At 33.0% G+C, this 212,420-nt stretch overlaps 1 protein-coding gene across 6 annotated transcripts; it reads right to left on the bottom strand.

Annotated features, from left to right (window-relative positions):
* Window positions 1–68,209: 68,209 nt before the first annotated feature.
* Window positions 68,210–193,272, bottom strand: LOC143251884 (stAR-related lipid transfer protein 13-like). Of its 6 annotated transcripts, XM_076503212.1 has the most exons (16): window positions 193,255–193,272; window positions 152,556–152,598; window positions 102,541–102,612; window positions 89,127–89,208; window positions 87,275–87,335; window positions 84,789–85,698; window positions 84,129–84,297; window positions 83,284–83,537; window positions 82,463–82,774; window positions 81,879–82,009; window positions 81,334–81,522; window positions 81,042–81,179; window positions 79,039–79,202; window positions 78,457–78,582; window positions 74,116–74,295; window positions 68,210–70,862 (listed from the first exon to the last, which is right to left on the bottom strand). In XM_076503212.1, the coding sequence occupies exons 3-16, from the start codon at window positions 102,548–102,550 to the stop codon at window positions 70,748–70,750; spliced, it is 2,841 nt and encodes a 946-aa protein (XP_076359327.1). In that variant the 5' UTR covers window positions 102,551–102,612; window positions 152,556–152,598; window positions 193,255–193,272; the 3' UTR covers window positions 68,210–70,747. The 6 variants fall into 6 exon arrangements, with proteins under 6 accessions (XP_076359327.1, XP_076359325.1, XP_076359328.1 ...); XM_076503210.1 differs by lacking the exons at window positions 152,556–152,598; window positions 193,255–193,272 and adding an exon at window positions 139,082–140,216; XM_076503213.1 differs by lacking the exons at window positions 152,556–152,598; window positions 193,255–193,272 and adding an exon at window positions 109,801–109,947.
* Between the last annotated feature and the right edge of the window lie 19,148 nt (window positions 193,273–212,420).

Here is a 212,420-nt window from a genome sequence, read left to right as displayed (position 1 = left end):
TTTCAACAATACTACATCTTCAGTACACATTTTCAGTACACATCTTTCAACAATACTACATCTTCAGTACACATCTTTCAACAATACTACACCTTCAGTACACATCTTTCATACTTTCAACAATACTACATCTTCAGTACACATCTTTCAACAATACTACACCTTCAGTACACATCTTTCAACAATACTACATCTTCAGTACACATCTTTCAACAATACTACATCCTTCAGTACACATCTTTCAACAATACTACATCTTCAGTACACATCTTTCAACAATACTACATCTTCAGTACACATCAACAATTTTTCAACACATAACAATACTACAACTTCATTTTAGTACACATCAACAATACTACACCTTCAGTACACATCTTTCAACAATACATCTACAGTACACATTTTCAGTACACTTCAGTACACATTTTTCAACAATACTACATCTTCAGTACACATCTTTCAACAATACTACATCTTCAGTACACATCTTTCAACAATACTAACAATACTACATTTTCAGTACACATCTTTCAACAATACTACATCTTCAGTACACATCTTTCAACAATACTACATCTTTAGTACACATTTTCAACAATACTACATCTTCAGTACACATATTTCAACAATACTACACATTTTCACACATCTTTCACAATACTACACCTTCAGTACACATCTTTCAACAATACTACATCTTCAGTACACATCTTTCAACAATACTACATCTTCAGTACACATCTTTCAACAATACTACACCTTCAGTACACATCTTTCAACAATACTACACCTTCAGTACACATCTTTCAACAATACTACATCTTCAGTACACATCTTTCAACAATACTACATCTTCAGTACACATCTTTCAACAATACTACATCTTCAGTACACATCTTTCAACAATACTACATCTTCAGTACACATCTTTCAACAATACTACATCTTCAGTACACATCTTTCAACAAGTAAACATCTTTCAACAATACTACACCTAGTACACATCTTTCAACAATACTACATTCAGTACACATCTTTCAACAATACTACACCTTCAGTACACATCTTTCAACAATACTACATCTTCAGTACACATCTTTCAACAATACTACATCTTCAGTACACATCTTTCAACAATACTACATCTTCAGTACACATCTTTCAACAATACTACATCTTCAGTACACATCTTTCAACAATACTACATCTTCAGTACACATCTTTCAACAATACTACACCTTCAGTACACATCTTTCAACAATACTACACAACTTCAGTACACATCTTTCAACAATACTACACAATACTTCAGTACACATCTTTCAACAATACTACATCTTCAGTACACATCTTTCAACAATACTACATCTTCAGTACACATCTTTCAACAATACTACATCTTTCAGTACACATCTTTCAACAATACTACATCTTCCGTACACATCTTTCAACAATACTACATCTTCAGTACACATCTTTCAACAACACAACATTTTAGTACACATCTTTCAACAATACTACACCTTCAGTACACATCTTTCAACAATACTACACCTTCAGTAATACACATCTTTCAACAATACTACATCTTCAGTACACATCTTTCAACAATACTACATCTTCAGTACACATACTTTCAACAATACTCAATACATTTTCAGTACACATCTTTCAACAATACTACACCTTCAGTACACATCTTTCAACAATACTACATACACATCTTACTACACAGTACACATCTTTCAACAATACTACATCTTCAGTACACATCTTTCAACAATACTACATCTTCAGTACACATCTTTCAACAATACTACATTTCAGTACACATCTTTCAACAATACTACATTTCAGTACACATCTTTCAACAATACTACATCTTCAGTACACATCTTTCAACAATACTACACTTTCTTCAGTACACATCTTTCAACAATACTACATCTTCAGTACACATCTTTCAACAATACTACATCTTCAGTACACATCTTTCAACAATACTACATCTTCAGTACACATCTTTCAACAATACTACATCTTCAGTACACATCTTTCAACAATACTACATCTTCAGTACACATCTTTCAACAATACTACACAGTACACATCTTTCAACAATACTACAATACTTTCAGTACACATCTTTCAACAATACTACACCTTCAGTACACATCTTTCAACAATACTACACCTTCAGTACACATCTTTCAACAATACTACATAGTACACATCTTCAGTACACATCTTTCAACAATACTACACCTTCAGTACACATCTTTCAACAATACTACATCTTCAGTACACATCTTTCAACAATACTACATTTCAGTACACATACTACTACACCAGTACACATCTTTCAACAATACTTCTTCAGTACACATCTTTCAACAATACTACATCTTCAGTACACATCTTTCAACAATACTACATCTTCAGTACACATCTTTCAACAATACTACATCTTCAGTACACATCTTTCAACAATACTACACCTTTCAGTACACATCTTTCAACAATACTACATCTTCAGTACACATCTTTCAACAATACTACATCTTCAGTACACATCTTTCAACAATACTACATCTTCAGTACACATCTTTCAACAATACTACATCTTTCAACAATACTACACCTTCAGTACACATCTTTCAACAATACTACATCTTCAGTACACATTTTCAACAATACTACATCTTCAGTACACATCTTTCAACAATACTACATCTTCAGTACACATCTTTCAACAATACTACATCTTCAGTACACATCTTTCAACAATACTACATCTTCAGTACACATCTTTCAACAATACTACATCTTCAGTACACATCTTTCAACAATACTACACTTCAGTACACATCAGTACACATCTTTCAACAATACTACATCTTCAGTACACATCTTTCAACAATACTACACCTTCAGTACACATCTTTCAACAATACTACATCTTCAGTACACATCTTTCAACAATACTACATCTTCAGTACACATCTTTCAACAATACTACATCTTTCAGTATCACATCTTTCAACAATACTACATAGTACACATCTTTCAACAATACTACATCTTCAGTACACATCTTTCAACAATACTACATCTTCAGTACACATCTTTCAACAACACTACACATTTTAGTACACATCTTTCAACAATACTACACCTTCAGTACACATCTTTCAGTACACATCTTTCAACAATACTACATCTTCAGTACACATCTTTCAACAATACTACATCTTCAGTACACATCTTTCAACAATACTACATCTTCAGTACACATCTTTCAACAATACTACATCTTCAGTACACATCTTTCAACAATACTACATCTTCAGTACACATCTTTCAACAATACTACATCTTCAGTACACATCTTTCAACAATACTACATCTTCAGTACACATCTTTCAACAATACTACAACACATCTTTCAACAATACTACATCTTCAGTACACATCTTTCAACAATACTACATCTTCAGTACACATCTTTCAACAATACTACATCTTACACATCAACAATACTACATCTTCAGTACACATACACATTTTCAACAATACTACATCTTCAGTACACATCTTTCAACAATACTACATCTTCAGTACACATCTTTCAACAATACTACACCTTCAGTACACATCTTTCAACAATACTACATCTTCAGTACACATCTTTCAACAATACTACATCTTCAGTACACATCTTTCAACAATACTACATCTTCATCTAACACACATCTTTCAACAATACTACACACACATCTTTCAACAATACACATCTTTACACAATTTCAACAATACTTCAGTACACATCTTTCAACAATACTACACCTTCAGTACACATCTTTCAACAATACTACACCTTCAGTACACATCTTTCAACAATACTACATCTTCAGTACACATCTTTCAACAATACTACATCTTTAGTACACATCTTTCAACAATACTACATCTTCAGTACACATATTTTCAACAATACAATACATCTTCAGTACACATCTTTCAACAATACATAGTACACATCTTTCAACAATACTACACCTTTTAGTACACATCTTTCAACAATACTACACCTTCAGTACACATCTTTTAACAATACTACATCTTCAGTACACATCTTTCAACAATACTACATCTTCAGTACACATATTTCAACAATACTACATCTTCAGTACACATATTTTCAATACAACACATACTACAACATTTTAGTACACATCTTTCAACAATACTACATCTTCAGTACACATCTTTCAACAACAATACTACATCTTCAGTACACATCTTTCAACAATACTACATCTTCAGTACACATCTTTCAACAATACTACATCTTCAGTACACATCTTTCAACAATACTACATCTTCAGTACACATCTTTCAACAATACTACACCTTCAGTACACATCTTTCAACAATACTACACCTTCAGTACACATCTTTCAACAATACTACATCTTCAGTACACATATTTCAACAATAACAATACTACATCTTCAGTACTACTACATCTTCAGTCTTCAGTACACATCTTTCAACAATACTACATCTTCAGTACACATCTTTCAACAATACTACATCTTCAGTACACATCTTTCAACAATACTACATCTTTCAACATACTTCAACAATACTACATCTTTTCAGTACACATCTTTCAACAATACTACATCTTCAGTACACATCTTTCAACAATACTACATTTTCAGTACACATCTTTCAACAATACTACATCTTCAGTACACATCTTTCAACAATACTTTTCAGTACACATACAACAATACTACATCTTCAGTACACATCTTTCAACAATACTACATCTTCAGTACACATCTTTCAACAATACTACATCTTCAGTACACATCTTTCAACAATACTACATCTTCAGTACACATATTTCAACAATACTACATCTTCAGTTCTTTCAGTACACATCTTCAGTACACATCTTTCAACAATTTCAACAATACAACATTTTAGTACACATCTTTCAACAATACTACACCTTCAGTACACATCTTTCAACAATACTACACCTTCAGTACACATCTTTCAACAATACTACATCTTCAGTACACATCTTTCAACAATACTACAATACACATCAACAATACTTTCAGTACACATCTTTCATCAATACTACATCTTCAGTACACATCTTTCAACAATACTACATCTTCAGTACACATCTTTCAACAATACTACATCTTCAGTACACATATTTCAACAATACTACATCTTCAGTACACATCTTTTCAACAATACTACATCTTAGTACACATCTTTCAACAATACTACACCTTCAGTACACATCTTTCAACAATACTACACATCTTTCAACAATACTACATCTTCAGTACACATCTTTCAACAATACTACATTTTTCAACAATACTACACCTTCTACACATCTTTCAACAATACTACACCTTCAGTACACATCTTTCAACAATACTACATCTTCAGTACACATATTTCAACAATACTACATCTTCAGTACACATCTTTCAACAATACTACATCTTCAGTACACATCTTTCAACAATACTACATCTTCAGTACACATCTTTCAACAATACTACATCTTCAGTACACATCAACAATACTACATTCACACAATACTACACCTTCAGTACACATCTTTCAACAATACTACATCTTCAGTACACATCTTTCAACAATACTACACCTTCAGTACACATCTTTCAACAATACTACATCTTCAATACACATAACAATACTACACCTTCAGTACACATCTTTCAACAATACTACATCTTCAGTACACATCTTTCAACAATACTACATCTTTAGTACACATCTTTCAACAATACTACATTTCAGTACACATCTTTCAACAATACTACATCTTCAGTACACATCTTTCAACAATACTACATTTTAGTACACATCTTTCAACAATACTACATCTTCAGTTCAGTACACATTTTCAACAATACTACACCTTCAGTACACATCTTTCAACAATACTACATCTTCAGTACACATCTTTCAACAATACTACATCTTCAGTACACATCTTTCAACAATACTACATCTTCTTCACATCTTTCAACAATACTACATCTTTAGTACACATCTTTCAACAATACTACATCTTCAGTACACATCTTTCAACAATACTACATCTTCAGTACACATCTTTCAACAATACTACACACTCTTTCAGTACACATCTTTCAACAATACTACATCTTCAGTACACATCTTTCAACAATACTACATCTTTTCAACAATACACATTCAGTTTTTCAACAATACTACATCTTCAGTACACATCTTTCAACAATACTACACCTTTCAGTACACATCTTTCAACAATACTACACCTTCAGTACACATCTTTCAACAATACTACATCTTCAGTACACACAATACTACATCTTCAACACATACTACTACATCTTCTTTTCAACACATACAATACACATCTTTAGTACACATATTTCAACAATACTACACATTTTACAATCTTTCAACAATACTACATTTTAGTACACATCTTTCAACAATACTACATCTTCAGTACACATCTTTCAACAATACTACATCTTCAGTACACATCTTTCAACAATACTACATCTTCAGTACACATCTTTCAACAATACTACACCTTCAGTACACATCTTTCAACAATACTACATCTTCAGTACACATCTTTCAACAATACACATCTTTCAACAATACTTTCACACATCTTTCAACAATACTACATTTTCAGTACACATCTTTCAACAATACTACATCTTTTCAGTACACATCTTTCAACAATACTACATCTTCAGTACACATCTTTCAACAATACTACACTTCAACAATAACAATACTACATCTTCAGTACACATCTTTCAACAATACTACATCTTCAGTACACATCTTTTCAACAATACTACAACACATCTTTCAACAATACACATCTTCAGTACACATCTTTCAGTACACATACACATCTTTCAACAATACTACATTTCAGTACACAAACAATACTACATCTTCAGTACACATCTTTCAACAATACAACAACAATACTACATCTTTAGTACAGTACATACTACACCTTCAGTTCTTTCAACAATACTACATCTTCAGTACACATATTTCAACAATACTACATTTTAGTACACATCTTTCAACAATACTACATCTTCAACATTTTAGTACACATCTTTCAACAATACTACACCTTCAGTACACATCTTTCAACAATACTACATCTTTAGTACACATATTTCAACAATACTACATTTTCAGTACACATACTTTCAACAATACTACACCTTCAGTACACATCTTTCAACAATACTACATCTTCAGTACACATCTTTCAACAATACTACATCTTCAGTACACATCTTTCAACAATACTACACCTTCAGTACACATCTTTCAACAATACTACATCTTCAGTACACATCTTTTCAACAATACTACATCTTTCAGTACACATCTTTCAACAATACTACATCTTCAGTACACATCTTTCAACAATACTACATCTTCAGTACACATCTTTCAACAATACTACATCAGTTTAGTACACATCTTTCAACACAACATTTTAGTACACATCTTTCAACAATACTACACCTTCAGTACACATCTTTCAACAATACTACATCTTCAGTACACATCTTTCAACAATACTACACCTTCAGTACACATCTTTCAACAATACTACATCTTCAGTACACATCTTTCAACAATACTACACCTTCAGTACACATCTTTCAACAATACTACACCTTCAGTACACATCTTTCAACAATACTACATCTTCAGTACACATCTTTCAACAATACTACATCTTCAGTACACATCTTTCAACAATACTACACACATCTTCAGTACACAGTACACATCTTTCAACAATACTACATCTTCAGTACACATATTTCAACAATACTACATCTTCAGTACACATCTTTCAACAATACTACATCTTCAGTACACATCTTTCAACAATACTACATCTTCAGTACACATCTTTCAACAATACTACACCTTCAGTACACATCTTTCAACAATACTACATCTTCAGTACACATCTTTCAACAATACTACACATTTTTAGTATACATCTTTCAACAATACTACATCTTCAGTACACATAACAATACTACATCTTCAGTACACATCTTTCAACAATACTACACCTTCAGTACACATCTTTCAACACTACATTTCAGTACACATCTTTCAACAATACTACATCTTCAGTACACATATTTCAACAATACTACATCTTCAGTACACATCTTTCAACAATACTACATCTTCAGTACACATCTTTCAACAATACTACACCTTCAGTACACATCTTTTCAACAATACTTCAACAATACTTTTCAGTACACATCTTTCAACAATACTACATCTTCAGTACACATCTTTCAACAATACTACATTTCAGTACACATCTTTCAACAATACTACACCTTCAGTACACATCTTTCAACAATACTTTACACACATCTTCAACAATACAACAATTTCAACAATACTACATCTTCAGTACACATCTTTCAACAATACTACATCTTCAGTACACATCTTTCAACAATACTACATCTTCAGTACACATCTTTCAACAATACTACACATAGTACACATCTTTCAACAATACTACATTTTAGTACACATCTTTCAACACTACACCTTCAGTACACATCTTTCAACAATACTACATCTTCAGTACACATACACATTTTTCAACAATACTACATCTTCAGTACACATTTTCAACAATACTACATCTTCTTCACACATCTTTCAACAATACTACACCTTCAGTACTCATCTTTTAACAATACTACATCTTCAATACACATCTTTCAACAATACTACATCTTCAGTACACATCTTTCAACAATACTACATCTTCAGTACACATATTTCAACAATACTACATCTTTCAGTACACATCTTTCAACAATACTACAACAGTACATCTTTCAACAATACTACATTTCAGTACACATCTTTCAACAATACTACATTTTCAGTACACATCTTTCAACTATAGTACATCTTTAGTACACATCTTTCAACAATACTACACCTTCAGTACACATCTTTCAACAATACTACACCTTCAGTACACATCTTTCAACAATACTACATCTTCAGTACACATCTTTTCAACAATACTACATCTTCAGTACACATCTTTCAACAATACTACATTTTCAGTACACATCTTTCAACAATACTACACCTTCAGTACACATCTTTCAACAATACTACACAGTACACATTTACAGTACACATCTTTCAACAATACTACATCTTCAGTACACATCTTTCAACAATACTACATCTTCAGTACACATCTTTCAACAATACTACATCTTCAGTACACATCTTTCAACAATACTACACCTTCAGTACACATCTTTCAACAATACTACATCTTTAATTACACATATTTCAACAATACTACATCTTCAGTACACATCTTTCAACAATACTACATCTTCAGTACACATCTTTCAACAATACTAGTACACATCTTTCAGTACACATCTTCAGTACACATTTTCAACAATACAACAATACTACATCTTCAGTACACATCTTTCAACAATACTACACCTTCAGTACACATCTTTCAACAATACTACATCTTTCAACAATACTACACCTTCAGTTCAGTACACATCTTTCAACAATACTACATCTTCAGTACACATCTTTCAACAATACTACATCTTTCAGTACACATCTTTCAACAATACAGTACACATCTTTTACTACATCTTCACATCTTTCAACAATACTACATCTTCAGTACACATCTTTCAACAATACTACATCTTCAGTACACATCTTTCAACAATACTACATTTCAGTACACATCTTTCAACAATACTACATCTTCAGTACACATCTTTCAACAATACTACATCTTCAGTACACATACTTTCAACAATACTACACCTTCAGTACACATCTTTCAACAATACTACATCTTCAATACACATCTTTCAACAATACTACACCTTCAGTACACATCTTTCAACAATACTACATCTTCAGTACACATCTTTCAACAATACTACACCTTCAGTACACATCTTTCAACAATACTACATCTTCAGTACACATCTTTCAACAATACTACATCTTCAGTACACATATTTCAACAATACTACATCTTCAGTACACATACTTTCAACAATACTACATCTTCAGTACACATCTTTTCAACAATACTACAGTACACATCACATTTTCAACAATACTACACCTTCAGTACACATCTTTCAACAATACTACAACTTCAGTAGACATCTTTTAACAATACTACATCTTCAGTACACATCTTTCAACAATACTACATCTTCAGCACACATCTTTCAACAATACTACACCTTCAGTACACATCTTTCAACAATACTACATCTTCAGTAAACATATTTCAACAATACTACATCTTCAGAACACATGATTAAACAATACTACATCTTTCAGTACACATCTTTCAACAATACTACATCTTCAGTACACATCTTTCAACAATACTACATCTTCAGTACACATATTTCAACAATACTACACCTTTAGTACACATCTTTCAACAATACTACACCTTCAGTACACATCTTTCAACAATACTACATCTTTCAGTACACATCTTTCAACAATACTACATCTTCAGTACACATCTTTCAACAATACTACACCTTCAGTACACATCTTTCAACAATACTACATCTTCAGTACACATCTTTCAACAATACTACATCTTCAGTACACATCTTTCAGTACACAATCTTTCAACAATACTACATTTTCAGTACACATCAACAATACTACACCTTCAACAATACTACACATCTTCAGTACACATCTTTCAACAATACTACACCTTCAGTACACATCTTTCAACAATACTACATCTTCAGTACACATCTTTCAACAATACTACATCTTCAGTACACATCTTTCAACAATACTACATCTTCAGTACACTACATACTTCAGTACACATCTTTCAACAATACTACATCTTCAGTACACATCTTTCAACAATAGTACTACAATACTTCAGTACACATCTTTCAACAATACTACATCTTCAGTACACATCTTTCAACAATACTACATCTTCAGTACACATCTTTCAACAATACTACATCTTCAGTACACATCTTTCAACAATACATCTACAATACTACATCTTCAGTACACATCTTTCAACAATACTACATTTTCAGTACACATTTTCAACAATACTACATCTTCAGTACACATCTTTCAACAATACTACATCTTCAGTACACATCTTTCAACAATACTACACCTTCAGTACACATCTTTCAACAATACTACATCTTCAGTACACATCTTTCAACAATACTACATCTTCAGTACACATCTTTCAACAATACTACACACATCTTTCAGTACACATCACATTTTCAACAATACTACATCTTCAGTACACATCTTTCAACAATACTACATTTTCAGTACACATCTTTCAACAATACAACACATACACACAGTTTTTCAACAATACTACACCTTCAGTACACATCTTTCAACAATACTACATCTTCAGTACACATCTTTCAACAATACTACACTTTCAGTACACATCTTTCAACAATACTACATCTTCAGTACACATCTTTCAACAATACTACATCTTCAGTACACATCTTTCAACAATACTACACACTTCAGTACACATCTTTCAACAATACTACATCTTCAGTACACATCTTTCAACAATACTACATCTTCAGTACACATCTTTCAACAATACTACATCTTCAGTACACATCTTTCAACAATACTACATCTTCAGTACACATACTTTCAACAATACTAACACCTTCAGTACACATCTTTCAACAATACTACATCTTCAGTACACATCTTTCAACAATACTACATCTTCAGTACACATCTTTCAACAATACTACATTCTTCAGTACACATCTTTCAACAATACTACATCTTCAGTACACATCTTTCAACAATACTACATCTTCAGTACACATCTTTCAACAATACTACATCTTTAGTACACATCTTTCAACAATACACACCTTCAGTACACATCTTTCAACAATACTACATCTTCAGTACACATATTTCAACAATACTACATCTTCAGGACACATCTTTCAACAATACTACATCTTCAGTACACATCTTTCAACAATACTACACCTTCAGTACACATCTTTCAACAATACTACACCTTCAGTACACATCTTTCAACAATACTACATCTTCAGTACATCTTTCAACAATACTACATCTTTAGTACACATCTTTCAACAATACTACACCTTCAGTACACATCTTTCAACAATACTACACTTTCAGTACACATCTTTCAACAATACTACATCTTCAGTACACATCTTTCAACAATACTACATCTTCAGTACACATCTTTCAACAATACTACATCTTCAGTACACATCTTTCAACAATACTACACCTTCAGTACACATCTTTCAACAATACTACATCTTCAGTACACATCTTTCAACAATACTACATCTTCAGTACACATCTTTCAACAATACTACATCTTCAGTACACATCTTTCAACAATACTACATCTTCAGTACAACATCTTTCAACAATACTACATCTTCAGTACACATCTTTCAACAATACTACATCTTCAGTACACATCTTCTTCAGTACACACAACAATACTACATCTTCAGTACACATCTTTCACATCTTTCAACAATACTACACCTTCAGTACACATCTTTCAACAATACTACATCTTCAGTACACATCTTTCAACAATACTACACCTTCAGTACACATCTTTCAACAATACTACATCTTCAGTACACATCTTTCAACAATACTACACCTTCAGTACACATCTTTCAACAATACTACATCTTCAGTACACATCTTTCAACAATACTACATAGTACATCTTTTCTTTCAAACAATACTACACCTTCAGTACACATCTTTCAACAATACTACATCTTACATCTTCAGTACACATCTTTCAACAATACTACATCTTTCAGTACACATCTTTCAACAATACTACATTTTAGTACACATCTTTCAACAATACTACATCTTTCAGTACACATCTTTCAACAATACTACATCTTCACATACACATCTTTCAACAATACTACATCTTCAGTACACATCTTTCAACAATACTACATCTTCAGTACACATCTTTCAACAATACTACATCTTCAGTACACATCTTTCAACAATACTACATTTTTCAGTTTTTCAACAATACTACATCTTCAGTACACATCTTTCAACAATACTACATCTTCAGTACACATCTTTACACATCAACAATACTACACACATTTCAGTACACATCTTTCAACAATACTACACCTTCAGTACACATCTTTCAACAATACTACACCTTCAGTACACATCTTTCAACAATACTACATCTTCAGTACACATCTTTCAACAATACTACATCTTCAGTACACATCTTTCAACAATACTACACCTTCAGTACACATCTTTCAACAATACTACATTTCAGTACACATCTTTCAACAATACTACATCTTCAGTACACATACTTTCAACAATACTACATCTTCAGTACACATCTTTCAACAATACTACACCTTCAGTACACATCTTTCAACAATACTACATCTTCAATACACATCTTTCAACAATACTACATCTTCAGTACACATCTTTCAACAATACTACATCTTTAGTACACATCTTTCAACAATACTACACATCTTCAGTACACATCTTTCAACAATACTACATCTTCAGTACACATCTTTCAACAATACTACATCTTCAGTACACATCTTTCAACAATACTACATCTTCAGTACACATCTTTCAACAATTTCAACAATACTACATCTTCAGTACACATCTTTCAACAATACTACACCTTCAGTACACATCTTTCAACAATACTACATCTTCAGTACACATCTTTCAACAATACTACACCTTCAGTACTTCAGTACACATCTTTCAACAATACTACATCTTCAGTACACATCTTTCAACAATACTACATCTTCAGTACACATCTTTCAACAATACTACATCTTTAGTACACATCTTTCAACAATACTACATTTTAGTACACATCTTTCAACAATACTACACCTTCAGTACACATCTTTCAACAATACTACACCTTTCAGTACACATCTTTTCAACAATACTACATTTCAGTACACATCTTTCAACAATACTACACATACACATCTTTCAACAATACTACATCTTCAGTACACATCTTTCAACAATACTACATCTTCAGTACACATCTTTCAACAATACTACATCTTCAGTACACATCTTTCAACAATACAACATCATTTCAGTACACATCTTTCAACAATACTACATCTTCAGTACACATCTTTCAACAATACTACATCTTCAGTACACATCTTTCAACAATACTACATCTTCAGTACACATCTTTCAACAATACTACATCTTCAGTACACATCTTTCAACAATACTACATCTTCAGTACACATCTTTCAACAATACAATACACATTTCAGTACACATCTTTCAACAATACTACACCTTCAGTACACATCTTTCAACAATACTACATCTTCAGTACACATCTTTCAACAACTTTTAGTACACATCTTTCAACAATACACATCTTTCAACAATACTACACCTTCAGTACACATCTTTCAACAATACTACACCTTCAGTACACATCTTTCAACAATACTACATCTTCAGTACACATCTTTCAACAATACTAGTACACATCTTTCAACAATACTACATACACATTTTCAACAATACTACATCTTCAGTACACATCTTTCAACAATACTACATCTTCAGTACACATCTTTCAACAATACTACATCTTCAGTACACATCTTTCAACAATACTACATCTTCAGTACACATCTTTCAACAATACTACATCTTCAGTACACATCTTTCAACAATACACATCTTCAGTACACATCTTTCAACAATACTTTTCAGTACACATCTTTCAACAATACTACATCTTCAGTACACATCTTTCAACAATACTACATCTTCAGTACACATCTTTCAACAATACTACACATCTTCAGTACACATTCAGTACACATCTTTCAACAATACTACATCTTCAGTACACATCTTTCAACAATACTACATCTTCAGTACACATCTTTCAACAATACTTCAGTACACATCTTTCAACAATACTACATCTTTACACATCTTTCAACAATACTACATCTTTCAGTACACATCTTTCAACAATACTACACAATACTACTTCAGTACACACAACAATACTACATCTTCAGTACACATAACAATACTACACCTTCAGTACACATCTTTCAACAATACTACATTTCAGTACACATCTTTCAACAATACTACATCTTTCAGTACACATCTTTCAACAATACTACATCTTCAGTACACATCTTTCAACAATACTACACCTTCAGTACACATCTTTCAACAATACTACATCTTCAGTACACATCTTTCAACAATACTACATCTTCAGTACACATCTTTCAACAATACTACATCTTCACTAGACATGTTTTTACAATACTACATCTTCAGTACACATCTTTCAACAATACTACACCTTCAGTACACATCTTTCAACAATACTACATCTTCAGTACACATCTTTCAACAATACTACATCTTCAGTACACATCTTTCAACAATACTACATCTTTCAGTACACATCTTTCAACAATACTACATCACAACAATACTTTCAGTACTACATCTTCAGTACACAACAATACTATCTTTTTCAACAATACTACATCTTCAGTACACATCTTTCAACAATACTACATCTTCAGTACACATCTTTCAACAATACTACATCTTCAGTACACATCTTTCAACAATACTACACAGTTCTTTCAGTACACATTTTCAACAATACTACACATTTTCAGTACACATCTTTCAACAATACTACATCTTCAGTACACATCTTTCAACAATACTACACCTTCAGTACACATCTTTCAACAATACTACATCTTCAGTACACATATTTCAACAATACTACATCTTCAGTACACATTTTTACAACAATACTACATCTTCAGTACACATCTTTCAACAATACTACATCTTTTACACATCTTTCAACAATACTACATCTTTAGTACACATCTTTCAACAATACTACATTTTCAGTACACATCTTTCAACAATACTACACCTTCAGTACACATCTTTCAACAATACTACATCTTCAGTACACATCTTTCAACAATACTACATCTTCAGTACACATCTTTCAACAATACTACACATCTTCAGTACACATCTTTCAACAATACTACATCTTCAGTACACATCTTTCAACAATACTACATCTTCAGTACACATCTTTCAACAATACTACATCTTCAGTACACATCTTTCAACAATACTACATCTTCAGTACACATCTTTCAACAATACTACATCTTCAGTACACATCTTTCAACAATACTACACTTCAGTACACATCTTTCAACAATACTACATTTCAGTACACATCTTTCAACAATACTACATACTTTCAACAACACATCTTTTCAACAATACTACACTACTTCAGTACACATCTTTCAACAATACTACATCTTCAGTACACATCTTTCAACAATACTACATCTTCAGTACACATCTTTCAACAATACTACATCTTCAGTACACATCTTTCAACAATACTACATCTTCAGTACACATCTTTCAACAATACTACATCTTCAACACATAACAATACTACACATCTCTTCAGTACACATCTTTCAACAATACTACATCTTCAGTACACATCTTTCAACAATACTACACCTTCAGTACACATCTTTCAACAATACAACACCTACACATCAGTACACATATTTCAACAATTTCAACAATACTACACATCTTCAGTACACATCTTTCAACAATACTACATCTTCAGTACACATCTTTCAACAATACTACATCTTCAGTACACATCTTTCAACAATACTACATCTTCAGTACACATCTTTCAACAATACTACACCTTCAGTACACATCTTTCAACAATACTACATTTCAGTACACAACAATACAATACTACATCTTCAGTACACATCTTTCAACAATACTACATTTTCAGTACACATCTTTCAACAATACTACATCAGTACACATCTTTCAGTACACATCTTTCAACAATACTACATCTTCAGTACACATCTTTCAACAATACTACATCTTCAGTACACATCTTTCAACAATACTACACCTTCAGTACACATCTTTCAACAATACTACATCTTCAGTACACATCTTTCAACAATACTACATCTTCAGTACACATCTTTCAACAATACTACATCTTCAGTACACATCTTTCAACAATACTACACCATCAGTACACATCTTTCAACAATACTACACCTTCCGTACACATCTTTCAACAACAATACTACATTTTCAGTACACATCTTTCAACAATACAACACCTTCAGTACACATTTTTTGACAATACTACATCTTTCAACAACACATCTTCAGTACACATCTTTCAACAATACTACATCTTCAGTACACATCTTTCAACAATACTACATCTTCAGTACACATCTTTCAACAATAATACATACTACATCTTCAGTACACATTTTCACAATACTACATCTTCAGTACACATCTTTCAACAATACTACATCTTCAGTACACATCTTTCAACAATACTACACCTTCAGTACACATCTTTCAACAATACTACATCTTCAGTACACATCTTTCAACAATACTACATCTTTCAGTACACATCTTTACAACAATACTACATCTTCAGTACACATCTTTCAACAATACTACATCTTCAGTACACATCTTTCAACAATACTACACCTTCAGTACACATCTTTCAACAATACTACATCTTTCAGTACACATCTTTCAACAATACTACATCTTTAGTACACATCTTTCAACAATACTACATCTTTATACACATCTTTCAACAATACTACATCTTCAGTACACATTTTCAACAATACTACATTTCAGTACACATCTTTCAACAATACTACATTTTAGTACAACATACATTTCAACAATCTTTCAACACACACTTCTTTTCTTCAGTACACATCTTTCAACAATACTACATCTTCAGTACACATCTTTCAACAATACTACATTTCAGTACACATCTTTCAACAATACTACATCTTCAGTACACATCTTTCAACAATACTACATTTCAGTACACATCTTTCAACAATACTACATCTTCAGTACACATCTTTCAACAATACTACATCTTCAGTACACATCTTTCAACAATACTACATCTTTCAGTACACATCTTTCAACAATACTACATCTTCAGTACACATCTTTCAACAATACTACATCTTCAGTACACATCTTTCAACAATACTACATCTTCAGTACACATCTTTCAACAATACTACATAGTACACATCTTTCAACAATACACACACATCTTTCAACAATACTACATCTTCAGTACACATCTTTCAACAATACTACACAGTACACATCTTTCAACAATACTACATCTTCAGTACACATCTTTCAACAATACTACACCTTCAGTACACATCTTTCAACAATACTACATCTTCAGTTCAACAATACTACATCTTTCAACAATACTACATCTTCAGTACACATCTTTCAACAATACTACATCTTCAGTACACATCTTTCAACAATACTACATCTTCAGTACACATCTTTCAACAATACTACACCTTCAGTAGTACACATCTTTCAACAATACTACATCTTCAGTACACATATTTCAACAATACTACACCTTCAGTACACATTTTTCAACACTACTACATCTTCAGTACACATCTTTCAACAATACAACATTTTAGTACACATCTTTCAACAATACTACACATCTTCAGTACACATCTTTCAACAATACTACACCTTCAGTACACATACACATCTTTCAACAATACTACACCTTCAGTACACATCTTTCAACAATACTACACCTTCAGTACACATCTTTTAACAATACTACATCTTCAATACACATCTTTCAACAATACTACACCTTCAGTACACATCTTTCAACAATACTACATCTTTATTACACATATTTCAACAATAGTACATCTTTAGTACACATATTTCAACAATACTACATCTTCAGTACACATCTTTCAACAATACTACATTTTCAGTACACATCTTTCAACAATACTACATTTTCAGTACACATCTTTCAACAATACATCTACATCTTTAGTACACATCTTTCAACAATACTACATCTTCAGTACACATCTTTCAACAATACTACATTTCAGTACACATCTTTCAACAATACTACACCTTCAGTACACATCTTTCAACAATACATACACATCTTTCAACAATACTACATCTTCAGTACACATCTTTCAACAATACTACATCTTCACATAACAATACTACATCTTTCAACAATAACAATACACATCTTCAGTACACATCTTTCAACAATACACCTACACATCTTTCAACAATACTACACCTTTCAGTACACATCTTTCAACAATTACACCTTCAACACATCTTTCAACAATACTACATCTTCAGTACACATCTTTCAACAATACTACACCTTCAGTACACATCTTTCAACAATACTACATCTTCAGTACACATATTTCAACAATACTACATCTTCAGTACACATCTTTCAACAATACTACATCTTCAGTACACATCTTTCAACAATACTACACCTTCAGTACACATCTTTCAACAATACTACATCTTCAGTACACATCTTTCAACAATACTACATCTTCAGTACACATCTTTCAACAATAGTACATCTTTAGTACACATATTTCAACAACACAACATTTTACTACACATCTTTCAACAATACTACACCTTCAGTACACATCTTTCAACACAACATTTTAGTACACATCTTTCAACAATACTACACCTTCAGTACACATCTTTCAACAATACTACACCTTCAATACACATCTTTCAACAATACTACACCTTCAGTACACATCTTTCAACAATACACATACACATCTTTCAACAATACTACATCTTCAGTACACATCTTTCAACAATACTACACCTTCAGTACACATCTTTCAACAATACTACACCTTCAGTACACATCTTTCAACAATACTACATCTTCAGTACACATCTTTCAACAATACTACACATTCAGTACACATTTTTCAACAATACTACATCTTCACTAGACATTTCTTCACAATACTACATCTTCAGTACACATCTTTCAACAATACTACATCTTCACTAGACATTTCTTGACAATACTACACCTTCAAGAAGTACACATCTTTCAACAATACTACATCTTCAGTACACATCTTTCAACAATACTACATCTTCAGTACACATCTTTCAACAATAGTACATCTTTAGTACACATATTTCAACAATAGTACATCTTTAGTACACATATTTTAACAACACAACATTTTAGTACACATTTTTCAACAACCCAACATTTTAGTACACATCTTTCAAAAATACTACACCTTCAGTACAAAAATTTCAACAATAAAAAATTTTCAGAACACATGTTTAAACATTACTACATCTTCAGTACACGTTTTTCAACAACTCAAAATTTTAGTACACATCTTTCAACAATACTACATTTTCAGTACACATATTTCAACAACACAACATTTTAGTACACATCTTTCAACAATACTACACCTTCAGTACACATCTTTCAACACAACATTTTAGTACACATCTTTCAACAATACTACACCTTCAGTACACATCTTTCAACAATACTACATCTTCACTACACATCTTTCAACAATACTACATCTTCAGTACACATCTTTCAACAATACTACATCTTCAGTACACATATTTCAACAATACTACATCTTCAGTAGACATCTTTTGTCAACAATACTACATCTTCAGTACACATCTTTCAACAATACTACATCTTCAGTACACATCTTTAACAATACTACATCTTCAGTACACATATTTCAACAATACTACACCTTCAGTACACATCTTTCAACAATACTACATCTTTAGTACACATCTTTCAACAATACTACACCTTCAGTACACATCTTTCAACAATACTACATCTTCAGTACACATCTTTCAACAATACTACACCTTCAGTACACATCTTTCAACAATACTACATCTTCAGTACACATCTTTCAACAATACTACATCTTCACTAGACACGTTGTGTCAATACAACATCTTCAGTACACATCTTTCAACAATACTACATCTTCAGTAACACATCTTTCAACAATACTACATCTTCACTAGACACGTTTTGTCAATACTACATCTTCAGTACACATCTTTCAACAATACTACACCTTCAGTACACATCTTTAACAATACTACATCTTCAGTACACATCTTTCAACAATACTACACCTTCAGTACACATATTTCGACAATACTACATCTTCAATACACATCTTTCAACAATACTACACCTTCAGTACACATATTTCAACAATACTACATCTTCAGTACACATCTTTCAACAATACTACATCTTCAGTACACATGTTTTGACAATACTACACCTTCAGTACACATTTTTCAACAATACTACATCTTCAGTACACATATTTTAACAACACTACACCTTCAGTACACATCTTTCAAAAATACTACATCATAACTAGACATGTTTTAACAATATTACACTTTCAGTAATAATTCAACTTTTCGAACTAGATTATTTCGGCTTTTACAGAGACAAACATTATTTCCTGTTAAGTAGCATACAAATATATTGATGTCATTCTATCTTTATTTTCCACGAAACGACTTACAATCAAAACCCACGATTGTATCTTTTTTTAACTTTCAATTATCTGGCCAGTTAGTCACTTGTTTTTTGGCCTCAAGTTGTGACTGACAATCACATTTATCTGATTAGTCAATTCGTTTTTTGTTTGTCGTTCGTCAGACTGTTGCATGTCTTAGATACAGGGGATCGAACTTAGTATCTTTAAAAAAGCCTCATCAGCCAGATATGTGGCAGCCATTAGTTGAAAGGGTCAACGAGCACCTGTCTGGAAATACACTCCAAGCTATGATTGGTGATTAATACATTTGCTTTTCTAAATTTGATAATTGTCAAGTATCTAAAGTCATCATTAATATTGGATGTGTTCGTTTGACCTAAATACACAGGTTACCAAGATTACTAGAAGCTTGACTGTGTTCGTTTGACCTAAATACACAGGTTACCAAGATTACTAGAAGCTTGACTGTGTTCGTTTGACATAAATACACAGGTTACCAAGATTACTAGAAATTTAACTGTGTTCGTTTGACCTAAATACACAGGTTACCAATATTACTAGAAGCTTGACTGTGTTCGTTTGACATAAATACACAGGTTACCAAGATTAGTAGAAGCTTGACTGTGTTTGTTTGACCTAAATACACAGGTTACCAAGATTACTAGAAACTTAATTGTGTTTGTTTGACCTAAATACACAGGTTACCAAGATTACTAGAACCTTGATAGCAGAACTTTCTTCCAAGTTCTATATTTATTGTTTTTTTGTTAACTTCTCTTCTGATCAGCACGAAATTTCGTTGAGCAAACTTTGGTTTATAGAACATGAACCCTATTGTGATGTATCAGCCTCATGTCTTTTGGAGTTTCTTTTTTTCTGAGGCCGTCGAATACTTCTTTGTTGCCATTGAAGAATTTCAAAAGGTTCTATTTATTCTATTTTCTATGGAACGCTAGGTCGTAGCAATATCGTAGCGTCTTACGCTATCCCAGTGGTACAAAGTTAGCGGAAATTACCCCCACTGGGCGAAAACATTGCCCTCAGCGTCACAATTCTTGACATTGGTAGCAATAGTGTAACGTCTTATGGTGTTCACGCGCTCTGAACTTCATAACAATGAAGATCATAAAATTTAACTCGTCATATGAAGTTGTAAACCAGAAGTTTTCTTGTTGTCGTGTCAGATCCATTCCTCACTCTCTCTCCACCTGATAGTTTAATATCTTTTTCTTCATCCGCTAGGTGTCGAAACGTAGAAATATTTTAATTAAATATTACGATCGACCGTATGATTATCAGTTGTAAACACTTACTGTCACTGTAGTTTTAATATAACCCTAACCTAAAGTAAATACATACAATTGAATTACTTTTAGTGTAAAAGGATACGAAGTATTATTTATGTTTTCGAATTGAGAAAATGTTTGTTTTGTTTGTCGAATTTAGCGCAAAACTACACGAGAGCTATCTGCGTTAGCCGTCCTTTATTCAGCAGTATAAGACTAGATGGAAGGCAGCTAGTCATCACCACCCACCGGCAACTCTTGGGCTAACTTTTTACAAACGAATAGTGGGATTGACCATCACATTATAACGCCCCCGCGGCTGAAAGGGCGAGCATGTTTGGTGCGACCAGGATTCGAACCAGTGACGCTCGAATTACGTGTCGAACGCCTTAACCCGCTTGGCCATGCCAGGCCCCCACTATTGAACTTTAGGTTTAAACTATACGCGTGTTTAATTGAACCAATAAATGTTTTATTGTCATTTGATGTTGAACCTGTTTAAACAACCTCTACTGTGTTGAAGCGATACAAAAGAAATGTTGATATTTTGTGTATTTTTAAGCACAAATTTCTGTGCTTATCCCATCGTGAATATGGAAACCCAATATTTGCGTTACAAACCTACTCGTCATTGTGCCATGAGAGGGCAAGATAATGCTAACACATTTTGTATATTCCAAACATATACATTAGTGCCTCCGGAGGCTTGAAACCCTTAATTCTGGGATTCTACACCTGTGGTAAATACGTACATTAGTAATTCTAGGTCAATATCCTGTCTTTAAAAATTACTTTATTTAAAAGAAGACGTTATTCATTTTTCAATGTATATTATTAATTACTTTGTTATCACTGTTTGGCATAGTATTTATTATAAGGTTACTAAACATAGTTTTCAAAATGGTCACTGAATTTCAGTTCGTCCATTTTGTTCTAGTTTTATCCAACTGTGATTATATTGGTTGAAAATAAATTCAAAGTTTTTTTATTAACTCGTAATCTGAGTGCCGGTTCGCATCCCCGTCGCACTAAACATTCTCGCCTTTTCAGCCGTGGGGGCGTTATAATGTTACAGTATATCCCACTATTCGTTGGTAAAAGAGTAGCTCAAAAGTTGGCGGTGGATGATGATGACTAGCTGCCTTCCCTCTAGTTTCACACTGCTAAATTGCGGACGGCTAGCGCAGATAGCTCTCGAGTAGCTTTGTGCGAAATTCAAAAACAAACAAACTTTCAAACCAATCATAATTATCTGTAACTCCTAGTCCGATCATAATTATCTGTAACTCCTAGTCCGATCATAATTATATGTTACTCCTAGTCCGATCATAGTTATCTGTAACTCCTAGTCCGATCATAGTTATCTGTAACTCCTAGTCCGATCATAATTATCAGTAACTCCTAGTCCGATCATAATTATCTGTAACTCCTAGTCCGGTCATAATTATCTGTAACTCCTAGTCCGATCATAATTATCAGTAATTCCTAGTCCGATCATAATTATCTGTAACTCCTAGTCCGATCATAATTATCTGTAACTCCTAGTCCGATCATAATTATCAGTAACTCCTAGTCCGATCATAATTATCTGTAACTCCAAGTCCGATCATAATTATCAGTAACTCCTAGTCCGATCATAATTATCTGTAACTCCAAGTCCGATCATAATTATCAGTAACTCCTAGTCCGATCATAATTATCAGTAACGTCGTGTCTAATCGCTGTTATTAATTGTCACTTCAAAACTATAAATCTTAAATATTGCGTGATAATAAATAAAACCATGAACATCACGAAACAGGAAGATAGGCAATCTCTTAATGCGCCACGTGCTTCCCAGAAACAAAACCTGTGTTTTGAAAACAATTTACCTACTGTTCGATCACAAATATCGTTGTCTCTTACACTAATATCAGACAATTTTAAAAACAACAAAGTGCATAGTCCCGACCAATAAGATTTTGATGGATGTAAAAAATGATTGCTTACAAGTTGTCTAAACAAATAAACTACAATTATTTCATCTCAGACAACTTTAAAGTAAATATAAAAACCTATTTTTTTTGTATTCCTTAAGATTGTTAAACTTTATATTTGTAAAAACGGCTGGTTTGGGTTATGTAGAGGAGCGAACAACGTTTCGACCTTCTTCGGTCATCGTCAGGTTCACCTGATATTAAATTTTCAAATTAACACACAAGTAGAAATATTTATATAGAAATGAAATGAACAAATACGTATATCATAACGTTTTTTTCGATTTACGTTTTTTGTATAAAACAAAATAACATTTTTTATTTGAGACTGAAGACAACGCTATTGGATTATAAAACACAATACAAAGGAATTGTCCAAGAACACCAAATAGACAATAGTTTTTCTTATTCCAAACAATTACAGGTGGACTAGTGAAAAACTACTGACAAATTAAACACAAAGTGCGATTTAAAGAAAGTAAACCTTCAACAACACAGTAAGATTTAAACAAAGTAAAGTTTCAACATATTTGTATCTAATTCGTTTAAATACTCCCCGTCACACCAAACATGCTCGCCTTTTCAGCCGTGGGAGCATTATAATATGACGATCAATCCCACTATTCGTTGGTAAAGAGTAGCCCAAGAGTTGGCGGTGGTTGGTGATGACTAGCTACCTTCCATCTAGTCTTACACTGCTAAATTAGGGACAACTAGCGCAGATAGCCCTCGAGTAGCTTTGCGCGAAATTCAAAACAAACAATAATATATTCTTGCAACAAAATAAAAATAGCACAAATAAATCGTTTCTTTAAGATATTTTAAATCTGTGGTAAGTTTTTAATCACTAGTTCGAGCTGCTGAAATTGAGCTTTTCATATTCCCTGCTTTATGTCTAGAAAACTTTGTCCCTCTGGAATGTTTTACAAAACCTCTTGTTGTGCTAGAATTTTAAATGTATAATAACCAACTCTCCAAAGTGTCTTATGTACAGTAAAAAGCCAAACTCTTGTCCTCACACACTTGTATTATGAGGTGATTGACGAATTCATAGATAGAATGTTCGACAGCTTGCTCAGTAAACAGGAATATACATCCTCTGGTGGCTGAAACTTTTCTCAAGAGAGACTCTTTATAAACTTATCTTTAACAGAATCTCGAACAACGTTCTGTCCATTCTTGAATTATTCACAACACCTGGAAGCCATGAAGGTCTCCAGGGGGTTGTTTCGGAAGCCACGTGTATTGAAATTGATGCTGCAGGCAACGTGCGAAGAACAATTTCATGAATTTGGAAACTATTATATTTAGGAAGGTTTTTTGAGCTACGGTGGTCATTATCTTAGTATGAAACGCTCGCGGTAGAGAAAATGTTGTACCTCTGACTCCACTGTAGTAATGACTGCTTTTTGTATGTGTGAGTTCCTGACTACAATACAAGTGTTATATGACGCTATTTTCTTTTTACCACCAATGTGTAGGTTCTACCTAATCGGTCTTCATTTACAAACAGGAACGTCCAATAGCAATCACTACAGTATATAGCAAGATAAAACTGGAAGTAAGAACAAGTCATCTAATGGCTTGCATTCGAACATACAGTTTTAAAATTTTTATACAAATCAAACTGAATTTGTCTTTAACTTCATAAATTTTAGTCTAATCGAAAATACACTTTGTTATTAATATTATTTATTCCACGTTAGTTAAAGTTAAAATTGTTAAATTAAGTTGGTCCATTTCTTTACATCTTCCAGTTTCTTGTTGGTCGAGAGTCGTTACGATCGACAGGAACATTCATACCCATGGGAAATATAAGAATAAATTTTAGTTGGATACCTTTGGCATATCCATGTGATATCCTTAACATCCCTGAGGAATTTCGCCTTCCTATGTCATACCGTTTGTGAAATACGTTGTGATGAATTCGAATCTTTCTTTACAGTTATCCCATAACTTGAAATGTGAAATGGTCAAGAGTACACGTCAGTTAATGGTTTGTTACAAAGGGTCATTGTTTTGAAATGTTTAGTTAAAAATTAGATAATATATTTATAAGGTATAATCGTTAAGAGAACGAACAATATTTTGTGGAATGTGTTGTTTCTGGTAAATATAGTATTATTTCAAGTTACATAGCCACCAAATGTGATAGGGTAGAGGTTTACTAATATAGTATTATTTCAAGTTACATAGCCACCAAATGTGATAGGGTAGAGATTTACTAATATAGTATTATTTCAAGTTACATAGCCACCAAATGTGATAGGGTAGAGGTTTACTAATATAGTATTATTTCAAGTTACATAGCCACCAAATGTGATAGGGTAGAGGTTTACTAATATAGTATTATTTCAAGTTACATAGCCACCAAATGTGATAGGGATAGAGGTTTACTAATATAGTATTATTTCAAGTTACATAGCCACCAAATGTGATAGGGATAGAGGTTTACTAATATAGTATTATTTCAAGTTACATAGCCACCAAATGTGATAGGGGTAGAGATTTACTAATATAGTATTATTTCAAGTTACATAGCCACCAAATGTGATAGGGTAGAGGTTTACTAATATAGTATTATTTCAAGTTACATAGCCACCAAATGTGATAGGGATAGAGATTTACTAATATAGTATTATTTCAAGTTACATAGCCACCAAATGTGATAGGGTAGAGGTTTACTAATATAGTATTATTTCAAGTTACATAGCCACCAAATGTGATAGGGTAGAGGTTTACTAATATAGTATTATTTCAAGTTACATAGCCACCAAATGTGATAGGGGTAGAGGTTTACTAATATAGTATTATTTCAAGTTACATAGCCACCAAATGTGATAGGGTAGAGGTTTACTAATATAGTATTATTTCAAGTTACATAGCCACCAAATGTGATAGGGGTAGAGGTTTACTAATATAGTATTATTTCAAGTTACATAGCCACCAAATGTGATAGGGATAGAGATTTACTAATATAGTATTATTTCAAGTTACATAGCCACCAAATGTGATAGGGTAGAGGTTTACTAATATAGTATTATTTCAAGTTACATAGCCACCAAATGTGATAGGGTAGAGGTTTACTAATATAGTATTATTTCAAGTTACATAGCCACCAAATGTGATAGGGATAGAGGTTTACTAATATAGTATTATTTCAAGTTACATAGCCACCAAATGTGATAGGGATAGAGATTTACTAATATAGTATTATTTCAAGTTACATAGCCACCAAATGTGATAGGAGTAGAGGTTTACTAATATAGTATTATTTCAAGTTACATAGCCACCAAATGTGATAGGGTAGAGGTTTACTAATATAGTATTATTTCAAGTTACATAGCCACCAAATGTGATAGGGGTAGAGGTTTACTAATATAGTATTATTTCAAGTTACATAGCCACCAAATGTGATAGGGTAGAGGTTTACTAATATAGTATTATTTCAAGTTACATAGCCACCAAATGTGATAGGGGTAGAGGTTTACTAATATAGTATTATTTCAAGTTACATAGCCACCAAATGTGATAGGGTAGAGGTTTACTAATATAGTATTATTTCAAGTTACATAGCCACCAAATGTGATAGTGGTAGAGGTTTACTAATATAGTATTATTTCAAGTTACATAGCCACCAAATGTGATAGGGTAGAGGTTTACTAATATAGTATTATTTCAAGTTACATAGCCACCAAATGTGATAGGGGTAGAGGTTTACTAATATAGTATTATTTCAAGTTACATAGCCACCAAATGTGATAGGGTAGAGGTTTACTAATATAGTATTATTTCAAGTTACATAGCCACCAAATGTGATAGGGGTAGAGGTTTACTAATATAGTATTATTTCAAGTTACATAGCCACCAAATGTGATAGGGTAGAGATTTACTAATATAGTATTATTTCAAGTTACATAGCCACCAAATGTGATAGGGGTAGAGGTTTACTAATATAGTATTATTTCAAGTTACATAGCCACCAAATGTGATAGGGGTAGAGGTTTACTCTAGTTTTGTAATACGTTGCTGACGAAAATACAGGAAGTATCATTTTATGATGTATTGTTAACAACTACAATAGAGGAACTTTACTTTGTGATGGGTCCTAGTTACACTTGTTTAGTATATGTGTGTGTTTGTGATGGGTCCTAGTTACATTTGTTTCGTATATGTGTGTGTCATTATATATATTTTTTCTCATAAACAAAAACAGCCCAAACAAAAATCAAAAACCCTGCAGAAATCAATAGGGTCCGCAGGGTGTAGGCTATAATGTGGAATATAAAATGTACCCTTGGATTTGGAGGTGACTGGGAAAGAAGGACCAACATTGCGGTGGGGATACACATCAAGAGAGTCATAGATAATGATAATGACAAAATAAGGAAAATTAAATGATAAAATACTCAAAAGAAACAGAAATTAGAGATCGAGATGTGGGTTCTCAGGCCCACAACGTCCCACATCATTTTTACCCTTCACTCTCTGCGGACACTTGTGAGAAAGTGACTTCTCTTCAAAGTATAGAAGGGCAAATAATAATAATAGATACTACCAATAGGGGTAAATAAGATAAATTTACCTCTTGTACCTCCCAAAGTTGGCATTCCAGCCCCTATTATGGTTGAAAGGCGCTAATTAGTATCCCAGTAGACAAATTACCCTAGTGTAGAGGGTAAAAAACCAGCTATCTAAACTAACCAGTATAACTCCCACCGACCACCTGTATTTGTAATATATTTTATTCTGATAGTAGTGTACGTATATTACTTTTAAAAGATTTATCATCTTAATCTTCCTAAAATAAGAACATTAATTAATAACAAAAATTGATTTTCGAAAAGATCATGCAAAGAACTTAATTTAGACGTTATAAAATATTAATTAAAGGTCGCTGATTTATCACGCTTTGAAAAGATAAACTGCAAATTAAAATTTTATATTTGGTAATTAATTTTGAACATAAAGTGTTCAATGACTTGCAGATTTCTACAATTATTCATCCATCTATAAAATTAATATTTTTTCCTTGCACAAACTTAACTTACCGTTAGTTATAAATACGAAATTCCATTATAAAAGTTTATAATTAATATAAATTTAGGTGAACTTAATAACTTACCTTGTGAGTGTGAAAATAGTTTATTGATACTTTTAACAAACATATTATTAACTTGAAAAATAAAAACAAGTTAAGCTATTACGTGAAATACTTTTAAAAAATCTATATGTAAAATTTCCACAAAATATAATAAGCAAAATATTCTAAAATCTATTGAAAACAATACTGATGAATATATTTTGAAATTTAACTTTATTATATCTTATCCATCTAGATGGTTTTAGAATGAAAGTTTCATCTACTTAAAAAATAAAATTTAAATTATCCTGTATAAAATTAACGAAACACCATATAGATTTATCGTTTCATCAGTTTAAAATATGATTCGAGAATTACAAGAAATATATTTTATATTTCTCATTGATAAAGCAGACTGTAATTTTGTTTAATTTGCAAAACGTCGTACGCATTCATTATGATAAAAGAAATCCATAGTATACAAATATTTAAACTTATTAACCAATTTAAAGATACAATTATTAGTAATTTCGTTAAAGCTTATAAAACTCTTTATCCTAAATCAAATTATTTTGTAGATTTACCTTCTCGGTATGATATTCCTAAACTCCATACATCTCTGATTAAATTTAGATTTATTTCTATTAAATAACTGTATTGAATAAATTACCTGATATTTTACTGATAAAATTAAAAACATAAATTTTAATAATAAAAAACAAACGTTTTGGATAATAAATAAATATCAAGCCATTTTAGAATATCTAAGAATCTGTGAATAAATCAATAGTATTCAAACGTTTGATTTCACCATACTGTACGCCACAGTACCGTTAAAAGATTTCATTTCTGTTATTAATTCATTAATAAAACGGTTCTGTTATCGTTTCATAATACTGGAAGAAATAAAATGTAATTCCAAAACATAAAAGATATATTAAGTTTGTGCATTTATAACAATTATATATTTTTCAATAACCAGGTATTTAAATAGTAGAAGATCCAATGAGAGCTAACTATTCTACTTGTATTGTAAATTTATATCTTTAGTTTTAGTAGACTAGATTTATTGAAAATTGCATAAACTCAGACATATTTGCCTTAACTTACAGATTATAGATTACTTAATTAGTGTAAATAATCCTGAAATAAATAATATTATCAACACTATTTAAACAGGAGAATCAGAAATTAAAGTACTTCAATTTCTAATGTAGACGAACATTATTTAGAAATTAAAATAATTGATAATGATATTAATCTAAGTATATTTGATAAAGTAAAATATTTTGCTTTTCCAATATATGATTTACCCTTTTTCAATAGTAATGTATCACACCATTCTGTTATAAGTATTATAACTTCACAGTTATTCAAATTCTGTAAAATTTGTAATAAATTACAATATTATTAATCTTAAAATATTGATGCAAAAATTAATATTCATTGTTTTTAATAAAGAAACCGTAAATAACGTTATTAAAATATTATGTGATAAATATCAGCATCTATTAAATAAATATTAACAAATAAAAAATTAAGGAAATTTTACTGAACGTTTCTGACAACTATGTTTAGTTGTTAATAAGGTCATTAAACAACTTGGCACTACTTTATACGGATGAACACCTTATTGCGTATAAAGGCTTGTTTAGAGTCTGAAAATTGGTAGTGGACAGTAGTCTTAACGAATGGAGGTTGAGAGCTATACTAGTTAGTTTAGATAACTGGTTGGAACCCTACATACTTGTATAATTTGTCTACTGGGCTACTAATTAGTGCCTTACCACCATAATGGGGGCTGGAATGCCAACTTCAGGAGGTAAGTTTATCTTACTTACCCCAAAGTGATAGTACCTTATTATTATTATTCTCTTCTTTAATTTGGAGAGCAGTCACCTTCCCACAACTGTCTGCAGACAGTGAAAATGTGATTATAGATATGGGACGTTATGGGCCTGAGAATCCACATCTCGCTCTACTAATTTCTGTTGCTCTTTTTACTATTTTATCATTTAAAATGTTATTAGCATTATTTATGAATTTCTTCATGTGAGACTGGAAAACGGAGATTAATGCTGATAGATGGTGTATTCCCACTGCAATGTTGGTCCTCCTTCTTCACTCACCTCAAAACCAAGGATACATTTATATTCCACATTATAGCCAGTACCTTCAGAATCCTTTTGATTTTTGTTTGAGCTTGTTTTTGTTTATAACAAATTATCATTAGTCAGATGTGAAGGTTTATCTGTTTCTACCGCAGATCTTTCTTTCATTTTACTTTTATTTACTTGGCTTCTGTATTAATATTCTACACACATATAAAAATTTGCTGTTATTTCTGAGCACAATTTGAAGAAATAGGAGTCACGTACTGAATTTTTAACTAGAAATACATTTAACATTGACTTTTTAAAAGTAGAACACGGTAATTACACGTGGTAGTGTACTCTAAAGATAGTGTAATAGCGTCAGTATATAACTGTTAACAGTTAATTTTAGAAAAATTAAAGTATTAAAACGATGTCCTCACTCTTCCTTTAAACTTCTGACCTACGAAAAATAATTTAGGCTTTATTATTTACCCATAGAAACAGAGTTTGTAACATGAAGACTACGAATGACAATTTGAAACAGTGGATACCTTGTAATAGTAACCGTTAAATTTCACTGTTCGACCACAGAAGAGTTAATGGGAAGTGATTTTGAGATACAGTTATCCATCTAGTCTATCAGCTCGAAATTAAAACGTTCTTTTCAACAATCGACAGCACTTCATAACAAAAGAAGTTGGTTTACAGCATCGGATGACAATACTTTAGAAGACAAGTTTGTAATGTATCACCTAAAACGAATGTGAGTACGTGACGTCCAATATGACAGAGTGGACTAAACATACATTATACAGCTTTTTTCTATAAAACTTAACGATCAAAACAGTATTAAATATATTATTATTTACTATTTAAAACAAAAATAATGAAATAAAAGTCTATAAATAACAGTTAAAGAACCGTCGGGTCGAAGGTCAATTTGTAAGGCAAATATTAAGTTTGAGAAAGTCATTTCAAAGTACTAATACCGTAAACTGCTTTTATGTACATGTATTCAATTTACTGTTCAGTACGTTATCCTGTCTTCATTCGTTTTCAGGTTCTATAATTTTGTTTGCTCTTATCAATAGAATTACTTTATTAAGCAGGACAGAAGAAGACATTGGTGCTAAGAAGAGGATCCATTGGAAACGTGAAATTCAGTACTAAAGTTGAATATTTCTAACATGTATGGTCTTCAAATTGTCATTCTCTATGACCTTAAAGAAAGTATTGTCCATATGTAATACTGTCCACATAAAAGTATCGTCCGTACACAAGTGGAGTGCATATAAAAGTATCGTCAATATTCGAGTATTCTACATATATATGTATCGTCTATGTACAAGTATTGTACATATAAAAGTATCGTGAAAACACAGAAGTCCAAACATTATTATCGTTCTATGTTTTCAGGAGTTATCTCCAGATAATTTTTTTTTTTTTTTCACAGCCCCAGATCTCCAGATAATATATTCCTTTATCTTCCCAGATGAACCGTGGCGATGAAGCCGAAACTTGTGGCTGGACATGATGTAGTTACTGGTTAATCAGTGGGTCCATATATGAGTCTCATTGTGAAAACCAAAACCGTGCCTTTTTACTATAACTTCATGAGTGTGTTATAAGAGTAAAGGTCAGATTCATTATTCGATGAGAATACGCTAAGAGTTGACGGTGTGTGCTATAAGATAGCTGCCTTTCTTCCCAACTGACATTGAGAAACATCAGTACAGACATCCACTGTGTAGGTTTGAACGAATTTCCTAAACATTCAAATCGAATTTTTTTTCCTTCTTAGCCTCAAGTCTGTTGATAAAACAAATGGTTAAGAGTCGAAACTTAAAGTTGTTTATGTGTTAAAAATGAAATTAACTTAATTAAATTATTGATTTATAAATTATACGAAACGATAACAAAACTGAAATTTGGATTCAAATTTCTGGTCCACAAATGACACTATAATAATTAAGTACTGATGTTTATGTTTGACAAGATATCTAAAAAAAAACACATTTTACCTCATTTGGTGTCATCAAATATAAAACAGAACGAGCTATAGAAGTATAACTTATTTTCTCTATAAGAAATTATATCAGGAACTCGAACAAAATAATCAGAGTTCAAAAAAGACTTAATGGGTAAGTGGTAAACACCGGAATTTAAAATAGCCTTCGAGTAGCTTTGCGCGAAATTCAACAAACAAACAAAACCTTGTAATTTGGTGTTCCATTCCATAACGGAGACAGTTACGGTAGTTAATTATGTAACTTTATGTAAAAGAAACAGCAGTAAAGAATTTAGCTGTTTTTGAATGTCTGGTTAGAATTAGTTGTGCTTCATGTAAACATAAACGAAACCCAGATCCAAGTCTTCAAATATAGGAGCTTTCTTTTCCAGCTTCTCTGTTTGTTTTATTGATGTATATATAACATTCGCGATCCCAAAAGAAGCAATTATGACATGGTTCGTGTGGGTGTAAATTAATCTAATAGAAAATGAGAAATTTTGATTCACAGCAATGAACGGGGAGGTTTATTAAACGTGTTACAGAGACGACAAGTATTTTAAAATCACTTGAAAGGAGAAAAAATATTAAGTACAGTGTGAAATAATGTAAAATGTCGCTTCAAGTTTGTTAAGGAAACGCCTGGTGTTTAGAATAGGAAACATTTCTTTAGGTGCCAATAAACATTATCGCTTCTTCTATTATTCCAGGCGGGTTTGTTTTTTCTTGTAAATCTCTCAAAATCAAAAGAAAAATAGATGTCTTTGATCACCAGGGTTCCCTTTTGAAAGTGGAAGTTGTTTAATTATTTCCTGTACGACTGTAGTTTTATATGTTGAATTTTGTAAAATTTCAAATTATTCCGTGAAGTTAATACTTTATAAAGCTTTTCACTTCAAATTTAAATCCTGGTTTTTAGTCATCGTTATTAATGGGTTTATAGGAAAGAATTTTCGACAAATTTGTTTGTTTGTTTTTTATTTCGCGCAAAGCTACTCGAGGGCTATCTGCGCTACCCGTCCCTAATTTAGAAGCGTAAGACCAGAGGGAGGGCAGCTAGTCTTCACCACCCACCGCCAACCCTTGGGCTACTCTTTTACCAATGAATAGTGGGACTGACCGTCACATTATAACGCTCCCACGGCTGGGAGGACGAGCATGTTTGGTGCGACTGGGATTCGAACCCGCGACCCTCGAATTACGAGTCGAACGCCTTAACACGCTTGGCCATAACGGGTCCCATTTTCGACAAATTAAAGCTCTGTCTCATTACTGGGATATATTTATTTTCTAACATTAGATGTCGTTATAACTGTTCATCCTAAAATAATAACAGATAAGCAACAGGATTGTTTTTGTTTTTGTTTTAATTTCGTGCATAGGTACATGAAGGCTATCTGCGCTAGTCGTCCCTAATTTAGCAGTGTAAGACTAGAGGAAAGGCAACTAGTCATCACAACACACCGCAAACTCTGAGGTTACTCTTTTACCAACGATAAGTGGGATTAACCGTCACATAAGAACGCCCCCACGGCTTTAAGAGCGAGCATGATTGGTATGACAGGGATTCGAACCCTCAACCCTCAGATTACGAATCGAGCACCCTAACCACCTGAACATGCTGGGCCTGCTATAAACTTTACCACAACAACTGACAGTGAAACAAAGACAATTTGCTGTTTTCAAGTAAATAATCTTAAATTATATGTACGATGACCAATGGTGAAATAAAAACTAATTGCTGTTCTTAAGAAAAGAATCTTGAAACACAAAGATGGCGACCAGAAACAATATTTTAAAAAGAATCTGAAAACATAAACATTAACATGATAATGATGTGTTTGTTTAAATTTAATCTTTTATCAGAAAGTTACTCGATAATGTTCTCTATTTGTTCCCTGATATATGATTGCTAGAATCCAAGGTTCGATTCCTCTTGGTGGACAGAGCACAATTGGCGCACTCCGAAACTTTGTTCAAGGAGACAACGACAGCGCCATCTTCTAATTGTTATATAAGAAATGTACATCGGTAAGTCAAAGGATTTACAACGCAAAAATTGGGGGCTCGATTCCTCTCGGTGGACACGGCAGATAGCCTAATGTGGCTTTGCTATACGTAAAAACACACAAAACACAAAACGTGTGAGAGCCAAGAGTATTCGTGTACACGTGGACTAAAGTTCAGAATTTCATTTAGCATCGCAAACAAATAATTGTTTATCTAGTTTTCAGCTATTTAACTTCTTTCCTGATACACCATAGGAATCTGTGATTAAAAGTTGTGTGTAATATCGTTAACGGAGTACAAAATAAAAGTGAAGCCATCTAATTTCGACTTGTTTAAACATTACCAAAAAATTGAGAAAAATGTATCATTACGATGACCCAATTATGAACCTTGACCTGCCAGTGTCGTGCGGATTTATAGTAATTGAAAAAAATTGTCGTTTTATGTTCCTTCTTGTAGTTTCAAATGAGATTAAATTGTATTTCTTGCTCACTTTCCAATGCACTAATGTCACGTGGGAACAGCTACAACTTAAATAAATCTGATTATACCATAGCTAATAAGGTAAGCAAACTCTGGCCGAACAAGTGGCGCCCTCTAAGTTGCTGGTTATTTTCAGCTATATATCTGCTTGCTGGAAGTAACTTGAAGTTGATTTCTTAAATTGCATCTATCCTGAGAATGTTAACATTTCGGTCTGTCTAAAAGATAGAGAATGATTCTTAACGTTCTGTTCGATCGCAGTTGTAACGGTAAAATGGTTAACTAATTTTTGTTCCCATAATTCTGATAATTTAGCTTGTTTTTTATTTGATATGTTGTTTTATTATCTTGGTAATGAAGACCACTTTCTTTCCAGTAGCTGGAACGTTAGAAGAGGTGATCAGATTGAAGGCTGAATGGAGAAAATTGACACATTCTCTTGTGATCCTCATGGTAGAGTATATTTCCTGATTATATACAACGCGATTTATTGAAACAACAAGGGGCAAATAGAAAGAAAATTGAGAAACTAGGGCTACTGAAGGTGGAAAGTAAACAGACCACAAACACAGCATTAGACTTTCATTAGTTTAATCTAATAAAGAATGAACAGCGTGTCACTTAACATCTTTACTGTGTGTTTTCTCATAATTCAGATTACACCTGCAGGAGAAGGAAAGAAAAGTAAATGTCAGACTTCTATAGAGCTCGGATTCGTTACAGTAGGTGCCAGTAAGTTGTTGGCGATAAAATCGAACAATAAACGAATAGTCCATAATCCGCTTGTTTTATAATAGCAGATTTGAAACAAGTCAAACGGATATAACAGTTGTGTCTAAAACTCTAAACAATTCTCTTTTCTTGACAAAGGTCCACACAGACTTATTCAATTACTTTGTAATCCAACAGGTAAGACAAATTATTCTCACTTTAAAATATATCCCGTTAAAGCCAAACTATCGATCACACAGCAGTCTAACTTGATTTTCACTAATTTAACTGTTTGTGACTTTACATCAACCACTCTATATGCTTTCATTTATCATACGCGACAGAAAAATTTGGAAGTAATAGCAATGATAGCACTCTATTAGTAACAATAACGTCAACAACTGAACTGCAATACGATGTATGACTCGTACCGAGTTAAGTAACCAAACTTGTCAAAACTATCGATTTTAAAATAATCACCCTTATAACATTCTTCTTATGAAAAATAAACAGTCATTACATATTAAATCACTTAATAATAACTCTTACATTACACAGTCTTTTATATTCGAAATAATGAAACACAGGGAAAAGTGAGAGCAAAAAATTTGTTTAACATCGTGATTGTTTGTTTTGTTTTTAAGTAGATAGTTACATAAGACCTATCTGTGCTTCGCCCATCGAGGGTATCTGAACCTAAATGTCATTAGATCTAGGACGTAATTCTGGATCATAGTGGAAGGGAAAGGTTTGTTTTGAATTTCACGCAAAGCTACACGAGGGCTGTCTGCGCTAATCGTCCCTAATTTAGCAGTGTAAGACTAGAGGGAAGACAACTAGTCATCACCACTCTCAGGCTACTCTTTAAACAACGAATAATGGGATTGACCGTAACATTATAATGCTCCCACAGCTGAAAGGGCAAGCATGTTTAGTGTGACGCGGATTCGAACCCGCGACCATCAGATTACAAGTCGAATTCCTTAACCACTTGGCCATGCCGGGCTGTGAATTAGTTCTCTCAGAAAATAGATAGAAGGTATGGAATAAGTAAGAGATGCATCTTTCAAGTAATCTAAGATGGGTAACATCTTTCAAGTGGTCTGAGATGGGTAACATCTTTCAAGTGGTCTAAGATGGGTAACATCTTTCAAGTGGTCTGAGATGGGTAACATCTTTCAAGTGGTCTGAGATGGGTAACATCTTCCAAGTGGCCTAAGATGGGTAACATCTTCCAAGTGGCCTAAGATGGGTAACATCTTTCAAGTGGTCTGAGATGGGTAACATCTTTCAAGTGGTCTGAGATGGGTAACATCTTCCAAGTGGTCTGAGATGGGTAACATCTTCCAAGTGGTCTGAGATGGGTAACCATTTTTGTCAGAAGCTGATTTTTATCTTCTTCAAAGTTTAAAATTTTTCTCTTGATTAATGAAGAGACTGAAAATAATATAATTCATAACAGTTAACACGCTTCAGGTAACGTTTTATAGAATATTAAACCCTAGATAAGTACACGTATCAAAATCTGTACAAACATTACTGATTTAAAATTTAACTTAACATACTGGAGTATACAACCATATGACAATTTATAATCGAACTAATTTACGAGGTTGTTGACAGAAAACATCTTTTATCTGTCTACAGTAGAAATAACGTGCACGATTTATTTCTGTCCAATAAGTTTATTTTGGTTAGAATGCTTCTCATTACGTTTTTTCATGCTAAAAAATGTAAAATGTGTTAATCTGGTAATTTTAGGGAGCACAACCAATTAGATTACATATTGTAGTTATTTCACAAACCCACCAATCAAACATCCTAAATTTTCTTTGTGTTTAGCGCCACCTGGTGTCAGCGTTTGAAATAACTTGATTTGAAAACGTCTAGGTTTTCCAGTGGTATTCTAGAAATGATGAATTCCTTCTTTTTCACGTCAGATTTCTGCTTCTTTTGTTAAAGAAAACAACGAGACAATTACACTCAGCCCATCAACGAAACTGGGCCTCAGTGTCCAGCGGCATGCCTCCGGTCTTATACTACTAGAAAACGGGTTTCGATACCCGTGGTTGTCAGAACTTATATAGCTCTTTGTGCAGTTCTATATTTAATAGCGTACAAAAATTAAATTGTTCTGTGTGCACTTTCAACATTCTGATAACAAACCACTGGAGACCTGTTCGTATCTTCTGATGCTGAAGTCAGACCTGTCTGTCTTTGATTATTTTTAATTATATCGAGTTATTATTTTTATATTCACTTTAAATACCCAATATAATTGTTTGTTTCAATCCTGAGCTAGTATTTTAAACACAAATCAGTTATCTTGTATGTCATTAATCAATAACCCATACTTTGCTATAAATTAGAACCTTATAAAGACACGGGGTATTAAATGGTTATTAAACATTAGTGGTCTGGTTAATGGGAACAGCTATCATGGGAACACGTTATAACGTCAACTGGTCTAACTCTCGTGTCTAATAGTGTTCATGTGTAGGATGTTGCCAGATAATTAATTATTTTTATAGAATACCGTCAGAAGTTTAGCGAGACACTCTCTGATAAAATACATGTCTCATAACACATTTCAGTCTACCACCATAAAAAACTGCAGTTTAAGGCTTAAAGCATCCATCCAAGATTGCAATTTCTTGTCATAAATCAACTGAACCATAACCAAACATTTTCCATGTAACAAACTGGTTTTTAATTTCTGGTTTATCCACAGTACTTACTTTGTAAGTTTTATATTCTTTTTTTTCCAATAATCCAATTGTCTTTGTGTTTGTTTCTAATGTTTCTCTCTCTCTCTCTTCTATTCTTTTTTCCTAGAAATCTCTTTAGACCGCTAGGTGGTACAGTTGTGATAGAATTCTGACATCAGGTGTAATACGCTAAGTGCTAAACAGAGAGTTAATGAAATAAATCATATGTTTGAAAACTCTCTCTAAAATTTTCGTTCCATACTTTTCTTTTGTATATGGTACGTGCCCTTTTTATTTGAACCCAAATATATGTCTTATTCTTAGTCTATCAAACTGGAGATCCAAGGGTCTCGGATTTGAGATTTGTTGTTTACTTTTAAGTATGCTTTGCACTTACAACTGCAGGTGCACTATAAGAGGAACAGTCAATCTCAGTATCTGATTAAATGTAGTCATTATAAGCAGTAGAAATTTTCTTCTGTCGGGTCAGCAGTTCACAAGTAGAACTGCTGTGTCTGAACCATGCAGTCCTTCAGAAGTCCCCCAGTTTACAAGTAGAACTGCTGTGTCTGAACCATGCAGTCCTTGAGAAGTCCCCCAGTTTACAAGTAGAACTGCTGTGTCTGAACCATGCAGTCCTTCAGAAGTCCCCCAGTTTACAAGTAGAACTGCTGTGTCTGAACCATGCAGTCCTTGAGAAGTCCCACAGTTCACAAGTAGAACTGCTGTGTCTGAACCATGCAGCCCTTGAGAAGCTCCCCCAGTTCACAAGTAGAACTGCTGTGTCTGAACCATGCAGTCCTTGAGAAGTCCCACAGTTCACAAGTAGAACTGCTGTGTCTGAACCATGCAGCCCTTGAGAAGCTCCCCCAGTTCACAAGTAGAACTGCTGTGTCTGAACCATGCAGCCCTTGAGAAGTCCCCCAGTTCACAAGTAGAACTGCTGTGTCTGAACCATGCAGTCCTTGAGAAGTCCCCCAGTTTACAAGTAGAACTGCTGTGTCTGAACCATGCAGCCCTTGAGAATCCCCCAGTTCACAACTAGAACTGCTGTGTCTGAACCATGCAGTCCTTGAGAAGTCCCCCAGTTCACAAGTAGAACTGCTGTGTCTGAACCATGCAGTCCTTGAGAAGCCCCATCCTCCCTATGCCATGAAGACAACTACAACTGAGAACAAATTAAGTTAACCTTCAACTTTTTATCAATTTTTAACATCATCCTAAGTGTAATAAGAGAAACAACAAGTTGTTATTTATGGAGTTCTTAGATACATAATCATTTTTAAACTTAATAACAAACGTCATGCGAATCAACTTGAACAAGTCCAACTTAATCCTTTCTTAACTAAAGTTAACTGAACATGGCTGTTATAAATTGACAACTGTAATAAAAGTTGGTGCATGAATAACACAGTTCAATCTTATTGGTGGAAATACTAATAACTTACATTTTCATGTTCTTAGGAATTTCTAAGAGATGATGTTAAATGTGTAGTTTTTAAAGTAATAGGCCTAACATGGTGCCTTATGACAGGTATAATTAGTGGCCTTCTTTACTTAAAGATGACCTAGGAAGGTCGAAACGTTGTCCTCTCCTTATCAATAAAAGTGTTGACACCAATACCAACCGTTTTAAGATACAGTCCGATATTTTCTGGTTCTTTTCTTAGTTCTTTAAACTAATGCAGGAATTATATCTTTGGCATCATCCGTCGAACATTATAAGAACATTAAAACTCAAATTATATAAACTGTATTATGTGAAAGTCTTTTACAGGCAGGCAGTACATGGATATAACTAATTATACTATAGTTTTATTACTACCTTCCTAATCTTGTCACTTAGACATTTTTAAGAATTAGAAGAATGTTGATTAACGGTATTATAACCACACTATGTCCGCCATATCCATCGCCATTAGTGTACGACAGCTGTAATTAATTATAATCATGCTTCGCCACCTTGTTAAAAGACGTTAATACCATTACAATTGTTGTTATAACAATTGACTTACATAAATAGTGTTCCTACTGTGTTTACTGTATCCAAGATGGCCCATGAGTTCTGGATTGAACAAAACGCGACATAAACAATGGATATGACCTACATAATTTGGCTGAAATACTAACATCTTACATATTTCTTATTCTTAGAAATTTCTGAGGGATGATATTAAATGTGTAATTTTCAAAGAAATAGGCCTAACATGATGCCTTATGACAAATATAATTAGTTATATGATCTTCCAACTAACTGATTACTAAAAGTACTTAGAAATAATTATCTTAATAGATAACCTTCAAATATTATTACAGAACTCATAGAATAGTCCTCATATAGCATAAATCGTTAAATTTTTAGCTTAAAATATGTACTAAAGAAGTTACAATTATAACTATGTAATACACTTTTCGAAATTTTGTATAGTTTTTGATTAATTAATTAATTAATGGCTTGTATATCTTCATGCGTATTGGTTTGGGTTTATTTAGTTTGAATTTCGCGCAAAGCTACACAAGGACTATCTGCGCTGTCATGCGTAAGTAACAGTCTTTATCTACCAGTCAAGTATTTCGTAGAATATTTATAGTAACACGAAGACTACTAGAATTCTAATAAACTTTGATTAATCTGTGAGTTTATGTGAACGTGAAAAACAACGTATTTTTCAAAGTTTAATTAAAACTATTTCTTAACGCTTATCAGATTTTATTGTCGGGTTATAGAAAGCAGGAGTCTGTTATACAGTGTGTAGCTATCAAAACAAAGAGGACATAGTGATTCCAGTAGGGGCCAATAAACTCTTAACGTGTGTTGAAGAAAGTGTTGTTTTTTTAACATAAAATCAATTAATATTTATTTATTCACTGTTAAATGCAAAGCTACACAATGGGCTATCTGTAAAACAACAACCAAGAGTATCGTAACCCGGTTTGCAAAGCTACACAATGGGCTATCTGTAAAACAACAACCAAGAGTATCGTAACCCGGTTTGCAAAGCTACACAATGGACTATCTGTGAAACAACAACCAAGAGTATCGTAACCCGGTTTGCAAAGCTACACAATGGGCTATCTATGAAACAACAACCAAAAGTATCGTAACCCGGTTTGCAGAGCTACACAATGGACTATCTGTGAAACGACAACCAAAAGTATCGTAACCCGGTTTGCAAAGCTACACAATGGGCTATCTGTGAAACAACAACTAAGAGTATCGTGACCCGGTCTTCAGGGTTACCAATGAGCAAATGGAAGACCATGTGGTGTTGTAAGTAATTAATATGTGAACAGTTTTACAGTTTATTTGTCTGTACAAACAGAAAGATGTGATATTTATAGAATCATTAGTTCTGTTTTCCCACTGATTTTAAACATGTAAAGAACAACCTGATACAAAAAGGAGAAAATTTTATTTTTCATAAGAGTATTTGAATCCTTAATTCCTGTCATGTTACGAGAAAAACTGATTGTTTTAATATTAACAAATGTCTCCACAGTTGCTAAGAGTTCATATTTGAAAGGGTTTAAAAACCCACCTTTTTATATCTTTATTTCTGTCATTGTAAATACATTTTGTTGCATCCGTGAAACGTCTACAGACAATATGATCAGATGACGTCAGCTTTCATACTATTTTTCACCTCTCAGCATTCTTCGAAATTGTATCTCAGAACGGTTGGTATGGGTATTAACACTTTTACTAATAAAGCAGAAGACAACGTCATCCCAGGTCATCTTCTAGGAAGGTCAAAACGTTGTCCTTGCTTATCAATAAAAGTGTTAATGCCAATACCAGCCATTCTTAGATACATTTTTATTTTAAGTGGATTTCTTCTCATCAAGAATTCTCTGGAATAACTATAACAACAACCATCACACAACGATTGAAATGCAAAGCACGAGACGTAATTTATGTATGATATTGTGAGCAGATGTAGTTTCGTCCATATTTATTGGAATGATCTCGTGAATGTAATTAAATATATTGTAATGACTAAAACAATAGCCTAGTTACAATGAAAGAGTTAGCCAAGGAAAGATGCATAACCATAGAAACATTCTAAAATGATAAGGACACGACTGGACTAGACAGACCTCTTCTATTTATTAATTTTGCTAAAGTATCTGTTGAAATAATTTAATGAAAGTGGCCTCTTTATCTTTTGTGGTCTGTTTTGTATGGTTAACCCAAATAATCTGGAAATTACTGTGTTGAATTTCGTTGTCCGTTTTGTAAGATTTATTGGATTGATCTCAAATTCTAATACTTAATTTGCACCGAACGCAAAAGATGTCATATCCTATTAACGTTTTCCTTTAGCTACGTAAGGCGTTTTCGTCTTTTCACCAACTGCTGGTGTTTTGTTATAGCTTATGCATGAATGATACTGCTATATGGTTCCTTAAGATGTGTCAGATATAAGTAACGTACTTATATGTTCAGTATTTCAGTAAAAAGAAAAACAAATTAAACTGTTTTGACCTCAAATATTCAATGAAGTGTAACACATCAGAGAACAATCAGTTAACACACAGAGAATAATCAGTTAATATATAGAATAATCAGTTAGCACATAGAACAATTACTTAATATAGAGAATAATCAGTTAACACACAGAACAATCAGTTAACACATAGAACAATTAGTTAATATAAAGAATAATCAGTTAACACACAGAACAATGAGTTAATATAGAGAATAATCAGTTAACCAAAGTAAATCCATGTCTGTAACGACTGGTGAAATTAGGATTGAGAACACTGAACCACTTTTTTGCTGGACTCATAACCTAATACTGACCTTCAAAAAGTTATATTCACTTTTATTTATTAACACCTATATGCAGCGAGGCCACATTTTATCTTAGAAGAAGAGTACATGTGAATTTTAAATAATTTAATCAGTACAAAGCTTATATGTTCAGTTACTTCCTCTTTGAGAATTATTTTTTTATTCAAACTATAGTTTTTAGCGAAATCTACGTTCACAAAGATAAAAACGAGAAATGAGGAAAACAAGTCTTTCTTCCGATGCGATTTAAAGCTACGAGTAAACGTAAAACCCTTGCACGCAGAACAAATGAAATACACCACTGTGTGTTATAAAGTACCTTAAAAGTTTCTTATGCCAGTTTCAAAATGTGACGGTTCTTTCTTGCTAGCTATAAACCTGTTTCACTGTAATCCGATAAGTGCGTATACCCATTTTTAGATGGATTTTCCTATTACGATCCATGTCCTTTTAGCGACAGATAAAGCTTACGGACAAATCCGTATATAAACTATTTTTAAACGAATATTTTAACCCGGGCTCACTATAAAGCTGTGGTCCAAACAATACAGAGGTTTTAGGAACATGGAAACTTGAAACTGACATTTATTACACTCAGTTTTATCATAAACATATTTTGTTTCGTTTAGTTTCACTTTTATTTCCTTAAATGTGCATATTGTATGCAGCTTCATGAGTGAATTTGTTGGTAGATTGACGTACAAGGAATAGATAGCACTACCTGTATTTGCATATTTATATATAATATTCTGCTGCCATCTACTAAGTGCTGCCATCTGTCAGATTCAACGTAAAAGTTTTTCTGTTCCGATAAGAAAATTCGGTAAGTCGTAAGTGCTGAGAAACATGCTGGAAACATTCGACCTGTAATTCATTTAAAAGATAACACTTGTAAACCAAAGACCGTTCATTTTATCTGCATTATGGAGGCAAATATGTAGAAACTGTTGAATACTGTAGTTTAATGAAACAACCTTCTAAACTAATCCAATCCTCAGTGACGAGATTCATTCTAATGACTTATAAACTAATAGCTGAGTTTAAGACTTGTTGAAGTAACAAGTGTCCGTTGTTTGTTTAAGAGCAAAGTAACGGTGGGTTTTCTGTTCTTGATTGTTCATCTGTGACACTTGGAGTTTATAATACACTATCTAAAATCATTGGTTGAATAACTAGACCAGTGACAGTTGTTTGTTGTATTTACTGGTTAAATCTTATAACGCTTATGTTGGCTGAGTTAAAACGGTCTTTGTGGGATTTTGCGCTTAAAACTGGCTAGCCAAATAACATTGTTTTATAATAAGCTGTTCTAACACTATAATTATGGACAGTTGCAAAATTTGTATGAAGAAAATGTAGAGAAAACGAAAGTTTTGAAAATCATATTCTACTTTAAACGATAACAAAACAAGTCAGTTAGATCAGAGACTGACTCGGAAAACGTTTATTATGTTTCTGACTTGAATTATCAACAAAACAATTTGGTTTGATTTGTTTTAAGTTAAACACAAAACTACAAAATAGGCTATTTCTGCTATGGCCGCCATGAATATCGAAACTCGGTTTCTAGCTTTGTAGTCCGCAGACATAGCGCTGTGCCAATAGGAGGGTAACAAAATAATTGGTGTAACCATCGGAGCTAATTTAATAAGTTAAATGATGTGACCTGAGCTTGAACTCCGGATGACCCGTTTTATTTTGCCTAGCCTAAACACAGAAACCAATATATCTAAAACAAAGAAAAGAGGCTTATTTAAACAGAGAAACCTGCCTATATAAACAACAAAAGCGTTTTTTTTATACACGAAACCGGCTTATCCAAGTATAGAGAGCAATCTATCTATCCACAAAAAATAAATACCAGTCTATCTAAATACCATACCCGTTTATCTAAACATAGATTGGTTTTTGTGCTTTGAGAGATCGATTTCTATCTAAAACACGGAGACTGTCTTATCTAAACACAGAAATCAATCTATTTAAATACAAAAAACGACCTAACTAAACGCAGATTATATGATTACGGAAACCGACATTTCTAAACTGAGAAACCGGTCGATTAAAGGAAATAATTAAAATCATTTTAATTTGACATTTGATACATCAGATTGGTCAGATGAAACATATTATCACTTTCTTAACTTTAAAGCGTTAAAAGCGAGATCTTATAACAAGGGACCATGCTAAATATATTATATCAGTAGTTGACGCCAGTAGCGATGTGCCTTTGTAAGATACCTAGATGTTTATATTCTTCAAGTTGTTTGTCTCACCAGGTAACCATGCTATCTGGTTGTTCCATAACTATATCACAAATGTAATAGGTAAAAATGCCTTAAACAACTTGTTGTGTGACATAGATATTCTAAGGTCATTCGTGGCCTTTAAATTCGATTTTTTTAGAAAGTGACTTTTTGCGTTTAGGTGGGACAACTGTGAACCAAACCATTTTTTTATTTTATTTTTTTGTAAAGACCTTTTCGTGCTTGGCATCCATGTTTCTGAAAATGTCCATGGTAGGCCTAGGTTTAATAAACTTTACAATAATTTTGTTTCTCATTTAGAAAATTGTCTAATATTTTTCCATGTTCTGACCATTTTACTTTGAGTCTAGTTTTAATTTTTTTTTTCAAAATATACTCTTCCCACCACATCCCATTGAGCTACGCTGAGTATACAAAATTATTTTTATAGGCTTATGACTAGTCTTACGTAAGCACGGTACCTGATACACCCTAATATTTCAGTTAAAATTTATAGTGGGCCTAGAGAGTGATTGTCAGTGAATATTTTAACAGTAAATAAATATATATACAAAATAATATATATATATTAATATTAAGAATATTATATATACTATTTTGTTGTTTGGACTCACAGAAAAGGACAAATAAAATTAGGTGCTGTTACAAGTGAAAAGGATAAACGCTTCTACCAACCAGTATTTGAAACACGCGAAAAATCTGTGCTAGCCCCACCTAGGAATGTCAGTGACAAATACACGTTTAAATGTGAAGAAAGTTATTCGTTGTCATTACTTTCATTCAATAGCTACAATTATATTGTTTTATTAAGTAATTTAATACAAGATCTCAGCAGTGCATTGAAACTATGCTTCAAAACAATCAAAAATAACCAACAAAAAGAAGACAACTTAGACAATTCTATTACTTTCATTCAATAGCTACAATTATATTGTTTTATTAAGTAATTTAATACAAGATCTCAGCAGTGCATTGAAACTATGCTTCAAAACAATCAAAAATAACCAACAAAAAGAAGACAACTTAGACAATTCTATTACTTTCATTCAATAGCTACAATTATATTGTTTTATTAAGTAATTTAATACAAGATCTCAGCAGTGCATTGAAACTATGCTTCAAAACAATCAAAAATAACTAACAAAAAGAAGACAACTTAGACAATTCTGTTACTTTCATTCAATAGCTACAATTATATTGTTTTATTAAGTAATTTAATACAAGATCTCAGCAGTGCATTGAAATTATGCTTCAAAACAATCAAAATAACCAACAAAAGAAGACAACTTAGACAATTCTGTTACTTTCATTCAATAGCTACAATTATATTGTTTTATTAAGTAATTTAATACAAGATCTCAGCAGTGCATTGAAACTATGCTTCAAAACAATCAAAAATAACCAACAAAAGAAGACAACTTAGACAATTCTATTACTTTCATTCAATAGCTACAATTATATTGTTTTATTAAGTAATTTAATACAAGATCTCAGCAGTGCATTGAAACTATGCTTCAAAACAATCAAAAATAACCAACAAAAAGAAGACAACTTAGACAATTCTATTACTTTCATTCAATAGCTACAATTATATTGTTTTATTAAGTAATTTAATACAAGATCTCAGCAGTGCATTGAAACTATGCTTCAAAACAATCAAAAATAACCAACAAAAAGAAGACAACTTAGACAATTCTATTGATACCCAACAGCCAAACTTCCCAGGAAAAATTGAAAATTTATATTTTCCAGAAACACCTAAAACATCTTAAGCAATTTTTTCAAAGAATTTTCTCACAAAACCATCAACATAATTTCACAAAACAGAAAGCTAAAAAACAATCTTACAAAAAGAGACATTAATTCCATTAAAAACCTAAAACAAGACAAAAATATTTAAATTCAAAAAGCAGATAAAGGTAACGCTATAGTCATAATGAACACGAATGAATACATCCAAAAAATGAAGAACATGCTATCATACACGAACAAATTTAAACCAACATACACAAATCCAACAAAGACACACGAGACGCAACTAAACAAAATACTACTACAAATGAAAAAAACCAACACAATTTCACAAACACTTTATTCCTACCTATGTAAACCGACTCACGCACACCGCAGATATACGGCATCCCTAAACCTCATAAACCAGATTGTCCATTACGACCAATAATGTCCACATATGAATCGTTTAATTACAATCTTGGTAAATACATAACATGGGCAATCTACAAATATGTAACATCAGTCAGCTCATTCATCAAATACTCTTTTAATTTCAAGTCTAATCTTAATCAACTTAATCATAAAGCCTTAATGGCCAGTTTCGATGTTATATCCCTCTTTACAGAAGTTCCAACTACTGAAGCCTGCAGGATAGCCTTAGAACTCTATATCCGAGACCCTAACCCAACTATAGACATTCCCAGTAACCAATTAGCAACCCTCATAGAATTCACCACGATGAAGACAAACTTCATGCTCAACAACCACAACTATATACAAACAAATGGCCTAAGCATGGGCAACCCAGTATCACCAGTTCTAGCCAATAATTTTATGACACAAGTTGAAACACAAGAAATTAACACAGCATTACATCCACCACTATACTGGTACAGATATGTAGATGACACGGTTGCGGGATTCACATCTACAGAACACACACTTAATTTTTTCAATCACATTAACTCTATACACCCCAACATTAACTTCACATGTGAACAGGAAGAAAGCAATCAAATATCATTTTTAACTTCAAAATTACAAGAACCGACACACAATTTAAAACATAAATCCACCGAAAAATCACACATACTGGACTATACATTCCTTGGGACTCAGCACATGAAACAAAACAAAAACTCAACATACTAAGAAACCAAATAAACACAGCCATAAAACTGTGCTCACCAGATAAAATTAACGATGAATTAGACAAAATAAAACAATACTTCATCAACTGTTGAACTGTACGCTATTTCTCTTGCCCTGGATCACATGGAAGCTGAGCAGTACTCAAACTGCACTATTTATACTGACTTTCTTAGTTCTCTACTGGCCCTGGAATCGCTTCACGTTAGTTCTAATTGATATTCAAAACTGACTGTCCCATTTCTCATTAACATCTACTTCTATCCAGTTTTTCTGGATATCAGGCCACGTTGGTATTCGCGGGAACGAGCTTGCAGACACTGTAGCTAAATCTATCTGATCTGACACTATCACTGCTGTGCCTGTTCTATACATGGACCATGGTCCTATATTCAAGGCTTGACTTCGTACCAGTTGGCAGTCGACTTAGAGTGAGCAATGTGAAAACAAGCTTTTCCAAATAAAACCCCATAATGGGCTTTGGCCGTCTTACTACCCTAAGGATCGGAAAGAGGAAGTTGTTCTAACTCGACTATGCATTGGTCACAATTTTTTAACTCATCATTTTCTTTTATCTAGGTGCACCAATGTGTTGTCTGTGTAACACTCAGGTCACAATAGGCCACATTTTACTGTCTTGCCGTCGTTACGACTCTCAACGACGGCACCATTTTAAACATTTTCTGTCCCAAGGTTTATCCAAACATCAGTGTTATTGGCAATGGTGACACTGTTCACCTTAGAAATATTTTGAATTTTTTTAAAGGTCATAAATCAGTTTTATGTTATTAAAGTTTTTAATTTATAAATTAGACCTTTTTCTAATGTGATCCCCTTTTAAGAATTAAAGTATATCTACTTCGATTTGAAATTAGAAAATAGTCGTGACGTCAAATAACTCGAAACTAGAACTGGAAAGGTCAACTTCAGACATCTAGCGCTGATGTTTGAACTACCCGTTAGTTATCCTGGCGAATTATAATAATTACAGTTATGTTACGGAAAGTCCTTTACAGATTGTATTACTGTAGTTTTTATCTTACCACTGTAGACTAGATCTGATTTAATGTTATTTATGTTTTTAATTCAAAACTAAACTTTCTTTTGTTTTATCTTAATTTCCTTTTATGAATTTTTCGAATTTTATTTTAATTTTAACTTTTTACCGAATGTTTGGCACAGATAGCATAGACAACGCTATCTTTGTCAATCTTCGTCAGTAAAAAGTCAGCTTATAAGCGGCGTGAAACGAGCCAAGCCAGATAGCTTAAGCAAGGTGTAATAATATCAATTCAGAATTAATTTGCTTGTCTTGGACCATCGATAAAATATCCAGTTATAGACCTGATAGCAGACTCGGTATTGTTTATACGTTTGTAAAACTCTTGTATATAAACCAATATTTGTTATATTTTTTGTAATAACCGTTATTAAAAATTGTATTGATGTTTATATATTAAAATATATTTCTATTACGAAAGAAAACTGTATCAATAATTTTGACAAATATCATAAATATATATTAACATTCAATTAACTTCTAAATTCAAATTCAAATTTCCTACTATTGGAGATCTTAATACGTAACGTAATAAATCGGAGACTCGTCCGAGATAAATACGTAACATTTAATTTCTGTTGTGCACACTGGAGCACTGAAGACATATTAATGCTAGAAATAAACGACCTTATAACACCAAAATGGTGTTTTTATTTAATTAAACACTCAACGTTTCGCTATACGGTTTCTTCAAGAACGTTCACTAAAATATAAACCGAAACTGACAGTACAAAGCTTCAAATGTTGTTGCTGTTTTTCAAGTAAGATTTTCTAAAAATAACATAAAAATGTTATTTTATGAGACCTCTCACTGACGATACTCTCTCCAATAGAATAAAACCATAATCTGGAAACCTAAACTACTGATTACAGTTATAGAATGGTCAGGTCCAACCTTAAAAAGTATTATTTAAACCATTCGAAGCTTTGTACTGTTTAGCGAACGATCCAGCAAAACTGCCAGAATATAGTTTTATTACATGAAAACAAGCATAGTTTCATATATATGTAAAAACGGCTCGTTTGGGTTAAGAAAATATTTTACGTAGAGGAGCGAACAACGTTTCGACCTTCTTCGGTCATCGTCAGGTTCACAAAGAAAGAAAGAGGTAACTGACCGGAAGCTGACCACATGTTTGAAAGGGGTTGTGTAACTGAGTGTCGGAATGTAGAGGGCGGTGTTAGATGTTTGAATATATAATTTTATATTATTTATTTTATTATATTTAATATAGGTATAAAGTTGTTCCTTTGTATTGGTTTACTATGGGTTTCAGTTGTTGTATAAGTAAGGATTCTTTAATTTTGCGTTTGTTTCTTTGGTGTTTGAGTGTTTTCTATGGTTATGTGTTTATTTGACTTGCAGTGTTCGAAAACGTGTGAAGGTGACTTTTTTATGTTCTTTGAATCTGGTTTCCATTTTTCTACTCGTTTCTCCAATATAAAAGTCGTGGCAGTTATCACATTGTATTTTATAAATAATGTTGGTGTGGTGTTTGTCAGTGTAGTTTGTACACAGTATAGACCTCAGTTTTGTGCCTGGTTTTTGAATAAATTTGGTATTAACTGAAATGTCATATTTTGTTACTAGTTTTTGCCAAATGTTGGTTATTTATTTGCTGATGTCAGGAATATATGGTATGCAGCAGTATATGGTTTCGTGAGTTTTTTGATTCGTGAGATATATTTACATTAGTTGGTTGATTTTGCTTTCTGTCTAGGTGTGTGCGTATAATGTTTTCTACGGTTTGTGGAGGAAACTTATTGATGTTGATGAAGTATTGTTTTATTTTGTCTAATTCATCGTTAATTTTATCTGGTGAGCATAGTTTTATGGCCGTGTTTATTTGGTTTCTTAGTATGTTGAGTTTTTGTTTTGTTTCATGTGCTGAGTCCCAAGGAATGTATAGTCCAGTATTGGTGATTTTTCGGTGGATTTCTGTTTTAAATTGTGTATCGGTTCTTGTAATTTTGAGGTTAAGAAATGATATTTGATTGCTTTCTTCCTGTTCACATGTGAAGTTAATGTTGGGATGTATAGCGTTAATGTGATTGAAAAAATTAAGTGTGTGTTCTGTAGACCTGAATCCCGCAACCGTGTCATCTACACATCTGTACCAGTATAGTGGTGGATGTAATGCTGTGTTAATTTCTTGTGTTTCAACTTGTGTCATAAAATTATTGGCTAGAACTGGTGATACTGGGTTGCCCATGCTTAGGCCATTTGTTTGTATATAGTTGTGGTTGTTGAGCATGAAGTTTGTCTTCATCGTGGTGAATTCTATGAGGGTTGCTAATTGTTTACTGGGAATGTCTATAGTTGGGTTAGGGTCTCGGATATAGAGTTCTAAGGCTATCCTGCAGGCTTCAGTAGTTGGAACTTCTGTAAAGAGGGATATAACATCGAAACTGGCCATTAAGGCTTTATGATTAAGTTGATTAAGATTAGACTTGAAATTAAAAGAGTATTTGATGAATGAGCTGGCTGATGTTACATATTTGGAGATTGCCCATGCTATGTATTTACCAAGATTGTAATTAAACGATCATATGTGGATATTATTGGTCGTAATGGACAATCTGGTTTATGAGGTTTGGGGATGTCGTATATTTGCGGTGTGCGTGAGTCAGTTTTACGTAGGTAGGAATAAAGTGTTTGTGAAATTCTGTTGGCTTTTTTCATTTTCAGTAGTATTTTGTTTAGTTGCGTTTCGTGTGTCTTTGTTTGATTTGTGTGTACTGGTTTGAAAAATAACCAACATTTGGCAAAAACTAGTAACAAAATATGGCATTGCGATTAATACCAAATTTATTCAAAAACCAGGCACAAAACTGAGGTCTATACTGTGTACAAACTACACTGACAAACACCACACCAACATTATTTATAAAATACAATGTGATAACTGCCACGACTTTTATATTGGAGAAACGAGTAGAAAAATGGAAACCAGATTCAAAGAACATAAAAAGTCACCTTCACACGTTTTCGAACACTGCAAGTCAAATAAACACAACATAACTATAAAAAAAAAACACCCAAATACTAAATAAAGAAACAAACATAAACAAACGCAAAATTAAAGAAGCTTTACTTATATAACAACTTAAACCCAAAATAAACCAATATAAAGGAACACCTTTATACCTATATAAAAATAATAAAATAAATAATATAAATTTATATATTCAAACATCTAACAACGCCCTCTACATTTCAGCACCCAGTTACACAACCCCTTTCAAACATGTGGTCAGCTTCCGGTCAATTACCTCTTTCTTTCTTTGTGAACCTGACGATGACTGAAGAAGGTCGAAACGTTGTTCGCTCCTCTACATAAAATATTTTCTCAAGGATGATAGAAAGCAATTAGTGTTTTGATGTCATCTAGATTATAAAGTAAACCTCTACAGTTCCATTGTATCAAGGTGGCCATTTTTATTTATGTGTAGGCCACATCTTTTTTCTTTACTGTCTTTATTCAAGGGAGGTTTATCGACCTCCATGGATCCTATCCTGGATCGATTGGGCAGGTCTTTATTGTTATTAGAGGATTCCAGTGACTGAGGACATGAACAAATGATCGTTTTGCATCTTGAGGTGGGAGAAGAAGATATATCCGAGGAAATGCCTGTACCCAGAACCAAAGGATCTTGTGGTTTGTTGGGATGTAATGAAGGAACAGAGATGGGTGTTAAAGTTGATTCATCAACCTTTTTAACCATGGAGGTCCAAATACTTTTCATTTGTTTGAAGAATTATTCTTTTGGAGGCACAGAGAGATCTGTCTGCACTTCCGCTGTAGTAGTGGAACGAAGTGCAGCAGCATATGTCTGAGATGAAGTGGTGGACAGCAACTTTCGAGTCTTAGGATAAGTAATGTTGTGAATCATTTTCAGACGCTGCACCTCTTTTTCTTCCAATCATTTAGTGCAAGAACGAAAGTAGGACGGGTGAGAACCATTGCAATTGACGCAATATTGGTCCGTTTCACACTCATAGGCATCGTGGTCCTGGCCACCACACCGAGCACATGTCAGGGAACCACGACATGACGTTTTCGAGTGATCGAATCGCTGACATTGGAAACATCTGAGAGGGTTTGAAATGTATGGCCATACCTTGCAATCAAGATACCCTCCTTGATGGTGGCAGATGGATGTGGTGATGTAAATGTCAAAATGAGGACATTGGTCAGCACCATAATTCCATCTTTGCTAGTGGAGATATGCCTCACTTCAGAAATTCCTTGAGTGGAGAAACCAGCGAAAATCTCCGACTCTGGGATGTTCTTCAAATCCCTCTCAACAATAACTCCTCATGATGAATTCAAAGTAGCATGAGGTGTAACCTCAATAGGTATATCCCCAATCGCCTTTGAATGCAAGAGGAGCTCACTGTGTTGAGATGTTTCCACCAATATGTCACCAGATCGAAGCTTCTTTACTGACTTTGGAGAGCCAGCAAGTCCCTCTAATCCCTTCTGAATGAAAAAAGGAGACATTTGTTCTGAAGGTTTGTCTAAAAGAGAATGTAGTATAAGAACATGAGGTACAACAGGTGGTACAGATGGTGAAGATTGCTGCTCAGAATCTTCAAGAAGTGGTCGTTTACCTATGGACTGTTTTTCATTATTTTATTTAAGTTTTTATTTGGAGAATCCATAATAAAAAAAGGAATATTTCGGTGCCCACTGACCCACCCACCATGGAGCCCTACGAGGGGACGCACTACAATGTCAAACAAGGACACTGCAGCAATCTATAAACGTTCCTGGTCAAATTCAGCAGTTTCCGACTAATAAGCTTTTGTCCCACTTACTTTCCGACGCTTATCGTACACTGACCATTCAGACCAATGATATTGTATATCTGTCTCTTGGCGTGTCGATTTATATGCAAATTAGGCGATATTCTCGAACCTTGAACAATATTCGAATATACGCTGGTATTTTCGTAAAACATATAACGTTGATTCTTACTCTCGATAATCGTCTAGAAAATTAGAGAACAAGCTGGACTTGTGCAAGAGACATCCAACAATATATGTCACATGCATCAAAGTGAAACAAACATATATATTAAAATAAATGTATAAGAGTGAATCCGTTACAAATAATAGTCTGTCAATGTATTATCACAAATAATTTGTTCCTATGTTGAACCGGTTTTTCTGTCCGTTCTTTTAGCTCCATTGATGGGACAGCATCTATACGTAAAGAATATTAACTTCAAACTTTAACTTAGTAGTAAATAAAACATTTTCTATAAGTACTTCCTGTTATATTTAATTCAGACAATACAGATAACGAAATGTTAGAAGACACAAGGATATTAAACTGTTATTACCAGCCATTAACAGTGCCAATAAAATATTTAAAGGCTATGTTTCTATACCAAAATTTATCTATAACCAGATGAAAGACAAGCGTAAACGTTAATTCATGATTATTAGTTGGTTCGCGAAATTAACAAAAATAAAATTATTTTCGAGGTTTATTTTTCATTTCATATGAGTTTATCATCCTACGGACGTGAAAGGTACATTTTATGACACTTTATATCAGTAATAAATAGCCTTCTTCCATCATGTTACAGAGGAAAAGCTTCGGGCCTCTGCATTCAGTTTTCTTATCTGTGAATAATTTTCAACAAGTTATGCACCCTTTAAACGTTAACTTTGGCTTCAACTGTGTTCAAAGGAACAGAGCCATCCTTAAGATAAGCTTCACTCGTGTTTCTATCGAAGTCATTCTCGTCTTTACCATCCGGCTGGAAAGTTTTCTTAACTACTTCTCCAGGAAGTAAGCTCATCACTTGTTTACTTTTCATGAACAACTTCCGCCTCTCACTTTACGCTATTCAGCAACTATTTCCGCATCACACCTGAGGAGAGTTTCTATATAACACCTCCGTTGAAACTACTTAGCTAGTTTCTTGTTAACAAGGTTTTAAAAAGTGACATTAACCCTTATAAAGGATACAAGTTTCGCTTTATTCGCCAATCAGTGTCGCGGTTTTACATCTCCAACGGAGCTTCGCCGCCTAGTGGTTCTAGGCAGTAAACCAGTTTTTTATTGAAACACAACTGATGATATATTTCTAGGATGTTAAAATTATGAAAAGCCAGAAGGTATTAATAAACAAATGTCACTACTGAAATTTGCTGTTCGACGTGTACTAAGGTGACCTTACATAATGTACATTTTGCTGTTCGACGTGTTACTGCGGTGACCTGACATGAAGTCCTTTTTGCTGTTCGACGTATTACTGCGGTGACCTCACATAAAGTCCATTTTTCTCGGGCAATAAGAGTAGAGTTTTATTATCAAAGTTTACTTCTCAGCTAAAATAAACTAATAGGTCATAGAAACTGAGGTAAACCTTTATTTATAAAGGTAAATTGCCACTGAAATTTATAAGAACTGAAAACAGGTAAAATAACTGTATCTTAAAACATTAGGTCTAGGAACTGAAAACAGACCAAATAACTATATCATGAAACATTAGATCCAGGAACTGAAAACAGACCAAATAACTATATCATGAAACATTAGATCCAGGAACTGAAAACAGACCAAATAACTATATCATGAAACATTAGATCCAGGAACTGAAAACAGACCAAATAACTATATCATGAAACATTAGATCCAGGAACTGAAAACAGACCAAATAACTATATCATGAAACACTAGGTCCATCAGGAACTGAAAACAGACCAAATAACTATATCATGAAACATTAGATCCAGGAACTGAAAACAGACCAAATAACTATATCATGAAACACTAGGTCCACAAGGAACTGAAAACAGACCAAATAACTATATCATGAAACACTAGGTCCATCAGGAACTGAAAACAGACCAAATAACTATATCATGAAACACTAGGTCCACAAGGAACTGAAAACAGACCAAATAACTATATCATGAAACACTAGGTCCATCAGGAACTGAAAACAGACCAAATAACTATATCATGAAACATTAGATCCAGGAACTGAAAACGGACCAAATAAATATCATAAAACATTATGTCCATGAAATGAAAACTGTTTTGGAAAACAGAGAACATAAAATACTAGTTATAACAAATTCATTTTTACCTTAAAGAGAAGTTCAACCAATAGGTAATATGATAAAATTGTCATGTTTTTTGACGAACAATGTTGGCTGATAAGTCAAATCAAATAATACTACAACAAACAGTCGAAAACACTTTTTACAACGAAAAGAGCCTAAACAGAGCATTGTAGTTAGTGTGAAAACACTTTCTACAAAGGGAAGGACCCAAACAGAGCATTGTAATTAGTGTGAAAACACTTTCTACAAAGGGAAGGACCCAAACAGAGCATTGTAATTAGTGTAAAAACACTTTCTACATAGGGAAGGACCCAAACAGAGCATTGTAATTAGTGTGAAAACACTTTCTACAAAGGAAAGAGCCCAAACAGAGCATTGTAATTAGTGTGAAAACACTTTCTACAAAGAGAAGGACCCAAACAGAGCATTGTAATTAGTATGAAAACACTTTCTACAAAGGGAAGGGCCCAAACAGAGCATTGTAATTAGTGTGAAAACACTTTCTACAAAAGAAAGGGCCCAAACAGAGCATTGTAATTAGTGTGAAAACACTTTCTACAAAGGGAAGGACCCAAACAGAGCATTGTAATAAGTGTGAAAACACTTTCTACAAAGGGAAGGACCCAAACAGAGCATTGTAATTAGTGTGAAAACACTTTCTACAAAGGGAAGGGCCCAAACAGAGCATTGTGATTAGTGTGAAAACACTTTCTAGAAAGGGAAGGACCCAAACAGAGCATTGTAATTAGTGTGAAAACACTTTCTACAAAGAAAAGGGCCCAAACAAAGCATTGTAATTAGTATGAAAACACTTTCTACAAAGGGAAGGACCCAAACAGAGCATTGTAATTAGTGTGAAAACACTTTCTACATAGGGAAGGACCCAAACAGAGCATTGTAATTAGTGTGAAAACACTTTCTACAACGGGAAGGACTCAAACAGAGCATTGTAATTAGTGTGAAAACACTTTCTACAACGGGAAGGGCCCAAACAGAGCATTGTAATTAGTGTGTTGACCTATGTTGATTTAAAGTTCGTTACCTTTGGAGGTGAGAATATTGTAAGAGTGACAGTCAAGTCCCACTCTGCGGTCAGGGAACAGTGAATTTGCCGTGCGTATTTTCTAGAATATAAAATTAAACTCAGGGCGGATAGCCTTTTATGTTACTTCCTTAAAGATTTTGAAACGTGCAACCTGAGATAGAAGATTCGCACAAGTGCAACGTTGAAAATAATAGAAATGTTCAATTGTTTTATAAACAGAAATTTTCTTATTGAATAGATGTTTAAAATAAATTCAACAGACAACAAAACAATTTGCATAAAGCACATTATAATGCATTTAATTTAAAATATTTGTGAATGATATGACAACAAAGGAAAACATTTAAAACAAAGTTTCTTATAAATAAAATATTTATCTTTCCAAACCGTTAGTTCAAATATTTTGCTGGTTCGCGCCCGCGTCGCGCTAAACATGCTCGCCCTACCAGCCGTGGGGGCGTATAATGTGACGGTCAATCCCACTATTCGTTGGTAAAAGAGTAGCCCAAGAGTTGGCGGTGGGTGGTGATGACTAGCCGCCTTCCCTCTAGTCTTACACTGCTAAATTAGGGACGGCTAGCACAGATAGCCCTCGAGTAGCTTTGTGCGAAATTCCAAAACAAACAAACAAGTTCAAATATTTTTTTAAATCTTTCGCAAAGCTGCTCACTACCTTTATGTTCGCGCTATTCGTCTAGCTACACACGTGGTATATATCATTTCAATAATTACTTAAGTGAACGCTAAAATCATCAAACTAATATTTTAAAGTAGATAACGTTCATTTTATCAACCTCGAGCAGCTGGTAATAACTTTAACAGAAAGTTTATAAATCACGTCAAACCAGGTGAACCAACGAGACATACCAGAATGATTTATCACGAGGATAATATAATATACCAACTACAAAAACTTTATGTATTGAAAAAGAGCATCTGGCTAGAAGAATGTAAGCTAAAACACTTGGTTTGTAATAGTTTCAAGTGTTCACTTGGCTTTAATAATGTGAATTAGAACTCTTCGTTTCTAATAGTTTCATTTGGAAAACTTGGTTTGAATAATACGAGTTAGAACACTTTGTTTCTAATAATCTTAATGAGAAAATTTGTCTTGAATAATATGTGTTGGAACGATTGGCTTGTAATAATCTCAATTAGAACACTTGTATTGAATAATGTGAGAAGAACACTTGATTTGTAATTATCTCAGTTTGAACACTTGGATTGAATAATGTGAGTTAGAACACTTGGTTTGTAATAATCTCAATTAGAACACTTGGCTTCAATACTGTGAGTTTTGTAATATTTTCATTTAGAACACTTAGTTTGAATAACGTGAGTTAAAACGCATAGTTTGTAGTAGTCTCATTTAAACCACTTGGCTTGAATAATGTGTGATACGACACTTGGTTTGTAATAATTTCAATTGGAACACTTAACTTGAGTAACGTGAGCTAGAACACTTGGCTTGAATAATGTGTTAGAACCTTTTGTAATAATCTCAATCAGAACACTTTTTTTGAATATTTTTATTTTTATAATATTCTCATTTAGAACACTTGGCTTGAATAATGTGAGTTGGAAAACTTCGTTTGTAATTATCTCAGTTTGAATACTTGCTTTGTAATAACGTCAGAACATTTGGTTTCTAATCATGTCAATTAGAACACTTGGTTTGAATAATATGGATTAGAACATTTGGCTTGAATAATGTGTGTTGGAACACTTGTTTTGTAATAATCTCTATTGGAACACTTGGCTTAAATTATGTGAGTTAGAACTCTTGGTTTGTAATATTATCAATTAGAACACTTGGCTTAAATATTTTGAGTTTTGTAAAATTCTCATTTAGAACACTTCGCTTTAATAATGCGAGTGAAAATACTAGTTTTGTGGTAGTCTTATTTAGAACACTTGGATTGAATAATGTGAGTTAGAACACTTGATTTATAATTATCTCAATGATAAAACTTGGCTAGAATAATGCGAGTTAGAACACTTGGTTTGTAATAATCTCATTTAGAACACTTGGCATGGATAATGTTAATTAGAACACGTGATTTGTAATCGTCTTAATAAGAACACTTCGCTTGAATTATGTGAGTTAGAACACTTGGTTTGTAATATCATTGTAGGACACTTAGCTTGAATAATGTCAGTTACAGGACTTGATTAGTTTTCACATTATTTAGAACACTTGGCTTATAACAATGCATAAACACTTGGCTTGCAGTGACGTCGAGTATTTGGTTGTAACAATATCAGATCATCTTGCTTTGTAACAATGTCTTAAAACTTGGTTTCTAATAATATTAGAACACTTAGCCAGCAATTACATCAGATCATTTGGTTTGTAGCAATGTGAGAAAAGGTTTTGGCTGGTAACATTGTCACTTAGGAGATCTGGTTTTTAAAAAAGTCAGTTATTTTCTTTAAGTGAAAAATCAGCGAGATATTTTTATTGTTCAACGCACATCCATTATTGTTAAAACTAACATCATAATTGAATATCTCAAGTTCCAACACATATCTTTTGATAAATGGAAACACGTCCAGTACTGATACAAAAATGTCCTAATGTACCACGAAAATAATTAAATCAAACATACTAAAAACTTTCAGTACCAGGACAGACAAAGACGGCTGTCTGGTCATAGTAAGTACTGTGACCTCTGATTTACCTCACAGACTCTACAACAATATCGTGCTCAGCACCAGTGACGTAGCTTCAAGTGCTAAATGTTTAAACTTTTTCGAGAACACTTTTTACAAAAAACTTAATTACACTACATAACACAAATTTTGTTCCTGGATAGTATGTGTTATTTCTTAATTACTTATCTTGTAAAAGCACAGAAAATGGTCATTATTTCCTTCAAACTTTGCTTTTGTGACACGGATAATGAAATTTAGATATTAATCTATTTTCTATGTAAAAACTTGCAAATTTGCACATTTTCATTTACATAAGGTTTGAATAAAACAACATATGTATCAAGATTTACATGTATTTATACTAAAGTTATACAAAAATATTTAGAAGTGAGTAGTTTTTCCAGATTTGAAACTGTAATGTAAATCACTTTCACGTATCTGCCCCCAAATATAGTCTCCCATCATCTTTTCGTCATACGCTGCTTGGTAGCGGTGTTTAAAGTCCAGTATATCTTGGTGGAAGCGCTCGCCTTGCTCCTCTGAGTATGCTCCCATGTTTTCCTTGAATTTATCAAGATGGGCGTCTAGGATATGGACTTTCAGGGACATCCTGCAGCTTATTTTGCCGTAGTTCTTCACCATTGCCTCAATTTGTTCCACATAATTTTCGGCTTTGTGATTGTCCAAGAAGCTCCGAACCACTGCGACAAAGCTGCCCCAAGTTTTTTTTTTCCTTCCTACTGAGCTTCTTGGAGAATTCTGTGCACTCCAGGATCTTCTTTATTTGTGGTCCAACGAAGACACCAGCTTTGACCTTTGCCTCGGACAGCTTTGGGAAGAAGCCACGAAGGTACTTGAAGGCTGTAGACTCCTTATCAAGAGCTGTGACAAATTGTTTCATTAGACCCAATTTTATGTGCAATGGTGGGAACAACACCTTCTGGAGGTCCACTAGTGGCTCACACTTGACACTGTGCTTCCCAACAAAGAACTCGGTCCGTTGTGTCCAGCGCTTCCTGTTGTAGTGCGCTGCGGTGTCCCTGCTGTCCGAAAGGCAAATATAACAGGGACACTTGGTAAAGCCTCCTTGGAGACCCATCAGGAATGCCACCATTTTGAATTATCCAATAACCTCCCAGCCATACTCATCTTACTTCAAGGCTTCTAGCAAGGTCTTGATGCTGTTGTATTCCTCTTTGAGGTGCGCCGAATGAGCCAGGGGGAGAGACTGATACTTATTCCCGTTATGGAGCAGCACAGCTTTGAGGCTTCTGGATGTGCCTGGAGAATGTTTGCAGCTCCTTGATGCCATCTCTGATAAAATCGGATAGGTTTATGTGCTCACTAAGGCAGCTAGAGTTGAACTGAAGTGGTGAGTCTCTTTCTATATATTACTATGGAAAGTTCTGGAAAATTCTAAAAGGTTCTTCAAAATTCTCTATCAGCTACTCAGCACTGAATCTACCTGGAATGTTCTGGAAAATGGGTAAATTTGAAAATTTCATTACCCAGGTCACAAAAGCAAAGTTCGAAGAGAAAAAATAGGTTTTTTCCATTTACTTTAGGCATAAGCAATTGGGAAATAACACTTTCTGCCCAGGAACAAAAAAAGTAAAACTTTGGTACATAGTGTTATCAATACGATAAAAGCATGTCAAGTGGAGCCACGTTGTGGTCACGTTGATTATGAAACTACAATAAAATACATTCGTTCTTTCTCTCGACAGCGGTCCGGCGCGCCCAGGTTGTTAGGACACTCGACTCGTAATGTGAGGGTCGCGGTTTCGAATCCCCGTCACACCAAACATGCTCGCCCTTTCAGCCGTGGGGGGGTTATAATGTTACGGTCAATCCCACTATTGGTTGGTAGGTGCTGATGAGATTGAAAACATTATTTTGAGGATACATTTTTCTACTTATCAAACAAATATTCTCAACAAACCAGTGTGAAAAATTGGTTCATTCGCGAGGGATAGAATAAGGGCGCAAATCGTGAGAAGAACCATTTTAATAAACCAGAAAAACACAGACAATATTGAGGTAAGTATGTGGAAAATGTGAAATCACTGTATAAGATGTGGGTGTGGCCTCGTAGTGATTAGCTGGGATTGGAAGATTCAAAGTTTGAGTTTATCATACGTCTCTGAATATCTTCCTCTGTAAGTGCGTCAACAAAATTATTTTCAATTTTACTAAATATGGCCAAATAGGAAGCCAGTCTTGCTAACTGAAATTAGAAACCTTTTATCACTGGACTTTGGAGTTTATGACCTGGCTGTTTAGTCCACATATCACATAAGATGTCGTTCAATTATTAACATTTATCACTGGACTTTGGAGTCTATGACCTGGCTGTTTAACACGCACGTCAAGATGTTCAATTATAAACATTTATCACTGGACTTTGGAGTCTATGACCTGGCTGTTTAACACGCACGTCAAGATGTTCAATTATAAACCTTTTATCACTGGACTTTGGAGTCTATGACCTGGCTGTTTAACACGCACGTCAAGATGTTCAATTATAAACCTTTTATCACTGGACTTTAGAGTTTATGACCTGGCTGTTTAGCCCACATACGACATAAGATGTCGTTCAAATTTTAAAACATTAAATAACAGGAGTTTATTTGACTTATGTTAAAACTACAGTGGCTTTTTGCTTACTTTCGAACTAACCAGAGAGGACACAATTCACCTGCTGCAGCCACTACTAATTCTTGAACTACTCTTTCTATCACAACAAATAGTGGGATTTTCCAAAACATATAACAACCGTAAAGCTGCAAACGACGAGATTGTTCGATTCTCAAATTGTAAGGCGCTGTACTAACAAATAGAACGTGCCATAATTAAAATGTGAATCTTTGTTAAATTCATAAAAATCTAAACGAACAAAAAAGGAGCTATAACCACAACTTACTGCTCATCTGTTGAATATTTATATAGTCCCCCCAAGTTTTGTTGAATATTTATATAGTCCCCAAGTTTTGTTGAATATTTATAAAGTCCCCCAAGTTTTATTGAACATTTTTATAGTCCCCCAAGTTTTGTTGAATATTTATATAGTCCCCCAAGTTTTGTTGAATATTTATATAATCCCCCCAAGTTTTGTTGAATATTTATATAATCCCCCAAGTTTTGTTGAATATTTATATAGTCCCCCCAAGTTTTGTTGAATATTTATATAGTCCCCCCAAGTTTTATTCAATATTTATATAGTCCCCCAAGTTTTGTTGAATATTTATATAGTCTCCCCCATGTTTTGTTGAATATTTATATAGTTCCCCAAGTTTTGTTGAATATTTATATAGTCTCTTCCATGTTTTGTTGAATATTTATATAGTCCCCCAAGTTTTGTTGAATATTTATGTAGTCCCCCCCAAAGTTTTATTAACTTGTTGTGTATACGTACGTACAGTCCTTCTAGACTTTATTGTCATTGTGGTTAACGCTGCTCTTTAACAACACAGAGAGTTTGTTCGTTTTGTAAATTTCGTGAAAAGCTACATGAGGGCTATCTGCGCTAGTCTTCCTTAATTTAGCAGTATAAGACTAGAGGAAAAGCAGCTACTCATCACTACCCACCGCCAACGCTTGGGCTATTCTTTTACCAACGACCGTCACCCCCATTATAGCACCCCCACGGCTGAAAGGGCGGGCATGTTACTCGGGTTACGAGTCGAGTACCTTAACCACCAGGCCATGGCGAGCCTAACACAACTTGAAGTCACGAGATTCGTACAACTGGCAACGAGCCATTTGTGCAGTTATTCTCAACAAAATAGCAGCAGTTTCTGTCAGTGTTGTGACTCCTCTAGAGTGAAATGTGTTTTGTGGGACGTTTCGAACCTTGGGCCTCGCGATCCCCAATTTGTCGAACTAACTATTATGCCACGCTCAGCGCAAGTACAAAATAAATAGTTAAAATCATTGTAACAGAGGAATGAATTAAGTGACCAACATTTTGAACGTAGGCGATTACGTTTGACCGAAGCTTAAACAACATATTTTTTTCTTAGAGGAAATTTGACTATTATTTGTATTTTAATATTTGTTGTATATTATATTACTAAAATTGCAAATATGTGGTTTACATTTTAGCAGGCAGATGTCGCCACGTATAGGAAACTTAAATTCTTGCCAAAAACAAAATATACGGCAAGAACTTCTTTGACTAAAATAATAATAAAAAAAGAAAAGTTCTCGACAGATGTACAGACTTGTCACTTCTGATCATCCGTTGCTAATATTTGATATAGCTGAACAAAACCAGCTTCTTAAAAGAATGTTTTTCATGTTAGATAATTATAATTGTTTCTACAGCAACTATGACGCCTTTTATTGCAAGCAACCCTTCTTACAAATGGCGACACCTTCGACACACAAGCGTTCTCACAAAACGCGTGATCGTTTTAACAAGAATGAATTTATTAACAATGTTGATAACTTTCGACTGAGTCATTCCTCTAAACCTACATACACAATAAAAAGGGTAACTGTACTCTTTGTTTTCAAGGTAAGACTTTCCTTAATTAATTAAATTTGGCAGTTTGTTAAGATTCAATTACTGTTTTCATTGTTTTTATCAGAAAGACTTTGTATTAAATAAAGATCGAGTGTCTCTGGAAGAAAACCAAAACTAAAAAAGATTAAATTATCTCATTTTCGTGATTTGAAAGGTGGCGATCTAGTTGTGGAGTTAATAGCCAATTACATGGCCACCCACAAACGTGTACATCTTTGCTTTGCAGTTTAAGCCTAATTTCATCAGAACTTATTTTAATGACTTCTCGTTGAATTATATAAGAATTTTAAATTCGATAACAACCAATTTTATTGACGTTACGTATAGATTTGTTCCGTTAATCAAACTAACTATACTATTATCAGGAAATAAATACAATAATAATAATAATTCAGAAACTCCTTTTATTTTATATCGTAATTCAGACACTGTGATGATTTATAGCGCCTGGCATGGCCGAGCGTGTTAAGACGTGCGACTCCTAACCTGAGGGTCGCGGGTTCGCATCCCCATCGCGCTAAACATGCTCGCCCTCCCAGCCGTGGGGGCGTTATAATGTCATGGTCAATCCCACTATTCGTTGATAAAAGAGTAGCCCAAGAGTTGGCGGTGGGTGTTGATGACTAGCTGCCTTCCCTCTAGTCTTACACTGCTAAATTAGGGACGGCTAGCACAGGTAGCCCTCGAGTAGCTTTCTGCGAAATTCAAAAAAAAAAAAACAGTGATGGTTTATTAAACTTGTGTGTTAACATCTGTGTGTTGATGGAACGTCGAAACGCCAATAATAATTAAATGAAATTTACTTAGAAATTTCCTATCAAATAAGTCGTTCACATCAGCTGTAACACGTTATAAATCCACGATTCTGACAAATTATTAAATGTTCTACAAATTTAAACCAAATTTATATTTACATATTAGCACGAGTTCTAGGCACAAATTAAATAAAATAATAAGTTAACAGTATTTACTCCATTAGACATTATACTTATTTTATTGTAAACACAAACGTACTTGACCAGCAGATCCATATGTGGATCACGGGTTCAAATCCTACCAGCGATCATGCTCGTCATTTCAGACGTACGCGTTATGGCCAATCCCATTATTGGTTTGTAAAAGATGACTGGCTGCCTTTCATTTAGTCCATTACTTCAAAATTTGCTTTGCACGAAATTAAAAGGAAGAAACCAACTGTATTACGTCAGTTGTTACGTCATAATTCATAGAGGAAGACTACTCGCACACAGATCGGGAATATTTTATTGCTAAAAGTACCCAGAAACTCCACTAGAGGACAGCACAATGAATTATATAAATATTCAGATCAGATGTCCAATTTTTTTCCAATACTTTCGATTGGCCAAGTGGTGAAGGCACTTGACTCGTAATCCGAGGATCACGGGCCTGAATCCCCATCACACCAAAAATGCTTATCCTTTCAGCCATGGGGGCATTATAATGTGACAGTTAATCCCAATATTTGTTCGTAAAAGAGTAGCCCAAGAGTTGGTGGTGGGTGGTGATGACTAGCTGCCTTCCCTCTAGTCTTACACTGCTAAATTAGGGGCGGCTGGCGTAGATAGCCCTAGTGTAGCTTTGTGCGAAATTCAAAACAAACAAACCAATCTTTCTGGGCTACCTCTGTCTCAGCACTGACGAAAACAAAATAGGCTCAGCACCTGGTAACAAGATATTTATTCTAAGTTTAGAAAATATTACATCAAAGTTACACAATGTACACAGATGTTTTATCAATATTACAATTATGTTACCCAATGTGTACAGATGTTTTATCAATATTACAATTATGTTACCCAATGTGTACAGACGTTTTATCAATAAAGAACACAAATGGATATCTGATACAGCAGGTTATCAGCTCACTGTTGTTTAAACAATAACACATAACGTAAACAGTATTTTTCAACACATACCTTTATTAATGCACACGATGACCCAATTAACAGATAAAATAACATTTGTTAAACATGCTATAATGACATCTAATTAAATGCAGGGTACTGTACGAGTCAGATTAGAAAGATAGTTTTTGAACTAACGTAGTTTTCAATCATTCGCATTTTAAACCAATTAAATTTTGTTGTCATCTCAAATGTTAAATGTTCCCATTGTTTCCACCATCAGTTTATGACACTTCATACAGTCAGAAGTATGTGTACAATATAGTATTAGACTGTTATTCGTACAGCAATTCTTATTGCTAATGTCCTTATTTAATTAAAGCAATACTACAATGTTAACATTTCATGTAAGAATACATCACTAGACAAAGCAAGTGATTAACCATCTGAACAGTGTCTTCTTCCTATGACTACTTACTTCACTTATTTACAAGTTCTCAAATAGTCTTACATAAGAATAAGTTATTTCACATTAACTCTTTAGAAAGATTTAAAACACCACCTAAAAACTCAGTTAAATTATAAAAAAAAAAAATTAAATCCATAACAACTGAACAACACACATCTATAGTACAAGATTCGGTTACAGAATAACCCACTGAGAAAAACGTTTCAAGAATTATTTTTAAAATTTTATTGGATAATAAACAAAGTGTAGATCATGGAAATGTTTTTTATTAGAATAGAACAAAACCATTCAATGACATTACATGTTCTACCTTATTTCTTAACACAGGATGTTAAATTCTGAGTAACAGCTAACTTATATATACACCTTACTTTTACAGAATACCTGGTTTTATCTACTGTAACATAACATGGCACACAATGATAAATTCTAAGTGACACCTGGTTTCATTTACTGTAACATAACATGGCACACAATGATAAATTCTAGTGACACCTGGTTTTATTTACTGTAACATAACATGGCACACAATGATAAATTCTAAGTAACACCCGGTTTCATTTACTGTAACATAACATGGCACACAATGATAAATTCTAAGTGACACCCAGTTTCATTTACTGTAACATAACATGGCACACAATGATAAATTCTAAGTAACACCCGGTTTCATTTACTGTAACATAACATGGCACACAATGATAAATTCTAAGTGACACCTGGTTTCATTTACTGCAACATAACATGGCACACAAAGATAAATTCTAGTGACACCTGGTTTTATCTACTGTAGCATAACATGGCACACAATGATAAATTCTAAGTAACACCCAGTTTCATTTACTGTAACATAACATGGCACACAATGATAAATTCTAGTGACACCTGGTTTTATCTACTGTAACATAACATGGTAAACAGTGATAAATTCTAAGTAACACCTACTTGAGTTTAATGACACCATCAAACACAAATAATCAAGTAACTTTCTGAACAAAGACATGCAGGTACTAGAAGTAAAACATCATTTTTATTTGGAAGAAACAATGCAGTATATTATGGTTACTTGTATGAACCATCAGTCATATCAAATGATTCCTTTACTAAATATAACATGTTTATTATTCTAATATTACATTTAACAAGTTTCTCAATGAGACTTACAACAAGCAAACAAATGTTTGTACGTAATGAGTATGTGTTATTTCGTAATAAATGTATAGGTTTTTCTTTAATACAAGCACCTTCCTCAAGCAAATCCACTTCTATATATAATAAGTACAGAACATTGTACATCATCTGGCCTGAATTCAGTAGAACTGTTCTGTGTTTCGACATACAATGATATATTTGTATCTTATCCAAACATTTCATGAAATAACATTTTACAAAATGTTCAAATAGAATAAACTTACACATTTTAACAACTGGACAACAGAAAACTGATGCAGCTATCATAGAGCATTTGTCGATTTAAAAAGACAGAAAAATGTAATAACTGGAAAAAATGCACCACATGAAAATCACTCAAAATTAATAGATTATTTTCACCACCGATTGTACAGATTCCAAGGAAACAAAGAGAATGTACAAAATTATACATATCACAAAAATTACTCACTTATAATCAGAAAACTTCACATTAAAAACTCGTCTGATAGTCTCTTAACTGTTAAAATACATCTTCCACAATCAAGAGAGATTTATGAGACGTCAAAAATATGAATTATGCGTTCTTTGTTCAACAAAGAGTAGAGGTCCATGACTAGTTAGAAATGATGTAGAGAAATTCTGTTAAAATTATTATTCTCGTTAAAAGCTTATGTATGCAGCAAACAAAAAATGATGAACCACAATGAATGAATGAATGTGTTCATCATACTGGAGTTAAAGTTTAGTTTCGGGACCCTCTGTTCCATGTCTGAAGGAATCTCTCAGACAGCTAAGTTGAAGGGCACACATATAACCAAATACCTTGTTGTACCAGTCTGGTGACCTGCCCCTGGAAAAAACAATATCTATGTTTAAAAAACTACAATAATAAATTACTAATTAACTTCAAATATTCACCATAAACGTATTAAGCACAAAATCCTAATGTTCTAAACATCTGAATAGTAAAATTACACTATAGCATTTAAAAGTGAAATAGTAAATGTTAAACATATATTCTTATTGGTAGCTAATTGTTTTCAAAGTAGCCAACACTTAACGTTACATGGGAAATGCTATTAAAATCACAAATACCAAATTTACAGTACTTACCCATTTTCATTTCTATCTATAACACTTGTATGAATTTAAAATAAAATTTTGTGTATTTTTATACAAATGAAACTAAAACTACCTTAATATAACAAAATTCAGTACCTGTATAACCACAGGATACAGAAAGACTAGAATAAAATCTGTAATCAGTATTTGAGATTTATAACTTAATAAAATAACCATCTGATATTTAGGTTCTTAATAAAATAAACATCTCATATTTAGGTTCTTAATAAAATAAACATCTCATATTTAGGTTCTTAATAAAATAAACATCTGATATTTAGGTTCTTAATAAAATAAACATCTGATATTTAGGTTCTTAATAAAATAGTTGATGTTAATAAGTAATCTTCAACTATTTAGAAACAACTAAACTGTCAGAATCAACTATTCTTTAATTACAAGTCACAGAGTCAAGAACAACTAAACTGTCAGAATCAACTATTCTTTAATTACAAGTCACACAGTCAAGAACAACTAAAGTACCAGAATCAACTATTCTTTAATTACAAGTCGCACAGACAAGAACAACTAAAGTACCAGAATCAACTATTCTTTAATTACAAGACACACAGTCAAGAACAACTAAACTGTCAGAATCAACTATTCTTTAATTACAAGACACACAGTCAAGAACAACTAAACTGTCAGAATCAACTATTCTTTAATTACAAGACACACAGTCAAGAACAACTAAACTGTCAGAATCAACTATTCTTTAATTACAAGTCACACAGTAAAGAACAACTAAAGTACCAGAATCAACTATTCTTTAATTACAAGTCACACAGTCAAGAACAACTAAACTGTCAGAATCAACTATTCTTTAATTACAAGTTACTTTAATTAGTCAAAACAACTAAACTGTCAGAATCAACTATTCTTTAATTACAAGAATCAACTATTCTTTCTTTAATTACAAGTCACACAGTCAAAAAACAACTAAAGTACCAGAATCAACTATTCTTTAATTACAAGTCACACAGTCAATAAAGTACCAGAATCAACTATTCTTTAATTACAAGTCACACAGTCAAGAACAACTAAAGTACCAGAAGCAACTATTCTTTAATTACAAGTCACACAGTCAAGAACAACTAAAGTACCAGAATCAACTATTCTTTAATTACAAGTCACACAGAATCAACTATTCTTTAATTACAAGTCACACAGTCAAGAACAACTAAAGTAAAAGAATCAACTATTCTTTAATTACAAGTCACACAGTCAAGAACAACTAAAGTACCAGAATCAACTATTCTTTAATTACAAGTCACACAGTCAAGAACAACTAAAGTACCAGAATCAACTATTCTTTAATTACAAGTCACACAGTCAAGAACAACTAAAGTACCAGAATCAACTATTCTTTAATTACAAGTCACACAGTCAAGAACAACTAAACTGTCAGAATCAACTATTCTTTAATTACAAGTCACACAGTCAAGAACAACTAAAGTAAAAGAATCAACTATTCTTTAATTACAAGTCACACAGTCAAGAACAACTAAAGTACCAGAATCAACTATTCTTTAATTACAAGTCACACAGTCAAGAACAACTAAAGTACCAGAATCAACTATTCTTTAATTACAAGTCACACAGTCAAGAACAACTAAAGTACCAGAATCAACTATTCTTTAATTACAAGTCACACAGTCAAGAACAACTAAACTGTCAGAATCAACTATTCTTTAATTACAAGTCACACAGTCAAGAACAACTAAACTGTCAGAATCAACTATTCTTTAATTACAAGTTACACAGTCAAAAACAACTAAAGTACCAGAATCAACTATTCTTTAATTACAAGTCACACAGTCAAAAACAACTAAAGTACCAGAATCAACTCTTCTTTAATTACAAGTCACAGAGTCAAGAACAACTAAACTGTCAGAATCAACTATTCTTTAATTACAAGTCACACAGTCAAGAACAACTAAAGTACCAGAATCAACTATTCTTTAATTACAAGTGACACAGTCAAGAACAACTAAAGTACCAGAATCAACTATTCTTTAATTACAAGTGACACAGTCAAGAACAACTAAAGTACCAGAATCAACTATTCTTTAATTACAAGTCACACAGTCAAGAACAACTAAAGTACCAGAATCAACTATTCTTTAATTACAAGTCACACAGTTAAGAACAACTAAAGTACCAGAATCAACTATTCTTTAATTACAAGTCACACAGTCAAGAACAACTAAACTGTCAGAATCAATTATTCTTTAATTACACGTCACACAGTCAAGAACAACTAAACTGTCAGAATCAATTATTCTTTAATTACAAGTCACACAGTCAAGAACAACTAAACTGTCAGAATCAACTATTCTTTAATTACAAGTCACACAGTCAAGAACAACTAAACTGTCAGAATCAATTATTCTTTAATTACAAGTCACACAGTCAAGAACAACTAAACTGTCAGAATCAACTATTCTTTAATTACAAGTCACACAGTCAAGAACAACTAAACTGTCAGAATCAACTATTCTTTAATTACAAGTTACACAGTCAAAAACAACTAAAGAACCAGAATGAACTATTCTTTAATTACAAGTCACACAGTCAAGAACAACTAAAGTACCAGAATCAACTATTCTTTAATTACAAGTCACACAGTCAAGAACAACTAAAGTACCAGAATCAACTCCTCTACAATTCAGTCTTCAGTCTTTAAATTGATTGTTCCTCCTCTGTCAAGAACAATGGAATACTTCAGTCTTTAAAGTGCTGGTTCCTCTTTCATTAAGAACTGATGAAGCGTTCCCACAAGGATGTTTTCTGAATTATTATATTTATTATTCAGAAACTTGGGAAGCTTTGTTACATTATCTTGTCTGTCAGTACAGGTTTCTGATTAAAATAACCAACTTATGCAACAGTATGTGACTAAATATTACATTAAAGAGATCGTACAGATCTTTGTTATTTCAACACACTTCTATCAAAACATTTAATCAGATCTTACTTACCGGGTGTCGATTCGACTGACATGATTAACACGAGACTTTCCTGCACCACCAGGTTCAATCATGAAATGTGAGGCAAGGACAACACTGCGTACACTTCCTTGTAATGGTGGAGCATTAGGGTGGTCAATGGACATTTCCACAAGTATACAAGAACCTTTGGGAAAGTCTGTCCTCCATGATCTAAAGATAAACAACATATATCACTTACATATAAAAGGTTTTGTGTTATTTACATTACTTAGATGTAACATGTTTTGTGTACTTTCCATTACTTAGATATACATCATTTTGTACTAGTCACATATATTTAACCATATAAATATGGTTCATTTTAAGGGTAGTTGAAAAAACTATGATAAAACTATAAGATTTAAATAACTGACTGAGGCATATGTTCTACACATAATAATAAATGGAAACATATTTCACATTTTAAATTAATTTTCCTTTATCATACGGACATTAAAAGTCTCTGAAATAAATTATTATTGGTACAGAAGATTAGAAAATAAATTATCATCACAAAGCAGTCTTAAAGTAAAGATAAACACAGTTTATGAAATCAATTACAAAGCAGAAAGTTAATAAATATCATAATTATGACATATCACTACCAGTGGTGTATATATATGAGAACAATTCTTGGTGTAAAATCTGTTATTTATTTAATTATTGATGCCCAGATTATTAATTCTATATTTTTAAAAAATTAATCTATTTTCAATAATATATTTTACAATTATTTACGTGTGTGTATAAAGCACAAAAATCTGTGTCTGTCTGTGTGTCTGTTACCTAACTACTAATTGGTTAGTGGACCATTCGCAGCCATACTTTGCGAGATGATAGTTAGAAAAAAAGGTACATCCACAACCCCATTATTGCAGATATTGAAGATTTATTACATTTGACACAAGTTAACATTAGCTATATTCATAGATGGTGCCACATCCTCACACCAAACAAAAACATAAAAACTGCCCTGGTAGAACAGCAATAAGTCTTCAGATTTACAATGCATAAATCTGGAGTTCAATACCCCTTGGTGGACACAGCAGATAGCCTGATATGGTTTTTGTGTAAGAACACAACAAACTAACATTTCTATAACACAGTATACACACTGTGGCAGAGAGAGCACACAAATTTCTTCTGTATCTCAGACGGCATGCTATCACTTCTGTGGAAAAATGGAATGAAAAAATGGCTACCACTTGCAATAATATATAAAATCATATGAAGTTTCTACTCCAACAGCTTTCAGTAAGGTCATTATAAATACTCTTATAATAAATTGTGTTAAATCAGCTATGTTGAGAAAACCCACTTGTAGAGAAATATATATGCAAAAACGGCTCGTTTGGGTTATGCAAATATTTTACGTAGAAGAGCGAACACCGTTTCGACCTTCCGATCATTGTCAGGTTCACAAAGAAAGAAAGAGGTAACTGACCAGAAGCTGAGTGTCAGAATGTAGAGGGCGGTGTTAGATGTTTGAATATATAATTTTATATTATTTATTATATTTAATACAGGTATAAAAGCATTCCTTTATATTAGTTTATTTTGGGTTTAAGTTGTTGTATAAGTAAGGTTTCTTTAATTTTGCATTTGTTTATGCTTGTTTCTTTATTTAGTATTTGAGTGTTTTCTATGGTTATGTTGTGTTTATTTGACTTGCAGTGTTCGAAAACGTGTGAAGGTGACTTTTTATGTTCTTTGAATATGGTTTCCATTTTTCTACTTGTTTCTCCAACATAGAAGTCGTGGCAGTTATCACATTGTATTTTATAAATAATGATGGTGTGGTGTTTGTCAGTGTAGTTTGTACATAGTATAGACCTCAGTTTTGTGCCTGGTTTTTGAATAAATTTGGTATTAACTGGAATGTCATATTTTGTTACTAGTTTCTGCTAAATGTTGGTTATTTGTCTGCTGATGTCGGGAATATATGGTATGCAGCAGTATATGGTTTCGTGAGTTTTTGATTCGTGAGATATATTTACTTTTGTTGGTTGATTTTGCTTTCTGTCTAGGTGTGTGCGAATAATGTTTTCTACAGTTTGTGGAGGAAACTTATTGATGTTGATGGAGTATTGTTTTATTTTGTCTAATTCATCGTTAATTTTATCTGGTGAGCATGGTTTTATGGCTGTGTTTATTTGGTTTCTTAGTATGTTGAGTTTTTGTTTTGTTTCATGTGCTGAGTCCCAGGAATGTATAGTCCAGTATGGGTGATTTTTCAGTGGATTTAGGTTTTGAATTGTGTGTCGGTTCTTGTGATTTTGAGGTTAAGAAATGATATTTGATTGCTTTCTTCCTGTTCACATGTGAAGTTAATGTTGGTGTGTATAGAGTTAATGTGATTGAAAAAATTAAGTGTGTGTTCTGTAGATCTGAATCCCACAACCGTGTCATCTACACATCTGTACCAGTATAGTGGTGGATGTAATGCTGTGTTAATTTCTTGTGTTTCAACTTGTGTCTTAAAAATATTGGCTAGAATTGGTGATACTGGGTTGCCCATGTTTAGGCCATTTGTTTGTATATAGTTTTGGTTGTTGAACACGAAGTTTGTCTTTATGGTGGTGAATTCTATGAGGGTTGCTGGGAATGTCTATAGTTGGGTTAGGGTCTCGGATATAGAGTTCTAAGGCTATCTTGTAGGCTTCAGTGGTTGGAACTTCTGTAAAGAGGGATATAACATCGAAACTGGCCATTAAGGCTTTATGATTAAGTTGATTAAGATTAGACTTGAAATTAAAAGAGTCTTTGATGAAAGAGCTGGCTGATGTTACATATTTGAAGATTGCCCATGCTATGTATTTACCAAGATTGTAATTAAACGATTTATATGTGGACATTATTAGTCGTAATGGACAATCTGGTTTATGAGGTTTAGGGATGCCGTATATCTGCGGTGTGCGTGAGTCGGTTTACGTAGGTAGGAATAAAGTGTTTGTGAAATTGTGTTGGCTGTTTTCATTTTCAGTAGTATTTTGTTTAGTTACGTTTCGTGTGTCTTTGTTAGATTTGTGTGTATTGGTTTAAATTTGTTCGTGTCTGATAGAATGTTCTTCATTTTTTGGATGTATTCATTCGTGTTCATTATGACTATAGCGTTACCTTTATCTGCTTTTAGAATTTTTATGTTTTTGTCTTGTTTTAGGTTTTTAATGGAATTAATGTCTCTTTTTGTAAGATTGTTTTTTAGCTTTCTGTTTTGTGAAATTATGTTGATGGTTTTGTGAGAAAATTCTTTGAAAATATCGTTTAAGATGTTGTTTTTAGGTGTAAAATATTTTCTCAACCCAAATGGGCCGTTTTTGCATATAAATTGTGTTAAAGGTAGGATGTTTTTTTTTATAATTTTCACATCCACCACTACATTTTTCAGCAGTGGCACAGCAGCTCATAGAATGGCTCCGAATTTGTTTTCTCAAGTAAAATTCTTTGAACTGATGTATTGGACCATTCTCAAGAACGTACAGATTAATTAATTAATTTACTCTAGTTCTGCTAAAAGAATTTTAATTTGAGGGTTGGCTGGTAAAAATCTGGATAAGTAATAAAATTTAATCAGGTATACATGCACTTGACATATTGCTGGCACAGAAAAACATCTGACACACAAGTTTGTGTCTGTTTGTTCACACTTTCCAGCCACCTGTTTGTTATGCATTTCCACATTTCTTAATCAGTAGTCAACACTAAATTTAGCACAAAGATACATGACATGAGGAAGGTCATTGGGTTTGAAACGTAATTCTATATTGACAGAATCCTTAAAAATACAAAGTCTTGATTTTCATTATTGATACCTGAATGTTTTAATTATTGTAAAGATAATATTTATTATGTTTAAAAAAACAGTGAACCTATTTCCTATTGTTTGTTAAAAAACGAGTTTTACTTTACCAGTCCAATGGTATTGTATTATATAAACCAGTGAACTACTTATATTGTTATTACACTGTGTGAACTAGTAACAGTCAATGTCAAAAATTACTTTGTGATATACATTTCTTCTCTGTGCACAAGCCTTTGATTCATATTTTTTGAAAATAAAATATAGAATACATTAAATTAACATTATCTGACCTAATGAGACTTCTACGACACTCAATCTAAATTCACATTTCAAACTCATTTTTGTTTGTTCTATCTCCACTGTTTTGGCATCTACATTATTATACAACTGTCTGATTTTGAAACACGACAGTTAGGAATCAACTGTACAAAAAACACACACAAGGAAAGATTCTAATTTTAGTGTACATTCTTAATACACAATTTATCTACAGTATCTGCACATAAGTAATGGAGTATAGATACACAAACCTCAGAACACAATAATCTCGAAGCGGATGTGATCCCAGAGAGTCACAGACATACTGGAATATTTCAGTCTGGTTGTCTAGTCGAGAAACAACTCTCCATTTCACTAATGAGTGATCCCATACATTTCTATATATAACAACAGAAAATGTTGTTACCAATAAATGACAATCAGAAATGTTGATAAAACTATCAAACTACAAAAAAATACAGCATGAAAACAATTGTATCCTGTCATGATTCAGAGGAAAATGTAAGTTTATTCTTCTAAAAACAGGTTTTAATATTCTTGGACGTGTGACTTTAGTAGTTAGTGTTTTACTGTTCCTCTAAGATTGTCAGTTCCTCGTCATTGTTAAACCACTATCCTGTTCCTCGTCACAGTTAACCCACTACCCTGTTCCTCGTCACAGTTAACCCACTATCCTGTTTTTCGTCACTGTTAACCCACTATCCTGCTCCTCATCACTGTTAACTCACTATCCTGTTTCGACTCAACGTTACCTCCTTACCCTGTTCTTTCTCAATATTAACTCATTATCCAGTTTCTCAAGAATATTACTTCATTATCCTGTTCCTACTTACCTCTCCCTCATTATCCTGTTCAATACTTCAACTGGTGGAGCTTCCACATCAACTGACACCTTCCAGAGCCTCAGTGGATGACCATCATCCACCTTTTTGTAGAACACTTCCACACCATCATCATGAGGAAACACTGTCCAACCTTTGAACTTGTCATGTGCTTCCTATAATATGAAAGAAATACCAACAATCACTTTATGATTCATATAATAAATTTTAAGTTCAAAATCACGAAAATCTATCATTTATATAAATAAAAGTGTCCACTAAAAATAAATAAGAGTTTTTGAACTAGTATTTAAACATGATTAAATCCGTGTACATGGAATTCATTATTGCTACCCTAAAAAGAAACATGGATCACAACTGAATTGTAGAAAAATCTTTAAACTTCAGAAGACCTTTTATCACACGAGCATTTAAAACATCCCTCTGGTGTTTAAATTCTTCTAAAGTACAAAAGTAAGTGGTGGTATTAAAAACCAATCTCTACTTGTGATAAACATACAGGTATTCATTTGTACATTTTATAATACTTTCTCTTGTATGCAAAACAAATTTCCAAACTTAGATTCATGCCTTAAGGTTTTACTGTTTACATGTTTAACAGTTCATTAATAAAACAGTTTATTAATTCCTAAGTCACATGTTGGTAGGTTATATTATTTACATTCATGTGACCCTTGCTACAAATCGATTTCTCTTAGCTTCAGTTAACGTGATGAAGTCAGCAGAGCTTCATGAAATGTTTGTTGATTTTTGAATTTCACACAAAGCTACTCAAGAACTACTCTGATTGGCCAAACATAATAATGCCCCAACTGGTGAAAGACTGATCATGTTTGATATGACGGGGATTTACACCTGCAACCCTTAGATTACGAATTCAGCACCCTAACCACCTGGTAATGCCAGGCCATCAAGGAATGTTTTTACACGTAAATGAAATCACTTCTGGTCTGTATGTCCGATAGAAACTTGTCTGAAACAAGAACAGACTATTCTGGCTTTATAAAACTTCTGATCATTCACTTAGAGCCTTATATAAAAACAATTATTTATAAAACTACTACTGAACAGCCATGTCAGATTCAATCGACATGCTCAATCACCGTCAGCAATACTTGGAGTAAATTTCAAAACTAGAACACTCTTCTGAGTATGACATGATCTTTATCTAAATGGTTTCAGAAAGACATGTCAGCCACAAACCGATTTCTTTTTTATTCACACTGTAACACCTTAAGCTGTTCACACTGTAACACCTTAAGCTGTTAAGGAGATATGCACATTCTAAATGGTTGTTTCTTAAAAAAGTACAATTAATTAATAAAGCACATTTTTATTTACATTTCCAAAAAAAGATGAGTTTAAAAGTCTTGTATCAAAATTACTTCGACACATTTTAGTGTAAAAATAATTTGTTCAAATCAATATTCTTGTTCAAAAGAACTCTAAAATCATACTGAGGTTTTATACGAAGAAACAAACAAATAATGTTCACCACCAAGAGGACAAATTTCTCATTTAATAACAACTTGTATGAACAGAGAGTGGAGTGTACAACCAAAGTATCAAATTCTCCATTTAATAACAACTTGTATGAACAGAGAGTGAAGTGTACAACCAAATTATCAAATTCTACATTTAATAACAACTTGTATGAACAGAGAGTGAAGTGTACAACCAAAGTCACAAATTCTACATTTAATAACAACTTGTATGAACAGTAGAGTGAAGTGTACAACCAAAGTCACAAATTCTACATTTAATAACAACTTGTATGAACAGAGAGTGAAGTGTACAACCAAATTATCAAATTCTACATTTAATAACAACTTGTATGAACAGAGAGTGAAGTGTACAACCAAATTATCAAATTCTACATTTAATAACAACTTGGATAAACAGAGAATGAAGTTTACCACTATGACACTAAGAAATTTTAATTAATGTTATCAAGAAACACTGGTTTTCCACGGACAATAAATAAATATATGTACCTTCTGTAGTCCTTGTAAATACATTTCAACATGGGTTTTCCAGTTGTAGTTTGCAGAATTAGTTAGAGTTCCAAGTTCCTCTAAAGTTGGAGGTTCCCAATGTTCAGCATTAGCTCGTCGAAGTAACTCATCAGTTACCTAGAAAATGAAACATTAAACTTTGCTCAGCTTGCTGCATAAAGCTAAAAGAAGGTTACGAATCTATTAAAAGTTTACAAGTAATACAATGTCTAACAACTCAACAAAAACAACAGAAATCAGTCACCTGGATGTGTTCACAAAAACAACTTACGTGAAAGAGTTGCCTGTAATTATTGATCATGTAGTTTAAACACTCCTGTGCTGCTCGATTTTCATTAAGCTCTCGCTGGTCTGGAGTTCCCACGTTCTTCCTCCTTCTCGGACTGACGCTGGCACTCCTCAGAGTAGAGAGATGAAACAGTGATGGTGCAAAGCATACAGCAAGATTTGTTGATGTCATCTACGTGTATCAACACTCTGCGTCAACAAACGCTGCACATACTGTACACGATTAGCTCAAAGAAAGCTTTAAGAGTTGTTTGATGCAAAGGTTGAAATATTTCATTTTGCACAAGAAGGTTACGAAAGTCATTGAATTCACATTAATTTTACCAAAGATATTTTTATATATGACAAATTACCCTCAAAAGAACTTTAAAAACACCTAACTCTACCTACAAAGTCTAGTTTCTGTAAACTTAGACATTAACCTCCTTCTAAAGTTATTTTAAGAGCTGTATGCTCATGTTATTTGCCATTACTTTAATATTTCACATTTTAATAATACTATTTCAGGTTCTTACAATCACTCATTACCTGGTTTTTATCAGAATACTGGGAGACCTCTTGAAGAAATGTAAGCAGATATTGAAGGACCTCTCTGTTTACATCAGGCATCAAGAGAACCACAGCCTGTGTGGCTTCTTTACGATGCTCTACAGGAATATCTGTGAAAATATAGCTAACTCTAAAGGCTGAACCCGTTACAGGAAAACAGGAATGAAACAATACCATTGTAACCCTAACCACATTTTATGGTTCATTTCCACATACTAAAAAACAAATGGGCCAGCACATTATACACACAGCACACTATAAAACAGAGACCTCTTACATCTATTAAAAACAGTGATGTATATTTATGTCATAGCTCTACATACATAAAGAACTTTATGTACATAACAATATTTCAGAATTCATCTCATCCTTCATAAGGTAGATACAGACATACACGATACCGTGTTTGTACAGCAGTGTACACGATACCATGTTTGTACATTGGTTTAATGAGCTACATGTGTAGTTTTAAATTTGAAATGGAAAAAACTAATATTCTAAATACAATATTTTCTAAAATATTTTTATAAGATTTCTTTCACTAATTAATGTCTTCAACTCACACTGAAAGATGCTTATGAAAGTTTCAGATAATTTATTTGTTAACAGAGCGTCTGGAAGTTCTCTGAAGTACTGTTTCAGTAAATCTGCTACGTCATAGGCTTGCTGGTTTTCATAACAGATGCTTCCTGGATTGCTCTCATTTAGGTTTCTCAGTTTTTGAATTCTAGATCGAACACCAGATTTTCTGAAAAGGCCAGTGGCATGCAGTGCTGTCTTCCGTAAGTAGCGAATAGCAACCTGAATAGAAGGAGGAAGAGGTTGGCCTGTTCTCTGAAGAACTAATACCAGCGGTACCCCAAACACAACCCTGTCTGTAAATAATAAAGGTATCAATACTATACTAAAGTTGAAATAAACACTTTTAATACAAGATAATTTGGTGATTAAAGTTCATTATCTCTACATTTGCAACATAGTAAATATTACAGATCATAAGCACATGTTCTGAAAGTCTAACTGATTTATATATAGAAAGCATTTCTGTAAAGGTTACAATAATAATACACATTTTTAAAGGTGGTTTATTTGCACAAGTTATATTTCACAATTACAGATTTCTTCAGGACAAACAAGACACTTTCTTAAGGACAAACAAGACACTTGCTAACTTATTTTAGGCTTATACATCAATCAACTTAATTATACACTGTTTAATAATCTCAACAAGTCATGGTATCGGTCTCCTTTCTTTTGCCTCATACATCCATCTGATGAAGAAACAGTAGGCTTTTAATTACTGGTATGTACAACTTTCATGAGCATAAGGACTGGCATAAGTTCTGTTTATGTATATTATTTCATCACAAAATAGGTTACATACCATTATAGTCCGGACTGCGTATTTTTCGAATGAATTTTGGCACGCTCCAATTCCATCCAGTCCTGCTTGTGGGGTTGCATTTCTCCATCAGTGAAGTCAGTTTGAGAAGTGCTAACTTCCTGAGCTTCATCAACTGAGATGCAGACAAACTGTCGATATGACTGCCATGCGATGTCGCTGTTTGAATACCAAAAGAGCTGTGACGACGAACAGAAGGAAACCAGTGCCACTCAGTTTGCAATGCTGAATTACACCTATAAAAACAGAAAAAAAAATCCAGTCTCATAGAAATATGTGTGTGCAAAACCATACAAACAATAGTGTACAAATAATTACTAACAACTGTACAGCATTCATCAAAATACAAGAACTCATATATTCTTTAACATTTTATCTTAAGACTGTCCTATTTCAAGATTTCTGTTTTCACACAAAGAGTGAAATCTAATTTGCCAAGATTGGAAAACAAAACTAAAATATTTCGAATTTCAGATTTGAACATCAACTGATCTAATAATATTATGTATATAAATATACATATTTCCTCTTGTATTCAAACCAAAAATAAAGTTTAAAAACCAGAAGTGTTGCAACTAAATCTAAGTACTATGACTTAACACAAGTGACTATAATTATACACAATGTTTCTATTTATAATTTTATAAAGTCCCTGATAGTGTCAGTAATTTCAAAACGTTTATATAGCTTAATAGTAATCACTAATGAAACAAGCAAGTATGCATATTACTTCAAAACTAAATTAATTTTATACACTGTTGTCATTTTAAAGCACTAACAAGAACATTGTTTGTCCATGCTAAAATGACTAAACATACAAAGAATACCTTGTTAAAGAAGAACCAACACCAGAGTCCTGTCTTTCGGTCTGATTCAGTGTCGTCACCTCAGATTCATCCTGAGACCTGACCACCTCATTTGGTATAAGAGATGTATAAAAGATACCACTGGACTGTTGACACTTCTGTTCATCATTTGTCTGAGTTAAGACAGGTGCTGGGAAAATTTATAATTGTTATTACTGATAAAGTAAAGACAAGAACTATCACCTTCAATGCTGGACATAACTGCACAAAGAATTTGACCTATATAGTTTTATTTTAACATTTTAATATGATACAGACAACCACAATGACTACCAGTTGAACATGCTAAATATAAATAATTTCAGAAATCAGTATTCTGAGTGACCATGTCACAGTTGCATGTACCAGCACATATGTGACTTGAATATTTTAAACAAAGATGCTGACAAGAACAGAATTACAGTTCCTTGAAAATAAAATCATGAATTCCAAGATGATACAACAGACAATTTACAGAAATTTAAACTTTAAGTACAAAATACCATAAATATGAGTCATCATTTTGTAATTATTTGCATAGGATATACTGTACTGACTACCAAAATAAACTTAGTTTATTTTCTAAAGAATTATATTATTTAAATGACCAGTATATACGTCAATATATTTACACTGGAATACCTGTAACAATTCTGTTCAACCTGTTCGTTGATTGTTCAACTGAAGTTGTTTGACTAACAATAATGGTTGGAGGAAGTGTACAATTTATTTGTTTGGTTTGTCTCTCTTCTTTATCACCACTAACCTCTTGCATAAACAGATTTTCACACTGGCCACTTTCTGCACTTGAATGTTCATTTTTCACATTTGTATCTTTCCTATGACTACAGAACTTAGATGTAGATAAGTCACTAGAAGCATGCAAGTTAGTTTCCTCAATTTGGTCCCACTTCATTCTGTGTTGACCCTCTTGAGACCCTCCTTCACATAGAAAGTTCTGATCACTTGTTATATCTTGTGGGTTTTTGTTACAAGAGAGCTGAGGTGAAGATGTCAAACTGTTTGGTAAGCTTCCATGTGCTTCAATACTTGGTGATGAATCATTAGAAATGAGATTATCCCCATTCACAAAAGCTTCGCGATTTTTCTTCTTGCGTTTTCCTTTGAGGCTTTCAATTCTTCTCAATAAAGCTTTGGCACCATCTTTAAATCTTTCACTTCCACTACGACGAAGACTGTCAAAGCCATTTTCTGGGAAATCTGATGACTTCTCATAATCACAACTAGTTAACCCTCCTGAAGTGGAAATGAAATTATCAGTATCTATTGGAACACACAAGAAGTTATTGGTGAACTGCTCCTCATAACTGTCAAAGCTATTCTGGTGACCATCGAGAACCATGCTATTGTGGCTATCTGTCAAGTGGTTACACACAGAAAGACATTTTCCTGTAGGAGTCGAGCTTTTCACGTGTTTGTTGTTAACCTCCAAAGGTGAAGAAATCCGTGACCACCTACGATTAGTACGCTGAAACTTCCAGTTTTCACTAAGTGCACACTGTTCTTCATCACTTTCTTCTGGAGATTGAATCTGGAAACAGCATGAAAATGTTTTAAAGACACCATCAAACAGAGAGTACATGGTGATTTTAAAGACACCATCAAACAATGAGACACGAAGTACCTGTTATTGTCATTTAAACAAAGGAATTTTTAATTCAATATTTATATCACACAGGATGACTTAGTTCATACAATACTTTATAAGACACATCCATGAAAGAAAAGGAGTTTCTGGTTTAAAAATTATCACAAAGATATTTCACACTTTTTCTCACAAAAAAACTTAAACTTTTGTAATAAAAACAGTCAAACATAAGAGCAGACGGGTCAATTCTTTATCAGTTAAGTGAACATTACAAAAATACAATAATGTATTTAAAGGTCTTAAAATCTCAATATAGCAAATACATTAAATGTTTAGTGTGCAGAGATTTTAAAGTATTGATAGAAAATTCACTAGATGACAAACTCCTATACTGATTAAGATGTCAGAAAAGTTGCCCTAAACTGACAGTTTAATTAAAGAGAAATCCCTTAGTACTTGAGAAATAAATACCCAAACATACACCATTACCGAGTAACAAACCACACCATCATATTTAAAAAAATTAACTTCAGTTTTTTAATAATCCATATCAATAAAGCTAGAGTAAATATTGGTAATAAACTTAACTCAAAACAACATTTAACAAAAACTCCATCTGCCTATTGTGCAGTTTAAACACATCAATATATTGTTTTTATATCCTGAAAAATAATACTGTGAAAATTCAGCAGTGTACTTTACAAGTAAGGCATATAATAAAAATAAGATAATATTTAGTTTAATGTATATTAAGGGAAATGACATCAAATAGATTTAAGTATTTTAGAAATTACATTAAAACGAAAATATTCACAAACCAAACTAGGTCACTGTTATTCTTTTGACTTGATTCCACATAAAAAGAAATTGTGCCAAGTGACTACCAGAATCACAGCAAAACTTGAATTATGTAAATTCTTAACTATAGAAAAAACAGTCATATGGAAATTGACATAATCACTTACAAGGTATCTGGCTCATTAGCACAATGTTTGAAAATGGAACAGGTCCTAATTTGCGAGATCAAAAGTAAACATATTGTGTAAAGCATGCTAATTCAAAGGGGGGGTTGGAGTTACATGACTATTCCAAACCAAAAATATTCTAATTATTTATCAGAGGAATGTTCTCTATGTAAAAAACAAATACCTTAAGCAATTGTGCTATAACAATATAAGCATAAAGGTTTTAGATAACAGATAGGAGGCTGAGTGAATCATTATTAAAAACACTAACTACATACAATCACCATACTAAGGAAAAGAAATCAATCAACTTTCAACACCTGTTGTCAGTTTAGAATTACGAGGTAAACATACCAACTGAATTTTATATGCAAAAACGGCTTGTTTGGGTTGAGAAAATATTTTACATAGAAGAGCGAACAACGTTTCGAAGTTCTATGTAAAATATTTTCTCAACCCAAACGAGCCGTTTTTGCATATAAATTTCTCAACAAGTGAGTTTCTCGACATCACTGATACCAACTGAATATTTCGTGGCAACACAATCAACTTACAGATTTTCTTCGCACGTTTTCAACCTTCATTCTTGCACATTTGTTCAAAATATTAAGCCGTCTGTGAAAAAAGAAACATCATTTCACATAAATGATTGTCACACATGTCATACAGTATGCTGCTTTTAAAAAGATTAATTAGTAATGCTTTACTAATAGTCTGAAATACAAAGGATACAAAAGTATCATTAAAACAAGGGTAAAACAAAAAACTGCCAAACGCTTTGAAACAAAAACTTCGAAACACACTAAACTTTACCAAAGGTATTTCAATACTTCTTTATAAAAGTATTTGATGTTAAAAAAATTTGTTGAGTGATCAACAATATAATAATGTACCTTTTGAGTGCTTGGATCAAGTGACCAACAATATAATAATGTACCTTATGAGTGCTTGAATAGAGTGATCAACAATATAACAATGTACCTTATGAGTGCTTGAATAGAGTGATCAACAATATAACAATGTACCTAATCAGTGCTTGGATAGAGTGACCAACAATATAATAATGTACCTTATCAGTACTTGAATAGAGTGATCAACAATATAATAATGTACCTTATGAGTGCTTGAATAGAGTGATCAACAATATAACAATGTACCTTATGAGTGCTTGAATAGAGTGATCAACAATATAACAATGTACCTAATCAGTGCTTGGATAGAGTGACCAACAATATAATAATGTACCTTATCAGTACTTGAATAGAGTGACCAACAATATAATAATGTACCTTATCAGTACTTGAATAGAGTGATCAACAATATAATAATGTACCTTATGAGTACTTGAATAGAGTGATCAACAATATAACAATGTACCTAATCAGTGCTTGGATAGAGTGACCAACAATATAATAATGTACCTTATCAGTACTTGAATAGAGTGATCAACAATATAATAATGTACCTTATGAGTGCTTGAATAGAGTGATCAACAATATAATAATGTACCTTATGAGTGCTTGAATAGAGTGATCAACAATATAACAATGTACCTAATCAGTGCTTGGATAGAGTGACCAACAATCAGTACTTGAATAGAGTGATCAACAATATAATAATGTACCTTATGAGTGCTTGAATAGAGTGATCAACAATATAACAATGTACCTTATGAGTGCTTGAATAGAGTGATCAACAATATAACAATGTACCTAATCAGTGCTTGGATAGAGTGACCAACAATATAATAATGTACCTTATCAGTACTTGAATAGAGTGACCAACAATATAATAATGTACCTTATCAGTACTTGAATAGAGTGATCAACAATATAATAATGTAATAGTGCTTGAATAGAGTGATCAACAATATAACAATGTACCTAATCAGTGTAAATAGAGTGATCAACAATATAATAATGTACCTGTCAATACTTGAATAGAGTGGTCAACAATATAATAATGTACCTCATCAATACTTGAATAGAGTGATCAACAATATAATAATGTACCTTATCAATACATGAATAGAGTGATCAACAATATAATAACGTACCTTATCAGTGCTTGAATAGAGTGATCAACAATATAATAATGTACCTTATCAATGCTTGGATCAAGTGATCAACAATATAATAATGTACCTTATCAGTGCTTGAATAGTGATCAACAATATAATAATGTACCTTATCAATGCTTGGATCAAGTGATCAACAATATAATAATGTACCTTATCAGTACTTGAATAGAGTGATCAACAATATAATAATGTACCTTATCAGTGCTTGAATAGAGTGATCAACAATATAATAATGTACCTTATCAGTGATTGAATAGAGTGATCAACAATATAATAATGTACCTTATCAATGCTTGGATCAAGTGATCAACAATATAATAATGTACCTTATCAGTGCTTGAATTAAGTCAGAATCGAGAAATTTGTGATCTTCTCCAACGCTGCTGATGTCAATTGAAAAATGACCATCTAAAAACAAATGGTTGAAATGTGTTAAAATTATATAGTACACTTGTTCTACAGTATATTGCTATTACTTACACTTATGTGCAGGAAATGTACTCACTATCTTAACAAAAACAGTTATTAAAACATTCCACTTGTATCTTTTTGTAGGTTCTTTCCAACAGCTACATGTCTTTCACATACACAGTCAATCCTGTAAACATAAACGGCAAGTCAAAGTCAAAAAGTATCGAGAAGGTTTACGATAAAAAGAGCCAAATTTTATCAGTGATATAAGGCCCATCACTGGTTATTTGTGACTTTCATTTAACAAAATAACAAAAAGTATTTAATTATGAAAAGTTTATAAAATAAAAATATTTGCATACCTGCTTTTGTACAGAGAAAAAAAATTTAGTTACAGTTTAAAATTTTCAACAATGATAAAAACCTTATAATACTATGCATAATCACATAAACATAGATGTAGCTTTCTCTCTAATCATTCAGAGAATTACAATGTAGACAGTGAAAGTGTAAAACAGGTTTAAACGTGTGTGTGTGTGTGTGTGTGTGTGTGTTGTGTGTGTTTTAGACTTTCACTAAAAAGAACTGTATTTCTTCTATCTTATTTTAGTGCAAACTTTATCAAAACAGGCAGTTAAATGTTTACTGATGTAAAGTTTCATACAGGTTTACATCAGTTATTCTGCAACATGAAATACACGTCTATTGTGTCTTCCTTATAAGGTCTAACTTACTTTTCTCTAACAAATGCAATAGTGTAGAAATAACCATGAATTATATTCAAAATAAATAGGAAATGCTCTGAAATAAAATCTTCAAAGAACCCGTAGAAAGTTATTACAGACTTCAGATCAATACAGACCAACATGTTAACTGTCATTAAACAACAGTTCTGATACTGCTCAGGTATGTAGGGTTTTATTATTACAGACTTCAGATCTATACAGAACAATATGTTAACTGTCATTAAATAACAGTTCTGATACTGCTCAGGTATGTTGGGTTTTATTATTACAGACTTCAGATCTATACAGACCAACATGTTAACTGTCATTAAATAACAGTTCTGATACTGCTCAGGTATGTAGGGTTTTATTATTACAGACTTCAGATCTATACAGAACAATATGTTAACTGTCATTAAATAACAGTTCTGATACTGCTCAGGTATGTTGGGTTTTATTATTACAGACTTCAGATCTATACAGACCAACATGTTAACTGTCATTAAATAACAGTTCTGATACTGCTCAGGTATGTTGGGTTTTATTATTACAGACTTCAGATCGATACAGACCAACATGTTAACTGTCATTAAATAACAGTTCTGATACTGCTCAGGTATGTTGGGTTTTATTATTACAGACTTCAGATCTATACAGACCAACATGTTAACTGTCATTAAATAACAGCTCTGATACTGCTCAGGTATGTTGGGTTTTATTATTACAGACTTCAGATCTATACAGACCAACATGTTAACTGTCATTAAATAACAGTTCTGATACTGCTCAGGTTTTATTATTACAAACTTCAGATCTATACAGAACCAACATGTTAACTGTCATTAAATAACAGTTCTGATACTGCTCAGGTATGTAGGGTTTTATTATTACAGACTTCAGATCTATACAGACCAACATGTTAACTGTCATTAAATAACAGTTCTGATACTGCTCAGGTATGTAGGGTTTTATTATTACAGACTTCAGATCTATACAGAACAATATGTTAACTGTCATTAAATAACAGTTCTGATACTGCTCAGGTATGTAGGGTTTTATTATTACAGACTTCAGATCTATACAGACCAACATGTTAACTGTCATTAAATAACAGTTCTGATACTGCTCAGGTATGTAGGGTTTTATTATTACAGACTTCAGATCTATACAGAACAACATGTTAACTGTCATTAAAGAACAGTTCTGATACTGCTCAGGTATGTAGGGTTTTATTATTACAGACTTCAGATCTATACAGACCAACATGTTAACTGTCATTAAATAACAGTTCTGATACTGCTCAGGTATGTTGGGTTTTATTATTACAGACTTCAGATCTATACAGACCAATATGTTAACTGTCATTAAATAACAGTTCTGATACTGCTCAGGTATGTAGGGTTTTATTATTACAGACTTCAGATCTATACAGAACAATATGTTAACTGTCATTAAATAACAGTTCTGATACTGCTCAGGTATGTAGGGTTTTATTATTACAGACTTCAGATCTATACAGACCAACATGTTAACTGTCATTAAATAACAGTTCTGATACTGCTCAGGTATGTAGGGTTTTATTATTACAGACTTCAGATCTATACAGAACAATATGTTAACTGTCATTAAATAACAGTTCTGATACTGCTCAGGTATGTAGGGTTTTATTATTACAGACTTCAGATCTATACAGACCAACATGTTAACTGTCATTAAATAACAGTTCTGATACTGCTCAGGTATGTAGGGTTTTATTATTACAGACTTCAGATCTATACAGAACAATATGTTAACTGTCATTAAATAACAGTTCTGATACTGCTCAGGTATGTAGGGTTTTATTATTACAGACTTCAGATCTATACAGACCAACATGTTAACTGTCATTAAATAACAGTTCTGATACTGCTCAGGTATGTAGGGTTTTATTATTACAGACTTCAGATCTATACAGAACAATATGTTAACTGTCATTAAACAACAGTTCTGATACTGCTCAGAAATGTAGGGTTTTATTATTACAGACTTCAGATCTATACAGAACAATATGTTAACTGTCATTAAAGAACAGTTCTGATACTGCTCAGGTATGTAGGGTTTTATTATTACAGACTTCAGATCTATACAGAACAATATGTTAACTGTCATTAAATAACAGTTCTGATACTGCTCAGGTATGTAGGGTTTTATTATTACAGACTTCAGATCTATACAGACCAACATGTTAACTGTCATTAAATAACAGTTCTGATACTGCTCAGGTATGTAGGGTTTTATTATTACAGACTTCAGATCTATACAGACCAACATGTTAACTGTCATTAAATAACAGTTCTGATACTGCTCAGGTATGTAGGATTTTATTATTACAGACTTCAGATCTATACAGACCAACATGTTAACTGTCATTAAATAACAGTTCTGACACTGCTCAGGTATGTAGGGTTTTATTATTACAGACTTCAGATCTATACAGACCAACATGTTAACTGTCATTAAATAACAGTTCTGATACTGCTCAGGTATGTTGGGTTTTATTATTACAGACTTCAGATCTACACAGACCAACATGTTAACTGTCATTAAATAACAGTTCTGATACTGCTCAGGTATGTGGGGTTTTATTATTACAGACTTCAGATCTGTACAGAACAATATGTTAACTGTCATTAAATAACAGTTCTGATACTGCTCAGGTATGTAGGATTTTATTATTACAGACTTCAGATCTATACAGATCAACATGTTAACTGTCATTAAATAACAGTTCTGATACTGCTCAGAAATGCAGGGATTTATTATTACAGACTTCAGATCTATGCAGACCAACATGTTAACTGTCATTAAATAACAGTTCTGATACTGCTCAGGTATGTAGGGTTTTATTATTACAGACTTCAGATCTATACAGACCAATATGTTAACTGTCATTAAATAACAGTTCTGATACTGCTCAGAAATGTAGGGTTTTATTATTACAGACTTCAGATCTGTCATAAAATAACAGTTCTGATACTGCTCAGGTATGTTGGGTTTTATTATTACAGACTTCAGATCTATACAGTTCTGATGCTCAGGTATGTTTTTATTATTACAGACTTCAGATCTATACAGACCACAGTTCTGATAAATAACAGTTCTGATACTGCTCAGGTATGTAGGGTTTTATTATTACAGACTTCAGATCTATACAGACCAACATGTTAACTGTCATTAAAGAACAGTTCTGATACTGCTCAGGTATGTAGGGTTTTATTATTACAGACTTCAGATCTATACAGACCAATATGTTAACTGTCATTAAATAACAGTTCTGATACTGCTCAGGTATGTTGGGTTTTATTATTACAGACTTCAGATCTATACAGAACAATATGTTAACTGTCATTAAATAACAGTTCTGATACTCCTCAGGTATGCAGGGTTTTATTATTACAGACTTCAGATCTATACAGACCAACATGTTAACTGTCATTAAACAACAGTTCTGATACTGCTCAGGTATGTTGGGTTTTATTATTACAGACTTCAGATCTATACAGACCAACATGTTAACTGTCATTAAATAACAGTTCTGATACTGCTCAGGTATGTAGGGTTTTATTATTACAGACTTCAGATCTATACAGAACAATATGTTAACTGTCATTAAAGAACAGTTCTGATACTGCTCAGGTATGTAGGGTTTTATTATTACAGACTTCAGATCTATACAGAACAATATGTTAACTGTCATTAAATAACAGTTCTGATACTCCTCAGGTATGTAGGGTTTTATTATTACAGACTTCAGATCTATACAGACCAACATGTTAACTGTCATTAAACAACAGTTCTGATACTGCTCAGAAATGCAGGGTTTTATTATTACAGACTTCAGATCTATACAGAACAATATGTTAACTGTCATTAAAGAACAGTTCTGATACTGCTCAGGTATGTAGGGTTTTATTATTACAGACTTCAGATCTATACAGAACAATATGTTAACTGTCATTAAAGAACAGTTCTGATACTGCTCAGAAATGTAGGGTTTTATTATTACAGACTTCAGATCTATACAGAACAATATGTTAACTGTCATTAAAGAACAGTTCTGATACTGCTCAGGTATGTTGGGTTTTATTATTACAGACTTCAGATCTATACAGAACAATATGTTAACTGTCATTAAATAACAGTTCTGATACTCCTCAGGTATGCAGGGTTTTATTATTACAGACTTCAGATCTATACAGACCAACATGTTAACTGTCATTAAACAACAGTTCTGATACTGCTCAGGTATGTTGGGTTTTATTATTACAGACTTCAGATCTATACAGACCAACATGTTAACTGTCATTAAATAACAGTTCTGATACTGCTCAGGTATGTAGGGTTTTATTATTACAGACTTCAGATCTATACAGAACAATATGTTAACTGTCATTAAAGAACAGTTCTGATACTGCTCAGGTATGTAGGGTTTTATTATTACAGACTTCAGATCTATACAGAACAATATGTTAACTGTCATTAAATAACAGTTCTGATACTGCTCAGGTATGTAGGGTTTTATTATTACAGACTTCAGATCTATACAGACCAACATGTTAACTGTCATTAAACAACAGTTCTGATACTGCTCAGAAATGCAGGGTTTTATTATTACAGACTTCAGATCTATACAGAACAATATGTTAACTGTCATTAAAGAACAGTTCTGATACTGCTCAGGTATGTAGGATTTTATTATTACAGACTTCAGATCTATACAGACCAACATGTTAACTGTCATTAAATAACAGTTCTGATACTGCTCAGGAATGTAGGGTTTTATTATTACAGACTTCAGATCTATACAGAACAATATGTTAACTGTCATTAAATAACAGTTCTGATACTGCTCAGGTATGTAGGGTTTTATTATTACAGACTTCAGATCTATACAGACCAACATGTTAACTGTCATTAAATAACAGTTCTGATACTGCTCAGAAATGTAGGGTTTTATTATTACAGACTTCAGATCTATGCAGACCAACATGCTTACTGTCATTAAACAACAGTTCTGATACCGCTCAGGTATGTTGGATTTTATTATTACAGACTTCAGATCTATACAGACCAACATGTTAACTGTCATTAAATAACAGTTCTGATACTGCTCAGGTATGTAGGGTTTTATTATTACAGACTTCATATCTATACAGAACAATATGTTAACTGTCATAAAATAACAGTTCTGATACTGCTCAGGTATGTTGGGTTTTATTATTACAGACTTCAGATCTATAACTGTCATTAAATAACAGTTCTGATACTGCTCAGGTATGTTGGGTTTTATTATTACAGACTTCAGATCTATACAGACCAACATGTTAACTGTCATTAAATAACAGTTCTGACACTGCTCAGGTATGTAGGGTTTTATTATTACAGACTTCAGATCTATACAGACCAACATGTTAACTGTCATTAAAGAACAGTTCTGATACTGCTCAGGTATGTAGGGTTTTATTACTACAGACTTCAGATCTATACAGACCAATATGTTAACTGTCATTAAATAACAGTTCTGATACTGCTCAGGTATGTTGGGTTTTATTATTACAGACTTCAGATCTATACAGAACAATATGTTAACTGTCATTAAATAACAGTTCTGATACTCCTCAGGTATGCAGGGTTTTATTATTACAGACTTCAGATCTATACAGACCAACATGTTAACTGTCATTAAACAACAGTTCTGATACTGCTCAGGTATGTTGGGTTTTATTATTACAGACTTCAGATCTATACAGACCAACATGTTAACTGTCATTAAATAACAGTTCTGATACTGCTCAGGTATGTAGGGTTTTATTATTACAGACTTCAGATCTATACAGAACAATATGTTAACTGTCATTAAAGAACAGTTCTGATACTGCTCAGGTATGTAGGGTTTTATTACTACAGACTTCAGATCTATACAGAACAATATGTTAACTGTCATTAAATAACAGTTCTGATACTCCTCAGGTATGTAGGGTTTTATTATTACAGACTTCAGATCTATACAGACCAACATGTTAACTGTCATTAAACAACAGTTCTGATACTGCTCAGAAATGCAGGGTTTTATTATTACAGACTTCAGATCTATACAGAACAATATGTTAACTGTCATTAAAGAACAGTTCTGATACTGCTCAGAAATGTAGGGTTTTATTATTACAGACTTCAGATCTATACAGAACAATATGTTAACTGTCATTAAAGAACAATTCTGATACTGCTCAGAAATGTAGGGTTTTATTATTACAGACTTCAGATCTATACAGAACAATATGTTAACTGTCATTAAAGAACAGTTCTGATACTGCTCAGGTATGTTGGGTTTTATTATTACAGACTTCAGATCTATACAGAACAATATGTTAACTGTCATTAAATAACAGTTCTGATACTCCTCAGGTATGCAGGGTTTTATTATTACAGACTTCAGATCTATACAGACCAACATGTTAACTGTCATTAAACAACAGTTCTGATACTGCTCAGGTATGTTGGGTTTTATTATTACAGACTTCAGATCTATACAGACCAACATGTTAACTGTCATTAAATAACAGTTCTGATACTGCTCAGGTATGTAGGGTTTTATTATTACAGACTTCAGATCTATACAGAACAATATGTGAACTGTCATTAAAGAACAGTTCTGATACTGCTCAGGTATGTAGGGTTTTATTACTACAGACTTCAGATCTATACAGAACAATATGTTAACTGTCATTAAATAACAGTTCTGATACTCCTCAGGTATGTAGGGTTTTATTATTACAGACTTCAGATCTATACAGACCAACATGTTAACTGTCATTAAACAACAGTTCTGATACTGCTCAGAAATGCAGGGTTTTATTATTACAGACTTCAGATCTATACAGAACAATATGTTAACTGTCATTAAAGAACAGTTCTGATACTGCTCAGAAATGTAGGGTTTTATTATTACAGACTTCAGATCTATACAGAACAATATGTTAACTGTCATTAAAGAACAGTTCTGATACTGCTCAGTGTAAAAGGTCTTTCTAAAGATCACTGAAAAACATAAATCGATTACCAACATACCTATAACATGGATAATTACCCTGAATAATAATGCACTGTATGTTAACAGTTTATATTTATATGTAATGACAACAAAGAATTTCATTTCATTAACATGTTCATTTGTAAAACTATGTCAATCTAGCAAATTACTCTCATAACAAGAGGTTCTTTTAAACGTTTAAAGGTGTAAGGTTACAACTCACAGAAATGATACAATATATCAACTATTAAATATATACACAACAGGATGTCTATTCATGGTGTTCCTTTCTGATGCCTAGGATAACGTAATTAATTAAGTTTCTCCTCTAACTGCAGCTGCTATGTGCATAATATCAGTTCTGTGTTCCAGGTTTACTGTAAGACAAATTAAATATTCACTGAATTGGGGATAGATGTGATAACGGCTCGTAATTGTGACCTATTGCTTACAACCCACTTATTTTCTAACAGTCCTGCACAAAGTATAACATTACATATCATACAGTTTCAAATTACTACTTACCAACTTCAACGTCTGGCTGTAGCTACCACAAGAACGTCATATTTCAACTTAACATTCTACCCTAAGCAACAGCCTGCTTTAACTTTTATAGAGCGCTTGGTGTTTTTGTCAATTATCGTGGTAATGTGTGCTGCGCACCTCTAGAGGTTGCCCTAGCAACAGTCAACCTGAAACCATTGGTAACCGCAATAAGCTAGCAGCTGCTTTTCAGAAAGTTGACAAAATCTCTGGAACAAGAGACAAACTTAAGGTATTGTACACGCACGTTAAACTCGGTCACTCTACAAACGACATCAATTTTAGAAACTGGCTAACGATCTAAACTCTGAAATTCATCATGATGGAGTGATATAACTTTGTCACTTAATCTTTAAATTCATTCTGATGACAACATTAAATGAAAATACAATTTTTCACTGCTGAAAACGTTTCTGTTGTTTTTAAAATATAAGACATATTTACGATTTTATGTATTATATGTACCTATTAGATTACCTCTCTGCTGACACAGATTTCTAGAAATCGTGTTTCGATACCCGTGGCGAGCAGAAGAAGATAGCCCATTCTATATGTTGGTACTTAACTCCAAAGAACAAACTTTCAAGCAAATATTTTCAAATTCTTGGATTACTCTTAAATAATACTTGATGCTTGTTTAATTAGAAAATTTGTGTCATTACACAGGTCTGCAAATTTAAACTTTATAAAAGTTGTTTTAATAATGGATTTTCTATAATTTAGCTACACAGATTTCGAAAATATTTAATTTTCTCCATCACGTTAGTATGTTTTACAATTCGGAAAGAAAAAAACACTCTTACTTAGACCACATTTTTATTTCTTTTACCACAATGAACATTTATTATGTTTCGGTTCTAGAATGATCGATAAAACTCACGTCGCGACTGATCTAGAGACCCAGTGGCTGTCAACATTTTAAGCATAACAAAATGTGTTGTGATTTCAATGAAAATAATTCACTTACATAAAGGTACATTTGACGTATTGTGAAAAATCTGTTTGTGATGGGGAAAAAATGGATATAACTTTCGGATTCAGCGTAAAAGAATTATAGGACACGTAAACATTTCAAAACAATAAAACCACAACATGCCTGTGTCACCTATCAAATCATATAGAGTTAAAAGGATTAAAATTCACAACTCTGACATTATCAAGTTTTTCTCCACAGGTCTCATCAGAAAATAAATCAATAACCTGAGTTTCGACTTTTCTTCAACAAATGACAACGAGGAGACGAACTCGTCTAGTTAGAAAATGGAGGTGCGTTATTCTATTGTCGACAAGGAAAGAACGATACAGATATTTCGACTCCTGAGTGACCACATGACAAAAGGCGGTGAAAGTTACCAGATGAATGTGACCTAGCTGAAAATGAAAGCTTCGAAAACTAATTTCCAACGAACAACAAAGTCTACAAATCACTTCATGAACAGACCAGCGGTCACGCGAAAAAAACGAATTTTGCTTCGTGAAGACGAGAAACCTACTTGAAGTAAAGATGTGTTAAAGTCGGGTGGTATTGCAAACTTTATTAACCTAAAGATCACCTAAACGTTGTTCTGCACTTTAATTAGTTTTAAGAATTGACATTAAATAAATGTTGCGCGTGTTTGGGGTATCTGCGCTGTACCCAACAGGGGTATCTAAACCCAGTTTTTAGTGTTGGGTCTGTAGACGTCTCGCTGAGCCACTAAATAACAACCTGGAATGTTTGTTTCTTCGTAAGGGCTTCCGACTGATGCTTGTTGAGTTCTTACAATACAGGCGATCATAGATGTAGACGATAGCTAGTAATGTACTGTAAAAACATTATACCACTGAAAATAAATACCAACAGTCAGCGGAAAGTTTCAAAAACTGGAATTAAAATAAAACAAAGTTAGAGTGAAACTGGTAACACTGATGATGACAAGGGCAGCCCGGAAGATTGGTTTGTTTTGAATTTTGCGCAAAGCTACACGAGGGCTATCTGCGCTAGTCGTCCATAATTTAGCAGTGTAAGACTAGAGGGAAGGCAGCTAGTCATCTACACCCACAGCCAATTCTTGGGCTACTCTTTCACCAACGAACAGTGGGATTGACCGTAACGTATAACGTCTACACAGCTGAAAGAGCGAGCATGTTTGGTGTGACGGGGATTCGAACCCGCAACCCTCAGATTACGAGTCGAGTGCCCTAACCATCTGGCCATGCCAGGCCTAACCTGGAAGAAACCATACATGATTCACTTTAAGATAGACGTAAATTTAGCCGACACCTTGACACTGAACTTCAATAAACCACTGGATTGTTTGTTTGTTTGTGTTGAATTTCGCACAAAGCTATACGAGGGCTATCTGTGCTAGCCCTCCCTAATTTGGTAGAGCAAGACTAGAAGGAAGGCAACTAGTAATCACTACCTACCGCCAACTATTGGGCTACTATTTCACCAACGAATAGTGGGATGACCCGTCATATTATAACGTCCCCACGACTGAAAGGGCGAGCCTTTCTGATGTGACGGAGATTCGAACCCGTGACCCTCAGATTACGATTCGAGTGCCTTAACCACCTGGCCATGCCGGGCCTGGTAAGGTATGGAACCCCATATTTAACCACAACCACCGTAGGGATGGAATCCTGAATTCTGCCCCATATAAACAAACAGTCATCACACTGTTCCTTCTGGGAGTCGTTTAGCATGAATATCGAATTTTCAAACACGATAACAATGTTTAAAGAATAATGTAACAAAGTTAACAAAACGTAATGTGAGAATCCTGTACGTCTCTAACGGTTTGAAAAAAACAACTCATTTGTTTCAGGCACCATTTCAGCTAAGTATGGTATTTGATTTGTTGTTGAGCACAAATTAACACAGTGGTTATCACTGTCACCGATATCGAAACGTGAATTTTAGCTTCAAAATTCGGCAAACTTAATTGAGCCACTGGGGAATAGATAGCTAAGGACAGTCACGCTAAACGTTAAGGAAATTCGTTTTAAATGGATTTGTTTAACCTTCAGACACTATAAAGACACGAAATACACACAGTAAAATAAATCTGGTGCCTTTTCACTTTAAACTATAAAATGGTTATTCAATAGTTTATAATTTATGCGCAGCACTTTACAAGAAACGTTCGCACGTGTCGTCCACGTGCTTTGCTGTCGGATCCTGTAACGTGACTGCGATGCACATTTCACGGACTTAATAGGACGTTTTGATCAAACAACTGTTAGGTTTTCGACACATTTATTTACACGCAACTGTGTAACGATTAGTAAACTTTAGAAAAGTTATGTACTTTAAAGCTATATACACAAAATATGTCATGCAACTATGGTGGTTGAGTGTTTGGTATAACCAGTATAAGTCAACAGGTCTTGAAGGGAATAATGGTGAATGGAACATATAAATTACTCTAAGTAGTTAACAATTAAGAAACAGACATTTAACTACAGTCAACATTCATAACAGTTGAATAATACACAATTAACTATAATCAACAGTCCTAACAACTGGAAAATACACACAAGACAAATTAATACTCGCAACAACTCTGATGAAAACAAAACGAAATTTTAAAAATAAACTTAGTGTTTAGAAGTATTACCCTAATAACGAACCAGATCTGAGTGAACGAAACTAACTGATACAAAAGCAACGTCTCCCAGGTGAGACAACGATAGGCTTACAAACTTACAACGCTAACATCTGATGTTCGATTTCTTTTAGTGGACACAGCGCGCTACCTAGTACGGTTTGGGTCTAAATTACTAAAAACAGTAATTCCTCTAATTTTTAATATCACGGTTTGCGCTTCATATTCATTCCACAGCAACTATACATTTCTTAAACATTTTGTGCGAACCGTCTGTTAAAGTTATTTTACGTGAAACTGCCTGTACTTTGGGTAATTTCACACTTAACAGATGGTTTAATTAACACTAAAACCTGTATGTTAAATTTTGATACAAGTTAGATAAAGAGAAAAATAGAGTTTACACAATTTATCAGTCCTCGAATACCGAAAACATTAATGTTACACTTACTTATTAAACATGTATTTATTAACTAAAGTTTTATTAACACAAAATAAATATAGATCATTTATAAAGTATCAACAGCAAAGGAGCGAATCACGTGCTGGGCCGATTATGTTAACCATGGTCGTTTTTTGTTGTTTTTTTTATAGCTCTTTCCGCTATTTGTCTGATTTATTATTTTCATACGTTTTATGTTAAAAGGCCGTAATTACTATCAAATGTCTGTATATCTGTGTGTGTGTGTGTGTGTCAACTTATAGTTAGAAGATCGGTAAAAACGTTGGTCACTAAACCTGGCACTGGACACTTAGGTCTCCCAGTGGAGAAAGATAGGGGATCGACGTTAGACCCTACCCCCAACAGAGGCGTAGCCAAGAAGGCCACGCCCCCTGGAAAATCTAGGTATATTTGATCACATTATTTTTCAGCTTTTGTATGTAATAAACTCATTGGGTATCCTGTAATAAAAAATAAAACTTATATCAATAATATTACATTTGATATGATTTACTGATCATTTTTGTTAAAATTCAGATCAATTGCAGCTTCTTAATTTACCCCCCACTTAAAATTTTCTGCACCCCTGAATAGAAACCTAGCTACGTCGCTGTTCCCTGATGTCGTTTCCAGAGACCTTCATTATGTATTCTCAGTACATAATCTAAGGCTCTCAATAGTTAGCTGCTACTAAAAACAAAAAAAAAACACTTCGTCTCTATTAGACTTGCTAAATTACAATCTTTTTATAAGTGATTTTTAAATACAACTTGTCTGTGCTACCTTTGAGAGAAATTAGTTTAGTTTGTACAACCTGTAATATTCCTGTATACTGTATGTCTTGATACTCCTGTCCTTAAGTCCCTAATCACAAGAACGATTTATAAATCAAATAACAGGAGTTCTTCCAACTTTCATTTCCTCACATCAATGTTTAAAATCAAGTTAGGTCCAACATACCTTCATACATCTGTGAATACTGGGGAAATCCTGCAGCTCTCAGCCAATTGCAAGCTTCTATTGCTTCCAATTCTGTAAAATAATAATATTAGTTGAATCCTGAAATTGTTCGATTAATGAAAACACATTTTCATGAAAAATTATAAGATAAATACCGCTCAATGTTAAGTAAACGTGTCTAAAATGACTGACAAACTCTACACTAATACCCAGTAGTAACACATCGACATGTGTTTTAAATCGTGTGTCGTCGATTAACAGGAGACGCATGACACAGTTAGGGTTACACGCGCATCAATGACAGAAAATGATGATAAACCTTCAAAAAGTAAAAAGAAATATAACAAAGTGTTGTTCTCAAGTTTACTTACTTTTGAATCATATAACGAAATTAACTTACTATCTAGTCCTGTAACAGTGATAAATTGGTTTATCACCTCCTTTAACGTTATTACTGTTGTAACGTGTAGGCCTCGAAAGCTAGCTGTATTCCACATTAGAACCAAAAACCAACTTACTTGAACCACGAAATGCGATAGTTAATACTTACAAGAAAAAACTCTATTCTGAAATAAATTTATTATATTCACTATATTTTAACACACATTAATCTGTAACATAATCTTGTATTTATAATCACCACACGAATATGCAAGAAAAATTTACACCACAACCCTAAATACGTTTTTAAAAACGTTTAAAACCAACTTCATGAATTCAGCATCACATCAACTAACTTCTGTATCTCCCTCTAGCTACTAAACAACAGCTCCATCTAGTCAACAATGCAAATTACAACATTAAATTTATAATTCTCAATATTATCATGTCTTGTAAACTTTTATGAAAACTATACATTTGACATTCGGAGTGACGAAGAAAAGGACGCACTCATTAAAGTGGTGAAAACTAACCAAAAGAATTTAAGCAAAAAAACTTTGTCAGATTATTCATAAAAACAGTTTTAATAGTCTCACATCATGAAACATCAAATTTAAACCTAGATATTAGATTACAATGCCTCAACTTCGAGGCATGAGAATATACGCTGCAGGCCATAATCTTAAGGCCAATAAATTTTTTTAAAAATGTGCATTTTGCGTTGTTAGACTCAACCACTTATTTGAAAAGAGCTTCGAAAGATGAAAATAAGAAAATAGAAAATAAAAAGAACAAACTTTTTTAGCATTTAATAGGGAAAATGTGAACACTATGAAATTAGCCTAAATACTAGCTGATCAAAAGTTTAAAACCATACCAAAAAGAAGTACTAAACAGGTTAGGAAATGTCCAACAAAAGGTCTCATTAGTGAGTTAGACGGCTGTCATTGTGAATAACTTCAAACATTCGCTTTGGCATGGTTGATATAAGCGTTTGCAGAAGACTGGCTGGAATGTTATTCCAAGTGGTGAAGATGGCTTCACGAAGATCATGCACTGTTTGGAATTGATGTCTATTTCTATAGACTTCCCTCGCCATCCAACTCCAAACATTTTTAATGGGGTTCAGTTCGGGCGAACACGCTGGATGGCCTAAAAGAATCACGTTAATCGCCATGAAAAAGTCCTTTGTCCTGGGGCATTGTAGATTGCAGCATTGTACTGCTGAAAGATCCAGTCATTTTCACACAAGTGAGGACCTTCAGTCAATGAGGATGCTCTCTCCAACATGCCAATGTAGCCAGCTGCTGTTTGACGCCCTGTTTAACCTAAAGCTCCATAGTTCCACGGTATGAGAAAGCACCCCAGATCATGATGGAACCTCCTCCACTGTGTCATGTAGAAAATGTCTCCGGTGGTTTATCTTTATCGTGCCAGTAACGTTGAAAGCCATCTGGATCATCCAGGTTAATTTTTTTGTTATCAGAGAACAAAACCTTCGTCCACCTTTCTACATCCCCTATTTGGTGCTTCTCAGCAAAGTTTAAAAGAGCTGTTTTATGGTGTGGAAGGAGACGTGACCTTTGAAGACATGTACGGTTTTTAAAGCCTCTCTCTCGTAGACGTTTTCTTATTGTTCTTGAGCTGCATTCCGCGTCCGTAAGTGCCTTAATCTGGTTCGACAATCGACTGGTATCTTGCCGGACAACCTGTCGAATTCTCCTGCTCGACGCCGACGAAATTTTCTTGGGCCGACCACTTGAACTTCTCCTACCGTATCCCTTAGGATCTTTCAAAAAATTAGCAACAGCAGTTTTACTACGCCAGATGGCACTTTGAGAGAGACCTTGCTTTTGCAAGAATTTGCAAAATACGGCCAGCAGTGAATATACATACACACACACACATAGACGTACAAAATAAATCGATATTAAAATCCATAATGGAGCCATTTTTACCACTTAACGAAAAACACATGACTAGATAAAACTTTACCAGAAAGCACGTGTGCAATTCTTTTTTTCTTCCTTTTCCGTATTTAATGAAACGTAACTGAGTAGGCTTAATTTTGATATATTTCTTAAACTTAAACAATTTGTATTGTTTCCCATGTTTCTGGGACTTGTTGTAATTTGCTGTTTACCAATGCAGTAAGGTTAATGATGGGTGGTGATGACTAGCTAAGTTCCCCTTAGTCTTACACTACTAATTTACGGACGGCTAGCACAGATAACCCTCGTGTAGCTTTGAGCGAAATTCAAAACAAAGATGGGAGAATATCACTTATAACAATATGGAACATACTATAGCGCCCCCTATACTGCACAACTATATGTATAGAATATTTTAGAAGGTATAGAATATTTTTAAGTATCAGACCCTCAAAATGCCTATGCCACTTTTGTTTGTTTACTTCCATAGGGGCTGTTTGTTCCCTTTTATCAACTTGTGCTTTACGCCTCTGTGTGATACTGAAGTAGAAAGCTTCAAAATAAAAAGAAATCCATAACACTTCAGAGTAAAGTTTTCACCTTAATCATACACAACATTAAAAGTAACCTCTGTATGAAAAAAATAAAAGTCGATTCACTTCGAATGTTATTGCCTTAAAATTAACTTGTTGTGATGTTGCGACACGTGTACTGTGCACGTGACGACCAATGTTAGGAGCAGTATCCACGGGCTGCTTTCTCTCACGAACCGTATTGAAGCTCGATCGATAAACATCCTTCTTCCCAACTGAACTGAGAAATACACCCTCAGTGAAATTAAAAAATAAATGTTTGATGCGTATATTAAATAAGTTAAACCTCTGTAAATTATCCTGTAATTATGTTAAATACCTCACACACTTAAGTGTTAATTGCTTTCTACGTTTGCTAATTAATTTGTACATATTTAAATAGTTTTATTTTTCGATACACATATATGCCTGTGATAGCTAAGCGGTAAGACTGAGGGCTTATAACGCTAAAAATCGGGATTAGATACCCGTGATGAGTACAGACCGATAATCATAGTGTACTTTCTTGCTTATATTCACTAATATTAGTCTATTTGTTTACTTTCTTTTCCAACTATAAACTTAACAATAAACTTCTGTCATCATTAATAATGAACAAAAAAAACCTACCATGAGGTTAAGAAGGACAGACAAACAGAAATGGGCCTAAGGTACAGTTTTTAAGATACAGTAATTTCAAATACAGACTGAACCAAATAATAATAATAATACGGGATAAAGATATACAGACCGCTAGTATTTGTATCACGAATATAAAAATTAAATACATATTTATGAACTTCGTATTCCGAATCAATTTGAGCACCTGGAAAATTGTGTCAAGTAACTTATAATAAATTTTTATAAACCAATTTTGGTTTCATTTTGTTGTTGTTTTCGTAATAAGGTTTTCTTTTATAAGCAACAGTTAATCACTGATACACTATGTGCGGCAGGATGTGTTAAAAACACACTCATGTATGTATATATGTTACTGTTTTTTTAATAATGTATATTCATGACAAAACTATTACAGGACCATATGCGCCATCTCATATTTTAAACTTCTGAGTACACGGAAAACAACAGGTCAGTAGCATCTCAATATTCGCCATCCACGATAAAAGACTGACTATCATCCTTATAACGCATCTACAGTTTAAAGTACGAGGAAACTCTAACGGGGCACGCCAAACTTCCATCACAAGAGCAAACTGTGCTTCTATTGTTTTGATTTTGAGGTTTAAACTTATTTAGTCTATTAATTTGCCGATTTACCGTAACTATGGGGTCTGTCCCCACGAGAAAGAAACGAAACTTTGGACCTAATGTTAAGTTAGAATGATACTGGCCCGGCATGGTCCGGTGGGTTAAGGCGTTCAACTCGTAATCTGAGGGTCGCGGGTTCGCATCCGCGTCGCGCCAAACATGCTCGCCCTCCCAGCCGTGGGGGCGTTATAATGTGACGGTCAGTCACATTCGTTGATAAAAGAGTAGCCCAAGAGTTGGGTGGTGATGACTAGTTGTATTACCTCTAGTCTTACACTGCTAAACTAGGGACGGCTAGCACAGATAGCCCTCGTGTAGCTTTGTGCGAAATTCAAAAACAAATAAAAACAATAGAATGATACTAAACAGAAACTTTAAGACATTTTCTACCGTATTGTACTATCAGCCACAGCCACAACAAAGTCCATTCACAACTAACGTTAGGATACACGAAGGGTCTGACGCTTGATTATAAAAAACTAATTAAATGTAGGTTGCACGTTTAAACACGAAACGATAGCCATGAAACGTTTATCTCCAGTGTTTTTCTAACTTAGTAGTGGTCATGAACGAATGCTGTTTGAGTCACAGAATCACTTGTATGTTTTAAACATTGGGCCGGTGAGGCTTTTAAACAAATTTTTTAAATTATTTAAGCTTGCTTGTTTGTTTGTTTTAGAGCATGGCTACAATAGGCTATCTACTCTGTTCACTTCAGAGAATCGAACCCCGGATTTTAGCATTGTAACTCCTAAACTTACCGTTAACCCACCGGAAGATACTATTTAAGCAACAAACGCCTGGTGAGTGAATCATTCATTACGGGATTACTAACAGCACACACACACATTTTAATAAAAACAAAAACTAATATAATTCATTCAAGTCCAACACTGGAGTTCACTGTGAAAATTAGGTTTTAAAAATACCTTGATTTCACCCAATTCTTAGAACTGACCGTTGTCACACTAAATTATTCAACATGGTGGTAAAACAAGTACGTAACGTTAAAACGTGTATATATTATGTATACATACATACACACTTGTCACTTGGTTACATTCAGAAAAACAATGTTCCAGTTTAGTTAATTTATTTGTTTGTTTGTTTTCTACACAAGTGTTATCCAAAGACTGAAAGGGCTAAGGTGTTTTGTGACGGGATTCAAACCCGCGACCCACACATTACGAGTTGAGTGCCATAATCACGAGGTCATGCCAAGCTTTTTGGTTAGATACGAAACAATTCTGATATAAATATACTACAAACAACGATCTGAGGTTAACCAAGCGCCGTGGGGTAACTAACGTAGTTTCAGCACAAAGTAATACAATGCACTTCTGCACTCTGTTTACCGCACAGACTCGAACCCAGGAATTTAGCGATGCAATACCGTAAACTTACCGCTGACCCACCAGTTGACAAAATGGTGTGTATTACAAACAACCTTGATTTCCCGAGTATATTAATTAATCTTGTAATGATATCTTATATTCTACATTAAAATGTTAAGCCTTACCCATTCTTAACGACCTTACTAAGGAAGCGCTCTTTCTCTCGTTGTTAAATTATACAGCAGTTTATTTAATTAAACGATGAAGTGTTAAAGGTTTAACAGAGATCTTCAGTGATCCTGTTTTATGAGATAAACAAGTCTTGTTTGACTAATTTCTAATGATGTGCAGAGTTATAGGGTTCTAAAAACCCCATGTTAAATTACGATTCTAATGCCTCAAATTTGTAAAACGTACAGTTCGCAAAAAAAAAAAAAAGATATTTTAGTGATGGCATTTATTGCCGTAAGTTTTGTTTGCTGTGCACTAAACCATTAAATAACATGTGTTTCTAGCCAGTTCGTATTAAACGTACGTTGTTTCAATGTTATTGTAGTATTTAATTTAGTTTACACGGTGTCAGTTTCACTCCAGGTTACCGCAGAGAAATGTATATTATTTAATACGTTTGGTAGCTTGCCCTGTAACTGTCATTTTATACTGAAGTGACACGTGTGTCATTTTCCTTTGTTCTAATTTAAGAAAAATGACTAAAGGCAAGACATTTAGGGCGCTTGATAGCAATCTGAGGGCCAAGGGTTCGAATCTCTGTCACACCACACATGTTCGCTCTTTCAGCCGAAGGGGAATTATAAGGTGACTCTCAATCCAACTATTCATCGGTAAAAAAGTATCCCAAGAATTGTGATAACTAGTTGACTTCCCTCTAACTTTTCACTGTTTAATTGGGAACGGCTAACGCAGATAGCCCTCGTATAGCTTTGCATGAGCTTCATACGACCACATATTTCAAAACCTTGTGACAAAAACATAAACTTATCGAAATGGTACAAGTGAAAAACAAAGAATATGCTTTTAAAATTTCAAAATTAAAAACACGTTATTCTGTCAGAGTTTACGTTTTTTTAAAAGAAAATCAGTATTTTTAATCTTTCTTTATAATAAAAACAATGGTATTATTTAATTGTATTCTTAATATTAAATTATAAAAATCCGAGACAACTGTTTGTAGATGCGAAGAAGCTCAAAATTGTTGCTTCCACCAAACGTTTGGCCAACCCTTAAAAGTGCAGCCTAGTGACCCAGTTCGTAACCATATCATTAATGAAGAATTATGATTGGGGGGTAAGATATATAATGAAGTTTGTTGATATGGACGTTTGAACAATATTCTTTAGAAGTAAAATTGTAAATTGTTTGGATAAGACTGAACATCAACTGACACATGATTAATAAAATACATTTAAACCCTGATAGGTTAATACTGAATAATTGAAAAACTAAAATACAACATTATCTGTTACTCTTTGTGAAAAACAAATAAACCTGGTGACCGTCTGCGGAACCCTGGGGCTCTATGAAACATAGTTTCACAGATCATTTGTTTAGATTATTATCAGTGTATTATGATGAAATATCACACATTTTAAATTTAAAATAATGCTCCGCTAAAAAAAGAAGTTACTACCATCCACGTTTCTCTGTTGCTCTATACGAAATAGAATTGTACTAGAAGATAACTCATAAAAGTTTTCAAGTTCCATAACACTTATAACGCATCAAACAGTCAAACCGAGCCACAAAATTACTTACATGATAAAAATGAAATCCTTGACCTTCTGACACCACATTGTTCGAGCTCAGGTACAAACTTAGAAGTCTACAAGATCAAAGAAGATGTTTCACCAGTAACATATTTCGTGTATAAACAACGTTCAAAGAAGATGTTTCCAATATATACTGTTCATAGAGCTCTAAAGTAAAAGAAAATTAAATAATTCACATTTCAAGATGACTAAATCAAACGTTGCTGAAGAGAAACAAACTCATGAAGCCATAAAGGCGGCAAAGATGTGAAGTTGAAAGCAGACAAGTCAAACAACCTCTGTAAAGAAGAACTAGACAAGCATTTAGAAGGTAGTAAAGAATATTTATTTAAACTGAGCGTGAATAGAGAAACATGGCGATGTTTTCCTGGATAAATTTGATCAAGCTTGAGGGCTATGGATAGTAAGAGAAAAAATGAAAAGAGAGAAATCGTGTGCAAACATGTTAACAAAGAAAGAAATAAATTCAAATTCAGGATTCCTTTATGATGAAACCTTAGCGATTTTATTAACAGAGTTCACCATCATTTAACATGATTAATACATATTAACAGAATTCACCATAAGTTCACGATTGGTTGACATGATTAATACATTAAAACAGAGTTCACCGTAAGTTTGTGTTCAGTATTTTAATGGCTGAGATGAAGCTATTAAACAGTTCAGTTATAACAAGTAGAACACTATTTCCCTAATGTCTATTACAATTTTCATGTATCATTGTTTGTGCATATATACAGAACAAAGGTGCTCTGCATGATGTAAAACATTAAATCTTGGGCTGACTTTCCCACAGTGGGACACAACTCAAATAGTGATATGTGAAGTTAATGTTGGGATGTATAGAGTTAATGTGATTGAAAAAATTAAGTATGTGTTCTGTAGATTTGAATTCCGCAACCGTGTCATCTACATATCTGTACCAGTATAGTGGTGGATGTAATGCTGTGTTACTTGCTTGTGTTTCAACTTGTGTCATAAAAATATTGGCTAGAACTGGTGATACTGGGTTGCCCATGTTTAGGCCATTTGTTTGTATATAGTTTTGGTTGTTGAACATGAAGTTTGTCTTCATCGTGGTGAATTCTATGAGGGTTGCTAATTGGTTACTGGGAATGTCTATAGATGGGTTAGGATCTCGGATATAGAATTCTAAGGCTAGCTTGCAGGCTTCAGTGGTTGGAACTTCTGTAAAGAGGGATATAACATCGAAACTGGCCATTAAGGCTTTATGATTAAGTTGATTTAGATTAGACTTGAAATTAAAAGAGTCTTTGATGAATGAGCTGGCTGATGTTACATATTTGGAGAATGCCCATGCTATGTATTTACCAAGATTGTAATTAAACGATTTCCTAACCTCAAAATTACAAGAACTGACGCACAATTCAAAACAACTCAAATAGTCCCCTATGTAGCCTTCTGCTTAACAACAACCAACCAACTTGTCTGTACGTGAAGCGTGGTGCACACACGTGAAACGAACCGAAATTTATTTCATAAATTACTGCTTGGTGTTTCAACTGCCCAAGAAAAGGTTTTGATTTTTAAGTAACTTTAAAGGAGATAAAAAAAACGGAGACAAAATGATAGCCCTAAAGCGTTTCGCTGACGATAATATAAGGATTATTCACATAAGAACGTGGAACCTTATAAACAACGGATTAAATTACACCCAAATTAAGTCTGATGAAACCAGCAAATAAAGAATCAAACCCAAGTTAAGCTTCACGAAACCTTATAAACAAAGGATTAAATTACACCCAAATTAAGTCTGATGAAACCTGTAAATAAAGAATCAAACCCAGGTTAAACCTCATGAGACTTTACAAACAAAGGATTAAATTACACCCAAATTAAGTCTGATGAAACCTGTAAATAAAGAATCAAACCCAGGTTAAGCCTCATGAAACCTTATAAACAAAGGATTAAATTACACCCAAATTAAGTCTGATGAAACCTGTAAATAAAGAATCAAACCCAGGTTAAGCCTCATGGAACTTTATAAACAAAGAATCAAACCTCAAATCAATGACAAATCTTAACCACTCAAGGAAAGTGAGCTAGTAAACAAAAATACCACCAGGTGTAACACGTCAATTTAATTTCTCTGTTTTAATGAACTGTTTTGTTGAAACGTTGAGCCATTCTATGTCAAAATACATAATTATAAGATGGCCGATATCATGATAAGCTAGTTCGTATGACGACGAGTAGATTTCAAAACTCAGAATTACAATCATCAGAAGCCCATCAAAATGACTTAATAGTGATTTTCCTAAAAATAGTTATGAATAGTTAACCCAATACTTTGGTTCATAGCGTAGATGTAATATGATTGTCTAGTGAGCCTTTTATCTTTTGTTGCTCCATGTGTTATTTCGATAATAAAAAAATGCACTGCGTTTGCTTTTAAGCAAAGTAGATTGATTGACTTCAGTAAAGTACTGGCAAAAATGCTTGGTTTTTTGTACAATGGGTGAATCCAGCACAATATAGCGATTAAATTCGTTATATAACCGCGAAAATTTTTATTATTGGATGACACCATTCCTTGTCATTTTACCGAGCGCAAGAAATAACGCTAACAGAGTGAATACTTTTCAAGAGTTATGTCTTCTTTGCAAAGTGTTAAAAGGATAATATTAAATTCACATTATTGAACATGGTACAGTAAAATTGTGTATGCATATAATACAGACATAAATAAATAAATATTCATACACAAACTGAACACGAACATATATACATAAACACGTTCTTTTTTTTCCAGTCTTCGTGGGGAACATTATAATAGGACTCATTAGACAGCCCACTTTTAGGGGCTTACTATAGGCCTTTTGTGTTACCAAGGCAGTGTTACAATAGTTTTACTTATAGAAGCAAGACAATAGATTTAATAAATAATAAAGTCTTCTTAGAAGATATGAGCAAATTAAACCTTACGATGACTTCATCATCCTATAGAATCCACCTTAGCAACAGCTTGTAAGATGTGGTGAGAGGGTAACCAAGCTACAATTTGTTTACTCGTCGATTTGAAACAATAAATGTGCCAGAACAACTGCACCTGAAGAGATGCATTTTTCTGGAGATAAACTTATTGTGTACGTACCAATATATAATTATGGAATTATATAAATATGGAATTTAGATTATCATGCATTATAATCATTCAGATAATACGTTGAGAAAATAACATATTAACTCTCGATAAAAGTTAGAAACTCTTCGAAAATAAAAGTTTGGTCTTATGCTGTCACAAGGACAGGTTCCCCCTGGTGGGACAGTGATAAGTCTAAGTATTTACATAGCGATTAGCCCGGAGTGACTTTGTTATAAGAAAAACACACACACAAAGACAGTGGGGATCAGATATCTCACGTGTTACTGTTAACAGGAAAATTTCAAATTTAATGTAATGTTTCACGTGATGTTATAAACGGGACAAACTGGAATCGAAAGTAACGTCACACTTGCACAGTGAGTGGTTTAATCTATTCCGGATCTCGTGCGAGTCAAAACATTCTTCGCAGGCTTCCTACGAAACCTTAGACGTTCTCTGGTTTGAAACGTGTCTGCATCAATAAAATATGTTTTCCAGAGAGCTTCTAAGTGAAAGATCGCGACACAATGGCCACAGCTCTTCATAAAATTCTTGGATTTGCAACTACGTCACAGCTTACGTAGGCTGAAGAGCACGTGGCAAAAATATAATCAGAAAAGTTTATCCAGAAACTCTTGAAATTATAGCAATTGTTTTTACAATTCTGTGTCAGATTAAACTATTTATAATAGCCAAATGTCTGTCTTTTTGTCACTCTCTGTATCTCTTAAACAATTAATAATAGAAAACAAAAATGTACACAACAATAAATATCTTCCAGATATTCATCCAGGAAAATTATTATTATTGTTTTTACAATTCCCATAACTTCACATTTATGTCAACATCCACCTGTCAATATAAGAAACGTTTTAGAACAATATTGTTTCTTTTCATGGGATAACATAAAAAAAAAAAACAGGATTTCCTGTGTGTGTGTGTGTGTGTGTGAAATAAACAACAAGAAATATATACATGATAATATTCTATACATGGTAGTATTACATACATGATAATATTACATACATGATAACATTATATACATGCCAAAAATGCTCGCCCTTTCAGCCGTGGGGCTTTATAACGTGACGGTCAATCCCTCTAGTCTTTAACCTTTCGTAGGAAGTAATACAAATAATTATTCAAAATGGATGACTTGTAGTCAGTTTTTTTGTTAGAATTAACTGTGGACTCCTTTCTCAGTGCACATCTTCAGTTTTCTTTGTTTGTCGTAAAGCAGAAAGATTTTATTGGTCTTGTCACTGCGTGTATCCAAACCCAATTTTTAGAGCTATAAGCCGACTTTAGAAAAGGACAGATAGAAAAAGTTGTAATACGACACTTTTCATGACCACGTATATTTATTTGTTTTTTGAATCTCGTACAAAGCTACTCGAGGGCTATCTGCGCTAGCTGCCTCTAATTTAGCAGTGTAAGACTAGAGGGAAGGCAACTAGTAATCACCACCCACCGCCAACTCTTGGACTACTCTTTTACCAACAAATAGTAGAATTAACCGTCACATTATAACGTACCCGCAACTGAAAGGTTGTACATGTTTGGTGTAACGGGGATTCAAACCCTCGACCCTCGGATTACGAAAAGAACGCCTTAACCACCTGGCCATGCCGGGGCTCAACATATGTTATATAAATATCCAATATATTTTGTGGCATTTTATCTTGCCCCAAGTAATTCGTTCTCCATCCCACATTTAAAGCGTTTAGGTGACAGTATGTTTCAGAACATGTAATTTCTGATAGAGTAGTGGATTTTTGTTTGTTTGTCGTTCACTTGAAAGCTACACAAAGGTCTATCTGAGTTCTGGCTACCAGGAGTATCGAAACTCAGTTTTTAGCGTTGTAAGCCTTCAGACTTACCTCTCAGCCACTCGGGCGGGGGGGGAGCGAATAGTTTACTTTGCTTTCATTCTTTTAACACACTGACGGCTCCAAAGTGTGAAGCGTACTTTTTTGGGGCAACAGGACGCGAACCATGATATCCCAGACTACCAGAACAAGAACGTTAACAACTAGGCTACAACTGGCTCAGTCTGTAATTAAACATTAATCTGTAAAAAAATGAGTTACTTGTGCAACATGACACTGAAACCTTGACGCATTTTTCCTGCACTACAAGAATTTAAACTGTTTTTTTTAATCATTATACAACCAGTAAATAAATTATATACTACCGCCATCTATTGGTAAGGACTATACACTATTACAAACATGGATTTATTTGAATCGTTGAACGAACATAAAGTTTATATTTTATTATTTAAACGTCATTTACACCACAAACAAGATGCAGAGTCGTGACCTTTAACCCAACTAATGTTATGAAGTGTCACGTGATATCACCTTCTAGCCAATAGTAACAGATCTTTCATTAAAGATTTTGAACTCTGCAGTTCTTTTCTCTAATCATTTCTTCGTGACGTCAGTGTGGCATACCCCGTCTAAATAAACAGAAAAGCCCGTTTTAGGAATGTTTCTTTGTTTGTTTGTTAAATTAGCTCTAGATACATAAGAGAGTTGTTGAGTTTCAGACATTTTTAGAAATACCAGTCTTTCAACTTAAGCATACTTAATATCACTACCACAACAGTACACAATTGATTCGGGGGATCGTTTAAGTGTATGATACAAAACTGAATTATGTCTTTTGTTTTTGGCAGTGTTTATCGGGGGAACGTGCCCCAGGGCTATTGAAGTAGCAAATGTGTCTGTGTGAAAGTTACAGTTCAACCTAATGGAAACCGACAGTTCTGAAACTGTTTAACACAATATTTAACGTGCAAATTCAAAATAACATACAATGACTCACATACACACCAATAAACACATGTACCATCTAATGACTCACACACACACACCAATAAACATATGTACCATCTAATGACTCACACAGACACACCAATAAACACATGTACCATCTAATGACTCACACACACACACACCAATAAACACATGTACCATCTAATGACTCACACACACAAATAAACACATGTACCATCTAATGACTCACACACACACACCAATAAATACATGTACCATCTAATGACTCACACGGACACACCAATAAACACATGTACCATCTAATGACACACACACACACACCAATAAACACATGTACCATCTAATGACTCTCACACACACACACACCAATAAACACATGTACCATCTAATGACTCACACACACACACAATAAACACATGTACCGTCTAATGACTCACACACACCACACCAATAAACACATGTGCCATCTAATGACTCACACACACACACCAATAAATACATGTACCATCTAATGACTCACACGGACACACCAACAAACACATGTACCATCTAATGACTCACACAGACACACCGATAAACACATGTACCATCTAATGACTCACACAGACACACCGATAAACACATGTACCATCTAATGACTCACACAGACACACCAATAAACACATGTACCATATAATGACTCACACACACACACCAATAAACACATGTACCATCTAATGACTCACACACACACACCAATAAACACATGTACCATCTAATGACTCACACACACACACCAATAAACACATGTACCATCTAATGACTCACACACACACACAATAAACACATGTACCATGATTTGTTGGTTTTTTTGGTTTTTATTTCGCGCAAAGCTACACAAGGGCTATCTGTGCTAACAGTCCCTAACATAACAGTGTAAGAATAGAGGGAAGGCAGTTAGTCATCACCACCCACCGCCAACTTTTGGGCTACTCTTTTAACAACGAATAGTGAGATTGACCTTTACATTATAACGCCCCCACGGATGAAAGGGCAAGAATATTTGGTGTAACGAAGATGTGAACTCGTGACCCTCAGATTGCGAGTCAAGCGCCCTAACCACCTGGCCATGCTGGGCCTTCATGTGAAGCCAGCGGTAACTTTACGGTCTCATGACACCAACATCCAGAATTGTTCTCTGCGGAGGACATAGAGGAAAACCAATATAGATCTGCTTCAAAACGAACAAACTAATACAACTCTTGAGCTATTCTTTCCTGACTGTACTGTCGAATATGACTGCCCCCCGCTAGTACAGCGGTATGTCTCCGGATTTACAACGCTAAAATCAGGGGTTCGATTCCCCTCGGTGGGCTGAGCAGATAGCCTTTGTGGCTTTGCTAAAAGAAAAAACACACGAATATGACTGTTATTTTTATCTCCCCAAAGTGTCGTGTGCTTTTTTTTTTTTTTACTATAGTGGGACGCGAGCCATGAATCCTCAGATTCGCCGTCCGGGTACAATTACCACTAAGCTTTACTTGTCTCTCGAAGCGATTTCACATTTATGTAGCTCTTACCATGCATCCCAAAAAAACTCTGTTGCTCTCTTTGGAAACTTCACTGAAAACATTAAATCAAAAACACATTAGTTTTGATAAATCTGTATAGAAAACGTTACACCAAAAATATTCATCTGTTTCTTATAGCACCATATAGAAAACGTTATACCAGAAACACACACCACCTTTGTATACGGTGTGGTTTGTTTTAGCAAAAAAAGTATTTATCGGCTATCTGAGCTCTGTCTATCATGGAGAATCGAACCTAAGATTTTAGGGTTGTTAGTCCACTAATTTATAGCCGTTAATACGTTTGAATGGTATAGTCGTATTTGTGTAAGACTAAATGTTGAACCATTTTTGTGCTATTTTATTACATTGTTTAACAATGTTACAGGAATGGTTCACATCTCACTGATCTGACTTAACACACGTCAGATCATCATGTAAATCCATACTGAAGCCAAAACCATTTTGTATCATGCACTAAGTTTCTTAAACGGTTTTTGAAAGCTAACAACAGATAACAGGCCAACTCTCTCTCTCGCTAAGCTGCAAAAAAAAGTCTTTTTAAAATGCATTTATGTATAAATAAACATTGGAATAAGTAAACTCGAAAAACGAATATTCAAATAACTGTAAGAATTTTCGTCAGCCCGAAATGATGTGGTTGTTATAGTGTTCGAATAGTAGTTTGCAGGTCGAGGGATCAAAACCCGTCGCCGAACGTGCTCATCTTTCCAGTCTGTTTGGTTTGTTTTGAATTTCGCTATCAACACAAACTGTCCATAACTCAGCAGTTAAAGAGTAGAGGGAGGGAAGCTAGTTATTGCCACCTACCGCCAACTCTTGGACTACTCTTTTACCAGCAAACAGTGGGATGGACTGTTAAATTATAATGTCCCTACGGTTAGAGAATGAGTATGTTGGTAGAGCTGTGATTCGACCCCATGACCTTCTTTACGAGTCGAGCATCCTAACCAACTGGTCATGCTGGCCTCGTTTCTTCACCCTTAACCTGCTGATTGCCAAGTATTTCAACTGCTACAATACAACTCTAATGCTTCTTCATTTTGTAACTTTTTTTCGTGACGCCATTTTGGATCGAAAGTGAAACAATTTGTAAGTAGGTCAAATGCATGTATGGTGCTGATATCTAGCGTTGAAGTTAAGTATTATTGAGAACGAATTAACTCGTCTGTGTTACTGTGTTACCGATCGGCTTGGACGAGTTATCTCGTCTGCAGCACTGAACAGGTTAAGTAGGAAATGTTACAGTCAAGGTTAAAGTGCACGTGTTATGACGTTTGGAGAGTTATTTTCTAAAGTTTTACGTCAATTAGATTAACATCTAACGTAATTTATAATTTAAGTGTTAAAATTATACATGTTTTAATTTCTTAATTTTAAAAGAAAATGTAAAGAAAAAATTCGAATGATCGTTTTTCTTGTGTCACGTGACACGTCCAATTGTCTCGTTGCTCAGTTTTTATTTCGTCCCATACAACATATACAAGTATCTAACCAATTAGAAACTCGAATTTGAGATATAGACAAGCTAAATATAAAATAAAAACTTCCCATCTCCACGATTTGTGGAGATATTAATATATTTAGCAAATCTATTAGAGTGGCTCTAGTAATAAAGTGAAATACCAGATTTCTGAGACAAAGAAAAGCATTTTTATTCTCAGAATGAAAGTCACTTTAGTCTCATACTAGTTATAAAATAATTGACAATTTTACAAACAAATATTGATTAAAAAAAGACTTCATTAAAAAATCTGATTTTGTGTGTGTGAAAGCCTTGTAATGTTTACTAAAAGTCATCCAAACATTGTGAAGTTACACTTAATATACCAGAAGTTACTAGTATGTAAACTGTAACGAATACAAATAGTTATGAATTTGGTATGATGGGCCTAAGCAGAGTTAGTAAAGCTGGTCTATCATTAACCAAATAGTGGTAGCTAGTGAAGATAGTTCTTCAGTAGATTTACGAGAAAATTCAACAACAAATGAACAAACATCATGACGTCAATAGTCATGATATGTAAGTTATATCGAACCAATAATGTTAGAGTTTAAGCACTCTTTAACAATGTACACATAAATTGTCCATTACACTTTAATTCTCTACATATTCAATACAATTAGGTGTGTCACGTTATATAAAGAATCTATATTGTTCACGTAAATGAAGCGAAAACGAGCCATACACGAGTGTTACTATAATACCACACATAAAGTCAAACATCTGTTTTACACAAATCTGTTAACAGCTCCAGTTGATCTGTTTTAAATGGATTCGATAAACACGGTTAGTTGTACTGGATTTGATAAACATGATTACTTGTAATGTATTTATTAAACATGATTAGTTGTAATGTATTAGATAAGTATGGTTAGTTGTAATGTATTTATTAAACATAATTAGTTGTAATGTATTTATTAAACATTATTTGTTGTAATGTATCAGATAAGTATGGTTAGTTGTAATGTATTTATTAAACATTATTGGTTGTAATGTATTAGATAAGTATGGTTAGTTGTAATGTATTTATTAAACATTATTTGTTGTAATGTATTAGATAAGTATGGTTAGTTGTAATGTATTTATTAAAACATTATTTGTTGTAATGTATTAGATAAATATGGTTAGTTGTAATGTATTAGATAAGTATGGTTAGTTGTAATGTATTTATTAAACATTATTTATTGTAATGTATTACATAAGTATGGTTAGTTAAAATGTATTTATTAAACATAATTAGTTGTAATGTATTTATTAAACATTATTTGTTGTAATGTATTAGATAAGTATGGTTAGTTGTAATGTATTTATTAAACATAATTAGTTGTAATGTATTTATTAAACATTATTTGTTGTAATGTATTTATTAAACATTATTTGTTGTAATGTATTTATTAAACATTATTTGTTGTAATGTATTAGATAAGAATGGTTAGTTGTAATGTATTTATTAAACATTATTTGTTGTAATGTATTAGATAAAAATGGTTAGTTGTAATGTATTTATTAAACATGATTAGTTGTAATGTATTTATTAAACATTATTTGTTGTAATGTATTAGATAAGTATGGTCAGTTGTAATGTATTTATTAAACATTATTTGTTGTAATGTATTAGATAAGTATGGTTAGTTGAAATGTATTTATTAAACATGATTAGTTGTAATGTATTTATTAAAGATTATTTGTTGTAATGTATTAGATAAGTATGGTTAGTTGAAATGTATTTATTAAACATGATTAGTTGTAATGTATTTATTAAAGATTATTTGTTGTAATGTATTAGATAAGTATCGTTAGTTGTAATGTATTTATTAAACATAATTAGTTGTAATGTATTTATTAAACATTATTTGTTGTAATGTATTAGATAAGTATGGTTAGTTGTAATGTATTTATTAAACATGATTAGTTGTAATGTATTTATTAAACATTATTTGTTGTAATGTATTAGATAAGTATGGTTAGTTGTAATGTATTTATTAAACATAATTAGTTGTAATGTATTTATTAAACATGATTAGTTGTAATGTATTTATTAAACATGATTAGTTGTAATGTATTTATTAAACATGATTAGTTGTAATGTATTTATTAAACATTATTTGTTGTAATGTATTAGATAAGTATGGTTAGTTGTAATGTATTTATTAAACATTATTTGTTGTAATGTATTAGATAAGTATGGTTAGTTGTAATGTATTTATTAAACATGATTAGTTGTAATGTATTTATTAAACATGATTAGTTGTAATGTATTTATTAAACATTATTTGTTGTAATGTATTAGATAAGTATGGTTAGTTGTAATGTATTTATTAAACATGATTAGTTGTAATGTGTTTATTAAACATGATTATTTGTAATGTATTTATTAAACATTATTTGTTGTAATGTATTAGATAAGTTGGTTAGTTGTAATGTATTTATTAAGCATGATTAGGTGTAATGTATTTATTAAACATAATTAGTTGTAATGTATTTATTAAACATAAATAGTTGTAATGAATTTATTAAACATGATTAGTTGTAATGTATTTATTAAACATGATTAGTTGTAATGTATTAGATAAGTATGGTTAGTTGTAATGTATTTATTAAACATAATTAGTTGTAATGTATTTATTAAACGTTATTTGTTGTAATGTATTAGATAAGTATGGTTAGTTGTAATGTATTTATTAAACATTATTTGTTGTAATGTATTAGATAAATATGGTTAGTTGTAATGTATTAGATAAGTATGGTTAGTTGTAATGTATTTATTAAACATTATTTATTGTAATGTATTAGATAAGTATGGTTAGTTGTAATGTATTTATTAAACATTATTTATTGTAATGTATTAGATAAGTATGGTTAGTTGTAATGTATTTATTAAACATAATTAGTTGTAATGTATTTATTAAACATGATTAGTTGTAATGTATTTATTAAACATTATTTGTTGTAATGTATTAGATAAGTATGGTTAGTTGTAATGTATTTATTAAACATGATTAGTTGTAATGTATTTATTAAACATTATTTGTTGTAATGTATTAGATAAGTATGGTTAGTTGTAATGTATTTATTAAACATTATTTGTTGTAATGTATTAGATAAGTATGGTTAGTTGTAATGTATTTATTAAACATGATTAGTTGTAATGTATTTATTAAACATGATTAGTTGTAATGTATTTATTAAACATTATTTGTTGTAATGTATTAGATAAGTATGGTTAGTTGTAATGTATTTATTAAGCATGATTAGGTGTAATGTATTTATTAAACATGATTAGTTGTAATGTATTTATTAAACATGATTAGTTGTAATGTATTTATTAAACATTATTTGTTGTAATGTATTAGATAAGTATGGTTAGTTGTAATGTATTTATTAAACATTATTAGTTCTAATGTATTTATTAAAAATAAATAGTTGTAATGAATTTATTAAACATTATAAGTTGTAATGTATCTTTAAACATTATTAGTTGAAATGTATTTATTAAACATTATTAGTTGTAATGTATTTATTAAACATGATTAGTTGTAATGTATTTATTAAACATTATTTGTTGTAATGTATTAGATAAGTATGGTGAGTTGTAATGTATTAGACAAATATGGTTAGTTGTAATGGAAAACGTGAACCTGATGAGTTGAAATGGAAATTACAAATATGCTACGTTACACACATATTAAACTTAATCCTGGATAATTTCAACTCAAAAGTTTTATACAACACAACGGCAAATAACGGCAAATATTGTTTAATAACAATAACTTTAGTCTCAATATCACTATATGTACAAAATAAAGTGAACACACATACATCCTTGGTACTGAGAGAAGTAGTCTATTTTTTAATCTTTAGTCTCAATATCACTATATGTACAAAATACAGTGAACACACATACATCCTTGGTACTGAGAGAAGTAGTCTATTTTTTAATCTTTAGTCTCAATATCACTATATGTACAAAATACAATGAACACACATACATCCTTGGTACTCAGAGAAGTAGTCTATTTTTTAATCTTTAGTCTGAATATCATTATATGTACAAAATACAATGAACACACATACATCCTTGGTACTGAGAGAAGTAGGCTATTTTTTAATCTTTAGTCTCAATATCACTATATGTACAAAATACAATGAACACACATACATCCTTGGTACTGAGAGAAGTAGTCTATTTTTTAATCTTTAGTCTCAATATCACTATATGTACAAAATACAATGAACACACATACAACCTTGGAACTCAGAGAAGTAGTCTATTTTTTAATCTTTAGTCTGAATATCATTATATGTACAAAATACAATGAACACACATACATTCTTGGTACTGAGAGAAGTAGTCTATTTTTTAATCTTTAGTCTCAATATCACTATATGTACAAAATACAATGAACACACATACATCCTTGGTACTGAGAGAAGTAGTCTATTTTTTAATCTTTAGTCTCAATATCACTATATGTACAAAATACAGTGAACACATATACATCCTTGCTACTGAGAGAACTAGTCTATTTTTTAATCTTTAGTCTCAATATCACTATATGTACAAAATACAATGAACACACATACATCCTTGGTACTGAGAGAAGTAGTCTATTTTTTAATCTTTAGTCTCAATATCACTATATGTACAAAATACAATGAACACACATACATCCTTGGTACTGAGAGAAGTAGTCTATTTTTTAATCTTTAGTCTCAATATCACTATATGTACAAAATACAATGAACACACATACATCCTTGGTACTGAGAGAAGTAGTCTATTTTTTAATCTTTAGTCTCAATATCACTATATGTACAAAATACAGTGAACACACATACATCCTTGGTACTGAGAGAAGTAGTCTATTTTTTAATCTTTAGTCTCAATATCACTATATGTACAAAATACAATGAACACACATACATCCTTGGTACTGAGAGAAGTAGTCTATTTTTTAATCTTTAGTCTCAATATCACTATATGTACAAAATACATTGAACACACATACATCCTTGGTACTGAGAGAAGTAGTCTATTTTTTAATCTTTAGTCTCAATATCACTATATGTACAAAATACAGTGAACACACATACATCCTTGGTACTGAGAGAAGTAGTCTATTTTTTAATCTTTAGTCTCAATATCACTATATGTACAAAATACAATGAACACACATACATCCTTGGTACTGAGAGAAGTAGTCTATTTTTTAATCTTTAGTCTCAATATCACTATATGTACAAAATACAGTGAACACACATACATCCTTGGAACTGAGAGAAGTAGTCGATTTTTTAATCTTTAGTCTCAGTATCACTATATGTACAAAATAAAGTGAACACACATACATCCTTGGTACTGAGATAAGTGTTCTATTTTTTAATCTTTAGTCTCAATATCACTATATGTACAAAATACAATGAACACACATACATCCTTGGTACTGAGAGAAGTAGTCTATTTTTTAATCTTTAGTCTCAATATCACTATATGTACAAAATACAATGAACACACATACATCCTTGGTACTGAGAGAAGTAGTCTATTTTTAATCTTTAGTCTCAATATCACTATATGTACAAAATACAGTGAACACACATACATCCTTGGTACTGAGATAAGTGTTCTATTTTTTAATCTTTAGTCTCAATATCACTATATGTACAAAATACAATGAACACACATACATCCTTGGTACTGAGAGAAGTAGTCTATTTTTTAATCTTTAGTCTCAATATCACTATATGTACAAAATACAATGAACACACATACATCCTTGGTACTGAGAGAAGTAGTCTATTTTTTAATCTAATTATTTCCAGAAATCTGCATTGTTATTTAGGTAGGGAGAAGTGTCATGGAATCAGATTGGCATGGTCTAAAATCTAGAACTTTCTATAAGTTATTATAAACAATTTGTGAAAAAACGTGCTGAAAAAAAAAACAGAAATCGTCAGTGATGGGGAAAACCTGAGGCTAACAAACGTCCAGAGAAACATTCTAAACTTGCTATTTTGACAAATGTATAACAAAGTTTCCTAGATTCCCTATTCAAGCCGTCTTCAAGCTTTATTGTTACACAGGGGGATTCCTTATCATTATATAGCAAATATAATAAACCGTGTTGAGAAGACAAAAAAAAATTGTAAGATGGCCGATTACAACGATGATAAAGAAACATGCTGTGCACGTGAGCAGTGGGAAAGAAACCTGGCACAGTGCCAACAAAACAGCTGCTTGGTATAGAATTCTGTGTGTGTGTGTGTTTTCTTATAGCAAAGACACATCAGGCTATCTACTCAGTTCATCTAGGGGAATCGAACCTCTGATTTTAGCGTTGTAAATACGTAGACTTGCCGCTGTACCGGCGGGGGACAGAATTCTGTGACTTGACATATTAAATAAAAACAAACTGTACGAATATCTAAGAAAATAACTTTGTTACAAATCTACTCTCTATACTTCTTACTGATGTCCCGAAATTAAGATGTGATACGAATTACAATGTTATGATTTGAGTTATAAAACATAGATATTCGACACTTGTTACATTAAGAGTACAGTAGCTACTTTGTAATTTGTTGTCTTTTGTATATTTAAACCATTAATCCTAAACAATTAAGCGCTCAGAACCGCACTTAGGCTTAACTTCATCTTATACCGGCCCGGCATGGCCAGGTGGTTAAAGCACTCGACTCGTAATACTAGGGTCGCGAGTTCGAACCCCTGTCATACCAAACATGTTCGACCTTTTAGCGGTGAGGACGTTATAAAACTTCGGTCAATCCCATTATTCGTTAGTAAAAGAGTAGTCCAAGAGTTGGCGGTGGGTGGTGATGATTAGTTGCCTTCTCTCCAGTTTTACACTGCTAAATTAGGGATGGCTAGCGCAGATAACCTTCGTGTAGCTTTGCGCGAAATTGAAAACCATCTTATACCAAAAACTAAATAGATGAGTTAAATATTTTCTCAACCCAAAGGAGTCGTTTTTACATGTATATTTTTCTCTACAAGTGGGTTTTCTCGACATCACTGAAAGTAAATACAGTTAATTTAACTGGTGAACTTGAGATGTCGAAACCATCTACCAACATCACAATCTATGTTATTATTAAACCTTCTAAGCAGCGTTTTGGAACATAAAATTCATGACAACAGTCTAATTCTTTGTTAATGATAAACAATAAGAAAGACATTTCGAATATAGACTTTATTATCAGAAACGTAGGTTAGATTTTAAGACATTCGCCTCATTCTACACAAGGGCTGATTATTTTTGGCGTCCCTAGTTTTGCGTTAATATTATATTAGAGGGCAGGCAACAAGTCAACTCTTGGGCTACGTCAATCGCTTATTCACTATTTTAACGGTCTCCAAATGTGTATCACCTTTTGTTTGGTTGTTGCTGTTAAACAGCAACATGATGTGGACCATGGACCCTCATATCCTTGGTACCCTAATAAGCAGTTGTGTTTATTCACTGTTTAAACACAACTGCTTATTCAACCCTGAAAAACAAAGGTACAGCCTAACAGCCACACCTATCACACAATTTTAAATATTGCATAGTATAGAGACACTGAAGAGTTATTTACGTATTTCTTTTGATACAAAACGACAGAAAGTCCCAAACTATGCGAGCAATACTGTCCAGCTGCACGAGTCTTTTGGGCAGCATGATAGGTAATAAACAAGTGTGATATTGACGAGTTATATCAGGGATTATACACACATTTGTGTACTTTTATTAGCAATAATATCCCTACAGTTTTGTAAACGCCACCATTTGATATTTTAGCCCAAAACGCATCTTACTGCAACAAATGGGTGAAACAGCCAGATTAAAGAACCTTTAGAATCAGGCTAAACCATCCATAATTCAAAACTGCTAACCATACGGAAGGTAAACAGTTAGCAGCATTCCACGATGATGAGAAAACCCACTTGTAGAGAAAATATATTCACGTAGAGGAGCGAACTCTACATAAACAAATTTCTCAACCCATACCAGCCGTTTGTACATATATAGTTAGCAGCATTAGACACTCTCGTAGTGTCTGAATAGCATGACTGACTGTCATTATTATAACGCTGCATCTCCATAGTCAAAAGTGTGGAGTGTGTTTAGTGACAGATCAGAACTCGGATTTCAGACCTTGCGATCTGCAGCCGACTGTTCCATTTAATGAAATGTCCCTAAACCTTACTATTAATTTATTTATTCAGTTTCTCATAATTGTAAGTAAAGCTTAGTTAGTTAGTTAGTTATCACCATTAGATTCCATCAAGTAACATAGGGCCGCAATTGCTCGCGGATTCTTCAACATGTTTTTAAGTGAGTAGGTTGTTAGCCCACTGCATCGAGCCGTCCCTAATTTAGCAGTGTAAGACTAGAGGGAAGGCAGGTAGTCATCACCACCCACCGCCAACTCTTGGGCTACTCTTTTACCAACGAATAGTGGGATTGACCGTCACATTATAACGCCCCCACGGCTGGGAGGGCGAGCATGTTTGGTGTAACGGGGATTCGAACCCGCGACCCTCGGATTATGAGTCGAATGCCTTTACCACCTGGCCATGTCGGTCCCACAACAGGATGTATCAGAGAACTGGTTTGACTAGCCAAGTGCGTGTATATTTACGGTCGCGTTCGTTGTGGTTACTAAATAAAAGCTTTACTATTTCGTTTCCAGAAATAATAGAACAAGAGCTTCTTTCAGCTGCCGAAACGTTTACAAATGTCCTAAGAACACGCACTGGACGTGCGGTGTTAACCTGAAGGGACAAGTAGACGACACGTTCGTGTATCCCTGAAAAATGACGCATTGCATCCAGTTTACGGTTACCTAGGTAACAAGTGTTTTGCTAGCGAAAGCTGACAGTAATAATAGCTTGAGGCCCGGCATGGTCAAGCGTGTTAAGGTGTGCGACTCGTAATCTGAGGGTCGCGGGTTCGCATCCCTGTCGCGCCAAACATGCTCGCCCTCCCAGCCGTGGGGGCGTTACAATGTGACAGTCTATCCCACTATTCGTTGGTAAAAGAGTAGCCCAAGAGTTGGCGGTGGGTGGTGATGACTAGCTGCCTTCCCTCTAGTCTTACACTACTGAATTAGGGACGGCTAGCACAGATAGCCCTCGAGTAGGTTTGTGCGCAATTCAAGAAACAAACAAAACGTACTAAAAGTAAGTGCAGTGTAAAATAATAATTATAAAAATAAACATAAATAATAAAAACTAATAATTAAATATACATATATTGAGTACTATAACGAACACCACTCAACTCAAATGAGTTAAAATATAACATATGCTACCCCAGACATTACTGCATGAATTAATAAACACGAGCATTGACCTAACCCTGGCTGCACACCGACTGCGCGCACGCGCGCAGTCGGGTATGATTTTCAAAGTGCATACGTGGTAAAGTAGACATTTGATAAATCCAGTGTACAGCTGGCAAGCACAAATATGATAAATGTAATTTTAAAAATCGGGATACAAATAGCTAAGCCTCTAGAGACATAGCGGTATGTCTGCGGATTTACACAGCGAAAAACTTGGCTTCTATACCTTTGGTGGGTAGAGCACAGGTATCTCATAATGTAGTTTCTGCGCTTAACTTCAAATAATCAACCACATGGCTACTTGTTATTCAAGAAGTGACCATCGAGAAGTGGGGAAGAATATCCAGGAAAGGGTCAAACACGTGCTTCAAATCATTGTGGTCAAGCGTGACTCACTGACTTCACTAATCAGTCTACCAGTGATGACGAGAAAACCCACTTGTAGAGAAAAATATGTGTGAAAACGGCTGGATTGGGTTTAGAAAATGTTTATGTAGAGGAGCGAACAACGTTTCGACTTTCTTCGGTCATCGTCGAAACGTTGTTCGCTCCTCTACGTAAAATATTTTCTCAACCCAATCCAGCCGTTTTTACATATATAATCAGTCTACCAGATGAAGTGTTAGTATAAATTTATTAATCTTATTAATTAATATCCCAGCAACAGGAAGAACCTTCATTCCTTACGACCTGAAAGGTCATGAACAATAACATTTAACGGTCATCCTTATTCTAAATGTGCTTTTCTTCTTTTCAAATTTCAGTTCTGATGTGACCTTTTCTTGGTGTTTTCTTTACGTGTATATTCCTTAACAAATGGCTCTTGTTTCCACATTGTATTTAACCATTAAACTCGTGTTCCTAGATTAACCTCATAATTTTCTACCTTCACAAAATGTTACGTGTTAAAGAAACATGAATAATATACAGGCCTGTCACATACTTAGCAGGAAGTGGCGGTCATATTTGATAAATAGCTGTCTGTATTTTATTCTTGAGCATAATAAATAATAGTAATTCTATTTTTCAAATTTAGAATAAAACGTTGTCCTAACATGTCAGAATTACGTTTGATTCTATATATCTGGTCAGCAACACCACCAGTCACAAAGACCCTTATAACGTGTCCACACCTCAACGTGGTGATCGTAATTGGCTAATCTTGGACTATCACTGTGAAATCTGACACACTATTACCTAGGCCACTCCCGACCTATCTACTGTTTCTCTTGAACTATTTCTCGATGTAATTGTTGCTTTGGGTTAAGTTGTAAACAAAACAGGGGAATAGCATAACAACATCTTGAAGATTCATCAGTACTTCATGGCGTAAGATACTGAATCAGAACCTCCAAGCATATCATTTGTTTGAAAAACAAACCACGAAAATGTTTCTAAAAAAACCCCTAAAAATTCACTTCACAAAAAAAAAGATAAAATCCAAAGCAGCCAGACACGAGTATCTTTCCAAAGTATACACCACAAATCAGCTTTAAAGCATTCCATTTATGATAGTTTTAAGCTTCAAGAGCAAACCAGGAAGTTAGTCGATAAATATGTTGTCAACTGAACCGAATAGAACTCTAAAGTTGTTTCACTTTCGGTTACACCGGACCACTGCACTCATCAAACTCTTATGACTTTTAATCAAAATATTGGAGTCTCATGATTCTTTTCGTTGGCAAAAAATGATAACCAGTTTTATTTATAAACTTATTAATGTCTCATATACTTACCAGAAACAAGAACCAGTTCCATGACAAAACAACTCCAACTACTCATATCGTAACATTAAGTTATCCTCTAAAATAGTTTAGAAAACAATACATACACGAATAAAGCAACAGTTTTCATGTGTGTCACATGAGGCACTGTTACTTCCGTTTTATAAAACTCACCTTACAATACCGACATACATTCGCTGTCAAAATGTGACGAGAAAACTCACATATCTTCATAAAATATAAGTTTTGGGACAAAATCTATGGAACTACATGACGAGACATTTCATATCTACATATATTCCATTCCAATAAACATGTTGGAGCTGATATTACTAAAGGTAACTATCACACATTATTCAATCAATGTTACAGGTAACTATCACACACTATTCAACCATAACTAAAAGTAACTATCACATACCTTTATCATTACTAAAGGCAACTATCACACACTATTCAATCAATATTACAGGTAACTATCACATACTCTTCAATCATGACTAAAGGTAACTATCACATACTCCTCAACCATGACTAAAGGTAACTATCACATATCCTTCAATCATTACTAAAGGTAACTATTACCTACCCTTCAATCATTACTAAAGGTAACTATCACATACTCTTCAATCATGACTAAAGGTAACTATCACATACTCCTCAACCATGACTAAAGGTAACTATCACATATCCTTCAATCATTACTAAAGGTAACTATTACCTACCCTTCAATCATTACTAAAGGTAACTATCACATACTCTTCAATCATTACTAAAGGTTACTATCACATACTCTTCAATCATTACTAAAGGTAACTATCACATACTCTTCAATCATTGCTAAAGGTAACTATCACATACTCTTCAATCATTACTAAAGGTAACTATCACATACCCTTCAATCATTACAAAAGTAACTATCACACACTATTCAATCAATATTACAGGTAACTATCACATACTCTTCAATCATGACTAAAGGTAACTATCACATACTCCTCAACCATGACTAAAGGTAACTATCACATATCCTTCAATCATTACTAAAGGTAACTATTACCTACCCTTCAATCATTACTAAAGGTAACTATCACATACTCTTCAATCATTACTAAAGGTAACTATCACATACTCTTCAATCATTACTAAAGGTAACTATCACATACTCTTCAATCATTACTAAAGGTAACTATCACATACTCTTCAATCATTGCTAAAGGTAACTATCACATACTCTTCAATCATTACTAAAGGTAACTATCACATACCCTTCAATCATTACTAAAGGTAACTATCACATACTCTTCAATCATTACTAAAGGTAACTATCACATACTCTTCAATCATTACTAAAGGTAACTATCACATACTCTTCAATCATTGCTAAAGGTAACTATCACATACTCTTCAATCATTACTAAAGGTAACTATCACATACTCTTCAATCATTACTAAAGGTAACTATCACATACCCTTCAATCATTACTAAAGGTTACTATCACATACCCTTCAATCATTACTAAAGGTAACTATCACATACTCTTCAATCATTACTAAAGGTAACTATCACATACTCTTCAATCATTGCTAAAGGTAACTATCACATACTCTTCAATCATTGCTAAAGGTAACTATCACATACCCTTCAATCATTACTAAAGGTAACTATCACATACTCTTCAATCATTGCTAAAGGTAACTATCACATACTCTTCAATCATTGCTAAAGGTAACTATCACATACCCTTCAATCATTACTAAAGGTTACTATCACATACCCTTCAATCATTACTAAAGGTAACTATCACATACTCTTCAATCATTACTAAAGGTAACTATCACATACTCTTCAATCATTGCTAAAGGTAACTATCACATACTCTTCAATCATTGCTAAAGGTAACTATCACATACCCTTCAATCATTACTAAAGGTAACTATCACATACTCTTCAATCATTGCTAAAGGTAACTATCACATACTCTTCAATCACGACTAAAGGTAACTATCACATACCCTTCAATCATTACTAAAGGTAACTATCACATACCCTTCAATCATTACTAAGTGATCATTGAATTACCCACCCTGACAAATCCCAGATCTCGGTAGATTTTTGTTGTTATTTTCTTTATTTTGTTTGGGATTGCTTTTTGTTTCGCTCAGTTTATATTTGAAGCTGCGGTTGTTTCAGAGAAGTGCAGAGAGAGAGAGAGAAGTCCGGTCGGATGTAGGTAACCGATAGAAGACGATCAGGGCTGATGTCACGACAATGAATGTAGAAGTTTGTTGATATAACGGAAGAACGTGAGGAAATGAGACAACGAACATCCATCAGATGTCACGTGAAAAGAGTCACGAATGAGCTGGGATCAGCACATTCAACTGCCTTAGAATATGCTGTGGAGGGTAAATAGGAGCACCTCGAGAAAGCCCACTTTCACAAGACAGGTGACTAATTTTCTAGTTTATTTGCTATATACAACAGCTTTTGAACATTCGTTACTCTCAAAGCAAGGCTTGTTTGGTAATTGTTCAAATAATATGTTGTGTAATGATAAAAATATGGCAAAGAATTGTAGTTTTAGTCGACTGAAGAAGATAGAGACTTTTATCTTCTCAGTGATGGTAGTTATTACTTACATATAAGCCTATAAGTTGTCACAAGCAGGAAGTTTCTGGAACGAATTCATAAATGCGTTTGTTACAAGAAGTCTCATCAGAGCTGAGAGTAAATGAAATTTCTTATGTTTTCATTACGAATTATATGAAATAACAAAATATGGATTCTGATATATCGTTTTAGTTAACAATTGTTGAAATCACGGATTTATTACATGTGCTTACAGTCATAACTTTCATGTACAGATGTGAATTCTACACTTTAAAGTTACATTCATGTTCGACATAATTATACTAACACCTAGTTTTGTTGGGGTTATACAAACACCACATTCATGTACAACATGATTATACTATCACCTGGTTTTCTTGGGGTTATACAAACATCACATTCATGTACGACATAATTATACTAACACCTGATTTTGTTGGGGTTATACAAACATCATATTCATGTACGACATGATTATACTATCACCTGGTTCTGTTGGGGTTATACAAACATCATATTCATGTACGACATGATTATACTAACACCTGGTTTTGTTGGGGTTATACAAACATCACATTCATGTACGACATGATTATACTAACACCTGGTTTTGTTGGGGCTATACAAACATCACATTCATGTACAACATGATTATACTAACACCTGATTTTGTTGGGATTATACAAACACCACATTCATGTACGACATGATTACACTAAGAGCTGGTTTTGTTGGGTTATACAAACATCACATTCATGTACAACGTGATTATACTAACACCTGGTTTTGTTGGGGTTATACAAACATCACATTCATGTACGACATGATTATACTAACACCTAGTTTTGTTGGGGTTATACAAATACCACATTCATGTACGACATGATTATACTAACACCAAGTTTTGTTGGGGTTATACAAACATCACATTCATGTACAACATGATTATACTAACACCTAGTTTTGTAGGGGTTATACAAACACCACATTCATGTACGACATGATTATACTAACACCAAGTTTTAATGGGGTTATACAAACATCACATTCATGTACAACATGATTATACTAACACCTAGTTTTGTTGGGGTTCTACAAACATCACATTCATGATTATACTAAAACCTTTGTGTTGTTGGGGCTATACAAACATCTCATTCATGTACGACATGATTATACCAACAGCTGGTTTTGTTGGGGTTATACAAACATCACATTCATGTACGACATGAATATACTAGCAGCTGATTTTGTTGGGGTTATACAAACACCACATCATAAAAGACATGATTATACTATCACCTGGTTGTGTTGGGGTTATACAAACATCACATTCATGTACAACATGATTATACTAACACCTAGTTTTGTTGGGGTTATACAAACACCACATTCATGTACGACATGATTATACTAACACCTGGTTTTGTTGGGGTTATACAAACATCACATTCATGTACAACATGATTATACTATCACCTGGTTTTTTTGGTTTGTATAATATACTAAATATGCAGTCAGCATGTGCACGTGTTTCTTAGGAGATGGATAAAAAACGTATTTTTTAGTTTCTACAAAAGTTACACTTCAAGTAGAATTATTAATTATTAATGAATCATTTCCAGAAGTTTATATTTAGATTTCCTTTCTTTTTTTATATATATAGTTTTTTTACTTATCACCACAACAATAACACCCCCGAATAGTGAAATAAAGTTTTAAAATATCAAGAATTTAAAAACGTACTCGAGCTAAAAGGTTGTACCGTGTTCAACGTACCCAAGATAAAAGGTTGTACCGTTTTCAACGTACCCCAGGTAAAAGGTTGTACCGTGTTCAACGTACCCAAGATAAAAGGTTGTACCGTGTTCAACGTACCACAGGTAAAAGGTCGCAGCATGTTCACTTTACCCATACTCGTGCACATAGGGTTAATTAAAGTGCAGGTAATTTTTGTGGCGAAGCACAGTTTCGAACCCTGTTTCCAGCTCAAACATCCAGAACTCTATCACACATCCAACCAGAGTTATACCACAGTACCAACCGACCAGAGCTATATAACATACCGAACCAGAGCTTTATCAGAGGGCTAACCAGTTCCATACCACAGGACCAACCTACAATCAAAAGACGAAACAAGACTCGCTTCTTCAGAAAAAAAATTCTAACATACACTTTGATATGCTAACACTAAACATACACTTTGATATGTTAACACTAAACATACACTTTGATATGTTAACACTAAACATACACTTTGGTATGTTAACACTAAACATACACTTTGGTATGTTAACACAAAACATACACTTTGGTATGTTAACACAAAACATACACTTTGATATGTTAACACTAAACATACACTTTGGTATGTTAACACTAAACATACACTTTGATATGTTAACACTAAACATACACTTTGGTATGTTAACACTAAACACACACTTTGGTATGTTAACATTAAACACACACTTTGGTATGTTAACATTAAACACACACTTTGGTATGTTAACACTAAACATACACTTTGATATGTTAACACTAAACATACACTTTGGTATGTTAACACTAAACACACACTTTGGTATGTTAACACTAAACATACACTTTGATATGTTAACACTAAACATACACTTTGATATGTTAACACTAAACATACACTTTGGTATGTTAACACTAAACATACACTTTGGTATGTTAACACTAAACATACACTTTGATATGTTAACACAAAACATACACTTTGATATGTTAACACTAAACATACACTTTGATATGTTAACACTAAACATACACTTTGGTATGTTAACACTAAACACACACTTTGGTATGTTAACATTAAACACACACTTTGGTATGTTAACATTAAACACACACTTTGATATGTTAACACTAAACATACACTTTGATATGTTAACACTAAACATACACTTTGATATGTTAACACTAAACATACACTTTGATATGTTAATACTAAACATATACTTTGATATGTTAACACTAAACATACACTTTGATATGTTAATACTGAACATACACTTTGATATGTTAACACTAAACATACACTTTGATATGTTAATGCTAAACATACACTTTGATATCTTAATACTCTTAACTAAGCATACAATTTTTTATTTGCATAAGAAAAGATATTTCAGTTAATATTCATTGGAAAGGTACTGATGTGGATGTACTTTAGCTTATTTGCAAGTGCCAAAACGCACGAGAAACTATGCGCATGCCCTGTGTTTACCGCAAGAAACTATTTTATCTGTAGGCTTCAATAGGTGTCATTGTAATAAATTGCTGGTTTGTGTCTAATATCTAACTTAGTACAGAAAAATTAAAATTGATGTTTATTATTAACGGATTCAATTCGCAGAATAAAAGTAAACGGAAGTAAAGGCGTGAGATTATTAAACGTCTCGTATCTATGTGGAACTGAACGTCAAACTTGTTAAAAATGTTTATTCCGTTTAAAGAAGTGCTTAAGTGTCATAATGTTCAGGTCCAATAATAACGTTCGGACCATTTTTATGTCTGTGATACGCAAATAACAAAGACGTTTAAATAAATTTCAAGGGCAAACTTTCATCTCTGATTCAATTCTTACATCACCATCTGAGAAGTCTGAGTTCCAAACGATTGTGTTCTGTCATCTACACAGCTCGAAATATCGCAACTCAACGACAAACTCACTTTGTGGAATGAAATTTCTTAAATAACTTATTTTAAAGCGATACAGAACTTCACATATTTAAATGTTTACAAAGTAAGCAGTTAACAAAAAAACATATCTGAGACAGTGTTTGAAACAATGGTATTTAGATGTACAAGCATATTTAATTCTATACATTATCTTAAATACGAGCTGAAGTATCCGTCCTTTATCCGGGTTATGAGCTTAAAAAACGTAGAGTGGATGATACGATAAATAACACAGAAATCCCTACTTCCAACTAATTAATTTATAATATAACACATTCTTACAGTATTCATTATTACATCACTAAATATTTTTTATAAGCTTTAAGAACTCAGTATGTATATACTTAAAACTTGGAATACAATGGGTGACTTTGTAGAAAGAGGTGGCGATAACGGTAGTGGCGGTATGGGTGCTTTCTGCTACATGGTTGCAACATCCACTTCTTAATGTCCTTCAACGGTGTTTCATGTTATTAGTTAATTGGTGATCATTTGCCATAGAAGCGTCTTATAGGATGATGTTGTCAAGTCACGGGTCAAAGTAGGAAGTGAGTATACCTCAAGCAATGACTCTTCGTGTCAGTCTTGTTGTGACTGTTGTCATACCAACTTCACCCGAGTTTAGCTAATATTGCAACAGTGGCAGCCTTTTTTTATTGCATTTTTCCACAAATAATGCTAGCGCACTATCAGAGATATATAAGGTGTGTGTGTGTGTGTGTGTGTGTGTGTGTGCCCCTTCCAAACACCATGTGTATTTTGTATTATATAAAATTTAATTTGTTTGTGCTTTCTTATAGGAAAGCCACTTCTAGCTATCTACTGTATCCACATATTTTAGGAAACATGTACAAACAAACGCAAAATCAAAGAAGCCCTACTTATACAGCAATTAAAACCAAAATTAAACCAATATAAAGGAACACCTTGATACCTATAATAATTAACAACCGAACATCTAATTGCAACGCCCCCTACAATCCCGTTTACACTCTCGTCCCTAAGACATGTTCCCGACAACGGTCAGTTGCAAACTCTCTCTTTCTTAGCCTGAAGATGACCTAAGAAGGTCAAAACGTTGTTATATACGATATTTTCATAAAAGTTTTAATACCCATTCCAGCCGTTCTGACATACATTTTTACTTCAAGTGGGTATCTCGTCATCACGAATAGTTAATGTTAACTAACGTGAAATATAATAAATAACAATAAGGGGGTTGTGAACCCCCACTAACATGCCTCTTGTTCCAAACTAACAACCCGCAAAGTTTGGTTGAAATTAGATCAGCGACCTTGTAGTGGTTAGATAACGGACAAACAGACAGGCAGAGATTTTTTTGCTGCATATATAAATTTTCTAGAAGAACCTTTAATTTGTCATAACAACTGTTACAAATTCCTAAAGAAGGACCAAAATGCTACACACGACGAAGAGAATATAACACATGAATGTAATTTTTACTTCATTGCCTATTCTCTGTCCTCTAGAATCGTTTAATCCTAATATAGTTACTATACAGGTTTACTTAACCCTAATATAGTTACTGTACAGATTCACTTAACCCTAATATAATTACTGTACAGATTCATTTAACCCTAATACAGTTACTATACAGATTCACTTAACCCTAATATAGTTACTGTACAGATTCACTTAACCCTAATATAGTTAATATACAGATTCACTTGACCCTAATATAGTTAATATACAGATTCACTTAACCGTAGTGTAGTTACTATACAGATTCACTTGACCCTAATATGGTTACTATACAGATTTACTTAACCGTAGTGAGTTACTATACAGATTCACTTAACCCTAATATAGTTACTGTACAGATTCACTTAACCCTAATATAGTTAATATACAGATTCACTTGACCCTAATATAGTTACTATACAGATTCACTTAACCGTAGTGTAGTTACTATATTAGGCAAGTTCCAACAGACTGTGTTTATCATAGACGCACTTCCTTGTTTTTCTTTGTTGTTGTTTATTTTGTATAAATCCTTCAAGTACTACTGAAAAAGATTCTTGGAGTGTGGGTATGTTGTAAGAGCATAATTCGAATCTGACGACAAATTTTGAACGTAGTTTTTAAAACGTATCACAGGTTCTTTGTAACAGCTCGTATTTTCCGCATTCCTCTTACAAAGGTTTTTTGAAAACAAAACAAGACATAATGAATTTTTCAACTCATATGTTTAGATCTGAGATGAAACTAGTCACTCCCACCCACTCACCCTGATCGAAATAAAATATAACAGGGTAAAATACCTTGTAAATTAATGTATTCCTTTCGGAGCGATGTAATTAATGTAAAAACAATCGTTTAATATATTTTCGTGCTATTTATACAAAGGATATTAAAATATTTACAGCTGATAATTCTTCACCAAGGTTTAGAATAAATCACCTCAACCTAAAGGTCAACCTTCGTGTGGAGTTTTAGAATACAGAACAATTATTATAGTTGCATTTATGACAAAGCTACTTCGAATATCCGTCAGTTTCTCACGTCTTGATCTATTGACCAACAGGAAGGCAGCCGGTCATCATCACCTACCACCCATCATCCACGCTAAGAGATTAACTGTCACGCTTATAACGCACTCACAGCTTAAAACACGGATAATATTTGTGGTGGTGCACGGATTCAAACCCGGCTAGCCAGTTACGAATTCCAGAGCTCTGTCACAGGTCAGACCCACGTCCCAAAGAACAATTAGATGAATAGACATTCATAGCCAAAAAATTATACAAAAATATCAGGCTGTGGATACACGACACTTTTTAAAAGAATTACCTAAAAAATCGTCCAGGGTATAAACCAACAAATCGACCCGATGCGAGACAGGTGCGAGTGAAGAAACTGTGTTTACTTACCTGATAAACGATTTCTCCGAATCCACGACCACCACCGCTCCGCCCTCCTGCGACTTTTGCCCGTTACTCGTTCGCTAAAACTTCGGACAAATTTCCGGTTAACGAAAATAGTCACTGCTTCGCTCATCCGTGACACGGAACCGGAAGCATCATCCGGGTTATTGTCAACCATATCTTTCTATAGCCTAACGCTTCCGGTCAAATCACTCGTGTCCTTATTAAATAAACGACGAAATTATTTGTTTCTCTTCGTTAATCCGTTAAAGAAGACATAATGTCCGGTCTTCTCCAAAGTGGTGCTCGTGTTTATTTACAAACTACGTTAACCATCTTTCTGAAGTGTCTGAGCCCGAACGAACGTTCAAACAAAAACCACTATTGAAGCATCTAGAGTTGGTTCAGATGACCTCGTATAACTTGCTTTTCTTATCTTCAACTTGCGATATCCTTCTAGGTATTTTTGAATAAGAAATACACAACCGCGTTTTATCGTGCGGAAATTGACGCAAAGATATAGAACGTAACACTGATTCGTGCCATTTAGACAGCACTGTTGTTACTCGTGGACCAATAGTGAGCAAGCTGTCCAACGCTCAGCGTACACTAGCACTTGTGTCGTCATCTTTAGTACACGAGCATCTTCTCTCCCGCCTCCACGAGCTCCTGTTGTGCCAAAGGAATTCAATCCTTCCTGCCACGTAACACGCGCGATGTGACAGACCGTATGAGCGGTTATATAGTGTGTTTGACAAGTGAATATGTTACCTGGGCCTACGAACAAGCTTTCACTGCGATCTAGTGTCGGAGGCATTACTCAGCAGAAAGGTTACGTGATAAGTGATATTAACTAATTGTACATAGTAGAATGAAACACTTCTCCAATAATTATCAAGGAACATTAGGAAAATGTAAGCTAGTCTCCGACAGCTGCTATATCATCACAGTATATGCAGAGAAACAGCTGCTGTACCATCACAGTATGTGCAGAGAAACAGCTGCTACACCATCACGGTATGTGCAGAGAAACAGCTGCTATACCATCACAGTATGTGCAGAGAAATAATCAGCAGTTTTATTTCAGATTTTATGATGGAGAAGACCAGAAGAAGCTGTATATTACACGGTAATAAATACACTAAATGTTTTACAGTTTCTATTAACAGAAGAAGCTGTAAGTTACACGGTAATAAATACACTAAATGTTTTACAGTTTCTATAAACAGAACAAGCTGTAAGTTACACGGTAATAAATACACTAAATGTTTTACAGTTTCTATAAACAGAAGAAGCTGTAAGTTACACGGTAATAAATACACTAAATGTTTTACACTTTCTATAAACAGAATAAGCTGTAAGTTACACGGTAATAAATACACTAAATGTTTTACAGTTTCTATAAACAGAAGAAGCTGTAAGTTACACGGTAATAAATACACTAAATGTTTTACCGTTTCTATAAACAGAAGAAGCTCTAAGTTACACGGTAATAAATACACTAAATGTTTTACAGTGTTTATAAACAGAAAAAGCTCTAAGTTACACGGTAATAAATACACTAAATGTTTTACAGTTTCTATAAACAGAAGAAGCTGTAAGTTACACGGTGATAAATACACTAAATGTTTTACACTTTCTATAAACAGAAGAAGCTCTACGTTACACGGTAATAAATACACTAAATGTTTTACACTTTCTATAAACAGAAGAAGCTGTAAGTTACACGGTGATAAATGCACTAAATGTTTTACACTTTCTATAAACAGAAGAAGCTGTAAGTTACACGGTGATAAATACACTAAATGTTTTACAGTGTTTATAAACAGAAAAAGCTGTAAGTTACACGGTAATAAATACACTAAATGTTTTACAGTTTCTATAAACAGAAGAAGCTGTAAGATACACGGTAATAAATACACTAAATGTTTTACAGTTTCTATAAACAGAAGAAGCTGTAAGTTACACGGTAATAAATACACTAAATGTTTTACACTTTCTATAAACAGAAGAAGCTCTAAGTTACACGGTAATAAATACACTAAATGTTTTACAGTTTCTATAAACAGAAGAAGCTGTAAGTTACACGGTAATAAATACACTAACTGTTTTACACTTTCTATAAACAGAATAAGCTGTAAGTTACACGGTAATAAATACACTAAATGTTTTACAGTTTCTATAAACAGAAGAAGCTGTAAGTTACACGGTAATAAATACACTAAATGTTTTACCGTTTCTATAAACAGAAGAAGCTCTACGTTACACGGTAATAAATACACTAAATGTTTTACACTTTCTATAAACAGAAGAAGCTCTAAGTTACACGGTAATAAATACACTAAATGTTTTACACTTTCTATAAACAGAAGAAGCTGTAAGTTACACGGTGATAAATACACTAAATGTTTTACACTTTCTATAAACAGAAGAAGCTGTAAGTTACACGGTGATAAATACACTAAATGTTTTACAGTGTTTATAAACAGAAAAAGCTGTAAGTTACACGGTAATAAATACACTAAATGTTTTACAGTTTCTATAAACAGAAGAAGCTGTAAGTTACACGGTAATAAATACACTAAATGTTTTACAGTTTCTATAAACAGAAGAAGCTGTAAGATACACGGTAATAAATACACTAAATGTTTTACAGTTTCTATAAACAGAAGAAGCTGTAAGTTACACGGTAATAAATACACTAAATGTTTTACAGTTTCTATAAACAGAACAAGCTCTAAGTTACACGGTAATAAATACACTAAATGTTTTGCACTTTCTATAAACAGAAGAAGCTCTAAGTTACACGGTAATAAATACACTAAATGTTTTACAGTGTTTATAAACAGAAAAAAGCTCTAAGTTACACGGTAATAAATACACTAAATGTTTTACAGTTTCTATAAACAGAAGAAGCTGTAAGTTACATGGTGATAAATACACTAAATGTTTTACACTTTCTATAAACAAAAGAAGCTCTAAGTTACACGGTAATAAATACACTAAATGTTTTACACTTTCTATAAACAGAAGAAGCTGTAAGTTACACGGTAATAAATACACTAAATGTTTTACACTTTCTATAAACAGAAGAAGCTGTAAGTTACACGGTGATAAATACACTAAATGTTTTACACTTTCTATAAACAGAAGAAGCTCTGAGTTACACGGTAATAAATACACTAAATGTTTTACAGTGTTTATAAACAGAAAGAGCTCTAAGTTACACGGTGATAAATACACTAAATGTTTTACAGTTTCTATAAACAGAAGAAGCTCTAAGTTACACGGTAATAAATACACTAAATGTTTTACACTTTCTATAAACAGAAAAAGCTCTAAGTTACACGGTAATAAATACACTAAATGTTTTACACTTTCTATAAACAGAAGAAGCTGTAAGTTACACGGTGATAAATACACTAAATGTTTTACAGTGTTTATAAACAGAAGACGCTCTAAGTTACACGGTAATAAATACACTAAATGTTTTACAGTGTTTATAAAGAGAAAAAGCTGTAAGTAACACGGTAATAAATACACTAAATGTTTTACACTTTCTATAAACAGAAGAAGCTGTAAGTTACACGGTGATAAATACACTAAATGTTTTACAGTGTTTATAAACAGAAGACGCTCTAAGTTACACGGTAATAAATACACTAAATGTTTTACACTTTCTATAAACAGAAGAAGCTCTAAGTTACACGGTAATAAATACACTAAATGTTTTACAGTGTTTATAAACAGAAAAACCTCTAAGTTACACGGTAATAAATACACTAAATGTTTTACAGTTTCTATAAACAGAAGAAGCTCTAAGTTACACGGTAATAAATACACTAAATGTTTTACACTTTCTATAAACAGAAGAAGCTCTAAGTTACACGGTGATAAATGCACTAAGTGTTTTACAGTTTCTATAAACATAAGAAGCTGTAAGTTACACGGTAATAAATACACTAAATGTTTTACAATTTCTATAAACAGAAGAAGCTGTAAGTTACACGGTAATAAATACACTAAATGTTTTACAATTTCTATAAACAGAAGAAGCTGTAAGTTACACGGTAATAAATACACTAAGTGTTTTATAGTTTTATAAAGAGAAGAAGCTCTAAGTTACACGGTGATAAAGACACTAAGTGTTTTACAGTTTCTATAATCAAGCAAGATGGAATCATCAAAAGTCCCGGCACTTGAAATTCTTTTAAGCAGGATCAGAGTGAATTAATCCAATATGTGTAATTTATTTGTATTATCTATATTTTTATACACCACCAATACCACGTGCTGAGGCACGTGTATAGGTGATTCGATTTTATTACTCATTATTACTTCTACGACTCTACCCTCAAACTTAAATACTTCTAGGCAGATTTAGAGTAAATTAATCTATGATACTTTGAGCGTGGTCAGAGACATCAATCGAATGTTACTGACTGTAAAACACTTATAATGACACAATGTTACTAATGATGCTCCTCTGACTTTGTTTTGTGTTTCGTGTTTTAACCACAACACCAATTTTGGTTAAACTCCCGTCATTACTACCAAATACCTAGTGATTAATGAAACCTGCTCTGATATTAACACCACGGTTATTTGATGAAACCGGTTTCTTTGGAGAAATGATAAGAAATAAATTACACATTTTTTTTAAAAAACTATGACAAGATATTTGAAACCTACTAAAAACACATACCGTAATGAAGCAAGTAAAACCATTTTAAATTACATGACAAGTCGTTTTTTTAATGAAAGACAATAAGTGAAAAACGAATCGGTCATAACTTTAACATCACAGCAATCTACCACATTATTTCGCCCAAATTCAATTCTTCAAGCAAAAATTATATTACGTAATATACTTTCTGGAACGTGCAGTTAAACTGTATGAAGTGTTTTGTGTTGGAAACAACGGCGACAGGTGGTTTATTTCTACTTTACGGCCCGGCACGGCCAGGTGATTAAGGCACTCGATTCGTAACCCGAGGGTCGCGGGTTCGAATCCTCGTCACACTAAACATGCTCGCCCTCTCAGTCGTGGGAGCGTTATAATGTGACGGTCAATCCCACTATTCGTTGGTGAAAGAGTAGCCCAAGAATTGGCGCCGGGAGGTGGTGACTAGCTGCCTTCCCTCTAGTCTTACACTATTAAATTATGGAAGGCTAACGTAGATAGCCCTCGTGTAGCTTTGCGCGAAATTAAAAACAAACAAACATATAAATAGTTTAGTTATTAACGTCCATGGTTTCACCATTACCTGGTAATGCATTGTTAAATTAGGGACAGCTAGCGCAGATAGCCCTCGTGTAGCTTAGCTTTGCGCGAAATTCCAAAACGTACAAGCAATCAGTTGTTTGTCTATCGTACAGTAATGAAGTTTGTATCTCAGAACGGCTGGTATGGGTGTTAACACTTTTATTGATAAGAAGTGAACAACGTTTCAATCTTGAGATTATAAAGATGACAAAGGAAAGCCGAAACGTTGTTCTCTCCTTATGAATAAGTGTTAACACCCATACCAGCCATTCTGAGATATATTTTTATTTCAAGTGGGTTTCTCGTCATCAAGAAGTAGTAAAATCTACGTGTTCTCTCTTTTGCGGAGAATCAAACCACGGATTTTGGTATAAAAAGTCCGTAAACTAAAGAAAACGGTCTAAATGTTTTGATTCTACTTCATAAGATCCTGTCTGTATTATTGTAAGAAATTAGTGAACTAAATTAATAAACAGGATTGTAAGTTATGATTTAGACTGGGTTTTCAATTTTCAGACTGAGTGTGTTTGTGTTTGTGTTTGTGTGTCTGTTTTCTTATAGCAAAGCCGCATTGGACGATCTGCTGAGTCAACCGAAGGGAATCGAACCCCTGCTTTTAGCGTTGTAGATCTGTAGACTTATCGCTGCACTGGTGGGGAACTTTTAACATTTAAACGGGTATTTGGAAACTTGTATTGGGTTACCAATATTAAACGAGGTTCTCAGTTACAAGTTATACTGTGTTCCCAAGCTTTAGACAGTATTTTCAGTTACTATTTAAGAGTTACCTTAGTCTTACAGTGGTTCTATATCTTTAGATTGGGTTCTCAAGCTTCAGACAGTATTTCCAGTTACTCTTTAAAGTTACCTTTGTCTTACAATGGTTCTGCATCTTTACATTGGGTTCTCAAGCTTTAGACAGTATTTCCAGTTACTCTTTAAGAGCTACCTTAGTCTTACAGTGGTTCTACATCTTTAGATTGGGTTCTCAAGCTTCAGACAGTATTTCCAGTTACTCTTTAAGAGCTACCTTAGTCTTACAGTGGTTCTATATCTTTAGATTGGGTTCTCAAGCTTCAGACAGTATTTCCAGTTACTCTTTAAGAGCTACCTTAGTCTTACAGTGGTTCTATATCTTTAGATTGGGTTCTCAAGCTTTAGACAGTATTTCCAGTTAATCTTTAAGAGCTACCTTAGTCTTACAGTGGTTCTGCATCTTTAGACTGGGTTCTCAATTTTTAAATAAAGTTATCTAGCATCATCTTTTCCAGTTAAAAAAAAAAAAAACATCTCCCCAAACCGAGACTGTGTGTCTGGTGGTTGTTTTCCACACGGATATCGCTCCAGAAGTAACCACCGATGGGCGATTTTTTGGAACGGCGTTGAGAAACTGGTGTTTAATGTTTTTTTATAAATTATCTCAACGAATGTGTTTGGAAAGTGATCACTCCACAAGAAGTATGAAACAGTTATCAATAAATTAAAAGATAAGGTCTACTTCAACCAGACATCAGTTCCATTAAAGTGATTAAACCATACTATTTAAATAACATAACTGGTTTACTAGTTTCTGCTTTTAAAAAACGGATCAGGGCTTATGTCTTGTAATGAACTTGTTGTCTCAGTTTCTTGGCAAAGTAAAACTATTCAGAATACCGCAGTTTGGTTCCTAAAGTAACATAAAGGTATATGAAGAAATACACTCTGGTAATCAAATTTATATGTAAAAACGGCTCGTTTGGGTTGAGAAAATATTTTACATAGAAGAGCGAACAACGTTTCGACCTTCTTCGGTCATCGTCAGGTTCACTTACAGGATGGTACAGGATTGTGAACCTGACGATGACCGAAGAAGGTCGAAACGTTGTTCGCTCTTCTATGTAAACTATTTTCTCAACCCAAACGAGCCGTTTTTGCATACATATTTCTCTACAAGTGGGTTTCTCGACATCACTGATTACTCTGGTAATCAATTTCTCTACTCTCCTTTACTTGTGGAAATCAAAGCCCACTTAAGTGGTATTTACAATACTTATTTATTTAATCTTTCATGTGATACGAGGAAAACCAATTAGCTTTATAGTGCTTACCGAAACGTGGTTAGCGAACTGGTCCAAAATGCAAGTCACTGACGCGAAACGCCAGTAGAAGCCACATAAGAAAACAAAAAACAGGTGAGGTAGCATTGGTAGACAGTGTTAACATTAGTAAACCGTGTTAACATTGGTAGACAGTGTGAGAACGGAAATGTTTGGGAACCACACATTAAATTTTACAGCTAAAAAACCAAGGTGACGTATCCTCAAAAATAGCACGAATAAAGCAGCTCACCTGATATTAACTTATTAGTAGATTCCAACAATAGTACGGATAAAGCAGCTCACCTAATATTACCTTATTGGTAGATTGCAAAAATATAATGGATAAAGCAGCTCACCTGATATTACCTTATTAGTAGATTGCAAACATAATATGGATAAAGTAACTCACCTAATATTACCTTACTAGTAGATTGCAAAAGTAATAAGAATAAAGTAACTCACCTGATATTACCTTATTAGTAGATTGCAAACATAATATGGATAAAGTAACTCACCTAATATTACCTTACTAGTAGATTGCAAAAGTAATAAGAATAAAGTAACTCACCTAATATTACCTTACTAGTAGATTGCAAAAGTAATAAGAATAAAGTAACTCACCTGATATTACCTTACTAGTAGATTGCAAAAGTAATAAGAATAAAGTAACTCACCTAATATTACCTAACTAGTAGATTGTAAAAATAATATGGATAAAGTAACTCACCTAATATTACCTTACTAATAGATCCCAACAATAGTACGAATAAAGCAGCTCACCTGATATTACCTTACTAATACATCCAAACAATAGTACGGATTTAGTTAGGTTTTAAATTATTAAATATATTCACTCACCATGAACATTAATCTTACATTTTTATCCAATGGATTCTCAGTTTATACCCGGTAAATAATTATAAAGCTTGGGAATTTTTATTTACCTTTTATATTAATTGTATTAATTATATTAATTGATCCAAAAAAGAGCTCAACCAACATATTTCCGCGAGCCGCACGTGGCTCGCATTCCGCGGTTTGGCCACCCCTGGTCTATACCGTAACAGTAAAACACTCTGTTATTTAGGGGAAAACTTTTCTTACGCAAAAGATAAAATATCTTAGGACTACTGGGGCTATAACACAAGAATCTGGGGGTATTTTGTCCTTCAGCCCTCGTGTAGTGGAAGTTTACAAGAACCGAAGAAAATTAGAAACCACATATTACAGTATAAAGATAGACCACGTGCCATGCTAAGGAAACAGCTGATGAAAGACCATGAATCAATTTCTTTATTCACGTCGAAGTACGAAACTACATATTACAATATAAATATAGACCACGTGCCATACTAAGGAAACAGCTGATGAAAGACCATGAATCAATTTCTCTATCTACGTCGAAGTACGAAACTACATATTACAATATAAATATAAACCACAACTAGGAAAAAGACCACAAGTCAGCGTATCTATCCAGGTTGAAATTAGAAAAAAAGCAAACCAACATCACAAGAGACTAAAATTGATATATGTAAAAATGGCTCGTTTGAATTGAGAAAATATTTTACGTATTTATAAATATTTTCTCAACCCAAACGAGCCGTTTTTACCTATATATAGTTTTCTCTACAAGCGGGTTTTCTCGACATCACGGACTAAAATTTAATGAATAAATATTTTTATCTGTATCTAATTGCAATACTGACGCTCTCATTGACCTCCATTAAATAAATATTATATACGTCATCCATACTTCGTCATTCTCGGGAGAAACTTGCACGTGATTAACATACGTTTCCATTTACAGCATTACACGTGACATTACGTCAGGCTATTCGTAAGAAACTGACATATTTTAACAAAACAAAATAACGACATACTGAAATATATCGTACTTTATATGTGTGTTCATATTTCTTTCGCTTCCACCATCGGTCACGCACTACTCAAGTGGATCACTTTCTCATTTAAATTCTGGGAATGATAGCGAGACAAAATATTAACCTTAAAACTTGGGAAAATTCCCATTAAAAATGTGGGAAACGCTTACCAGTACTAGAAATAATAGGTGCACAAGAGTTAATATCAAAACTAGTCTCAAATGTGATAAAAAACGTCCATATGAGAATCAAGTTCTACTTTAAACTATCCGTTATGTTGATTTTAATATAACGTTCGCCTGTTCCAAAGGACAATCCAGTAATCATGACTGACTTTGAGTAGCCTGGTGCTATCCCTAAAATTTGACTGAAACGTAAGAAAAAATTATTTTATAACCACAACTGCAGTTTGTTTTCTAAGGTTAGTGTTCAAGTCCTAGGTTCGGGTGACTCTTTTAGGTACTGTGTGCACTGTTTAACCCATCGTAGGTAAAATAAGGAATTACAAATGACTATATAATGAACTGGTATGAACTGTGAAGTATCCAAAGTGACGTCATTTTTGCTTCGTTACTGACACACCTGTCATCTCCCAACACTCGTCACGTAACCTAAACAGACTAGTTCTAGTGCTGAGTGAGAATTGTGGTTTGTTTTGAATTTCACCCAAAGCTACACGAGGGCTCTCTATACTAGCCGTCCCTAATTTAGCAGTGTAAGACTAGAGGGAAAGCAGCTAGTCATCACCACCCACCACCAACTGTTGGGCTACTCTTTTACGAACGAACAGTGGGATTGACAGTAACGTATAACGTCCACACAGCTGAAAGGGCAAGTATGTTTGGTATAACGACGATTCGAGCCCGCGACCTTCAGTTTATGAGTCGAATGACTTAACCACCTGGCCATGCCGGGGCCACCAATGAGTGAAAAATAACAACTTACTAATAATAACTAAACTGTAGGACGCCCGTCAAAACGTACTAATAATAACTAAACTGTATGACACTCGTCAAAACTTACTAATAATAACTAAACTCTAGGACGCCCGTCAAAACTTACTAATAATAACTAAACTGTATGACACCCGTCAAAACTTACTAATAATAACTAAACTGTATGACACCCGTCAAAACTTACTAATAATAACTAAACTCTAGGACGCCCGTCAAAACTTACTAATAATAACTAAACTGTATGACACCCGTCAAAACTTACTAATAATAACTAAACTCTAAAACGCCCGTCAAAACTTACTAATAATAACTAAACTGTATGACACCCGTCAAAACTTACTAATAATAACTAAACTCTAGGACGCCCGTCAAAACTTACTAATAATAACTAAACTGTATGACACCCGTCAAAACTTACTAATAATAACTAAACTGTATGACACTCGTCAAAACTTACTAATAATAACTAAACTCTAGGACGCCCGTCAAAACTTACTAATAATAACTAAACTGTATGACACCCGTCAAAACTTACTAATAATAACTAAACTGTATGACACCCGTCAAAACTTACTAATAATAACTAAACTCTAGGACGCCCGTCAAAACTTACTAATAATAACTAAACTGTATGACACCCGTCAAAACTTACTAATAATAACTAAACTGTATGACACCCGTCAAAACTTACTAATAATAACTAAACTCTAGGACGCCCGTCAAAACTTACTAATAATAACTAAACTGTATGACACTCGTCAAAACTTACTAATAATAACTAAACTGTATGACACCTGTCAAAACTTACTAATAATAACTAAACTCTAGGACGCCCGTCAAAACTTACTAATAATAACTAAACTGTATGACACCCGTCAAAACTTACTAGTAATAACTAAACTGTATGACACCTGTCAAAACTTACTAATAATAACTAAACTGTAGGACGCCCGTCAAAACTTACTAATAATAACTAAACTGTAGGACGCCCGTCAAAACTTACTAATAATAACTGAACTGTATGACACCCGTCAAAACATACTAATAATAACTAAACTGTATGACACCCGTCAAAACTTACTAATAATAACTAAACTGTATGACACCCGTCAAAACTTACTAATAATAACTAAACTGTATGACACCCGTCAAAACTTACTAATAATAACTAAACTGTATGACGCCCGTCAAAACTTACTAATAATAACTAAACTGTATGACACCCGTCAAAACTTACTAATAATAACTAAACTGTATGACACCCGTCAAAACTTACTAATAATAACTAAACTGTATGACACCCGTCAAAACTTACTAATAATAACTAAACTGTATGACACCCGTCAAAACTTACTAATAATAACTAAACTCTAAAACGCCCGTCAAAACTTACTAATAATAACTAAACTGTATGACACCCGTCAAAACTTACTAGTAATAACTAAACTGTATGACACCTGTCAAAACTTACTAATAATAACTAAACTGTAGGACGCCCGTCAAAACTTACTAATAATAACTAAACTGTAGGACACCCGTCAAAACTTACTAATAATAACTGAACTGTATGACACCCGTCAAAACATACTAATAATAACTAAACTGTATGACACCCGTCAAAACTTACTAATAATAACTAAACTGTATGACACCCGTCAAAACTTACTAATAATAACTAAACTGTATGACACCCGTCAAAACTTACTAATAATAACTAAACTGTATGACGCCCGTCAAAACTTACTAATAATAACTAAACTGTATGACACCCGTCAAAACTTACTAATAATAACTAAACTGTATGACACCCGTCAAAACTTACTAATAATAACTAAACTGTATGACACCCGTCAAAACTTACTAATAATAACTAAACTGTATGACGCCCGCGTTTTAAACAATCCTTGTTCATTTTTCCAATCATTTTTAACTGACAGACGCTTTTCATACACAGAAAAATTGGAATAAAAATCTAATGACGACAACCTTCAATGAAATGTGTAAGTTGTTCCAGGGAATAAAAAATTACCTCTAAATTATCTCGTAATTATCTAATACAGAATATATTCAAACAAAACAGCTTAAATCTCAAAGCTTCGCTAATATTCACGGCATGAATTTCGTGAAACGACGATTTTGTAATAATGTTCCAAACAACGTTTGTATTCCGCTTTAATAGTTTATAATAACCAAAGAAATATTATTGGAATTCCATACGAATTTTACGTAACTTTGTCACAAGAGTGGTTTTTCTAATATGACTGAATATCTGAAAACAATGCAATGATTTTATGAAGGTTTGGGGGCCCTTACTTTAATACCAAAATATTAGTAGTATTGTTTGTTTCAGTAAGACAGACTTGATATGAGTTAATAAAAATATATTTATGTATAAACAAAATTCATGTTAAATATTATTATTTTTAATACCGAACGCTTCTCGTCCACCAATAAACAAGAGAGAATAATCAGTAGCCGCGGCACTTGAAGTTATTTTAGGTAAGGCTAAAGCAAATTAATCTACGAAATGTTTATTTATTTTTTTCTCAGCTACATTTTAGTATGCCACCAATACCAAGCGTGGTACGCGAATATACCCGACTGGATTTTACCTCTCACACGGATCTCTACCAATCTTCCCTCAAACTGAATTTTTTTTGGACGGGATTAGAGTAGATTATGCTACGAAACCTTTAAATGGTTAAATATATCAACATGAAGGATTTGACGTCCTAAGTCCTAAACTGTAACTGAATCTCAAATCGGTCAAGAGCTGAAGGTATCTATTTAAGAAGAAGGCTTAAAGCCATCCCAGAAGGTCCGGCATGGCTACGTGGTTAAAGCGTTCGACTCGTAATCTGATGGCCGCGGGTTCGAATCCCCGTCGCACCAAACATGTTCTCCCTTTCAGTCGTGAGGGCGTTATAATGTGACGGTCCATCCCACTGTTCGTTGTTAAAAGTGTAGCCCAAGAATTGGCGGTAGGTGGTGATGACTAGCTGCCTTCCCTCTAGTCTTACCCTGCTAAATTAGGGACGGCTAGCGCAGATAACCCTCGTGTATATTTGCGCAAAATTAAAAAAGAAACAGAGCCATTCCAAGAGCTGTTATTCCGCGGCTAAAAATGACGTCATGTCTTTCACCTCAATTTTGAGTTTTAAACTCAGCTTCACTACACTGACTCTTTCCATTGAATGAAACAACTCCACCTGGCGTTTCTTTACGAAAGTAAACATTGTCATGTACATCTTCCCACTAACTTTTAACGTAAATGTTTACGAACGAAGGACCTACCTGATAATTCTTTAACAGACTGAGACCGTGGGGTCTTGAACACCTAAATAAAGAAAGAATGAAAACATCACACCAAACAACATAACACATAAAAAATTACAAACACACGTGTCTTACGCCATTAAAGTCTGTACATTTTATGAAAAAATAGCGCCAACCTAGAAACTGTTATTTTGTGTTACAAACATGTTGTTTTTTACCTTATAGCAAAAATAATAGCATCGAAATTCAATCCAATATTTCTATGGACTTCTGATACACTCTGAATACAATGACCTTAGCATCGTGGCGGTCAGTGAAGTTTACCTGAGCTATAACCCCAGTTGTTATTTCTTACATCCACACAAACGGTCAGTGAAGTTTACCTGAGCTATGACCCCAATTGTTATTTCTTACATCCACACAAACGGTCAGTGAAGTTTACCTGAGCTATGACCCCAGTTGTTATTTCTTACATCCACACAAACTGTATTTAAATACAACTTAAAGTGCCCGACTCTTGATATAACACGCACGACGTGGAAACATACAAAGAGTATCTTTCAGGGCTGATAATAACATTTTGTATATTATACAATGTTGATCGTTTGAGTATTTTAACAGGTGCCTAACACATACGAAATAATAATAATTGTTTATGAGCTTAGTGACACATAAGGATAACCTGGGACAGTCACACCTAAAATAATATGATACACCAATTTACATCAAATATAAAAATGATCCTCTTCTGGTCTGTTTGCTATGAATTTCGCGCAAAACTACACGAGGACTATCTACGCTAGTCGTCCATAATTTAGCAGTGTAAAACTAGAGGGAAGATAGATAGTCGTCACCACCCGCTGTCAACTTTTGGGCTACTCTTTTACCTGCGAATAGTGGGATTGATCGTCACATTATAATGCTCCTACGACTGAAAGGGCGAGCATGTTTGGTGTGACGGGGATTAGAACCCGCGACCCTCAGATTACGAATCGAGTCCCTTAACCATCCGGCCATGTTGGGCTTAACTGAAATGTATTACCAATAAGTTATTATATGTTCATAAGACATTGAATATAAAAAAATTATATTTCGAATTGGTGAAAAAATCAAAATATGAAAGAAGAGCTGAAGAAATAGGAAACTTGAAAATTCCTGTTTGTTTTCTTTCTTTGAAGTTAACGATAGGGGTAAACAGTGGGCTATCTGTGCTGTGCCCATCAACATAACACGTTCACAAAGAGAGAAATAATCCCAACTTTTACTATTGGGCCCAATTTTTCACACGATTTTCGCTTTATAACTCAGTCGCCCCACCCACCACTGGCACAGCGGAATGTCTGCGGACTTATACCACTAGAAACGGGGTTTCGATACCCGTGGAGGGCAGAGGTTAGATTACCCTTTGTGTAGTTGTGTGCTTAATTATAAATAAACAACAACATTATAACTCAGTCAAAAATAATTGGATTTTAACGAAATTTGATAGACATATGCAGAATATTACTTATCACTATCTTGCCTCCGATGATAAAGACGGACATACGGAAAGAACACAACCAACGTTACCTTATTATTTTATTATATATTAACATATTTATAATAATACGTTATTAATTTGTTAAATAACAGTGTTATCTTTTTGGTAACACGACTCTTCAAGTTTCTGATGTATTAACATATTCTGATACATTAACACATTCTGATGTATTAACACATTATGATATATTAACATATTCTGATACATTAACACATTCTGATGTATTAACACATTATGATATATTAACACATTCTGATATATTAACACATTCTGATATATTAACATACTATTTTTCTTCACTGCTCGACGTTTAACAATTTTGTGAAGATCCTGACAGACTTAGATAAACCTGTTGAACACAGAACACAATCAAGTGGAGCTCCTGACAGGCTTACATAAACCTGTTGAACACAGAGTACAACCAAGTGGAGCTCCTGACAGGCTTACATAAACCTATTGAACATAGAACACAATCAAGTGGAGCTCCTGACAGGCTTACATAAACCTGTTGAACAAAGAACACAACCAAGTGGAGTTCCTGACAGGCTTACATAAACCTGTTGAACAAAGAACACAACCAAGTGGAGCTTCTGACAGGCTTACATAAACCTATTGAACATAGAACACAATCAAGTGGAGCTCCTGACAGGCTTACATAAACCTGTTGAACAAAGAACACAACCAAGTGGAGTTCCTGACAGGCTTACATAAACCTGTTGAACAAAGAACACAACCAAGTGGAGTTCCTGACAGGCTTACATAAACCTGTTGAACAAAGAACACAACCAAGTGGAGTTCTGACAGGCTTACATAAACCTGTTGAACAAAGAACACAACCAAGTGGAGTTCCTGACAAGCTTACATAAACCTGTTGAACAAAGAACACAACCAAGTGGAGTTCCTGACAGGCTTACATAAACTTGTTGAACAAAGAACACAACCAAGTGGAGTTCCTGACAGGCTTACATAAACCTGTTGAACAAAGAACACAACCAAGTGGAGTTCCTGACAAGCTTACATAAACCTGTTGAACAAAGAACACAACCAAGTGGAGTTCCTGACAGGCTTACATAAACCTGTTGAACAAAGAACACAACCAAGTGGAGTTCCTGACAGGCTTACATAAACTTGTTGAACAAAGAACACAATTTTTTCAGTGAACAAACTGCGTACACTTGTTAAACAGAGATTTGATGTCGATGTCTGTAATTAAACACGTAGTCACACAATGGGCTATCTGTGCTCTGACCACCCCGGTATCAAAATACACAATGGGCTATCTGTGCTCTGCCCACCACGGGTATCGAAACCTACTTTCTAGCATTATAAGTTAATAGCCATACCGCTGTGTTAATGGGGACGGAGGGCGGTTTTATGAGACAGAGATACAGGGTTATGAATACATAACCATTACATGGTTATACAGGGTTATGAAATAAAGCTTCTCGCACTTCAGCACACAAAACACAATTACTTGATTAACAAAGATATTTATAGTTTTCTGTATAACACACTGATAAAAACACTGTCTGACAAATTAATTTATAGCCATCTAAACCGTTTTAATCAGAACCTTTCTTCGACACAATAAAACTAAGTCACGATTATAACAACATCACCGCGCCAGAAAGGCGCAGTTAATATAGCCATATAACTCTTCCCGTATTTAGTGTATCATTCCAGTCTGAAATGTTAGGACACTGGCATATAATAACCATTCACAATATTACTTTGTTCTCTGTAAACTCTGCCTGGTATAACATTTCACACCATTACTTTGTTCTCTGTATTGTCTGCCTGGTATAACATTTAACAATATTACTTTGTTCTCTGTATTCTCTGCCTGGCATAACATTTCATACCGTTACTTTGTTCTCTGTATTCTCTGCCTGGTATAATATTTCACAATATTACTTTGTTCTTTATATTATCTGCCTGATATAACATTTCACACAATTACGTTTTTCAGTATTTTCTGCCTTGTATAACATTTCACACCATTACTTTGTTCTCTGTATTCTCTGCCTGGTATAATATTTCACAATATTGCTTTGTTCTTTATATTATCTGCCTGATATAACATTTCACACAATTACGTTGTTCAGTATTTTCTGCCTGGTATAACATTTCACACCATTACTTTGTTCTCTGTATTCTCTGCCTGGTATAACATTTCACAATATTACTTTGTTCTCTATATTCTCTGCCTGGTATAACATTTCACACCATTACTTTGTTCTCTGTATTCTCTGCCTGGAATAACATTTCACACCGTTACTTTGTTCTTTGTATTCTCTGGCTGGTATAACATTTAACAATATTACTTTGTTCTCTGTATTCTCTGCCTGGTATAACATTTCACAATATTACTTTGTTCTCGGTATTCTCTGCCTAGTATAACCTTTCATATTATTGCTTTCTTCTCTGTATTCTCGGCCTAGTATAACATTTCACAATATTACTTTGTTCTAGGTATTCTCTGCCTGGTATAACCTTTCACACTATTACTTTGTTCTCTATATTCTCTGCCTAGTATAACATTTCCCAATATTATTTTGTTCTCTGTATTCTCTGGCTATTATAACATTTCCCACTATTATTTTGTTCTCTGTATTCTCTGGCTAGTATAACATTTCACACTATTACATTGTTCTCTGTATTCTCTGTCTGATAAGACATATCCCAATATTACTTTGTTCTATGTATTCTCTGCCTGGTATAATATTTCACAATATTACTTTGTTCTCTGTATTCTCTGCCTGGCATAACATTTCACACCGTTACTTTGTTCTCTGCCTGGCATAACATTTCACACCGTTACTTTGTTCTCTGTATTCTCTGCCTGGTATAACATTTCAAAATATTACATTGTTCTCTGTATGCTCTGCCCAGTATAACCTTTCATATTATTGCTTTCTTCTCTGTATTCTCTGCCTAGTATAACATTTCACAATATTACATTGTTCTCTGTATTCTCTGTCTGATAAGACATATTCCAATATTACTTTGTTCTATGTATTCTCTGCCTGGTATAATATTTCACAATATTACTTTGTTCTCTGTATTCTCTGCCTAGTATAACATTTCCCACTATTATTTTGTTCTCTGTATTCTCTGGCTAGTATAACATTTCCCACTATTAATTTGTTCTCTGTATTCTCTGGCTAGTATAACATTTCACACTATTACATTGTTCTCTGTATTCTCTGTCTGATAAGACATATCCCAATATTACTTTGTTCTATGTATTCTCTGCCTGGTATAATATTTCACAATATTACTTTGTTCTCTGTATTCTCTGCCTAGTATAACATTTCCCACTATTATTTTGTTCTCTGTATTCTCTGGCTAGTATAATATTTCCCACTATTAATTTGTTCTCTGTATTCTCTGGCTAGTATAACATTTCACACTATTACATTGTTCTCTGTATTCTCTGTCTGATAAGACATATCCCAATATTACTTTGTTCTATGTATTCTCTGCCTGGTATAACATTTCACAATATTACTTTGTTCTCTGTATTCTCTGACTGGTATAACATTTCACACCATTACTTTGTTCTCTATATTCTCTGCCTGGTATAACATTTCACACCATTACTTTGTTCTGTATATTCTCTGCCTGGTATAACATTTCACACCATTACTTTGTTCTCTATATTCTCTGCCTGGTATGACATTTCACATTGTTACATTGTTCTTTATATTCTCTGCCTGTTGTACATTTCACACTATTACTTTGTTCTTTGTATTCTCTGCTTGGTGTAACATTTCACACTATTACATTGTTCTCTGTATTCTCTGTCTGATAAGACATATCCCAATAGTACTTTGTTCTCTGTATTCTCTGACTGGTATAACATTTCACACCATTACTTTGTTCTCTATATTCTCTGCCTAGTATAACATTTCACACCATTACTTTGTTCTCTGTATTTTCTGCCTGGTATAACATTTCACAATATTACTTTGTTCTCTGTATTCTCTGCCTGGTATAACATTTCACACCATTACTTTGTTCTCTGTATTCTCTGCCTGGTATAACATTTCACCCCATTACTTTGTTCTCTGTATTCTCTGCCTGGTATAACATTTAACAATATTACTTTGTTCTATATATTTTCTGCTTGGTATAACATTTCACCCCATTACTCTGTTGTGTATATTCTCTGCCTGGTGTAACATTTCACCCCATTACTTTGTTGTGTATATTCTCTGCCTGGTGTAACCTTTCACAATATTACTTTGTTCTCTGTATTATCCGCCTACTATAACATTTAACAATATTACTTTGTTCTATATATTTTCTGCCTGGTATAACATTTCACACCATTGCTTTGTTCTCTGTATTTTTTGCTTGGTATAACATTTCACCCCATTACTTTGTTGTGTATATTCTCTGCCTGGTATAACATTTAACAATATTACTTTGTTCTCTGTATTCTCTGCCTGGTATAACATTTCACACTATTACATTGTTATTTATATTTTCTGCCTGGTATAACATTTAACAATATTACTTTGTTCTCTGCATTCTCTGCCTGGTATAACATTTCACACTATTACATTGTTATTTATATTTTCTGCCTGGTATAACATTTCACAATATTACTTTGTTCTCTCTATTTTCTGCCATAATAGATTAAACTGTGTTTGTATTAAATTAAACTGCAGTTTAGGAGATGGTAAAAATTTTTCTAATTTATAACTTTTCTGTTTTGCAGACAGATCGAGTGTCACTTGTGATAATTATAGGAAATGACTTTAAGATGACTCTCACACCAATAAGTTCTCAGAATCGCTTCAGTAATATGTTAGAGACTTAACATTATTTATCTTACTTCTGAAATAAACTTAACGTCAATGAATGCAAAATATTTATCAAGCAAATATTTCGTTCGGCTTGGCTTCTCTGAGTGCGGTATAAAAGTGACGTTAAATACCTACTATGCAGTCAAATGAGGGTTGGCGGAAGGTGCCGTTGGGTAGCTTCTATCCCTGTAGTATATCAGTTCTACATTAGGAAGGATTGTACGCGAATAACACTTTCGTATATCTTCGCGAAACTTATTGAAACATTACAATAATGAAGAGCTCTTAACGCACATTACAATAATGAAGAGCTCTTAACGCACATTACAATAATAAAGAGCTCTTAACGTAACATTACAATAATGAAGAGCTCTTAATGTAACATTACAATAATGAAGAGCTCTTAATGTAACATTACAATAATGAAGAGCTCTTAACGCACATTACAATAATGAAGAGCTCTTAACGTAACATTACAATAATGAAGAGCTCTTAATGTAACATTACAATAATGAAGAGCTCTTAACGCACATTACAATAATGAAGAGCTCTTAACGCACATTACAATAATGAAGAGCTCTTAACGCAACATTAAAATATTGAAGAGCTCTTAACGTAACATTACAATAATGAAAAGCTCTCAACGTAACATTACAATAATGAAAAGCTCTTAACGTAACATTACAATAATGAAGAGCTCTTAACGCAACATTACAATAATGAAGAGCTCTCAACGCAACATTACAATAATGAAGAGCTTTTAACGTAACATTACAATAATGAAAAGCTCTTAACGAAACATTACAAAAATTAAGAGCTCTTAACGTAACATTACAATAATGAAGAGCTCTTAACGTAACATTACAATAATGAAGAGCTCTTAGCGTAACATTACAATAATGAAGAACTCTCAACGCAACATTACAATAATGAAGAGCTCTCAACGGAACATTACAAAAATGAAGAGCTCTTAACGCACATTACAATAATGAAGAGCTCTTAACGCACATTACAATAATGAAGAGCTCTTAACGCAACATTACAATAATGAAGAGCTCTCAACGCAACATTACAATAATGAAGAGCTTTTAACGTAACATTACAATAATGAAAAGCTCTTAACGAAACATTACAAAAATTAAGAGCTCTTAACGTAACATTACAATAATGAAGAGCTCTTAACGAAACATTACAATAATGAAGAGCTCTTAACGTAACATTACAATAATGAAGAGCTCTTAGCGTAACATTACAATAATGAAGAACTCTCAACGCAACATTACAATAATGAAGAGCTCTCAACGGAACATTACAAAAATGAAGAGCTCTTAACGGAACATTACAATAATGAAGAGCTCTCAACGCAACATTACAATAATGAAGAACTCTTAACGGAGCATTACAATAATGAAGAGCTCTCAACGCAACATTACAATAATGAAAAGCTCTTAACGAAACATTACAATAATGAAGAGCTCTTAACGTAACATTACAATAATGAAGAGCTCTTAGCGTAACATTACAATAATGAAGAACTCTTAACGGAGCATTACAATAATGAAGAGCTCTCAACGCAACATTACAATAATGAAGAGCTCTTAACGCAACATTACAATAATGAAGAGCTCTTAACGCAACATTACAATAATGAAGAGCTCTTAACGCAACATTACAATAATGAAAAGCTCTTAACGAAACATTACAAAAATGAAGAGCTCTTAACGTAACATTACAATAATGAAGAGCTCTTAGCGTAACATTACAATAATGAAGAACTCTTAACGGAGCATTACAATAATGAAGAGCTCTCAACGCAACATTACAATAATGAAGAGCTCTCAACGGAACATTACAATAATGAAAAGCTCTTAACGAAACATTACAAAAATGAAGAGCTCTTAACGGAACATTACAATAATGAAGAGCTCTCAACGGAACATTACAATAATGAAGAGCTCTCAACGCAACATTACAATAATGAAGAGCTCTCAACGCAACATTACAATGATGAAGAGCTCTTAACGGAACATTACAATAATGAAGAGCTCTCAACGCAACATTACAATAATAAAGAGCTCTCAACGCAACATTACAATAATGAAGAGCTCTTAACGGAACGTTACAATAATGAAGAGCTCTTAACGGAACATTACAATAATGAAGAGCTCTTAACGTAACATTACAATAATGAAGAGCTCTCAACGCAACATTACAATAATGAAGAGCTCCCAACGCAACATTACAATAATGAAGAGCTCTTAACGCAACATTACAATAATGAAGAGCTCTTAACGCAACATCACAATAATGAAGAGCTCTTAACGCAACATCACAATAATGAAGAGCTCTTAACGAAATATCACAATAATGAAGAGCTCTTAACGTAACATTACAATAATGAAGAGCTCCCAACGCAACATTACAATAATGAAGAGCTCTCAACGGAACATTACAATAATGAAGAGCTCCCAACGCAACATTACAATAATGAAGAGCTCTTAACGGAACATTACAATAATGAAAAGTTCTTAACGGAACATTACAATAATGAAAAGTTCTTAACGAAACATTACAATAATGAAAAGTTCTTAACGGAACATTACAATAATGAAGAGCTCTTAACGCAACATTACAATAATGAAGAGCTCTTCATTAATTGTAATGTTGTTAGGTAAAATTTCCCCACTACTAGCCTCCAATTGCTTGGGAAATCTTACCCACTTCTTGCCCTTGTTGCCAGGGAAATTTCCCCACATCTTGCCCCACGTTGTTAGGGAAAGTTCCCCTCTTCGTGCTCCCGTTGCTAGGGTAATTTCCCCCAATTCTATCCCCCCCGTTGCTAGGGAAATTTTCCCAACTTCTTGCCCCTGTTGCTAGGGAAAGTTTACAATAATAAGGAGCTCTTAACGTAACATTACAATAATGAGGAGCTCTTAACTTAACCACTCATTCCAAAGACAAATAATAAATTCCAACAAGGTTTTTCTTAGATCGATTTACGTTATTTACTAATATCAGTACCTGACGTCCAAGACACATCCAAACATAGAAGGTTAAATACATTATAATGAAACTATTTGTTTCGTAAATGCAGGTTATTGTTATCTCTGACAGTCCTGATCCTGCAGCTTGACTTTTGTAGCAAAAAATAGAAAAGAAAAGAAAAAAGATCTAAGGCAGTAACATTCCAAACACATCATGCCTCCTTGCTTACTTCGCATGGTCCATCTCTATAAAAGAAAGTCGGCTTCCCACTTTTTACTGCTAAGAAGGTGTCTGATTTTAACAGACCTCTTTGGTAAAGAAAGCATCTGACTTCAACAGATTCCTTAATAAGTTAAAACATATTAAGGCTTCCTCACTTTACATGTACAATTTCACTGAGACACAGAAAGCAGACTGTCTTCTTGGACCAATAATTTTAGCGTCGGTTCTGTAACAAACCCATTATCTAAGTGTTTACCTGAACATCTTTCTCCAGTTCTTTGCAAAAATCTTACCATCATACATCCAAACCACTGTAGAGTTGAAAATAAAATTTGAAATACTGACCTAAACAGGGAAAATGTTAAGTTTGACCAACGTGCTAGAAGACGGCTTGCTTCTTCAAAGAAAAGTACCCGAACTGAACTTAACAATGAAACATCAGTAACAGAGATAAATGTATTTATAGAAAAATACAATGTATTTATTTATCTCAGTTACCGTTTTATACAGAATTACAGGATAAAAACTAATATTTCTTTATTGTTTTGTTTCGTAAAGCCCATATAATGCAAAGAAATAAAACGGAAAAACGTCTTGTTTATTTCAAATAAACGCCATCTTCCGAAACACTTAATATACGGAAACAAAAACAACATTTTTTTCAAATGTGGAATTCTGGACATCAAATCGAATTGAAATGAACCAAAATTTTATACAAAACAAATAACTACATAAAAGGAAAAAAATTCGACATGTCCAGTCACCACTTCCACAAAAATCACTACAAGCTAACCAGTTTTTTTAATCATCTGTGTCCTCACGAGAATTCGAAGTTCCGGACTCACGTAAACGTTGTCGACAATTTTCAGAAGACAACTGAAGAGGTAACCTGGCAAGGCCAGGTGGGTTAAGGACAAGTAATCTGAGGGTCGCGGGTTCGAATCCCCGTCGCACCAGACACGCTCGCCCTTTCAGCCATGGGAGCGTTATAATGTGACGGTCAGTCCCACTATTCGTTGGTAAAAGAATAGCCCAAGAGTTGACGGTGGGTGGTAATGAGCAGCTAGTGCAGATAGCCCTTGAATAGCTTTGCGCGAAATTCAAAACAAACTGAAGAGGGTTGGTTCATGAATGTGATAGAATTAGTTGTTTTTTTATTTCAAGTCTTGTAACAGTTTTTTCTGTTTACTGTGCTTTTTATTCTAACCTGTTAATGGCTACATACGATATTGTTTTCTTTCATTACTATTGATAAGACACTTTAGGAAAATGATAAATCGGTTCATGTGTAATTTTATATTATTATTTATTATTTTACATTATTCCTGGGTTCGATCTTTTAGCTTTTTTTTTCCTATGTCCAGAACTCGCCTTCGAACTGTCAGAACAGGTGGATATTCTTTCACCCATCAGTAAATTTCTCTTAATGTCGATCGTGAGAGTGACCAGTTGTCAAGATGTGAAATTTACTTAAAATTTGTTAATTGTTCATTTTGAAATAAACGTTTTTCTGATACGTTCAAATACAGTTTCTAAGTTTATCCAAGGCCAATTTGGTTTACTCTCTTGCTAAAATAGGTTGCGAGACTATTAACATCTATTTTACTGTACAACAAAGCAAAACTTACTACCAGCATGTGTAAACAGACTCTGGCGGATTATTGTTTGTTCGCATATCAAACGTAGGTGTTCACAATTGGGAAAAATAGTTTCTTTATGTGAGTTTTTCAAAACTGTATAACTGCACCGTATTAGGAATTATAAAAATAACTAGTTCGTGAATGTGAACTTGAATATGATTCTTAGTGTGAGTTTTTATCAATAACTATTTAAAAAGTAACAGATAACTATTATAGAAACCAAAATTTGTTAAATCACCAAACACTGAAACACGAACAAACGTTGTTTGTTAAAGGAAAGAATGACAACTTAAATCTACATTTAACTGAGAAAGAGAAAAGGCTTAAGCCTAATGCAGTTAGGGTTAAGTGTAACACGATTAGGTCTAAAGCAAATAGCAAGTAGCTATGGTTAATGGAAATTGTGTACAAGCAAGTAACTTGAACAATAATTCTTATAATCAGGTGTCACTAGTAGTAGTGTTTCGAAATTCTATAATACGTCATTAAGTAACTGACGTTATATATGTATTCAAAGAAGACATTTTTAAGACGACTGTCAAAATGGGAGTTACGGGTACATCATTACAAATCACAGAACTGTTAAGAGGTTGTATGTGTGTAGCAAAATGGAAGTGAGGGATATGCCATTAGAACATTCAAAAACTGTTATGAAGATGATAAGTGTTGATATGATGTAATAAACTGAATTCTCCGAACGTTGCTATCACTGATTAGTATAATTGTGTTCTAGTTTGGATTAACATGTATAACTTACTACTGCATTCTTCAGTCTAGAAACTACAAGACGAAAGGAATAAAACAACATGGAACGTCAGTTATTGGTACACAATAACATTGAATGTTTATCTTTTGTTGCCACCCGCCAATACAGCGGTAAGTCTACGGATTTACAACGCTAAAATAAGGGGTTCGATTCCCCTCGATGGGCTCAGCAGATAGCCTGATGTGGCTTTGTTATAAAAAAACACATTTTTTTTTTTGAATTTTTTCGCGAAGCTACACGAGGCCTATCTGCGCTAGCCGTCCCTAATTTTGCAGTGTAAGACTAGAGGGAAGGCAGATGGTCATCATCACTCTCCGTCAACTCTTGGGCTACTCTTTTATCAACAAATAGTAGAATTTACTGAAATATTATAACGTCCTCACGGCTAAAAGGAGGAACATGTTTGGGGTGACGGGTTTAATGTTTATCATAACGTCCTCACGGCTGAAAGGAGGAGCATGTTTGGGGTGACGGGTTTAATGTTTATCCTGAACATTAGTAAACCATTTCAACATCGCATACAGCATATGATACGAGAGTAACCAATACAACACTTAACATAATTATTTGAGAATAAGTTTGTTAGGTGATTAAGATCGTGTACATCTGTTTACTAATACTGTATTATTAAATACAACAACAGAAATACACAGATTCCGGATATAACTACCTTACTGAAACTACATTTTTATAAAGTGAAATATCCTGGAACTTATTAATCAAAAGATACAAGATGAAGTAATTTTGATATTTATGATAAATATGAAATATAAGTGAAGAATTATAGTTACTTTGGAAAATTTACAAGAAACTCGAAACTCGACAAGTAACACATTTTGTTTTTTTGTACGAATAATTAAATCAACATTCTTGTATTGTTTGATAGTAAAAACAAACCAATATGTAAGGAAACTATCACATAAACACCTTTCAGTATATCATATCTTACCAATACATGAAACATTATTGGAAATTCTAAAATGTTTTAAATACTATTGAATATTGAGTGGATGATCAATATTTTGCTTCCTTATAAAAAATTCGGTGACATCAAATGAGGATGTTATTATTATATTCTACCATTCTTAATATTCAATTACATTAGAAGAGGTTTCCTGGATATCATCTTTTTAAAAAAATACTTGAAAAATAGCTACTTGCGCAGTCTTAAAAACATCTAATGAAAAATAGCCACTTTCGCAGTCTTAAAAACATCTAATGAAAAACAGCCACTTTCGCAGTCTTAAAAACATCTAATGAAAACAGCCACTTGCGCAGTCTTAAAAACATCTAATGAAAAATAGCCACTTTCGCAGTCTTAAAAACATCTAATGAAAAACAGCCACTTTCGCAGTCTTAAAAACATCTAATGAAAAACAGCCACTTGCGCAGTCTTAAAAACATCTAATGAAAAATAGCCACTTTCGCAGTCTTAAAAACATCTAATGAAAAATAGCCACTTTCGCAGTCTTAAAAACATCTAATGAAAAATAGCCACTTTCGCAGTCTTAAAAACATCTAATGAAAAATAGCCACTTTCGCAGTCTTAGAAACATCTAATGAAAAATAGTCACTTGCGCAGTCTTAAAAACATCTAATGAAAAACAGCCACTTTCGCAGTCTTAAAAACATCTAATGAAAAACAGCCACTTGCGCAGTCTTAAAACATCTAATGAAAATAGCCACTTTCGCAGTCTTAAAACATCTAATGAAAAATAGCCACTTTCGCAGTCTTAAAACATCTAATGAAAATAGCCACTTTCGCAGTCTTAAAACATCTAATGAAAATAGCCACTTTCGCAGTCTTAGAAACATCTAATGAAAAATAGTCACTTGCGCAGTCTTAAAAACATCTAATGAAAAACAGCCACTTTCGCAGTCTTAAAAACATCTAATGAAAAACAGCCACTTGCGCAGTCTTAAAAACATCTAATGAAAAATAGCCACTTGCGCAGTCTTAAAAACATCTAATGAAAAATAGCCACTTTCGCAGTCTTAAAAACATCTAATGAAAAATAGCCACTTTCGCAGTCTTAGAAACATCTAATGAAAAATAGTCACTTGCGCAGTCTTAAAACATCTAATGAAAAACAGCCACTTGCGCAGTCTTAAAAACATCTAATGAAAAACAGCCACTTGCGCAGTCTTAAAACATCTAATGCTGTTGACATTTTCAAAAGCCCTGAATCCTTCAAAGAAAAAAATATATGCATTGGGAAAATAAAGCGCGTGCTAATAGTGTTTGAAGACATGGCACGTGACATAAATGTGCGTTCAAGTACGAGATAGCAGGAAACTTTTGAATGTTCGGGAATCCGTCATGAATCACACGTACACGTGAGATGGAATGAGGGTTTTTGTTTGTTTTTGAATTTCGCGCAAAGCTACACGAGGGCTATTTGGGATAGCCGTCCCTAATTTAGCAGTGTAAGACTAGAGGGAAGGCTGCTAGTCATCACCACCCACCGCCAACTCTTGGGCTGCTCTTTTACCAACAAATAGTGGGATTGACCGTCACATTATAACGTCTCCACGGCTGAAAAGGCGAGCATGTTTGGTGCGACGGGGATTCGAACCCGCGACCTTCGGATTACGAGTTATATTGATTTCAACTTCAAATAAACAATTCATTGAATCACAGAAGACATGTATCATCAAATAAACAATTCATTGAATCACAGAAGACATGTATCATCAAATAAACAATTCATTGAATCACAGAAGACATGCATCATCAAATAAACAATTCATTGAATCACAGAAGACATGCATCATCAAATAAACAATTCATTGAATCACAGAAGACATGCATCATCAAATAAACAATTCATTGAATCACAGAAGACATGCATCATCAAATAAACAATTCATTGAATCACAGAAGACATGCATCATCAAATAAACAATTCATTGAATCACAGAAGACATGCATCATCAAATAAACAATTCATTGAATCACAGAAGACATGCATCATAAAATAAACAATTCATTGAATCACAGAAGACATGCATCATAAAATAAACAATTCATTGAATCACAGAAGACATGCATCATCAAATAAACAATTCATTGAATCACAGAAGACATGCATCATCAAATAAACAATTCATTGAATCACAGAAGACATGCATCATCAAATAAACAATTCATTGAATCACAGAAGACATGCATCATCAAATAAACAATTCATTGAATCACAGAAGACATGCATCATCAAATAAACAATTCATTGAATCACAGAAGACATGCATCATCAAATAAACAATTCATTGAATCACAGAAGACATGCATCATCAAATAAACAATTCATTGAATCACAGAAGACATGTATCATCAAATAAACAATTCATTGAATCACAGAAGACATGCATCATCAAATAAACAATTCATTGAATCACAGAAGGCATGCATCATCAAATAAACAATTCATTGAATCACAGAAGACATGCATCATCAAATAAACAATTCATTGAATCACAGAAGACATGCATCATCAAATAAACAATTCATTGAATCACAGAAGACATGCATCATCAAATAAACAATTCATTGAATCACAGAAGACATGTATCATCAAATAAAATATTTATTGAATCACAGAAGACATGTATCATCAAATAAACAATTCATTGAATCACAGAAGACATGTATCATCAAATAAACAATTCATTGAATCACAGAAGACATGTATCATCAAATAAACAATTCATTGAATCACAGAAGACATGTATCATCAAATAAACAATTCATTGAATCACAGAAGACATGTATCATCAAATAAACAATTCATTGAATCACAGAAGACATGCATCATCAAATAAACAATTCATTGAATCACAGAAAACATGTATCAGCAAATAAACAATTCATTGAATCACAGAAGACATGTATCAGCAAATAAACAATTCATTGAATCACAGAAGACATGCATCATCAAATAAACAATTCATTGAATCACAGAAGACATGTATCATCAAATAAACAATTCATTGAATCACAGAAGACATGTATCATCAAATAAACAATTCATTGAATCACAGAATATGTGTATTGTGTTTGGTTTTAGAAATCAGTTTCGGTTTTAATAAAGTTCTATTAAGCTAAATTATATAGACATCCTTAAGTTCAGTAACACATTCAGAAACTCTGCACCTTCTTCGTCACTCCTGCACGCGGATTTTGGCAGTTTACAGAAGTTTATAGGAAAACAAGCCTCGTGCCTGTAAAGATTTAAAATTCAACTGCACGTGATGTTTCACAAAATGATTGAAACTACAAGAAAGTTTGGTTTCTCTCACGAGGTGTTTCACAAAATGATTGAAACTACAAGAAAGTTTGGTTTCTCTCACGTGGTGTTTCACAAAATGATTGAAACTACAAGAAAGTCTGGTTTCTCTACAAAGAGCGTTGCTTAGTATAAAGACAATAGTATATTTAGTATATATAAAGACTATTTATGTGATGGACGCCGTCTTCTGCCCTCTTATTCAGTTCAAACAAAAACGAGATCATACGATTCAAAAGAAAGCCATGATAAGACACTATTAATATATAGAGAGGCCTGTGCCTGTCTAATCTTTCTTAAATACTTACATAATACGATAGAATCCAGGCCCGGTATGGCCTGGTGGTTAGGACGCTTGATTTGCAATATGAGGGTCGCGGGTTACAATCCCCGTTACATAAATATGCTCGCCTTCAGCCGTGGGGGCGTTGTAAAGTTACAGTCAATCGCACTATTCGTTGGTAAAACAGTAGCCCAAGAGTTGGCGGTGGACGGTGGGTGGTGATAACTAGTTGTCTTTCCTTTAAGCGAAATTCAAAACAAACAAACAAAACAATAGCGTCCTTCATTTTAGAGCATATCGATACTTGGTATAAGGCTTCTAGTGGTTGTTGTGCCATAAATCTCTCTCTAATCCAAAGTAGAAAAAAATCATAATCTACGCTAAAAGAGAAACCGCTGTGTAAAAACACACTTTAGAGCCAACATTATTAATAACCTGTTATTATAATTATTATTCCTATTTACGTGGAATGTCTCAAACAGAAAAATCAGCATCTCATGATGTAACTTGGAATGTCTCAAACAGGAAAATCAGCATCTAATGATGTAGCTTGGAATGTCTCAAACAGGAAAATCAGCATCTAATGATGTAACTTGGAATGTCTCAAACAGGAAAATCACCATCTAATGATGTAACTTGCTGCTTCTTTAATATAACAAACTTTTCCAAAACGTGTTACATCATTACGTGTGTCTTCTTTAAAATTGCAATGAGGCCCAACAAAATTCAACCTACGCCTGATGAAAGCTAACAAAATTCAGTTTACACCTGATGATATCTAACAAAATTCAACCTTCGCCTGATAAAGCTAACAAAATTCATCCTACGCCTGATAAGGCCTAACGAAATTCAACTTAACCTGATGAGCTCTAACAAAATTCAACTTACCCTGATGAGCTCTAACAAAATTCAACTTAACCTGATGAGCTCTAACAAAATTCAACTTAACCTGATGAGCTCTAAAAAAATTCAACTTACCCTGATGAGCTCTAACAAAATTCAACTTACCCTGATGAGCTCTAACAAAATTCAACTTACCCTGATGAGCTCTAACAAAATTCAACTTAACCTGATGAGCTCTAAAAAAATTCAACTTACCCTGATGAGCTCTATCAAAATTCAACTTACCCTGATGAGCTCTAACAAAATTCAACTTACCCTGATGAGCTCTAACAAAATTCAACTTACGTCTAATGTGGTAAAACAATATTCAACCAAGTATATCAGCTTTCGAAGAAATTTAAATGTTACATATTTTTAGGAGAATAAAGTATTCATAGAATAGGAGAATATAGGAGAATAAATAATTTATTAGTACTTCGTTCTTTAAAAGAAAACATCTAAAACAAAATAAAATACATATGAGCAAATCCAGCGGAGAAATATTATACAGAAAATACGATAAATAAATGATTACCTTTATAGAAATAGTAGAAACGCAGTTAAACTGCTACTTTAGGTCTTTATCATTTGGGTTCCTTTAACTAAGAGGGTTTGAAAAAATAAAATTTAATTAATATATTCTTCGTTCTTCATAAAAGATAGATTATTAGATTAGGTTATAAATAACCGAACAGAAATGCTAATTGAAGATCACGCTTCAAATATTAACTGGAACTGTTTCAAGACGAAAGTGTAACGAAACAGTAAAATAACCTCCGTATTACAAAGCTTCGGAATATGCTTTCTGAACAACTTAGTCACGTAAACCTTAAAATTGCACATATATTACTATGAAAGCTCAATACACCTTCATGAATTCACAGTTGTACCGTTCACGAAACTAAAGATCTCCCTTTTAAGCACGTATAGTGCGCTGTAATTGATGAGGAAAACAGTAAATGCGTTTTAACGAACCTGATTAAGTGATAATGTGTTGAGGATTGCTTCCACTAGATCCATAACTAACTTCAGAATTTCGTGAAAAAAAAACTCATTTCCTACTTTGATATTAGTACGCTTAAAATATTTTAAAACCTGACCCTCCTTTCAAGTTTATTCAACAAATTTAGAATAATCACATTATAATGGAACTCTTGCTTATATGATACTAGAAAAGCTGTTTTATTCGCGATGTGCAACCTCCAACTTCGCAAAATTTTTATCCTGTGTATATGTAGATTTGCAATAGGGATTACGATTTTCCAGTTTCGCCTCCGTTTTCCGTAACGGATAACTTTATATTTACTCATACTCGGATAACAGATACGACATCATAAATAAGCCACATGCGGATCTAATGCACTGGCGCCACAGCTAATTAAAAATAACCTTTTTACTTACGAAATAGTATAAATGATCTTCCAAAAAAATAGCTTTTAGACTAAATAGGTAAATCCAGAAACATCATTACGATTACTTTAAACTCACCGTTACAAAGAACGTGAAGGTTTCGAACCCAAAACAAACGTTTCTTACATTTATGACGTAAGTAGAAACAGGTAAACTTTTTTGTCGTTTATAAAACTAAAAAATAGCTGACAAGAAAACAAACAACAACCTCTGGGTGATTCCAAGGTCCTTTAGAAGGTAAATATATGAAAGGAGTATTGAATTCTTAATAATAAGTTGTAGGCTGACCCTGGTAAAATGTCACTAGGGTCATTCAAGATACAGTTCAAGATGGCGACCTCTACACGTTTATTAATCAGTATCACGTTTTTGTTGTTTGTTATTGAGCACAAAGCTACATAAAGCTCTGCCCACCACGTGCATCGTAACCTGGTGTTTAGCAGTATAAGTTATGATGTTAAATCTGGTGTAAGTCACATATGTAAACTTATGATGTTAAATCTGGCGTAAGTCACATATGTAAACTTATGATGTTAAATCTGGCGTAAGTCACATATGTAAACTTATGATGTTAAATCTGGTGTAAGTCACGTATGTAAACTTATGATGTTAAATCTGGTGTAAGTCACATATGTAAAACTTATGCAACAAAAACCACTCCATTTTAACTAAATTTGTTTTCACATCCTTACGCAATAATTCACAGAAGGTATCAGTCGGAGACTTTTATTACATGTTTAACCAAACGTTAAAGCGGACCGTTTTGTTTTTTTTTTTGTCATTCACATAAATACGACTGATTTAGAGCAGCAAAATGATGACGTGGAAGAATGTGCAGACACACTGGAATTGATTAAGCCAAGCAAAGTAGGTTATCAGTTTCTGACTCAAGGTTTCAATAAATCATAAGGCTGGACAGTTATTATTCACTGTCAACTTTTGAAGACTTCTTACTCTGTTTTACCAACCATTGTGCCCTAAATGAACAAATAACGCGGGGTGGTGATATTATGAATGAATATTCGCTGTAATATTTTGATGAATGCTATAAGTGTAGTTACCAGTTTGGCCACTACACATTAGATTTTATTGTTTTAAGTCGTTTTCACACCTAAGGCGCTTTTGGCTATATCGTTATCACTGACTGCCTGTGGGTAACTGAGTCTGTAGTACGAAGTTGCACATTTCTTATTATCTCACGAAGAACGAAATTTACCATTCTGACTTAACGCCACGTAATTAGTTGTTTGTTTGTATCTATGCAGAAAACTGTACAGTGGGCTATCTGTGCTGTGCCCACTACCGGTATTGAAACCCTACTTTTATCTTTAAACTCCACAGACATAACGCTGACCTCCATACAGTATATAGTAAGACAACGTCAAATTCGCTTACATAAGCACGACAACATTTCACTAACATAAGCACAACAACACTAAAATAAGCACAAATAGTTTTCGCATTAACACTTCGTCATAAAATTAATCTTAAACGGATTTGTCGCTCGGTAGTTAAATGAGAAGTTTCATGTCCTACAGCCCTAAAATTCAGAACTAAATCCCTGCGATGAATAATGCAGAAATAGCCTATTGTTAGCTTTTTATTTAACAATTAACAAACTTGAATATTACTTAAAATAATTATACTTTTATTTATAAACCTGTCCACAGTCTGTGCTTATCTTGGGATGAAACCTAATTTTACTTTTCCCAACAGAATTTAAACGAATCCTTCATTAAGGGAAGTTACGGCATTAACATTCTTTTATACAGAGTCATATAATTCGGGTGAGAAGTAAACAAAAACGCGTTACTGGTGTCGCGTTACTGAGAAATGAGTGAATCCAAGTCGTTATCATGTTATACTCGGCCGAGAATACCAGGTGTAGAATATCACATTGCCAATAAAAATATCTGTAACTTCTACACTCACGTGCAGAAAAAAAGATAGACATCTCTGTCACACCACAGGAAAAAAACTGAGCTTAACTAATTAATAAGATATTTTGTGATCTTGGAAATAGAGTTTGTTTGTTTGTTCTGAATTTCTTGCAAAGCTACACGAGGACTATCTGCGCGAGCCGTCCCTAAATTAACAGTGTAAGACAAGAAGGAAAGCAGCTAGTCAGCACCACCCACCGCCAACTGTTGGGCTACTCTTTTACGAAAGAATGATGGGATTAATCGTGACTTTATAACGCCCCAACCATAAGGAAAATCAAAGATATTAACCAAGAAGTAACTTGCAAAACTTGAAATCCCAAACAAACATAGAGACACGATGGTTTATCTGCTTGAAACCATTATAAATGATATGAAAGGTTTTCCACAGTGTCAGTTAACACTGGACCAAGCATAGAATATAAACTCGCTGCTAGGGTAAAATAAAAGTAACAAATAATTAATTTTAATACGTTACAAAGAAGCTCAGTTTTAATATTACATAATCAGGTTTTGAGAGATGGTCTACATAAAGACTGCTACACTTACAATCCAAACTCACAATTTGAAAAGACAAGATATAAGACGGATTAACAAATTAAAGACCAGCTCTCCTCTCGAGCCCCGCATGGTCAGGTGGTTATAGCGCTCGACTCGGAATCTGGGGTTCGCGGATTCGAATCCCCGTCACACTAAACACGCTCGCTCTTTCAGCCGTGGGGACGTTATAATACGACGTCCAGTCCCGCTATGTAGAGTAGCCTAAGAGATGGAGGTGGGTGGTGATGACTTGCTGCTTTCCCTCTAGTCTTACACTGTTAAGTTAGGACGGTTAGAGCTGTGAGTGGTTAGCTCTGAGTGGGAAGGTTGATAGTTAAAGCCTTATTATTACATCGTTGGATATACAGTAAGCTACAGTTGGTCTATTTCGCTGTTCCTGGTCAGTGTTCTTTTGTTTCAGGAGAAAACCATCTAGCACTGGATTTCACATATTATATAAAAATAATGAACAATTTGACTATACATAAAATCACAAAACAGAATTATCTTCAAACTACAAACAAAAGAACAAGAACTTTAATGTTTATTATGATACATTACATTTAAAATACACCTAGGTCGAGTAAGTAAAGAAACGTAATATTTTAAACAGAAGAATCTGGAATTTGTTTCTGTTACAAACTGTATCGAGTGATTATGTGGATGGTTCAACATAAACTGTAGCAAAGTTGTAAGCGACAAAGCACGTGGTACACTTTATTCAAATATTAGCAACATAGCATAGCGTGGTAAAGTTTACCAAACATTGGTATCGTTATGTGCGGTAAAGATTACTACATATTAGTATCGTTACGTGTGGTAAAGTTTACTAAATATTAGTATCGTTACGTGTGGTAAAGTTTACTACATATTGGTATCGTTACGTGTGGTAAAGTTTACTAAATATTAGTATCGTTACGTGTGGTAAAGTTTACTAAATATTAGTATCGTTACGTGTTGTAAAGTTTACTACATATTAGTATCGTTACGTGTTGTAAAGTTTACTACATATTAGTATCGTTATGTATGGTAAAGTATACTAAATATTAGTATCGTTACGTGTGGTAAAGTTTACTACATATTAGTATCGTTACGTGTGGTATAGTTTACTAAATATTGGTATCGTTACGTGTTGTAAAGTTTACTAAATATTGGTATCGTTACGTGTGGTAAAGTTTACTACATATTGGTATCGTTACGTGTGGTAAAGTTTACTAAATATTAGTATCGTTACGTGTGGTAAAGTTTACTAAATATTAGTATCGTTACGTGTGGTAAAGTTTACTAAATATTGGTATCGTTACGTGTGGTAAAGTTTACTACATATTGGTATCGTTACGTGTTGTAAAGTTTACTAAATATTAGTATCATTACGTGTGGTAAAGTTTACTAAATATTGGTATCGTTACGTGTGGTAAAGTATACTAAGTATTAGTATCGTTACATGTGGTAAATTTACTGAATATTAGTATCGTTACGTGTGGTAAAGTTTACTAAATATTAGTATCGTTACGTGTGGTAAAGTTTACTAAATATTAGTATCCTTACGTGTGGTAAAGTTTACTAAATATTGGTATCGTTACGTGTGGTAAAGTTTACTAAATATTAGTATCGTTACGTGTGGTAAAGTATACTAAATATTAGTATCGTTACGTGTGGTAAATTTACTGAATATTGGTATCGTTACGTGTGGTAAAGTTTACTAAATATTAGTATCGTTACGTGTGGTAAAGTTTACTAAATATTGGTATCGTTACATGTGGTAAAGTATGATAATTATAAACATAATAACGAATCATCGGTTGCTAAGGGATAGCAAATAATCTAAAGAAAACTAATGAATCAGTTGATAAGTGGCAGTATGTAATTCTAACTAAGCCTGAAACATCCAAAAACTCTATACTAAAACAAATATCGTGTTAGCTGCTAAACGAATGCAATAATTTATAGAATTGGGTGTGTAAAACATCTCACTATATCTTTATTTAATTAGGCCTGAATGCCCTACACGGTACATTTAGTATTATCCAGCTTGGAAGAGTGATAGACAACCAAATCACCTCCTGTCTCTTTGAAACAGGAAAAGAAATACTTAATCTGAAAAGTTATATCTCATTATTGAAACTATTATTAAATAATTCATTGAATGTTTATAAGTAATGAGAAAAAAAGTTATTATTACTCTCGTGACCAAAGACATGACTGGTCATGTGAAAGTTTGACATATACAAACACAACACAACCTGGACTTCGTGTTTACCTGACGTTTATTACCTATGTCAGTTTGTTAAACATAATAAAGACGACAAACCACGTCGACCAAACATCGCTCTGTTTAGTACATTTGTATCTAACGTAGGTTCGAGAGACAGCACGTAATAAATAAACTGAACATTAACGAAACAAATGTTTACTCACAATGATGTAGAGGTTAACAGAAACTTAACCGGCTTCATACTGTTTACAGTAGTTGCTGAACTAAAGAGACTTTTTAAACTACGTCCACTGGGGACAAGGACAGTAGGAATTCTATACAACACTTTATTTCCATACAAAGTGTCCTAATGCGGTACCCCATAATCCATACGTTTCACAAGTCAACAACTACTCCAATTCACAAAACAGAAAATCCTAAGCTTATACCAACTTATACAAGTATCTGTATCACCCCTTGCAATGGGTTTATACCAGTCCAGAGTTAAACATAGACACAGTATGTGATATCCGTTGCCCTAAGTGGTCATTAGCTAAGTAAAACAATTACTAAATATTTATGTCCTTTGGACATCTGGTTAACAGGAATGTTACAACCACATGCAAAATAGTTCCACGTAAATATTATCACAGCTCTGACACCATTAATTGTGTCATAATATTTGATAATATAACTGTGATTAAATGAAAACATGAAAAATTTCAAAATAGAATTATTTTCATTACTAGACAGTTTTTATAATCAAATCATTTACTTAAGTTTCGTAAATATTTACATTTATATGGTTAAACCTGCGACTACCAGTATCATTTAATCCTTTTTTAAGTTCTACAGTTTCTTATAAGAGCTATAATGAACTGTAGAATGTAACTTTGCTGGACACACACGTCAGTTTGATAGTAGATTGTCCAACGGTTTCTGGAGGTTTATGTATGGCTGATTTTTATTTACAAATATATATATATACATACAGCTTAACCTTTCTAAACACTGTATGACCTCTTACGTGTGGGAACCGGCATGGCCACGCGTGTAAGGCGTGCGACTCGTAATCTGAGGGTCGCGGATTCGCATCCCCGTCGCGCCAAACATGCTCGCCCTTTCAGCCGTAGGGGCGTTATAATGTGTCAGTCAATCCCACTATTCGTTGGTAAAAGAGTAGCCCAAGAGTTGGCGGTGGGTGGTGATGACTAGCTTCCTTCCCTCTAGTCTCAAACTGCTAAATTAGGGACGGCTAGCACGGATAGCCCTCTAGTAGCTTTGTGCGAAATTCAAAAACAAACAAACAAATCTTACGTTATCTGGGTCAGTAGAGGAGCTATAGGTGGACGGAGGTTATGTTTTGAACCGTTGTGTATTTCTCAGCAAGATTTCTCGAAAAGGGCTAAATAGATTTGGACAAAGTTGGTACACGTTTGAACTATGACACAGAGTAGAAGTGAATAGTTTTTTCAAAAGCTTCATGGTCAAAGGTTAAGATCACAAAAGTCCAAAAGTTCCTATCTGTTAACATGATAATCGATTTTTCACACAATTTTTGGTCTATCAGTCAGTCAAAAATAATCAGATTTTGATGAAACTAGATGGAAGTATGCGAAATATTATTTATTATTCGTGATTACGAGAAACCTACTTGAAGTAAAAATTTATCTGAGGAATATTAAAACTTTTACTGATAAAGCTGAAAATAATCCATGTCTGTTGATAAAGACGGACATATGGACATGTTTTACTTTCTGAGAACCAAATTTGATCAACGCTGTGTGGCGGAGGGTTACGCTCTACAGAGTGCTAAACCTGGTTCCAGTTCATTCAGAAACAGTGCAAACAGACCACTGTTTATACATTTCTTAATGTCGTCCCAGTTAGATTAGTTTGGGTTTGTTTTGAATTTAGTGCAAAGAAAACTCGTAGGCTACTTGTCCCTAATTCAGCCCTTGGGCTACTCTTTTACCAAAGAATAGTCGGATTGACTATAACATTATAATACCCCCACGGCTGAAAGGGCAAACATGTATGATTCGAACCAGCTTCCCTCTGATTATGAGTCGAGTGCCTTATCCACCTGACCATGGTGGGCCTATTAGTTTTTGTCTTATTTTTATTTTTGTCGTAAGTTTATTTTATTTTATAGTAACAGTTTCAAATACATACAAACATTACTGTTGGTTTGTAACTTGAATGTTAAAGGAATCCAGAAATACAAAATGCTGAAGATTTACTTTATCAAATGCATCGTCTGTAGCCACTTTTTCTCCACGAATACCTGAATTTAGTCATAAGGCTCGGAAATAACCACAATATTAAAAATGAGTTTGTTTGTGTTTATTTATAAAACATAACACAGTAAAGGTATCAAAATGACTTTTTATTCATAAATAAAAATGGTTGAAAATAATTGGAGACATTAAAACGAAAACTATATTCATATGAAGCGAAAACTAAATAATATAGTTTGTACTTCATTTATAGAAACATTTTTAAGTCATTAATTTTTCTCAAGCAAACTAACATTACGTTATGTCCATCCCCGAATCAGAAGCTAGTACCGGTAAGTGTCGCTTCAGAAACTAACATTCTGTTATGTCCATCCCTGAATCAGAAGATAGTACTGGTAAGTGTCGCTTCAGAAACTAACATTACGTTATGTCCATCCCCGAATCAGAAGCTAGTACCGGTAAGTGTCGCTTCAGAAACTAACATTCCGTTATGTCCACCCCTGAATCAGAAGATAGTACTGGTAAGTGTCGCTTCAGAAACTAACATTCCGTTATGTCCATCCCCGAATCAGAAGCTAGTACCGGTAAGTGTCGCTTCAGAAACTACCATTCCGTTATATCCATCCCTGAATCAGAAGCTAGTACCGGTAACTGTCGCTTCAGAAACCGTCAAGAAACACGAGAGCCATCGGCATTTCATCGTCCCTAATTCTGAGCTAATAACTTAGAAGGAAGGCTATCGGTCAACATTACCCACTGCCAATTCTGTGAATACCTCTGGTCCGAAGTGGTTTGGAGAATGCGAACCATTAATTTTCGGATTCACTCGGCCACTCCCAGTTTTAATTCGCAGAAAACTTCTTCACCACACGAATATAGTTATAGCCCAGAATATAGTTATAGTCCAGAATATAGTTATAGTCCAGAACGGAAAGAATGTCTTCAAACCATCGTTTTTCTTGTTTAAGAACCTTTTTAAAACTCGAAATCCAAAATATTAACCAACATATAAAATAGCTTGTTATTTTTAGTTGAATTTCGCACAAAGCTACTCGAGGGCTATCTGTTCCTAATTTAGCAATGTAAGACTAGAGGGTTAGGCTGCTAGTCGTCACCACCCACCGCCAACTCTTGGGCTACTCTTTTACCAACGAATAGTGGGATTGACCGTAACATTATAACGCCCCCACGGCTAAAAGGGGCGAGCATGTTTGACACGACAAGGATGCGTACCCGCGACCCTCAGATTACGAGTCGAACGCCTCAACACGCTTGTCCATGCCGGGCCTATAAAATAGCAATGAGAAGTTAAAAACCAAAATTGGTTTTCAGAGATACGGTTGGTTGTTGTTTTGAAATACTTGTAATTATTGTTTAATTAAAACAATATACACACAAGCTGGTAAAACAATCAACAGCACCAGCTAAGTTGAACTACGAGACACATTAATAAATGATGTAGTCATATTTCATCAAAAGTTATATTAAAAATGACTAAAATATTTTTATTTCCTTACTAATTTCCAACACTCGAAAAGCATTCAAGTGTAGGTCCTGCCACCTAGGAAGTGTTTATGGAAACAAAATTGTAAATATAGTATTTTAATATTAAATAATTAGAGAATTGCTTGAAAATTGTGACCAACAATAAAGATCACAGTGAACAGTTAGTTCACAAACCAAACATTCGGTCATAGTAGTTTAGAGGAGAAAACAAACAAAAACACTCCTAACAAACATTTATATATCTGCTTGTGAAATCAAATATTTAATATAGAAAGTCAAAATCACAAATGTCGTTTTCGAATGAAAAACAGCCTCAACCTTTTGGTCAGCTATAATCTGGTCCAATAAACAGAAAATCTCATTGATACCAACAACAAAAATACACCAAAATTTAAAAAAATGTTTATATTTGTGTTTGTTTGTTTTTTCGTGTTACTGTATACCCATAATGGAACTCGGACAGGATTTAACTGTCTCTACCTGTAGCTTAAAAACATTCATTTGCTTCTCTGTGTTTTTAGTTTTAGATTTCTTTATCTTTCAGTAGCCAGTCTCTTTACTGATACCAGATGAATATCATGTTACACAAACACCAATTCTTAAAAAGAATTTTTATTTCATATTTTGTCTTCCATAACAAGAGTCACTCTATGGTTTACACTTTTCCCAGAAGACAGCTCTCACATGAATTATTCATCATTAAGAAATACGTATTTAGTTTTTGTGGCCATTATTGAAAAATACATACATAGATTCCCGTGGGCCTTACTGAAAAATAAATACCTAGCTTTCTGTGGTTCTTAATTATATATAGATACTTAGTTTTCTGTGGTTCATATTTTGCCAATTTGCTGTTTGTTTAGCTTCAGTAAGAGGTTTTCGGGTGGCTTAAGATAAGTTTCTCCCTGCTAAACCGATTATGTTATGAGCAGAATATTTGTTTGTTTGTTTTGAATTTCGCGCAAAGCTACTCGAGGGCTATCTGCGCTAGCCGTCCCTAATTTAGCAGTGTAAGACTAGAGGAAAGGCAGCTAGCCATCACCACCCACCGCCAACTCTTGGGCTACTCTTTTACCAACGAACAGTGGGATTGACCGACACTATATAACGCCACCACGGCTGAAAGGGCGAGCATGTTTGGTGCAACCCGGATTCGAACCCGCAACCCTCGAATTATGAGTAAGCAAAATATATCTTACACTACTAAATAACAATCGTATACATTAACCCCACATCACACATATAACACACACATAGCGTTGTGTACTCCTGAGAACAAGGTTATCGCTTGTTAAACACAACGGTGTAACACTGATGCTGAGGAACTACTTTATTAAGTCATCATGTATAATCTCCTCTGGAACTGGTATGTTATTCGGTTTCGCTCTTCTAGCACAGCATATTTTAATTCAGGTACACACGCCCCACTATACCTCTGTCAGATGGACATACCTTGTTACACCTACATCAGGTAGATATGATCGCCTGATTCAAGATTTCAAACTAAAGCTACCTTATTACCTTTGTATACATAACAATTTAGTAAGTAACTAGTTTTTAACTTTAATACAAATACACCAGTTACTATAAAACTAGCTTCCTCTTTCTAAACGCTTGAAAGACACGCAATACAACAATTCTAGTCTTAAAATTACCCATTTGTACATTATTACAACAGCCAAAAAGAAACCCATTCGATACGCTAAACGATGTAGTCTACAAGTGGTAAGTTAAAGGTTACTCGTCACCATGGTAACGTTATCATAGATGCACAGGCTGAACACACCAGAGCTACTAGTGTTAGACTAGTGAGTTCAAGACAGTATGACCTTAACTAGAAAATATCTCATTGGGTAATTGGACAAGTATTCCCCAAAAAAGGATTAATCAAGAGAAAAAATGGCTTCAGTTTTGATCTCGGATCCTTCAGAATTTCAACTATAAGATTTAGACGAAGATTTTAAGAATTTCATATGTGAGAAAAAAATAACTAGGAGTTAAAAATGCTGGCGATAACTAAAGTTCCTCTCATTTTCGCAAATATTAACTTTCTAATATATTTGCTATCAACTGTATCAACACATACACAACTTACAAAAATATTTCATGCCAGCGTATAGCCCATCAAAACTGTTTGGGTAAGTACTACCAATCCCACTATTCGTTGGTAAAAGAGTAACCCAAGAGTTGGCGGTGGGTGGTGACGACTAGCTGCCTTCCCTCTAGTCTTACACTGCTAAATTAGGGACGGCTAGCGCAGATTGTCCTCATCTCTGCGCGAAATTCAAAAGAAAAACAAACAAGCCTCTTTCTTAGTGAAATTCAATTTCTCAAAATTTCTATATTTCTATTTGCTATTAAATGTGAAGTTAGGGTGCATATAGGTTAGGGAGTGGGAAGGGCGGGTATGTTTGGTGCGACGAGAATTCGAACCCGCGACCTTCAGATTACAAGTCTTAACCCACCCGACTATGCCGGGCCATGAAAGAGGCAGAAATATGCAGTCTAGGCTGTCACACAAGTCGGTATATTCGTTTGGGAGCAATCAAAATCAAGAACACAGCATATTCACAGAATAATTGTTGATAAAAATCAGTTAGATTAACAACTAATTGTATTTTTACTTTCACGTTAAAACTTTAAGTACTTGGCTCTAGAGTCTAGCCTAAGAGATTCCACATTTCGTCTTTACTTTTGTCTTCTTTTGCCAACACTCACAACACTTATAAGGTTTCAGGACTTCCTTGAATCCTCGTCAATAAAATCGTAATGGGAAGACATTTTATAATGCCATCTATTGATTAAAATGTTAACTATATAAGCTTAGTGGGACATGACTTATTTATACAGTCTCGTAACTCATGACTGATACAGTGATGTAATTAATTATATGTGGTGATTTTAACGTACTTATTATGAAATAAATGACAACGTAAATAGTAATTATGTCTTGTTAGTAAACAGGTAAAAAAATTACATTTTGAGTTTAAAAGATGTTAACCTGAATAAGCCATATAACAATGTTGTACTTTCCATGTATGGATTACACCTGAATCTTCATCATTTCAATTTTTGTTCTAATTGTGATCTACAGTAAAGTAAGTATTGCAGTCATCTCTAGCCACAAGTGAGTGTGTGTGTGTGTATAACACATTTGCGTTTATCGTAAATTTCTCTATCAAATGCTTCAAACCTCATGTCTTCAGAAAGGCTTTTGTCCGAGGAGTCTGGATTACATATTTTATAACCTAACAAGTATGCTACACGATGATAGAAGGTTGTTTTCGACTAGCAATCTGAGGGTCGTGGGTTCGAATCCCCGTCAAATCAAAAATGTTTGCTCATTCAGCATTAGGGGGTATTATAATGTAATGGTCAATCCAACTATTCATTGGTAATAGGGTAGCTCAAGAGTTGGCGGTGGGTGGTGATGAATAGCTGACTTCCCTCTAGTCTTACACTGCTAAATTAGGGACGGCTAGCGCAGATAGCCCTCGTGTAGTTTTGCGCGAAATTCAAAAACAAACAACATTTTCGCGGAGTTCTATCAAATAAAGTTATGTCCACGTGAGTCTGATTGTCCGAGTTATCGATCTGACATACAAGAGTTTAAGTGGCGTGTGTGAAAATGATAGAATAAATAAAATTCAGGCGAAAGACACGAAAACTACTGCAAACGTTCTGCAGGTTCCTACTAGTTAAAAATAATAATGTGTGGTGTGGGTACGGTAGTGAGAAAGCCATTTAACACGTCATCCACGCGGTCATCAACTCAGGCGACGTATCTGTCGCGTGCTCGAACTTAGTGACGTTTCTAGAATAAAAGACTTATGTCAACAAGATGAAAAAACAAAACAAAAAAATGGCTGCAACCCATGTCTACCATATGACCCCAAATCCTTTAAGGTACATAACATCTGTTGGTTAAAATAAGGGATCCAAGCCATGTCTACCATATGCCCAAAAATACTTTTTGGTACATAACATCTGTTGGTTAAAATAAGGGATCCAAGCTATGTCAGCCATATGCCCACAAATCATTTAAGGTACATAACATCTGTTGGTTAAAATAAGGCATCCATGCCATGTCTACCATATGCTCACAAATCATTTAAGGTACATAACACCTGTTGGTTAAAATAAGGGATCCAAGCTATGTCTACCATATGCCCACAAATCATTTGAGGTACATAACATCTGTTGGTTAAAATAAAGGGCCAAGCTATGTCTACCATATGCCCACAAATCATTTGAGGTACATAACATCTGTTGGTTAAAATAAGGGATCCAAGCTATGTCTACCATATGCCCACAAATCCTTTAAGGTACATAACATCTGTTGGTTAAAATAAGGGATCCAAGCCATGTCTACTATATGCTCACAAATCATTTAAGGCACATAACATCTGTTGGTTAAAATAAGGGATCCAAGCTATGTCTACCATATGCCCACAAATCATTTAAGGTACATAACATCTGTTAGTTAAAATAAGGGATCCAACCCATGTCTACTATATGCCCACAAATCATTTAAGGTACATAACATCTGTTGGTTAAAATAAGGGATCCAAGCTATGTCTGCCATATGCCCACAAATCTTTTAAAGGTACATAACATCTGCTGGTTAAAATAAGGCATCCAAGCCATGTTTACCATATGCTCACAAATCATTTAAGGTACATAACATCTGTTGGTTAAAATAAGGGATCCAAGCTATGTCTGCCATATGCCCACAAATCTTTTAAAGGTACATAACATCTGTTGGTTAAAATAAGGCATCCAAGCCATATTTACCATATGCTCACAAATCATTTAAGGTACATAACATCTGTTGGTTAAAATAAGGCATCCAAGCCATGTCTACCATATGCCCACAAATCATTTAAGGTACATAACATCTGTTGGTTAAAATAAGGGATCCAAGCTATGTCTGCCGTATGCCCACAAATCTTTTAAAGGTACATAACATCTGCTGGTTAAAATAAGGCATCCAAGCCATGTTTACCATATGCTCACAAATCATTTAAGGTACATAACATCTGTTGGTTAAAATAAGGGATCCAAGCTATGTCTGCCATATGCCCACAAATCATTTAAGGTACATAACATCTGTTGGTTAAAATAAGGCATCCAAGCCATGTCTACCATATGCCCACAAATCATTTAAGGTACATAACATCTGTTGGTTAAAATAAAGGGCCAAGCTATGTCTACCATATGCCCACAAATCATTTGAGGTACATAACATCTGTTGGTTAAAATAAGGGATCCAAGCCATGTCTACCATATGCTCACAAATCATTTAAGGTACATAACATCTGTTGGTTAAAATAAGGGATCCAAGCTATGTCTACCATATGCTCACAAATCATTTAAGGTACATAACATCTGTTGGTTAAAATAAGGGATCCAAGCTATGTCTACCATATGCTCACAAATCATTTAAGGTACATAACATCTGTTGGATAAAATAAGGGATCCAAGCTATGTCTACCATATGCCCACAAATCATTTAAGGTACATAACATCTGTTGGTTAAAATAAGGGATCCAAGCTATGTCTACCATATGCCCACAAATAATTTGAGGTACACAACATCTGTTGGTTAAAATAAAGGGCCAAGCTATGTCTACCATATGCCCACAAATCATTTGAGGTACATAACATCTGTTGGTTAAAATAAGGGATCCAAGCTATGTCTACCATATGCCCACAAATCCTTTAAGGTACATAACATCTGTTGGATAAAATAAGGGATCCAAGCCATGTCTACTATATGCTCACAAATCATTTAAGGTACATAACATCTGTTGGTTAAAATAAGGGATCCAAGCCATGTCTACCATATGCTCACAAATAATTTAAGGTACATAACATCTGTTGGTTAAAATAAGGGGTCCAAACTATGTCTACCATATGCCCACAAATCCTTTAGAGGTACATAACATCTGTTGCTTAAAATAAGGGATCCAAGCCATGTCTACCATATGCCCACAAATCATTTGAGGTACATAACATCTGTTGGTTTAAATAAGGGGTCCAAGCTATGTCTACCACACGCCCACAAATACTTTAAAGGTACATAACATCTGTTGGTTAAAATAAGGGGCCCAAAGACAGCTGAGACAATACTATAGAATAATTAAAAACCTTTCGGGGGTGGGCGGATATAAAGAAACACCTACAACAATATGTTCACATAGTCTTCCCCAGACCATACTGAAAATTAGGTGCATCTGAGAGCGCTGGGTGTCGAGAACCCTCTGAATTCTCAGGAAAAGTTATCCAAGGTCATACGTGTAGTATTTGTACAAAATAAAGCTATTAAAGTTTCCTACGTAAGTTGCATCATCTCTTCCCACGAGCTCCAGATTTCTACTTTAACCACTGATGAAACCTTCGCTAGGTTATAACAATCAAGGACCAATGACTCTGAAGATAGAACTCTCACAATTTGTTTATATCATTTGTAACAATCCTTCACAATGAATAAAAGTTTCGTGGTGATGACAATAGACCATGAAGCAAGTCTGTTCGTCCACTGAGCATTTATTACAGTGATTTATTACTAACTGCATCTAAAACATACAACATACTAAGAAATCGAAATGCGATTTCAATATTCAACAGTACAGTTTTATGTTTAGAACAAAGAAACGCGTGAGATAAGCACGTGCCATTTCAAGTATTATTACATACATTCATGGTAGTAAGAAAGTTGGTAACAACAGGGAATTATTAAGATATTCAATCAACACAAACCCACAATCAGAAAACGAAGAGTTTATTTATTGGCTTGTATACAATATTCATGGACAACTTGGTGGACCACTGATACACAAGCCCAATCAAACTCTGACGTTTACTACACAATAGTTTAAACAGGCAGAAATCTGCATCGTGGAAAACTTACGGACAAAGTTATTACACTGCAAGATGGACCATTGAGGTACAACAACATTCAGGGTTCAACGTCAGAGTAGTGGATCACTGATGTAAAATGGTATCTATAGATTAACGACTGGACCATACATGTACAATGTTATATATATATAGATTAACGACAGGAACATACATGTACAATGTTATATATATATATATAGATTAACGACAGGAACATACATGTACAATGTTATATATATACATAGATTAACGACAGGCACATACATGTACAATGTTATATATATAGATTAACGACTGGACCATACATGTACAATGTTATATATATATAGATTAACGACAGGAACATACATGTACAATGTTATATATATAGATTAACGACTGGACCATACATGTACAATGTTATATGTATAGATTAACGACTGGACCATACATGTACAATGTTATATATATAGATTAACGACTGGACCATACATGTACAATGTTATATGTATAGATTAACGACTGGACCATACATGTACAATGTTATATATATAGATATAGATTAACGACTGGACCATACATGTACAATGTTATATATATAGATTAACGACTGGACCATACATGTACAATGTTATATATATAGATTAACGACTGGACCATACATGTACAATGTTATATATATATAGATTAACGACAGGAACATACATGTACAATGTTATATATATATAGATTAACGACAGGAACATACATGTACAATGTTATATATATAGATTAACGACAGGAACATACATGTACAATGTTATATATATAGATTAACGACTGGACCATACATGTACAATGTTATATATATATATATAGATTAACGACAGGAACATACATGTACAATGTTATATATATAGATTAACGACAGGAACATACATGTACAATGTTATATGTATAGATTAACGACTGGACCATACATGTACAATGTTATATGTATAGATTAACGACTGAACCATACATGTACAATGTTATATATATAGATTAACGACTGGACCATACATGTACAATGTTATATATATATATAGATTAACGACAGGAACATACATGTACAATGTTATATATATAGATTAACGACAGGAACATACATGTACAATGTTATATATATAGATTAACGACAGGAACATACATGTACAATGTTATATATATAGATTAACGACTGGACCATACATGTACAATGTTATATATATAGATTAACGACTGGACCATACATGTACAATGTTATATGTATAGATTAACGACTGGACCATACATGTACAATGTTATATATATATAGATTAACGACTGGACCATACATGTACAATGTTATATGTATAGATTAACGACTGGACCATACATGTACAATGTTATATATATAGATTAACGACTGGACCATACATGTACAATGTTATATATATATATATAGATTAACGACAGGAACATACATGTACAATGTTATATGTATAGATTAACGACTGGACCATACATGTACAATGTTATATGTATAGATTAACGACTGGATCATACATGTACAATGTTATATATATAGATTAACGACTGGACCATACATGTACAATGTTATATGTATAGATTAACGACTGGACCATACATGTACAATGTTATATATATAGATTAACGACTGGACCATACATGTACAATGTTATATATATATAGATTAACGACAGGAACATACATGTACAATGTTATATATATAGATTAACGACAGGAACATACATGTACAATGTTATATATATAGATTAACGACTGGACCATACATGTACAATGTTATATATATATATATAGATTAACGACAGGAACATACATGTACAATGTTATATATATAGATTAACGACAGGAACATACATGTACAATGTTATATGTATAGATTAACGACTGGACCATACATGTACAATGTTATATGTATAGATTAACGACTGGACCATACATGTACAATGTTATATGTATAGATTAACGACTGGACCATACATGTACAATGTTATATATATAGATTAACGACTGGACCATACATGTACAATGTTATATATATATAGATTAACGACAGGAACATACATGTACAATGTTATATATATAGATTAACGACAGGAACATACATGTACAATGTTATATATATAGATTAACGACAGGAACATACATGTACAATGTTATATATATAGATTAACGACTGGACCATACATGTACAATGTTATATGTATAGATTAACGACTGGACCATACATGTACAATGTTATATATATAGATTAACGACTGGACCATACATGTACAATGTTATATGTATAGATTAACGACTGGACCATACATGTACAATGTTATATATATATATAGATTAACGACAGGAACATACATGTACAATGTTATATATATAGATTAACGACTGGACCATACATGTACAATGTTATATATATAGATTAACGACTGGACCATACATGTACAATGTTATATATATATATATAGATTAACGACAGGAACATACATGTACAATGTTATATATATATATATAGATTAACGACAGGAACATACATGTACAATGTTATATATATAGATTAACGACAGGAACATACATGTACAATGTTATATATATATAGATTAACGACTGGACCATACATGTACAATGTTATATGTATAGATTAACGACTGGACCATACATGTACAATATTATATATATAGATTAACGACTGGACCATACATGTACAATGTTATATATATAGATTAACGACTGGACCATACATGTACAATGTTATATATATAGATTAACGACTGGACCATACAAATACAATGTTATATATAGATTAACGACAGGAACATACAAGTACAATGTTATATATATAGATTAACGAGAGGAACATACATGTACAATGTTATATATATAGATTAACGACTGGAACATACATGTACAATGTTATATATATAGATTAACGACTGGACCACAATGTACAATGTTATATATATAGATTAACGACAGGAACATACAAGTACAATGTTATATATATATAGATTAACGACTGGACCATACATGTACAATGTTATATATATAGATTAACGACAGGAACATACAAGTACAATGTTATATATAGATTAACGACAGGAACATACATGTACAATGTTATATATAGATTAACGACAGGAACATACATGTACAATGTTATATATAGATTAACGACAGGAACATATATGTACAATGTTATATATATAGATTAACGACAGGAACATACAAGTACAATGTTATATACATAGATTAACGACTGGACCACAATGTACAATGTTATATATATAGATTAACGACAGGAACATACAAGTACAATGTTATATATATAGATTAACGACTGGACCATACATGTACAATGTTATATATATAGATTAACGACAGGAACATATATGTACAATGTTATATATATAGATTAACGACAGGAACATACAAGTACAATGTTATATACATAGATTAACGACTGGACCACAATGTACAATGTTATATATATAGATTAACGACTCGACCATGCATGTTCTGCATTTATAATAATTATATATTTTTCAATATACAGGTTTTTAAACAAGTGATAGGAGTTTCAAAGGGTGCTGATTATTTAACTTGTATAGTAAATTTATATTCATACTATTATGAAAATATATTTATTGAAAACTATGCAAATCGAGATATTTTCACTTTACCTTACAGATATATTGTTGATTTATTTACCCTAAATAATTCTGAAATATATAATGTTATTGACACCATTTATCTAACAGAAATAGAAACTGAAAATACTTCAATTTCTAATACAGATACGCATTATTTAGATTTAAAAATGAAAGCAATTGATAAAGAGGACATGGATATAAGTATTTTTGACAAAAGAAAAGATTTTGACTTTCTAATTTATGGTTTACCCTTCTTAAATAGTAATGTACCATACCCATCTATTATAAACATTATCACTACATAGTTATTCAGATACTGTTTACCATCCTTACATAGTAATGTACCATATCCATATATTATAAACATTATCACTACACAGTTATTCAGATACTGTTTACCATCCTTACATACTAATGTACCATATCCATATATTATAAACATTATAACTACACAGTTATTCAGATACTGTTTACCATCCTTACATACTAATGTACCATATCCATATATTATAAACATTATAACTACACAGTTATTCAGATACTGTTTACCATCCTTACATACTAATGTACCATATCCATATATTATAAACATTATCACTACACAGTTATTCAGATACTGTTTACCATCCTTACATAGTAATGTACCATATCCATATATTATAAACATTATCACTACACAGTTATTCAGATACTGTTTACCATCCTTACATAGTAATGTACCATATCCATCTATTATAAACATTATCACTACACAGTTATTCAGATACTGTTTACCATCATTACATAGTAATGTACCATATCCATCTATTATAAACATTATAACTACACAGTTATTCAGATACTGTTTACCATCCTTACATAGTAATGTACCATATCCATCTATTATAAACATTATCACTACACAGGTATTCAGATACTGTTTACCATCATTACATAGTAATGTACCATATCCATCTATTATAAACATTATAACTACACAGTTATTCAGATACTGTTTACCATCCTTACATAGTAATGTACCATATCCATCTATTATAAACATTATCACTACACAGTTATTCAGATACTGTTTACCATCATTACATAGTAATGTACCATATCCATCTATTATAAACATTATCACTACACAGTTATTCAGATACTGTTTACCATCATTACATAGTAATGTACCATATCCATCTATTATAAACATTATCACTACACAGTTATTCAGATACTGTTTACCATCATTACATAGTAATGTACCATATCCATCTATTATAAACATTATAACTACACAGTTATTCAGATATTATAAAATATCTTTATTATTATTATAATTATTATAAAATATATATTTTGTAAATAATGTTTATACACTGATACGAAAATTAAAAGTTAATGGACTTAATAAAGTAAATTTAACTAAAATTATCACATTATTCTGTAATAAATACAAAGAAAGTAAAATCGGAGATATTCTACTAAAATTATTTTTATTTAAAAATAAAGTTATATATGTAAATGTACACTTTGTATCTGGGAAGGTCGAAAATATGTGTGTGTGTGCATTTTGTTAGAAAAGAATAAAAGTATTCTAATTATCCTCTATTCCAGAAGTTTGTTAAGAACCAGTTACAAAACTCATTAAGAAAATATGTGGAGAGGAATGTGACATGTTTACTTATGACATCAATGTATAAAGTTTAAACAATTTTAACAATTTCGTTTTTATTATTCCGACATTGTTATAGAAGTTAGTAAATATACAGGTCTTTTATGTAAGTTGTAGAAGAGAAAAATGAGGAAAATATCTGAAGTTTTGTAGTTAATTATGTCAATTAAAAATAACACGTGCAACACAAACATATGTAATTGTCTATTCATACCAATAGATGACGCTACTGTTACTCATTGACTCTCACAATACAGTTTTTGAATTTTGTGCAATGCGAGGACTACCTGAACTCTTCATCCCTAATTTAGCAGTGTAGCACCAGATGGAAGAGAACTAGTCATTACCACCCACCGCCAACTCTTTGAATAGTGGGATTGACCGACACACAATAACGCCTCATGACTAAAAGGGAACATGTTTGGTGTGACTCATATTACGAGTCGAACACCCTAACCACCTGGCCATGCCAGGCCTAGAGATCACTCACTCATCCAATAAAATTGTTTGTTTTTCAAGATCTTTTTACCACTGATATTAGGGTATTAGGGTCTACATCATGTGGTCATTTGGTCAGTACTCGCTTCCATACAAAGTTTAAAAACAATTTTGTTTTCGGCATCAAGTCTGAATAGAAGTATTTCACGCTCCAAATAAATGGATATTATTTAATATATTTAATAAATAATTATGTTTAATGTATTTTACATCATTTAAATCTCAATATGTCTGTGTGTGTGTGTGACTGAAGCGACAGGTATATCAACTTGTTTATCTTCCACAGTTTCTTCAAAAGCGACTTGCAAGTCGGTTCAGAACGAAACGTATTTGTAGTTATTCCAGAAGAAAAAAGTGAGAAAGGTGTCGCGTATGTAAGAACGCGAATACTAAACGAGAATGTTTAGTATGCTAAAAATAATGTGGAAGAAAATACGTTAAATTACCCATACAATAAAGTATTTTTCAATTACGTAAATAACTCGCAAAGATCTAAAGCTAATGTTTCACCTTTAGTTTTTAAACTGACGAAACATTCGGACATGCTTAGCTCATTCTAGGCTTACATATCTTTACCAACGATCAACCGAAAGTAATTACAAATTACTGATATTTTCAACTGTTACGTCATCTCCAGAAAATCTCAAGTTTTTAACTATTTAACTAGTTTCTTAATTATATCTCCATCAAGTATTTCGCCACGTTTCTAGAATGTTTATCTGAAAGTTTTGACTACGTAACTAGAATATAACAATTGATTTTACCTTGTTTTCCTCGACCGCAGTAACACACGTGACGTCACTGGGAGCATTTGGAGAGTTGGTTATCGAGGAGTTGGGCTGTGGTCGCAATAACGGGGCCGAAGAACTTTAAAACTAATTTCACGAAGGAAGATTTTAGCACGTGCAGAAGGTTGTGTTGAACGATCTCCTGTGTTCGCTCTTCGCTCTGAATGGTAACCGTTGCTATCGGTTTTCTCGGGGAGAGTTTGGACACAATCGGAAGGCCGAATTTCTTGTACAGTGTTTCGACTATCTATGTACTTTGTCGCTTCATGGGAGCTTGTTTGGTAACATTCCTCTTTCAGGTTGGTAGCATTATTGCCAATACCTTTGACCTTTTCGAGCTGAAATTCTGATCCACAATAGTTTTTATCAGGATATACGGATGTATGATTGAACTTAGAGTGAGGCACACGTAGTTCGCCTTTCTCAGCGGGAGATACACTAACTGATGGTCCAGTAGTGGACTGGTTAAAGGTGAGGTTTTGACACAACCTACAGCCGTGTTCCGATTGTGACGAATATTTCGAGAGAGTTAAACCACTGGTACTCTTGACCTGCTCCTCAAACTTACAATAATTTGTCTTAAATCCGGGGACTTCATCGGAGTCACCATCACTGCTTCTGATGGGTGAAGAGGTTGACACGCTCGATAAAAACTCGGAAATACTCGAAGAAGACAGCGAGAATGGACTTCCTTTTGAGAGGTTTGAACCTGCTTGAGTTTGGGACAAATTTCCAAGACCTCTGATGTCGCAAACAGTCATCTGTGTATAACTAGAACTGAAAGAAAAAGTCAAAATAGACGACATTTAAGCAATATATTAATAACTCCAAAAATATAAACTGTAGCATATACCGAAGAAAGATCAATTGTTATGTTACAGCACGCCGTATTACTCTGCCATATGAGGTTTGCAAAACAAAACCAGAGGGTTTATAATTCATAGTTACCACGTACTAACGCTTCATAAACTGTAATTTTAACAACTGCACGAGATATTTACTCTTATCAATGTCATCTAAGTTTCTAATTAAATCTAAAGCAAAGTTGAATCAACAACATATCCAATACAAAATGTATAATATTGGAGATTCCATTATGGTAACTTAAGTTTTATGATTTCAAATAAGTCTAGTTGATCTGGGTACAAACGTAGCTCCTGACCTTCTGGATGCACGTGGAGTTGTCTGAGTGACAGCATCCTGTAACTCCAGTTGGCGTCCTGTTGGAGGCCATGTTCCGTTTGCACTCGTGTTATCGATGTGGTTCTCTAACTGGTCGTTAGGTGGAGGCTGGTAGGCACAGTTTTCTACTTTTCTCATGAAATCTTCCAAGTCGTACCGGCTCTAGTTAGAAGAAGTAAAACACAAGTTAAAGAAATTATAACGACATCTCACCAATACTACCTTCAAATTAAAACATAAACTAATCTTTGTTCACGTGCAATCAGACTTCGGTGCATCTCAAACGTATATTTGTTCACGTCCAATCAGACTTCGGTGCATCTCAAAAGTATCTTTGTTCACGTCCAATCAGAGCTTCGGTAAATCTCAAACGTATCTTTGTTCACGTCCAATCAGACTTCGGTAAATCTCAAACGTATCTTTGTTCACGTCCAATCAGACTTCGGTAAATCTCAAACGTATCATTGTTCACGTCCAATCAGACTTCGGTAAATCTCAAACATATATTTGTTCACGTCCAATGAGAGCTTCGGTACAACTAAACATACACAAACTAACCTTTGGAACACATACAATTATCACCTCCTTATTCATAATGAACAAAAGCTGTAACTACCTTTGTAAATGATAGACTAATAAAACTATTACTCAATCTTTGAAGAACAAATTACATTATTTCATCACGAATAATTAAATAACTGATGATTCACACTTGAGTTGTGTGTAAGATTTTGATCTTATACAATCAACCTCATGAGCTCTTTCGTAATGAAACAATGATTGAAAGAAATTAGCTCTTCAACAACCTGGTGGTTAGGATGCTCCATTAGTAATCTGTAGGTCACAGGTTCGAGTTCCGTTATCGAACGTGCTTCTGACGGTAAATTCGCCCATACATTTTTAAAACAGTAATGATATTAACTAGCTGCCTTCTCTCTTGTTTGTCACTACGATGTTTGACGATTAGCCTAGAGAGGACATGAACACCACCAGATGACTCTACCCGAAAATCACAGGTAATACATGAACGTATTTAAAGTACCCCAACGATAGAATTTGACCTCGAACTCAGAACAATTGAATATATTTCTCATAAATCTATAGAAGCATGGTGAGAAATCCGTTACAAAACAAACTAGAAAAATTCAACAACAACACGGTAACTTATAGAAGCTGAACAAACCACATTGGTTGTCCTAAAATAATCCAACAGCGTCAAATATCAGAACAAAAAAGAAACTAATACACCATATTAGTCAATACTACCAAACCAGATATATTATCAAAGTGGCTAATTCTCTCTAATTAATATTGTGTAAGAGATAATTATATTTCGATTTTTAGGAATAAAGGCAAAATTCTAAAAACTCCGTCGTGCCGAATTTTGAAATATTATGTTCCAGAAGATTCTGATTGGTAGAAAAAAAATACTTAACTGAAAAATTCAGAATCTTATTTTCAGATTTGAAATACATGAAGTGTGAAAAGAGATCCAGCTGTATATAACAGAAAGGGTTTTAAAAAAATGATACAGCTGTATATAACAGTAAGGGTTTAAAAAAGATACAGCTGTATATAACAGTAAGGGTTTTAAAAAATGATAAGCTGTATATAACAGTAAGGGTTTTGAAAAAAGATACAGCTGTATATAACAGTAAGGGTTTTAAAAAACACTACAGCTGTATGTAACAGTAAGGGTTTAAAAAATATACAGCTGTATGTAAGAGTAAGAATTTTGAAAAAAAGATACAGCTATATATAACAGTAAGGGTTTTCAAAAAAAGATACAGCTGTATATAACAGTAAGGGTTTTGAAGAAAAGATACAGCTGTATATAACAGTAATAGTTTTAAAAAAAAGATACAGCTGTATGTAACAGAAATGGTTAAAAAAAAAGATAAGCTGTATATAACAGTAAGGGTTTTGAAAAAAAGATACAGCTGTATATAACAGTAAGGGTTTTGAAAAAAAGATACAGCTGTATATAACAGTAAGGGTTTTGAAAAAAAGTTACAGCTGTATATAACAGTAAGGGTTTTAAAAAACGATACAGCTGTATGTAACAGTAAGGGTTTAAAAATATACAGCTGTATGTAAGAGTAAGATTTTGAAAAAAAGATACAGCTATATATAACAGTAAGGGTTTTAAAAAAAGATACAGCTATATATAACAGTAAGGGTTTTGAAAAAAAATACAGCTGTATATAACAGTAAGGGTTTTGAAAAAACGATACAGCTGTATATAGCAGTAATGGTTTTAAAAAAAGATCAGCTGAATATAACAGTAAGGGTTTTGAAAAAAAGATACAGCTGTATATAACAGTAAGGGTTTTAAAAAACGATACAGCTGTATGTAACAGTAAGGGTTTAAAAAATATACAGCTGTATGTAAGAGTAAGGGTTTGAAAAAAAGATACAGCTGTATATAACAGTAAGGGTTTTGAAAAAAGATACAGCTGTATATAACAGTAAGGGTTTTAAAAAACGATACAGCTGTATGTAACAGTAAGGGTTTAAAAAATATACAGCTGTATGTAAGAGTAAGGGTTTTGAAAAAAAGATACAGCTGTATATAACAGTAAGGGTTTTGAAAACACGATACAGCTGTATATAGCAGTAATGGTTTAAAAAAAAGATAAGCTGAATATAACAGTAAAAGTTTTGAAAAAAGATACAGCTGTATATAACAGTAAGGGTTTTAAAAACGATACAGCTGTATGTAACAGTAAGGGTTTAAAAAATATACAGCTGTATGTAAGAGTAAGGGTTTTGAAAAAAAGATAAGCTGAATATAACAGTAAAAGTTTTGAAAAAAAGATACAGCTGTATATAACAGTAAGGGTTTTAAAAAACGATACAGCTGTATGTAACAGTAAGGGTTTAAAAAATATACAGCTGTATGTAAGAGTAAGGGTTTTAAAAAAAGATACAGCTATATATAACAGTAAGGGTTTTGAAAAAAAAGATACAGCTATATATAACAGTAAAGGTTTTGAAAAAAAGATACAGCTGTATATAACAGTAAAAGTTTTGAAAAAACGATACAGCTGTATATAGCAGTAATGGTTTTAAAAAAAAAAGATAAGTTGAATATAACAGTAAGGGTTTTGAAAAAAGATACAGCTAAATATAACAGTAAGGGTTTGGAAAAAAAAAGATACAGCTGTATATAACAATAAGGGTTTTGAAAAAAAGATACAGCTGTATATAACAGTAAGGGTTTGAAAAAAAGATACAGCTATATATAACAGTAAGGGTTTTGAAAAAAGATAAGGTGTATATAACAGTAAGGGATTAAAAAAAAGATACAGCTATATGTAACAGTAAGGGTTTTGAAAAAAGATAAGCTGTATATAACAGTAAGGGATTAAAAAAAGATACAGCTGTATATAACAGTAAGGGTTTAAAAGATACAGCTGTATATAACAGTAAGGGTTTAAAAAAAAGATACAGATGTATATAACAAGAAGAGTTTTAAAAAAGATACAGCTGTATATAACAAGAAGAGTTTTAAAAAAGATACAGCTGTATATAACAAGAAGAGTTTTAAAAAAAGATACAGCTGTATATAGCAGAAAGAGTTTTAAAAAAAGATACAGCTGTATATAACAGTAAGGGTTTAAAAAGATACAGCTGTATAGAACAGTAAGGGTTTCAAAAAAAAAGATAAGCTGTATCTAACAGAAAGGGTTTTGAAAAAAGATAAGCTGTATATAACAGTAAGGGTTTTGAAAAAAAGATACAGCTGTATATAACAGTAAGGGTTTTAAAAAATATACAGCTGTATGTAAGAGTAAGGGTTTAAAAAAGATACAGCTATATAGAACAGTAAGGGTTTCAAAAAAATACAGCTGTATATAACAATGAGGGTTTTAAAAAAAGATACAGCTATATATAACACTAAGGGTTTTAAAAAAGACACAGCTCTATATCACAGTAAAGTTTTGAAAAAAAAGATAAGCTGTATATAACAGTAAGGGTTTTGAAAAAAAGATACAGCTGTATATAACAGTAATAGTTTTAAAAAAAAGATAAGCTGTATCTAACAGTAAGGGTTTTCAAAAAAAGATAAGCTGTATATAACAGAAAGGGTTTGAAAAAAAGATACAGCTGTATATAACAGTAAGGGTTTTAAAAAACGATACAGCTGTATGTAACAGTAAGGGTTTTAAAAAACGATACAGCTGTATGTAACAGTAAGGGTTTAAAAAATACAGCTGTATGTAAGAGTAAGGGTTTTGAAAAAAAGATACAACTATATATAACAGTAAAGGTTTTGAAAAAAATACAGCTGTATATAACAGTAAGGGTTTTGAAAAAAAGATACAGCTGTATATAACAGTAATGGTTTTAAAAAAAAAGATAAGCTGAATATAACAGTAAGGGTTTTGAAAAAAGATACAGCTATATATAACAGTAAGGGTTTTGAAAAAAAAGATACAGCTGTATATAACAGTAAGGGTTTTGAAAAACGATACAGCTGTATATAACAGTAATGGTTTAAAAAAACGATACAGCTGTATGTAACAGTAAGGGTTTAAAAATATACAGCTGTATGTAAGAGTAAGGGTTTTGAAAAAAAGATACAGCTATATATAACAGTAAGGGTTTTGAAAAAACGATACAGCTGTATATAGCAGTAATGGTTTTAAAAAAAGATAAGCTGAATATAACAGTAAGGGTTTTGAAAAAAAGATACAGCTGTATATAACAGTAAGGGTTTTGAAAAAAAGATACAGCTATATATAACGGTAAAGGATTTAAAAAAAAGATACAGCTGTATATAACAGTAAAGGTTTTAAAAAAGATACAGCTATATGTAACAGTAAGGGTTTAAAAATATACAGCTGTATATAACAGTAAGGGTTTGAAAAAAAGATAAGCTGTATATAACAGTAAGGGATTAAAAAAAAGATACAGCTGTATATAACAGTAAGAGTTTAAAAAAAAGATACAGATGTATATAACAGTAAGGGTTTTAAAAAAAGATACAGATGTATATAACAAAGAGTTTTAAAAAAAGATACAGCTGAATATAGCAGAAAGAGTTTTAAAAAAAGATACAGCTGTATATAACAGTAAGGGTTTAAAAAAGATACAGCTGTATATAACAAGAAGAGTTTTAAAAAAAGATACAGCTGTATATAACAGTACGGGTTTAAAAAAGATACAGCTGTATATAGCAGTAAGGGTTTTGAAAAACAGATACAGCTGTATATAACAGAAAGGGTTTTAAAAAAAGATACAGCTGTATATAACAGTAAGGGTTTTAAAAAAGGTACAGCTGTATGTAACAGTAAGGGTTTAAAAAAAGATAAGTTGTATGTAACAGTAAGGGTTTTAAAAAAGATACAGCTGTATATAACAGTAAGTTTTAAAAAAAACATACAGCTGTATATAACACTAATGGTTTAAAAAAAAGATACAACTGTATACAGCAGTAAGGGTTCAAAAAAGATACAGTTGTATGTTACAGTAAGGGTTTTCAAAAAAAGATAAGCTGTATATAACAAAAGGGGTTAAAAAAAGATACAGCTGTTTAAAACAGTAAGGGTTTAAAAAAAGATACAGCTGTATATAACAAGAAGAGTTTTAAAAAAAGATACAGCTGTATATAGCAGAAAGAGTTTTAAAAAAAGATACAGCTGTATATAACAGTAAGGGTTTAAAAAAGATACAGCTGTATATAACAGTAAGGGTTTCAAAAAAAAGATAAGCTGTATCTAACAGTAAGGGTTTTGAAAAAAGATAAGCTATATATAACAGTAAGGGTTTTGAAAAAAAGATACAGCTGTATATAACAGTAAGGGTTTTAAAAAATATACAGCTGTATGTAAGAGTAAGGGTTTAAAAAAGATACAGCTATATAGAACAGTAAGGGTTTCAGAAAAATACAGCTGTATATAACAATGAGGGTTTTAAAAAAAGATACAGCTATATATAACACTAAGGGTTTTAAAAAAGACACAGCTCTATATCACAGTAAGGGTTTTGAAAAAAAGATAAGCTGTATATAACAGTAAGGGTTTTGAAAAAAAGATACAGCTGTATATAACAGTAAGAGTTTTAAAAAAAAGATAAGCTGTATCTAACAGTAAGGGTTTTCAAAAAAAGATAAGCTGTATATAACAGAAAGGGTTTTGAAAAAAAGATACAGCTGTATATAACAGTAAGGGTTTTAAAAAACGATACAGCTGTATGTAACAGTAAGGGTTTAAAAATATACAGCTGTATGTAAGAGTAAGGGTTTTGAAAAAAAGATACAGCTATATATAACAGTAAAGGTTTTGAAAAAAATACAGCTGTATATAACAGTAAGGGTTTTGAAAAAACGATACAGCTGTATATAGCAGTAATGGTTTTAAAAAAAAGATAAGCTGAATATAACAGTAAGGGTTTTGAAAAAAAGATACAGCTATATATAACAGTAAGGGTTTTGAAAAAAAGATACAGCTGTATATAACAGTAAGGGTTTTGAAAAAACGATACAGCTGTATATAGCAGTAATGGTTTAAAAAAACGATACAGCTGTATGTAACAGTAAGGGTTTAAAATATACAGCTGTATGTAAGAGTAAGGGTTTTCAAAAAAAGATACAGCTATATATAACAAGAAGAGTTTTAAAAAGATACAGCTGTATATAGCAGAAAGAGTTTTAAAAAAGATACAGCTATATATAACAGAGAAGTTTTAAAAGATACAGCTGTATATAAGAGAAGAGTTTAAAAAAAGATACAGCTGTATATAACAGTAAGGGTTTTGAAAAAAAGATACAGCTGTATATAACAGTAAGGGTTTTGAAAAAAAGATACAGCTCTTTATAACAGTAAGGGTTTGAAAAAAATACAGCTGTATATAACAGTAAGGGTTTAAAAAACGATACAGCTGTATATAACAGTAAGGGTTTAAAATATACAGCTGTATGTAAGAGTAAGAATTTTGAAAAAAAGATACAGCTATATATAACAGTGGGGTTTGAAAAAGATACAGCTATATATAACAGTAAGGTTTTGAAAAAAAACAGCTGTATATAACAGTAAGGGTTTGAAAAAAGATACAGCTGTATATAACAGTAAGGGTTTGAAAAAACGATACAGCTGTATATAGCAGTAATGGTTTAAAAAAACGATACAGCTGTATGTAACAGTAAGGGTTTAAAAATATACAGCTGTATGTAAGAGTAAGGGTTTGAAAAAAGATACAGCTATATATAACAGTAAGGGTTTTGAAAAAAGATACAGCTGTATATAACAGTAAGGGTTTTGAAAAAAGATACAGCTGTATATAACAGTAATGGTTTTAAAAAAAAGATAAGCTGAATATAACAGTAAGGGTTTTGAAAAAAGATACAGCTGTATATAACAGTAAGGGTTTTGAAAAAAAGATACAGCTATATATAACGGTAAAGAATTTAAAAAAAAAAAAGATACAGCTGTATATAACAGTAAAAATTTTAAAAAAAGATACAGCTATATGTAACAGTAAGGGTTTAAAAATATACAGCTGTATATAACAGTAAGGGTTTTGAAAAAAGATAAGCTGAATATAACAGTAAGGGATTAAAAAAAGATACAGCTGTATATAACAGTAAGGGTTTAAAAAAATACAGCTGTATATAGCAGTAAGGGTTTTGAAAAACAGATACAGCTGTATATAACAGAAAGGGTTTTAAAAAAAGATACAGCTGTATATAACAGTAAGGGTTTTAAAAAAGGTACAGCTGTATGTAACAGTAAGGGTTTAAAAAAGATACAGCTGTATATAACAGTAAGTTTAAAAAAAAACATACAGCTGTATATAACACTAATGGTTTAAAAAAAAGATACAACTGTATACAGCAGTAAGGGTTCAAAAATGATACAGTTGTATGTTACAGTAAGGGTTTTGAAAAAAAGATAAGCTGTATATAACAAAAAGGGTTTAACCAAAAAGATACAGCTGTTTAAAACAGTAAGGGTTTAACAAAAAAGATACAGCTGTATATAACAGTAAGTTTTAAAAAAAAGATACAGCTGTATGTAACAGTAAGGGTTTAAAAATATACAGCTGTATGTAACAGTAAGGGTTTTGAAAAAAGATAAGCTGTATATAACAGTAAGGGATTAAAAAAAGATACAGCTGTATATAACATTAAGGGTTTAAAAAAATACAGCTGTATATAACAGTAAGGGTTGAAAAAAAGATACAGCTGTATATAACAAGAAGAGTTTTAAAAAAGATACAGCTGTATATAACAAGAAGAGTTTTAAAAAAGATACAGCTGTATATAGCAGAAAGAGTTTTAAAAAAGATACAGCTGTATATAACAGTAAGGGTTTTCAAAAAAAGATACAGCTGTATATAACAGTAAGGGTTTTGAAAAAAAGATACAGCTGTATATAACAGTAAGGGTTTTAAAAAACGATACAGCTGTATGTAACAGTAAGGGTTTAAAAAATATACAGCTGTATGTAAGAGTAAGGGTTTTGAAAAAAAGATACAGCTGTATATAACAGTAACGGTTTTGAAAAAACGATACAGCTGTATATAGCAGTAAGTTTTAAAAAAAAGATACAGCTGTATGTAACAGTAAGGGTTTAAAAATATACAGCTGTATGTAACAGTAAGGGTTTTGAAAAAAGATAAGCTGTATATAACAGTAAGGGATTAAAAAAAGATACAGCTGTATATAACATTAAGGGTTTAAAAAAAATACAGCTGTATATAACAGTAAGGGTTTAAAAAAAAGATACAGCTGTATATAACAAGAAGAGTTTTAAAAAAGATACAGCTGTATATAACAAGAAGAGTTTTAAAAATACAGCTGTATATAACAGTAAGGGTTTTGAAAAAAAAGATACAGCTGTATATAACAGTAAGGGTTTTGAAAAAAAGATACAGCTGTATATAACAGTAAGGGTTTTGAAAAAAAGATACAGCTGTATATAACAGTAAGGGTTTTGAAAAAAAGATACAGCTGTATATAACAGTAAGGGTTTTAAAAAACGATACAGCTGTATGTAACAGTAAGGGTTTAAAAATATACAGCTGTATGTAAGAGTAAGAATTTTGAAAAAAGATACAGCTATATATAACAGTAAGGGTTTTGAAAAAAGATACAGCTATATATAACAGTAAGAGTTTTGAAAAAAAATACAGCTGTATATAACAGTAAGGGTTTTGAAAAAACGATACAGCTGTATATAGCAGTAATGGTTTAAAAAAACGATACAGCTGTATGTAACAGTAAGGGTTTAAAATATACAGCTGTATGTAAGAGTAAGGGTTTTGAAAAAAAGATACAGCTATATATAACAGTAAGGGTTTTGAAAAAAGATACAGCTGTATATAACAGTAAGGGTTTTGAAAAAACGATACAGCTGTATATAGCAGTAATGGTTTTAAAAAAAGATAAGCTGAATATAACAGTAAGGGTTTTGAAAAAAAGATACAGCTGTATATAACAGTAAGGGTTTTGAAAAAAAGATACAGCTATATATAACGGTAAAGAATTTAAAAAAAAGATACAGCTGTATATAACAGTAAAGGTTTTAAAAAAAGATACAGCTATATGTAACAGTAAGGGTTTAAAAATATACAGCTGTATATAACAGTAAGGGTTTTGAAAAAAGATAAGCTGTATATAACAGTAAGGGATTAAAAAAAAGATACAGCTGTATATAACAGTAAGAGTTTAAAAAAAAGATACAGATGTATATAACAGTAAGGGTTTTAAAAAAAGATACAGATGTATATAACAAGAAGAGTTTTAAAAAAAGATACAGCTGTATATAGCAGAAAGAGTTTTAAAAAAAGATACAGCTGTATATAACAGTAAGGGTTTAAAAAAGATACAGCTGTATATAACAAGAAGAGTTTTAAAAAAAGATACAGCTGTATATAACAAGTAAGAGTTTTAAAAAAAGATACAGCTGTATATAACAGTAAGGGTTTAAAAAAGATACAGCTATATATAACAGTAAGGGTTTTGAAAAAAGATACAGCTATATATAACAGAAAGGGTTTTAAAAAAAGATACAGCTGTATATAACAGTAAGGGTTTTAAAAAAAGATACAGCTGTATGTAACAGTAAGGGTTTAAAAAAAGATAAGTTGTATGTAACAGTAAGGGTTTTAAAAAAGATACAGCTGTATATAACAGTAAGTTTCAAAAAAAACATACAGCTGTATATAACACTAATGGTTTAAAAAAAGATACAACTGTATATAACAGTAAGGGTTTAAAAAAAGATACAGTTGTATGTTACAGTAAGGGTTTTGAAAAAAAGATAAGCTGTATATAACAAAAAGGGTTTAACCAAAAAGATACAGCTGTTTAAAACAGTAAGGGTTTAACAAAAAAGATACAGCTGTATATAACAGTAAGTTTTAAAAAAAAGATACAGCTGTATGTAACAGTAAGGGTTTAAAATATACAGCTGTATATAACAGTAAGGGTTTGGAAAAAACATAAGCTGTATATAACAGTAAGGGATTAAAAAGATACAGCTGTATATAACATTAAGGGTTTAAAAAAATACAGCTGTATATAACAGTAAGGGTTGAAAAAAAAGATACAGCTGTATATAACAAAAAGAGTTTTAAAAAAAGATACAGCTGTATATAACAAGAAGAGTTTTAAAAAAGATACAGCTGTATATAACAAGAAGAGTTTTAAAAAAGATACAGCTGTATATAGCAGAAAGAGTTTTAAAAAAAGATACAGCTGTATATAACAGTAAGGGTTTTCAAAAAAAGATACAGCTGTATATAACAGTAAGGTTTTGAAAAAAAAGATACAGCTGTATATAACAGTAAGGGTTTAAAAAACGATACAGCTGTATGTAACAGTAAGGGTTTAAAAAATATACAGCTGTATGTAAGAGTAAGGGTTTTGAAAAAAAGATACAGCTGTATATAACAGTAAGTTTTGAAAAAACGATACAGCTGTATATAGCAGTAAGTTTTAAAAAAAAGATACAGCTGTATGTAACAGTAAGGGTTTAAAATATACAGCTGTATATAACAGTAAGGGTTTGAAAAAAAAGATAAGCTGTATATAACAGTAAGGGATTAAAAAAAGATACAGCTGTATATAACATTAAGGGTTTAAAAAAATACAGCTGTATATAACAGTAAGGGTTTAAAAAAAAGATACAGCTGTATATAACAAGAAGAGTTTTAAAAAAGATACAGCTGTATATAACAAGAAGAGTTTTAAAAAGATACAGCTGTATATAACAGAAAGGGTTTAAAAAAGATACAGCTGTATATAACAGTGGGGTTTTAAAAAAAGATACAGCTGTATATAACAGTAAGGGTTTGAAAAAAGATACAGCTGTATATAACAGTAAGGGTTTTGAAAAAAAGATACAGCTGTATATATACAGTAAGGGTTTTAAAAAAGATACAGCTGTATATAACAGTAAGGGTTTAAAATATACAGCTGTATGTAAGAGTAAGAATTTTGAAAAAAGATACAGCTATATATAACAGTAAGGGTTTTGAAAAAAGATACAGCTATATATAAAAGTAATGGTTTTGAAAAAAAGATACAGCTGTATATATAACAGTAAGGGTTTGAAAAAAAGATACAGCTATATATAACAGTAGGGTTTTAAAAACGATACAGCTGTATATAACAGTAAGGGTTTGAAAAACGATACAGCTGTATATAACAGTAATGGTTTAAAAAAAAGATACAGCTGTATATAACAGTAAGGGTTTAAAATATACAGCTGTATGTAAGAGTAAGGGTTTTGAAAAAAAGATACAATATATATATAACAGTAAGGGTTTGAAAAAAGATACAGCTGTATATAACAGTAAGGGTTTTGAAAAAAGATACAGCTGTATATATAACAGTAATGGTTTTAAAAAAGATAAGCTGAATATAACAGTAAGGGTTTTGAAAAAAAGATACAGCTGTATATAACAGTAAGGGTTTTGAAAAAAAAGATACAGCTATATATAACAGTAAAGGTTTAAAAAAAGATACAGCTGTATATAACAGTAAGGGTTTAAAAAAGATACAGCTATATATAACAGTAAGGGTTTAAAAAATACAGCTGTATATAACAGTAAGGGTTTTGAAAAAAAGATAAGCTGTATATAACAGTAAGGGTTTAAAAAAAAGATACAGCTGTATATAACAGTAAGAGTTTAAAAAAAGATACAGCTATATAACAGTGGGGTTTAAAAAGATACAGCTATATATAACAAGAAGAGTTTTAAAAAGATACAGCTATATATAACAGAAAGAGTTTTAAAAAGATACAGCTGTATATATACAGTAAGGGTTTAAAAGATACAGCTGTATATAACAGAAGAGTTTAAAAAAAGATACAGCTGTATATAAAAGTACGGGTTTAAAAAAGATACAGCTGTATATAACAGTAAGGGTTTTGAAAAAAGATACAGCTGTATATAACAGTAAGGGTTTTAAAAAAAGATACAGCTGTATATAACAGTAAGGGTTTAAAAAAAATACAGCTGTATGTAACAGTAAGGGTTTAAAAAAAGATAAGTTGTATGTAACAGTAAGGGTTTTAAAAAAGATACAGCTGTATATAACAGTAAGTTTCAAAAAAAACATACAGCTGTATATAACACTAATGGTTTAAAAAAAAGATACACCTGTATACAGCAGTAAGGGTTTAAAAATGATACAGCTGTATATTACAGTAAGGGTTTTGAAAAAAAGATAAGCTGTATATAACAAAAGGGTTTAAAAAAAGATACAGCTGTATAAAACAGTAAGGGTTTAAAAAAAAAGATACAGCTGTATATAACAGTAAGTTTTAAAAAAAAGATACAGCTGTATGTAACAGTAAGGGTTTAAAAATATACAGCTGTATGTAACAGTAAGGGTTTTGAAAAAAAGATAAGCTGTATATAACAGTAAGGGATTAAAAAAAGATACAGCTGTATATAACAGTAAGGGTTTAAAAAAATACAGCTGTATATAACAGTAAGGGTTTGAAAAAAAGATACAGCTGTATATAACAAGAAGAGTTTTAAAAAAGATACAGCTGTATATAACAGAAGAGTTTTAAAAGATACAGCTATATATAACAGAAAAGAGTTTTGAAAAAAATACAGCTGTATATAACAGTAGGGTTTTAAAAAAAGATACAGCTGTATATAACAGTAAGGGTTTTAAAAAAAAGATACAGCTGTATATAACAGTAAGGGTTTTAAAAAAGGTACAGCTGTATGTAACAGTAAGGGTTTAAAAAATACAGCTGTATGTAACAGTAAGGGTTTAAAAAAAAGATACAGCTGTATATAACAGTAAGGGTTTTCAAAAAGATACAGCTGTATATAACAGTAAGTTTTAAAAAAAAGATACAGCTGTATGTAACAGTAAGGGTTTAAAAATATACAGCTGTATGTAACAGTAAGGGTTTTGAAAAAAGATAAGCTGTATATAACAGTAAGGGTTTAAAAAAGATACAGCTGTATATAACAGTAAGGGTTTAAAAAAAAGATACAGCTGTATATAACAGTAAGGGTTTAAAAAAAAGATACAGCTGTATATAACAAGAAGAGTTTTAAAAAAGATACAGCTGTATATAACAAGAAGGGTTTAAAAGATACAGCTGTATATAACAGAAAGAGTTTAAAAGATACAGCTGTATATAACAGTAAGGGTTTTGAAAAAAGATACAGCTGTATATAACAGTAAGGGTTTTGAAAAAAATACAGATACAGCTGTATATAACAGTAGGGTTTTGAAAAAAAGATACAGCTATATATAACAGTAAGGGTTTAAAAAAGATACAGCTGTATATAACAGTAAGGTTTAAAAAGATACAGCTGTATATAACAGTAAAATTTTGAAAAAAGATACAGCTATATATAACAGTAAGGGTTTTGAAAAAAGATACAGATATAGCTAGCTATATAACAGTAAGGGTTTAAAAAAAAATACAGCTGTATATAACAGTAAGGTTTTGAAAAAAAATACAGCTATATATAACAGTAATGGTTTAAAAAAATACAGCTGTATATAACAGTAAGGGTTTAAAAAATACAGCTGTATATAACAGTAAGGGTTTTGAAAAAAAGATACAGCTATATATAACAGTAAGGGTTTTGAAAAAAGATACAGCTGTATATAACAGTAAGGGTTTGAAAAAAAGATACAGCTATATATAACAGTAATGGTTTTAAAAAAAGATACAGCTGATATATAACAGTAAGGGTTTAAAAAAAATACAGCTGTATATAACAGTAAGGGTTTTGAAAAAAAGATACAGCTATATATAACAGTAAAGGTTTAAAAAAAAGATACAGCTGTATATAACAGTAAAGGTTTTAAAAAAGATACAGCTATATATAACAGTAGGGTTTAAAAGATACAGCTGTATATAACAGTAAGGGTTTTGAAAAAAAGATAAGCTGTATATAACAGTAAGGGTTTAAAAAAAGATACAGCTGTATATAACAGTAGAGTTTAAAAAAAAAGATACAGCTGTATATAACAATAAGGGTTTAAAAAAGATACAGCTGTATATAACAGAAGGGTTTAAAAAGATACAGCTAATATAACAGAAAGAGTTTAAAAGATACAGCTGTATATAACAGTAGAGTTTTAAAAAAAAGATACAGCTGTATATAACAGTAAGGGTTTAAAAAAAAAGATACAGCTGTATATAACAGAAGAGGTTTAAAAAATACAGCTGTATATAACAGTAAGGGTTTAAAAGATACAGCTGTATATAACAGTAGGGTTTTGAAAAAAAGATACAGCTGTATATAACAGTAAGGGTTTTAAAAAAAGATACAGCTGTATATAACAGTAAGGGTTTAAAAAATACAGCTAATATAACAGTAAGGGTTTAAAAAAAGATAAGTTGTATGTAACAGTAAGGGTTTAAAAAATACAGCTGTATATAACAGTAAGTTTTAAAAAAACATACAGCTGTATATAACAGTAAGGGTTTAAAAAAAGATACAGCTGTATATAACAGTAAGGGTTTAAAAAAAAGATACAGCTGTATATAACAGTAAGGGTTTGAAAAAAAGATAAGCTGTATATAACAGTAAGGGTTTAAAAAAAAAGATACAGCTGTATAAAACAGTAAGGGTTTAAAAAAAAAGATACAGCTGTATATAACAGTAAGGGTTTTAAAAAAAAAAAAAGATACAGCTGTATATAACAGTAAGGGTTTAAAAAAAGATACAGCTGTATATAACAGTAGGGTTTAAAAAAAAAGATACAGCTGTATATAACAGTAAGGGTTTAAAAAAAGATACAGCTGTATATAACAGTAAGGGTTTAAAAAAATACAGCTGTATATAACAGTAAGGGTTTAAAAAAAGATACAGCTATATATATAAGAAGTTTAAAAAAGATAGCTAATGCTATATAACAGTAAGGTTTTAAAAGATACAGCTGTATATAACAGTAAGGGTTTTAAAAAAGATACAGCTGTATATAACAGTAAGGGTTTAAAAAAAAGATACAGCTGTATATATAACAGTAAGGGTTTAAAAAAAAAGATACAGCTAATATATAACAGTAAGGTTTTGAAAAAGATACAGCTATATATAACAGTAAGGGTTAAAAAAAGATACAGCTATATATAACAGTAAGGGTTTAAAAAAAAACACAGCTGTATATAACAGTAAGGGTTTTAAAAAGATACAGCTGTATATAACAGTAAGGGTTTGAAAAAGATACAGCTGTATATAACAGTAAGGGTTTAAAAAAGATACAGCTGTATATAACAGTAAGGGTTTTAAAAAAGATACAGCTGTATATAACAGTAAGGGTTTAAAAAAAGATACAGCTGTATATAACAGAAGGGTTTAAAAAAGATACAGCTATATATAACAGAAGGGTTTTAAAAAAGATACAGCTGTATATAACAAGAAAGGGTTTAAAAAAGATACAGCTGTATATAACAGTAAGGGTTTTAAAAAAAGATACAGCTGTATATAACAGTAGGGTTTGAAAAAAAAGATACAGCTGTATATAACAGTAAAGGTTTTAAAAAAAGATACAGCTGTATATAACAGTAAGGGTTTAAAAAAAAGATACAGCTGTATATAACAGTAAGGGTTTAAAAAAAAACAATACAGCTGTATATAACAGTAAGGGTTTTGAAAAAAGATACAGCTATATATAACAGTAAGGGTTTGAAAAAAAGATACAGCTGTATATAACAGTAAGGGTTTGAAAAAAAGATACAGCTATATATAACAGTAAGGGTTTAAAAAAAAGATACAGCTGTATATAACAGTAAATAGTTTAAAAAATGATACAGCTGTATATAACAGTAAGGGTTTTGAAAAAAAAGATACAGCTGTATATAACAGTAAGGGTTTGAAAAAAGATACAGCTGTATATAACAGTAAGGGTTTAAAAAAAAGATACAGCTGTATATAACAGTAAGGGTTTAAAAAAATACAGCTGTATATAACAGTAAGGTTTAAAAAAAAGATACAGCTGTATATAACAGTAAGGGTTTTGAAAAAAAAGATACAGCTGTATATAACAGTAAGGGTTTGAAAAAGATACAGCTGTATATAACAGTAAGGGTTTAAAAAATACAGCTATATATAACAGTAAGGGTTTATGTAAAAAAAGATACAGCTATATATAACAGTAAGGGTTTAAAAAATACAGCTGTATATAACAGTAAGGGTTTTGAAAAAGATACAGCTGTATATAACAGTAAGGGTTTTAAAAAAGATAGCTGTATACAGCTGTATATAACAGTAAGAGTTTAAAAAAGGGTTTGAAAAAAGATACAGCTGTATATAACAGTAAGGGTTTTAAAAAAAAGATACAGCTGTATATAACAAGAAGGGTTTTAAAAAGATACAGCTGTATATAACAGTAAGAGTTTAAAAAAAAGATACAGCTGTATATAACAGTAAGGGTTTAAAAAGATACAGCTGTATATAACAGAAGGGTTTAAAAAAGATACAGCTGTATATAACAGTTAGGGTTTAAAAAAAGATACAGCTGTATATAACAGTAAGGGTTTTGAAAAAAAAGGTACAGCTGTATGTAACAGTAAGGGTTTAAAAAAAGATACAGCTGTATATAACAGTAGGGTTTAAAAAAGATACAGCTGTATATAACAGTAAGGGTTTAAAAGAAATACAGCTGTATATAACAGTAAGGGTTTAAAAAAGATACAGCTGTATATAACAGTAAGGGTTTAAAAAAACATACAGCTGTATATATAACAGTAATGGTTTAAAAAGATACAGCTGTATATAACAGTAAGGGTTTAAAAAATACAGCTGTATATAACAGTAAGGGTTTTGAAAAAAGATAAGCTGTATATAACAGTAAGGGATTAAAAAAAAGATACAGCTGTATATAACAGTAAGGGTTTAAAAAAAGATACAGCTGTATATAACAGTAAGGTTTAAAAAAACAAAGATACAGCTATATAACAGTAAGGTTTAAAAAATACAGCTGTATATAACAGTGGGGTTTGAAAAAAGATACAGCTGTATATAACAGTAAGGGTTTAAAAAAAGATACTATATATATAACAGTAAGGGTTTAAAAGATACAGCTGTATATAACAGTAGGGTTTAAAAAAAAAAGATACAGCTGAATATATAACAGTAAGGGTTTAAAAAAAAATACAGCTGTATATAACAGTAAGGGTTTAAAAAATACAGCTGTATATAACAGTAAGGGTTTAAAAAAAGATACAGCTGTATATAACAGTAAGGTTTTAAAAAAAGATACAGCTGTATATAACAGTAAGGGTTTAAAAAATACAGCTGTATATAACAGTAAGGTTTTGAAAAAAAAGATACAGCTATATATAACAGAAGGGTTTGAAAAAAGATACAGCTGTATATAACAGTAAGGGTTTAAAAAAATACAGCTGTATATAACAGTAATGGTTTTAAAAAAAAAGATAAGCTGTATATAACAGTAAGGGTTTAAAAAAGATACAGCTGTATATAACAGTAAGGTTTAAAAAAAACATACAGCTGTATAT

The sequence above is a fragment of the Tachypleus tridentatus genome, chromosome 6 (assembly GCF_004210375.1).
Source record: "Tachypleus tridentatus isolate NWPU-2018 chromosome 6, ASM421037v1, whole genome shotgun sequence".
Classification (NCBI taxonomy): Eukaryota; Metazoa; Arthropoda; class Merostomata; order Xiphosura; family Limulidae; genus Tachypleus; species Tachypleus tridentatus.
Note: the sequence above shows the minus strand (reverse complement) of the source record. Positions and strands in the feature narration are given on the sequence as shown.

Bases quoted from the DNA above. Each gene is read 5' to 3' on its own strand.
- LOC143251884 (XM_076503210.1), bottom strand. From the start codon at position 139,253: ATGGTTGACAATAACCCGGATGATGCTTCCGGTTCCGTGTCACGGATG. The intron at 89,209-102,540 runs GTATGTTGGACC...ATTTGTTTTTAG, and splicing joins GTATTCACAGATGTATGAAG to ATGGTCATTTTTCAATTGAC. The intron at 85,699-87,274 runs GTAAGTTGATTG...TGCTGTTTCCAG, and splicing joins AAAACGTGCGAAGAAAATCT to ATTCAATCTCCAGAAGAAAG.